General features: G+C 37.1%; 2 protein-coding genes and 2 pseudogenes across 3 annotated transcripts; 3 read left to right on the top strand and 1 right to left on the bottom strand.

The window, feature by feature from the left end:
- Nucleotides 1–45910: 45910 nt before the first annotated feature.
- On the top strand, nt 45911–46900 carry PRPS1L1 (phosphoribosyl pyrophosphate synthetase 1 like 1). Its single transcript, XM_065939990.1, has one exon. It carries the CDS (start codon nt 45911–45913, stop codon nt 46898–46900), a length of 990 nt encoding a protein of 329 aa, XP_065796062.1.
- A 75790-nt stretch (nt 46901–122690) lies between these two features.
- Nucleotides 122691–264300, top strand: SNX13 (sorting nexin 13). Of its 2 annotated transcripts, none has more exons than XM_065938699.1 (26): nt 122691–122960; nt 168823–168935; nt 171314–171425; nt 174953–175042; nt 176104–176225; nt 192359–192480; nt 192574–192675; nt 193923–194011; nt 200901–200984; nt 205762–205900; nt 206289–206377; nt 211499–211598; nt 212480–212673; nt 219223–219327; nt 219929–220061; nt 229811–229848; nt 233926–233995; nt 239791–239930; nt 244450–244557; nt 246205–246315; nt 251027–251188; nt 252633–252704; nt 255232–255377; nt 255640–255708; nt 257333–257445; nt 260786–264300. In XM_065938699.1, the coding sequence occupies exons 1-26, from the start codon at nt 122949–122951 to the stop codon at nt 261031–261033; spliced, it is 2883 nt and encodes a 960-aa protein (XP_065794771.1). In that variant the 5' UTR covers nt 122691–122948; the 3' UTR covers nt 261034–264300. The 2 variants fall into 2 exon arrangements, with proteins under 2 accessions (XP_065794771.1, XP_065794772.1); XM_065938700.1 differs by having other exon boundaries at nt 122694–122960; nt 171314–171416.
- LOC136171035 (mesoderm-specific transcript homolog protein pseudogene) lies at nt 164003–165173 on the top strand (annotated as a pseudogene).
- LOC136171032 (phosphoglycerate mutase 1-like) lies at nt 177551–182929 on the bottom strand (annotated as a pseudogene).
- Nucleotides 264301–288358: the final 24058 nt, after the last annotated feature.

The raw sequence follows: 288358 nt of genomic DNA, 5'->3' as shown, positions 1-288358 counted from the left end.
ACAATTTTAATATAAATCTAAGGTCTATGAGACAAACTTTAACTGTTTGAGAATACTCTGTTTGGAATTTTGAGTTAAATACAGTGGATTGAACATGCATTTGTCACGGGTTCTCCTAAAACCCCATTAAAATGACAACAAAGATTTTTAAAGCATAAATCCAGAGTACAAAAAGAATGGGGAAGAAGATGACAACAGCACAATTCTCAGGGTGGAAACAAGGCAGATGAATTATAACTGATTTAGAAGCCAAGAGAAAACAAAAACCAGGGCTATGTCAACTCATAACTCAAGAATTGGAAGTAACAGATACCTCTAAGTGGAACTGGCTGGTGGATACACTACTGCGGAGCACAGAGGTAGATAATACTAGCTCTGAAAATTTTCATTTGCCCTTAGGGGATGATTTAATAATGAACCACCAGGTGACTGGGGAAACTGAGGAGACAGATCTGTATATTACATTGATAACTACACTGTGTGTAGACTGATTTGAAGTGTCAGCACCCACAGGAGACTGTCCAGTCGATACCCAGACTAGGATTGAATTAACACTCCCTGGAAACGGGGTATGATCTCTGAAGGAGAGTCTAGAAATCTTATAGGTTGAGAGTGAGATTTCCCTAAAAGAAAAAGAAGAGATGTACTATGAATGTCTGAAAATGGAAATGCTTATTGCAGTGTGTGTGTGGTGGTGGGGGGAGGGAAAGACAAGGATTTGAAAACAAAGAATATGATAAGAACTCAAGCTTTCGGTTGCCTGCAATGCTTCAATAATTCTGATATATCCTTGTAGCCTGGTGTGGGTGGCTATTGCAGGGAATGAAAATAAGATAGTAAAGGGGATGAGGTCTGTCCCATCTGGAACAGACCCCATCTGGAATGCTCTAGAGGGGCACCAGCTGGGAGAGAGCAACGTCACGGTTCAGAAAGTAGCTCACAGCAGAGTGAGAGGAGACGCAGAGACGCACAGGACCAGGAGAAGCAGGCAGCTCAAGAAGAGGTGGGGAAAAAAATTCCCTTAGTCTCAAATATTCTGGTAGGAGGTGGCCAGGAGGGAGTGTCGTGGTCAGCTTCTCCAGAAAACAGACGCTGAGACAGAGATTAGTGTTTGGTAGGCACAGCCCTCGGGATCAAACCGCCTGAGGGGAAGAGAAGGCAGCAGGCTAGTAGAGGAAGTCAGGCTGCAATGAAGCCACAACACGGCCGCGGCTGACTGCACAGTGACAGCCCTGGAGCTGGGAGGGCCCTTTCCGGTTGTCCTGAGTTGGGGTGAGGAACCTGAGCCATTTTTATCCTCATTTCAGAGGCATGGAATTTGAGCAAGAAGGCTCTCTTTAACAGAGGACAGTTCTTCCCATCAACTGAGGAAGTAAGTCCCTCTGTTTTGAACAGGGGATTTGGACAGCACAGTGCGGTATCCATGAGAGTAGAGAAGACTAGTATAAGGGAAAATGTTAAAATAGAACATATACTGGTTTATATCCAATTATCCAGTGATGCATATTTATATGGCAGAGGAAGAGAGTTTGAAAATAATTATATTAACATGAATAAGTAATAGGATGGTAAAGATTAGTAAAAAGATTGTGAAGATATGATCAAAAATTTCTTGGCATTTTATATTGTTCCTTATTCAAATTATGACCAAATAAAAATAATACATTCTTAGCATACATTGTAGTTCTTATCCAAACTAGGGAACAAATGTGCATTGATTTGGAGAGTTACCTCTTCAACACCCAGTCTCTTTCTTTCTCCTTTCTCTGTTTTCTGTTTCTCTCTCTACCTCCCTTACACACACACACACACACACACACACACACACACACACACACACACAGGCAAAAACACACACACTTAAAAAGACCTGGGGTTTTTGGTAAAGTACTTTGGATAAGTACTTTGATATGGACAGCTAGTCACCTAAAAGACAAACATGAGTTTCAATAGAAGGTTGTAGAACTGCTTTGTAGAAGTAATAGATTTGGTTAAATGTAGATAGGGGTTTTGTTTTGTGGAGGGTGAAGAGTAAACAAGTCTAAAACCAAAAGTGAATTATTTGGATACTAAGGGGAGATCGGAGAAATGGTGAAGAGGGTGGGGAAGAAGAATGAAGATGTGACAGCTGGCAGCCTAGGAAAAACTGAGGGGGAAGACCAGAGGAGGAAATTTTTATTATATTTCATCTGTACAGGTGCACTGTCAACCTTCCTCTCTGTCAAATCACAAAATCTGAAATGAATTTTTTCATCATTCGCCAGTATGTTCTGGAGTTGGATGTTTTCTGCTATGTTTTATTTTGTTTTGAACTGCAGCAAAGTGTGAGTAGTACTCTCTCCTAGGGGCCTTGGGTTGGAAGGCTCAGTAGTGCTCACTAGAGGTCAGCCCTACCGCAACAAACAAGCTTCCACAGGGAAGAAGATGATGGTTGAAGCTGAAAGCTAAAGGAGAGAAAAGATCTGTGCTCAATGTGATCAACAGACCAACTTCAAGTATGTCAAAGTAAACAAGTAAAATCAATTTGTTTGCACCATCACCATCAGAAAAGACAAAAGCATTGGAACTGGGGAATTTTATTTCATGAACGAATCCATTCTTATCTATTTAAAACCACCTATATATGAATGATTTCCAGATGTATATCTTAACCCCAATCTCTTCCTTCATTGTAACCTTTGTACCTGCTATTCAACAAGTTCACTTAGATATCCAAAACCAAGCGTCCCATCCTCCCTCTGCAATCCAGCACCATTTACTGGAGTTTTTCCCAACTCCTAAACTCCCAACTACTCAAGCCAAAAACTTGGATTCATGTTTAATTTCACTCTTTCTTTCATAAACTACCTCCAACCCATTAGCAAAATCCTGGTATCTCTACCTTTAAAATAAATCCAGAATTTGATCCTGTCTCACCACCTACACCATTCCTTCAAGCTGTCATTACCTCTTACTGGGATCATTTCATTAGCCTCTTAACTAGTCTCCCTGCTTGTACTCTTGTCATACTACAACTTCTTTTCTAGATAGAAACCAGAACAAATAAAAGCCAAAGTCTTAACAGTGGCCTGCAAGATCCCTAGATAACTGATCTACTTCCCAGTGACTTCTCCTGACCTCATGTCTTTTAACACTATGCCTCCCGTGAGCATGCCAGGCACAACACTGCCCAGACCCTCTGCACTTGGCATCTCCTTTGTAGCAATGCTCTTCTCCCAAATATATGCTCCACACATCCCATCATGTGAGTTAGTTATTCACAAGTCACTTACTAAAATTGAACACCCCTCACATTCTGTCATTTTTTTTAATCTCCCTTCCTTCCTTATTTCTATTTGAAGTACTGCATTTTTACTTATTTATTTGAGTACTATACATCTCCCCTCCACTTTTACTTGATGCAAACCTCACAAGGTTAGAGATTTCTATTCTATTCAGTGTTGTGTACCTAACCACCTAGGACAGTATTTGGTACATAGCAGGCATGCAATAAAATTGACTGAGTAAATTCTGAGTATTTTAGAATGTTAATGTCTGCATCTTGGCCTTTATTTTGAGGATTTTATCAAGTGTCTATATTGATCTAACTGATGCTTCTAATTGAGCCTCTTCAAATAGGAGAATTTCTTTTGTCTGTCTTACTTTCTAGTATTTTTTTATTCCAAGTTGCTCAGTTTTGCTGTTAAGTTAGGTTACCTGCCGAACTTAATCTTACTATGAGTATATGCAGGAGGCAATATAAGAGATGCTCGTGATCCAAAATCCCCAAATCTCAACCCCCCCCCCCCACTGGCAATTCACTCCTTGTGTAAATACAGAATTGCATATAACATTTCTAACAGAATGGAATCATTTGAGGGATGTAAAATGGAAAACTGAGTGGATAGCTTGAGAGAAAAACACTGGAAGTCATAATTTGCCTTTCATAAATTCACAGAAGTGAGAAATTCATCTAAAAATGGAAATTCTAAAACAACCAAAAAAAAATTACAAACCAACATTTTGTTTTTCTTTTTTTTCTTTTGTAAAAGTGGCTTCCATTTCCTGTGATTTTATCCTCCAAAAGGGACTGTCTACACTGGGAAACGCACTCCTGGGGCACATCTGTTCTCTCATCCTCATCAGCTGGCAGCACTCAGTGGATGCCTGCTGCTGGTCCCAAATACCATGGTGTGTTTAAAAAGAATCACAGGACCCTTTCCTTACCCTCCTTAATTTTTCCAAATGGAATGAGGAGCATTGGAAAAGCAAAATCCTTCCTTAATTCACACTTCACTTCCACTAAAGCTGAATTTGTAATTAGTCAGAAGAAGGCCACACTAGTGTTTATACTATCTCTAAACAATGTATTTTTTAAACAAATAAATTTTCCACAAAATTTCAGGAAACTGTTTAAAAATATATTCAGATACTATTAAGCACTTAAAAGCACTCATTTGCACATGACTCATTATCATGCTATTTAGAAATAATTTTGATCTATTTATTAGGAACCATTCAACAAAGGAAATCTAAACCAACTTTTCTCTCAGAGCTAGCTATGGTATCTTCCTTAAAAAAAGAAAAAAATGCTGTAATTATTTGTAAATATTTTCTCCAGACTTCACAAATCTAACTAAAGATTCTAGGTATTAAATACATGAGTGTTCTTTCTATGCTTATAACAAGTTTTAAAACATTCTTATAACTAACCGAAGTTATATAGAAATACACACGACGGAAACCTAAGTAAGGGGTAAAAGAAGGAAGGCTGAAAGAAGGGAGGAAGAAACAGAGTATTAGATTTAAAGTCAATGACCACATATGTTAATTTTAATCCTAACCCTTCTATCATTATGAGGGGCAACATGGCATAGGTGGTTAAGAACTCTAGAGTCAGATTTCCTGGATTCATGGCTGGTGTCACTCCTTACAATCTGAAAAACATGTCACAACCTTTCTGTTCTTCAGTTTCCTCATCTATAAAATGGAGAGATAATAATTATATATACCTTATAATTGTTGCTGTTAAGATCAAGTAGATTATTGTCTGTAAAGTGCCTAGTACAGTCCCTGGCACAAAGTAAGTGCTCCATAAATATCAGCATGAATCATTTATTCCTGTTGTTATTATGATTGTAACTCATTCATTATCTTTATGTTTAGTGATAACAACTTCCCTGTCACACACCTGCCTTTCAAGCCAAGCCAGCAGTGTAGCCAAGGATCACAGAGGTAGGCTGAGCCCAGGCTATTAAAGGGAGGATGAATAATCAACACTGAGATAAGTAAATCAAGAGAAAAAATCAAGATAACACAACTAAATGCTATTGAAGATATGTGAACCTATATTCATTTCTTGGATAGGACAAGCCAATGATTGATGACTTCACAAATAAGACCGATACGCAGCAATCTAGTAAAGGTTTTAAAATAGGTTCCTACCTATAGATGACCACATTTGTCTTAAAGGCGGTCCTTTCAGTGTTGGGGTAAAGGAAATAAATTATACCTTCACCAGCAGAGTCAGAGCCTTAGACCCAAGTCCATAGGCATTTTAGTGGCTTTACACTCTCAGATGAAAACAAAGTTCCTGCTTTCACGATAAGCAAGGAAAATGGTCCAGATGACTTTATGTTCTGACAAAAGAAAGTAAAAAGGGCTGCAAACCAACTTACAAAAGAAGGAATTTATGGTACTTATTGACCAGCAACTATTTCCTCTAGAACAGCAATAGCTTGCATATATCATTCTCTTTTAAAGTGAATTCTTACATTTAAAAAGCATCTCTATAATTTACAATAAGCATAAAGGATAAATGTTATTACCATGTGGAATAAGTATTAATATTTTGACATTAAATACATTTAGGTTCTTTATGCTTTATAGAACCTAGGGGACTAGTGCTTGCATGCTCAGCCATGTCTGACTCCGTGAGACACTAGGGGCTGCAGCCCACAGGCTCCTCTGTCCACGGGAGTCTCCAGGCAAGAATGCTGGAGTGGGTAGCCTTTCCCTTCTCCAGAGGATCTTCCCAACCCAGGGATCGAACCGGGGTCTCCTGCATTGCAGGCGGATTCTTTACCAACTGAGCTATCAGGGAAGCCTGCAAATATAAAGGGGACACTGTGGCTGCATGGGTCGGGAATTGAACCCGGGCCTCTTAACTTCCTTCATAGCTCAATTGGCAGGAGACCCCCATTAGATTCCTAGGTCAGGAAGATCCCCTGAAGAAGGGATAGGCTACCCATTCCAATAATCTTGGACTTCCCTTGTGTCTCAGCTGCTGAAGAGTTCACCTGCAATGCAGGAGACCTGGGTTTGATCCCTGGGTTGGGAAAGTCCCCTGGAGAAGGGAAAGGCTAGCCACTCCAGTATTCTGGCCTGGAGAATTCCATGGACTGTGTAGTCCATGGGATCGCAAAGAGTCAGACAGACTTTCAGTTTCTTCTTCTCAGTTCAGCAAAGGCCTCTTTACAGTTCCAAGTACAGTTAAGGAACCAACAGCCAATAGTAAAGCACCCAGGTACTACCAGCAGGGAGACTCCATGACCAGAAACCACGGAAGAGAGACTTCTTTACACGGGAAGTGGCCAGAGAGAATCACAACCACTACCAACCAATATAATTTAGTTAAGGTCCCAACAGCAAACATGTGGTACTCCCAAACTAGGATAATTTAAGTCCATGGGGTCACAAGAGTCAGACACTACTGAGTAACTGAACAACAAAAATAAAGTAAGATTTAATTAAGGTGCAATTTGTAAAGGGAGAATAGACCTTAAAAACCAAGATAAGGATGCAGTCCCTGTGATCTAGGAGGAGAGTCTTGCAGAGAGGGCCGTGTTGGGAGGAGCATATCCTTTGACTATGAAACATCATCACCTGATGATGCTCCCGGGAGGGGGCCAGGTTAACAAACACACCAAACTCACAGGAGATGGCAAGAGTGAACATCAACATTTTAGGCATCAGTGAGCTAAAATGGACTGGAATGGGTGAGTTTAACTCAGATGACCATTATATCTACTACTGTGGGCAAGAATCCCTTAGAAGAAATGGAATAACCCTCATGCTCAACAAAAAAGAGTCTGAAATGCAGTTCTTGGATGCAATCTCAAAAACGACAGAATGATCTCTATTCGTCTCCAAGGCAAACCATTCAGTATCACAATAACCCAAGTCTATGCCATGACCAGTAATGCTGAAGTTGAACAGTTCTATGAAGACCTACAAGACCTTCTAGAACTAACACCCCCAAAATAAGTCCTTTTTATTATAAGGGGCTGGAATGCAAAAGTAGGAAGTCAAGAGATACCTGGAGTAACAGGCAAATTTGGCCTTGGAGTATGGAATGAAGCAGGGCAAAGGCTGACAAGAGTTCTGCCAAGAGAACACACTCTATGGCTTAGTTCCGTCATATAACTGTGGTTGGAAAAGGGATGTATAGTTGGATAGGAAAGTAAAATTAAACATCAAAAAAAGTAAAATAAAAGGAGAAGAACCAAATGGCATTTTTCAAAAGCTTGGCTGTTAACAGCAGATGAGAAAGAAGTTCTGATAGAGGTACAAAAGTCCTCGAGCAGGTAGGAGAGCTTAGTTTTAGGTAGGAGGAGAGGCTCTTCTTCCTTCACAATTGATGAAGAAAGAAGGAAATGGAACGGATTCCCATAAATTTTAGGTGCATAGCAGGGAGTCGAAGAAACTCACACATGATAACTCATATTTTCTCTGTGAAAGATAAGAAATTTTGCACAATTGTATTTCATTCCCCACTCTGTTATGGCTGTCACCTATAAATTGAAGCCATTAGGATACCTCAGAAGATGACTTTCTTTTTTAAAGTGAGTAATCCGACTTCAACTTGGTATTTGAGTTAACATCAGCTAATAATCGCTTTCTGAAGTGTTCTATTCAATTTACATCTCTCGCCTCCTAGAAGGAAGAATGTTAGTGATGAGAAAAGCTGTCAAGTCTCTGATTACTGCCTACAAATGTTATCACTTGCTACTGTTCAACAATATTCTGATGAAAATATTACTACTAATGGAACAACATGCATATGTTCTTAAGACAGAAATAGTATAACTACATTCTGTTTGCTTACAAGTAAAGTAAATTAGCACTGAACAGAGGTGAAGAGTAATTCCTTGAGCAGAGTTCTCATGAAATTTTAACTCTGAATGCACACATCTCATAGATAAGATTGCAAAAGACTTCAGGCTTGAGTGCTTTCCTAAATAAAATTTCATCTCTCAGTAGATACTAGTACAGAATGAAGCCAGTTAATACCATTTTTGAAGACCGAGTTCATATTGTTGGGTATGTTATACTGTGTTTATTGTCATAAACTTTCCCAAAGGGGCTGACAAAGTGCCAAAGAATACCATCAAATCAATCAAATTTCACACACAGTGGCCACTGATACAGTAGTCTTTCTGGAATTCAGATTTACAAAAGCATGCCCAATATCTTCAGTAAAAATGACAGAACTGCAAATTTAAATGGAAAAGGCTTTTAGGGTGTGAGCTTAAAAACTAAAGAGTAGGTAATGCAAGAATTTTACATGAAATAAGGAATAGCAAAGAAATTCTTAAAACTATAGAAAATTTATAATATTTATCAGGAATCTTAAGCTTTTTCACCTACTTGAATAAATAATTTCAACAGTGGAGCTCTACTAAGGAAATAAGTTTGTGTGGACACACTTTATGGGTAAAGACATTCATCAAAATATTATTTTTAATTTAGAATTATTTTTAGTTTTAAAGATTAAGAAAACAATGTCTCCATCACTGGGAGAGTGGGAATATGCAGCAAGGAGATGGTAAGTATACTATATACACCTATTCAATGGAATTTTATATAATCACTACAACTTTTACCATATAACACCATATAGCTGTTTAATGAAGTAAAGAATAAACATGTAAATGATCGATAGTAAAATAAGTGACAAACATAGGCTACCCAACTATATACCAAGTGTGATTTCAGGGTTGCATGTTTATGTACCTACATTTTATCTGTATTTATGCATACAAGTTTATATTTAAGTGCAAGGGCAAAATTCTGGAAGGATATACACTAAATTTCAATGTATTTATTACTGTTGCCCTATACATTTATGCATTATTTGAAATTTCTATAACTAGCATGAATTATTCATATAATGAGAATAGGAAATAAAGAAATATCCATTTTTGCTTTTAAAATAATGTTTGCTAGGTATTTTAAATGACTAAGGAAATTCCTTATAATATTAAATGCAAAAACAGGATATCAAATTATATGTAAAGTCTCAAATTTGTAACAAAAAATGTTGGAAGTATGCCAAAATGAGTAGCAGGATATTAAGTGACTTTTTTGTACTCATTTATGCCTTTTCACACTTTTCAAAATTTCAACAATGAACATTAATTTAAAAATAAGAAACAAACATAAAGCTTTACATATTTATGTGGAATCCATGTAAAAACACTAGAAATTAATGTGCGCCATTGAAAAATTCCCACTAGAATGTGTTTTGATGTGTACAGTGTTAGTGACAGGCATCCCCCACCAAGTGTTCATTTATTCCTTTTTAAAAATTATCCTGAAATTTTTTGTAGACTAGGGCTCCCAAGTTCCTAGCTCCTGGGACTATAGTATGTCTAAGTCAATCAAGTGACTGGTAACTAAGCTTTTAATGAAAGACTAACCAGTCACATACTGTGTCCATGAGCCATTGTCAAATAGATAGATATAAAATACAGATAACAATGTTTTAAGAGGTTGAAAAAGAGGATGCTACTGTGACTTAAGAAAATTTAATAAGTTTTGGGTGAGAGAGGGTAGGGAGGACAAATGTGCAGAACTTAATTTGGGCTTTAAAAGACGGGCAATATTTGACTGAAAGCAAGGGAAGTATTTCATATATGGTAATCATCATTTGGGCTTCCCGGGAAGCTCAGTAGTAAAGAATCCACCTGCCAATGCAGGAGACTCAGGTTCAATCCTTGGACCAGGAAGATCCCCTGGAGAAAAAAATGGCACTCCAGTGTTCTTGCCTGGGAAATCCTGTGGACAGACTAGACTGGCAGGCTACAGTCTACAGCATCACAAGAGTCTGACAATGACTTAGCGACCAAACAACAACAAAGTCAGCATTTAGATATAACTCAGTTGAAAATTAACAACTTATTATGCAGATGTACAAAGGAATAGTTTTTTTGTGTTTTATAAAGTTCATCAATGTTTCTCTTGAGCCTGATATTGCAGGGAGTTGGTGGGGAGAGACTGCTGTAGGTGAGACATGCAAACTTACCAAATGCTGGTTTCTCAGTCTCAAACTCTTATTAATGACTCAGTATTTTAAGATTAATGCTCAATCTTTCAGATTTCCTTCAGGAGGTATGGAAGAATAAGTTATTATACATAAAAAGAATAGTTGGTGTGGTCATGAGGTTGTAAAAATTCCTGGTCATATTTCCTTCTCCATAGACCCACCAAGGTAAAATGGAGACATGCCTCATCCTTTAAATAATGGATGGGTTGAATTTAGCCATGCTATCTTTACCAAGAACAGATGTTAGTTGGGGGATAGTATAGTCTAAATCTCGGTCTAAAGACTGTGAATAGAAATGTTTTCTCAATTAGCAAGATGCCTCCCCCTTCCCAGATTGTGAAATGTCACATTTGGTTTCTTCCATCTGAGAGACCCTACAGAGAAATAATCTCTTCTAAGAAGTTACAAGGCACTTTAAACACTGTTACCTTGTTACTCTAAGAAAGAGCACAGATTCTACAAATTTCTTTAGGCTTTGTAGTGTGGAAGTATGAGGAATCAGAGAGACAGGTACACAAACAATTTTTATAAGCATCGTATTCTTCCCACTCAGCTTTCCAACTGAGCTGCCCTCTTGCATTGCTGACTAAAGGAACTAACTGTCCATGTGTGTCTTCTCCCCAGGGCTCTGCCACAAATCCTGAAGAAGCTAGGAGTTGGAGAGAGATCTAAGCAGAAAGGTCAGCTATATGTTATGCCTTGTGATTCATTCAAAATTGCCTTTTCCCTTCTGACCTCCATCCACTGTCTGTGGGCCAAGTCTGTGAACCTCAGTTCCCCTGCCACTCGGGCTGCACCCATTCTCCATCAAGCACAGTGCCAGGGAAGTTTAAGCACAGCTTTTATCACCAGTCTAGGGAGCCCAGCCACAAACTCCAACAACTCTAGCCATTGACTTTCCCATGAAGGACAGGATGTGTTTGAATGCTCCATAACCCCACTCAGGCTCTCTGAGGGACCTGCCACTAAGAAAATACATCTTGAGCCCTCACCATTTGCCAGATCCTGAGTTTCAGCTCCATGTTGGAATAAAAAGATGTAAAAGGCATGTCTCTACACAAAAACACATCAGATACGAAGGAGGAATTAGAGACAGAGGTGGGGAAAAAACTCCATCTTGAGTCTGGACTGTAGAGGGTCTGAAAAGAGGGTGGGTGCAGAAGAAGTCTAGAAGGTAAACCAGGGCTAGATTACAGAGGATCTTTCATTCTGAGTGAAAACGATGAAATGCGACAAATCTTATTTCTTAGGCAGTGGTATTTCTGTGATTTATGTCAACAGTTTATTTTTGAATCTTAAAAAAAGTTATTTTGGTCACTTTAAATATACCACAAGCACATTTTTAAACTCTTAGATTTTGTTAACACCTGCAGCTTTGTCATTGTACAAAATAAGTCACACTAAATGCTAAGTGCAAAAGCTTAAATTAAGTCTTTCAAGAATAGCCTCATCTGGAAACCAGTGCTTATGGTGAGGTTTTGGAACACTACTGCTCTAATACCATGATAATCACTGATGAGCCTTAAGGAAATGTGAAGCAAAGAAGCAAATCTGCTTGCTGGTCATTCAGCAAAATCATTAGTGTCTATTAACACGTGATGCTATTCTAAGTACTTTTTAGGAGGCAGATAAAAACATGATTCTCCTCCGTTGACATTTATAACCCTAAAATAAATTTAATTCAAAAAATCTAATGCTTGAAATCAAAATTCAAAATGATTTTTCATCTATCATCATATGTCTGGTATATAATCTTCACTTTTTCAAGAATCACACAGTGATGCCACACACATTTTAGTTAATGAGTGTCTATTATTTATTAACTGAGCACTGACTATGTGCTTGACCTTTGCATATATTACCTAATTTAATCTTTACAGCACCTTATGAGACAGACTTTACTATCCTCATTTCAAAACAAGTAACCTCTCAGCAAGGTTAAGCAACAGGGCTTAGTTACACAGCTAAAAAGGGCCCAACCTGGTTTTGCCCGATTACAAAACCTGTGATTTTTCTCCACCACCAGCTACCAGAGCATCACGTTAACAAAACACAAAGTATAGAAGATTACAATGAGGATATATACTGGCATAGAAGGGTCATAAATGTCAGCATGTCTAGTTCTAGTGGAGTCAATTAGCAAATAAGTTCAGATTTAAAGGATAAGTACTTTACCAGACAAGACAGATCAGCAGATTCAGAGATAAATATGAGTGATAAAGCATGCTAGTCTCAGAGACCTTCCTCTGGTATGTGACTTGATAATCTCAGAATATAGAGTGAGTGTGGAGGAATGATAGAAAGTGGATTATGCAGGGAATAAATCACAAAAGGCTTCCTAGAGTTTTGCTTGATAGGAAGGTTTTGTTTCCAGAAAATAAAGCTTCATTTAAGGGAAGTCAATGATTATCACTGAGGTTCCTAAGCTCAAGTTGCCAAATGAAAAATGTGGTACTCAGGCAAAAATGCTATGTCCTTTCATCAACCCCTTATTGACTATCATAATACACCAGAAACTGTGCTTGGCACTGGGGGTACCGGGGTGATTTGGGATGCTCTACCGTGACTGATATTGAGGAGGCCTCCTATCACCCATCCCAGCACTCCTCCTCGGTGTAACAGAAATTTACTTTGAGGATTGGCCTCACACACATGGCAGTAATGATTTTCCAAATCAAATATAGTAATTCCATCTCCCTCTCCAGTGTTGAAAAGTGAAAGTGAAGTGAAAACACATTCAGTCGTGTCTGACTCGTTGCGACCCCATGGACTCCTCTGTCTGTGGAATTCTCTAGGCAAGAATACTGGAGGGGGTTGCCATTCCCTTCTTCAGGGGATCTTCCCAACTCAGGGATCAAACCTGAGGGATCGAATCCCGCATCACAGGTGGATTCTTTACCATCTGAGCCACAAGCGATGTCCTCTCAGGTCTTCTCAAGTGATAGGTTCAGCAAAACAAATTTAAGCCAATCATGATTTTAAAATGTCCTTGAAGTTTTGTTGTCCACAGGTGGATCCATAATCCAATTTTAAGAGACTGATAGATGAACTGATTGATATGCCACTTTATTCCAAAAAGAATTGGAGGCAGCCTATGAATAAGCATGCAAAATAGAAAAATAAAGATTAAACTGATGACAAATTGAGAATAAGGGGAATAAAAGAATAGTGGACAGTTTCTAGAATAAGCGATATAATCCTTAATGTTCCTAGGAAAGAAAGCAAAAAGGAAAACGAATAGTTAAAAGAGTCACCAAGTCCATGAAAGAAAATAGTAACAAAATAACAGCTTACACTTGTTAAATACTTATGTTCCAAGCACTGTTTAAATATTTTTGCTATATTAATTCATTTAATCTATAGATCAACTCTATAAAGTGGGTAAAATTTTTATCCCCACCTTTGAAATCAAAGTGAAGACCATGAAAGTTAAATGCATTATCAAAGTCTTAAATCTGATAAGCAACAAAGCTAAGAAAAAGAAAAACAAATGAGTAGCTCAGGGGAAGCGCTGCATTTTTAATGCATTGTCAGAGAAAAATATCTCTCTTGGGTCCTTATAAAGGTAGATTTTTGCATTATAATAGTTAACTTGGTTGTGAAATAATGCATAAAATTCCTTGACAGGCAAATTTTTAAAAGTATATGGGAAAGTCCTTGAAGATTAAGATTTAGAAGTAAAATCTGGATGCTCTGAAAGATCTTTGTATTCCCTCTCAGTGGTTATGATCCTTTTCTCTGCCAGATGAGTAAGGTTTAGAGTTTCAAAAATATAGGCTTAAGCTGATTGCAAAATGAATCTTTCATCGGGGTCTGGAAAATCTACTCTCCTAGCAACTATCTTTCAATATATATATACGTATATATATATAATTCTAATTTGCTATTTGAGGTTTCCAGTAGAATGACTATTTTGAGCAATAGTAATTTCTGTATTCTTTCTTACAATAAATCAAAAGGAAATAAACACCTTTAAAACTTCAGATATTTTCGCAGCAGAATGATCTTATACGTATTTTCTCCATCATCAACTTTTTGGATTGTTTTCCACCTGGACAATGATGCTGACATTAAAATCCTGAATAAACATCTGGTGACTTGTTAGCAGGCATGTGGCCCGGATATGACATATTTTGGTAGTGTCACCTCTCTACACCCGAGTCACTTGGCTCCTACCCAGGCTGTCTGTCCTCTTTTCTTTTTCTTTCCACTAAAAGCCATTATCAAGAAAGGATCTGAACAACTCACTCCCTTTGAGGCTAAATACAGATGAGGCTTAACACATACCTACTTAAATTCGATCTCTGGTTTCTCTCCCTTTTCTAAAACCAGCTTGAACATCTGTAAGTTCACAGTTCACGTACTGTTGAAGCCTGGCTTGGAGAATTGTGAGCATTACTTTACTGGCGTGTGAGATAAGTGCAATTGTGCAGCAGTTTGAGCATTCTTTAGCGTTGCCTTTTTTGAACTGAAATGAAAACTGACCTTTTCCAGTCCTGTGGCCACTAATGTGTTTTCCAAATTTGCTGGCATATTGAGTGCATCGCTTTCACAGCATCACCTTTCAGGATTTGAAATAGCTCAACTGGAATTCCATCATCTCTACTAACTTTGTTCCTAGTGACATGTCCTAAGACCCACTTGACTTCACATTTCATGATGTCTGTCCCTAGGTGTGAATCATCACACCATCATGATTATCTGGGTTGTGAAGATCTTTTTTGTACAGTTCTTCTGTGTATTCTTGTCACGTCTTCTTAATATCTTCTGCTTCTGTTAGGTCCCTACCATTTCTGTCATTTATTGTGCCCATCTTTGCATGAAATGTTCCCTTGGTATCTCTAATTTTCATGAAGAGATCTTTAGTCTTTCCCATTCTATTGCTTGTCTTCTATTTCTTTGCACTGATCGCTGAGGAAGGCTTTCTTATCTCTCCTTGCTATTCTTTGAAACTCTGCATTCAAATGGGTATATCTTTCCTTTTCCCCTTTGCCTTTCACTTCTCTTTTTTCCATAGCCATTTATAAGGCCTACTCAGAAAGCCATTTTGCTTTTTTGCATTTCTTTTTCTTAGGGACGGTCTTGATCCCTGTCTCCTGTACAATGTCACGAACCTCTGTCCATAGTTCATCAGGCACTGAGTCTATCAGATCTATTCCCTTAAATTGATTTCTCACTTTCACTGTATAATCATAAGGGATTTGATTTAGGTCATACCTGAATGGGTTAGTGATTTTCCCTACTTTCATCAATTTAAGTCTGAATTTGGCAATAATGAATTCACGATCTGAGCCACAGTCAGCTCCTGGTCTTGTTTTTGCTGACTGTATAGAACTTCTCCATCTTTGGGGGCAAAGAATACAATCAATCTGATTTCGGTGTTGGCCATTTGGTGATGTCCATGTGTAGAATCTTCTCTTGTGTTGTTGGAAGAAGGTGTTTGCTATGACCAGTACTTTCTCTTGACAAAACTCTGTAACCCATTGCCCTTCTTCATTCTGTACTACCAAGACCAAATTTGCCTGTTGCTCCAGGTGTTTCTTGGCTTCCTACTTTTGTATTCCAGTCCCCTATAGTGAAAAGGACATCTTTTTTGGGTGTTAGTTCTAGAAGGTCTTGTAGGTCTTCATAGAACCACTCAACTTCAGCTTCTTCAGCATTACTGGTTGGGGCATAGACTTGGATTACCGTGATATTGAATGGTTTGCCTTGGAGATGAATAGAGATCATTCCGTTGTTTCTGAGATTGTATCCAAGTACTGCATTTCAGACTCTTTTGAAGACTATGATGGCTACTCCATTTCTTATAAGGGATTCTTGCCCACAGTAGTAGATATAATGGTCATCTGAGTTAAATTCACCCATTCCAGTCCAGTTTAGTTCACCAATTCCTAAAATGTCGATGTTCACTCTTGCCATATCCTGTTCGACCACTTCCAATTTGCCTTGATTCATGAACCTAACATTCTAGCTTCCTATGCAATATTTCTCTTTACAGCATTGGACCTTGTTTCCATCACCAGTCACATCCACAACTGGGTGTTGTTTTGGCTTTGGCTCTGTCACTTCATTCTTTCTGTAGTTATTTCTCCACAGAATCCAGTAGCATACTGGGCATTTATCATCCTGGGGAGTTCATCTTTCAGTGTCCTATCTTTTTGCCTCTTCATACTGTTCATAGGGTCCTCAAGGCAAGAATACTGAAGCGGTTTGCCATTCCCTTCTCCAGTGGACCACGTTTTGTCATAACTCTCCACTATGACCTGTCCGTCTTGGGTGGTCCTGCATAGTTTCATTGAGTTAGACAAGGCTGTGGTCCATGTGATCAGATTGGTTAGTTTTCTGTGATTGCGGTTGTCTGTCTGTCTTCCCTGTGGTGGACAAGGATAAGGGGATTTAGGAAACTTCCTTTTGGGAGAGACTGACTGAGGGGGAAACTGGGTCTTGTTCTGATCGGTGGGGCTGTGCTCAGTAAATCTTTAATCCAATTTTCTGTTGATAGGTGGAGCTGTGTTCCCTCCCTACTATTTCAGTTCAGCTCAGTTCAGTCACTCAGTCGTGTCCAACTTTTTGCAACCCCACGAATCGCAGCATGCCAGGCCTCCCTGTCCATCACCAACTCCTGGAGTTTACTCTAACTCATGTCCTTTGAGTCGGTGATGCCATCCAGCCATCTCATCCTCTGTCGTCCCCTTCTCCTCCTGCCCCCAATCCCTCACAGCATCAGGGTCTTTTCCAATGAGTCAACTCTTCTCATGAGGTGGCCAAAGTATTGGAGTTTCAGCTTCAGCATCAGTCCTTCCACTGAAGACCCAGGACTGATCTCTTTTAGGATGGACTAGTTGGATCTCCTTGCAGTTCAAGGGACTCTCAAGAGTCTTCTCCAATACCACAGTTCAAAAGCATCAATTTTTCGGCACTAGCTTTCTTCACAGTCCAACTCTCACATCCATACATGACCACTGGAAAAACCATAGCCTTGGCCAGACTGACCTTTATTGGCAAAGTAATGTTTCTGCTTTTTAATATGCTATCTAGGTTGGTCATAACTTTCCTTCCAAGGAGTAAGCGTCTTTTAATTTCATGGCTGCAATCACCATCTGCAGTGATTTTGGAGCCCACAAAAAGTGAAGTCAGCCACTGTTTCCACTGTTTCCCCATCTATTTCCCATGAAGTGATGGGACCAGATGCCATGGTCTTAGTTTTCTGAATGTTGAGCTTTAAACCAACTTTTTCACTCTTTTCTTTCACTTTTATCAATAGACTCTTTAGTTCTTCTTTGCTTTCTGCCATAACGGTGGTGCCATCTGAGGTTATTGATATTTCTCCCAGCAATCTTGATTCCAGCTTGTGCTTCTTCCAGCCCAGTGTTTCTCAGATGTACTCTGCATATAAGTTAAATAAGCAGGGTGACAATATATAGCCTTGATGTACCCCTTTTCCTATTTGGAACCAGTCTGTTGTTCCATGTCCAGTTCTAACTGTTGCTTCCTGACCTGCATATAGGTTTCTCCAGAGGCAGGTAAGGTGAACTGGTAGTTACCTGCTATTTACCTGAGGCCAAACTATGGTGGGGGTAATGAAGATAATGGTGACCTCCTTCGAAAGATTCCATGCAGGTACTGCTATACTCAGTGCACCCAAACCTGCAGCAGGTCACGGCCGACCCACGCCTCCACTGGAGACTCCTGGACACTCACAGGTAAGTCTGGATCAGTCTCTTCTGGACATGAAACAACAGACTGGTTCCAAATAGGAAAAAGAGTACGTCAAGGCTGTATATTGTCACCCTGCTTATTTAACTTACATGCAGAATACATCATGAGAAACGCTGGGCTAGAAGAAGCACAAGCTGGAATCAAGATTCCCAGAAGAAATATCAATAATCTCAGATATGCAGATGGCACCATCCTTATGGCAGGAAGCAAAGAAGAACTAAAGAGCCTATTGATGAAAGTGAAAGAGGAGAGTGAAAAAGTTGGCTTAAAACTCAACATTCAGAAAACTAAGACCATGGCATCTGGTTCCATCACTTCATGGGAAATACATGGGGAAACAGTGGAAACAGTGACAGACTTTACTTTTTTTGGCTCCAAAATCATGGCAGATGGTGACTGCAGCCATGAAATTAAAAGGTGCTTGCTCCTTGGAAGAAAAGTTATGACCAACCTAGATGACATATTAAAAAGCAGACATTACTTTGCCAACAAAGGTCCATCTAGTCAAAGCTACGGTTTTTCCAGTGGTCATGTATGGATGTGAGAGTTGGACTATAAGAAAGTTGAGTGCCAAAGAATTGATGCTTTTGAACTGTGGTGTTGGAGAAGACTCTTGAGAGTCCCGTGGACTGCAAGGAGGTCCAACCAGTCCATCCTAAAGGATATCAGTCCTGAATATTCATTGGAAGGACTGATGTTGAAGCTTAAAATCCAAAACTTTGGCCACCTGATAAGAAGAGCTGACTTATTGGAAAAGATCCTGATGCTGGGAAAGATTGAAGGCGGGAGTAGAAGGGGATAACAGAAGATGAGATAGTTGGATGGCATCACCGACTCTGATGGATGAGTTTGAGTAAACCCCAGGAGTTGGTGATGGACAGGGAGGCCTGGCGTGCTGCAGTCCATGGGGTCACAAAGAGTTGGACACAACTGAGCAACTGAACTGAACTTAAATTTTCACCCAGCAAAGAATCTTAAGGATCCAGTCACTGAATGTAGAGATGATCTGAAGTTAGGGAGCTCCAGCCACTTAGAAATACTACAAGCTGAGAGAGCAGAATAAAAAGCTCCCTTATTTTTGTGGAAGAATCTCAAACTTAAAAAAAAAAAAGAGTAAGTCAAACTTGCTTTTCAAGAACAGTACAATTCAACATCTTATTCACAAATCAGTACAGTTTTATGAACTCTTTACTTTCAATTTATGACAAGAACAGTCATTGAGAATGAAAAATTTTTTGAGAGAACTAATTTTAAACCAGTTTGACAGATTGATTTTATTTCTATTGCAACAAATAATTTTAAAAATTGGATTTTTTGTTTTTTCAAAATATTCTTTTTTGGTGATTCATTTTTATTGTATTTTACAAAAGAATTAGTCTGCAACGGATTGGATATTAGTTCGAGATCAATATACTACAGTATAAATGGAGACCCCTGGTGGCTCTGACGGTAAGCCTACAATGCGGGAGACCCAGGTTCAATCTCTGGCTCAGGAGGATCTGGTGGAGAAGGAAATGGCAACCCACTCCAGTACTCTTGCCTGGAAAATCCCATGGACAGAGGATCCTGATAGGCTACAGTCCATGGGGTCGCAAAGAGTCAGACATGACCGAGTGACTTCACTTTCAATATAAATAATTCTGTATTAATTGCATATTCTGTCATATTTTGTTCTAACACAGACAAATGGTACCAGGTGTCAGAGGTGTAAAAATATTTTATGGGAGAAATCTTTTACCCATTAGATCAACTCTGATATGTGTAAATTAATAAAAGATTTCCACTATTTGTATAAATCAAATGTATATCCAGAAATCAATATTTGAGAAACACTATAATTAGGTAATAAAATACCAGATGATAGAAGATAAAGCAAACTTCCAGGAGGTATTAGAGAGTAACCAAGGAAGAGATCCCTAGGTCCAGGGGCAGTTACATTTTTAGCAAGAGGCTGACGATGGAGGATGCTTAATAGAATCATTAAAAAGTTAGAAATAATAGAATCCTGTTTGTTGTTTTCAATAGGTGAGTTCAAAATAAGGAACGGAGAAGGAAATGTCAACCCACTCCAGTGTTCTTGCCTGGAAAATCCCAGGGACAGAGGAGCCTGGTGGGCTGCCGTCTATGGGGTGGCACAGAGTCAGACATGACTGAAGCGACTTAGCAGCAGGAGCAAAATAAGGAAAAGAATGTTGGAACTAAAAAGTTGAGCTAATGGGTAAGAACTACAGTTTCCATTATATACACAGTTTACATATATAAATGTATCCTTGTTGCTATTTTATAATATCCAGAATCACATACGATTAGAGCAAGAAGAAGTCATCACTGTCATACAACATAGCTTTCAAATTTACATATAAGACAACCAAAGACAAACCACTTAAAAGGTTAAGTAAACCCACCTGAACGTGCCCAGTACTAAGAAAGACCAAGAAGAACAGAAAACCAGTATTTTGCCTCCCACTTCAGTAATTTTATGTGGTGACATGTTGGGAGAGACTTTTAAGTAAGCTACCATATTAATTCCTTAGGAAAAGTCCTGTACTCAGAACCTAAAGTAATATATTTTCAAGAATGAGGTTTAGGTTTTCTTTTTTTGTTTGTTTGGTTTTTTTTTTTTTAATTTTTAATTTTTTCAGTGGGTTTTGTCATACATTGATATGAATCAGCCATAGAGTTACACGTATTCCCCATCCCGGTCCCCCATCCCACCTCCCTCTCCACCCGATTCCTCTGGGTCTTCCCAGCCCACCAGGCCCGAGCACTTGACTCATGCCTCCCACATGGGCTGGTGGTCTGTTTCACCACAGATAATATACATGCTGTTCTTTCAAAACATCCCACCCTCACCTTCTCCCACAGAGTTCAAAAGTCTGTTCTGTACTTCTGCGTCTCTTCTTCTGCCCTGCATATAGGGCCATCGTTACCATCTTTCTAAATTCCGAATATATGTGTTAGTATACTGTAATGTTCTTTATCTTTCTGGCTTACTTCACTCTGTATAATGGGCTCCAGTTTCATCCATCTCATTAGAACTGATTCAAATGAATTCTTTTTAACGGCTGAGTAATATTCCATGGTGTATATGTACCACAGCTTCCTTATCCATTCATCTGCTGATGGGCATCTAGGTTGCTTCCATGTCCTGGCTATAATAAACAGTGCGGCGATGAACATTGGGGTGCACGTGTCTCTTTCAGATCTGGATTCCTCAGTGTGTATGCCCAGAAGTGGTATTGCTGGGTCATATGGCAGTTCTATTTCCAGTTTTTTAAGAAATCTCCACACTGTTTTCCATAGTGGCTGTACTAGTTTGCATTCCCACCAACAGTGTAAGAGGGTTCCCTTTTCTCCACACCCTCTCCAGCATTTATTGCTTGTAGACTTTTGGATAGCAGCCATCCTGACTGGCGTGTAATGGTACCTCATTGTGGTTTTGATTTGCATTTCTCTGATAATGAGTGATGTTGAGCATCTTTTCATGTGTTTGTTAGCCATCTGTATGTCTTCTTTGGAGAAATGTCTGTTTAGTTCTTTGGCCCATTTTTTGATTGGGTCATTTATTTTTCTGGAATTGAGCTTCAGGAGTTGCTTGTATATTTTTGAGATTAATCCTTTGTCTGTTTCCTCATTTGCTATTATTTTCTCCCAATCTGAGGGCTGTCTTTTCACCTTGCTTATAGTTTCCTTTGTTGTGCAAGAGCTTTTCAGTTTCATTAGGTCCCATTTGTTTATTTTTGCTTTTATTTCCAATATTCTGGGAGGTGGGTCATAGAAGGTCTTGCTGTCATTTATGTCGGAGAGTGTTTTGCCTATGTTCTCCTCTAGGAGTTTTATAGTTTCTGGTCTTACATTTAGATCTTTAATCCATTTTGAGTTTATTTTTGTGTATGGTGTTAGGAAGTGTTCTAGTTTCATTCTTTTACAAGTGGTTGACCAGTTTTCCCAGCACCACCTGTTAAAGAGGTTGTCTTTTTTCCATTGTATATCCTTGCCTCTTTTGTCAAAGATAAGGTGTCCATAGGTTCGTGGATTTATCTCTGGGCTTTCTATTCTGTTCCATTGATCTATATTTCTGTCTTTGTGCCAGTACCATACTGTCTTGATGACTGTGGCTTTGTAGTAGAGTCTGAAGTCAGGCAGGTTGAATCCTCCAGTTCCATTCTTCTTTCTCAAGATTACTTTGGCTATTCGAGGATTTTTGTATTTCCATACAAATTGTGAAATTATTTGTTCTAGTTTTGTGAAAAATACCGTTGGTAGCTTGATAGGGATTGCATTGAATCTATAGATTGCTTTGGGTAGAATAGCCATTTTGACAATATTGATTCTTCCAATCCATGAACACGGTATGTTTCTCCATCTGTTTGTGTCCTCTTTGATTTCTTTCATCAATGTTTTATAGTTTTCTGTGTATAGGTCTTTTGTTTCTTTAGGTAGATATACTCCTAAGTATTTTATTCTTTTTGTTGCAATGGTGAATGGTATTGTTTCCTTAATTTCTCTTTCTGTTTTTTCATTGTTAGTATATAAGAATGCAAGGGATTTCTCTGTGTTAATTTTATATCCTGCAACTTTACTATATTCATTGATTAGCTCTAGTAATTTTCTGGAAGAGTCTTTAGGATTTTCAATGTAGAGGATCATGTCATCTGCAAACAGCGAGAGTTTCACTTCTTCTTTTCCTATCTGGATTCCTTTTACGTCTTTTTCTGCTCTGATTGCTGTGGCCAAAACTTCCAACACTATGCTGAATAATAGTGGTGAGAGTGGGCATCCTTGTCTTGTTCCTGATTTCAGAGGAAAGGCTTTCAATTTTTCACCATTGAGAGTGATGCTTGCTGTGGGTTTGTCATATATAGCTTTTATTATGTTGAGGTATGTTCCTTCTATTCCTGCTTTCTGGAGAGTTTTAATCATAAATGAGTGTTGAATTTTGTCAAAGGCTTTCTCTGCATCTATTGAGATAATCATATGGTTTTTATCTTCCAATTTGTTAATGTGGTGTATTACGTTGATTGATTTGCAGATATTAAAGAATCATTGCATTCCTGGGATAAAGCCCACTTGGTCATGGTGTATCATTTTTTTAATATGCTGTTGGATTCTGTTTGCTAGAATTTTGTTAAGGATTTTTGCATCTATGTTCATCAGTGATATTGGCCTGTAGTTTTCTTTTTTTGTGGCATCTTTGTCTGGTTTTGGAATTAGGGTGATGGTGGCCTCATAGAATGAGTTTGGAAGTTTACCTTCATCTGCAGTTTTCTGGAAGAGTTTGAGTAAGATAGGTGTTAGCTCTTCTCTAAATTTTTGGTAGAATTCAGCTGTGAAGCCATCTGGTCCTGGGCTTTTGTTTGCTGGAAGATTTTTGATTACAGTTTCGATTTCCTTGCTTGTGATGGTTCTGTTAAGATCTTCTATTTCTTCCTGGCTCAGTTTTGGAAAGTTATACTTTTCTAAGAATTTGTCCATTTCATCCAAGTTGTCCATTTTATTGGCATAGAGCTGCTGGTAGTAGTCTCTTATGATCCTTTGGATTTCAGTGTTGTCTGTTGTGATCTCACCCTTTTCATTTCTTATTTTGTTAATTTGGTTCTTCTCTCTTTGTTTCTTAATGAGTCTTGCTAATGGTTTGTCAATTTTGTTTATTTTTTCAAAAAATCAGCTTTTAGCTTTGTTGATTTTTGCTATGGTCTCTTTAGTTTCTTTTGCATTTATTTCTGCCCTAATTTTTAAGATTTCTTTCCTTCTGCTAACCCTGGAGTTCTTCATTTCTTCCTTCTCTAATTGCTTTAGGTGTAGAGTTAGGTTATTTATTTGGCTTTTTTCTTGTTTCTTGATGTAAGCCTGTAATGCTATGAACTTTCCCCTTAGCACTGCTTTTACAGTGTCCCATAGGTTTTGGGTTGTTGTGTTTTCATTTTCATTCTTTTCTATACATATTTTTATTTCTTTTTTGATTTCTTCTATGATTTGTTGGTTATTCAGAAGCGTGTTATTTAGCCTCCATATGTTGGAATTTTTAACAATTTTTTCTGTAATTGAGATCTAATCTTACTGCACTGTGGTCAGAAAAGATTACTGGAATGATTTCAATTTTTTTGAATTTTCCAAGACCAGATTTATGGCCCAGGATGTGATCTATTCTGGAGAAGGTTCCGTGTGCACTTGAGAAAAAGTTGAAGTTGATTGTTTTGGGGTGAAATGTCCTATAGATATCAATTAGGTCTAGCTGGTCCATTGTATCATTTAAGGTTTGTGTTTCCTTACTGATTTTCTGTTTAGTTGATCTATCCATAGTTGTGAGTGGGGTATTAAAGTCTCCCACTATTATTGTGTTACTATTAATTTCCTCTTTCATATTCGTTAGCGTTTGCCGTACATATTGCGGTTCTCCTATGTTGGGTGCATATATATTTATAATTGTTATATCTTCTTCTTGGATTGATCCTTTGATCATTATGTAGTGTCCTTCTTTGTCTCTTTTCACATCCTTTATTTGAAAGTCTATTTTATCTGATACGAGTATTGCGACTCCTGCTTTCTTTTGGTCTCCGTTTGCATGAAATATTTTTTTCCAGTCCTTCACTTTTAGTCTGTATGTGTCTCTGGTTTTGAGGTGGGTCTCTTGTAGACAGCATATATAGGGGTCTTGTTTTTGTATCCATTCAGCCAATCTTTGTCTTTTGGTTGGGGCATTCAACCCATTTACATTTAAGGTAATTATTGATAGGTGTGGTCCCGTTGCCATTTACTTTGTTGTTTTGGGTTCACGTTTATTCAACCTTTCTGCATTTCCTGTCTAGAGAAGATCCTTTAGCATTTGTTGAAGAGCTGGTTTGGTGGTGCTGAATTCTCTCAGCTTTTGTTTGTCTGTAAAGCTTTTGAATTCTCCTTCATATCTGAATGAGATCCTTGCTGGGTACAGTAATCTAGGTTGTAGGTTATTCTCTTTCATTACTTTCAGTATGTCCTGCCATTCCCTTCTGGCCTGGAGGGTTTCTATTGATAGATCATCTGTTATCCTTATAGGAATCCCTTTGTGTGTTATTTGTTGTTTTTCCCTTGCTGCTTTTAGTATTTGTTCTTTGTGTTTGATCTTTGTTAATTTGATTAATATGTGTCTTGGTGTGTTTCACCTTGGGTTTATCCTGTTTGGGACTCTCTGGGTTTCTTGGACTTGGGTGGCTATTTCCTTCCCCATTTTAGGGAAGTTTTCAGCTATTATCTCCTCGAGTATTTTCTCATGGTCTTTCTTTTTGTCTTCTTCTTCTGGGACTCCTATGATTCGAATATTGGGGCATTTCACATTGTCCCAGAGGTCCCTGAGGTTGTCCTCATTTCTTTTGATTCTTTTTTCTTTTTTCCTCTCTGCTTCATTTATTTCCACCATTCTATCTTCTACCTCACTTATCCTATCTTCTATCTCTGTTATTCTACTCTTGGTTCCCTCCAGAGTGTTTTTGATCTCATTCATTGCATTATTCATTTTTAATTGACTCTTTTTTATTTCTTCTAGGTCTTTATTAAACATTTCTTGCATCTTTTCAATCTTTGTATCCAGGCTATTTATCTGTAATTCCATTTTGCTTTCAAGATTTTGGGTCATTTTTATTATCATTATTCTAAATTATTTTTCAGGTAGATTCCCTATCTCCTCCTCTTTTGTTTGACTTGGTGGGCTTTTTTCATGTTCCTTTACCTGTTGGGTATTTCTTTGCCTTTTCATCTTGTTTAGATTGCTGTGTCTGGAATGGGCTTTCTGTATTCTGGAGGTCTGTGGTTCCTTTTTATTGTGGAGGTTTTACCCAGTGGGTGGGGTTAGATGATTGGCTTGTCAAGGTTTCCTGATTAGTGAAGCTTGCGTCAGTGTTCTGGTGTGTGAATCTTGATTTCTTCTCTTTGGAGAGCAATGGAGTGCCCAGTAATGAGTTTTGAGATGGGTCTATGTGTTAGGTGTGACCTTGGGCAGTCTGTATGTTGACGCTCAGGGCTATGTTCCTGCGTTGCTGGAGAATTTGCGTGGTATGTCTTGCTCTAAAACTTATTGGCTCTTGGGTGGTGGTTGGTTTCAGTGTAGGTATGGAGCTTTTGGACGGTCACTTATTATTTAAAGATCCATGTAGTCAGGAGTTTTCTGGTGTTCTCAGGTTTTGGGCTTAAGTCTCTTGCCTCTGGATTTCAGTTTTATTCTTCCTGTAGTCTCAGGACTTCTCTAACCATACAGCACTGATAATAAAACTTCTAGGTTAATGGTGAAAAGTTTCTCCCCCGTTAGGGACACCCAGAGAGGTTCACAGAGTTACATGAGGAAGAGGAGAGGGAGGAGGGAGATAGAGATGAGCAGGAGGAGAAAAATGGGGACTCAAGAGGAGAGAGACAGATCTACGAAGTTGTCTGATCCCAGAGTGTTCTCCGTAGCCCAGACACCCACAAAGATTCACAGAATTGGATTGGGAAGAGAAGGGGAAAGGAGGAAATAGAGGTGTTCTGAGGTAGAAAACAGAGAGTCAAGATTGGGAGAGAATAATCAACACACTCCTGAATAAAAATGGGAGCTGAATATTGGATTCTTAAATGTTCACAATTTATATCATATACTGAAAAACAAAAATTAAAAATCTAGAGTAGAGGTTAGACTCTTAAAAATACTATATTAAAAACAAAAATCAAAACATAAAAAAAAATTTTAGAAATATATATGAAGTTTGTTTTAAAAATAAGGCTTCTCTTCTTTTTTTTTTTTTCCCCTGTAAGGTTATAGTGTATTGAAAATGAAAATTAAGGAGTGGTAAGAGGAGTACTAGAGGACTTTAAAAGAAATAAGAGAAAAAGAAAAATAGAAAATAGAAGAGAAGAAGGAAAAAGAAAAGAAAAAAAAGAAGAAAAAGAAAATAAAGAAAAAAAATTGTTTTACCTAATTAAAAAAATCATAAAAATCTATGAAAATGAAAGTTAAGGAGTAATGGGGAAGTAGTAGGGAATTTTAAAGGAAAATAAAAGAGAAAAAAGAAAAAAGAAAAAAAAATTATTTCTTACTTAAAGAAATAAAAAATATATCTAGGAATTTCTCTGGAGCTGTTGCAGTCAGTGTGGGTTCGGCTCAGTTTCAGATAGCTCCTTGTTCCAGCTTACACTTCTCGATATCTACAGGCCCTTCCGTTGAAGTCGGTGTTTTCTTCAGGGATTTTAATCTGTTGCACTGGTCCCTTCTGAAGCGGTTCCCTTTGTTTATTTGGCTTCTGTTGCCGGTTTCTTCCGCGCCTAATTTCCGCCCTGACACAGGCGGGCGGAGGTGGACTCTTATTCAGGTAGCTAGTTCCGTCGCGTTGTGGGGAGGGGCTGGCGCTCCGGGGAGGGGCCGGCGCTATTTTCTCCGTCTGCCCTGCTCAGGCTCCCGGCTGCTCGGCATGGAGGGCGCCCCACGCTGTGCGCGGTTCCAGCCCTGGGGTGATTCACAAAAGCGCGGTACACAAAGTTGCGCCTGCGTTTTGTCCCTACGCCGCCCGAGTGGCTCAGGCAGCCAGGCGCTTGTCGGGCGCTCTCTCCCCGGGTGCGGCGCGCCTTCTGTCCAGTGCGATCCCAGCCTCAGTTTCCGCCCGCGCCAGTCGGGTGCGTGCGCCTTCTGCCCTCCGCGTCCCCAGCCCCAATCCTCGTCCGCACCGGCCGGGTGTGTGCCCTGTGTCTAGCCACGACCCTCCCGGCGGATGTCGACCATCCAGAATCTCCGGAGGTCTTTTATTAGAAGGTGGAGGCCCGTTTGCAGTGTGGTAGGGGATGCGCTCCTTGGGGCAGAGCCTGCCCCCTTCCCCTCCCCCCTGCCTCCTGCCTCCGTCGGGGCTGGGCCGGTCCGCAGCCTGCGAGCTCTTCTCAGGACTTTCTCTGTCCCTTTGTTCTGCGAACGGCCCGCAGTGTGTTCGGGCCGGTTAATTTTCTCTCTCTCTCTTTTGCTGACCCACAGTTCAAGCTGGGAACTCACAAAAGCTCCCTCCGATTGTCCTCAAGGCACACAGGCCCGGACCCTGCCCCAAGCAATGCCGCCCGCTCCTCTCCGTTCCGCCCCCACTTGCTGGTTGCGGATGCGGGCGTCTGGGGTACTTTTCTGCTGGGAGTTGCTTTTAGGCTCGTAATCTGTGGGTTTTATTTATTGTATCCCTCCCAGTTAGATTCAAACTCTGAGATTCAAACACTTCCCCCAGGCCCGCCAGTGCGAGGGTTTCCCGGTGTCTGGAAATGTCCTCTATTAAGACCCTTCCTGGGACGGATCTCCGTCCTTAGCTCTTTTGACTCACTTTTTATCTTTTATATTTTGTCCTACCTCCTTTCGAAGACAATGGGCTGCTTTTCTGGGCGTCTGATGACCTCAGCTAGCGATCAGAAGTTGTTTTGTGAAGTTTGCTCTGCGTTCAGTTATTCTTTTGATGAATTTCTAGGAGAGAAAGTGGTCTCCCCGTCCTACTCCTCCGCCATCTTGGCTCCTCCAGCTTTTCTTATATAAATCAATGAAAAATAAGGTTTATTTTACAAACAAAATGAATAACTATAATGGTAGGACCAGAGGAATTTTGCCAAGTAGAGATAATGTAACTGGGTGAATGATAAAATTTATAAAAATTAGAGAATTTCAGGGTTAGAATAAACCTTAACTAAATCTATATACACTCACTGTATATTTTAGTCTACCCACAAGAAGAATAGCACTGAATCTAAACCCAAAATTTGGAGGAACCCTCATAATCAACTAGAGTCTGAAATGCAGTGCTTGGTGCAATCTCGAAAATGACAGAATGATCTCGGTTGTTTCCAAAGCACACCTTTCAACAGAGAGAAACATCGAGGACCTAACTGAAGCACAAGAGATTAAGAAAAAATGGCAAAGATACACAAAAGAACTCTACAAAAAAGGTCTTAATGACCCAGATAACCACGATGGTGTGATCACTCACCTAGAGCTAGACTTCCTGGAGTGTGAGGTCCAGCAAGCCTGAAGAAGTATTACTGAAAGGCTAGTGGAGGTGATGGAATTGCAACTGAGCTATTTCAAATCCTAAAAGATGATGCTGTGAAAGTGCTGCACTCAATATGCCAGCAAATTTGGAAAATGTAGCAGTGGCCACAAGACTGGAAAAGGTCAGTTTTCAACTCCCAAAGAAGGACAATGTTGCAGAATGTTTGAACTACTGTACAACTGTGCTCATTTCACATGCTAGCAAGGTTATGCTCAAAATCCTTTAAGCTAGGCTTCAGCAGTATGTGAACAGAGAACTTCCAGATGTACTAGCTGGGTTTAGAAAGGCAGAGGAACCAGAGATCAAACTGCCAACATTCACTGTGTCATAGAGAAAGCAAGGGAATTTCAGAAAAACATTTGCTTCACTGACTATGCTAAAGCCTTTGACTATGTGGATCACAAAAATACCGTGGAAAATTCTTCAAGAGATGGGAATACAAGAGCACCTTATCTGCCTCCTGAGCAACCTGTATGCAGGTCAAGAAGCAACAGTTAGAACCAGATGTGAAACAATGAATTGGTTTCAAATTGAGAAAGGAGTATGTCAAGGCTGTATATTGTCACCCTGCTTATTGAACTTATATGTACAGTACATCATGCATAATGCCAGGCTGGATGAATCACAAGCTGGAATCAAGACTGCCAGGAGAAATATCAACAACTTCAGATACGCAGATGATGCCACTCTAATGGCAGAAAGTGAAGAGGAACTAAAGAGCCTCTTGATAAAGGTAAAAGAGGAGAGAGAAAAAGTTGACTTAAAACTTAACATTCAAAAACAGCTAAGATCATGGATGATTTCGTGGCAAGTGGTGTTGTGTTAGTCCTTCAGTTGTGTCCAACTCTTTGGGACCCCATGAACTGTATCCTGCCAGGCTCCTCTCTCCCTGGAATTCTCCAGGCAAGAATACTGGAGTGGGTTGCCATTCTCTTCTCCAGGGTATCTTCCTGAGCCAGGGATTGAATCAGGGTCTCCTGCATTGCAGGCAGATTCTTTACTGTCTGAGCCATCAAACAGAAAGGGGAAAAGTGGAAACAGTGACAAATTTTATTTTCTTGGGTTCCAAAACCACTGTAGACGATGACTGCAGCCATGAAATTAAAAGACATTTGCTCCTCGAAAAGAAAGCTATGACAAATCTAAACAAAGTATTAAAAAACAGAGATATCCTTTTGCCAACAAAGGTCCATATAGTCAAAGCTATGGTTGTTCCAATAGTCATGTATAGGTGTGAAAGCTGAACCATAGAGAAAGCTGAGTGCCAAAAAATTGATGCTTTCGAATTGTGGTGCTGGAGAAGACTTTTGAGAGTCCCTTGGACAGCAAGGAGATCAAACCAGTCAATCCTAAAGGAAATCAACTCTGAATATTCACTGGATGGTCTGATGCTAAAGCTGAAACTCCAATACTTTGGCCTCCCAATGCAAAGAGCTGACTCACTGGAAAATCCTTGGTGCTGGGAAAGACTGAAGGCCAAAGGAGAAGGGGGCAGCTGAGGATAAGGTGGTTGGATGGCATCACTGACTCAGTGGACATGAGTTTGAGCAAACTCTGGGAGGTAGTGAAGGGAAGCCTGGTGTGCTGCAGTCTATGGGGTCGCAAAGAGTTGGACACAACTTAATGATTGAACAACAACAACCAATATGAAGACCAGCACTAAACCTAAAATTTCTATGTTTTTGGACTTGTAAACTCTGCTGACTTATAAAAAGAGACACTACTTCCTTAGTACTTTTATAAGTACTAACCCTTTATTTAAAAGCCTCATAATAAACATTGTGAAGAAGTTATTATTATTAACCTCATTTTACAGATGGCATAATTAAAGAGAAGTCAGGTAAGTTGTACATGTAAACACTGCTCATGTGAGATCAGACTTCGATATGCTTATGTATCCCTCATTCATATTCATTATACCATACAGTAGTCTAGCAAGTCAGGCAAGGTGACATCATAGGCAGTCATAAAGGCCCTGGAGTCAGAACACCGGGGCTCATATCCAGCCTTTACTGGACACTAAAACTGTGTGACTCAGGGAAAGTTACTTAACCTGTCTGTGCTTGTCATTTTCTTTCCTATAAAATGACAGTGTAGCTATGGTGAGGAATTCTAAGAATTTGGTTTATAGTAAGTACTCAAGAAACATTAGCTACCCTTACACCAAGGGTCAAGGAGTCAACTCAAGCTAAAGTAGGCCTCTTTGTTATCCTGGGCACAGCAAAATCAACTTATTAATTCTACTACCCCTAATCTCTCTGTCTGGTGGGAGGAAGGCAATTCTGCTTCTACAGTATATCTCAAAGTCATATATTTCTCCTGCTGAAGTAAACAGTCTCAGACATCTTCCCATGCCAGAACTTGTTCAGAGGTATCAGCCTCAAAGGGATTATTAGTATAACCTTAAAAACAAACAAAAAAAAGGGGGTGGGGTGGGGGAATATTTGATGATGGTAATGAAACTGTAAAATTGTAAGCCAAATCAATATTCACTATAAGAAACGCTGAATATCATACTTCTAACCAAACAATATATTGTTTAAAGCAGTGGTTCTCAAAAGTATCTGGACATTAGTCTGAAAAACTCTTAGTTTGGGTTAAGGTTAAGGTGACCCAGAATTACATAAAGATCTCTGCGGATGGAGCTGAAGCATCAAGTTTGGCAAGGGGGGAGTTAATCTGCACAGAGGATTCTAATCTGTAACCAAGGTTGAGACTCTGCTTTAATTGCTAACAAGTAAAAATAAAAAGTAAAAATTTCCCAAGGCTGAGCCTGGAAATCTATATTTTCAGAAAACATCCCAATATGATGATTGACCATATTGGGAATTGCTGGTTTAAAACAGGTGAAATTGAAAGTGAAAATGAATCAGTTGTGTCCGACTCTTAGTGACCCCATGACTATACAGTCCATGGAATTCTCCAGGCCAGAATACTGGAGTGGGTAGCTGCTCCCTTCTCCAGGGGATTTTCCGAACCCAGGGATTGAACCCAGGTCTCCCACACTGCAGGAAGATTCTTTACTAGCTGAGCCACCACGGTTTCTAAGGAAGCCCTTAGAACATGTAACACCCCAATAAAATAGCTGAGAGTCTTTATTTACAGTTATGAAGTCTACAGAAACATTACCAATCGAGTTTTCAGATGAAAAATAGCTGGTAATAGTTTGGATTCCAGATCATAAAATTGGGAACAGAATAATAAGATCTCATTATTTACTAACCTATAAACAACATACAGGAGTTGGAGGTTTAAAGTGAAGCTTAAATGTGTATTTTCCGCTTCCATTACACTTAAACCATAACCCTTAACACTGAGCCAACATAGTCCATCTTTTACCTACTAGGAATTATTTCCATCGGCAAACTGTATGAAACTCAGCCCTTATAATACCGAAGAGACAGCACAAAAATCACAGCTATGTAGCAACCAGGCAAAAACAGTGCTGATTTATGAAACTTAACAGACTTAGAAATAGAAACAAAACACTAAATATTCATGAAACCCCATACAGTGCCGGCACGGCACATAAGTTACTTCTCAATGATTTGTGACTTAGTTATAGGCAAAAAGTAATAATCTGAGCACATCCCAACATATGGAACTTTTCTAGTGTTAAGTTTCACTAATTTTTGGTCTTATTTTATTTTGAGTCGTAAATAAATTATGAACTTGCTGTAAATAGTTGGCCATAATCTAAACCTCCCAAAGAAAAGCAAAGATTTAATCAGCAAAACAAGGGAGTAACTGTGGAAAGAAGGATTTAATGAAAATCTTCTCTGATTGTAATGTTTTTAGAAAGCGGTAAAAGCTCTTAAAGACACAAGTGAAAGAAACAAGTAAAATTCTGTTCTTCAGCAAAGCAACATCATAAACCTATCATGCAGAATTAAAGAAAACAATCTGTGCCATGTACTCTTTGAATTAATCATAAATTCAAGCTATAATTTGATAGCTAACACAATAATCAAGGAAATCTTAACTTTCAAAGAGTTACGTTGCCAATCTTGGTTCCAGTTTCATAATACAATTATTCCAATTATTTTTTTTGCATCCATAGCAATGACAGATGCAAACTTCAAATGCAAGCACTATGACTATAACCCATGTTTAAAGTGGAAAGATCAAAAGCGTTTCATTGGTAAAATCTAACAATTCAACCAAAATCTGATTATTTATTACAGTTATATTGTATTTTTAAAGAAATATAATTCAATTAATTGTTTAAAATTCATTCTTTTTACCCTTTTTGAACTTTTTTTTTCCCCTTCAATGTGTGATAGATCATAATTAACCTGAAGTAGCTCCGGAAAGTAGTGCTGTTCTTTTACAACTGCTAAAATTAAAAAGAAAAGAATTAGTCTAACTAGAAAAAATTTATAATCAAGATACACACAGTTGTGTGTGTGAAGGAAGGCTGTTTTCAAATGGCCTTAGTTTACCTGTGATACAAATAAATGCTCAGAGATAATGTATCACCTCCACTGAAATGCTTTTGCTCTTAAAAAAGCAAGTGTGATACTAGCATGCATAAATAGTAGTTAAGCATTAGGAATGTGAAGTGACACATCCAGAATAAAACTATAAATAAATAAAACACTGGTCAGACCCATGTGAGCACAAATTGTTTAGATTCAGAGATTCAAGAGAGAGATGTACAGAGCAATAAAAGTGATCAAAGGATTTAAAAATAGAACCTATAACAAAAGTCTTGACAAAAATGAGATTATTCAGCAAAGAAATGTTTAATAATGGTTCTCAAGTATGTGAAGAGGATGATATCAGCTGCCCTCCATCTTTACTGAGGAATGAATAAGTAAAAATAAGATTAACTTTCAGGAGAGTAGACTTAAGTGAGATATAAAAGGATATCTTATATCAGCTACGCTTTTTTTTTTTTTCCAGCTACATTTTTTTAAAGAGCAAATTATCAAAAAGATCTGAGGGATTTCCTTCCTTGGAGATATGTATATGTAAGGTATATATTCTTGTTCAAAAGGTTTCAGTGAAGTCTTGCTGGGAGGAATAGCTTACTACCATCAGAACTCAGGATAGGAAGACCATGCTTCCCAATCACCATTTACTGTTTTCAAATACTCTAAAAATGGAGACTTACTATGTCATCATAAGAATTAGACACTGAACTATTCAAAAGATTTTATGGCCCATAGTTAAAATATGCTCAGTCCCTGTTAGATAATTAAGGAAAATGAGAAACCATCATTTTTAGTTAACCAATAAGTTTCTGCATGGCCTTATGATGAACTTTTTTTTAAAGAGATCTTACTCTATCCTTGTACGTGGAGAAAATCTGCTATCATACGGATTAGGCTGTCAGTGTCTTCCCAACTCTCGCCTGACACAGAGGTACTTCGGTAATGAATCTAGTTCATGAAGTCAGCTGGAACCATGCCCTCTCTGGAACAGGTATACCTTCAGCATGTGACCCTCTCATTACAACTCTCTCTAATCCCACAGGAGAGATACGGACACAGTAATAATTTGCTGGTTCTATTATACTGTTATCACCACTCCCAGAGGAAGATAAATGCCGAGTAAAAGAAGAAACTGGAGCAGATCTCCATGTAGACCAATTATGCTGTCACTGATCAAAATTTTCAATGCTTGTCTGTATTCTGTACAAATAAACAGTTAACATTTAGGAGATATATGCTATATCATATAACATAAAAAGTAACTGTTACTGGTGGTTCATAATTGTTCCACTTATTTAATCCTCACAATCTGAAGAGGTTGATACTATTATTGTCATCCCTTTTATAGATGAGGAAATTTTGGCAAAGACATGTTAAGTAATTTGCCCAAAGCCACCAAGATGTTAAGCTATTGAGCCAGAATTCAAACCCAAATAATCTGGCACCATACCCTGCATGCAAATTGATAACATGAAACTGCCCCTCTGTTGTTGGATTAAATATACAAAAAATTAAAAATTGCCTTTTTCCATTCTCCACATTATACTTGGAAGCATCATTAATCACTACCTTTCTAGGCACCAAACAGAGTCCAGAACCAGTCAAAGTCAGTGAAAATAAACTAATGCTTTAAATTTCTATATAATTTTCAAGAAATAAAATAATATCTCATTGTCATAAATTCATTTATCCACTGGCAAAACCTCTTTTTTCTTGTCTACAAAAGGAAGAAAACAGATTGACACTAATAAGCTGTTTCTTGTTTTTCATTGTAGTTTATTTGAAAAGAGAGCTCATGAATTGAATTGATAAGAAGTAAATTAACATATAAGGATATGAAGCAGAATGTATTTACACAGAAAGTGACTGTTGGTGAAGTAAACTGCTAAAGTCAACAACAATCACAAGCAATATTTTTAAAGCCAAATTACTAGAAGGTAGTATATAGAATATACATTCATTATATATCTTTTTTATCACTGATCTTAAATTTATAATAAACATAAGAATAACCTTGATTTCAAAGGTGCTAGCAAACATGAGAAAACCAAGTTGGAACTATAAACGTAACTACCATGGCACAAGCACACTCTAGCTAATTCAAAAAATGAGCGCTCTCTCTGAAGGTCGCACTGTGGGCTATTTCTGACAATTTCTCAGACTACCAGTTTCTGTTACTTATAAATAGCCTGCAGACCTGTCCAGTCCAGTCTCCTGATCAGCCACCATGACACAGTCTCTGCTACCACTAACCTTCCTGAGACGGCTTCTCTCAGGGACAAGTGTTCTTTGCCTGTAGCAATTGCTGCTTCCTGCTTCCACCATTCTGCCCTCAGGGAGGGAATATGAGCAAACTCTCACCCTAAATTCTGGATTCAAGAGCTAAGACTAATTATGATTATCTTAGGTTTCAGTTTTACAGATTTCAAGGGTCAAGGGTAATGGAAGTTAAGGCCTGAGCCCTGTCCAAGGTGAAGAGTCTCGTGGGAGACTTTCGACTCATTAAATTGGGGGCCCCAGAGCTTTCTATGATCAGAATGATGATGAACCACAGGTAAACGTGCCCCCACGATTTATAGGAGGGAAGGGTGGTTTGTTGTTGAGCATAGCACACAGCAGAGAAAAACAGTGTTAAGAAACAGACGTGAAGGGGCTGGCAGGTCTGGATCCATGATAAGTTGTGAACTTAGGCTACCCTTGCATAGCTCTGCAGCCTAGGGTTATATCAGCTTGACAGTCCAGGGAAACTTAAGGTAGTCCCAGACTAACAGCAACTCCATACAGGAGTCAGAAGCAATTTCTCTCTAGAAGAAAAAAATTTCATTCTAGGCCTCAAAGAATTTCCTCAAATAAAATTTCATATGCCATAATGGTACACAGCTAAGTATAAACAAGCACAAAGGAAAAAAGCAAGCATGAACAAGAAAAACAGACAGCAGATACAGATTTCAAAAACTTCAGATACTGAAATTACTAGATGCATCTTATAAAACAGCTATTGTACTATTTTTTTTAAAATAGACTGAGGGATCTAGGAATTACCATAGCGAATAAAATTAGAGAAAGACAAATACTATAATATCATTTATATCTGAAGTATAAAAAATAACACTAAAATAAATCTATATACAAAACCAGACTCATAGAAATGGAAAACAAACCTATGGTTACCAAAGGTGAGAGGGAGGTGGGGAGGGGCAAATTAGAAGTATGAGATTAACAGATACAAATTTCTAGGCATAAAAATAGATAAACAACAAGGGTTAATTCTATAATACAGGGAGTTATATTCAATATCTCATAAGAATGTATAATGAAATGCAGTCTGAAAAAAAAACTAGATTATTATCCTGTACTCCTGAAGCTAACAGAATACTGTAAATCAACTATACTTAAATAAATAAATAGGAAAAATAAAAATACGCTTAACTAGGCTATAACCAACCCAAGTTTCCACCTCCCCCCCAAAAGAGCTTGAAATAAGAACAAGTTTGAAGAAACGTTCAGAGAGCAATGAACTCTAAAAGCTGCCCCAGGAGAACTTTAAAAGGACTAAACAAATGTCTTCAAATGAAAAATGCAATAATTAAAATAAAAAACTCAACAGTTACACACATCTACTAGAATGGCCAAAATCTAGAACACTGACAGCACCTAATAATGGTGAGAATGTGGTGCAATGCAAACTTTCATACATTGTTGGTGGGAAAACAAAATGGTACAGCCACTTTGGAAGACAGATTGTCATTTTTCTCACAAAACTAAATATACTCTTACTATACAATCCAGAAATCACACTCCTTGATATTTAACAAAGGAGTTGAAAATTTTCAGTTCAGTTCAGTTCAGCCACTCAGTTGCGTCTGAGCCTCTGTGATCCCATGGACTCCAGCATGCCGGGCTTCTTTGTCCATCACCAACTCCCGGGGTTTATTCAAACTCATGTCCATTGAGTCAGTGATGCCATCCAACCATCTCATCCTCTATCATCCCCCTCTCCTCCTGCCTTCAGTCTTTCCCAGCATCAGGGTCTTTTCCAATAAGTCAGCTCTTCTTATCAGGTGGCCAAAGAATTGGAGTTTCAGTTTCAGCATCAGTCCTTCCAATGAATATTCAGGACTGATATCCTTTAGGATGGACTGGTTGGACCTCCTTGCAGTCCAAGGGACTCTCAAGAGTCTTCTCCAACACCACAGTTCAAAAGCATCAATTCTTCGGCACTCAACTTTCTTTATAGTCCAACTCTCACATCCATACATGACCACTGGAAAAACTGTAGCTTTGACTAGATGGACCTTTGTTGGCAAAGTAATGTCTCTGCATTTTAATATGCCATCTAGGTTGGGCATAACTTTCCTTCCAAGGTGTAAGCGTCTTTTAATTTCATGGCTGCAGTCACCATCTGCAGTGATTTTGGAGCCCAGAAAAATAAAGTCTGTCACAACGTAGGTTCACCCTTGGTAAAAATAAAAATGTACCATATTGGTGAATGATGTTGATAATAAGGGAGGCTATATGTGCGTGAGGGCAGGGGGTACATGAGAAATCTCTGTACCTTGCTCTCAACTTTGTTGTAAGGTTAAACTGTTCTAAAAATGAAGTTGTTTAAATAACTCAATAAACTGGCTTATAAAATAACAGACCCATATGAAAAGAGATGATAAAGAATCTGCCTGAATTGTAGGAGACCCAGGTTTGATCCCTGGGTTGGGAAGATCCCCTGAAAAGAAATGGCAACCCACTGCAGTATTCTTGCCTAGAGAATTCCATTGACAGAGGAGTCTAGCGGGCCCCATACCATGAGGTTGTAAAGATTCAGACACTACTAAGTGACTAACACACACACAAATATGAAAAGAGAATGAGTAAGCTGGAAGATAGGGTAGAAGAGAAGCAGAATACAACACACACGTGCAAATTTTTTGAAAGAAACTGAAACAGAGGTTCATGGAAAATAGAATGGAGGTATATTTTGAGTTTCATCAGAATTCCAGTGAGAGGAAAGAGAATTGGACAGAAGCAATATTTGAAGAAGCAATTAAAAAACAACTCACAACTGATGGAAATACACCAACCTGTAGATTCAAGAAACCAAACGAATATCAAGAAAGTAGTTACTTTACAAAAATCCACACCTAGACATATAATAGTGACTGTGCATCCGAAAGAAATAAAAGGAAAAGGAAAGAAAGAAGAAAATAGAGAAAGGAAGGAAAGAAGAGAGGGATGGAGGAAGGAAAATCAAAAAGCATCTGGAGGAGAAATAAATGTATTAGTTTTAAAGGAATAGCATTAAAGGAGACAGTTCTAAACTCCAAGCCAAAGTTTTTCAACAGCAGTATTTGAAAATCTATAAGGATATTTTTCAAGCAGATGCAAATGACCCCAAATGAAAAGCTTAAAATGTAAAAATAAGAGCAAAAAGAGTAGGTACATTTAGTTACATATACACAGTTTGCATGCGTGCTAAGTCCCTTCAGTCGTGTCCATCTCTATGCAAACCTATGGACTGTCCCAGACTTTTCTGTTCATGGGATTCTCCAGGCAAAAATACTGGAGTAGGTTGCATTCCTTTCTCCAGGGGATTTTCCTAACCCTGGGATCGAATCATAGTCTCTTGCATCTCTTGTACTGGCAGGTGGGTTCTTTACCACTAGCGCCACCAGTTATATGTAAATGAACATTGATTATATACAATAACAATATTAATGTGATTGCAGAAGTAAAAAAGGGGAGGGAGGAAAGAAGGAAAATAAGAAAATCAACCAAACTTATTAAGATTACTAACATGACTATATTAACACCAGACAAATTAGAATTTAAGCCAAAAGGCATTGCTAGAAAAAAAAAGTATTTACTTTAAAATGATATCTCAATTCATCAAAGAGTTACAGCAACTTAAATTTGTAAATAACAAGCCTCAAAATACAGAGAAATTAAAACAGAGAAACACAAGGACAGAGAGATATATAGCAATAATCACTGTGGAAATTTTAACATATTTCTCTCAGTATTTGATAAAAATTTTAAAATTAAAAAAAGATACAGAAAATAAAAATAACAACACAAACAGATCTGATCTAATGTGTGTGTGTGTGTATAGCACTCAAGAGTATGTACTTTTTCTAGCAGACAAGAAATACTTAGGAAAAGTGACCATCTACGAACATAAGAAAAGTTTTGGCAAATTTCAAAGGACTTAAATCACACAGAGCACATTTTTTGACTTCAGTGAAGACCATGCAGCAAGGAAGGCCCAACACAGTCAAATAAATAAATAATAAAATTAACAGATTTCTGGTGAAACTGATCAAAAAGAAAAAGAATAGTTTCAAAATCTAATACCAGAAATAACAAAGGTAATCATATTAAATATGTTATAGATATAAAAACATACAGTAAAAGGGTACTGTGGGAAGTACTATCAATAAATTTGAAAATTTAGATAAAATAGGAAATTTTGCAGAAAAATACACTTAAGAAAACTGACCAAAACATGGAAATATGTACATAAATAATAATCTATAACCTAAATGTAACTGATAACCACTAGAAAAACTGAATAAGTAGTCAAATATCTTCTGGTGCAGTTCCACCTAATGTCATGATTTATACAATTTTTCCATAGAATAGAAAAATATGAAATGCTCTCCAACTCATACATAGCTAGCATAATCTTGCTTTCTTAACCTAGAAATTAACCTAGAACTATGGTCTAAATTCTCTCATAAAGGTACAAGAAAATATTCTAAATAAAATATTGGCTAACTGAATCAACTAATATATAAAAAGGACAATATGTCATGATTGAATTGGGTTTATCCTATGAATGTAAGATCTGTTTAACATTAGAAAAGAAATCATTGTAATTTACCATATTAAGAGGATAACTACGAAAAATTGTAACAATCATGAAAGAGGCAGAAAAAAGCACTTGATATAATCCAAGTCTCTTTCTTGATTAAAAAAAGAGAAGTAGAAATGTTCAAAAAACTAATAATAGAATGGATTTAACCTTATAGAGTATTTCCTAAATACAACATACAAGCATCATACATAATGGTAAAACACTAAAAAATTTCCCTTTTAAAATTAGAGATAAGGCAAGAATGCCCACTTATCACCACTTCTAGTCAACCTGACATTAGAGGTCTAGCTAGCACCACAAGGCAAGAAGGAGGGAAAGTACAAGGAATAGAATGAAGAGCTATATTGTTATTTATTTCCAGATGATATATGGCTTATATAGAAACTTTTAAAAGTCACAAATAAATTTTTTAAGAATGGACACAAAATTTAGACTATCAAATATATTACTATGTAATAGAAAATACAATTTCCCATGATACCATTTAAATCATACAAAAGGAAGTGCCGGGAAATACCTTAAAAATGTAAAAATATATATCTGAGGATAGATTTCTATGGAAAAATTACAATAACTTATTGTCATTTAATAGGGTAATTTAAAAGAGGAAAAGCTATGAGCTGCAGCTGCCACCTCTCCTAGCATCTCTAGAGAGTACTGTACCATATATTGCTAGCCCAGGAAAAGATCAAAATCCAACTTCAGTTTATAATGAAAGCTATTTCTTTCACTACATCGTAAAGTTGAAAAATTGTTAGTTGAACCAATGTAACTTGGAAAGAGTCTGAACAATGGTTTCCTCCCAAGTGGTAACGTCAGATCAAATTAGCAAGTATTTACTCTGTACAATACATAGGATCATCTTGGACATGTGCTTTTCAGGGTTTGACGAAAAGACTTTCTCAGTGATGAATACTGTATGATACTCAAGGAGGGGAAATGGGATAATAAACAGGAGAGCCTCTTAGTTTCATTCAGTTCTTCAGTGCTAATAAGTGTTAATTAGTTTTTAGTTGTTCAAATATCTAATGGATTTTTTAAACACCCCAAATAAGAATGCACATCTTACATGTACTTGCTAAAGTATTTCTGGAACACACTATAGGTATTTTAACTTGAAGGATATAAATATATATACATATACATGTATATATATATATATATACAGATACATGTATATATATATATATATATACACTTCACAAAGAATTATATGATATTTGAAAGAAATATTCATATGTACAAAAGAACATGAAAAGATCTAGAAGCAAAATAAAATATGCCAAACTTACAAGGGCTAGTGAAATGAGTAGAAGCAAAGTAAATCAACTATTACCTTTTATCTTCCCAAATGGTAAAATAAATGTTAATGATGCAAACTAGTGGTTCTCAAAAGTGTGGTCACCAGAACGGCAGCATCAGCATTACCTGGTGTCTTGTAAGAAACAGGAAGTCTGAGGCTCCACTCGGGGGACCAACTGATCAGTAACTCTAGGGATGAGGCTCTGGAATCTCACACTCCCTACTGGTGATCCTGCTGCCCATAAAATTGGAGAATCACTGAACCATGTCAAACCATACGACATTCAATATATTCTTATGTGAATGGGCAACTGGTCTTAATGTTTATTATGAAGATTAAATGATCATAATGGAAGGGAAAAACAGTCTATAAAATGGGTTGAATAGCATAAATGGAACTTGCATTTTGTCAAATTAATATAAGTATCTTTTTACTAACTTCAGGAAACTAATATTCTACATGAGAAGGGAAAGATCTATTATCAATAGCTTCCTTAAAATACTTAAAAATATTTCACATAAATATTTAGAGAGATATGTTTATTGAAATTAACTAGTTATGGAACTTCTCCATATATTGTCTCATCTGTCATTGCAGCACACCTAACCTCATTATTACTCCAAGATTATTTTTTCATACTAAGATTTTTAAGTTCACTAGAAAGTTTTTAAATCCAAAATGTGTTTAAAAAATACCATCACAAGTCTAATATAATACTCAAAATTAAAGTCACATTTCTGAATAACAAATTTTTTGTCTTTTTCTTCTATTTGTTTCACTCATATTTACTTACCTAATCACCATCTTCACATCTATTGTATAAAATGACAGATTTCCAACTAAAAGCTCAGTAAACACACACAGTAGTCAACTTTAATTATAAACAATCACAAAACAAACTTTAAAGCATTTCTACCAATAAAAAGCTCTGTGGGAAATAGTTTTCTCAAAGTATTGTAGATGATTATTTTGAACAAAATAAAAGAGGTAAGGTAATGTTACAATAATGATCTGGAACTGTGAGTCAAATGAGGAAGATTAAAGGCACAAAGAAACTCTTCCTAATAAACAAGCAGATAACTGCTGGAAAGAAAAATATGTTACTTTTTGAAATTAACTGCCAAACATTCTCAACCTACACAAAGCTGTCATAAAGGACATCTAAATCTGTCCTTGTTTGTAACGTGTGTTGTGACAAGATTTGACAGTTTATCAAAGAACTATAATTGCCACCTAAACATCTAGCATTTTGTCAACTGCAAGCGTGTTTAGTGAAAGCATTTATTTTATTTAAAATACAACAACCCTTTTCTCTACTTGCTGAAAGAACTGACTGAATTTCTTTTCTCCTTAGCTGATCAAGCTGTATCAGGGCTCTCTTTGAATTATTTATGTTGGAATTGTGAAGGGTAAAAGAATAATCAGTAAAGCAAGAAACTATTACCAAGATATATTCTGGGTATTGACTCAAAAGACCTTCAAAATACAGCAATTTTTACAGATCTGTAAAGATGACATTTAAATATGCTGGCCTTGGGAAGGAGAAAGAGACATTTTCTCCATACCATAATTTCTGTTTCCAGAGTAATTTATTAAGAAACAATGTCTTAAATAGAGAGAATGTGTTGTTCAATGGGCATTATTCCTACCTGTAACTTTGGTCTGAAACAGTGACAAGATAGATGTCTTTCTCAACCTACAGAGACTAGAATAAACAGTAGCTAAATCCCCTTATAGCAGATCCATGTACCAGAATTATCAGAGTAATAAAGATATTTCCATGACATTACTAATCACTTATCTCTTTTTGGAAATAATTTTTTAAAGTAAAAGGATTTTCCAGTCTCAGCTTTGGGGTTTTGTTCTTTGTTGTAGATGTTCAATAAAAGAGTAAAAATTTTGTGCAACAATTTCTGCGTGACCTTTTGACTTATCGTTCATTCTGACAGACCTCAAATAAAAAGCTGAGACATGATACACTGAGAAAAGTCCTATTGGGAAATTCAGGGATTCTGAGTCCTAATCCACAATCTGCCTCAAGTTACCTGTTAGATCCCAGGCAACTTGCTTCATTTCTCTGAGCCTTGGTTCCCTATCTGTGAATTGGGATGTTAGACCTGGTGGTTTCTAAGGTCATTTCCATCTTTAACATTTTATGATTCTAGACAAATCCCTGAAAGTGTGAGGTGTTGCAAGAGCAAGAGCATGGAGCAAAAATAGCAGCAACACAAAAATTTTTCCTACTTAACACCTCAAGGAAAATGCAACCAACTATGGTTTTTAATGTTTACATTAGCATTCACTTCGTTTGGGTAATAATAAGTCTATTTAAAAACCTGTTTTGTTTTTCTTTAAAAACTGAAAAATGTGCGACACGTTGAGAACACTAAGAGAAAAATCATTTTAATGGAAGCTGCAAGTACTTTTCAGTGCTGCTAAATTAAGCCACAGAATTTTCTTTAGAAATCACTGTATGTAACCTTGGCTAAGGATGAGAATTATATAGTATAGGTGTGTCTGTGGATTTTGTGATAGGAAAGAGCATGAATGAAGGGTTGTAGACTGAAATGAGCTGGTATAGGTTCAAAAAATTATTCAGTAATTTCAAAATATTATAAAATAATTATTTTGGTTTTAGATGAAATAAAAACATCCCAGAACCAAATGTCAAACACACAATTAACATGATAAAATTTTCTGATCTCTAATGTCTACATTATTTTTATGACACAGTTTATTGTCGAAACTCCTGGTTTCTATGATCCCCTCCACTTCTTAGCCCATAACTCCAACCCCTAATGCATTTGGAAGCAGTGTACTTAAAATTTGCTAGCAAAGATGTTAATCATCGTATATATTTTTTAGTCTTTTTTAAATTATAAAAGTAATGAAGGTTCAAATACCACATTAACAATGTCAATACATTGTGCATAACTAACCCCAACTACTATCAACCTACTTCTGTCTGCAAAGGCAATCATAATAAAAAAAAAGATGTCCCTAGTGGCTCAGCGAATGACTAATAATCCTCCTGCTAATGAAGGGGTCACGGGTTTGATCACTGATCCAGGAAGACTCCATCTGCCTCAAGGTAACTAACCCTACATGCTGCAACTGTTGAAGCCTGAGGACCCTAGAGGCAGTGCTCTACAGCAAGAAAAGCCACTACAATGAGAAGCCGGTGCCCCACAACTAGAGAGTAGCCCCTGCTGGCCACAACTAGAGAAAGCCCACGTGCAGCAAAGAAGACCCAGGCAGTCAAAAATAAATAATTTTTTAAAAAGACTTCCATAATTATTTGATGCTTTGACTCTATTACTTAATTTTAAACACATAAATATCATACTGTGCATACTTTTATGAATTTTTTTTCACATTTGAAAATACATTGGAGATACTTCTATACGATTTCTTTCACATGACTATTACAATCTATTTAACAGCAGCCCCATGTACCAACTACACATTACTTGATAATTTAGCTATTGACAGATCTTTATTGGTTTCCATATTTTGCTTTTATAATTCTAGAGTTATTATTCGTCATTCATCATCTTGTACTCTGTAAATAGCGCAACAACCTGACACACATAATACCTCAGGAAATTTTGACTAAAAGGATTAATACACAAAGAAATAGTTATCAATATATTTTAAGAATATCTCTAGTGAGTAGAGTCCTAGAAGACACATTGAGTCAAAGTTTACATTCGAAATTTCCCTCATGAAATCCCTCATTTAAACATTCCATTAGAGTAGAAGGAATTACCTATCATAATTTTGGCTCAACTGGTGTGTGAAAATGAGTCATTTTCTTGATTCCTGTGTTTTTCCTTCATATGTTTATTCTTACTTACCTTTTCTCGCTTGGAAGAACTCAGGACACATTCTAGATATTTCCTCCAGCCCAGAACTTTTCAAAGTTACGTTTTTTGCCTAACAGAAATTTTATGTTTTCACTTACTCAGATTTAAGTTGCCCTTGGAAACGAAAACAGACACTATACAGAATGTGGGGGGAAACTTCACGAACTGAAAAAAGGTTTAATTCTCTTTAGTTTACAAGTGTGAAGTCCGTTCCAAGTAGAAATTTTTTTTAGAGATCTAGGGTAGCAGTTTAAAGTCGCGCGCTGCCTGACGGGACCGGAAGCACAGAGTAACAACCGGAAGCCGTTAGTTAAGTGTCCATAGTATCTGGCGCCCGAGGTGGCTCCTGGCGTAGTCTGCATTCTGACTTTTGTTTCTGTCTCAGCTGCCGGCGTGATCAATGGACGCAAAGAGCCTACTGCAGTTGACCAAAAAGACAAATATCAAAATCTTCAGCGGCAGCTCCCACCAGGACTTATCCCAGAAAATCGCCGACCGATTGGGCCTGGAGCTGGGCAAGGTAGTGACCAAGAAATTCAGCAATCAGGAGACCTGCGTGGAAATTGGCGAGAGTGTGCAAGGAGAGGATGTCTACATAGTGCAGAGTGGCTGTGGCGAAATCAATGACAATTTGATGGAGCTTTTGATCATGATTAATGCCTGCAAGATTGCTTCAGCAGGCCGGGTTACCGCAGTTATCCCGTGCTTCCCGTATGCCCGGCAGGACAAGAGAGGTGAGAGCCGAGCCCCGATTTCCGCCAGACTTGTTGCAGATATGCTGTCAACAGCGGGCGCAGGTCATATCATCACGATGGACCTACATGCTTCTCAAATTCAGGGCTTTTTTGATATACCAGTAGACAATTTGTGTGCAGAACCCGCTGTCCTCAAGTGGATAAAGGAGAGTATCTCTGAGTGGAGGAGCTGCACGATAGTCTCCCCAGATGCTGGTGGAGCTGAGAGAGCGACCTCCATTGCGGACAGATTGAATGTGGACTTTGCCTTGATTCACAAAGAACGGAAGAAAGCCAGTGAAGTGGACGGAACGGTACTAGTGGGAGACGTGAAGTATCGTGTGGCTATCCTCGTGGATGACATGGCTGACACTTGTGGTACAATCTGCCACGCAGCCGACAAACTTCTTTCAGCTGGAGCCACCAGAGTTTATGCGATTTTGACTCATGGGATCTTTTCTGGCCCAGCCATTACTCGCATGAACAGTGCAGACTTTGAAGCAGTCGTAGTCACCAATACCGTACCTCAGGAGGATAAGATGAAGCACTGCTCCAAAATACAGGTGATCGACATCTCCATGATTCTTGCAGAAGCCATCAGAAGAAGTCACAGTGGGAAATCTGTCTCCTACCTGTTCAGCCACGTCCCATTATAATAGAATAATGTTGGGAGTTGTGTATTAAATAAAATAAAATATATCCTGACCATCAGTTTCCCTTGATGTTTGATGAAAAGTTTGAGAGAATACCCTGCTTGCTACAGCGTGGGTTTCTAAATCCCACATCATGTATGTTAGATGTTTATTTTAGATTGGAGAAAGACTCATGGAGAATAATTGCTAGAATTTGCTATCTAGGTCATCTCTTTCTGACTTCTTTGATGAGTTTGTGAGTCTTGCAGCTTTAACTACAGGTCAGCTGCTGACTTCAGACTTTGAAGGTGTTGTGTGGAGTTCTTTGAAATTAACTGGGAAACTTAGTGTACTTAATATGGCAATGCTTCAGGGTTTACTTTGTCCACAATAGCTAACAGCGCAGCCAACCCAGTCCACCATTGTCACCACCACATCTCCGTACCACCAACCCCTCCCTATTCCCTGTATTCCACACCCCCATCCCCATGTATCACAAGTTCTCCAAGATCTGTGCTACATTACATGAAGAGCCCTGTGTAACCCAAACCTAGTTTACCTGGTTTCTGAGCCACCTAAAAGGCCAGAGCAGCAGCTTTCAGATTGAATAGCCTTTGGGGAGAATCATGAGAATATACTACTTGAGAGGAAGAAAATAACTCTGTCACCATATGTTTGGAGACTATGTATTTTTTTTTCAATTTATTTTTAATTGAAGGATAATTGGTTTACAGAATTTTGTTAGTTACTACCAAACATCAACATGAATTGGCCATAAGTAAGAGACTCTGTATTTTGGTTTCTTCACTATACCTGTTCTTTTTGATTTAGCTTTACTTCCAACCATCTTAACATTTTCCTGGTCAAATGTCCTGTTGAATCCAAATTATCAGTGTACCAGTCCCCTGGAAAGCAAATCCACTTCATACTATATAGTCTCTAAAATTTGCACTATGTAGTCTCAAATCTCAAGTTTTTGCTGTAGCTTAATCTAAATCTACTACAGCCATGGAAGTAGATTTTAGGTGCGTGTTGTGATACCTTTTGATTAAACATTTAATTTTAATCTTCCTTGCATTTGGTTGGCCTCTAAGATGACTTCAGATTTACATTTTTAAATTTATATTATTGTCCCTTATAGAGAAAACCAATAAAAAGTCTGCATGTATGTGAGATAAATTAAGACCACATTTAGATACATCCTGAAATTTCTGAACTCCAGGAAACTTCAGACAGGCCCTAAAAGTTTCTGAAAGGTAAAACATAAGATAGTTTTTAAAGAAACAATATTCAGATTGCTGTCAGACTTCTCATTTGATCTCTCAGGTAATAAGCAAAATGGAATAATACTCTTGTAGCTCTAAAGGAATATTCTTTTTAACAGTTTCTGAGCTTAGCCAAACTATTACCAAGTTTAGGGGCAAAATTAAGGGACTTTTATGTACTAAAGGACTCAGAAACTTTACCACAATAGAAGGGTCCTGAAGTATCACGTGAGGATACTGAAAACAGAAAATATGTTCAACTAAGAGGAACACGTGGAATAAAAGATGATAGTGAGCAGAGAAATAACTGAAACGGATAGAAAAATAGTTTTGTGAAATTATGAATATCATTACAATTAGTAAGGTAAAATTCAACCAAAAATTGAGTCACAATGTAAAGCAAATTTTTTTTTTTAAAGCAAATTTTTAAAAAATCTATAAACAAGATTCCAGGCAGTAGCCACAAAACATGAGAGGCTAGGATTAATCTGCATATATTAACTGTCTTAATTAGTTTGGAAACTGACATGAATGATTGACATTATAGAAGAAAATAACTTTAAATAAAAGTTTTCTAAAATTTAAGAATAAGCAAGAGAAGACAAGAATGGGATAAATTGCTTCCAAAATCCTACACAGAAAAAAAAATGGCATATTGTTTTTCAATCCATCAGCCCCGTCTGTCCAACTCCCGACCCCATGGACTGTAGCACGCCAGGCTTCCCTGTCCTTCACCTTCTCCCAGAGCTTGCTCAAACTCATGTCCATTGAGTCCATGATGCTATCCAACCATCTCATCCCGTGTTGTCCCCTTCTCCTGACATAATGGCACAGTAAACAAAATAAACACATCCAGCTGAATATAGGAAATAGATGAGGAAGAAAACAATGTAGAAAATAACAAATATCTGTTATCACAACTAAAGTTAATATGTTAATAGATCAGTTATCAGAATGAGTAGCAAAAATATCCAATGACATGCTGTTTAGGGGAGACACATTAAAACAAAAAAATTGGATATAAGAGGATGATGAAAAACATACCAAATAAATGCTTACCAAGAGAAACTAGGAGTGATACTTCCAGTCAAAGTAAAAACAATATTTTTCTGATTATGAATCTTTATGAACCTAACAATTCAACATCAAAGTTTAAGGGAAAAAAAAAATCAGTGAGAATATAAGAAGAAATGTATAACTTACAGAGTGAAATTTTAACAGAACTCACACATAAATAATCAAGAAAAGATACTATAGGATTTAAATAACTCCATATCACGTTAACTATGCATGAAAGTTAAACAGGTAATTCACATTTTCTTAACTTGAATGAAAACATTTAGAATATTAAAAACACAATAAGTCACAAACATCTTCATAAATTTTTAAAAAGGAATTTATAAAGACCATATATAGTAAATGGATTTACAATCATCCTGACTATACTTTGAAAAATTAAATTCTCAGTAAAATAGTAATAGAATGAAGCTTGCTTGATTTGATAAAGAAAATCTGCTAGAGACCTACAAAGATATACTTAGTGATGAAGTATTGAAAATGCTCCCATTAAAATCAGGCAACTTTCAAAGCCAGTGAAATAAGGCAAAAAGAAAAGAGCTAATAATACCATCGGGAAAAGAGGCAAATTCTCATTATTTGCAAATGTCATGATTGTCAACAAATAAGTTCAGCAGTGAAAAAAATCTGTCCCTACAAGAGGTCAGTAAAGTGACTGTACATCAGATAAATAAAACAATAGCCTTTTCTAAATACCAACAAATCCTAATTGAAAAAAGTTTCCACAACCTAGAGCTGAAAGTGAAAGTGAAGTTGCCCAGTCATGTCTGACTCTTTATGACCCCATGGACTGTAGCCTACCAGGTTCCTTCATCCATGGGATTTTCTAGGCAAGAGTACTGGAGAGGGTTGGCATTTCCTTCTCCAGGGGATCTTCGCAACCCAGAGATGGAATCCAGGTCTCCCACATTCTAGGCAGACGCTTTACTGTCTGAGCCACCAGGGACTACAGCAGGGAATTTTTTTTTTTTTTAGAGCAATAAAATCTCCATAATAACCAGCAATAAATTCCCAAACTGTAGGACTTGTATGAAAAACAATTGCTAAAATATACAAAAAATATCTGAATAAATGCACTATGATTCTAAATATGAAGAAGAATATGAGTTACCTCAAATCTAGTCAGTATAAACCCAGTAAAAATCTGAAGATTTTTAAAGAAAACTTGTAAGCTTTTCTTAAAGTTAATCTAGAAAAATGAGATTAAAAATATTCAAGATCTTTTTGAAAATGTTTTTATACTACAATATATTAAACATTGTAATGCTACAGTAATAGGACTGATGTATTGATGCAGGAATGAACACATAAATTAATACTACAGAATTTAGATTCCTGAAACAGATCTAGGTATACTTACAGGAATTTAGTACACACATAGCCTAATTCAGTGGAGGGATTGTGTTACTGGAAAAAATTAGCATAACTGAATCAATTCTATAGGTGAATCATTATTACAAAGTCCCTCTGGAGATGCTTTCCTGATATCTTGATTTGGCAACCACCTTGAAATCTACTCAGATTCTCTGAAATGGGGGATAAGATTCCTGCTGTAGTTGTTTTTTTTGTTTGTTTTTTCCCCTAAGTATCTTCACATAAATGTTGATCAGTCAGATGATGGTGATGCTAATAATGGACTTCTTAATGTCAATTGTCATTTATCAATTAGACTTCCCCTGTGGCTCAGATGGTAAAGAGTCTGCCTGCAATGAGGGATCTAGCTCCTTGATGATCTTAACTTTCTGATTTCTTGATTATATCCTGGAAAGTGCCTCCAGCCTCTTTAAAACTTCCACTTCAAGTACCATCATAGCATTATACCTTGTCTATATGAAGAATAACCAATATTACTTTTACACATGTAAGCAGTCATTTTGGACAAACTGTTCTTAGAATATGAAATAGATGAATAGTGAATACCACACACTGCAGAATATATTCACCCCGTGGTTAGAAACGTCACAGGTTCCCTAGCTGAAAGTTACACTGTGCTTGTGGTTATTGGCAAAAAGTTGTTTTATACACTCAATAATATCACATACTAGTTCATATATATGATAAAACTGTCATATAATGTCACCGGATAAATAACACACCAATCAAGCTAGATAACTCACTACTAATTGGGATACCAGTTTTGTTTTGTTCTGTTTTGTCTTTAAATGATGCACAAAAGAAAAACCCAGAAGGAATGGTTATAAAAAAACAAACTGTAAAGCCCTGGAAGAACATGTGAAATAGCTTTTATACTCTTGTAAAAGAGAATTTATAAAAATTTATAAAAGATGAGATTGAGGCATCACTTCCAGGATTCCACAGACAGGAAGTAATAGGCTGACAGAGCGACTCAGCTGCAGACATGCAGTACTCTTTGAGAGAAATAAAGAATGACCCTAAGAGCAGAGATGCCAAGAGTGGTGCAAAGGCCAGCAGTGTCATTGAGAAAGGGCTGGAGGCTGGCTGAGGCTCGGCTGTGAACCCAGAGACTGATGGAGTCACTGTTGTCGCCCCTGAGGCTGGAACTGTGGACCCAGCAAGTGGACCATCAAGTCAGAGAATTATTTCCAGCCCTTAGTACCTAAAGAAATCTGCCCTACGGTATTTCAGACCTGCTTGGGGTGGGCAACCCCTTTATTCCTTCAGATTTCTTGCTTTGGGAATAGGAGTATATATCCCATGCCTGTTTCACCGTTGTATTTTGGAAGCAGAAAACTTGTTTTCAATGTTCACTGGTCCACAGATGGAGAAAAGTTTTGCTCCCGGATGTTTCACTCATCTCTGATTCAGATGATTTAATCATGAGATTTGGGACTTTTGAAAGGATGATATTTAGATGAGCTTTGGAACTTAGAGTTGAGGTTGTAATGAGTTGAGACTTTGAGGGAATGTTGGGATGAGGTGAATGTGTTTTGTATGAATAGGAATTTGGCAGGGGCTAGAGAGCAGATTGTAGTGAGTTCAATAGAGGCCCCTCCCACAAAAGATACTTTGATGTCATAACCCCCGAAACCTTATTTGGATAAGGTGCGCTTATTTAGATAAAAGATCTTTGTAGATATAATTAGGTTTCAGTTCAGTTCTGTTCAGTCGCTCAGTCGTGTCCAACTCTTTGTGACCCCATGGACTGCAGCACGATAGGCCTCCCTGTCCATCACCAACTCCTGGAGTTTACTCAAACTCATGTCCATTGAGTCAGTGATGCCATCCAACCAACTCATCCTCTGTGGTCCCCTTCTTCTCCTGCCTTCAATCTTTCCCAGCATCAGGGTCTTTTCAAAAGAGTCAGTTCTTTGCATTAGGTGGCCAAAGTATTAGGGTTTTTAGTTTCAGCATCGGTCCTTCCAATGAATAGTCAGGACTGATTTCCTTTAGGATGGACTGGTTGGATCTCCTTGCAGTCCAAGGGACTCTCAAGAGTCTTCAACACCACAGTTCAAAAGTATCAATTATTTGGTGTTCAGCTTTCTTTATAGTCCAACTCTCACATCTGTAATTAGGTTTAGGTTTCCAGATAAGATCATCCTGGGCTTAGGGTGGGCCTTGAAATCAATGACAGGTGTCCTTATAGGGGAAAAGCAGAGGGATATTTGAGAGAGAGACCCAGAGGAGAAAGTGATATGATGATGGAGGTACACATTGGAGTGGTGTATCTACAAGCCAAGGATTGTCAAGGATTATAGCAGCCCCCAGAAGCGAGGAGAGATCTATTCAAATTCTCCCTCAGAACCTCCAGAAACACCCAAGTGTATTGATACCTTGATTTCAGAATTTTGTCCTACAGAACTATGAAAGAATTTCTGTCATTTCCATTCATCCAGTGTGTGGGACTTTGTTACTGGAGCTGTAGGAAACTCATATAGATTATATACCAGGAAACGGGGCACTGCTGCAACCACCACCTAAAAATATGGAAGAGGCTTTGGAATGAAAGCATGAAGAATAGGCTTGGAAAAATTTTATTTTAATGCACTTTTTACTTTGAAAAAGTTCAACAGAAGATAAACTTCAAACTTAGGTTGTGTTTAGATGGTCTGTACAAACTTCAAGGTGAAGACAGTATCTTTCTCTTTGACATTCTGGATCTGCTGCAGGCATTCTTCTGTCTAAATGGAGCATTTTGCAGTGCAGCTTGGGGGTGCAATCATTAGTTATTTTATGAGAAAATTGATTTCTGTGAATAACACAGTCCAGCTCAGCACCCATGAGTTTAGAGAATGTAACCTGGTGATCTATTGAATCAAGCGAGGTAGAAAATTCTAATCTTGCTAAGCCACTGGATCTGTGGCCCTCTGGTGCCCAAGAAGCGCTCCCTTTGAACATGATATAACTTTCAAAATAACATTCTTCAAACTTATGAGGTCTCCTATGCTAAATACACTTAAATTATGATCTTAAGTCATCATTTTATACTAGAAATGGACCTGGATTTTGCCTTAGAACTGCCTAGGATTTTTGGCTAGGTTCCTGAAAGACTTGGAAGAATTTTGAGGTGTGTGATAATAAGAGCTTAAATTACTTTGAAGAGACTATTGGTAGAGATAGAGACAAAAAAGGAGATTCCTGGGAAAGCTCAGAAAGAAGTGAAGAGGATGGTGTGACTCACAGATCCAATCTACCATCTGAGCAGAAGGTAGGAGTAGTCATAGTTACACAAGAAGGATTGGTAAGGTTCTCTGTTATCTCATGGTGGGGACACCATGACAGACACAAAATCAAGGCAGACAGAGACAGGATAAAATAAGCGCTGTCACTGGGGCTATTATTCAACCCACCACATTGCATATTTTCCCTTCTCTAATTATCTTTTTTGGATCCACTATTAAAAGGTATGTTCTTTTCTGAATAGATCTTCCCTTATCTCCTAACTTCCTCATATTTTTCATCACTTATTCTTCATCAGTGGGTTAATGGTTAATTCTTTAATTTGATCCTCTGGTTTAATTCAGTCAGTTCTGTTACTAATTAATTCTATGATTCATCCCATCTATTAATGAGATGGGATGAGATTTTCTTTCAACATCAACAATCATCCTTTTAACTTTCACATACTCTTTTTGTTTTTCACAGCAGCCTGTCTTTTTTGTGGTTGATATCATTGATATTATTTTTCATTTTATGGAATATAGTATCTTAGTTCTACAATCATGTTTAAACTTTTAATACTATTTCCCAATATTAGCTGTTTTATTGAGGATGTACAGTAATGGAGAAAAAGAAAGATAGCAGGCAGCCTATCCTTTGTGGTGGATATTTTGACTTCAGGCTTCAAAGATTTCCTAGCTATTGGGATGACCATTACTTACTTTGGATATTGCACTTTTCAAGCTTAAAAGGCCTCTGTGAAATTATTCCCTCTTGCTTCTAAGAACCAGACTCACAAATTGTCTCTTGTGGCAAAATGCTGAAGTCCACTGTTATAAAAGTTGGAGACAGTCACTACCATTTCATTGCTCTTTATTTTTTATATATAATTTTATTTATTTATTTAATGTCTGCTCTGAGTCTTCATTGCTTTGCAGAGGCTTTCTCTTTCTCTAGCGGGTGCTACTCTTCGTTGCGGTACTGAGTCTTCTCCTCGCGTTGGCTTCTCTTCTTGCAGAGCACAGGCTCGAGGGTGTGAAGGCTTCGGTAGTTGCAGCACACAGGGCTAGTAGTTGGGGCACATGCACTTCGTTGCTCTTCGGAATGTGGAATAATCCCGGATCGGGGCTAGAACCTATGTCCCCTGCATTGGCAGATGGATTCCTATCCACTGTGACGCCAGAGAAGTTCTGCACTGCTCTTTAATGTAGTGATGTGTGTTAGTCGCTCAGTTGTGTCAGACTCTTTGCAACCCCATGGACTGTAGCTCGCCAGGCTCCTCTGTCCTTGGAATTCTCCAGGCAAGAATACTGGAGTGGGATGCCATTCCCTTCTCCAGGAGATCTTCCCAACCCAGGGATCGAACCTGGGGCTCCTGCACTGCAGGCAGATTCTTTACTGTCTGAGCCACAAGGGAAGCCCTTTAATGTATTAATTTAATTCAATAAATTGCTCATAGACACTTCCATTTCTCAGTACCTGATAAGCCTTTGAGAATTAATCTAGAAATTTGTTACACAACTTCCTTTTGGGGGATTATTTTATCTTTATGAACTTTAATTCTTTTTAAAAAATATTTATTTATTTATTGGCTGTGCCAGTCTTAGTTGTGGCATATGGGATCTAGTTTCCTGACCAGGGATTGAACCTGGGCCCCCAGCATTGGGAGCATGGGGTGTTAGCTGCTGGACCACCAGGGAAGTCCCTGAAATTTAATTCTTTAGTTCCATTAGGATTTGTTGGCTGTTGGTTTCCATATACTTTGTATCAACTGGGACTTGTTTACTTTTCTTCTTTTTTGATGGCTTCCCTTGAGGCTAAGTATGTATTTATTTTTATTGCCCTTTTCTACTTCTCTCTGATATTTCTAAAAACTATTATAAGATGTATGACTATTTTCTTATCAAGGTGTCTTCTTCACTTCACTTTTTATAACACTACAGTACAGAGACTTTCCTCCCAACTCTTGGTCTTCTCAAACTTCTTCCCTACCATCCCAGTGATACAGCTCATTTCAGCTTCTGCGGGCCAATCTGAAGTGTGGCGGCCTTGTCAGAGACTAGTATCTGAGGGAAACACGCTTACCGTAATATGGTCCTCCACATTCCCCATGTGCTTCTGCCAGACTTAGTCCTAAAATGGCACTTTTGTTGCTTTAATCCCATGATCAAATTTTTCATTTTTTTCATTATTTACCAAAAAATCCATCCTTTATTTTCATATATAGCCACCAAAATCTGGCCCACTACTCCCACTATAAACATTCCACTTGAGACTTCTCTGGTGGTCCAGTAGTTGAGAATCTTCCCTGCAATGCACGGGGAGTGGGTTTGATCCCTGGTCAGGAAGCCAAGATCCCACATGCTGAGCGCCACGTGTGCAGCGAAGAAAGATCCCACATGACACAAGGAAGGTCCCACGTGCTGCAGCTAAGACTTGATGCAGCCAAATAAACAAATGAATGTAAAAAATAAACTCTCCAACCCATTCTTAATAGTCTATTGATAGACCCAGAAAATATATGCAAATCTCTGCCATAATTCCTCTGTACCATTCACCTAACTCCAATAGCCTCTCTGTTATCCTCCACTTGACTAAATGTTCCTTTCCATTTCTTTTACAAACATCTCAGTATCTGATCTCCTTCTGTCTCCCATAAACTCTTACTATTCTCATTATTCTCTACAATGTTGCCTTCTCTTCTGAGATTAATTTGGGTAGTCATTAAGAGTTGCAAATATTTCATATATTATTTTGTATCTTCAAGATGTTTCATATAATGTTTAATACTAAGCATTCAGGTATTATGGTTTGATTGATTTTTTTTTAAAGATATAAACAGTACCTAATGATGGGTAAACCTACAAATACATAAGTAAATGTTTTAAATAACAACCTAAATATTTTTATTTATTTAAAAAGCAATAGGAAACTATGGTGGCTTTTTAGGTATGTTTTCAGTATATGATTGTTGTACTGAAAATAGTACATTAGGAGAATGTCCTTGCATTGTGCAAAGTGGACTGGACTAGAAAGCCTATGCAACTGGGAGAACAAATGTGTCCAGGTGGGTTCCATTTTTAAAAATTAGGCCAACATAATATTTTTTTTGATTTGTAGTAACAAAGAAGCCCTCACTTTCTTAATGCCTAATGCACACATGAGTTGTTTACTGGAATTCAGTCTGAGTATAAATTTCTAAATGTAACACTGACAGTATATCTTATCAGATGACATGATTAATGATGTTTTCTTCAGAGTGGCTTCAGTTAGTGTTTATTAAGATGCTTCCCAATTCCTAATGCTATTTCAAAGATACAGTCAGATGATTATACTTATGAGCACCCTGAAGAATCAGAAAAGATAAGGCAGTGATTGAATAGGTTTAAATAATACATTTTACCCAGATTTAATTATTATGCAACTAGTGACTCTCTTCTCTGTTTTTATACTTGTCATTGTTTCCTTGTTCTCTCGGAAAGCCATTACTTTCTTTACCCTGATTTCATTGCAGATGCTATGCAATGATTGGTGTAACTCATTGCTTAGAGCAAAGAAAGAGCCAGGAGTTTCCCTTTTACAAAATGGAAATGTTTGGTTGTCAGATAGGCAATGAATCTGCTTCACACATTTAAAATTGTGCTTTTCTTCTTCCTCTTTGCTTACCATTTGGGCTTTTCACTTAACAGCCCTACCACTTGAAAGAGAATTAAGGACACCAACCCTGTGAGGGTCTCCAGGAATGATATACCATGCAAGGGAACAGCAAAGGCAAAGACTTTGAGGTGAGAACATGTACATGTTAGAACAGAAAAAAGACCAGTTTGGCTGGAGTAGAATGAACAAAGGGAAAACCTCTGCTGAATGAGGTTAAAAGTCAGTAAGCTGAACAAAGCAAGCTGGATAAAGGAAGCTATCACATGCTCTGAATTTCTCTAATCACTCGTCACCATCAAATTGATTTATTGTTTGCCCCTGGCCTATAAATGCTCAAGTCTCTATTGGGAAGATTTTGTCTTAAATTATTACTGCTTAATAAGTTAATGTTTGCCTTCAAAGGGACTTTCTGAATGCAAAAGCAATTCAAATATTCCCAAACTTGCCAAATCATAAAATTCCTGACTTCCCACTCTTAACCTCCTTAATCTCCAGAGAGGAGGCCTGGCAAACAATATTTTTAAACAATTAAACTAGATGATTCTTATAATCAGGCAAACTTAGGAAACACAAACCCCCAAAGTGAGATAAATAGAACTTTGAATGTCAAAGGCAATTTTGAGCAGTAGCATCCCAAATTACATACTGCTTTACTAATATTTGTGGCAGTTCTAGCCAACTCAAGGTACAAGAGTTGCCATTTTCCTCTCCCATGACCATGGTCCTCATCTCTGATGAGTCCCAAGGCACTTCCTTGACTCTAGAGATAACTTCAGATTTCTGCTCCATGCAGGAATCCAAAGCCACTACCAAGCGATAAGATCTGACATAGGAAATGGGTTATCTCTAGACCAAGCAGGTATCTCAGGTGATTTTTATTTTGAGCAATATTGAATTAATACATAAAAAATGTATTTGTGTTTGGGGATTGATCTGTAAGGATAATTTTGGTTTTTTGACTCAGAAATATACTGACACAGACTTTATTGCTTCAGAATCTGAAAAAGAAATGGATTTTGAAATTTCTTTTATAAAAGTTTACAGATACAGACATATTTCTGAAGCACAGGGCAATGAAAATAAAAATTAGCTTTAGAATTAGATAAACCTTAATTTCCATTCCTGTATATACTGCTTACCAACTATATTACCACCCAGTTAATACATGTCTTTGAATCTCTGATTCCTCATCTCCATAATGGAGACAAAATATCTTACACAATCGCTGTGATTCAAGATGAACATGTGTGAAACAGCTAGAACAGTTTTGGTCACATGGTGTGTACATGAAATAAAGCCTAGATTTCCTCCTTTCCTTTGCTTGAAACAGAAATCTCCTTCTATTAATAGACTTGCTTAGGAGACTGTTTCCTGTGTTCCTCTATTTGGTAACAGAATTTGGATAGTATAATGTGGAAATCTTAAGAAATACTCTAAAATGCTATTTATTCAAAGTTTGATAACTTACACATATTCAAACAAGCAAAATCCTCAGTTAACCTTTTTAGTGTATAGGTATATGCCCTAGACTTGTAAGGAAACCATGGAATCACACTCCCTTAGAATTAAATAGGACCCTCAACATCATTAATAGAATATACTGAATTCCTATAAGCAAATGATAAAAAAGATAAACTCAAATTGGGGCCACATTTACAAGAATATGGGCCCTGGAGTTAATAAAGAATTGTCCAAAACTATGCTTTCTGCTTCTTCAGGAAAGAATAATGGCTGAATTTTATGCAATCTCCAATTTTTAAAGTAATATTATGTTGTACGTGCTCTACTACCATGAAGAGTCAGAAAAGCTAAATGAATCTAAGAAAAATAAATATAAGAATAAATATAAAAACAAATATAAATATAAATATATAATGTAAGAAGAATATAACAAATAAAAATAAGAAGTCCAGAAAAATTTCCTAAATGAATCTAAATGAATCAGAAGAATACAATCTCTGCATATAATAGTTATTCAACATTTTACTGAAGTTGAATGCAAATATCTCTCAAATTTTTCCAACTTCTCTGCTTCCTCTGCCCCTCAAGCATGTATACTTCTTTAAAATATGGATCATTTGGTTAAAATTTCAGAAAGTTAAATGATTGGCTCTTACTACCTGTCTTTCCTATTTGCTTTGTATATTTCATTAGTCCTGGCTAATGAACTTCTCTGACCACTAGAAATTCAGTGAATTTCCTAAGAAGTTTGAAAGGATTCTGTGAGAAACGACCATTGTATCCCTTACAGTGCTTAAGACAGTAATAGGAGGCATGAAATAGACTAAAAAGAAAAAAACAAGAAGCAAGTTCATTTGGTATAAAAAGTGCCCTCTGGCAGATCCATTTCCACTGAAAACACACCGGTCACTAAGTTGTGATTGAGTTGTGCATGATACAGTGATTCAATCATGTGATCCTTTCCTCTGTCAAAAACATCTGAGTACCAGGGAAAACATAAGGTGGCTCCACTTCGGTAAAGAAGAAACAGGTGTTAGAACTGTGGACACCTGTCCGGAAGGGAATGAATATAAAGGTTCTTCTTCTATGAACCAGTGAAGAGTTTAATCCAAAAAGACATGGTAGGAGAGCCGTGCCTAGAGACGCTGACCTGGATTATAAACAGTGGGATGCTGGTAAAGGTTTAACAACCAGCTTTCTGGAAAACTTAATTAATGGCTTGGTCCCTGCCTCAGTATTATAAGCTGTCTTTTCTTTTTCTTTTGATAGAGGCCCTTGAAGATTCTTATGAGAAGAATTTGGGTTTTTGTTTTTGTTTTTCTCAATAGTAATCTGTGTTAATGAGTTTAGGCTGTAAAACACCATACTATAAATTGGGTGGCTTAAACAACAAATGTTTTTCACAGTCCTGGAGCCTAAAGAGTCTAAGATAAAGGTGCTGGCCAACATGATTTCTTATGAACACATCCTTCTTAGCTTGCAGCCTTCTTACCACATCCTCACAACATGGAGAGTTTGTGTCTCCCCCTCTTTTTATCAGGATGTTAATCTCATCATGAAGGTCCCAACCTCACATCCTAATCTAAGCCTAATTACCTCACAAAGGCCCCACCTTCTACCACCACTGGGGATTAGGACTGGGGGGTTAGTACTTCAACATATGAGTTTGGGGGAGATGCAAACATTCACTCTACAAGTACAGTTACTTTCAAATAACAATAGAAACAGAAGATGAGGGGCTGTGGCCAGAACTGAGGGCAGGAGGAAGCAGAGGACAGGTAATCTACAGCAGAAAGCCTGATAGAGAGTTCAGCTTAACTAAAACAAACAAAAAAAATGTTTTCTTCCACTTGGACCAACTGGGACTATAGGTAGGTCCTATAGTAGTTGTAGAGAAGTACAGGAAAGAAGGGCTTCCCTGGTAGCTCAGCTGGTAAAGAATGCACCTGCAATGCAGGAGATCTGGGTTCAATCCCTGGGTTGAGAAGATCCCCTGGAGAAGGAAATGGCAACCCACTCCAGTGTTCTTGCCTGAAGAATCCCATGGACAGAGGAGCCTGGCGGGCTACAGTTCATGGGGTCACAAAGAGTCTGACACAACTGAGTAACTAACCACAGCGCAGGTAAGAAACCATTTGGATTAGTTGACCGAAAAGTAAGCAACCTGATTCAGCTAAAAGGTTACAAAAATAAATGGGTATTAGAGTCATCTGTACAAAATAAGTTTGGACAACTTTGATTTATTTAAATGAATAAAAACAAAATGTTAATTTATGGACATAATTCGGTAGGCTAATTAGTCATGCAATACAGCATTGCCCTTCGACAGTTTATTTCCATCAGCAGAATTAATCACAGCAGAGCAGATGTAGTAGGGACAATCCAAGGTTAAAACAAAATGATACAAAATAATGAACTAGAGTACAAGATGATAACCTGGAGAAAGTAATGATTTATTATTCTGCCAGAGCCTTCTGTGGATTGTGCGACCACTTTATGCAAGCCTGTCTCCCTTTTAACCAGATATCTCTGATTCTAGTGATCTTTTACTTTGCATTAATTTTATCTGCCTTTGAAGGTAATGCAACTGTGATAAGAGCCAATTAGTTTTGCACCAGCGAGAAGAATAATGAAATGTGACTTAAGAAAACAAAGATAAAATTAACTGTCTAAATGAGACTACCCGGCAATCTCATCTTTGCTATTTTCTTATAGGGCTAGAGCGCCATACGTTCAGCATCATAAACTGAAGGACAAGTATAAGGATATTTGAGTTGGTTCAAAGACATGCTGTACTGAACACAATTCTCTCAGAGTTACATTAACCAGTAATTTAATGCAAACTTTCCACAGGACTTGATATCTGTATCTACATCTAAGGATTACGTTACAGACAAACACAGGCATCAGGGTAGCACTATGGGGAACTAAATCCCTTTTAAGCTCTTTTTGGAATTTTGATTATGAAACAAAGTGAGCAAGAGAGTCTTCAGTGGAATATCATCTAGCTTCATTATACCATCACTCTTGTTTTCCTATTGCCTCAGTATACCCAGAAATATTTGAAAGTTTCAGTTGCTGAGCTGTTGTGAAAACAGAGCACTTTTTGGAGGTAAACTTTTACATGTCTCTTGTGTCTAGTCACTTATGCTTCTGGTAACAGATGGATGCAAATAATGGCTGAATAATACAAATCTGTTATATTTCTCAGATCTCATTTATTTATCATATAAAACAATCAATATCAGTTTCAATAAGTTTTTTTCCAAGGGTTAGAAAAATTGCCAATGAAGGGCTGTATTTCTTAAGCCAAGAAACTGGCACACATAGATCATGGAACAGACCAGAGAGCCCAGAACTCACACTCACATGGCCAATTAATCTACAACAAAGGAGGCAAAAATATACAATGGAGAAAGGACAGTCTTTTCAATAAAGAGTGCTAGGGAAACTGGACAGTCACATGCAACAGAATTAAACTAGACTACTTCTTTCATCATACACACAAATTAACCTAAAATTGGTAAAATACTTAAAAGTGAGAGGAAACCATAAAGCTGTTAGAAGAAAATGTAGGTGATAAACTCCGTGATATCAGTCTTAGCAATGTTTTATTGAATCTGACTCTGAAAGCAAAGACAACAAAAACAAAAATAAACAAGTGGGACTGCATCAAAATGAAAAGCTTCTGCACAGCAAAAGAAATCATCAATGAAATTAAAAGGCAACCTACAGAATGAAAGAAAAATTTGCAAATCATACATCTGATAAGGGGTTAATATCCAAAATATATAAAGGACTCATAGAACTCAATATAATAATTTTTATTAAAAAATACACAGAAAATTTGTGTAGGCATTTTTTAAAAAGAGAACATACAGATATCCACTAGGCATATGAAAAAATGCTCAACTTTAACCTTCAGGAAAATGCAAATCAAAACCACAGTGAGATGTCACCTCACCCCTGTTAGAGTGTGTGTGTGTGTGTGTGCACTTTGTCGCTCAGTCGTGTCCAATGCTTTGCGACCCCATGGACTGTAGCCTGCCAGTGTCCTCTGTCCGTAAGGTTATCCAGGCAAGAACACAGGAGTGGGTGTCTACTTCCTTCTCCAGGGGATCTTCCTGACCAAGGGATCGAACCCAGGTCTCCTGCATTGCAGGCAGATTCTTTACTGTCTGAGCACTAGGGAAGCCACTGTTAGAGTGGTTATTAGTCAAAAGGCAAGAACTAAGAAGTGTTGGCAAGAATGCGGAGAAATGAGAACCCTTGTGCATTATTGATGGAAATGTAAATTGGAGCATCTGCTAAGGAAAACAGTATGAAAGGTCTTCAAAAAATTAGAAGAGGAACTACCATATGATCCAGCAATTCCACTCTGAGTATTTATCCAAAGAAAATGAAAACACAAATTCAAAAATATGTATGTACCCCTGTGTTCATTGCAGCATTATTTACAACAACTAAGATATGGAAACAACCTAAGTGTCCATCAGTGGATAAATAAAATGGTGTACACACACACACACACACACACACACACACACACATAGACACTGAAATACTATCCAGCCTTTAAAAAGAATGATTTTTTTCCATTTTCAAAAATGTGAATAGACCTTGAGGGCATTATGTTAAGGGAAATAAGTCAGACAGAAAGATAAATACTATATGATATTATAAGATACCATAGTTTTATGTGAAATCTAAAAAGCAAAACAAACTAATAAAGTAAACAAAAACCCAAGCTAACAGATACAGAGAACAGATTGGTGGTAGCCAGAGGTGGGCAAAATAGGTGAAGGGAATCAGTACAAAAGGTACAAACTTCAAGTTACAAATAAATGGTATAAAGATGTAATATACGGCATGGTGCACACGTGCATGCTAAGTCACTTCAGTCATGTCCAATTCTTTGCAACCCTATGGATACACCAGGCTCCTCTGTCCATGGGATTCTCTAGGCAAGAATACTGCAGTGGGTTATCATGCCCTCCCTCTAGGGAGTCTTCCCCACCCAGGGATTGAACCTACATCTCTTGTCTCCTGCATTTGCAGGCAAGCTCTTTCCACTAGTGCCACCTGGGAAGCCGGTACAGCATGGTAGCTGTACTTAATAATATCATATTGCATATTTGAAACTTGTTGAGAGAGTGAATCTAAAAAACCTTCAACACAAGAAAAAAAAAGAAAAAGAAAAAAATTGAAACTATTCAGGTGGTAGTGGTAACTAGACATAGTGATGATCATTTCACAAAATGTACAAATGTCAAATCATTGTATTGTGCACCTGAAACCTAATCTAAAGTTATATGTCAATTATACCAACACATTAGAAAAGAAACTAGTACTGAAAACATAAAAATTTCTTAAAAATTGAATTATTTAACCTCACAGAAATCTATACGGCAAAGCAACAATGAAAGCAAACAACAATCTTGAATATATTCATTGTATATATGACAAATGATCTATAGCTTTAATGTGTAAAGAGAAATAAATGAATCTGAGAAATGATGATCATCTCAGAAAGAAAATGAACAAAAACAAGTATGAATAATTCACAGAAGGAAAACAAGAGCAAAATAGATTGAGAATGGGATGGAATTTAAGCTTCCTAGTAATGTAAGAAAGAAAATTTTTAAAAAAATAGTTATTTTTTTTTACTTCCAAATAGAAAAAACTAATAATTAAATACTCAATACTATGTGGGCTTCCCTTATAGTTCAATTGGTAAAGATTCTGCCTGCAATGCAGGAGACCCGGGTTCGATTCCTGGGTCGGTAAGATCCTCTGGAGAAGAAAATGGCAACCCACTACAGAAGTTTCACCTGGAGAATCCCATGGATAGAGGAGCCTGGCAGGCTACAGTCTGTGGAATCCACGACTTAGCAACTAAACGGCCACCACAATATTATTTGGGCTTAGCATGACTGTGTGCATGCTCAGTTGCTCAGTCCTGTCTGATCCTTTGCAACCCCATGGACTGAAGCCCACCAGGCTGCTCTATGGAATTTTCCAGGTAAGAATACTGGAGTGGGTGGGTTGTCATTTCCTCCTCCAGGGGATCTTCCTGACCCAGGGATTGAACCCGCATCTCCTGCATCTTCTGCACTGGCAGGCAGATTATCACTGAGCCACCTGGTTTAGGCAAATATATTAATGCATACATTGTTTGCAAAAGTATAAATTTGTGGATTTTTTGAGGTCTGTTTTGAATTGTTGATGCCTTTTGATTCAATAATTCCAGTAGTTAAGAATGTGTCCTAGGAAAGTAACCACATATGTGCTCAGAAGTTTTGCTAAGAGGATATTTTTGTTAGTGTTGCTTAAGGTAGTGAAGACTTAATGACAACCTTAAAATATATCTACTGAGAAAAAATTTATTAAATAAGTTAAAGTGCATCCACTTAAGGACACTGTGGATCCACAGTTCCTTGGTTCATGAAATTGCCTGCAATTCAGAATCATCTGAAGATACTTTAAAAATTCCAAATCCTGGGTCACTTTTCAAAAATCATTATTTCTGAGAGTGAGTCTGAGGCATCATTATTTTTTAAGCTCCCAGTTGCAGTGTACAATGTTGTTTGGAAACTATTATATTAAGGTGATATCACAAAAATGTATTTTCATGAAGGAATGTTTACAATATATTGCTTTGTCTAAAAGACAAGACACAAAATAGTATTACTGAGGATACAGCGGTGTTCTTTAGAGTCCTAACTGCTGTTCTGTGTGCAAGGTGAATCGTTACTGAAGGGGCAGTCTCAAGCCTTTGATGACACCATCCACCTTTACCAAATCAAATTGGGCAGCCAGTCTGTGAGCTGGCCATAAGCTCAGGGTATCTTGGCATCAAAATCTCTGACCAGCTTTACATCCATCCACATCCAATAGCACTGACATACATACACCGCCACGTGTGAAACAGCTAGCTAGCAGGAGCTTCTGTACTGCACGGGGAGCTCGGCTCAGGGCTCTGTGATGACCTAGAGCGGTGGGATGGGGTGGGAAGGAGACTCAAGGGGGAGGGGATACGTGTACACATGTAGCTGATTCACTTCGCTGTACAGCAGAAATTAACACAACATTGTAAAGCAATTATACTCCAATTAAAAAAAAATCTCTGACCAAGTGGAGTAAGCTGTGTCAATCAGAATCTTGCTCTAAGGAAACTGCAACTGTGAATTTTGAAGGAATCAGGCAGTGAGACTGAAGCTGAAAGGATGTACAAAGAAGTCTTAAGGCAGAGAAGGGGCCAGGAAAAAAGTAAAGTAATAAACAAGAAGACAGCATTAGTTAGCGAAAGCTGTGAAATAGTCAGAGACTAATGGGTGAGCAAGAGACTGGTGGGAGAGACAAGTTAGAAAAGACATGCAAAATAGGGAACTGCCAAGAGAGCATCTGAAATGTGGTATTAATGCAGATCCACAAACACTTGTTTGGAGTGTTGGAATGTCCTCTTTCTGACTAATCATCTTAAAAACAATTGTGTTTTAATATTAATCACTTGTCAATATATTTAGGCAGATGTTTTAGTGTTAAAGACCTAGCACACCAATGGTACTCAACCCAAGGTTTAGTATCTTTGAGGATATTTGAAGGCACTCAAATGGAACTTAAGTATCAATAGTATATGTAAGAAAATAATTTTCAGATCTTTGTTTTTTAAAATGAATTTTTTATTGAATGTCCCTATGGTCAAAATATCATGTCTATTTTCCTTCCTTAGCTTCACTTTCCCTAATGCCTTTGTCTATTTTACTATAAAAAAAAAAAACAAACCCGCATCTCTCACCCATTCTGAATTTACGAACTGCAATGTATAAAGATTCAGTTCAGTTCAGTTCAGTCACTCAGTCATATCTAACTCTTTGCGACATCATGGTCTGCAGCACGCCAGGCCTCCCTGTCCATCACCAACTCCTAGAGTTTACTCAAACTTTGTTCCATCGAGTTGGTGATGCCATCCAACCATCTCATCCTCTGTCATCCCCTTCTCCTCCAGCGTTCAATCTTTCCCAGCATCAGGGTCTTTTCCAATGAGTCAGTTCTTCACATCAGGTGGCCAAAGTTTTGTATAAAGTATACAAAGTATTGTATAAAGATTATGAGGCGCCAAACAACAGTTCAAAATTTTGGCGTCTGGAAGCCTTCTTTAATCAGGACACTGTTTGGGTCTCTGTTATATTTAAAAAAAATGATTTCAAGAAGGAGGTAGTGAAATATAATACACATATATAATACATGTTGTATATATATATTTTTTTACTTCTTATGACCATCTCAAGTTTTGGTTAAATAAAAAAAAAAAGTGATGGAGGTAGCTTAATGGGTTTCAGAGTCCTTTTAACATACACTCAGACTCATATGACATATATTTTCAGTAACATTTGCTAAAATATAATAGATACAAATTGTACATTTGTATTTGTCTTTTCTTTGGGTAGGTCTCCTGTTCACCATCACATGTCAACTACTTCTCTATGTATTTTTCTATTCCTGCCACATACTTATTCAAATTTAGGCTAACTTAGAGGAAATGTGCTATGAATTCTTTCATAAACAATCACTTAGAAACAGCAAAAAAAAAAATTTGTAAGCCATATACTTACAAGTGGGCTTCTGTGGTGTCTCAGGCAGTAAAGAATCCACCTGCAATGCAGGAGACCTGGGTTCGATCCCTGGGTTGGGAAGATCCCCTGGAGGAGGGCATGGCAACGCACTCCAGTATTCCTGCCTGGAGAATGCCCATGGACAGAGGAGCCTGCAGGCTACAGTCCGTGAGGCAGCAAAGAGTTGGACACAATTTAGCAACTAAACACAGTATAGCACATACTTACAAGTGAATGTTCAATTACCAAAATTTGTCTCATTTTAGGAATAGGGCATACTCACCTGTGGATATGACTTTTATTGAAGAAAAAATTATCCATTTTATTAAGAAACGTATTTCCAACAAAACCTTACTTTAATATTTAATAATAAATTATAAAAATGCAATTCATTTACCTACCATTGATCATTTAATATTAAATATAATTATAACACAATACAAAAAAAATTTTCAAAAAATGGTAGTAGATAATAAGTGAATTTTCAAATGTCATTTTATATGTATATTTTGCTTCAGAGAGGTATAAAAATGTAATCAATAAATCTTTTCGAAACATAAATACTTCAAAAGTAAAAATAGATTCTATTAGGACAAGAAAAATCTGTGGGGGTAAATGTAATGGAAATATGATTATAACAAGGAAAAGGGATAATGTATACTGTCTGACACAATCATCTTGATATATTTTTCAAATGTATGACTGTGGACACCAAATCACTATGACATTAGATTCCATTAGCTATACTTAAGAGCTCTGTAGCAGTTTTAAGCTAAAATGTTAATATTTTAATATTATGGATATGGCACATTTGTTAGCTATTAAACCCATGATTTAAAATGTAAATATTTACTTAAAATGAGCAATTGGGTATCTGAATTTTTCAAAACAGTTTTAGGGAATAATAAAAACGATTGAAGATTCACATATGGGACACTTTATATTTAGTCTATAATATTTTCTTACCATCATAATTGAGTTTTTTGAAGACATGGAAAAACATTAAAAATATATTGCTTATTAAGTGACTATCATAATGTGATACATTGCAATTTTTTAAATCTAGAATGAAATGTTAAAAATATAATAGTGTTATCAAATTTAGCCTATTATGTCAATTATTTAAAAAGTGTTCATCAGATTATATATAATATTGAATGCTAAAATATTAACGATGATTATCTCTGAGTGGTAAAATTATGTGTGAATTATTTTCATTTTTGTTTATCTCTGTCTTTAGTTTGTATTAAAGACATATGCAACATTACTTACATTGTAACAAAAGTTTTAAAATAAAACAGCAAAGTGTATTCTTTGATCTGGACATCGACAACTTTTCTAAGCAAAAACAATAACAACAACAAAATTTCCTGCAGAATTAGACCTTTTCATAGTAATCCTTAAGGTTTAGCCATGACAAATGCTAAAATAAAACCTTGTTTCTTTTTCCTAAATTCAGCTGTCTTTATCTAGGATTCTTAGGACATGTATTCTGAATAAGGAGTGCAGAATCAGAACCCCTAATAGCAACGGTACTACCTCACTAAAAATCGCTGTGACCGTCTTTGTAAAAAGGCCAATCAGCAGAAAACATATTTTACAAAGTCACCTCCTGCGTGGTCTTGAAGTATAACTTGCCTTAACTAAAAAATATAGGAACTAAAGAACACAGAAATAGTAGTCAGCTTACATTCTACATTAAGTGTGAATTATTATTCTTCAAGGAGTTCTGAGGCTGTTCAGTGTGTATTAAATCTTGAACAAGTTACAGGATTTTGGAACTGAACAGTAATTGGTTTGTAAAACTGGCTTAGGCATTTCCATCTGCACACATAAAACTTTGATTAATTTTCTTTCGTGCAATGTGGTGAGGCATAGCAATGTATTTTGACATTGAGATCTTATCCACATTTAGAGGACTGAAAGGTCATTATACTTGCACCCTCTGTAAAGACATTTCTTGATAATAATAGACTGTACAAAAATAGTACCAGGTGATCCTTGGCTCCCAGTCAAATGGAACTCTGCTTTGTCTGTACCCACAGTTTTCAAAGGACTCAATTCCACAAACATTGGACTAAACACTGACAGTGTTAGTTTCATCCTGCATATTTTGGAAATATCCTGACTAGAGCCTCTCCTGATCATCCTATGTCTGTTTGTGTCTCTTTCTTCTACTCTGTAATTTCCCCTTGACTCAAAATATAGAAAACAAAGTTTGACAGGGAATGTAAATAAATATAATAAGCAATATTAAAACAAAAATAAATTATTCTAATGAGGAAAGATGGAATTTTACTTAATCTAGCTCAGTGGGTTAGTGAAACAGAACTTTGAATGCCAAATAGAACATAAAGGCAAGACCATCGTGTTTTGAACCTACAAGTATTTCAAATGTACAGGTTATGGGATTCTGTGGGTTACATCTAAGCATTTAAGGAAGAGAGCACTTGGACTTCATGTGGAGACAGGAGACATTATTCCCCTTAGAAGTGGGACTCTGATTGAAATAGAAGCAGCTTAAAATAAAATACAGTGATGAACAATTCAAATGCCCTTTGATTTGAATGAGGCCTCATAGAGAGGATAAACAGCACCAAGTTTGAACTGCCCTCCAAACGAATCCTCATCCACAAAAAGATTCTATTTTTCATTTTAATATGTGATTTATTGTCCAAAGGTAGCTGGTAAAGGATCCGCCTGCAATGCCTGAGACCCTAGTTCGATCCCTAGGCAGGGATAGGCTAACCCACTCGAGTATTCTTGGGATTCTCTGGTGGCTCAGCCATAATGGAATCTGCTTGAAATGTGGGAGAACTGGGTTCAATGCCTCTGTTGGGAAGATGCCTTGGAGGAGTGCATGGCAACCCAATCCAGTATTCTTGCTTGGAGAATCCCCATGGACAGAGGAGCCTGGTGGGCCTCAGTCCATGAGGTCACAAAGAGTCCAAAAAGTCGGACACAATTGAGTGACTAAGCACTGCAGAGCACATTGCTATTATTTATTAACACAAAAAAATCTTCATAAAAGCAGGTTTTTGTGCTAGATTTTGCTAGCTCTTCTATGGTTCTCCATCACGATCTCACTCTTAAATTGTTCACACATACCCCCCAAAACTTTCTTAGTTTATCTGGAGATTGACAGTGACTATCATAATTCCACAGTTGCTTCTGATGAAGTGTTAGGAACAATAGACTTGAACACCAGAATTTGAACCCCAGTGCTAATACTGACAATGTTTGACATTTGATAAGGTACTTAACATCCAAACCTTTGTTTCATCATCCTTTACGTGGAATTGGTAACATCTGCCTCATGCTGGTGCAAGGGAAAATATGAGGTAATAGGAAAAGATCTTCCATTGTTTGTAATACATAATAGTTCCTCCAGAAGTGTTCCATGGCACTCTGTCCTTCTGTACCACCTATTTTAATAATTTTAATTAGGCAAACTTGTTTTAATAATTTTAAGTTATTAAAAATCAGCCTTGGGAGAATCTCTGTAGCACCAGTAACTATGTGAAAAGAATACTCCACTCATCCAAAGTTCATTGAATTCAGTCAGAAATCAATCTATATTAGACTGAATTCCAGCTTGTAATTGATTTGTTCATGCTCTGTATTATCCTTAACATGCTCCACTGTACTTACCTTATTGGTACATTTATTTAATGAATGTCCTTAATAATTCTGTCAATGTCAATGCTATTTATTCTAAACTTTTTAATTGCCTTTGGACTTCAGTTAGCACAGAGTTGTTACATTAAAAAGTAGAATATAAGCTTAAGAACTTAAATGCTAAACAAATGTGATTTGATTTGGCTAAAAATCCAAAGGCAAATGGTGACAAAAGAATCTGAAGCTATGGATAGGTTTACTTTTAGTGAAGATCAAATTATTGAAGGCTTACTGCAAGGCAAAATGTATTAATAAAAATCTTCCTCCAAATGTAGGATTAACCACAAAGCAATTAATGAAAAGCTGTGTCACTCATTCATATGTGAATAAAATATTAAATAGTCATTTCCATGCTGTTGTGACCTTTGTCTCCCTGGGCAATGACAACTTTAGAAGCAATCAAAGCTTAGTGAGTGATCACATTAGTGACTGGCTCTAGTTGCTATATAGATTTTTTCTTAGGACTTCAAATTCTCTTTTCCTTGCGGGGCTGTTAAAAAAAAATATTAAGAATGCTAGTCAGTTATCCCAAGAAATGCTGCTCTGGAAATTTCCATGGGTATGGTAAAGGGCAAGTTAATTAGAATAAAAAGAAACAATTCCTGGTTTTCTTCATCAGCTTCCATCTGTTGTTTAGAAATCAAAATTACAACATACTTTCACTAATAAAAAGTCAGACACCTAACATAAGGGAGATTTACAATCTCTTCTTTTACTGGAAAAAGGTTCTAGCTCAATTCCCCTATAACTGGAACATTGAGTAGATAAAAGCTCAGTGTAGTAAAATCTCTACTTTTGCAATTCAGCATCACCATGGAAACATCTCCCCCTCAGTGAAATAATGAGATGGTAATGAAAACAGCTGCCACATAATGAGCCTAGGCACAAGCAGGGGCCGAGTTCTTCATGCCAAAAAGTGAGTGACAGGAGGGTCGACTAGATGGGGGTGGGATGAGCAAGGAGTAAGAAGAAAGCCATCAATGGGTATTGTGGGAAAGGGCAGGAATAACTCCATAAAATTCTAATATCAAAGTGCTCAGGTTTTGATTTTTGCAAATTTTGGTACTGAGTTTGTGGCATTCCCAGTGCAGAGACAAATGTGGTATACAAATTGAGTTTTGATTATCTGAGTTCAACCTAACATTTTACACATTTAACATTTCAAACTATGTAGCTTGACCATTCAGGGTTCTACATTCTGCTGGGTCCTCAGGAACTTGTGTAAAATGGTAACAACATCAGGATGCCAGCAGGATAGTTATAATTGGGGGACGTGAAAGGATATCATGTCATCCCTTAGAGCACCCCCAAGTGAGTAGAAACTACACCTGCCTCCTCCAATGTAACCTGGGCCCTCTGATATGAAGATTATGAGCAGAAATTGGTAGGAACAAAATATATACATTTGTTATTGTTTAGTTGCTAAGGTGTGTCCAACTCTTTGTGACCCCATAGACTGTAGCCTGTCAGGCTCCTCTGTCCATGGGATTTCCCAGGCAAGAATACTGGAGTGAGTTGTCATTTCCTCCTCCAGGGGATCTTCCCAACCCAGGGATCTGATCGAACCCACATCTCCTGCATATATATACATACACAGACACACATCACATGTATACATATGTGTATGTGTGTGTATCTGAATCACTTGCTGTACATCTAAAACTAATGCAACATTGTAAATAAAATACTTCAATAAAAAATTAAAAATGATTTAGCAAAATAATTAAAAATAATTTTTTTCTAAAAAAAAGAGTAGCCTGTTGAGAAGTGTGCAGAGCTGCATACTGTTTAAAATGTAGTGTTCTGAAATCAGAGAGGAATTGATTTGAACTCTGGCACTTTCATATACCAATTGTGACCAGGAGCAAATGTCTCTAATTCTAAATTTCTTCACCTGTAAGATGAAGGTCAGTAATAGTACTTGCCATGAGTGGTTGTGAAAATCAAATGAGCTAATGTTTGTACAATACCAGTCACAACGAGTGTTCAAATGTTCAGTTTAGTTCAGTGCAGTCGCTCAGTCTTGTCCAACTCTTTTCGACCTCATGGACTGAAGCACTCCAGGCCTCCCTGTCCATCACGAACTCCTGGAGTTTACTCAAACTCATGTCCATTGAGTCAGCGATGCCTACCAACCATGTTATCCTGTCGTCCCATTCTCCTCCTGCCCTCAATCGTTCCCAGCATCAGGGTCTTTTCCAATGAGTCAGTTCTTCAAATCAAGTGGCCGAAGTATTGGAGTTTCAGCTTCAGCATCAGTCCTTCCAATGAATATTCAGGACTGATTTCCTTTAGGATGGACTGGTTGGATCTCCTTGCAGTCCAAGGGACTCTCAACAGTCTTCTCCAACACCACAGTTCAAAAGCATCAGTTCTTCGGCACTCAGCTTTCTTTATAGTCCAACTCTCACATCCACATATGACCACTGGAACAACAATAGCCTTGACTAGATGGACCTTTGTTGGCAAAGTAATGTCTCTGCTCTTTAATATGCTGTCTAAGTTGGTCATAACTTTTCTTCCAAGAAGTAAGCATCTTTTAATTTCATGGCTGCAGTCATCATCTGCAGTCATTTTGGAGCCCAAAAACATAAAGACAGTCACTGTTTCCACTGTTTCCCCATCTATTTCCATGAAGTGATGGGACCAGATGCCATGATCTTAGTTTTCTGAATGCTGAGTTTTAAGTCAACTTTTTCATTCTCCTCTTTCACTGTCATCAAGGGGCTCTTTAGTTCTTCACTTTCTGCCATAAGGATGGTGCCATCTGCATATCTGAGATTATTGATATTTCTTCTGGGAATCTTGATTCCAGCTTGTGCTTCTTCTAGTCCAGCGTTTCTCATGATGTACTCTGCATATAAGTTAAATAAGCAGGGTGACAATATACAGCCTTGACATACTCCTTTTCCTATTTGGAACCAGTCTGTTGTTCCATGTCCAGTTCTAACTGTTGTTTCCTCACCTGCATACAGATTTCTCAAGAGGAAGGTCAGGTGGTCTGGTATTCTCATCTCTTGAAGAATTTTCCACAGTTTGTAGTTCAGATATTAATTACTATTTATTTTATTACAAGTAAACAGGCTGACGGATGGCAAGAGCTTTGGGGAGACTGTATACTACATTTTTTAAAAAGATGTTCATATAGTATTAAAAGACCAACTGAGATTGGGTGGCCCATGTTTGGAATTGACCCCATTCTATATATAAATATTTTATAACCATGTTTTACAGCCTAGATATAACAGAGGGGAAAAAAAGACAAACTATAGAACTTATACGGAGTTAAAATTTCTCAGGAAGGGTTGAGCAAAAGATTTAAGGGTGCTAGTGAGAGATGTCACACACTGTGAGGTATACTGTCTAAAGAAAAGCAAGTGTCATGACCAGATACAGGGAAGGGCTGTAATAGAATGCAGATATCCTTGAAGTAGAAAAGAAATAGAGAGGAGGCTAGAATGAGGCACCTGAATGTTGAGGAAACAAAAGCAGTTATTCATGAGAGTTCCATGTCCCTGGGCAGTGTGCCTTCGAGGGCAGGTGGGGCTGGTTGAGAGTCCAAAGTACAGACAACAAAACCCACATCAAGAGGTCAGCATCCCAGCTACCCTGGCCAGGTCAGCTTATTTGCACTACCTGTTTCCTACTCCACTGGACTTGACTGGCTTTCCCAGATGACTCAGAGTACTTCTCCTGCACTACCCAGTAGTGAACCCTATTCTCTCTCCCCATTGTTGGGTTCCCATGCAGTAAGGGGTTCTGCAAGCGTCCTCTTTTGGGATCCTGCCCAAGCCATGACCCTGCTCCCTGGTATTGGCCAAACCCTTCCTTTCAGGTCAGTCCTGTAGCCCAGGGTTGTTCTTGATTAAAAGCGTCTCCACGTATTAGCCTTTCTGCTCTCCCCTCTCTCAGTCTGGCTGCTGAAATGCTCCTAGCTGTCTCAAGAGATCACCATCAATGGCTGGTGCAATGTCTTCTCCCTCTGACTGGTTTTAGTTGAGGTAGAAGGAAGAATGCTAAAACTTTCATCTTTACATGTATAATCAGAAAACCTCTGCTGATGACAGAGGGTTGATGAGAGACTTTCACCGTTAAGTAGTATATCATTTTGGCAGTTGTGTTTGGTGATGGTTTAATCACTAAGTCATGTCTGACTCTTGCTGTAGCCTACAAGGCTCCTCTGTCTGTGGGATTTTTCAGAAAAGAATAATAGAGTGGGTTGCTGTTTCCTTCTCCAAGAGATCGTCCTGACACGGAAATCAAACCTGAATCTCTTGCTTTGCAGGTGGATTCTTTACCAACTGAGCCACCAGGGGAAAATGTGCAGTCATTACTTAAATGCACAGAAATGGTGGTGAAAACCTCATATTTTTGTCATTTCAATGTCTTAAACTCGGTGTCATTAAAATTCAAAGTCTTTGAGACAAACAGTAAGAAGAAAATTTCCCTTCTCCTTTTCTTCCTCCTGTTCAGTCTTCCTTGCTCTCCCCTAAGTGAACTAAGTTCCCTGGGGATCTATATATCAGCTTGGTGTATCTCTGGGTTGAAGATGAGTGTGGGGGAGAGCTGTAGTCTGGTTAGCTGTCTCTTGGTCACACCTGGCCTTCAGGCATCATGACCTGACACCTGCTCTATCTGGTTAATTTTAGCCTTTGAAATCATGAGCTGCCATCTGCTGCTGATAGCCAAGATATGGTGCTGGTTTAGTACCTGGTTGGGTTTCCCTGGTGGCTCAGATAGTAAAGAATCTGCCTGCAATGTGGGAGACTAGGATTTAATCCCTGGGTTGGGAAGATCCCCTGGAGAAGGTAACAGCTACCCACTCCTGTATTCTGGCCTTGAGAATTCCATGGACTGTATAGTCCATGGGGTCTCAAAGAGTCGGACACGACTCAGTGACTTTCACTTCACTTAGAACCTGGTCATGCAATCTTGTGCCTTTGGAGCTTTTCTCACCCTAACTTCAGCTGTTTGCCGGTCCTCCAGATTTTCAACTCTTCTCTATACACCTTGAGAGTTCCAGAGCACCCAAGTCTGTCCCCGCCTCCCATGCTGAAATGTGTGTTCGCCTCTATGAGACCTTCAGTCTCTGCTGCCCAGACTCTTCCTCCAGGCACAGACATCAAAGTCCTACATATGGAGGTTCTTGCAGAGCTTCTGTAAGGGGTCTTTGTTTTTCTTTCTTTTCCTTGAATTCCCTCTAAACCTATTGGGGTTTTCTAAATTAGGTGGGATCTAAATCTTTGTCATGCACCTCTCATCTTGACAGCTAGCTGAAATTTTATCATTTTTCACAGTGGTGAAAAAGATGCCCTAACGTTAAATAGTATATTCTTTCCATTCTGGGATTTGTAATGTAAATCAGATTTTCAAACCATAAATTGTGACTCATTAATAGTTTACAAAATAAATGAATTTTTCTTAAAAATTAAATAGAATCAAACCAAACAGAAAATACTACTCTATCACATAATAAAAATAATTAGTTTCATAAAACTTCTGTTTTACTTCTCTGTGTATTGTATGTTGGATATGTATTTGTTTCTGTGAGTTACTATCAAAAAACTTTAAAAGACTCTTTTATCAACTATTCTCAGTTCTCCAAAAGTTGACTTTTGGGAACCTAAATATTTGCCTCCTTCTAGTAGTTTGACTCTAGCAAATCAAAATGCTTTACTCTATTATTTGTCTTTGCTCTAAATTTTCAGAAATAGCTATCAGTGCTTTATTCCATATTCTATGGGTTGGCCAAAAACTCATTTGGATTTCCCCATAAGATGTTACCAATTTTTTGATAAACCCAACATCTTGTCTTCCTCCAAGGCAATGAATAGTACTGGATGCTTGGGTAAAGATGCTTATGACAAGAAGACAAGGAAGAAAAAAAGAAACCTGGGACTGAAATCTTCATATATTTTTCTATTAAATGGTCTCAGAATGTATACCAACAGTTAACTCCCCAAGAAGGTGAAAATAAAAGGATTTACATAGTTCCATATAAACGAAGCCATGATCCTTTTATGCAATAACTATATATAACATTTATTGAATAACTAACATATGCCAGAAATAGGAACACAAAGATAGATAAGAAATTTCTGTTCACATCCCAACTGGGTAGACACACATAAATAATGAATAATTCAGTAATTGCTAGTAATGTAACTCAGTGCAAAGAGCTAAAGATCCAAAGAAAAAAAATGTCAAATTTTAGAATTTTAGAATGACTACTCTATTCAAATGTTTCCCAGGCAGAGAGTGGGAGGAATGGTACTCCAGGTAGAAAGAATAGCAAACTTGGAAAAAGTACACATATGCACAGTGCGTGTTCAGAGTGTCTAGACAGAAGGTAGAAGGCATGAATGTAGTGAGATGAGGCAAACATAAAGACTGAGGACAGTCTAAAAAATGGGAAGTTCTTAACCCGGTCCCGGCAATCATACACATGATCAATTTTATTGTTATATGCCATGCTCAGGAATTTGTACTTTTGTAGGAGATGAAAGCCAGGAAGTTTTAAACAGATGTGTGATGCTTCAGTGTATTTTAGAAAGATAAGTGCAGTGGAGAAATATTGCTAAGTGAAAAATAAAATTGGCAGAATCAAAAAGAACAAGGTGACCAAACTGAAGGTAGGGATTAAGGGAGCCAAGAACATTCCCAATTCTCCTAGCTTAGGTAAATGTGTAGATGGATAGTTGTACCTGAGAGGTGGCCCATAAAAGAAAGAGCCAACTTGAGAAGTGCAGAATCTTAAGAGCAATTTGGCATAAAAATAGAACTAGGGGAAGAAACTATAATCAAAAGTGTAGGGGGATTTAGTGTGAGCTTCCAGGGAGGGAAGACTGACAAGAAAATGTGTGTCAATCATTAAGACATTCCTTCTCACAGGTTTGATGAGATTTTCTGGCTGCATCAGAATCAGGCAGAGTGAGCTTCTCACCTTCTGAGATGGCCCACACTTGGTCTGAGGAGTGTGTTTCTCCCAAGGCCTCTCTCGTCTTTTGAGATGGACTGCTTTCCAGGTGGCGATAGTGGTAAAGAACCTGCCTGCCAACGCAGGAACCTCAGGAGACGTGGATTCAATCCCTGGGTTGGGAACATTCCCTCGGCACGGCAACGCACTTCAGTATTCTTGCCTGGAGAATCCCGTGGACAGGGGAGCCTGGCAGATTACAGTCCATAGCACACTTTCTACCTACAGAATGTGTACCTGTCTAAACACATTCACTGCTTACCTATGGCTTTCTCTCTCACTGAATTCTTTCTGTGATGAGACTCAAAGAACCTAAGCTTCATTATGTTGTTCATACTGTGCTTGGGTTTTGGAAGGGCTGATGCTGAAGCTGAAACTCCAATACTTTGGTCACCTGATGCGAAGAGCTGACTCATTTGAAAAGACCCTGATGCTGTAAAAGATTGAAGGTGGGAGGAGAAGGGGACGACAGAGGATGAGATGGTTGGATGGCATCACCGACTCAATGGACATGAGTTTGAGTAAACTCTGTGAGTTGGTGATGGACAGGGACGCCTGGCGTGCTGCAGTCCATGGGGTCACAAAGAGTCAGATACGACTGAGCAACTAAACTGAACTGAACTGAACTGAAGCTTCGTTAAGTCCTGAGACCAGCTAGACTAACTTCCCTCTCATCACTGACACCGTGGGGGACACTGTCTATAACATTCCTTTGTGACAACTTTTTAGGCACTACCACCTGTTTGGGGGAGTATCTTGGAAGGGATAGCATCTAAAATCACTAGCTTTAATGACCGTATTAGATAGAATATCTAAGATTTGTGACCATGTAGGATCGGAGCTGACAGAGAAGATTCTTCTCAACATTTCTCCTGATTGGCTCAACAGTTACAGCCCCTCCCTCAGGCGTGACCTAAGGCCTAGTCGCCATGAACCTGCTCCAGGCCTTGCTGTGGGGCAGCGGGCAACCCTGTGTCCTGAAGGTGCAGGGTCTCTTTGCGTTAGACAAGAATAATACCGACTACAAGAGGATTTCTCTCTCCTGGATTTTTACCTTGATGACTGATGTGAAGAACAGACCCCTTGTCCTTCTCTGAGACCAGAGGAAGAAACTGCAGGCACTTCAAGGGAGAACACTGAAATGACTTGATTTCAAAATGAATGACAGGGCTTTTTTTTTTTTTTTTTTCTCTGAGGGTTTTAAAATAAGTATATTTTATAAAGAGAATTGTGCTAAATATATCAATTAAAACTTTTTTCCCCTAAAAAAAAAAAATGAGACAGAGTGGGAGAATATATAACCTGAATATAATACCAGGATGGGGCCTGAGGTGATAAATACAGTTGAAGGCTGAGGTAGTCTGTGGCACCTGGAATGGATAGAGACAGGCAGTAGATGGTGATAGAGGTAAATCCCCTGTAAGGGGGAAATCTGTTGTGAACTGAGAGGCTTCTCTGGTGGCTCAGAGGTGAAAAATCTGCCTGCAATGCAGGAGACCCAGGTATGATCCCTGGGTCAGGAAGATCCCCTGGAGAAGGAACTGGCTACCCACTCCAGTATTCTTGCCTGGCCTATGTCCATAATCTCGCAAAGAGTTGGACACAGCTGAGCGACTAACACATATATACACACATGTGTACATACACTACACACACATTGTCATCTGAGGAAAGTGTCCAGTGGGCAACAATGATACAAAATTCAGAGAAGGTTATTATTTAGGAATCCCAGCAGGCAGACGACTATCACGGTGTATATCTAGCAGGAGACTTGTTTACTGGGTGGGGTCTTGGGAGAGAATTCTAGTGCCTGAAGGGGAAACAAACAACAACAAAAAAAGGACTTACAGATCTATGGGAAATGGAATACTTTGTGCGTTAAGTAGGGACCTAGGTAGGGAAACTGACAGAGGAGCCTGGAGGGCTACAGTCCATGGGGTCGCAAAGAGTCAACATGACTGAAATGACTTAACACGAACTCACGCACCTGGTAGGTAACCCCTAGACACACGTGGCTATTAAGGCACATGAAATGCTTCTAGTCTGAATCGAGATGTGCTGTAAGTATAAAATACACACTGGAGTTCAAGAGACTCACTATGAAAATAATAATGTATAACATTCATTAATAATTTAATGCTGGTTATATATTTCAATGCTAGTATTTTAGATATGTTGGGTTCAATTAAATTTACTCTTTTTACTTTTTAAAATATGACTACTAGAACATTCTAAATTACATATGTGACTGATTATATTTCCACTGGGCATATTGACTCATTATATTTCTATGTTTCCAGCTCCAAGTCCCAGTTGGTCCTAAAGAACTGCGGTAAGCTGAGCCTGGGGTAGACCCAGGAAACAGTTCCAGAGGAGGGAAAATGGCCTGTGGCCAAAATTCTCTGTCCCTAGAACAATCCCTTATTTCTGCCCCTTAAACAACCCCTATTTCGTCATAAAACTGAAGCACAAGGGGGTTAAAGGGAGCCTTAAAAGTCATCTTTCATCCTATTATAAGAAATATATATTTCATTTTACTTCATTGTCCTGAACGAAATTCTTCCCATTCGCCATTCTTATTAGGTAACAAGCCTTTTCCTTTAGTAAAGTGAATAACTTGAGGCTAAAGAAACTATTACTCACTGACACAGAATTCAAACTAATTCAATCAGCTTGCTTTCCTCATAGTACTTAATGGAAGGCTGTGAATGAGGAATCTGGACTCCAGGGCTGGAGATGAGATGACTGCGAACAGTGAGTGCCCTGAGAATAGAATGGCCTCAGAGAGGTCTTACAAAAGGCACTCAGGGTAGAAAGAAGACACTGTGAATGCGGACCAGGAGGAGATAGTGGGGAGAAAGAAAAGGACACTAAAAGGGAATCAAGAAGCTTTTTCATTTCAACATCTTGCCTGTTTCCAAGGAAACAAGGGAAAGAAAACTAGACTTCCTTTCTAGCAGTTCCCAGAAATCTAATACCAAAGTATTAAAGTTTAGGGATACTGAAAGTTAAAGAGCCTTTCAAGAATTAAGAATTGCCCATGCAGAACACTAATTGCTAAATGGAAAATTCCTCACAAAAGTTAGCTACAAACAGCACCCAAACTTTCTAAATGGTAACATGTGGAGTATATGTGGACAAAACTAAGCATATAATATGCTCAGGGGGTGGTAGCTTTACAACTTGAAGTTTTTTGCACTTTTGATGGCTAATACCCTAGAGATGGATACTTCATACAAGAGAGGAAGTGTTCATTTCCCTTCCGTGTACCAGAGTCTGCCCTAATGGGCAGTTTCAGAGTCAACAACAAGAGACTGGGCCCAGGAGTCTAAATCTGATTGGTAACTTTTTGATAGCCAATAATTACTTAAATAAGTTATGCTCCATGTTCCTTGAGGAAAGTTTCTGACTCTCCTAATCACTTCATCATATGAGTTTGTGTATCATTTCAACCAATTTTCAATATACGACATGTAGCAAATGCAAGATTCTTCTTTAAGTTGAGGCATTCTGCTCTGGGGTACAAGAGAACTTCAGGACAGCGGGAAAAAGAATCTCTAGCCAAGCAAAGGAAGACATGAGAAGAAATAATTTTGAATTTACCAGTTCAGTTCAGTTCAGTTGCTCAGTCATGTCCAACTCTTTGAGACCTCATGGACTGCAGTACGTCAGGCCTCCCTGTCCATCACCAACTCCTGGACTTTACTCAAACTCATGTCCATTGAGTCGGTGATGCCATGCAACCATCTCATCCTCTGTCATCCCATTCTACTCCCGCCTTCAATCTTTCCCAGAATCAGGGTCTTTTCCAGCGAGTCAGTTCTTTGCATCAGGTGGCCCAAGTATTGGAGTTTCAGCTTCAGCATCAGTCCTTCCAATGAACACCCAGGACTGATCTCCTTTAGGGTGGACTGGTTGGATCTCCTTGCAGTCTAAGGGACTCTCAAGAGTCTTCTCCAACACCACAGTTCAAAAGCATCAATTCTTCTGCACTCAGCTTTTTTTATAATCCAACTCTCACATCCATACATAACCACTAGAAAAAGCATAGCCTTGACTAGACAGACCTTTGTTGGCAAAGTAATGTCTCTGTTCTTTAATATGCTGTCTAGGTTGGTCATAACTTTCCTTCCAAGGAGTAAGCATTTTTTAATTTCATGGCTGCAATCATGATCTGCAGTAATTTTGGAGCCCAGAAAAATAAAGTCAGCCACTGTTTCCACTGTTTCCCCATCTATTTGCCATGAAGTGATGGGACTGGATGCCATGATCTTAGTTTTCCGAATGTTGAGCTTTAAACCAACTTTTTCACTCTCTTCTTTCACTTTCATCAAGAGGCTCTTTAGTTCCTCTTCACTTTCTGCCATAAGGGTGGTGTCATCTGCATATCTGAGGTTATTGATATTTCTCCCGGCAATCTTGATTCCATCTTATGCTTCCTCCAGTCCAGCGTTTCTCATAATGTACTCTGCTGCTGCTGCTAAGTCACCTCAGTCGTGTCCAACACTGTGCAACCCCATAGACAGCAGACCACCAGGCTCCTCTGTCCCCGGGATTCTCCAGGCAAGAACACTGGAGTGGGTTGCCATTTCCTTCTCCAATGCATGAAAGTGAAAAGTGAAAGTGAAGTCTCTCAGTATGTCCGACTCTTCGCGACCACATGGAATGTAGCCTACGAGGCTCCCCCATCCATGGGATTTTCCAGGCAAGAATACTGGAGTGGGTTGCCATTTCCTTCTCTAAGAGCCACCTGGGAAGCCCCCAGGTGCATTACTGGTTCATTTTTTTAAAAAAAGCAAGCAACCAAACAAAAGTCTCATATAATCTTTGTGAGAATGCCCAAATTTGACTGAAAATTTTAACAAGAGAAAATTCTAAGATTTTCTTTGTTACAAGATTACAAGAGCAATGTGTTTAGTCAATAGGCTTATGAATGCTTAGATCCTTACTTGTATCTTGAGGGGCTTTATTTTTCCCACTTTATAAACCAAGATCCACTGCCCAGAACTTTGAGTATTAAGCTGTTTGCTGACTGAGTCTCAGAAATATCTCTTCATCTAATGTGGTTCATTTTAAACCCTAAGACTTTATTCATCTGTCTTTCTCAACCCGAGAGCAAGTGGTTCTGATTCGACTGAGTATATGGTTGATATCTCTTTACAATAAGAGACACTTTATTGCCACCAAATTATAGGTCTGTGAATTTTAACAGATTTTTCTTCTCAAACATGAACTGATTTCTTTTTTGATTAAAAATCGAGTCTGTGAGTTCTCAGACTTTACTAGGCACTTGAGTTAAAGCATAGAAAAGCAACTGTGAGAGGAGTCGAAGAGACTCTTGTAGCCACACTAAGCGTCACAAACTCTCTAGGAAAATGTGGCCGTTATGGAATTGGTTGTGTACCAAGTTCCTAGCAGGGCTTTTATAGTTCCTTCTTTATAGGATGTAATTACTGTTTAAAATTTTTATAACTCATACACGTCTAACTTAGAATAACATTGGTCCAAATGGACTAGCATGTCATACTAACCCATAGCATTTCTAAATAGTTTTTGTTAGAACAATATCATTTTTTCTTGTGATTATTAATGGAACTCCTGCTTCTTAACTTAGTACATCATCACCCAGAATAAAGACTACATTTCTCAGCTGCCCAGGTAGCTATGTATGGGTACTAAATAAGTTCTATTAAATAGGATAGAAGTGGAAGTGATGAGAACAACTTTTAAGAAGCTCTCTTAAAGTGAGAGGAATTAGTGTGTTAAATCATAACTCGCTGAAAGATATAGCTACCTGAAAACTGTAAATGTGAGCTTAATTGGTAAAAGGGTCCTTGTAGATGTAATTAAGTGAAGGATCATGAGACAAGATCATCCTGGATTTAGTGTGGGCCCTGAATCCCATGACAGTGTCCTTAGACAAGAAAGGCAGAGGGATATTTGAGACCCTGAGACATCCAAGGCAGATGGCAATGTGAGGACAGAGCAGAACGTGGAGCTATGCAGCCCCAAATCAAGGAATATCTAGAGCAATCAGATGCTAGAAGAGGCAAGGAAGTGTTCTCTGGTAAGAACTTTGGAGGGAGTACAGCCTTGTCTACACCTTGATTTCAAATTTCTGACCTCCAAAACTGTAAGAGAATATTTTTTTTGTTTTAGACCACCACTTTTGTAGCCGTGTATTTCAGCAGCCTTAGGAAGCTAATGCAAAAGCTACGCATTCTTCTTTCCCTTCCCCTTTCCCGCTGACTGGTAATGAAAGATGCAACTCCCAAAGCAGCATGGGACCATGAAGGAGGCTTGGAAATGCAAGGAGGGCACAGCAGAGTAACCCTGCCACCACTGTTTATTGTTGGAATTGACCACCTTGAGAGTTATTAAAATGGATAAGAAATATATTCTTTAAACCACTGTTGTTTAGAGTTTTTCTATTTCTCACATCTAAACCATGAGATTAAAAGATGCTTACTCCTTGAAGGAAAGTTATGACCAACCTAGATAGCATATTAAAAAGCAGAGACATCACTTTGCCAACAAAAGTCCATCTAGTCAAGGCTATGGTTTTTCCAGTGGTCATGTATGAATGTGAGAGTTGGACTGTGAAGAAAGCTGAGTGCTGAAGAATTGATGCCTTTGAACTGTGGTGTTGGAGAAGACTGTTGAGAGTCCCTTGGACTGCAAGGAGATCCAACCCATCCATCCTAAAGGAGATCAGTCCTGGGTGTTCATTGGAAGGACTGATGCTGAAGCTGAAACTCCAATACTTTGGTCACCTCATGCGAATAGTTGTCTCATTGGAAAAGACCCTGATGTTGGGAGGGATTGGGGGCAGGAGGAGAAGGGGACGACAGAGGATGAGATGGCTGGATGGTGTCACCGACTCAATGAACATGAGTTTGAGTAAGGTCCAGGAGTTGGTGATGAACAGGGAGGCCTGGTGTGCTGCAATTCATGAGGTTGCAAAGAGTCGGACACGACTGAGTGACTGAACTGAACTGAAACCTAATGCTGACCAAAACCTCTTACATGATGCTTACTTTCCACGGTTAGTTTGTCATCTTTCTGAGAGCCAACTTGATAAAGGATTCATCTCTGTATTCATTTTAGATGTTGATATTTGCACCTTACATAGTAAGGTATTCAACAAATACTTGTTGAATGGATGGATGATTGGATTTTAAATCTTTCTGTCTGTTTACAGAAGATTAAGTTTCTGATCTTTATCAAAACCAATAAATCCTGAATTTTAACAATAAAGTCTACTCCATGGTGACAGGCACAAAAAAAGAAGTCAAAGGAAATTAGGAGATTTTAGCTATTTTTAAGAGAATGTAAGACAGAGGTACAAATTATTTTTAAGTTCCTGTAGTTTTTAGTTTCTACTCCCCTATTCTTCCTCTTCTTGCCCATATGAAATGTCCTTTTGTCACAATAATGTGTCTGTGTGTTGTTAAGGAAATGTTGTAAAACTTCATGTAAAACATGATGGAGAATTCCAGAGTCTAATAATGACACATAGAAAAAGAACTAGAAAGTGAACTTCAACAGTCTTCTACCAAAATCATGATCTAAGAAGGAAGCTAGGGACATTAAATTATAAAGTACAATGTGGGGGGGGGGGACTTTTATAGGGATATACTTTAATTTCTCCAAAACCAATATCTTCCACTGATGAAGGTGGGGAGGGGTAAAGTTAAGAAAACTTCAAATCTGAATAGTGACAGAGTGACACAACTTGTCAATGGCCTCAGAGAGAAAGGAACAAGGGGAGTGAATCACAGTTCTTCTTTTAATGTGTAGTGTGACAATCCCAATGCTTCCAATAATCAGGAAAGGGGCTTGATTTGTCATTTTACCTGTGTTCATGCAGGTAGTTGGAGTAGAGCAATGACAATAGGCTTGCCAATAGTGATATTCACATTTGGTGTTAACACTAGTCTAAGCAACATGATTTCCAGATTCCCATTATGCTCATGTCCAGAGTGATCTCCTTTCATTTTGCTTCCCTACACTTAAATATCACTTGGTTCTCAATGTCCCATAGTGATGCGTGTATATTAAAATAAAATCAACTCCATATATTCAAATTCAGTATTCAATACCACTTGAAGAAATGGAGTCAATAAAAGAATAGATGATTAATATCCCCATGTCTTACTCTTATGTACACATGTATTCATTCAACATTTAGTGTGTGTGTGTGTGTGTGTGTGTGTATATATATATATATATATATATATATATATATATATATATATATATAAAGATACTCTTCCTGATTCCAGGATTACAAGGTTAAATCAAATACAGGTCTGTCTTTCAAAAAGTTTATACTTCTCATAGATGAATGAAGCAGAAATTAGTAGCTTTCCCTATATCATCTTCTCTTTTTCATCTAGTAATATAACCTCAATTGAAAAAAATTAGGAATATGGCCAGTGGAATAAAGACTGCCTTGTCAGCTGACCTGATTGCTAGATGTGTACTGTGATTCAATCCCAGACAACAAAATACAGGTATAAGTGGGGTACATAACTTTCAGAAAGAGTCCTTAAAATGCAAACATAATGCTCTTCTTTTATCTTCAGCTGGTTAGATTCCTGACATAGTCAGCCCCAGCCAAGCCCCAGCTTGACCAACCATCTTGGACCAAGCAGCTGGAACCGTGTGCCAGATGAGGGCGGAGCAAAGACAGAAAAGAATCTAGATTGGTGACACTGTGGAGCGCTGCAACAGCTCTCAGCTGCCTCCTTCTGGACTTCAGATGATTGAGAAAACAAAATCATCTGCCTAAGTTCTTATTATTTTGGATTATTAGGGTAATTTTTAGCTGCATGGAGCTGAGCTTAATCCTACTGAAAACTAGGGTACATGATGCATATAGAACATGAGAACAGTCATAAAGAGAGCAAAATAAAATGCCAAGAGTACTTGGAAAATTGAGGGTTTAAGAAGGCTATGTAGAGACAGTTGAATTTGAATCACATAGGGTTTAGGTATGTGGAAATGAGATGACATTCCAGTGTAAGATATGGAAATATATTGATGGGAAACAGACCTGGAAGGGAAGCCAGGAGCCAGACAGTGTAAAGGCTTGAATACTACCCTAAGAAGTTTGGGTTTTGCTCAATAAGCAATGGGATGTCATTTAAAGCTTTTGTAGATGATTAGTACTCTCTTGGGGGAAGATTATTGAGAGGTCATATAATTGTGGACCATATCTAGCCCTTGATAATGAGAATACCTGATGATGCTAGGATAGTTCTTTCCAATCTTTTCACACAAGAGCATACATAGAAGTAATATTTGTGTAACACCCTGGGTTAAATGGATGAGGTCAACTGGCTCCATGCTGAGCTGTTTCAGGCCCCACCTGGGAGCCCTAACACCTCGGAGGATCAATATGACAGCATTCCTATTATCTATCTCTTTGGGATACTGCAGTTAGGAATGTATGCCACAGAGATGTTTTAGGTAGACATATTTATGTGAATGATATAGAAATGGAACTTGAGTGAAATAAAAGATTCCATTCTATTATTAGAGTCAATATCTTTGATTTCTATATAAACCCTGAAGAGTATCATTCGATAAAATGAGAGTACAGATGATGATATTACAATGCATATCTCTCCATCCATACATATTATAAATATATGTGTATATATACACATACACACACACACACACACACACACACCCCTATATAAAGACATATACATATATCAAGGAGAAAAGCAGAAACCCAGTTTTATCAAATATAATTTTATACTCACTTTTATAAACAATTAGACACATTTTGGAAATTGTTCACCTTCTCACTTCAGTGATTAATGTTAATATTCTCACCCCCTACACCCATGCCATATGCCTTTTTCCTATATTCTTTTTAATTGTAGGAGAGTATGGAGATAGTGATGGGCCCTGGGGAGTCAGAGTCACGCGACTCTATAAATAAAAGCTTTTCACAAGTTTGTCATATTGACCAGTATCTTGAGGTTCTAGTTGCTACATTTTATTAATTTTTACAAAGAGGTTAGTAAGAATAACTAATACAGAATATTTGTTGCCAGTCACTGTACAAACGTAATCTTTTTTATCAAGCTTGCAACAATATAGATATTCAAGTAGATAATAATAAAGTAGATATTATTACTACCCCTACTTTAAAGGAAACCTAATTTGGGGAAAATTTAAATCCATATCAATTTTTCTCTTGTTAGAACTAAAAAAATGAAAGAACTCTGAAGTGGCAAGTTATTTGAGTGGTAAATGCATGGAGTTATTCTGTATAACCCATTTTAGCATCCTTATGAATGTAAGGCAAAACAAAATATCTATGCAGAGTGGCTTAGGGGAAGCATCATTTTTATTTGGGCAGTCTGATGAGGATTTTGGTCTTTGATGATCCAAAAAAACACTAGCTTTGGCTATTTCCATCAATGAGATGCAGAGAGAAACTCAGATATGAGTCATTTTCCTTTTGATGTATACTTCTCCTTCAACTAAGTTAATATCATTTTTTAAAAAAAATTTTCAGAAAATTCAGTGTCTTGAATTCAACATCCTTGATATTTCTGGAAATTAGTGTTTTCATGAAGAATTATTCATCCTAAATTTTATTCTGCATGATAGAAACACAACTTTGACACAGAATGGTTGCCACGATTTGAAGATTATATTCCTAAAAAAAAAAAAATGGTTAAAATGTTCATCTTTATTCTTTTTTGCTTCATTTCATCAACTTAATGAAATCAAGAATGACAAGATACATGGAAAACCTGCATCTCAAGCCATGATTTTATTCCTAAAATCAAATCTATTTTTAACAGCAACTGAGAGCCAGAGACTAATTTTTACACAAAATTATGCATTCATGGAAAAACTGTGAATGAAGCTACTGCTTGTTAAATGAACATAAGTAAGTGATGGAGTAAACTGCCACCTAGAGTTGAAATTTTACTTCAGTTCAAAATATAATATAAAAATGATCTAACAATATGAGATGGTTTAATGCCCCAATATTTACATGAACACAGAAGTCCTTTACTTCTGAAACTTAATGGCTCTATATATTTGAAAGTTCTTCCCTAAAAAACTAATATTTTTATAAGGAAAACAAAAGATTACTAGAAGTAAAATATGTTGATATTTACTGACTATACTTATAAAAATGAGTCTTTGGGAAAATATATTTAATATACTAACACATGTCTGTACTCCAAAAAGATCAAAGTATTTAGGATACCTTATGTTATAAATTCCTAGGACAAAAATATATTCAGGCTGACTCTTGCAATCATAGCCTATTTGTTTTCCTGCTTCTCTTATAGCCTCACTGGGGGAGCCAAAATCTTTTATTGCCCACCAGGATCACTGTCAAAATCTGGATGAACTATTCAGAGTTAAATATGACAGTTACTTGTTCTAAGGTCTAAAAAGCTGAATTTACACTTCCTTAACTAGGTTGTTCTAAAATCACACCATTGTCAGAAACTCTGAAATTAATACAGTAGCCATAGTAGAACTCACTCAGCTGAATACATGGTGAACAGCTCATTCTCTTTATATGTTTGCACCTACAAGCAAGCGTGAAAAGGATTGCTACATCTTAGCCACTCACACGCAGCACAAATCAAGCTGTATTCTGTGTGTGTCATACTGTGAATATGGATTTTCTGGGTTAAGCAAAGAAAGTCTATGCGGTGAAGGTTTAGAAGTAAGCCATGTAACGCTGCATCAGCAGAATTCTCTGATTGTATGTTTATCACCTGAATACCCTCACCTTTCAACCCTGACCATGTACCTGATTTATCTTTATGTCTCTCGGTGCGTGGAAAATAAGCTGCAGACTCCTTTCTGCCTCATATAATGTCCTAATTTCTCCTATTCCAGTATTTCCTCATTCTTATTTTCCCCATCCACTTTTCCAGCCCCAAATCATTATCCTCATTCTTTTACATAAAATTCTCTTTCAACAATCCTTTTCCCCTAATTTCCATTCCTCTGCTTGTGACCGCCATGACCCAAACCCTTGAGGGTGTACTTGTGCTTAATCCTGTCTGTTTTTCATAACTTCCTTCTCCTCTGGGTTCTCTGTAGGTATCTTTGCCTCCCTTAATCTCACCAGAGATCAAATAGCCAACATCCGCTGGATCATTGAAAAAGCAAGAGAGTTCCAGAAAAACAATATTTCTGCTTTATTGACTATGCCAGAGCCTTTGACTGTATGGATCACAATAAACTGTGGAAAATTCTGAAAGAGATGGGAATACCAGACCACCTGACCTGCCTCCTGAGAAATCTGTATGCAGGTCAGGAAGCAACAGTTAGAACTGGACATGGAACAATAGATTGGTTCCAAATAGGAAAATGAGTACGTCAAGGCTGTGTATTGTCACCCTGCTTATTTAACTTATATGCAGGGTACATCTGGAGAAGGCACTGGCACCCCACTCCAGTGTTCCTGCCTGGAGAATCCCAGGGATGGCGGTGGCTGGTGGGCTGCCATCTATGGGATCGCACAGAGTTGGACACGACTGAAGCAACTTAGCAGCAGCAGCAGCAGAGTACATCATGAGAAACGCTGGGCTAGAGGAAGCATAAGCTGGAATCAAGATTGCTGGGAGAAATGTCAACAACCTCAGATATGCAGATGACACCACCCTTATGGCAGAAAGTGAAGAGGAACTAAAGAGCCTCTTGATGAAAGTGAAAAAGGAGAGTGAAAAAGCTGGTTTAAATTCAGAAAACAAAGATCCTGGCATCTGGTCCCATCACTTCATGGCAAATAGATGGGGAAACAGTGGAAACAGTGGCTGACTTTATTTTTCTGGGCTCCAAAATCACTGCAGATGGTGATTGCAGCTATGAAATTAAAAGATGCTTACTCCTTGGAAGGAAAGTTATGACCAATCTAGACAGCATATTAAAAAGCAGAGACATTACTTTGCCAACAAAGGTCTGTCTAGTCAAGGCTATGGTTGTTCCAGTGGTCATATATAGTTGTGAGAGTTGGACTATAAAGAAAGCTGAGTGCCGAAGAACTGATGCATTTGAACTGTGGTGTTGGAGAAGACTCTTGAGAGTCCCTTGGACTGCAAGGAGATCCAACCAGTCCATCCTAAAGGAAATCAGTCCTGAATACTCATTGGAAGGACTGATGCTGAAGCTGAAACTCCAATACTTTGGCCACCTGATGCAAAGAGCTGACTCATTGGAAAAGACCCTGATGCTGGGAACGATTGAGGGCAGGAGGAGAAGGGGACAACAGAGGATGAGATGGTTGGATGGCATCACTGACACAATGGACATGGGTTTGGGTGGACTCCAGGAGTTGGTGATGGACAGGGAGGCCTGGTGTGCTGTGGTTCATGGGGTCGCAAAGAGTCAGACATGACTGAGGGACAGAACTGAACTGAATCTCCCCCTAAGAAGCTCTTGCCTTTGCTGCTTCTACAATCAGCCAGAAAGAAGGTTTCCTCCTCAGTTCAGTTCAGTTTGATGTTTCTAGTTCCTCTTGTGTGAAATGGAAATTCGTATCTGTCTTTAGCCTATGTTATGATTCTAATGCAAAGTTAATGTTCTAACTTTTTTCTTCCCCTTTCTGCTCCCAGTTGTGTCTCTTCCAATCTAACACTGTCTTTTGGCTGCTGCTATCTGAACTGATAAAGAGCTGGAGCCCAGACCTTATCCTTTCCCCTCTAATCTTCCCTAATTGTCCCCTCTGGTAATTTTTGAGTCGTGTCAACATCTGGAAATGACAGTCTACTTTTTTTTTTAATCAAACTTTCTAGAAGTAATAAGTAAGCCCCTAGAGAGTAAAGGATATTTTCTATAGAAAATAAGTGACAAACGGGAAAACCATATGTCAATGCAGGGTGATGAGAAGGATTTTCACAGCTGTCATAAAAATCATATCATTTAGATACCTGTTTAGTTTATGTGGGATGGGAAAGTTAGGCATATACATTTATAAGTTAGACAAATTTACACATACATGTATCAATCAGTATACACAGTATATATGATATAAGTCAAGGTTTTTGAGGCGATACTAGATGAGATAATGCACATCAAATTGTTACCAACTCTCTCAAGTTGGGGCTCAATAAGGGTCTTCTCTGGTGTCACTTGCATTAATGGAATGAGACCGAGTTCCGTTCAGAAGCAAAGCGAAGTTTTATTCTTTCACTAGAGAATGGAGGCTCGTGAGCTGGATCTCCAGAGAACATGTTCTCCTAGACAGGCCATGGAGAGAGCTACTTTATAGGGTCTCTGCAGTGGGGCAGGAGGGGGTTTTCTCCTCAGTCTGTGGCAGCAGGGCTGGGCTGGCTCCATATTGCATCGCTGGGCACAGCAGTCTCTCAGCACATGGCCGGCAGCCGCCATCTTGAATCGAGGTGTCCGGGCAGAGCCACAGCAGGTGACCCGCAGAACTGAGGTGCCAGACAATGCAATTTTGTGGTGAAACCGCTAATCCTACATGGGACCTCTAATCCTACCACACATCCCCCAGTTGGCAAGTGAAACCAGACTGTGCACAAAAGAGAAAGGAAGACCTTATCACCTGGATTCCATCTTATTTTTCCAGAAGATTCCCATGGGCTTTACCAGTAACAAAATGCAGGTACACAGTAAGTGCTCAATAAATATTAGTTACTGTTTTATTTGCCACTCTATGAATCTATCACGTGACTATTCAGTTCAGTCGCTCAGTCATGTCCGTCTGTGACCCAACAGACTGCAGCACACCAGGTTTCCCTGTCCATCACCAACTCCTGGAGCTTGCTCAAACTCACGGCCATAGCGTCGGTGATGCCATCCAACCATCTCATCCTCTGTCACTCCTCTTCTCCTCCTGCCCGCAATCTTTCCCAGCATCAGGGTCTTCTCTAATGAGTCAACTCTTAGAGAATGAAAACTATGTGACTATTCAAAATGTGACTAATGTTCCATACAAACAAAAACAACAGAACATGCCCACTTGAGAAGTAAGTAGAACTTTGCTCTCATAATTGTATCTTTTCAGATTGATGTAATGAGTTATATTACTCATACATCACCAATTTTAATTTTTATCTGTATTAGGCTTTTAAAAATGCTGTAGAATGAATAGGGCTCTCGGGGATATCCTATAACTGGGAATTTTGTTGTTGTTTAGTCACTAAGTTGTGTGCTAAGGTGCTTCAGCTGTGTTCAACTCTTTGTGACCCCATGGGCTGTAGCCCGCCAGGCTCCCTGTCCATAGGGATTCTCCAGGCAGGAATACTGGTGTGGGTTGCCATGCCCTCCTCCAGGGGATCTTCTCAACCCAGGGATCTAACCTGTGTCTCCACGTCTCCCGCATTGCAAGCGGATACTTTATCAGCTGAGCCACAAGGGAAGCCCAGTGAAAGTGAAAGTCGCTCAGTCATGTCTACTCTTTGTGACTCCATGGACTATACAGTCCATGGAATTCCCCAGGCCAGAATACTGGAGTGGGTAGCCTTTCCCTTCTCCAGGGGATCTTCCCAATGCAGGGATCAAACCCAGGTGTCCCACATGGCAGGCGGATTTTTTACCCGGTAAGCTACCAGTGAAGCATATTTTCTTCTTTACCTTTAGTCTAGTCCAAAGATTTAAAAATCATGCCTTTCTATCAACACAACTCCCAAAGAAATTGTGCTAGTTCTTTACATTTGAGAAGGGCTTGGTATTTTCAAAGCAACTTCAAATATTATTTAAAAAACATCCTTATGAAGTGAGTCAGTAAGCACCTTTATCTTTCAGAGTAGGCAAACAGGATACAGTGAGGTAACATAGTGATTTGCCTTAAGTCATGAACTAGCTCATCATTTGAACTGGCTTCCTATCAGTTAACCGGTCTGTGGCTCAATATGATAGGTTAAACTACAGCAAACAAAATATCAAAATACTAATTTGTGTATCATTGTATTTTGTGAGTCATTGGTGTGTCCTGTCCCATGCATCATGAATCTGAGCTTTACATCTAATATTCTCATTACCTGAAGTGACCTTCTTTCCTTAGTCTCCTTGTTTTTCCAGCTAATTTCTACTCATGCTTTATAATTTGTTTGTAACCTCCCCTTAGAAGTCTTCCCTAATTTGCTGTCTGATTTAGAATCTACTATTCATTGTTCATATAGCCGTCTGGATGCCACACTATATCTCTATTATGGTACTGACTATATTCTATTGTGACAAAATGGGCTTTCTGAGTGGGAAAAAAACTATTCTATCTTTATATTCTCGAACACAATACCTAGCAGATGACATTTGCTTAAAACTATTTTTGAATGAAGAATGCATAAATGATACACATATTAGTCAGGATAGGAGAGGATATGCCATAATAACAAACCCAGCCTAAGTCTATTTTTCACTTAGTAAGTAGAAGTGTCCAGAGAAAATAGCCTCCAGGAAGGAGACTCTGCTCCAATAACTTAAGAATACAGGTTGACACGACTGTACCACCTTGTGGTGATGGATTGCCTGTAGCAGGTAAGCTTCTAAGTTGCCAAGACAAGAGAATAAAATGCTGGAGGACTGCACATTCGAAATTAAATTCACCTGTGATAGTCATTTCCAGTGTTTCCATCATTGGCCAGAAGTACTCATGTAACACTCAAGGTTCACAGATAATGTCTTTCCTTGGTGTATCTTTTTAAATCTCTAGTCTGTGTGCATTCAATGGCCAGCACTTGTCTTCTTCAGCAGCCTGCCTGTGAGTACTGGGACTCCTTTGTCCAGAGAACCAGGAGGACATATACCCCCTCTTCCCAGTGGCTGTTGATTAATGACTGTCTTGTGTGGGAATATGAGCTCACTCTCTTTCCTTAACTTAGGACAACCCAGAGGTATCACCTACCCTCTAGAATTCTCTTGTGGGAGCATGTTAAAGCCTGCCCTCTGTGGGTGTTTAGCTTATACTCATGCTCGATTTTATTTCATTCTTGTTTTGCTTCTCTCACTTCCTTATTATTCTGTCTTGCGAACATTGTCCTAATCCATCACTTGCACACACATTTTTATTCTAGAGGCTGCATCTGGGGAGCTCAAGGTATGAGAGTGCCACCTAACTAAAGCCTGGGCAGAGCAGTGTAATGCACAGTATTTCCAGGAAGGATAGATATAGGTGAGCATTGTAATGTCTACCATACATAATGAAAAGCAACTTGGTGATTAAGGGGCAAATGACATAGGTTTAGCCAGCTAACTCTGTCAAAGAGGACTGGGCATGGAGGAGGAAGACAGGATTGCACAGGAAAATGGTCGCTGAGAAGAGTGACTTCTCTACTGGTTAAGATGCTGGGGAAGCCAGGCCAGTAGTTCAAATTGCAAAGTTGAAAGAAGCCCTGGGCTTGGTTCTAACAGGAGTCATTATTTGAGGAGAACAATTAAGGAAGTAATAATGGAGAAGGAAATGGCAACTCACTTCAGTATTCTTGCCAGGGAAATCCCATGGACAGAGGAGCCCAGCCGGCTATAGTCCATGGGGTCGCAAAGAGTAGGCTACGACTGAGTGACTAACAATAATGATCATAGGCCATGCAAGGAGTTCATGCCACAACAAGGTAATAAATATTAATTGTATTTACAGTGAAATGCAAATACTGGAAGAAGTAAGTTTTATGGTTCTGGGTTATTACTTCACAGACTTCCCTGGTGGCTCAGATGGTAAAGCGTCTGCCTATAATGCGGGAGACCAGGGTTCAATCCCTGGGTGGGGAAGATCTCCTGGAGAAGGAAATGGCAACCCACTCCAGCATTCTTGCCTGAAAAATCCCATGGATGGAAGAGCCTGGTAGGCTACAGTCCATGGGGTCACAAAGAGTTGGACACGACTGAGTGTCTTCACTTTACTTCACTTCACAACTTGTCCTCAGTCTGTGACTAATGGTTTGGGAATTTGGGGACTAGGATGTGGGGAGTTGGTTGTAAATTTTAATGCAGGATCATCAGGTATTAGAGAAGCAGGCTAGAGTCTCCAGTCTTAGTGGAATGTCAGATTGAAAAGCAGAGGCAGAATCCCAGGTGTCTGAAGTGAGCAGTACTGTGAGGGGTAAAGGCAGGCTGCACTGGAGACACATCTGGCCAGGTTACATACACACGTGAGGATACTGGTCCTTCAGTTGCAGGGTTCAGCCCCAAATCCTCTGACTGGTTTTCCCTGTTCTAGTGAGTATAGGCTCAACTTCCCATTGACTAGGGATTCCGTCAGCAATAAAGGCAGGGAAATCAAATACTTCCTCTTAATGCTTCTAGATTTTGAGTCATATAACCACATCTTAAAATCTCTCTTACTTTCGAAACAGACTCACAGACTTAGAGAATGAACTTGTGGTTACCAGGGGGGAAAGGTAGGGGAGAGAGATAGTCAGGGAGTTAGGGATTGACATGTACACACTGCTAAATTTAAAATAAAAAACCAACCAGGAAAAAAAAGTCCCTTGTTTTGCTTTAGTACTTATATGATTTAATATTTTACATTTAGATCTCCAGTGCATTCAGAGTTTTCTCTTTTGTATGGGTGAGGTATGCATCTAATTTTGTCTTTCCAAAATTATATCTAATATTCTCATACAATTATTTGAAGTCTATCATTTCTCCCAGTGAATTACACTGCCCCCTTTATCATTTACTAAATTCCATACGTGTTTAGTTGGAACTATTTCTGGACACAGTACTCTATTCCATTGGCTTCTCTATTCTTGCATCCACTCCCCACATTTTTAGTCATAGAGGCTTTGTAGTATGCTTTATATCATCACATAGGTCTAGTTTTCCCTCAGATTGTCTTTAGAATTTCCCTATCTATTCTCGTATGTGAACTCTAGATTAATCCATCTTCATCAAACACACTTCAGGGAATTTTTATTTAGACAACATTAAATTCATATACTAACTTGGAGAGAATTTACATCTTTATAATACTGAGTTTTCCTGTTAAAGAATAAAGAATGTCTTTCTATTTCTTTAGATCTACTTTCTGAGTTTGAGTATTGAAGTTTTCCTTAGGTTAAACACATTTTCTGTTAAAGTTATATCCAAGTATTAATACTTTGGATGTTACTATAAATATTTTTCTTTAATTGTATGTTTTAAGTGGTTATTTTTCTGTGAAAGTTATTTATTTCATATGTTAATTTAACATTGCTGTTGTTGTTCAGTTGCTAAGTCGTGTCCAACTCTTCTGGACCCCATGGACTGTGGCCCACCAGGCTCCTCTGTCCATGGGATTTCCCAGGCAAGAATACTGGAATGGGTTGCCTTTTCCTTATCCAGGGGATCTTCTCAACCCAGGGATCGAACTGGTGTCTCCTGCTTGGCGGGTGGATTCTTTACCACTGAACCACCAGGGAAGCCCTAATTAGCATCTGCTATTAATATCTTATTAAAACTTTTTTTCTTACTTGTGCTAGTCTTAGCATTGATTCTCTTCTGTGTTCTAGCTATACAAATGCATTATATATCATTAGATATAGCTTCACTTTTTCTTTTTTGATTCTTATACTTCTGCTTATTCTCACTTGTATGACTGCATTGGCACCTCTGATCCAAGTTTAACACTAGTGGAGCTAAATAGGCATGCTTGCTTTTTCCTGACTTTGGCGGGGCTGCCTCTAGTGGTTCCCTGTATATTCTTCATGTTGTGGGCAGGTGTGCAAATGTGTAGAGCTTTTAAAACATATCTAGGGGACCTTCCATGGTGGTCCATTGGTTAGGACTCCATGCTCTCACTGTGAAGGGCATGGGTTGGGCAACTAAGTTTCCAAATTCAGTGCTCCACACTCAAAAATAAACTTCATATGTCTTTATTAAAAAAAATAAACCTATCTAGGACTGTGTATAGATTAGGATCTGAGTATTTGTTTTATAAAAAGCTTTGAAAGTGACTTTAATGTAGTACAAACTTTACTTGAGTATTTTGACTATGTATTCCATAAAGATATATATCAGTACACAAATTAATCAAACATTTGAGTCACACTTTGTGTAGAAAGATAAAACCTATCTTTCCTTCAAGGAGCTCAATTGAGTAGAAGAGAAAGACCTACAAACTAATGGTTGTATATAATATAATTATTACATTGTGGAAAGTGTTTCATTATTTGCATCTTTGCAGAAAGTTGGCTTTATGTATGTATCCTTAACTTTTACAAAATTGTGTCCTATGATACTATCTGCTGTTCTCTGCTTTTAAAAATTATTCAGAATTGGCCTTCATTAACAGTCACTGACTGATAAAGTTATGATGACGCCCTACAGAAATTATAGTTTCCTGTCTTAATTCCCCACCCCTTCTTGTTATTTTCAAATTGCAGATGAGTTGATTATGACAAACAGTCTCATTCAAATGTCAGTTCCTGGTGTTTTCATAATTATTTTATCATCAGAGACCAGTTGTCTCTTAAAATTATGAAAATAATTGTTTTTGAAAGCAAAGGAATTCTCTTATTTTTATTAAAAGGTTACACTAACATTTTAAATATTGTATACTGATCCCAAATCAACTGAGACCCATGTTTTTTCCTCTCAGAGTCTTTTGATTTCATTCTTTTAAAATTTCACAACCACTTTCAAATTTGGGGAGAGGCAATGGCACCCCACTCCAGTACTCTTGCCTGAAAAATCCCATGGACGGAGTAGGCTCCATGGGGTCTCTAAGAGTCGGACACAACTGAGCGACTTCACTTTCACTTTTCACTTTCATGCTCTGGAGAAGGAAATGGCAACACACTCCAGTTTCTTGCCTGGAGAATCCCAGGGACAGGGGAGCCTGGTGGGCTGCTGTCTATGGGGTCGCACAGAGTTGGGCACGACTGAAGTGACTTAGCAGTAGCAGCAGAAAAGGTGGTTTAGTGAGAGTAAAAAAAGATGGTCCTGCTGCTTGGGGTGGGGGATAGGAATGGAACTTTTGGAAGAAAGGAAATGAAATTTTAAACTTAAAGTGAGCTGTAGGATTTTTAAAATTAGACATAGTGAAGTAAACTTTTGGTCTTCTAGGTACTTCTGCCTGAACTGTTGCACCTTTTGAAGTCTTTCTCTTCCCTTTGGGTTTGGGCTCTCTCGGGCCAGAGGTGCTTTCAGTTACTGGTGAAGTGAAAGTGAAAGTGAAGGAGTTAGTCCCTCACTCCTGTCTGAGTCTTTGCGACCCCATGGACTGGAGCCCACCAGGCTCTTCTGACCATGGAAGTTCCCAGGCCAGAATACCGGAGTGGGTTGCCATTCCCTTCTCCAGGGGAGCTTCCCTACCAGGGATTGAACCCAGGTCTCCCACATTGTGGGCAGATCCTTTACCGCCTGAGTCACCAGTGAACTAGAAAAGATAAAAAGGTTAGAGTATGGTATAAAAGAGAAGTCACCAAGATGGCTGCTTAGGACTAATTCTAGATGCTGTATTTCAGGAGATACTGAGTAAAGAATATTTAAGGATTTTTTTCCCCTAATTTGCCTGTTTATTAAAGTGAGGGACCTAGGGCAGAGTCTCTTTCTAGAAACAAAGGTTATTATTGATAACTTAGCTAGGCTGTTATCTTATGAGAACAAGCTTGCAAATGAGAAATAGTTACAAGAAGAAACCCAGTAGAAGATAATCCACCAAGCCTCTCATCGGAATCCCGTCAGCTGTAAAAGATCACACTATTTGCCTTTCTTCTAGAAATGTCATTAGTGACATCATTGATTGTTTTATTATCATTTAGCATTATCTGCTTTTTATATGTAGGAGGAAATTTATGTAGATATCTAAGTAACTTGTATGAAATAGAAAATGGTATTTAATTATTCCTCTTCTGAAATAAAATGATAAATTCCTAAAGGCTTGAAACGCTGTTCATATTTTTTTTTTTGATAGTTACTCTACATTTCATGAGGGAAGTGTATTAAGCATATCAATGAACTATGTGTATCATTGGTTTGTAATTTTCACCCTGATAGTATCAGAGTGAAAATGCCCTAACTCTTAGAGCTATGTGGACGCGAATGTGTGTTGCTTTTTATTGTGAAGAGTTGCCACATGGATCTGTTAGTTATATATTTTGCTCTTTTTGGGCTCTGTTTGCATGTTACATAGAATAACAACTTAAATATGTGTCAAGCTCAGCTTTACAGTTTATTTTTAGTTGGGGTAGGTTATTTTGATGTCAGTGTAAGGCATCTTATGGAAGAAACGAACAATATAAATTAAGTAGATAATGAAGAGTAAAAGAGTCGCATATTTCTAGTCCCAAACCGATTTTTTGCATCAAACTTTTTCGTCTTAGAGCTGAACACCGAGAGCTGTGATAACCTGCACTTCTATTATAATGAGCTATCATGGAAATCCGAGTTTTGAAGTCAGAGACATCCAGGCGTCCATGTCTTACTCTCATTGTACCAAGCCTTATTAAAGGATGGCAAAATATTGTTTCTGTTTGGTAATCAGGGCCTTCACAACATTCTGTGTCATGCTTACCTGTGAATCTATTTGTACACATTTGGGTGGACATTATAGCCAACAGCACAGCACTACCGATGAAGACAATTACAGAATCGTCCAAGATAATTACAGACTGTAGCCTTAGAAGCTGGATTAGCCCATCTACCCATTAAATAGGCATGACCCACTCTATAGCTTTTGAACTAAGGATAGAATTTTCTTCTGTGTGTCTATTAATCTTTCTCAACTTAATGGTTTATATGATTTAGAGAAGCAACACTCAATTTCAACTAAGAGTAAAGTTTAAATGTAGTAATTTTTTTTTAATGGTCCTGTTAACTTGATAGCGTTACCTCTTAAACTTTCATTACTAGACTTACTAATTAACCTGATGTCTTAGTCTGGTTGTATTCAGTATAAGCCTGAAACTTTGCTTATTCATTGCTGCCTTGATAGGATATTTATAATGTTGTTTATTGGCTTTGATGACAAACTTTTTATTATTTTTTTTAGAAATTTGAAGGTATCATATTTTAATTTTCAAACCAAATTTATTTTCAAAGGCATTTTGACTATTTTACTTTATTTGTGTCCACATATATTTTAAATTAGATTTAAATAATTTCTTTTTAGTGCAATAGGTGCAATCAATCAAAATTCTTACAAAAGCTAACAAAATATTGCTTCATTTAGGTGAGTGGGACCTGCAGAGCCTTCTATGTCATGCTTATCCAAGCAATACATTACTTTTTTTTTAAGACAAAAATCATCCTCTGAAATTGCTTTTACTTTTTCTGAAGTGAAGATATAGGATACCTGGTATTGGGAATACTTTATTTTGCTTCTTATCGAATACAGTTATTTTCTACTTGAGAGCTAACATCACAAGACAATGAGATGGATTTCTTACTTTTTACTGTTTTCTCATTTATAGTGAGCCCAGTTTTGCCCCAATAAAGATGCTTATTGTCCTATAGTATAATTTCATCAGCCTCTTAACCAAGAGGCCTTTCTGAAAGTAATCTCAAAACAACTGTTGCACCTTTATCAAAGTGGGATTTAATGCCTGATATTATTTCCTTGGGCTTCCCAGGTGTCACAGTGGTAAAGAATCCACCTGCCAATGCAGGAAACACAAGAGATGCTGGTTCAATTCCCAGGTCAGGAAGATCCCCTGGCGTAGGAAATGTGACAACCGGCTCCAACTTCTTGCTTGAAATATTCCATGAACATAGAAGTCTGGTGGGCTATAGTCCATGGGGTCGCAAAGAGATGGACACGACAGAGCAACTGAGCGCACACACACACACACACACACACACACACACACACACACACACACATTATTTCCTTGAAAGTGGCTTCTAAAGATGGATATAAGTCATTTTTAAAGTTTTGATAGAATATAGATACTGACTTCTCCTAGATGTTCATCTTCCTTGAAGTTTTGTAAGTTGAATGAATAACAAGTGCCTCCCATTTTAGTATCTCTTGAGAAATATGTTAACAATATCACACATATAGAAATAGGCTAGTATGTGAAGAAAGTAACAACAAGGGAAGGAATTAAATGAAAAATAAGTGCCTTTGGGATTTAAAGCTGTTAGGAAGCCTTAAAAATCTAGGTTAAAAACATCAGGCAAAGACAAACTCAAATTCATATTCAGGTGAATGTAACTATCTCTAGTTTGGTATAAAACATATGCTGAGCAAATTTTGACATAGAAAGCTATTGACTTAGTTTATTTTGATTCACATTAACTTAAATAAGCATTTGTGGGCTTATAGGTCTTTTTGCGAATCTAAAGGAAGCTATTAACCCTATTCTCAGAGGGGAAGAAATGTACTTACACACAAACACACAAAATCTTGCACACAATTACAGGCAGTTTACAGACTCACTGAAGTCTGTCCATTAAATGCATGGGGGTTTGTATTAGGGCTTTAATACTGCAACTGATAGAAAACCAACTTATGCTATCTTGAGGCAAAGATAAATGTATATTGGTTCACATAGCTGGGAAGACATTGAAATAAAGAAATGGCTATATAAAGACCTGGATCTGGAAACTCAACATCACCAGGACATACTCAATCTGCATTCATTTCTGTTTGTCTCTACTTCTCTTGGCATATTAATTTCATTTGCTAATGTTGTTCAAAATTCCTTCTTCATATGACTGAGAACATACCTGTCAGCAGATCTGACTTAGCAAACCGAGGAAAAACAGCAATCCTAAGCATCCAGGTCTCAAAACCAGAGAAGGACTTTATCATTCAAGACATAACCAACTAAATGTGAGACTGGAGGAGTGGGACGTAAGCTGGAAAGTGATAACAAACTGAGGCTGATAAGAAGGAAGGAATTTGAGTCAGTAGAACTGGGGTGGATGAACCTAGGACCTGTCATGAAGTGAAGTGAAGTGAAAGTCGCTCAGTCGTGTCTGACTCTTTGTGAGTCCATGGACTGCAGCCTGCCAGGCTCCTCTGTCCATGGGATTCTCCAGGCAAGAATACTAGAGTGGGTAGCTGCTCCTTTCTCCAGGGGATGTTCCCAGCCCAGAGATCGAATCCAGGTCTCCTGCCTTGCAGGCAGATTCTTTACCGTCTGAACCACCGGGGAAGCCCAAGAACCCTGGAGTGGGTACAGAGTGAAATAAGTCAGAAAGAGAAAAACAAATATCATTTATTAATGGCATATATATGGAATCTAAAAAAATGGTACTGATGAACCTATTTGCAAGGCAGGAATAGAGACACAGACATAGAGACATGCGAACACAGTAGGAGAAGGGGAAGGTGGGAGAAATTGAGAGAGTAGCATGGAAACATACACATCACCATGTGTGAAATAGAGAGCCAGTGGGAAGTTGCCGTATAACACACGGGGAGCTCAGCCCAGTGCTCAGTGATGACCTAGAGGGGTAGGATGGGGGTGTAGGAAGGAGTCTCAAGAGGGAGGGGATGCTTATGGCTGATTCACATGTTGTATGGCAGAAACCAACACAACATTGTAAAGCAATTATCCTCCAATTAAAAAAAGACTAAGGCTGTGTGAAAGGTGCTGGAGAGTCAGTGACAGACAGTAGTGAGCTGGTAAGCTAACTCTCTGGAAATAAAATGCATGCTGCATATATTTAAAGATGCATATATATTTATTGAATAATTTATTGATATAAAGAATGAATGACACATAGTTTTTCAGTTCAGTTCAGTCACTCAGTTGTCTCTGACTCTTTGAAACCCCATGAACCACAGCACGTCAGGCCTCCCTGTCCATCACCAACTGCCAGAGTTCACCCAAATTCATGTCCATTGAGTCGGTGATGCCAACAAACCATCTCATCCTCTGTCATCCCTTTCTCCTCCTGCCCTCAATCTTTCCCAGCATCAGGGTCTTTTCAAATGAGTCAGCTCTTTGCATCAGGTGGCCAAAGTATTGGAGTTTAAGCTTCAGCATCAGTCCTTCCAATGAACACCCAGGACTGATCTCCTTTAAGATGGACTGATTGGATCTCCTTGCAGCCAAGGGACTCTCAACAGTCTTCTCCAACACCACAGTTTAAAAGCATCAATTCTTCAGTGCTCAGCTTTCTTTATAGTTCAACTCTCACATCCACACATGACCACTGGAAAAACCATAGCCTTGACTAAATGGAAATTTGTTGACAAAGTAATGTCTCTGCTTTTTAATATGCTGTCTAGGTTGCTCATAACTTGTCTTCCAAGGAGAAAGAATCTTTTGATTTCATGGCTGCAGTCATCATCTGCAGTGATTTTGGAGCCCCCCAAAATAAAGTCAGCCATTGTTTCTGTGGTTTCCCCATCTATTTGCCATGAAGTGATGGGACTGAATGCCAAGATCTTTGTTTTCTGAATGATGAGTTTTAAGCCAACATTTTCACTCTCCTCTTTCACTTTCATCAAGAGGCTCTTTAGTTCTTCTTCACTTTCTGCCTTAAGGGTGGTATCATCTGCATATCTGAGGTTATTGAAATTTTCCCCAGCAATCTTGATTCCAGCTTGTGCTGCATCCAGCCCATCGTTCTCAGATGTACTCTGCATATAAGTTAAATAAGCAGGGTGACAATATACAGCCTTGACATACTCATTTTCGTATTTGGAACCAATCTGTTGTTCCATGTCCAGTTCTAACTGTTGCTTCCTGACCTGCATACAGGTTTCTCAAGAGGCAGGTCAGGTGGTCTGGTATTCTCATCTCTTTCAGAATTTTCCACAGTTTATTGTGACCCACACAGTCAAAGGCTTTGGGATAGTTAATAAAGCAGAAATATTGTTTTTCTGGAAATGTCTTGCTTTTTTGATGATCCAGCAGATGTTGGCAGCTTGATCCCTGGTTCCTCTGCCTTTTCTAACACCAGCTTGAACATCTGGAAGTTCATGGTTCACGTATTGCTGAAGCCTGGCTTGGAGAATTTTGAGCATTACTTTACTAGCGTGTGAGATGAGTGCAATTGTGCGCTAGTCTGAGCGTTCTTTGGCATTGCCTTTCTTAGGGACTGGAATGAAAACTGACCTTTTCCAGTCCTGTGGCCACTGCTGAGTTTTTCAAATTTGCTGACATATTGAGTGCAGCACTTTTACAGCATCATCTTTTAGGATTTCAGGTAGCTCTACTGGAATTCCATCACCTCCACTAGCTTTGTTGGTAGTGATGCTTCCTAAGGCCATCGTGATTATCTGGGTTGTGAAGATCTTTTTTATATAGTTCTGTGTATTCTTGCCACCTCTTCTTAATATCTTCAAAAATGATATAATGTTCAATATTTGTATTATTTGAATATAGCCGATTGATTCTCTTTTGATGCTTTTGTTGATTTTTGCTGTTCCTATATCCTGGCTAAACTGTGGTTGCAACTGACAGGTGTTTGAGGAGCATGAACCTTGGTTTATATTTTCTTTTTCACTAACAAGTAAAATGTCAGAACTTCATTCATTTGACAGTGTGTGGAACACTTTGTTTGCTGAATTGGATGATAATTTTTGAATAGAGGAAGGCTCCTCTAATTTTGATGTGTTATCTACAATGTAACCACTAGTTATGACACTTTTTAAGTTTAATATGCATTGTTAACATATTCTTGATCACTTCCCTAATTCTAGAAAATCAACAAAATGATAATTCAAATCATGGTTTGTTATAATTGCCAATTTCCATGACGTAATTATTCCCACCCTTCCAATTTTAAATACTAATAGGACTCCAATAAACAAAAAGTTGGGAAGAAATGAGAACTAGCACACTATTCCATAGAATTTTATACTCTAAGCATAAATAACCTCAGTGATAGATAGATAATAAGAAAGAGTAGTATAATAATTTGGAAGTGAAGATTTGTTCAAGTTTATTACCTTTGTTTTATATATAATGTGTTTAATGATAATTTTATATACTTTTTAAAAAATAATTACTATATCTAAAATTGACTAGTAAATTTCCAAGAATTTTAACAGTTTCCCTAGTTCATGAGTCAGTCCAAACCAGTTCAAGCACACCACTAGTGATGGTTTGCATGAGTCCTATGAAGAAATGGTAGTGAAGAAATAATAACTTGAAGTTATTGTGAAATAGAGAGCTAACATGTGAAATTAAGGTTCTGCCATGACATCTCTGTGATTTATCTAAAACAATATACTCAATAAATACAGCAAGGTGGGTATTCTGCAATAGACACACTCAAATTTCAATGGCTTTACTTTATAGTTTGACAAGTTTTAGATTATTCACTATTTTGGATTTTTCAAAACCATTTTCTCTTTTTATTAGTGCTAGTGATTGAGAAGTTATTTTATCACATTTACAGAAAAGTGTAATTTCCATAAGCTTTATATTTTAGTTAGAAAAGGAAGTGAAATCAAGATCTCTGAAAGACTTTTCTGCTCCTTCACTGATGTGTGTGATTAAAATCTGACTTCTATTTCTTCACATTATAAACGCTATCAGAATCTCTTTCACACTCTAGTAATTTTCTTAAAAAACTATACTAGACAAGTGGGGAAATGAACACTGGGAATATGCTATTTATCTCAGATATACTGCTATCTTTTACTGAGTATGCTTTGACCAAGAAATAAGAATAAAGGAAAATAACAGTGAGAAACATTTTTGATATCTAATTTAATACTCTACTTTTATGTATTTAAAATTGAATACAGAGGTGTCTGCTTGTTGGCTTTCCAACAACTCAAACATTCATGTGCTTTAATCAGTAAAAGAAATGGATAAATGAGAGCAATTGCTGAATAAATTAAGTTAAAAACTGGGTAGTAATTGTGTCATTTAGTAATTACTCTGTCTTTGATGTTGCACATAGACCTATTGTTTTTAAACATTGCATAGTTGTAAAACCTTATTGGTTTTTTCAGTGTATGTTTTACATTTTAGTATCTATTTCTTAAAATGAGCAAAGCAAAGAAAAACATACAATTATGCGAAATACAGCATACCAAGCGTGTTTCTGAGGAATTGGTTAAAAAGAAAAGGGACAATGGATGAGACTAATAAATAAGGAAAAGATAACCTGTGTGAGGCTGCCAGGGCTAACACCATGACAGGTGACCCAGACCTAAGTTTAGATTTCCCCCGAAATGGTAAGATTCCCTACCCCCATCAGGCCACCTGGAGTCAGCCAATCAGTATGCGCCCAGTGAGAAAAAGGGAACCTATCAGGGGAAAGCTGAAAAGCCCGCGAACGCCCAAGTTTGAAAAAAGCCCGTGAAGGTTTGAACCAATAAGATTACTTTGCAAACATGTAACCAATCCACTTAAGCCAGCTACCAACTGCTTATGCTCACCCTATAAATTTGTGTAACAGCTTGGGCTCAGCACTTTCTGACCCTGCACCACTGCGTTGGTTGCAGCAGTAAGCCCTGACTCGAGTCAGCAATAAACTTCCCTTTTTTGCGAGTTGCATTGTCTTGGAAGCCTTCTCTCTTCCCTCTCGGGGATTCAGACATCGGGCATAACACCTGGAGCTTAGGAGAAAAAATCATTAGAAATGACTGAAAATAAATTTACATTAGTGGCCTGTCATGTCAAAAATGGAAGACTTTGCAAATTAACTGGACTTAACTTCTTAAAAATGTCCATGGGCTGCAGCAAAATAGGCCTGCTGGTGAAGTCACAACCTGTACTTTGTGGTTTTGCTGGTCACAGGCCACAGGATCACCCCTTTCTGCTCCAGTGGAGCTCAGAGAGAGCTTATGACTGTGGTTGTGAAGGATACTTTAGGGACTAGGGATTAGCCTAAGGAGAAAGAAGAGTTCATTAATGATGGATTTGTCAACGTCAGAAGCAGATGAGGAGGGGGAGATCTAATTCATCTGCACAATCACAAAACCATAAGCCTCCGAGGGGAAAAAAAGTAAAGGAGAACAGAACTGACACAGCTGAAGTCTGGCACCTCACTTGGAGAGGCATGACAAATGAAAAAAACAGACCAAATACCCTCTGGTTACACGACAGGTAAGGCAAGAAGCGCAGGCCAGTAGATCTGGCACAGACACAAGAAAATCATATTGCTGTCAAGGATAAAGTGGCCTCAAGTGGGCTTTGTGAAATTAGCTGAATATATAATGCATGCCAATCAATCAAAAAAGTTCAATAAATATATGAGATTAGCATTTTACAATCAGGAGAGGTAAAGAGTGTTTACACCAGAGAAGAACTGTGTTTAGACTTGACAAATTAACAGAACAAATCAGAGGCTCATCCCCTTATCTATTCTCATATGAGGTTAGGGGGAAGTGAGTAAACTGGAAAAACGTCACCACTTGATAAACAATGGTTTATTCCAAGAGATCCTCAAGAGCTCTGGATTGTAAAAAGCGGGTAATATTTGGGGGAAAGAGGTGTTTTATTGGCCATTCAAAGGGTATATTATCTCCTAGATCTGAGGCTGAGCTTAGGGGAGGTATAGTAGGACAAAAAAGAATTAGATTTCAAGTCAGAAACTTGAAATCCATTTGCTATTTATTAGCAGAGGACTCTTAGACAAATTAAATAACCTCTCAGCTTTAATTTCTTCATTTTAAAATGGGGCTAACAGTGCTAACCATAACGTTTAAAGATGAGATGTACACAATGCACCTGGCACAGAGGAGGCATTTAAAAACATTAGTTTCCTTGTCCCCAAGTGAACTATTCAGGGTGGGAGAGTCAGAGGTAAGGAGTATCTGTAAGACATCCCTTACAGGGCAAAACCTTGCAAGTGACCAGGAAGTCATTCTTTGATGAAATTCCTGAGTCAAACATAGTCTGGTCTGAACCCTCTTTAGTTTCTAGTTTGGAAAGGCTCTCAGAATTTTCAGAGCAACTAGTCCTTGATTCTGGTTCATGCCTATCTCTTATTTACATTTTTATATTCTGTTAACTTCCCTGGTTTTCTTCTCTGAGAAGACAGATAGAAACAGTGTCTTCAATCCATTCCCGTCTTCCAGAAATCTTTAGGAGCTATCTGTGTGTCTATGTGTGTGTGTGTGCCTGTGTGTGCCTCTGTCTAATCTGTAACACCCAGGCCATGACTTAAAGTGGCTCTCCTTAAAAACATGTGTAGCTATTGAGAATCTACTTAAGTAATATTACTTCAAACAGCACCCTCACTTGGGGAGGAAGGCGTATGAGATGGGGGAGGATTTCTCCGCTTAGACACTTTCTATTGTCAATAAATTGAAGTCACAGGGGGTTTTAACACTGTAACAACAACTCAGGATAATAAAAGAATTTGTCACTTGTGCAAAGTTCAAAGTTATTTTAATTTACTTTTTTGGTGTTTTTTTTTTTTTTTTAATCTGGTGAGCAGATTCTCTTGTGCGGTTCCTTCCACATCAAGTCTTTGTTATCTCAAGTAGTGTTCAAGGTCACCTTGGGAGGTGGAAAGAGAGGAGCATTGCTGCATTTCATTGAGTTAGCTCTTGGGGTCATTACTCGACCCCACCTAGATAGGCAGGATTTGTAATCTCTCTAAATGCTCAGGAGGAAAATGAAATGACTAAGCCAACACAACATCATTATGCCACAGAATGATTTAGAAAGCTACAATGAAATATCCCCCCATCCCCAAAACCAGTGGCTCACTGATTAACAATTTACTTATAAAGAATAAAAAATGAAATTTGGAAGACGGTAACTCAATTACACTTTACACAGTATAGAGTTTCAGTGTAATCAAAATTTCTGATATAACTATAAAGTATAAACTTGATGAACTACTCAGAGACACAGCTTCAAACAAAAGTTTTTGTTTAGGAAATCAACAGTTTTCACAGAGTACTACAATATCATTAAGATGGTGATAATACAGAACTTAATTTCAAGTTAAGAAAATTACATTTTAAAAATAATTCTGTAACTCTTATCTTAAGCTTAGGATTGCCAGAATGGCCATTTTTTTCATTCAGTTTTAAGCATAATATATACCAAAGTAATATTTTGCTCAGATTTGCTTGCCTGTGATATTTCCCCCTTCAGTTTCCTTCCCTAAACAGTGCAGTGATATACAAAGATGAAGGGCAAGATGCCTTGTATTTTAATTATATGATCATAAGATTTGAAGGGAAAGCCAGATCTCATCTGTTTCTAATCCTCCTCCCCACTTTGAGGCTAAATTATATCAGCCATAAATGCAAAGATGATAAATCATCTCTTTGTACCTTCTAACTATTAGAAATTGAGTGATGATGGATATTTTATTAAGAATTCTATAGCCCTGTGATCTTTAAAAATTGAATAATGAGCTCATTTAAGGTTTGGTGAATAAAATAATGTGTAAACAAATGAGCAAATTCCATGATTCTATTAAAGGCTACTCTGGTAAACAGCCAATCATATGCTTTGACCCAGAAGGCAGACATCTCACTTAAACACAGTTTTTACAAAAGGGATTCCTTCATTCATCCTTCTGCCACTCCTACTGATAAAAACAAACATGTCCCATTCACAGCAGAACACTTAGCTCTCTGTTAGCAACAGAAAGAACACTTCCCCAACAACAGGAAAACTTGAAAAGGACATCTATTTTTAAAAATAAAATGTGAAGCCCTCAGCACTTAGCTGATTTAGTGAACAAGATAAATCTTATCCATCCAAATTTGGTGGATTATAGGTTTCAAGAACAATATACTTTTCATATTTGATTATTTGCTTTGTGTTTTATACACCAGTACTCTTCTTGGCATTTCTGCTGATTTCTCTGTTCATGGATGTGTACATGGACATTATAAGGTAGGAAGTGTCTAATTTTAAGTGGAAAGGTGATAGATAGTTCAAGGAGTTCACAGCAACAGTTCACAGCAGCCTCTACTCAATAGCAAGGTTTTTGAGAAAGGTAATGATGAACATGCTTGTTGAAGGAAAGGGATAAGACAATGAACTGCAAGAAATACTTACTATCATAAGTAGCACAGTTTTAAAACTGAAAGAAACCTTAGAGGGCATTTGATCTTGAGCTGCAATGCACTGCCCAATTCTTCAAATAACAACTGACTATTCATGTACACAGTACATTAGTGTTAATATAATTATATGTTTCAATCTCCTAGCTTGACAGAAAAAGACACTGAAGCTCAAAAAATGATGAATTTTCACTTCCAAGGTTTACTTCTATTTAACAGTGAAGACAGCAGAACACTTACACAGGACTGGGGAAGCAGACTCTTGGAGGGCACAAAAAGAAACTTGTGCACACCAGGACCCAGGAGAAAGGAGCAGTGACCCCACAGAGACTGACCCAGACTTGCCCAGGAGTGTCCAGGAGTCCCAGGCGGAGGCGGAGGTTGGTGGTGGACTGTTGCAGGGTTGGGGGCACTGAGTGTAGCAGTACATGCATGGGACATTTTGAAAGGAGGTCACCATTATCTTCATTACCCCACCACAGTTTGGCCTCAGGTAAGTAACAGGGAGGGAAAACATCAACAGAAAATTGGAATAAAGATTTACTGAGCATGGCCTGGCCCATCAGAATAAGACCCACTTTCCCTCTCAGTCAGTCTCTCCCCATCAGGAAGCTTCCATAATCCTCTTATCCTTCTCCATCACAGGGCAGACAGACTGACAACCACAATCAGAAAACTAACCAATCTGATCACATGGACCACAGCCTTGTCTAATTCAATGAAACTATGCAGGGCCACCCAAGACAGATGGGTCATGGTGGAGAGTTATGACAAAACATGGTCCACTGGAGAAGGGAATGGCAAACCGCTTCAGTATTGTTGCCTTGAGAACCCTATGAACAGTATGAAAAGGCAAAAAGATAGGACACTGAAAGATGAACTCCCCAGGTCGGTAGGTGCTCAATATGCTACCAGAGATCAGTAGAGATATAATTCCAGAAAGAATGAAGAGAAAGAGCCAAAGCCAAAACAACATCCAGTTGTGGATGTGACTGGTGATGGAAGTAAAGTCCAAACTGTAAAGAGCAAAATTGCATAGGAACCTAGAATGTTGGTCCATGAATCAAGGCAAACTGGAAATGGTCTAACAAGAGATGACAAGATTGAACATTGACATTTTAGGAATCAGTGAACTAAAATGGACTGGAATGGGGGAATTTAACTCAGATGACCATTATATCTACTACTGTGGGCAAGAATCCCTTAGAAGAAATCGAGTAGCCATCACAGTCAAAAAAGATTCTGAAATGCAGTATTTGGATGCAATCTCAAAAATGACAGAATGATCTCCGTTCATCTCTAAGGCAAACCATTCAATATCATGGTAATCCAAATCTATGCCCCAACCAGTAATGCTGAAGAAGCTGAAGTTGAACAGTTCTATGAAGACCTACAAGCCCTTCTAGAGCTACCACCCAAAAAAGATGTCCTTTTCATTATAGGGCACTGGAATGCAAAAGTAGGAAGTTAAGAAATACCTGGAGTAACAGGAAAATTTGGCCTTGGACTACAGAATGAAGCAGGGCAAAGGCTAATAGAGTTTTGCCAAGAGAATGCACCGGTCACAGCAAACACCCTCTTCCAACAACACGAGAGAAGACTCTACACGTGGACATCACCAGATGGTCAATACTGAAATCAGATTGACTATATTCTTTGCAGCTAAAGATGGAGAAGCTCTATATAGTCAGCAAAAAAAAAGACCAGGAGCTGACTGTGGCTCAGAACAAGAACTCCTAATTGCCAAATTCAGACTTAAATTGAAGAAAGTAGGGAAAACCACTAGCCCATGCAGGTATGACCTAAATCAAGTCCCATATGATTATACAGTGGAAGTGAGAAATAGATTCAAGGGATTAGATCTGATAGAGTGCCTGAAGAACTATGGACAGAGGTTTGTCACATTGTGACAGGAGGCAGGGGTCAAGACCACCCCCATGAAAAAGAAATGCAAAATGGCAAAATGGTTGTCTGAGGAGGCCTTTCAAATAGCTGTGTTAAGGAGAGAAGTGAAAGGCAAAGGAGAAAAGTAAAGATATACCCATTTGAATGCAGAGTTTCAAAGAACAGCAAGAAGAGATAAGAAAGCATTCCTCAGTGATCAATGCAAAGAAATAGTGGAAAACAGTAGAATGGGAAAGACTAGAGTTTTCTTCAAGAAAACTAGAGATACCAAGGGAATATTTCATGCAAAGATGGGCCCAATAAATGACAGAAATGGTATGGACCTAACAAAAGCAGAAGATATTAAGAAGAGGTAGCAAGAATACACAGAACAACTGTGCAAGAAAGATCTTCACGACCCAGATAATCACAATGGTGTGATCACTCACCTAGAGCCAGACATCCTGGAATGTGAAGTCAAGTGGGTCTTAGGAATTGTCACTATGAACAAAGCTAGTTGACATGATGGAATTCCAGCTGAGCTATTTCAAATCCTAAAAGATGATGCTGTGCAAGTACTGCACTCAACAGGTTAGCAAATTTGGAAAACACAATAGTCGCCACAGGACTGGAAAAGGTCAGTTTTCATTCCAGTCCCAAAGAAAGGCAATGCAAAAGAATGCACAAACTACTGCACAATTGCACTCATCTCACACAGTAGCCAAGTAATTCTCAAAATTCTTCAAGCCAGGCTTCAGCAATACGTGAACCATGAACTTCCAGATATTCAAGCTGGATTTAGAAAAGGTAGAAGAAGCAGAGATCAAATTGCCAACATCCACTGGATCACAGATAAAGCAAGAGAATTCCAGAAAAACTTCTACTTCTGCTTCATTGACTACACCAAAGCCTTTGACGGTGTGGATCTTGACAAACTGTGGAAAATTCTTCAAGAGATAGGAATATCAGACCACCTTACCTGCCTCTTGAGAAATTTGTATGCAGGTCAAGAAGGATCAGTTAGAACCAGATATGGATCAACAGACTGGTTCCAAATAGGAAAAGGAGTATGTCAAGGCTGTATATTGTCACCCTGCTTATTTAACTTATATGCAGAGTACATCATGAGAAATGCTGGGCTGGAAGAAGCACAAGCTGGAATCAAGATTGCCAGGAGAAATATCAATAACCTCAGATATGCAGATGACACCACCCTTATGGCAAAAAGCACAGAAGAACTAAAGAGCCTCTTGATGAAAGTGAAAGAGGAAAGTGAAAAAGTTGGCTTAAAACTCAACATTCAGAAAATGAAGATCATGGCATTCAGTCCCATCACTTTATGGGAAATAGATGGGGAAACAGTGGCAACAGTGGCTGACTTTATTTTTCTGGGCTCCAAAATTATTGAAGATGGTGATTGCAGCCATGAAATTAAAAGACACTTACTCCTTGGAGGGAAAGTTACGACCAACCTTGATAGCATCTTAAAAAGCAGAGACATTATTTTGTCAGCAAAGGTCCATCTAGTCAAGGCTATGGTTTTTCCAGTAGTCATGTATGGATCTGAAAATTGGACTATAAAGAGAGCTGAACACGAAGAATTGATGCTTTTGAACTGTGGTGTTGGAGAATACTGTTGAGAGTCCCTTGGACTGCAAGGAGATCCAACCAGTCCATCCTAAAGGAGATCAGTCCTGGATGTTCATTGGAAGGACTGATGCTGAAGCTTAAACTCCAATACTTGGCCACGTGATTCGAAGAACTGACTTACTAGAAAAGATCCTGATGCTGGGAATGATTGAAGGTAGGAGGAGAATGGGATGACAGAGGATGAGATGGTTGCTTGGCATCACTGACCCAATGAACATGAATTTGAGTAAACTTGGGAGTTGGTGATGGACAGGGAGGCATGTCGTGCTGCAGTCCACAGGGTCTCAAAGAGTCAGACATAACTGAGCGACCGAAGTGAACTGAATAGTGAAGACAGGACCACAGTGCAAATCTTTTCAGGCATCTATTCTCATTCCACTGACAACATTATGTGGCATGTGTCTAATCCCACTCCATTTCATGTACATCTACACACTTAAGGCTTCATTGTTGGCTCAGTGGGTAAAGAACTTGCCTGCCAATGCAGGAGATCAGGCTTGATACCTGAGTTGGGAGATCCCCTGGAGAGGGAAATGGCACCGACTCCAAGATTCTTGCCTGGGAAATCCCATGAACAGAGGAGCCTGGCAGGCTGCAGTTGTGAAGTAGCAAAGCAGTTGGATATGACTTAGTGAGTGCTTCCCTGTGGCTCAGATGGTAAAGCTTCAGCCTGCAATGTGAGTGACCTCGGTTTGATCCTTGGGTTGTGAAGAGCCCTTGGAGGAAGGCATGGAAACACACTCCAGTATTCTTGCCTGGAGAATTCCCATGGACAGAGGAGCCTAGCATCCTGCGGTCCATAGGGTCACAAAGAGTCAGACACGACTGAGCGACTAAGCACACACACACATAGTGACTAAACAACAAAAAACCCCCAAAACTATTAGTTATTTTCAGATTTAAAATTTGTCTTGAAAATAGAAAGATCACCATATATGCAAGGGTGAAGGCAGGTCTTACTAACTTTGTACTAATTAATGTAATATGTGACCATTTAAAAACACTAGTGAGTCTTAGAACAATTTTATTTTTTACCTTTGTTGTTAAGCTAGTAAATTAGGAAGCGATATAAATGCAGTCTTTGATTTTGCCCTTACTCTGTAAAAATGGAACTAGCTGAGGTAAGCCTTTAATAAGTAGATATATTCAGTTCTGCCTATGAGTACTGATTCCTCTTCTCATTTCCTTCTTTGCCTGAAGGCAGATACAGGAGGTCAAATGTCAATCACTATTTTTAGGATTCACATAAGAAATTGGGGACAAGATCATTGAAAAATTTTAGTTTTTAAAGTTAACTAACTTTAGTTTTTAAAAAGCTGATTCGTTGGAAAAGATCTTGATGCTGGAAAAGATTGAAGGCAAAAGAAGAAGGGAGCGCAGAGGCTGTGATGGTTAGATAGCATCACTGACTCAACGGACATGAATTTGAGCAAATTCCGGGAGATAGTGAAGGACAGGGAAGACTGGCATGTTGCACATATAAATAGATAGATAGATAGATAGGTAGGTATCTCTATCTATATCCAAGTGAAGTTTCTTTTATAAAATCATTAGTTTTTGGGTCTGAAATAAAGTAAAATGTAAAAGTAATTTCACTATGCATTTCTCTTTATGTTTAGGGCTGTGAAACTATTCTCTATGATATGACATTATACATTTGTCAAAAGTCAGCACAAAGAGTGAAACTTAAGGTGTGCGAACTTAAACATTCACATTATTGATGAGGTTGGGAGAATCTCAAGAAAGAAAGTAGACTGCAACAAGAGACTCTAAATGACCTCACTGAAGGGGGTGGAGGAAAAGGTGCTGAACTAAGCAACTTTGGAAATGACTGAAGCTTGTAAGATTAAAGATAAAAGAAACTGCACCTAGACACTGTACTCAATTTCACAAGGGGTTATGGTTAATGATTCTGATACTATTATACATGCATACTGAAATTTAACAATTGAAATGGAAGGCTGATAGTAGGAATCAGGTTTCTCACTGTTGGAGTGAAAATTTATAGATAAGCAAAGAAAGCAGGATAGAATCATCCATTTGGTAATGGGTTAGAGTTGGAGACATTCCTATGAATTCATGCCTAGCTTACTATGGGAATAGATGGTTCTAAACAGAAATACATACAATGGATGTATATCTATGGCTTAATATACATGCATACATTTCCTTGTTTTCTCAGCCACAAGAGCTGAAAAGAAAGGATACCATGAGTAGCAAAGAATACCTCTAGCTTCTAGATGTATTTCCAGAAACCAAGAACAGATCTTGGTTTCTAATACAATTCTCCAAAAAAAGAACCAGATTTCCTTAGAGAAATGACTGATTCTAGAACTGAGGTATGATGAGCCTGGAGAATCTTATAGTATGAGAAATTAAGGAAGTATTTAAAAACAAGAACAAAAAAATCCTACACTGATGGGATTATATTAAAAGGACATAGGACAAATGAAAGAACTCCCAATGGCCAAAGCTGAGACAATTTGAGCAAACAAATAAGACAATATCTGATTTATCCCAAAGTATAAAATAAATATCTGAGTACATACTCATATAAGTAAAATGATTGAATCAATAAAAAATGGAGGAAACAAGTGTCTTATGCAAAGCAATTTGAAATAATTTATGTAGATCTATACTTCAAGAAGGCCTTCTTCAATGAACAAAGCAAAGAAATGCAGGAAAACAATAGAAGGGAAAGACTAGAGGTCTCTTCAAGAAAACTAGATACACCAAGGGAACAGTTCATGGAAGGATGGTAAAGGACAGAGACCTTAAGGACCTAACACAAGCCAGAGGAGATTAAGAAGAAGTGGCAAGAATATACAGACCTATACAAAAAGGTCTTAATGACCTGGATAACTATAATGGTGTGGTCACTTACCTACAGCCAGACATCCTAGAGTGGGAAGACAAGTGGGCCTCAAGAAGCATTAGTATGAACAAAGCTAGTGGAGGTGACAGAATTCCAGCTGAGATATTTAAAATCCTAAAAGATGCTGCTGTCAAACTGCTGCACTCAACATGTCAGCAAATTTGGAAAATTCAGCAATGGCCACAGGATTGAAAAAGATCAGTTTCATACCAATCTTTAAGAAGAGCAATGCCAAAGAATGTTCAATCTCCTGTACAATTGTGCTCATTTCACATACTTCCCAGTTTATGCTCAAATATCCTTCAAGCCAGGCTTCAGCAATACGTGAACTGAGAACTTCCAGATGTACAAGCTGGGTTTCAAAGAGGCAGAGGAACCAGAGGTCAAATTGCCATTACTCACTGGATCATGGAGAAAGCAAGGGAACTCCAGAAAAACATCTACTTCTGCTTCTTTGACTATGCTAAAGCTTTTGACTGTGTGGATTACAATAAGCTGGAAAATTCTTACAGAGATGGGAGTGCCAGACCACCTTACCTGCCTCCAGAGAAACCTGTTATGCAGGTCAAGAAGCAACAGTTGGAAAACCAGACATGGAACAACAGACTGGTTCCAAATTGGGAAAGGAGTACATCAAGGTTATATATTGCCACCCTGATTAACTTCTATGCCGAGTACATCATGTAAAATACTGGGCTGGATGAAGCACAGGCTGGAATCAAGATTGCCAGGAGAAATATCAACAACCTCAGACATGCAGATGATACCACTCTAATGTCAGAAAGCAAAGGGGAACTAAAGAGCCTCTTGATGAAGGTGAAAGAGAGTGAAAAACCTGACTTAAAACTCAACATTCAAAAAACTAAGATCGTGACATCTGGGCCTAGGACTTCATTGCAAATAGAAGGGGGAAATGTGGAAGCAGTGACAGATTTTATTTTCTTGAGCTCCAATATCACTCAGATGGTGACAGCAGCCATGAAATGAAAAGACACTTGCTCCTTGGAAGAAAAGCTATGAAAAACCTAGAGAGCGTTTTAAAAAAGCAGAGACATCACTTTTGCCAAGAAAGTCAAAGCTATGGTTTTTCCAGTAGTCATGTATGGATGTGAGAGTTGAACCATGAAGAAGGCTGAGTGCCGAAGAATTGATGCTTTTGAATTGTGGTGTTGAAGACTCTTGAGAGTCCCTTGGACTGCAAGGAGATCAAACCAGTCAATCCTAAAGGAAATCAATCTTGAATATTCATTGGAAGGACTGATAATTAAGCTCCAATATTTTGACCACCTGATGTAAAGAGCTGACTCACTGGAAAAGGCTCTCATGTTGGGGAAGATTTGAAGGCAAAAGGAGAAAGCATAGGATGAGATGGTTAGAAAGCATCACTGACTCAATGGATAAGTTGAGCAAACTGGGAGATAGTGGAGAAGAGGGGAGCCTGGGGTCCTGCAATCCACGGGGTTGCAAAGACTGGGACATGACTTAGGGACTGAACAACACTCAAAGAGGAGGTGGTGGCTGAGGTCAACATCAGGATCATGTTGATAGAATGTATCCTTGAGAGGTGATCTGAGTTAAGTTATTAAACCTCTCACAGTCTGGAGGTTATTAAGATCTACTGGGATAGTCATTTTCAGTTGTTAAATGTATGTGAAATGCCACCCTCAGCACCTGGCCCATACACTGAAAAACAGTATTGACAATTGATAGTAACTCTTTGAAAAGTGCTCAAGGCCTAATTTTTATGGTGTACAAATAATTGTTTTAAAAATTACTGACTGAGGTTGTCAGTGATCTAGCAAAACCTCTGAAATATACTACAGACTTCTACATATTCATAATAAGGTCCTTTCTATCAAGATCTTGGTACCATTGTGGAGCTATTATTGAAGAAACTTGTGAATATTATTATTTTATGGCTCTATCTGATGTTAGAGAAACTTCATATTATATCTGCCTCTCTTAGTCTTGAGTTGCCTCAGTATTTCTTCAAAAAATACCATTTTAAGAAAAAAGCACATGGCTGAGCTATTTGAACTTAGATTTAAGATCACTCTTAAATACTTTGAAATTTCTGTCTTATTGGTGTCATACTAAAGCTATAAAAAAGAATCAGGATATCCTGCTGTTGTCTGTTTTATAATGTGTCTCTTCTGTTGGCAATGTATTATTTCAATACTGATACACTGACTCTCATACTGGATCTTACTAGTGAACATATGGTACTATTTAACGTTCAGCAGAGGTGAGAGGTGACAGTGATGACGCTGCATCATGAATAAACTGTAGCTAGTAAAATAGCTTAAGAAACCAAAGGACTAAATGCGCCAACTGTTTGATAGATGGAATTTGCTTGGGAGATTGACATTACACTTTCCCAGTTTCTCAAAAAAGATTATAGCCGATATGTGACAACCTGAATATGTAGAATAATTTTTTTTTCTTTGCTGTAAAATTAAGACGACAAACTAGATATTCTGAATTTTTGCTCTAAGGTTTAGAAATCACTAGCAATGGCCTGTTTAAAAGCATCACACACTTGATTTTTGCCTCTGACCTTTTTGTCATCCTTTCTGTGTTAACTGGACAAATTGGCTGCTGAGGAATTAAACCTTTTGCAATAACAACCACAGATGTATCCTTATCATGTTTCTTAAGATGGATTGTTTTGTTTTGTTTTAAACTTCTGATGGATAGCCAAAGAACCTGGCATCTTAGGTCAGCTTGTCCCAAGTTTCCTTTACAAGAGATAGGATGTTTTTAAGACCACATGGAATGAAACTGAAATCTGTGCCAAATTAGATGTTTACTTTTTATGTTTTTTAAAGCTAGCTGCTTCTGTAAGCATTCTCTTTCCCAACTTCCATAAGTCTCTGAAATGGCATACCTTACTCCGCTGCTTCCCTTGCTAACAAAATAATTTTAACTCATGCTCAAGGTACATATACCTAAGGAAAAACATTTTTTAACATATTTTATCTTTTTATCCCCCTTATCCTATTACCACCATTGAAAACACCAGCAGTAACATAAGGCTAAGGGAAAGTCCCAGCTTACAATCCTGTCATAAACTTCTCCCCTGCATTCTATTGACAGTAAAAGTAATTCCCCCACTAACAGGAAGATAAGAAAACACATTGGTCAATTAAAAAAAAAATTCAACACCAGGGATTTTTTAAAAATTCAGTTTTAATTAGGCCTTTTCCTCTCAGGGTCTTTTAGGAGGATGCTGGGGGAGGGGTAACATTTTAAATGTAGGCTTCCATAGAAAAAAATGACATCTGAGCAAAGATGGAACAGAAGTGAGAGATCTAGCCATGCCGGTATCTGGTGGAAAGATGATTCCAGATAAATAGTCAGTGCAAAGGCCCCAGAGCTAGAAGGATACCATGCTGTTACAGGAGCAATGCTTAGAAGAAATGAGGTCAGAGAGGTGGATGTGGGGTGGGACTGGGAGAGGAGATAGCGCAAGGGCTGTTTTAGGTCACAGAAAGAACTCTGGGTAAGAAAACTTGGAGTTAATGATTTTGACTTGCTCTTAGGTCTACAAACTCCTAAACGTTAAAAGTATACCCATGTCATATTACAGGCTGGTACAAACCTCAAGTAGTGTCTACACTTAATTTACCACCTTTAAAATAAGTGAAAATGCCTTGCTTCTGGAATGGGAAAAATATGTGAAAGAAAATTACTCAGGTGTGGTAATTTCGGTGTAAATTACACCTAAATTACAGTTTTAATTTACTAGTTGGTATCTTAAATATTAATGAGCCTTCTGTTTTATTTATACATTGGAACAGTTGTCTTTTTCCAGGTTCTTCCTTGTCTCTAGTACCTCTTCATTTCCCTTAGTATCTTAGACCAGATAGTATTTTCCAATCTTATGTCCTATTCATGGCTTATGCTGTCAATACCAGTAACACATTTTACTCTGTTGCAGAGGTCGGAATTTTGCTGGTCCTTTAATATGGAAATTATGTATCAGATGTAGATCAAAACAACACAAAATTACTTGCCTCAATTAGTTGAATGGAGTAAAATCAGGATTTACTTTGAATTTCTGACTACCAAAATGAACCATCCTGTTTCCTTGATGAGGAGGACACGAGGTAACAGTCCGTAACGCCTTGAGAATTTAAGAGTAATGTATTAAGTAAATTTCATTTTACACAATAGTACTACCGTTAAGGAAGAGGGGACAGGGCACTCCACTAGAGAGGAACTTCTACTGGTCTTAGTTTTCCGAAATGCCTTCGTATCCCCTTAAGAGATGGAAGGATTCTGCAGGTCAAATTTGAAAACTTGTCAATTGCCTTGGAAACTGGTTTCTTACAAGGCAACACACTTTGGGAGCAGATTCAGGTAAACTACTTTCATTTCAATTCAGGTAGAAGTGACTGCCTTGTTTCCTATATCGTAACTCATCCAGTTGCAGGTTTAGAACGGTGTCTGTCTCAGGGGCTTCTACGCATGCTGGGTTCTAGAGCTCTGACCCATTTAAGTTATGACTATTTACAATGATACCTGCTGAAATTTACTCACTATGATATACACACATACACATTGCATCAAGAAGCCAGTAGAGCTGTACAGACCTCAGTTAAAAAGCAAAACTGTCTTTGATTTTTTAAAGAAATTTCTCACGAGGGGCAAAACCAAGCCCTCATTGTTATACAGGTGCTGGCCAATCATCGAATCAGCGGCAGTCTTAACTGCTACGATATGGGTAAAGCTGATATGCCTGTATCGCTTCCACTACCCGTCGCGCACCCCAGTAGAGAACTCGCTGAGGATTCGTAAGGACAAAGGAAAGTTTCTGGCAAAGTTTAGGAGAGGGACTGAGCAGGGAACAGTTTCAGATCATATTTAAGTCACAGACAGTGGAGAAAGACGAACATCCCCCGGCTGCTCTTAGATCGCCGCAGGGCCAGAGAAATGCGAGAGGGAAGTTTTTCTCCTGGACATCTGCCTCCTTATCCCCGAGACGTGCGAGGTCCGCCGCGCCATCAGTCGAAGCCTCGGCCTCCGTCGCTCCACCCCAGGGCCGACCGACCCCGGCGAACGGCCGAAGATAACCGGTCGCCTCGGGCGCTCGCGCCAGCTCCCGGGCCGGCCCCTCCTAGGGGCCTGTCTGCCCTCCCGACAGTCCCAAATCAGCCAGTGCGCCCTGCCCCGGGCCCCTGGCCGCTAGCGCCGAGCTGGTCTCCGACCGCCCGCCTCCGTTTCCCCGCGCGCCGGCGCTATGGCGACAGTCACGAGACGCCGGCGGCCCCTGCGCCCGCCAATGGGAGCGCACGTCGCAGGGAGACGCGGACGTCGCTCTTCCAAGATGGCGGCGCGTCCGTCGCGAGCAGCCGGGCCGGGGGGAAGCCAGCGAAGCCGAGTAAAGCCGCCGCCCGGGAGAGGACTGAAGGAGCTGTTGCCGCCGTTGGCGGCGGCTCAGGCAGTTTTCGCTGCTGCTACGGCTGTTGCCATGCGGCGAGGCTAGGGAGGAGCTCACTTCCCCGGGGTGTAATAATGTTAACAGAGGTAAGCGGCGACGGCGGCCAGTGTTTACCTGTGAAATGGGGAAGGGGCCGGCGCTGGCCGGTCAGATAGCATCATTTCAGCCGCTGGCGGGCCCGGGACCGACCTTTGGTAGCGGGCCCCCGGGGCCGAGCAGCAGCGGGGATCCTACAAGTGCCCCTTGAATAGGAGCGGTGCTGACTCAACAGTCCCACCACCTCCAGCTTGCCTGTGCCTCTGGTTTCGCGGTTGCCACTTGCCCGTCGCCCCTGGCACTGGTCTCCCTCCTGCTGTCGCTGTGCCTCCTAACGCTCCGCTCCCTTCGTGGCGTCCCCTTACGCGTTGCTCTGTGGCAGCGTCAGTCTCTTTGCTGTTTCTTGTTCCCCTGCGGTTTGCCCGAGGTGCCTCCCTTCTCAGGTCCCTGGCCTCTAGGGCCCTCCGCTTCCGAACTCGGTCAGCATCCTGGGTTTGTCACTCGGCCAGTCTGGCTTCTTTCCCCCCTCCACCTTGACTACTTCGTGAAGAGGACCTCTTTGTCTAAGGGGACACTTGGGTAGCCCGGTTACATTAACCCCCTGTCGCACACCCCTCACCTTTCGCTTAAATCGTGGGAATCGGAAAGTTGAGTTTAGCATCTGTCCTCTTGATTTGCTTAAGGCTCCTGTGGTACTTTCAGTGGAACAGTACCCCCCCCCCCCGCCCTTGGTCCTGAAATGGAAGTAGGGCAACTGTGACTAGCCAATCAGTTTCCCTTTTCTGTTGTCTGATGTCCATTGCAAAAAGCAGACTTTTTGAAGAAGCAGAGTGTGCCTTCTGTAGCAGTGCTTTAAGGGGAAGAACAAAATTGATGTAACTAGGTACCTGACCTCACACAGTTAGGTATTGTGTGTATGCTCTTGGGTGTCATTGGAGATAAATTCTGAGGCGTGTGGATTTGAGGAAGTGTCTTAGAAGCTACTCACTTGAAGTCCTGTGAAGATTCCAGTGTCAGCTGTCAGGGACTAGTTTGGGCATCTTTGTGGGCTGAACTAAGGATAGGAAGAAATTTTAATGGGCAATGGGAAGTATTCCTACTCGGACTGATAGAGAGAAATGTTTGTAGATGAGTGGCTTTTGTTGTGTGAAAACGTGGTAATAGAGGACTTACCTGTCCTACTTTATTGACTCTGAGGAACTTCATACTTTGATATTTGTACTTGATAATGTGTACAGAGCGTGGCATATGTGCCTGGTAAATCCTTATTGGTTGATTTTAGCTCATGAACTACTTATTTCTAATAGCTTGTAGTTCATTCTGTATTTCTATATACTGCAACTTTTTTTTTTCAGTCCAGTAGTTAATTTTATTCCCAGAGATTGTGGTACATCATAAGCTTCTGTTGTCATTAGCAGTATTAGGTTAGGAAAAAAAGATAAGTATCAGAAGTTTCATTTTTACCTTTAGTGTGATATTTTGTGGGAAAGATTATTAGCCTTATAATTTTTCAGTGCTGTTGATAATACACAGTATTTTATGAGATGATCTTTTGGTTAAATTTGGCTTAGGTTAGCAGCCATTGAAGAGTTGTAATGCTTTCACATGAATTCAGTGCCTGCTAGTAAAATGGGGAAGACTGAACTTCCTAAGCGTCTGTGTTTTATTGTTTAAATTATTTTTTGGCCATGCTACATGGCTTGTAGGATCTCAGTTCTCTGACCTGGGATTGAACCTGGTCCGTGGGCAGTGAAAGCGTGAAATCCTAACCACGAGGCCACCTGGGAATTCCGCTTAACTTCTCTGTTTTAAAATAATTTCATGTTTCAGTGAGATATTTTCAATAGTAAGTCAGTCATTGTAGTTAGATGTGCTTTAGTGGTGTGTGTGTGTGTGTGTGTGTGTGTGTGTGTGTGTGTGTGTGTGTGTGTGTGTGTGTGTGTGTGTGTGTGTGTGTGTGCGCGCGCGCGCGCGCGGTGTGTGTGTGTGTGTGTGTGTGTGCGCGCGTGTGCGTGCTACACTTAGCTTTTAAGAGTCAGAGCCAGGGTTCCAACCTCGGCTGTCTCTGCTGAGTCCATTGTTAACAACTACCCTGGATTGCCTGTCCAAAGTAAGGCCCAGATTAAATGCTACTTGGATCTTATCTATGTTTATGAGTAATCATTTTATAGATTAGAAAACTGAAGCCCAGATACTTGTCCAAGGCCAAACAACTCTTAGTGGCAGAGGCGAAACTGGAATCCCATCTCCTGACTAGGTACAGAACTCTGACCATTTTGCTCCCTCTGAGTAATTTTCAGCTCTCTTCATAGGTTTTAAACCATACTGCTTCTTTGTCTGAATATTGTAGTAGATAAACTGAAAATTATTATTACTCGAGAAAGACTTTTTTGCTTGACTTTAGGTTTTTTTGGACCACATTCAGAAATAGTCCTGTTTTGAAATATTTTGGATGTAAAATGATATTCAGTATTGATTTACTAAAATTGTAGTGTGGGATTTCTTCTTACTGCTTCTCTTTGTGCTAACTTAGATATCAGCATGTTTGGGGGCTGTGACTTGTTTTATGTGAGATCTCAAAATGTGTAATGATGAGCTCTGTTCAGTAAGCGTATTCTGTGCTCAGAAAGTGGAGAATCGTACAGTCTGCTCAGTTCTTTCATATCACAACACTGGGGCAGCTGGTAGCGCCATTAGCCAGATAAGAAGACTGAGGTTGATAATTAAAATAGCTTGCTTAAAACAACTGGTTGAGTCAGTAATCACACCTAGGAACTCATTCCAAATTGTTTGTTGTTTCTGTGGCTCAGTATGGAATGCATCATTAATCTTTTTTTTGTAGCTCATAATCATCAGTACATTGTTTTGAGTTTGGTTTTTTTTTTTTTTAAACTGAAGTGGGGATGTAAAAAATATAGCTACTTAATGTAACATATCAAAATGTAACATTCATATCAAATGAGAATAATAAACATTCATGTGAAACTTTTCACTTTTGCATTTTGTCAGACTAGGTCTTTGAAATCTTTGCAGAAGTGAGAAACCATGCAAGTGATCAATTAAGAGCTACATTAAATTAAGCTGAAAGGAAAATTTTCTCCAGTTGAGCAAATTCATTTGTATACACTGAACTTAGAAACCTGTGAGAAGAGGGAGGTGGGAGGGGGGATCGGGATGGGGAATACATGTAAATCCATGGCTGATTCATGTCAATGTATGACAAAAACCACTACAATATTGTAATTAGCCTCCAACTAATAAAAATAAATAAAAAAAACCAAAACAACAGCAACAAAAGAAACCTGTGAGATATGATAGATTAGTGTGAATTGAAAGTAGATCATCATGCTGTTTTTTTCTTTTTTTAGTTTAAAGAGAAGTTATTAACATAGTTCTCAATTTAAGTTTTTGACTTTGTTTTGTTTTCATTCTAAATACTATTGAAGTATTTAGAAGACTCACTAGGTGTATTTGTGTCCTTTGCATTTCTGTATACGGATGAGAGGATTTTTTTTCCCCACTTAATGTCCATTTAACCTTTTTTTCAGGACTTCTTAATTTTATTGTTCTTCTTAGAACATTTGTCCAATAATTTGTAAATACTGTACTTGAAAATTATTTGTTTAATGCTCACTTACTTATCCTCTGTGTGCGTGCTAAGTCGCTTCAGTCGTGTCCAACTCTGTGACCCTATGGACTGTAGCCCGTTGGGGTCCTCTGTCCATGGGGATTCTCCAGGCAGGAATCCTGGAGTGGGTTGCCATGCCCTCCTCCAGGGGATCTTCCCTAACCAGGAATTGAACTCCCATCTCTTCTGTCTACCTGCATTGTTAGTGCCACTTGGGAGTGCCACTCTTTTAAAAATAGGAGTGAATTTCAACATATCAGACTTAGGGTATGGGTAAGTGAGTAGTTTACCTGAGAATTTTTTTCAGTTAATCTGACTTTTCACAACACTTGAATGAAATAGTTATTAGTGAATTTTCATTAAATACACTTTTAAAAAGCGATTGGGGATTTTATTTCTGAGTATTATTACAGAGAACTAAAGGTATAGAAGATGTAGTAAAATATGCTGAATTTGGTCCAGTGCCATGGCATACTCTGGAGGCTGTCTTTGAATAAGAACCAATCAGCAGTCTGTTGACCTGCATGCTTTTAAAAATAGTGAATAAAAATTGTAGTTATTTAAACTTAGTAGTTGTTTGGGTTGTGTGTAAATATGGGTCATTAGTAAATGTTACTTACAGGTATGCTAAGTAAGTTCCATACAGATTTATTGATTTTTTTTGGGTGTATTAGTGCTAGTTTTTGATTTTGTGATTAACAAATATGTACAAATGGGTAAGGCATAAGCTGCTGCCCCTTTAGAAGTCCCAGGTTGATAGTTGTTAAGGGAATACAATTTTGTGGTTCAAATATATTTGGAAGATTTGCCTATGGGAAATTAAATAGGACTTCTTATAGCTTTTGATAGGTGATTTACTCTCAGAGAAGGTGTTAGAACTTGTGTCATATTGCATACAGACTGTGATAGTCTCATGTGCCGACCAGCCCTGGAGTGTCGCAGTAAACGTTATTTCCGGGTATAGTGGTGAGGGTGTAGCTGGATGGGGACAAGGTTAGCATTTGAAGTGGTGGACTCCTTACAGTAGATTGCTCTCCCCAGTGTCGGCAGGCACTGTCCAGTCTGTTGAGGGCCTGAGGAGGACAGTGGGAAGAAGGAATTTGCCCCCTTTTTTCTGCTTCATTGTTTGAGTGTCATTTCATCTTCTACCCTTGGACCATGATTTATACTGTCAGCTTCCTTGATTCTCAGGCCTGTGGGCTGAATTACACCACTGGCTCTCCTGTTCTTCCAGCTTGCAGACGGCAGATGGTGGGACTTCTCAGCTTCCGTAAGCTTGTGAGCCAGTCCCTCATAATAAATCTCTTAAAAAAAAATTTCTGTTGGTTCTGTTTCTCTGGAGAACCCTGACTTAATATAAAGACTTAAAAGAATTTGTTGTATTTTGCTTTGGGAAACCCTGAGATGTGATGAGTTGTGCATCAGGGGAGATCTTTGGACTTTCGGAGCTCTTTTTGAAAAACACACACACACACACACACACACACACACACACACACACACACACACACACACACACACACACACACACACACACACACACACACACACGCCTGCTCATAGTAAGTGCTTAAGAAAAAATTATGACTTGATTTTGTTGCTTAATATATTTGTTCAGAGACATACACTTGGGTTCAATTATTCCTTAAGCGATGTGATCTGTTTCTTTAATAATTAATGACATTTTAAAGGTTACTAACCAGAACAAGAACCATAGACCCATTGACATTCAAAGGATGTTAAGAGGTGGGAAAGAGATTTTACAAGGGAAGTATAAGGACATCACTGTCTAGAATGAGGTCACCTTGTCACTCTACATACGAGTTTGTTTAGTATCTTCTGACAAACCAAGTTGAATATTGTCAGCCATTTCTCAAGAATTCTTGAGAATTCTAAAGGACCTATGTTTCATTTTTTTGCCCCATTGATTCCAGGTTTTCAGAGAGCTTATACATAAATTATTCTTACTTCATATTTATTTTCATTATATTTTATTATTGTAGCACACATATGCCCATTTTTCATCAGTTCTGATTAGCAGATAGCTAACTCATTGATAGAACAGCAAACCAAAGCAAATATGTTTAAATTTTTTTAGTTAAACCCTATAACTTTATATTAGGTAAGTTTTGCTTTTCCATTTGGCATTTCAGAATATTAAAAAAGAGGTTTTAGATTTCCATAACCATCCTTGGATGTCCTGGGTTTGGAGATACTATTGTTCAGATGGATTGTTCCAAAGTTTTTTTTGACCACTGTTTCACAGAAATTGGGCTTCCCTGGTGGCTCAAATGGTTAAGAATCTGCCTGCAGTGTGGGAAATCTGGGTTTGATCCCTGGGTTGGAAAGATCCCCTGGAGAAGGGAATGGCAGCCACTCCAGTATTCTTGCCTGGAGAATTCCATGGACAGAGACGCCTGGCGGGCTACAGTCTATGGGGTCGCAGAGAGTCGCACACAACTGAGTGACTAACACTTTCACTTTCACAAAAATTGATATAAAATAGTTTCTTAACTAGTCCACTGTGTTTAAAAGTTTTGCACTAATTGCCACAAGTTTATGAAATTATTTTTAGGAAACATGGAATTAAATTTGGAAGAACTGAGTACAAATGTTTGTAGGTTAAAAGATAACAAGGCGTTGGTTTGTGAATAGTAAGGCCACTTCAGAAATGGCTCTTCATTTCTGTGTGCAGTAGCTAGCAGTACATACATAGAGTTTTGCAGATCGTAAAAGGTGCTTTATCTCGTAATCATCACACTGTTAGATGTGCTTATGTTTATGTTCAGTGTCTTTTCTAGTTTATCTATGGAATAGAGTATGCTTAAAGAGAGGAAAAAAGGCTATGAGAGGATGTTTGAAATAGATCGTTTCAGGTGGGATCACTTAAGCTCTGTTAGCTGACTAATAGTGGAAAAGGAGAGAGCTTGAGCTTCTGGAAGAGGAAGAAAATGGGTTCTATCATGGTTGAGAGTTTCTGATGCTGGCCACTCACTAGCTGTTTGATGGCAAAGCTGTGACTTTATGGCATTCCTGTGTGAGGTTCAAGGCTGTAACTTTTTAAACTGTGTTTTGAAATTTTGTGGTTTCAGAGACCAAGTGCCCCCTCAATTGGTGGTGCTTTAACATTGACTTAACATTTTTGAATCAAGTGGACAGCTCTGTTTTATCATGTTAAAAATGATTAAAATTTGAATAATAGGTTGGAGTCATGGTGTTGCATACTTTGTCTATTAGCTACCTCAATAAGTGAGGCTACCCAAATATGACCTATATGTTAAGCATTACAGGGATAAGTCTTAACTTCGTGATTTATTTATGATGTGACACTGGGGAAGTTGTTTGAACTTTCTGAGTCTTAGTTTCCTTCTGTGTAAAACAGAGATGATGTCACCTTCTTACTCTCATATTGTTGTGAAAATTGAATAAATGGTAGAGTAGAACTCTTTGTAAACTGTCAATCGTTATACAAATATTAGTGGTTAATATATAAATTTTTTTTTCTCTTTATGCTTTGCACTTACATGAATTCAAACCCTAGGCGCCATCTAGCTTTACGGCTCACTAGCTTCTCAGTGGGTGGGTGGATCCCAGGAGAAAAGAGGGTGTCTTCTGGCTATTGGTACAATTACAGGAGAGTCAGGGATTAGACTGAAAGAAGGGAAAGAAAAAGAAAAGACTGACAGCATGTCTTGGCAGCTAGTGAAGAGGATAATTCTTGTGTGGTTGGTAAACTGATTCCAAAGAATTCTGAAAGGGAAGTTCCGAAAAATATTTTGGAAAAGGTTGCTTATTTGGGGGTTCATATTCATTTGTGTGTACATATTATGAAATATTTGTGGCAAAATAAATCTTTTATTTTTAACCAACCCACGGTAAGTTCTAAAGAGGAAAAGCTCTTGTTTAGTACAGGGTTTAAAAAGCTTTGATAGTATCTTGTACTGAAGATTGCTTTTTGTGGGTCACTTTGGTTACCAAACGTGCATACCCCTACTGTGTGGTAGGCACATGCTAGTTCCGGTGCTGAAGTTGCATCTGACCTGAAACCTCCCCTCAGAAAATTCACCATCAGAGCTAAATGTTGGCAGTTTGGCCATCATTCAGCTGAAGCCTTGAGTTTTGTTTGTTTTTTTTTTGTCAGAATAAAACAAATAATATAATTAAAAGGTGAAAAATTAAGAGGAATAAGAGTTTGGAGAATTTGTAATTAATAGGTGATTACTTGCCTTTTTTTTTTTTTTTTTTAATAACTCCAGGTGAAACTACCCGTTTGGATAAGATGGCAGTTCTAAATGAACTGCTTCTTACAAGTGAAGAGTTAGCCTTAGCCCTCTTCCACTGTCTCTGTTTGTGCCAAGCTAATTCACAGAAGTAAAAAAAATCAGTGAATTTGTCTTTTTTTGTTTGCTTTGTTTTTCTGAAAAAAGCTCTTTATTGCTCCGTAAGAGGTCTACCAAATACTACTGAAAGACCTAGCTGAATTCCATTACCTTGGTAAAAGTAATACTTGGTCCCACCCTCATATATTACATATTCATGTAAACTCCCGAATACGCGGTTTACCATTGTGTTCCCAGTGTCTGGAACAGAGCTTAACACTCAGTCCTCACTAAATAGCTGTCGAATAAAAGAATGTTGAATATTCCCTTCAATAAAATGAAAGTAAATTGAAAAATTACTAGGACAAAAATTGTCTTTGATAGATTTAAACTGTCACATTAATTACCCTTTAAAGACTGGTTGGTATCTAACTCCATAAGGGTTTTTAAAATAGTACACTGTGGCTGAAAATTATGTTTGGGATCACAAAACACACAAAAGTTTGACCCAAAAAAAAGCTAACATCAGGCATTTAGTTAGAATGTAATTCTCTTTTAATTTTTCCTACAGGGAGAAATGTGATTAGGTTGGTGTTGCTTTTATGTAATAAATTATAAATGCAAGAACAACTTGGATTGTACTTTGTATCTCTTACTGCTGTGTTTTTATGATTTCATTTGTATCCCAGAACTAGGTAACCTAAAGCTTTCTTTATAGTAGTACAGTGACGCAGATTTTTCTGGGCTTTGTGGAGTGTGTGATATTTGTATGACCTTTAATGCTGTCTTGAAATTTGCAGGAGTGAAATTTGGTCATGAATTTCAAAAATTTGGAAATTTGGGGAGTACATTTTCTAGGAGGGCAGCTGCTACCATGATCTCTTACCTAAAATATCTTTCCATGTCACTCTTACTGTTTGCTCATTTCACTCATCTCTGTTTCCATTGTATATTCGGAAATAACATGTACCAGAAAAGTTTAATAAAATAATTCTGCTCTGTTCGGTGGTGAAAATTAAACTGGTTTAATAATCTTTCAGTTAGTACCAGAGGCTCATATACAATCTGGAATAATTCAGCATTGTTAGATTATTGCACTATTTTCTCCGGTTTCCTGAGGGACTTTTAATTCTGATGCACCTAAGAGACTCCTAAGGTGAATTCTGCTTTGCTTTTGACTTTAGCCCGGCATTATTGGAGAGTCTTTGAGTGTTAACTCCCATTTAAATCTGACTTGCTTTTGCTCCTGGAACCCTGGAGTTATTTTTAGCCTGGCTGTGGTTTGGCACGTGAGAGAGTATGTGATTCTTTGTATTGTGACATCTTTTATTTTCAGGCTAACGTTGTGTGACAACAGGACATGTATGGAGAATGGCTCTTGGATTCACTGTCATTTGAGGCTTGGAATTTATAAAACTGGTTGAAGTTGTACAGTTTTCATGCAAGAGTTTGAGTCTGAAATAAAATTTCACCTCAGTTTAATTTCACCTCAGTTTGGGGAAATAATGGTCTGATTTTAAGATACTCTGATACTATGTATTACCAGTGTTTCTCCAAGTCATAATATATCTTAGAATTTGTTGTTGATTTCTCTTCCTGAGATTATTTGAGGTGACATTTTTTTTCCCTCAGAATTTTCCTGAGGGTGTTAATTAGATTGCAGCTATTAATATAACCAGCTACTTTAATATCCAGTGTTAATTGCTAATATCTGATGCTTTTTTCTTGTGTACTACCTGAGTGCTCAACACTTAAACTGTTGCAATGGTCTAATCCTGGTAAGAGTTAGCAGAATAAGAGGAAATGGACTAGAGGGAGGTAGGAGACAACTTGAAATTTATAGCACAACAAAAGTACGGAAAAAGAAACTGAAATGATAGGCTGTACAAATAATGGGTATATTAATTATATAAAAATTTTAGAAAAGTTGATTAGGCTTAAGAGTATTTTATATAAAAAATATTTTTTGAACCAAGTTCTACAAGTTAATGTCTGATAGCTCATAATATTCAGTCAAATACTAAGCACTAATGCAAAATTTATAGGACTGCAGAGGTTAGTGAGGTTATCTTGGCTGGAACTCGAGTGTTATCATCTATTTCTTTATCTCTTCTAATCCCAGATTGAACATTCTTACATTCTTGATTTCTGAAGAAGAGTATTTGCCTTTGGTTAAGACTGACAGTTGATGTCAGATTATTTGGATATGAATCTGTAAGTTTTGTCAGTTTGGAGTATTTTGACCTTAGAAAGTTATTAACCTTTATGAACCTCAGTTTTCTCATTGGTGTAACTTTTAAATTAATGATCCTTAGCGTGTAGGGTTGTTCTCAGTATTAAGTGAAAGAGCCTGTTAAGTACTGCACACAGTATTTCCCATAGTAACACCCAAATAATTTCTAGATTTTATTATTATTTCCTCAGAAGTAAATAATAAGTGGTTAATTTTTTTAAACCACTTGTTTAATATCTGTTTGCATATCTGTTTTTATATTTGAATATCTGTTTAATACCTGTTTTTTGTGTTTTGTCTTTGTTTCATTGGATAAGTTTTAAAATGTCAAATCAAATAAAGTAATTCCCTTTTGACCCAGGTGATCTCATTGTTCCCTTACTTTCTCAGTTTTTGTTAACTTTCTAATTTATGTATTGCACTAGGGCTAAATTTAGACTAAATATCAGGAGCACATCAAGAGAGGTGAAACTTGTATACCATGACCATAACTAGAACTTTTGACTGACCGATAATTTCTTCTGGCCATTAAAACTTTTACTATAGGTGATATGAAAGAAAGAGTTGTAGTATTCTCATATTATACTTTAAAAAGTGTCAGTGTCGTGTAGTTTTCTGCTATGGGAAATACTGTGGTTCTTGTCAGTTTAATCAAGTTTTATGTAAAGTAACTCAGAATTTATATAAGCTTTTCTCTTGAATTGTTCCTTTATAGACAATAGAAAGATGAGAAATGTTAAAATCCTTTGTTTAAAAGAAAATACGTAGTTAACTTGGTTGGTATTAGTAGTACTGTATAGTAGGTTAAGAAAAGGACTTTCATTTGTAAGTTATTAATTGTACTGTACATGTAAATATGGGTATTAAGAACATAAATAATTGCAATTCCTTTATTCAGCATCTCCTTATCTGCATTCCTGTAAAAGCAATAAATTGTTATATTCAAGGAGTGGAGTGTTCATGTGATAACAATGTTTACTTAGCTGAAGACTGTACCATCAAGGTCTTCTGTGGGTGAATCTGTGTCTGTCTCTGTTTTCCTTACTATAGTTGTTTTTTCCTCCTTGTCGTTTTGCTTTGTGGATATGTTGATTTTTTCTCCCTCATCTCTGTCTTTTATTATTCTCTTCTATCAGTTGCCTCCTTAGCACAGTAGGCAGCGCGTCAGTCTCATATTATTCTCTTCTGTGTCTGTAGTTCTGCAGGTTCCTTTCTCAGTTTTTTCCCTTGACCTTCACCCTTTTTTCTCCCTCTGAAGTAAATTTAACAGGCCACAATAAAAAGTTTAACTTTTATTTTTTTAAGTTATATTCCACTTAATGGGTTTAAAAATATTTTCCATTGCTAATTTAAAAGGCAAATGTATACACAGTTTATGTATATATTTTAAATAATACAACTCAGTATAACTTCCTTTTGTGTTGTATGCCTTCTTGTCTGAATTTATTGATTAAAAAGCCTCATAATATCAGAGTTAATAAATGAAGTTGAGTTTTATTTTTTATGTAAATCAAGAGTATCTTGTACTTTCAGGATTGTTGTTTTGTTGAGTTGTTACTGTACAGCCTTTAGGAACATGAAGGAAATTTTTCTGAACCTGTATCAACTCTAGAATATACCTTGGAAAGTTATCTGAATAGTAATACCTACAAAATCTACATCAGATTCTTAAGGAGTACCAAGGACTTTAAGATAGGTCAGTTTGGTCACTTCGGGTTTTTCTGATAAATAGAATTTTTAAATCTTAATAAATCCCTTTTATTTGACTCCTTAGATACGTGTGCAGAATTTTGCCCATCACCTCATTATTAAAAAACCATCATGCCCATCACCACATTATTAAAAAAAAAAAAAAATAACCTACTCGAGAGCCAGTGTGAAATCATGGTTCAGGACATGTTTGAATTTTAAACCAAGCTTAGTTTGTGGTCCGCTTCTGTGTCTTAAGCTGTTCTTTGTCTATAGATTAGAGTTAGTAATATAGTATGTCATAGAGTTGTTGTGAGAATTAGAAATATATGTAAAGTGGTTAGCAGAGCACTAAGCAGTTAATACTAAGCATTCCTTTAAAATAGGATGCTGCTTTTCATAAGAAGGAAAAGGAGAAGTAGGAGATTGGTGACAGTTCAGTATTAGGCTGTGCTTTGAACATCTAACTACTGGGACTTTCCTTTTGTTATCTATTATGGGGAAAAGCAGAAGTTGAATTGTCGATTGTGGGACTTTTTTTTTTTATTGTTAAAGTCTTATATGAATGAGGCAAAGGGACACTTATGAATGTGGCCTGTTTTATCTTATATTCTAGTTATCTGCTGTGGTAAAAGTTTTGTGTACTTTAGTAGAGAACAGTTTGGCAGTCTTCTGTTGTTTTAGCTAAATTCATTCTTTCTAACTTACTTTTGTAAGAGGAGCTTAAGGTAATTTGCTGTGTGATTGAGTTTATTTTCCCACAGGCCACATGGGAGGATTCTAGTCTCTTTACATTCTCAAGAATATTTATTATTATCTGTATCTCAGTAGTGGTTTTGATTTGCATTTCCCTAATGTCTAATAGCGTTTTCCCGGTGGCTCAGTGGTAAAGAAGCCACCTACCAAAATACCAAAGCAGGAGACGTGGGTTGGATCCTTGGGTCAGGAAGATATCTGGAGAAGGAAATGGCAACCCACTCAAGTATCCTTGCCTGGAGAATCCCATGGGCAGAGGAGCCTTGTGGGCTACAGTCCATGTGGTCGCGAAACAGTTTAATACGACTTTGTGACGAAACAACAACAAGCATGTTGTGAGTCTCTGGGTCTTGACTGTGCAGATCCCTGACTAGGCTGGCTTATTCTTTGAGCAGCACTCCATGTCCAGGAGTCACAGATCAGTCACGATTGTCTTGAGGATCGTTTCTAACTGTGATCCAACTGCCTCTTCACATTTGCTTGCAGCAATGTGTCTGCCCTAATCACCTCCACCTTGTTACTATTATACTTATTAATGTTTAAAAAGTTTTATTTACTACTTAAGTAAACCTTGACAATATACAAATTAGTTTAGTTCAGTCACTCAGTCGTGTCTGACTCTGTGACCCCATGGACTACAGCACGCTAGCCTTCCCTGTCCTCTGTATCTTCCAGAGCTTGCTCAGATTGATGTCCATTGAGTCAGTGATGCCATCCCACCATCCCATCCTCTGTCATACCCTTCTGCTCCTGTCGTCTGTCTTTCCCAGAATCAGGGTCTTTTCTAGTGAGTCAGTTATTCACATCAGATGGCCAAAGTATTGGAGCTTCAGCTTCAGCATCAGTCCTTCCAATGAATATTCAGGACTGATTTCCTTTAGGATTGACTGGTTTGATCTCCTTGCAGTCCAAGGGACTCTCAAGAGTCTTCTCCAACACCACAGTTCAAAAGCATCAATTCTTTTGTGCTCAGCTTTCTTTGTAGTCCAACTCTCACATCCATATATGACTACTGGAAAAACCATAGCCTTGACTAGATAGACCTTTGTTGGCAAAATAATATATGTTTTTTTAATATGCTGTCTAGCATATTAAAGGAAGGTCATAGCTTTCCTTCCAAGGAATAAACGTCTTTTAATTTCATGGCTCCAGTTACCATCTGCAATGACTTTGGAGCCCAAGAAAATAAAGTTTGTTCCTGTTTCCACTGTTTCCTTATCTATTTGCCATGAAGTGATGGGACCAGATGCCATGATCTTAGTTTTCTGAAACTAAGATCTTAAAACTTAAAACTCAACAGTTTTAAGCCAACTTTTTCACTCTCCTCTTTCACTTTCATCAAGAGACTCTTTGATTCCTCTTTGCTTTCTGCCATAAGAGTGGTGTTATCTGTGTATCTGAGATTATTGACATTACTCCCAGCAATCTTGATTCCAGCCTGTGATTCATCCGGCCTGGCATTTCACATGATGTACTCTACGTATGAGTTAAATGCCTTGATGTACTCCTTTCCCAGTTTTTTTTTTTTCTTTCCCAGTTTTGAACCAGTCTGTTGTTCCATGTCCAGTTCTAACTGTTGCTTCTTGACCTGCGTCCAGACTTCTTAGGAGGCAGGTCAGGTGATCTGCTATTCTCCTCTCTTGAAGAATTTTCCATAGCTTGTGATCCTCACAGTCAAAGGCTTTAGCATAGTCAGTGAAGCAGAAGTAGATGTTTTTCTGGAACTCTCTTGCTTTTTCTGTGATCTAGCGGATGTTGGCCAATTGATCTCTGGTTCTTCTGCTTTTCTAAATCCATCTCGAACATCTGGAAGTTCTCGTTTCATGTAGTATTGAAGCCTAGCTTGGAGAATTTTGATCGTTACTTTGCTAGCATATGAGATGAGTGCAGTTGTGCAGTAGTTGGAGCATCCTTTGGCATTGCCTTTCTTTGAGATTGGAATGAAAACTGACCTTTCCCAGTTCTGTGGCCACTGCTGAGTTTTTCAAATTTGCTGGCATATTGAGGGAAGCACACTTACAGCATCATCTTTTAGGATTTTAAATAGCTCAGCTGGAATTCCATCATCTCCACTATCTTTGTTTATAGTAATGCTTGCTAAGCCCCACTTGACTTAGCAGTCCAGGATGTCTGGCTCTAGGTGAGTGATCATACCGTTGGGGTTATCTAGATCATTAAGTATCCATTTTTTAAGATTTTTTTCCATAGCAAATTCATTTTAAAGGTTGTGTATTGAGCTATTCCCTTACTATTACCATAGTTTAACTAACTGTTTCGCCCTGCTTTCTTCACCAAGGTGTTAGTTTCATGTTTTTCACGTGGTGGAATACAAGTTTTATGATCATTATCATTGCTTGATAGAAATAAACACCCATGATAATGTTGTCACTTAAATATTTAAATGACTGTTGATTGAATGTAAATAAAATGAGTTAAGGATATGGTGTGTCTTTTGTAGGAAAAGTGATATGTGTAGTTTAAAAATAGTAAAGTATTATTTGCAATTTATATATTAAGGGGCTTCCCTGGTGGTTCAGACGGTAAAAGCGTCTGCCTACAATTCGGAAGACTTGCGTTCAGTCCCTGGGTCAGGAAGATCCCCCGGAGAAGGAATGGCAACCCACTCCGGTACTCTTGCCTGGAAAATCCCATGGACAGAGAGCCTGGTGGACTGCAGTCTGGGGTCGCAAAGAGTCGGACACGACTGAGCGACTTTTATTAAAAAAGTTCATGCAGCTTAGAAAGTAAACCAGTTTAGAAGACTGTTTAGTAAAAAATGAAAGTATTATTTGCTTTCTCTGTTTTAAAAACAGTCTGGGTACTTGCTTCCATACCTTTCCCTATGTTTAATACACATGAGAGAATATTTTCATTAAATTGAAAATTTACTCTTAAAGGTGGCAATGGAAATTATCTTTTCCTGCTTTTGTAAGCTTCTGAAGTGTTTGTCTATGTCTCCTTTTTCCGGTAGAGTTTGTTTGTTGTTGCGCTCTGTACTCCTGTCTTTTCCCTCTCCCTGTAGAGAGCTGCTCGCTGAATTGATCGGACACAGAAACCAAGGGCAAGTTACGGCTAAGTGTTAAGCTGCCAGTTAATGATAAGAAGGTAGTCTGGTGAAGATTATCACTAGGAAAAAACTCTGATGTCTTATAACACTGATTTAGATGATTAGTGAGAAGATCTGTGTATCTGGATATACTTATTCAGGGAAGACTGGATGTGCCAGATGTTATTCTTGGCACCAAGAATACATCAGTGAACAAAACATACACCGTTTATGTCCTCATGAGACTTAGAGCATATGGTATAAACAGGGAAATAAGCAGACAATTCCAACTTAATGTGATAAATGAAGATAGTGGCAAGAGAGTGGTTGAAATGGTGAGCTGTGGAGTCTGATCTGGATAGGGAAATGAATGCAGAAGTAGGCTAAGTAAGGAGAAAGTAGAAGAATTAGGTATCTGCAATTCTGAATAATAATGAAAAATAGATGTAGCAGGTTTAAATAGTGTAGAACTGGAAGATTGTGAACAGAGGGTAAGATAGTCATATTTCCCATCCAGAGAAGACAGAGTGTTGAAGTTTGATGTGTGGTCTTACAGTGGGAAAAGTGGACTTGCAATGAAAGTTGGTGGAGGTGAAATGCTTATGATGTTAGCAGTCGAGTTGGGAGTTCGCTGGTGGTCTGGTGGTTAGAGTTTAGCACTTGAACTGCTGTGGCCCGGGTTCAGTCCCTGCTTGGGGAACTGATACCCCACAAGCTGTGCAGCGTGTTCAGAAAAACAAAGCAAAACAAAGAGTGTTGAATGCATATATGTTGAAATAATTCAAGGTTATATAGTACTTAGGATAGAGAAGCTTGTCATGTGCTATGTGTCAAGAGTTTTGAGTGAATGATTAGGAATGCCTTGGGGATCAGTGGTTTGTACCTGTCACTGCATATTGCAAAATCACCTGGGGAACTTTGCAAATTGCCAATGTTACTTATCCTAACTTTGCTGCACGTTAGATCATCCAATGGCCAGTTCCCAGCCTCAGCTGTTCTGATTTAATTTGTATGGGGGTGTAATCTGGGCAGTGGGACTTTAAAAAGCTCCTAGGTAATTCTGATGTGCAGCAATTGCACTGTGACAGGTTTGTTTGTTTTTTTTTTTCCTTTTTACCGGAGACTGGCTGAGAGTTATGGTTAGGACTATGACCCTTCATAGTGAAGTTGGGGTACTTGATAAATGAAAGAATAAGCAACCTTTGAGAGTGCTGCAAGGGAAGCAGCTTTTACATAAAGCAAACAGTGAAATTGTTGATGATATAGATGCGTTTATTTTTATCATAGAGCAGAATAAACCCAGAGGGAGATTTTGGGAGGAAGGGAAGCAATGGGAAGTTGGATAAAGGAGGAAGTAACAAGAACAGTACAGTGGGTAGAGTACAGGAGAGGACTGATAACTAATAAATTTATCTTTTGGTAATGACAGGACAATGTCAACAGGGCATCATGGGTTCAGAATTGGTCTGGAAAATATATTCAGTGGTTCCATGGTCGATGAGAGTTGGGAATTGAGTGAATGGCTCTCAGGAGTCAGTTTAAGACCTGGATGGGCTGAACTTCATAGGAAGTCCTAGCTCTGTATTCTTCCCTCTGTTAAGGGATGTGGATTGGCTGTGTAAAATCCATGGAGAAGCCCAGCATTTTGCACTGCTGTTCCACAAGCTCCTAGGGGAGTGTTGAGAGGACTGGTCTTTTTTATTACCACAATAGCAGGAGGCAGCTCTGGAGTGTCAGGGTCTGGTTAGTTCTGCCCAGCATAGCTCTTCTCACTCCAGCATGCTTGCTTGTGTGAGTTGGACCCTCTGCTGTACCTAATAATAGCAAAGCCTTTGCTTTTTCTTTATTTTTACACTTGATGCTTTTCAGGAACAATTTTAATTGCACAACTCCAGATTTTTTTCAGTGTTGAGGAAATGGTGTAGACTTAGAAACCGTGAAAAGGGACTTTGTATATTACCTAAGGAAACTTTATTTGTACATTGGAATTTTATGCATAGAGGATTGAGATGAGTTTCATAAAGAAACCATTCAGTCTGGATTAACTAAAGTATAAACTGTATATGGAACTAGAAATTTATAATTGTTTCACCTATTCAAATTTGTCAGAATAAATTACTGCAATTCATTTGTTTAATTTGATACGTAACTTGACTTTTTTACATTGTTAAACTTGAGAGATGTCAACAGAGTGTAGCAAATTTATTTTTCTTTTAAATTAAAACTTTTTAAAGTGTAATACTAGTAGACTTCAAGAGCTACTTTAGTTATACAAATGAACTATGGAATTACTTTTGAAAGACGAGTTCATTCAAAAGCATAAAAAATTTTAATGTATTTTTGGTCACAATAGAGTAAGTAGTAAAGTAGTCAATTTGGTAGTAGCTGGATATATAAATAAGAAAATTGTATGCTAAGTGGAAAGTATACTTTTGCATAATTACAGTATATTATGTCAACTAGTAATTAAAACCCACGTGCCCTTACTAAGCAGAACATATGTCCATGATTAAAAGCTGTTATACTTTTTAAAATTAATTGATTTTGTATTCAATGATCTTATTTCACGTTTGAATTATGAAGAGAAAATTAACTTTTTGGTGCTGTGACACCAAGCATACAATGCCTATGATGGGTCATAGGGGTTTAGGTTACATCGAAAAGATGCCTTTAACAGCCGGTTGTGACATGCGTCTTTTTTTATATGTATCTTTTGTATTCATGGTTTTCAAATGTGCTTGGCAAGATGACTGAAGAGCAATTATTGGTAAATGATGCTTGTTTTCCTTTTCTCTTTTTTGGTTTGCATTCATTGATTTACCTATGTTTAGGTGGGTATGAATGGTACCCATTTTTCTAAAGCTCAATTGATATTTTTTTTAAAAAAACTGTGCAACTAGTCAGTTGTCTCAGTCATTTGTGGGCACATCTCATAGTTTAGTTTGCCAGTACAGATTGAGACAATTCATAGGAGTGCTATTAAGATATTTCTTTGTCTGTGGCAGCTGACATCGTTTGGCTTAAATTTTCTATACCAAAATTATTTCTGCTATACTGTATGGTGGGAGATTCCAATAAGTCAGGTCAACATGTGTTATGTTAGAATATAGCCAAAGCTGCTTCCTGAGAAAAATTTTGGCTTGCTTATGCGGCTTTAGTCTGCCAATTTTTAAGAGTTGTGAGAACAATAGTTAGGCTGTTTAGTACTTATGGTTTACCTTATTTTTAGCTGTATATATTAATAGATTAAGGCTTCCCTGGTGGCTCAGAAGGTAAAGAATCTGCCTGCAATGCGGGAGATCTGGGTTTGATCCCTGGGTTGTGAAGATCTCCTGGAGGAGGATCTAGCGTGGCAACCCACTCTAGTATTCTTGCTTGCAGAAACAATCCCATGAACCTGACAGGCTACAGTGATGGGGTCCCAAAGAGCAGGACACGACTGAGAACTGAGGTCAGCAGAGCATAGCACATTACTAGATTAACTCTGAACCTGAAATACAGACTGCCAGGACTCAGTGACTGTGGTTACGTAATACTCAGCACCTCTTAAAACCTGAAAGAATGGATGTTAAGGGAAAATGCCTGAGAGTTACATAATCCAGTCTTTCTTCTAGATTTGCAGATTTCATTTATTTATTTATAACTGTGGTTAGATTCTCTAACTTCTGTCCTTGGATATAGCATGACTATTAGAAAATTACAATCTTAGAACACATTAGTTTTACTTCTGCAGAATTGCCTTTATTGACTTGCTTTTTAATGTTTATGTCCACCTAATTTAAGGTCATTATGAGAGGCAGTTTTGTTAAACTTTCTAATGACTTTCATGTAAAACTGTCTGAGAACATTAACTAGTACTTCATGCGCTTTTTTTTCCCAGATAAATTCCTATTTGATACAATTCTTTAAAAATTCAGAGCTGCAGATATAGAGCAACTGTTAATGAGAGGAAGCTTGAATATCATCTGTTCCCAACCTGTTTACAGATGAAGAAATTGAGGCTCAGAGAGGTCGGCTATAAGTGGCTGGCCTAGAACCCGGTTCTAGAAATTGTGTCTTCTAACAGCTGACCCAGTTTTGTTTTTTTTTTTTCTTAAAGTTTTCAAAAAATTGAGGTGAAAGTGAAATTGACATGAGATAGTTACCATTTTAAAGTGAACAATTTACTGGCATCTAGTATAATCACAAGAGCTGTGTGGTCACCTCTATCTAGTTCTAAAATATTTTCATCACTCCGAAAGGAAGATTGTATCCACTACAGCTGCTTCCCATTTTCTTCTCCCAGCAGTTGGCAGCCATCATTCTACATTCTGTCTTACGGATTTTTCTAGTCTGGGTATTTCATATAAATGGAATCACACAATATCTACCATTTGAGCCTGGCTCCTTTCACTTAGCATAACGTCCTACCCCTGTTGTAGCATTTATCACCACTGCCTCATTCCTTCTTATGGTTGAATAATAAATACTTTTTTGTAAGGAGAGACCACAATTTGTTTATCCATTTATTCATTAGTGGACATTTATGGTATTTCCATTTTATGGCTGTGAACATATTTGTATATGTATTTGAGTTTCAGTCTAGATATATACCTAGGAGTATAATTTCTCAGTCATATGGTAGTTGTATGTTTAAAGTTTTGAGTAACTGTCAGTCCATTTTACACAATGGCTACACGATTTTATTAATTCATACTTATTAATACATGTGTATTAATACTTATTAATACATATCCCCAGTTTCCCTTCTACTTCTTTTTGTAAAATCGTGGTGACTTGAAAAGGTAAATGAACCAAAGATCAATTTTTTTTTTAAGGTGTCAACTTTTATTTGGTACATCTTATAAAATAGATTTTTCAAACAGGTTTATGGTTTTTCTAGTGGTTCATTGAATATGATCTTGCTTTGTTCCTTTCATTCAAACTGAAGTGAAGTTGTGCTCCTTCATTTCTTTTCTCTCACTGTATTTATGTTGTTAGAATCCATAAGAATGGTTTTAGAGATCTGTGCGTGCATGCCAAGTTGTGTCTGACTCTTGTGACTCCATGGACTGTAGGCTGCCAGGCTCCTCTGTCCGTGGGATTCTCCAGGCAAGACTACTGGAGTGGGTTACATTTCCTCCTCCAGGGGATCTTCCAGACCCAGGGATCAAACCCGTGTCTCTTACGTCTGCGTTGGCAGGTGGATTCTTTACGACTAGCGCCACCTGGGAAGCCCTTTAGAGCTCTAGAAAGAAAGAAAGAAAGTGAAGTCGCTCAGTCGTGTCTGACTGTTTGTGACCCCGTGGACTGTAGCCTACCAGGCTCCTCTGTCCATGGGATTCTCCAGGCAAGAATACTGGCGTGGGTTACCATTTCCTTCTCCAGGGGATCTTCCCGACCCAGGGATCGAACGCGGGTCTCCCTCATTGGAGGCAAACACTTTAACCTCTGAGCCACTAGGGAAGCCCAGAGGTCTAAGTAAATGTAAATCTGTTTACTGTACAAAATAAAATGAAAATGATGAAAGAGAAAAAATAGCGAAAATAGTTTTGGGTACCTTCAGGGTTATTTATAGGCTTTAATTGACTTTAGTGCAGGTCAGATTGCTTTGTCTTCTACTTTTGCAAAGAGCTTGGCAGTTTTTTGTCTCTTTACATTGGGGCCATCCTGTCACTATAACTTACTTATGAAAACAGTGCTTTGTATTATGATTGATAAATGGGTAATGTAGAAATTTCAAAGTAAATGGTTTAAGATAGGGTAAATAGTCATTAGATACCTTAGGTTTTTGAGTAAGGTTGATTTTAATTTAGTTTGGAGTAAATAATGACCTTCTGACATTATTAAAGTCTGCCCATTTCTTTCAAAATTTCATTTTTTAGTTTGATTTTTGTCATAAAATGAGTCTAAGTTATATTTACCAGGAAAAAAAAAGTTAAGATACTAATGTCAACTCTGAAAGATCTAATTGAGTTTTCTGTTAATAGAGAATATATTAATAGAATATAAACTTATATCTGTAGTACTGAGGAAAGAATCTGAAGGTCATTGTTTTTATGTCTTAGTTTTAAAGATAGGGACCTACTAAAAAGGTCTTTAGCTTTTTGAAAAGTATTAGCTATGTTAGACTTTTTTTTTTTTTCTTTAAGTATATAAGGCACAGAGATTCTGGAATTATCTTCAGTGATGAGAATTTTATATTATAAGGTACTGGAGAAATTTGTGAAAAAAGAGCCTTGCTAGATAGCCAGACTTCACAGTATACCAGAAATGGTTGCTTTTCCTGATTTCAAATAGATTGATGAACACATATCTGACCACCAGAAGGACACACACACACACACACACACACACACACACACACACACACACACACACACACACACACACACACACACACACACACACACACACACACACACACACACACACACACACACACACACACACACACACACACACACACACACACACACCCAGATGTAGCTACATGGTCACCTGTGACCCTCCTTATCACTGCCGATGCCGGGCTGTGCCATCATGATTAACTCTGTTACTCTCTCGCTGCTGCTTTTGTTCTCATCACCCTCAGCTGACAGTCACAAGAGATTTTATTGGCTAGGCGACAGTCATCACTTACTCTTGATTACCTATATTATTTGATAGAGCTATTCTGTTTGGCTGTCTCATAGACCATTAAACCAGCTATAGAAATCTACCCTTGTAACTATGGCCCAGTGGGATGGGGTCATTCTTGTAATTCAGAGCATGGTGATCTACACTTAAGGTATCCCTCGGAAGATGGTTTAAACCATAGTCGGTAGGCACTTTTAAGAAGCCCAAGAAGGGAGGCAGTGTATAAGATGAGTGCTTTGTCCTCAGCGGCAGTTTCATTTTTTCACACAGATAACTATATTTGCTTCAGGTACTGTTTTTTTTTGATTTCTGGTAGTCTTAATGATGATCTCAATAGCAAAATAATTTATTACGTATAACCCAGTTAAGGGTTTTAGGAAAGAGCCTTTTTATTCTCCCAAGTTTACATTCTCCTTGCATTTACAGAAATTCACAAGAGACTTCTGAGTTGCCTTGAGTATATCTGTAAATTTGTTACATATACACTTATACACACCCCTCACTATCATCTCAAGTTAATTTTTAAGCCATTTAAGTATAAGAAGTATGTAATTCAGTTCCTTTTAGAAGTGAGTAAACAAATGTTGACAGACGTTTTGATTGCCCAGGGTCACATGATCTGTGAGCAGAGCTCAGGTTAGAAAGCGTAGCTACTTGTGTATTACAGTGTGAGGTATCTATTTATACTTGAAACAAAAATGACTTTCATACTGTTGGCATTTATCTAATCTTGTGTAGGAATTTTTCCGGTTATGACTTGATTGTCGTTGTAAAGAATAGACATACACCCTAGTTATGTCACATGAAACGGAGAATCCAGGGTAGTGCAGTGGAATATAGCTGGTCCTGTGGGAGCTAAAATGCTGACCTAAAATCTCAGTTCTCTTTCCTTCAGGGAATCAGAGTCTCCTGTCTTGTCTTTTTAGAGTGTTACCTGCCTCCTTTCCGTTTTTCTCAGTCGGCTTCCTTGCTTAGTGAGTGGCCTGTATGTCCCTTTAAAATGGCTACTCCAGTCCCAGAATATACATACCCCGTTTCCAGGTTCAGTGCCCATCATCGACAGGCAGCAGTTTTTAACTTTTCGGATTACTGAGGAAGAGTACCTCAGTTCGCTGACGGAGCCTGGTCTCACCAAGTGTATACACTGTCTGCTTGGTACACAGTCATGGTATTCATTGGCTGTGTTTGCATCAGGTATATATTCCTGGTACAGTCAAGGTTGGAGATGAGGCAGAGAAGGATGGATAGGACAGTGCGATTCTCAGGGCTGTGGATAAGAAGATGGGATTGGCACATGCCTTTTACAGTATGTAAGAATTACTGAGTTCATTTTTAGTTGTTTGTTTAGTAAACTACTAAATAGATCTTATTTTGAATGGCAAAGACTAAATAGACATTCATGGATTATCTCTAGATCCCATACATTTCCTGTATTTTTAATTTTATTAAATGTAAATAAATCTCAAAAGTAGTAGCTCTCATGGGTGGAGATACATGCTTCTAGGGAATGTTTCTTTTAAGGATCCCCCTCTTTGGTCAGATTATTTATTTTAATGCTTGTTTTTAATATTTTATGGTCCATTTTTTTGTGTGTGTGAATGAGTGTTTAGTCTAATAGAAAGGGAGATTCCTCCTGAATTCATGCATGCTTTCATGCATATCATAGAGTCTTTGTATTGTGTTCCAGGAATTTTGCTAGCTGTGGGCACATTAAGTTGAATATGGTATTTTCTCCGTTCTTAAAGAATTCTGTGCTTTGGAAGCTGAACTGTCTCTTAAGGAAAGAAGTCAGACTCTCTTTGTACCTTTGATTCTTTCACCTACTGCTCTGTGCGTCATCCCTTATCTCACTTCTGCTTTTTACTGGATCCTTCCCTAGAGCCTGTGCGTGTGCTCAGTCATGTCCAATTCTTTTTTTTTTTTTAATTTTATTTTATTAGTTGGAGGCCAATCACTTCATAACATTTCAGTGGGTTTTGTCATACATTGACACGAATCAGCCATAGAGTTACATGTCCAATTCTTTTGTGACCCCACAGACTGTACCTGCCAGGCTCTTCTGTCCTTGGAATTTACTAGGCAAGAATACTGGAGTGGGTTGCCATTTCTTCCCATCCTAAAACCTGAAGTATATTCAGATCTGTGCCCACTTGCCTCAGAACTACTGCAGTCTCTTTTTGTGTTTACTGCTCTTCAGATGTCACTCTCGGTTACCTTCTAGTTGTCAGATCCTCTGGACATTGACTGGCCTTTACCTACTGAGCTCTTCTCCTTTAGACCTGTTGATCAAGCTTTCTAAGATTGTAGGACTCCATCCATTACTGGTTCTTTTTATACCTTTCTGAGCTTACCTTCTCAGTCATCTTCATGAGCTTCATTTTTCCTTTTCTGCTTCTTAAAATGTTGATGTTACCAGTATTTCATCCTTGACTTTCTGCTCTCTTCATAATCTGCTTCATTCTCATTTTTTTTTAGATGACTGTGTGGTGATAAGTTCTGATTCTGTCAGTCCTGAATATTCCCTTGAAAATAACTTTAGTACTATATCCATTTTCTGCTGACTGTCTTCACTTGAGCTCTGCATATATCTTTACTCTGAACATGTCCCATACTGAACTTCACTTCTTCATCCACAAAACAAAACAGCAAACATACCATCCCCCAGTCTTCTTTCTTGTATGTTGTTTAGGGTGACTAGTTGTTCAGCCAGCTTAAGAAGCCGTGATGATGGCTCTTTCTCAAGCGCCATGCAGTCTATTGATTTGTTGGTCAGATCTTCTAGATATTTCTCCACTATGCAGGTTTCTGTTCATCACCCCTGCTTCTGCCCTATTTCTGGCTTTTAGGTAATATGACTAAAATTGCTCTTTATAGATTTTCCTGCCTATTTCCAATCTTGCACATAATTGATAGAATGATTTAAACTTGAACATTACATATGCCTCTCACAATCTGTCCTTTTAAAACAACTTCCAGTGGCTTCCCTATGGGACACTCTCTTTTGCCTCAGTGCCTTCTCTTGTCTTCTCATTGTCCGTTGCCCTCTTCTTCACTCGGCTGTGTCCTGTGAGCCTCTGAGATAAGGCTTACTTATCACCTTTCTCAGGATGTGTCCTCTGATTTGTCGCCCCTCCTCCGTTTTAGGCTGGGTTGGAGTACCTGCTCCTTCTTACTAGTGCTGATGCATGCTTGTCATTTTCTTACTGTTTTATTTTATATGTAATTTTCTTCCTCCACAAGATTGTGAGCTTATTGAGACCCAGAACAATCGTTTACTTGCAGAACCTGCCTATAGGGAGCACATGCTAGACTTTAATAAATGTTTGATCAATGAATGAAAGAGATTTCTGGTCTAGAAAAGGTAGACATACATAGATAATTGCTTTAGAACTTTAAATAGTGCAGTGGAGATAGGGAATGCAAGGACTGAACCTTCTAGCTGGGAAGGGAGAGAGGTGCTTCTAAGGGAAGACTCACTATAGATAGAAGTTTGAGCTGGTTCTTGAAGAGGTTTTGCTAGAAAGGGGAGAGAATCCATCCTAGAGAACAAAAGCAAGAGAACAGGTCCTACTCATGAAAAAGCCAGGTATTTTTAATTCAAAGGTCATTTTGACCTGTGAAAAAAAGGAGGATATAATAGAGGAAAGCCAGATGGAAGATGGAATAGAGGAGAAGCAGGAATTGTAGTCTTGCAAGCCTGAGCTAAGGTCTTATCTAAAGCTTTGGTGGTGAGGAGAGGGAGGGCCACGAGAGATACTTAAGCTGTAAAATATAACAAATTAGTTGAGTGTGAGAGTTCTGAAGAGGGCAGTTCAAGGTAACTGTTAAGATTTCTCTTTTCAGTGATTGATTAGGCACTGGTGTCTCTTTTTAATTTAAATAAGGGGATATAGGAAATTTGGGGTATGAATAAATTTAATTTTAGACACAATGAGTTTGAGGTACCCATGAGAAATTCAGGCAAAAACATTCAGCATGCTGTTGCATATAAGTGTTAGAAACTCAGGAGGTGTATCTGGATTGGAGACATAGCTTTGGAAGTCATGGTACATATGAGGTAGTTAAAAGTGGTGGCTAAGAAAACAAGATTACTTAAGGATTGCATATATAGCATGACTGTAGGAGAGTGAAAACAGAATCCTGGGACTTGCAGGTTTTCTTCTGCTTAAAGATAATCTGGAATACTTGCAAAGCAGTATCAATTTCCCTTTATTCTTTCCAACTTTAACAGATTTCAGAAACTTCCTCTTTGCAGCCCCTGTTTGTTCCTTTCGTTCTTTGTTGTTGTTCAGTTGCTCAGTCGTGTCCAACTCTTTGTGACCCCATGGACTGCAGCACACCAGACTTCCCTGTCCTTCACCATCTCCTGGAGTTTGCTCAAACTCACGTCCTTTGAGTGATACCATTCAACTATCTTGACCTGTCTCACCCCCGTCTCCTTCTGCCTTCAATCTTTCCCAGCATCAGGATCTCTTCCAATGAGTCAGTTCTTTGCATCAGGTGGCCAAAGTATTAGAGGTTCAGGATCAGTCCTTCCAATGAATATTCAGAGTTGATTTCCTTTCGGATTGACTAGTTTGATCTCCTTGCTGTCCAAGGGTTCCTTCAGAGTCTTCTCCAGCACCACAGTTCTAAGGCATCGGTTCTTTGATGCTCAGCCTTTTTTATTGTCCAACTCTCACATCACAAAGTTATAGCCATAACTTTGACTATACAGACCTTTATTGGCAAAGTAATGTCTCTGCTTTTTAGTATGCTGTCTAGGTTTGTCATCGCTTTTCTTCCAAGGAGCAATTGTCTTTTAATTTATGACTGCGGTCACCGTCTGCAGCGATTTTGGAACCCAAGAAAATAAAGTCTGTTATTGTTTTCATTGTTTACCCATCTATTTGCCATGAAGTAATGGGACTGGATCCCGTGAACTTGTTTTTTTGAATGTTGAGTTTTAAGCCACCTTTTTCACTCTCCTCTTTCACCTTCATTAAGAGGCTCTTTAGTTTCTCTTCCCTTTCTGCCATAAGGGTGGTGTCATCTGCATATCTGAGGTACTGATATTTCTCCAGCAGTCTTGATTCTAGCTTGTGCTTCATCCAGCCCGGTATTTCACATGATGTACTCTACATATAAGTTAAATAAGCAGGGTGACAATATACAGTCTTGATGCACTTTCCCAATTTGGAACCAGTCTGTTGTTCCATGTCCAGTTCTAACTGTTGCTTCCTGACCTGCATACAGGTTTCTCAGGAGGCAGGTCAGGTAGTCTGATACTCCCACCTCTTGAAGAGTGTTCCAGTTTGTTGTAATCCACACAGTCAAAGACTTTAGCATAGTCAATGAAGCAGAAGTAGATGCTTTCCTGGAATTCTCTTGCTTTTTCTATGATCCAGTAGATGCTGACAATTTGATCTCTGGTTCCTCTACCTTTTCCAAATCCAGCTTGAAGATCTGGAAGTTCTCAGTTCATGTACTGTTGAAGCCCATCTTGAAGGATTTTGAGTATTACCTTGCTAGCGTGTGATATGAGCATAATTGTGTGGTAGTTTGAACATTCTTTGGCATTACCTTTCTTTGGGATTAGGATGAAAACTGACCTTTTCCAGTCCTGTGGCCACTGCTGAGTTTTTCAAATTTGCTGGCATAGTGAGTGCAGCACTTTCACAGCGGCATCTTTTAGGATTTGAAATAGCTCAACTGGAGTTCTGTCACCTCCACTAGCTTTGTTCATAGTAATGCTTCTTGAGGCCCACTTGTCTTCACACTCTAGCATGTCTGGCTGTAGTTGAGTGATCACACCATTGTGGTTATCCGGGTCATGAAGATCTTTTTTTGTATAGTTTCTGTGTATTCTTGCCATCTCTTAACATCTGCTTTTGTTATGTCCATAATGTCTCTGTCCTTTATTTAGCCCATCTTTGCATGAAGTGTTCCCTTGGTATCTTCACTTTTCTTGAAGAGATATCTCTTTCCCATTCTGTTGTTTCCTCTGTTTCTTTGCTTTGTTCACTTAAAGAGGCTTTCTTATCTCTCCTTACTGGTTTTTGGGAACTCTTGGTTTAGATGGGTGTATCTTTCCTTTTCTCTTTTGCCTTTCGCTTCTCTTTTTTTCTCAGCTATTTGTAAGGCCTCCTTAGACAGCCATTTTGCCTTTTTGTGTTTCTTCTCCTTGGAGATGGCTTTGATCACCACATCCTGTACAGTATTGCGAACCTCTTTCCAGACACAGTTCTTCAGGCACTCTATCAGATCTAAGCTCTTGAATACATTTGTCACTTCCACCATATAATCATAAGGGATATGATTTCATCTCAATTCATTCTTTATGCAGCTGGATTCTTCTTGAGGCTGTTAGTTTATTCCTCTTTGAAGTGTCTGTTGTCAAACTAAACTAGAGAAAAGGAAATGCTTAAATCATTTATGTGGATTCACATCCCTTCATGAAATGGGAATAGGTATTCTAACGTCTACTAAGAAACAGACTGCCATTTTTAAAACATATTATGCTCTTGGTTTATCTTTTGTTTTTCCTTTTTTGACAGTGATATAGATACAGATAAATATTTTGCTTCTTTCTTTAAAATAACTATAAACTGATAAATCACATCTTGGACTCGCATCAGGTACACCTTGTAGCATATGTTGGGACTGTGGCAATCCTGAAGCCTTTGTGGCTCATTTTCATGGAGATTGTTGTGACACAGCTTTATTCCATTATTGCCTTGCAGAGGTGATTCCCAATTTTTCTGTTTTTCGAGAAAAGTTATCTTATTTTTCTTAGGTGATTTTAAAAAATTTTATTCAGAATTTAACAAAATAATGTGCTGTCAATTTTTGATCTCTTTCTTAAACCTTAAATTCTTTGTGTCAAAGGCCAACCCGCATGACCTACTGAAACGTCTGAGATATGTTTGATTCTGTTACTTATTAGGGTAGGAGAGGAAACTTGACTTGAAAGCCTTGGCTGACTAGTGGAAAATCAAATCAAATCCTTTGATTTTGAAGATTGAGTAATAATGAACCATGAAGTCAGATGGTCTGAGACCTATCCCATTTTCAGTCAGTATTCTGGTAGTGAATCCTCCCCACCTCAGTTCCTTACTTGCTGAGGTTTTGATCCTGGGTACCATGGTCAGTGACTTGAAACTAGAGTGTTTAGTTAGGGAGGATATTTTTCTGTTATTTTATCATGCATATTTAAGTACAAAATTAAACACACACACATACAAATGCAACTTTGGTATTTTGCCACCAGAATGTAAACCACATGAATATTAATGTTTCTGTCACTTGATGGTTTTCAAGTTCTGAGCATTTGATGTACTGAATGTACTTAAAGTATGATACGTTAGGGCTTACTGTATTATCTTTGTTTGTTTCGGTTGAGTCAAAGTAAAAGCTTTTTATAGAAAAATCTCCTCCTCATTCCATAGGAAAATTAGGGGGATATGTTGAAACTGGCCTTTAGCTTTTCTGTTTGTTCTCCGTGGGAGGGAGAAGGAATGATTCCAGCAAGTGGAACTTTCATAGTTTTGAGTGTACATGTTCCCTTTTAGCAGCAACTCTCCTTTGTAAATAAATCCCATTTGTATAACAGTTAGATCTCATAATTAAAAATTATATTTAAAAAGCTGTCCCACAAAATGTTAGGATTTGATTGTTGATTTTGATCTAGCTGGCTTTTGACCACACCAGATTACATTATGAGAGGACTTTACACACCAGGTATCCGGAGTAAAGACAGTGTGATTTTCTTTGGGAGGAGTGGCATTTCGGTGGAGCTGGTTGAAGTGTGTGCTAATGTGTTATGTCAACTAAAATTCTGATCGCCTAACAAATTTTTTTAAATATATGACACATATTTTGTGTATGTTCTCTTAGGTTTTCCTGTATCAGAGATGTTGATCTCTTATTTCCTATACTAAGATGAGAGATTATGAAATCTGTGAAATCAATCTCAAGAATTGATTTTAAGATAATGTAAAATAGGTTTCTTTATATTTTATTTAAAGTTGAATGAATTTTGAGCAGTTTTACAGTTGAGTTTTGTACTTTTGGGCATTGATAAGGCTGGCTATGACTGTTTACCAGGTTTTTATAATTAATAACTGGTAGTGTCTTGTAGCCATTGTCTCCTTTTGTAAAACTATCTTGTGCTTGTGATTATATGTAGTTTTTAAAGGACTTTTTAAAAGAGCAGTTTTAGATTTGTAACAAAATTAAAAGGAAGATACAGAGATTTCACATGTACTCCCTGGTCTCACACATAGTCTCTTCTCATTATCAACCTCTCTCACCAGAATGGTACTTTTTTTTTTTTTTAACCAAAGATGAACCTATATAGCCATGATAATCCATAATTTACTTTGGGGTTCAAAACTCTTGGTATTGTGTGTTCTGTTGGCTTGGATAAAAGTATAATAATGCGTATCTGTCATTATAATAACGTGCAGGGTATTTTCACTGTCCTAAAAATTGTCTGTGCTCTGGCAGTTCATCACTCGGTCTTAACACCACCCCCGTCTTTTATTGTCTCCATGATGCTGTCTTTCAGAACATGCTTGGAACCACACAGTAAGTAGCCTTTTTGCGTCAGCTTCTTTCACTCTGCAGTATGCATTAAAGTTCCTCAGTGTCTTTTCATGGTTTGATAGCTCACTTCTTTTTAGTGCTGAGCAGTACTCCATTGTCTGGGTGTACCGCACTTTATATATCCATTCACTTACTTTAGGATGTCTTCCATGTTTTGACAGTTATGAATAAGTTGATTTAAGTTTTTGTGTGGACATGAGTTTTCAGTTCTGTTGGGTAAATACCAAGGAGTATGATTGCTGGACTCTATGGTAAAGAGTGTGTTTAGTTTTGTAAGGAACTGCCAAACTTATCTTCCAGTGTGGCTGTATGATTTTGCCTTGCTGCCAGTGAGTTCCTGTTGCTCCACATTCTTGCTAGCGTTTAGTTATTCTGGATTTTAGCCGTTCTGATTGGTGTGTAGTGGTATCTTCTTCTGGTTTTAATTTGTGTCTCCCTGGGACATATGATGTGGAGCATCTTCTCAATGTGCTCATTTGCCATCTGTATATCTTTCTTTGGGGCTTCCCTGGTGGCTCAGATGGTAAAGAATCTGCCTCCAGTTTAGGAGACCTGGGTTCAATCCCTGGGTTGGGAAGATCCCCTGGAGAAGGAAATAGCAATTCACTCTAGTATTCTTGCCTGGAGAATTTCACAGACAGGGAAGCCTGGTGGGCTGCAGTCCATGGGGTTGCAAAGACTTGAACACAACTGAGCAACTTTCACTTTCACTTTCATATCTTCTTTAGTGAGATGTCTGTTAAAATCTATGGCCCATTTTTTAACCAGAATTTATTTTCACTGTTGAGTTTTAAGAGTTATTTGTAGTTTTGGATAAAAAGTCCTTTATTAGATATGTCATTTGCAAATATTTTTCCCTAGTCTGTGGCTTGTCTTTTAATTATCATAATACTGTCTTTTGCAGACCCAGACGGTTTTAATTTTAATGATATCTAGCTTATCAATTAATTTTTTCATAGATTATGTCTGGTGTTACATCTAAAAAGGCATCACCATACTCAAAGTCATGTATGTTATCTTCTGGAACTTTATAGTTTTATGTTTCACATTTAGGTATATGGTCCATTTTGAGTTAGTTTTTGTAAGAGGTATACGATCTGTGCCTTAGATTATTTTTTTTTTTTTGCATGTGGATGTCTGATTTTGATAACACCATTCGTTGAAAAGACTGTCGTTTGGTTTTGTGTTGTTTTGGAAACTCTTTAATACTGCATTTATTCCTCATAACTTACTTTGTTGCCTTTTATAGATGGAATCTTAAATATACTTAGACATAAAAGTATAAATAGCCTTGAGCATTGGGTCTAAGTTCAGTAAACAAATGATATTCTCTGTCCTACTTTTGAGTCAGAGTACTTCCCCTGTGGCACTGTCTTTTGTAGTGCTAGCATTTTTGAATCTTTGTTCACTTGGAATTTTACTAATTAGTTTTCAATAATACCATTTTGATGGAAAGAAGTGGGTAACTGTAAAGAAAAGAGATTGATTTTTCTTGTTCACCTGCAAAACTGCTTTTGGAAGACAAAGCGAATTTGTCACTACTGTTTAAGCTCTGGAGGACTTCTCTTTTTTGTATTCCCAAACATTTTGTTAACTTTTCATTATGGCACTTACTACAGTTGTTTATCATTCCATGTGTATTTTACCTTCCTAGTTTGTGAGCATTTTGAGGGCAGAAACTGCTTGATTCATATTTGTATGATTAAGGCCCAATACATAGCTATTCAGTTATTAAGGATCAGTGTAACCTCCCGAAACAATTATTTTAGAAGACAGTAGTTCCTATTTAAAATGAATACATAACCCACACATGAGATAGGATGTTAAAACTCATTACTTAAAGTAGTTCCAGATTTAAAAGAATCTTTGTCTTAATTGAATAGCCAAGTGTATATTGCTTTACTGTCAACTAATCAATTTTTTAATACCAATTTAAGTCTCTGGGCTGTGAACATTTATCATGGTTATGGACTGTTTATTTCTGGTATTGATTCCTTAAGAAATACAAGTGCATTTACTATGTAAGTGAATTTTGTGATTATTGTGTATTTTAAAAAATGTTTTTAATGAAAAATTTCAAACCTTAAAAGTAGAAAGACGCATGTAATGAGCTTCCCTCTGTCACACCCAGCTTAAACATTTATCACCTCATGGCTATTTATATTTTGTGTTGATCCTTTTTCACTTTTCCCCTGCTGTCTTACTTCCAGGATTATTTTGAAGCATATTCTAGATCATATGATTTCATCTTTAAATATTTCATCATGCATCTCTAAAACATTAAGGGTTCTTTTTGTTAAAGCATAATAGCTGTCACCATTCATTATATCGGCCAAAAAATAAACAGCAACTTGTTAATGTCATTAAAAAATGTTTAGAATTGCCCAGTTTCTTGTCCTTCATTCCCTCCTTATCCTCCTCCTTCTCTTCCACTGTATTTTTGTTTTTAATCAAGTTGAATAAGTTTGCGTATTGCAGTGTTAACCCACAGATTCTCCTTACCTTCCTCTCCCCTCCTCCTCTTTTTTCCCCCTTGCCCTGTATTTGTTGAAGGAGTTGGGTCTTCTGCCCGTTACTGTTTCTCATAGTCTGAATTTTGCTTAGTTCATCTCCGTGATGTGTTGTAACATTTTCTCAGTCTTTGTGCCTTTCCTCAATCAGATTCAGGTTTGATTTCCCCCTACCCCACCCCTACAAAACTTTGATTGTGATGTCGAAGCTGAAACTCCAGTACTTTGGCCACCTGATGCAAAGAACTGACTCATTGGAAAAAAACCCTGATGCTGGGAAAGATTGAAGGCAGGAGGAGAAGGGGACGACAGAGGATGAGATGATTGGATGGCATCACTGACTCAATGGACATGAGTTTGAGTAAACTTCGGGAGTTGGTGATGGACAGGGAGGCCTGATGTGCTGCAGTCCATGGAGTCACAAAGAGGCGGACACAACTGAGCTACTGAATTGAATTGATGTGTATTTTTATTTCAAGAGGCATGTATGTTTGGTTCATTTTCTCTCTTTCCTATCTTCCTCCCTCCCCCACTCCCATGCCCTACCTAGATTGCTAGATCCCTAATATGTTAGGGATTGCAATATGGCAATATTCTGTCATTCCTTATTATATGAATTTTTCTCCTTAAAGAGAAACTGATTTTTATATCAACTCTCTGATCACCCCATAAATGGCTATTTCTTTAACACTTTTCAAAAATAGTTGGTTTTTTAGAACCCTTCAAAGATGATCAGTGAAATTTAAAAGTATCTACATTTCATGAACTCAGATATTTGAAGTACTCCAGTCCATTGCAGTTGTTATTGTTACTAATTCCATTTTTAGCCAGATGAAGCCTCTTCAGGTTGTCTGCTGAGTTTGACATTTTTTCAGTCATTTTTGGTAGTTTTCTGGTGTGATAAAGTGTTCGGGCCCATCTTAAACTCATTTCCTGCTCTAGACTTGGAATTAGCCACTCCTCCAATAGCCTGAGTTCATTTTGTTGGAACTGTCAACACTATTTGTTATTGATGGAATGATTCACAGTAAAATTAGTGTATTTTAAAGTCACTTGAAATACTTCCTCTATATGGTTTCTCCACATTGTTAGTATATATAGTTAGACTTTCAAATTTCACTTTGCTTTTTAGAGATTGCTTTTGAAATTCTTTTTATGTGTAAGATGTTTATACCAATACAAAATTAGATCCGCAGATCAAAGTAGTTTCGATGTGCCTAGTTCTCATACCTGTCCTCTTTTACTCCATTTTCTCCATTCCTTGTAGATCATTTAAAAAAATTTCTATATATCCTTACATTTAAAAGAACAAGCAAATGTTTCTATATTTATAACTCTTACCCTCCCTTTCTTGGATGAATGATAGCTATACATATTTTTCTTTCTTGGTATGTAATTGAATTAAAAAAATAATCTGGGTACATATACTAATACAAAAAAATTTGTTCAAAATGCACAGAATTGGTATTTTCTAATACATTGATGGATTCAATCAGCTTGCATAATTAGATATTCAGCTGTCTTATTCTTTAGTAGCTTTAAAACTTGCTTTGATCAGTTATTTTTAAGGGAATACTTTTCCTTTTTGCATGTCATTTATATGTACATAATACATATATACACACACATACATATTTGTTTAGGAATGAAACTGATATAGATATAAATTAAACATAGACATTTATCTGTCAAGTGGAAACATAAGGAAAGTAATTTTCTTTTTGATAAAGATTAAAAGTTTATTTAAAAACTTTACTATTTTTAAAATTATTTATTATTAAGGCACAAAGATATTGTGTGTAGTTAGAAAAATATCGCTTCTAAAAGGCACCTTTGGTTAATTTATTTCAGCTTTGTGTATCTTCTGGGCCTTTTATCAGAAATTCAGGAAGCCTTGTTAATGTGGTTTTGCAGTTGGAGGCTTTGAGTCTGCTAGAAGCCTGTCAGGACTGTTCTTTGCTATACTGCTCCATCCACATTTTAAATACTTTTATTATTCTTTCTGTATAAGGGAAAGCATTCAGTAAATACAGTCTTTTGTTTTTTCAATACTGTAGTTTCTTTTAGACTCTAATTCCAGTGATTCCCAATGTATGGGCTGTGGGGGTGGGGAGAGGTTCTGCAGCCTCGCTTAGTTTGTATTCTGAATAAGCAAATGCCTATGAATGTACCTGTTATTTATTCAAACTGCGCATATAGTTATTTTGTAATTGATGGAATCGCGTTTAAAAAACACTGAATTAATTGTATCATTTTTTGTTATCTTGTGTTTTCTTTGTCATTGGATGCTAGGTGTAATAATTATATAACAGTATGTGACCTTTTATAACTACTGCTCTAATAAAAAATTAAAGGGTTTGTTAAAGTAGTTACCTACATATGTGTACATAATTAATTTTTGAAAATATGTAAAAGTTGAACTGTAGACCTCCATTTTAAGGGAGAGAGTTCTGTTACTAGAGAACTAAGTACATGGGGCTGGTGTATATGTGTGTGTATAACACATATAAACATATATATACATATATGCATATTCTGGGCACCCTGGTTGGGGGTGGGAGGAGAAAGTCCACAGGTACCCAGTGGCCATAATCTTCGCCAGCTTGGCAGTTGGCTGTCTTAGAGACAAGGCCCTCTGTCCTTCCTGGCCCAGCAGCTGGATTGAAAACATGCACCGTATCACGCTGGTATTTAATCATCCCCACAAGGATATACTAGCTGTGAGTGGAAGAGGGTCTTTATTTACATGTCCCCAGAGTATCAAAAGAGGGGTTTGGGACCAACTTAGCTAAATGTACTGATGGCCCCTGTGTGACAGCCTCTCGGTGCTGCCTCCCTGAATGGGAAATCGTGATGTAGGCTGGTGTAGGGTATGTTGAAACCTTTTTTTCAAGCTTTTCCTTTTTTATTTTTTTTCTGAAATTGGGGCCTTGGTGTGGGTTATGCTGGTAGGAATGTGTAACTCTGCATACAGTCCTAAGGTGGGAGTGAGGAGGAGGACTTCAGTTAAGGGTCCTTTTCTTTTTCACTTTCCCTTTCCATTTTTCCTCCCTTTTGCCCTTCTCCCTTCTCTTTCTGTTGCTTCCCTCATTTCACTTCTCTCGTTAGTAAATGAATTAATTAGTTCCATATTTACTGAGCAGCTTCTTTGTAACAGGCCTTGGTTAAATTATTGTATATTGTTGAATGAGCCAAAGTTCAGTGTCAGGAGCTCATTCTATTGCAATTACTTACAGACGGAATAAGGTGGAAGGAAAACAGTCCATAGTTTAAATAAGGTCGTTCTTCTTGTGGGTACTTACTTTTGTTGTTGAGCTCCTGTATGTAGTTTCTGTGACCCAGGTTGGCACTGAAGTAATATCAGCCTTATGAGTCTCAGCCCTGTCTGGCTGGCTGCCCTATGCCATGTAATGTGTTGAGACATACCAGGTGAATATAACTGAGAGTGGCTGACTCACTCTATTGAAACTCTTCAGTTCAGTCACTCAGATGTGTCCAACTCTTGTGTGACCCCATGGACTGCATCACGCCAGGCTTCCCTGTCCATCACCAAGTCCCATAGCTTACTCAAACTCATGTCCATTGAGTCGGTGATGCCATCCAACCATCTCATCCTCTGTCGTCCCCTTCTCTTCCTGTCTTCAGTCTTTCCCAGCATCAGGGTCTTTTCCAGTGAGTCAGTTCTTCACATCAGATGGTCAAAGGATTGGAGCTTCAGCTTCAGCATCAGTCCTCCCAGTGAATATTCAGGACTGATTTTCTTTAGGATGGACTGGTTGGATCTCCTTGCAGTCCAAGGGAATCTCAAGAGTCTTCTCCAACACCACAGTTCAAAGGCATCAATTCTTCAGCACTCAGCTTTCTTCACAGTCCAACTCTCACATCCATACATGACTACTGGAACCATAGCTTTGACTAGAGGGACCTTTGTTGGCAAAGTAACGTCTCTGCTTTTTAATATGCTATCTAGGTTGGTCATAACTTTCCTTCCAAGGAGTAAATGTCTTTTAATTTCATGGCTGCAGTCACCATCTGCAGTGATTTTGGAGCCCCAAAACATAAAGTCTGTCACTATTTCATTGTTTCCTCATCTATAAGCCATGAAGTGATGGGACCAGATGCCATGATCTTCATTTTCTGAATGTTGAGCTTTAAGCCAACTTTCTCACACTCCTCTTTGACTTTCATCAAGAGGCTCTTTAGTTCTTCGCTTTCTGCCATAAGGGTGGTGTCATCTGTATATCTGAGGTTATTGATATTTCTTCCAGCAGTTTTGATTCCAGCTTGTGCTTCCTCCAGCCCAGCGTTTCTCATGATGTACTTTGCATATAAGTTAAATAAGCAGGCTGACAGTATACAGCCTTGATGTATTCCTTTCCTGATTTGGAACCAGTCTGTTGTTCCATGTCCAGTTCTAACTGTTGCTTCTTGACCTGCATACAGGTTTCTCAGGAGACAGGTCAGATGGTCTGGTATTCCCACCTCTTGAAGAATTTTCCATAGTTTGTTGTAATTCACAGAGTCAAAGGCTTTGATATAGTTAATAAAGCAGAAGTAGATGGTTTTCTGGAACTCTCTTGCTTTTTCGATGATCCAACAGATGTTGGCAATTTGATTTCTGGTTCCTTAGGAGAGTCCAAAGTCCATTCTCTGAAAACTCTGACAGTCTGTTCTTCCTGGGATCGAAAATAGCTGTTTCCACTTAGCCCCACTCTCCACATGTAAGCAGGAGAGTTTACGCCTGGCTCTGCGTCAAAGTTACCTAATCAGTGTGCCTTCGATGGACTTGACTTGAGAGATGGTTTCGCAGCTCAGCTCCTTGATTGTGCTAGTGTGAATTCTGAATCAAAGAGAGGTTAGTGATTTTGCAGAGGTTACACAAAACTTCAGTGCAAACTGGAACCTGTGATTTCTGATTCTGTTTTTAGTACTGTATTATGCTACCTTTCCTATCATAGAAGTCTGTGATGAGGATCAAATGAGATAAATGGTAGTATGAGTTAATAGACATGAAATACTACAATGTAAGTTACTTCCATATGCTTTGTACTATCAGGAGTCATATAAGACTTTTTACATTATCGCTTCTTGATTCTTAAGCATCTTGGCAGCAGGGGTCATTTTTTATGTCTTTGTGTGTCTCTCTGCTCAAGGCCAAACTGATATGTATAACTGATACATGCATGCTAGTAAACTGATACCCTTGAAACCAAAATTATTTCCATTATTTATATAAGGAATATGTGGATGAACTGATTGTCTAATAAAACCTATACTTTATATTTAGGTACTTTATACTCAAATCAGGAATTTATTGCATTCATTTCAAGTAGTTTTCTGACTGTAATTTCTTGGGAGGCATATTAAGCTGATTAATTAAATAAAAGAAACCGCTCACTTATGATTTTAATTTTTTTTTTCTTACTGTTACTTTTAACTTCAGGCAGTTGTCAACTGAAAAATTTTAAGGTTCCTTAGGAGTCAGGATTTGAATAGAATCAAATCCCACTCTTACTCTTAATAGCCGTGTGACCTTGGACCATTTTTAAAAAATCTTCTCTGTACTTTAGTTTCTCTGTTGTTAAACTAGAAATAATAATAGTGATTAAGCTAAAATTGACCACTAGACCAGTGGTCTCCAACCTTTTTGGCACCAGAGACCCATTTCATGGATTATGATTTTTCATGGACCAGGGAGAAGGGGGATGGGTTTGGGATGATTCAAGTGCGTTACCTCTACTGTGTATTTTTTTTATTGTTACATTAGCTCCACCTCAGATCATTAGGCATTAGATCCCAGAGGTTAGGGATGCCTGCGCTAGAGCATAGACTAATTTACTGCCCAGAAAAACCATACAACATAGATGAAGAAATAAAGGCATGGAGTGGTTACACAGTTAATAAATAATGAAAGTTAGATTTTTATTCAGTTTAACTCCAGAGTTCATGTTTTTTGAGCACTGTGCTATATTACCTTCTTGATTACTTGTTAAGTTGTTCTGAGGAGGACATGAAGTAGGTAAGTAGAATGCTTGGTACAATTTTGTTTTTTAGAGGTTCTGGAATTGTGAGTAAGGTTTTTGTTCTGAGGAGGACATGACGTACATAAGTAGAATGCTTGGTACAATTTTGTTTTTCAGAGATTCTGGAATTGTGAGTGAGGTTTTGTGGACTTAGGGATTAATTTCGGTAGCATTATAAATATATAATTGTTCTTAGTTCTGAACAGTTCTGGTAAATTATTAGAAGTGAAACTATCACAAACCCCATCCCAGACATAATGGACCAGAATTTGCATTTTAAGAACATGCATTTTAGATCCTTAAAGTTTGAAAAGTACTGCAGGAGATGATCTTGGAGGTTTCTTCCATCTCACAGTTGGTGTGTTGATTATCTTAGGGAAGCAGACATATGGATATTTCAGTGTTGTTATTGTGTTTGGAGAAGAAAATAGTAATTTTAATGAAAAGTATTATTTTAATAAAAATCACTGTTACGTGGATTTATTTCTGTTCTTTGGCTTCCATTCTGAATTTGTAAAAAATTTCTGATGTGGTACAGAACTGTCCTAAATTGTATCATCCTGTGTCATGTAAGAAAATAATCAGAACTCAAAAATTTTGAATGGTTTTAGATGAAATATTTTTCTTAATCTCACTGGATAATAAGATTATAATATTAGCCAAACATATAAATGGGAACCCTAAATATATCATAAAACTTCCTTGGGGAAAAAAAAAAACTTCCTTAAAAAAAACTTCCTTAATTTTGGACAGTTCTCTATACTCATGTTTCATTGAATCATATAATATTTGAAGTTAAATATTATAAGATTAACCACAAAACAAATGTGCACTTGACTTACTTGATTTGAAATGTTTAATTTTATTAGTCCCTGGAATATAGAAACTTCTCTCAAACTTAATTGAGGAAAGGGTCTTCTGTGGATTTTTTTTTCATGTGACAGTAATGTCTGTTTTGTTTACTGTTGACTCACTAGGGTTTGGCACATTGTAGGTATTCACAAATATTTGTCAAATGAATGAATTAAGAGTTTGTCTTTTGATGACTTTTGCTAACCATTTTCCAATAAGTAGGAAGAGACTTGTAAGATTCTGAAAATTTGAGTTTTTAGACAGTTGAGCATCTCTTCATGTTAAATAATTGAGTTAATAATCTTTCCCAGATTATATAATTATGTTTCTTTTTTGAAAATCTCTTTAATTTTTAAACTTCTTGAATTGATATTCAAACAGATGGAAAACATGTTTATACTGTTTAAAGCAAATGCCTCGTTAAAAACCAGAACATTTGAGTACTGTTTGAGAAGCCCCTTACGTATTGTCCTCCAGTTGCCTGCTGCCTTCCTTCCTTCATCTCCAGAGACAGCCATTTTGCTTGGTTTTATTTTTAAAACCTCTGAATAGTAAGTTGTTAACTTACTTAAGTTGTGAGTTGTTAATCGGTAAGTTGTTTAGCTTTAAAAACTGGCTGGCAAGCATAAATATAACTTTGTAAAGTAGTAGTATTGCTAATATTGGGTCAGATTTCATTGAAGAAGGTAGATTGGATAAATTATCTGGCTCATGGTCTGGTTTGGCTTTCCTGAGAGTTGATAAGAACTCTTTTCAGGAAAGTTTTATTTGAGTGGATCTGGGTTGAAATAGCATCTGTTTCTTGTAGTTGGCCGTCTCGCAGTGCTGTAGCATGGATCAGGTAACCGGGTGTTCTGCGGAAGTGTTGTCAGGGGAACCGAAACGCTCTGTGCTTTCTTCTAAGCCACCATGGTCTACTTTTAGCTCTTACGTAGAAGTCAGGGGAGGCACAGCCTGGTTCCCCAAACATGGAGTCTTGTGGCCTAGGTCTTACCTGGACCATGATGAAGTAGTGGTAGGTCCAGTGGGGCTGTTGGCTGTTGGCCCTGCTTGCGGCATGTCTGCAGTTCCTTCCCTCCGCCCCCAGCTTTCACCTGCTCTTTACTCATGGAAGTCATCAGGCAGATTTTTTACTCTCAAGGGACTTCGAATCTTCTACCATGGGATCTTCTTCTCCATGGGATGTGGTTGGATCTTCTTCTCCATGGGTCCAGAGATAGTCGTGGTTTTACATGGCTTTCCAACATCCAGCTATGATTGGTACAAAATTTCAGAAGGTCTGACCCTCAGGTTTCATTGAGTGATTGCCCTCAGTTTCCTAGCCTTTGGCCTCAGCAGCAAACCGAGACCACATCACTATTCCATATTCAAGCAGGCCAGCATCGTGAAGGTGCTATGAGGCATCTGGGACTTCAGAACCATGGGATCAACCTGTTGTCTCACGACTGTTAGGGATATTGTTGCTCAGGAGCTGCTGTGTAAGTTCAAGCAGAATTGATCTGTCTGCTTACCATCTAGGGTTTCTTTTTTTCAAATGGAGGTTTATTTGCTAAGACTGTCCTCTCCTTCTCCAAAGACTTCTCAGAGATGGAGGCATGCTGTCACTCTTGCTCACGTAGCTGATGAACTACTTCGTATTCTCTCGAGATCTCACCCAGTCTTCAGGCTGTACACCCACCCCTCTGGGAGTGAGCTTTGGGACATGTGGGCAGGGATATGCGACAATGACGGGATTGTGGTTATTGATAGTCTCTTGGAGTACATCAGTCAGAGGAAGAAAGAAGCTCAGAAGATGCTGGTGGGAGCTCTGTCTGTTTCCATTCCCATGCATTTTATCTATGGGCCATTGGATCCAGTGAATCGCCAGGGTTTTTGGAGCTGTATAGGAAAACACTGCTGTGGTCCACAGTGTCGATTCTGGATGACCACATCAGCCACTGTCCACAGCTAGAGGATCCATGGTCTTCTTGAATGCATATATGGGCTTAATTAACTCATTTTAAGCTGGACAGAGTAGCTTCCATATATTACCTCCCCTGTTCCTTATGCTGTGCTTGCGTCAGTCGTATCTGACTCTTTGGGGCCCTATGTTCTGTAGCCCTCCCGGTTCTTCTGTCCAGGCAAGAATACTGGAGTGGATTGCCGTTTCCTCCTCCAGAGGATCTTCTTGACCCAGGGATCGAACCTGTTTGTCTTTTGACTCTTGCTTTGGCAGGTGTGTCCTTTACTACTAGTGTTACCTGAGAATCCCTCTTCCTTATCTGTTGTGTATTCCAGTTAGGAAGAAATGCTCAAAAGAGGTCCTGGCCACCAAACACTTCTCCTCAGAAGTCCATCTGACTCACACCGGTGAACAGCATATAGTAAAAAGCCAGTAGAAGCTATAAGGGTGACCTGATAGTCCACTTTCCATTCCTTTGACATCTGATCAAGTTGGACTTGCCTTTGTCTTTGAGTTATTAGAAAGTTCTGATGGACACTACTGCTCACTGATGCAGAAAATTTGACATTCTTTTGCATAAGAGTCTTTGGAACACTTCTGTGGACTATTCTGAAAAGTGCTGATTTCTGGTCCTGATTGAAATTATCTAAAGGTGCTGCCTTCACCACCCTTGAATGGCTTTGAGTTTTCTAAGCGACACAGCTTCAAGTGAAAGAGTCTCCTTCGTCATAACTTTGGTTTTGGTTTCATTAGCTGCTTCTATTTGTAGACATTTTGTTAGACTTTGGTTTAAATAATGCAGTATTCTAAGTATACTTTAAGACTATGACTTACCTACATGGATTATGTTTTTATATTCTGTAAGGACACTAAACCAGCAGACACTTACCTAGCAGAGTAGTTTAACCTTACTAAGTGTGTTTCATTTCAGAATAAATTGAACTAAATCCAAGCTATTTATAGAATTTACTAAAATCATAGGATATTAAAGACAGTAGCCTCTGTGCCAGAGATTTACTGTTACTTGCTGTTAAAACTGGTCTTTCCAGCTACTAACGGTGGGGCTCTTCATAGCTCAGTGTGTGGGGGCAGGTCCCTCCTGAGCTGGAGTGGAGAGGGTGGGGTCTTGTACAGTTCACGTCACCAGGCTGAGTGTTTATTGACCGCTTAACCTTCTCGTTGCTTGTCCCAGAGAGGGTTCCTTGTGTAGCTTAGCAATTCTGTATTTTACAGACAGGAAAGTTTCAGAAACTTAAAGAACAAAGTCTGAAAGGCCTATATGCAAATGGTGCTAAAGACTTTTTTAAAGCCACAGTTTCATTGTTTTGGTTAAAACAATTGGTTAAACAATTGGTTAAAACAAATGGTTAAAACAATAAAACTGTTTTATTATTGGCTAGTGATTAAAAATTGCTTATTAGCAGCTTCAAGTGTAACAACTGGAATAAGTTTTTATTTTCTATATATAAAAATGAATTTTGACAGAAAAAAAACGGTCAGGGAAGACCACTTCTATAGGTGCAGTAGTATCCCCAGCTGATTCAAGGAGCTGCTCAGGAAGGCAGAGTAGAAACTTCATCAACAGGCATTGTCGTCTGGTTAAAAGGACGAGTGGCCAGGGTGAGGAAAAAAGGTAATAAAAGTATGAATGAAGTAGAGTTGTGTAGGCCTTATGTAGAAGAAAAAATAAAAAAGCCATTTACTGAGGGATATAAAAGAAGATATGAATAAATGGAAAAGTACTATTTGGGGATAGGAAGACTAGTATAAATTCTCCTTAAATCTTATCCAAGATTCTGTTCATGTGTTAGTTGATCATTGAAAGCTTCTTAGACCAGTCATAATTGCTTTCTTTTCCTGTATAGCCTTCATTCCCATCTGATACTAATTTTGTTGTTGTTTAGTCACTGAGTTGTGTCTGACTCTTTGCAACCCTATGGACTGCAGTTAACCAGGCTTCCCTGTCCATCACCACCAACTCCAGCAGCTTGCTCAAACTCATGTTCATTGAGTCAGTGATGCCATCCAACCATCTCATCCTCTGTCGCCCCCTTTTCCTCCTGCCTCAGTCTTTCCCAGCATCGGGGTCTTTTCCTGCGAATCAGCTCTTTGCATCAGGTGACCAAGGTATTGGAGCTTCAGCATCAGTCCTTTCAATGAATATTCAGGGTTGATTTCCTTTAGGCTTGACTGGTTTAATATCCTTGAATTCCAAAGGACTGTCAAGAGTCTTCTCCAGCACCAATATTTGAAAATATCATTTTTTTGGCCCTCAACCTTCTTTATATTTCAACTCTCATTACTGGAAAAACCATAGCTTTGACTATATAGACCTTTGTCAGCCACGTGATGTCTCTGCTTTTTAATACGCTGTTTAGGTTTGTCATCGCTTTCCTTCCAGGGAGCAAGCATCTTTTAATTCCATGACTGCGGTCACCATCTCTAGTGATTTTGGAGCCCAAGAAAATAAAATCTATCACTGTTTTCCTCTTTTCCCCCTTCTCTTTGCCATGAAGTGATGGGACTGGATGCCATGATCTTAATTGTTTGAATGTTGAGTTTTAAGCTAGCTTTTTCACTCTCCTCTTTCACTAAATGTATTTATTTCTTTGTCTTTTTTTATTCTGGAATGTGAATTTATGAAGATATGTAAATACATGAGAGTGTGCTTGTTGTTGTTCCCTTATTAGAATGTCTTATTCCTTGTGATATCCCCAGCACTTTGAACTTAGAGCACAGAGGAAGCAATCAATGACTGGTGAATGAATAAATAAGTAAAACTTTCTTTCATAATCCATAGTACTTATTGTCTGTTCCATAGTTTTTTGGTCATTAATTTTGTTCAGTTTAGCATATTTTCTATTATTTTCTTTTGGTTTCTATTGCTTTCTATTATTTTCTTTTGGTTCAGTGTCTAATTGTTTCATTCCTGTAAGACATTCTTCTCTGTGCTCCTTGATGGCAGGAGTGGGACAAACACATCCTTTGTATACCTCACAGTACAAGGCAGATGGATGTAGGAACTTGTTGAACTGAATACATTTATTTTACTCATAATAAATTGCTAGAATCCAGTTTGTTTTTAATAGACAATACAGTGTATTTCTAAACGAAATAGGATTTGTTTATAAAGATGGAGAATTTTATGGGATGATTTGTTGTACTCATGGTAAATTTTGGTAACTAAGTTGTGTAATTATAATTTTGCAAATCTCTACACACAATTTGAGCAAAAAAAAATATATTTTCAGTGAGAGATGGATTTCTTACCTTGAAATTTTAATTTTTAAAGTCTCATGCTATAGTTTTAAGAGTATTCTAAACAAGTAAAATCTGTACCTTTTATACATGCTATTGCATATATAAATATATAAATGTTTTTATTATAAGTACTTTATCACTTCTCATGCAAGTATATCATTCAAGAGTTTATGTAACTTTTTCTTTCTCATTTATTTTCCCAGTGGATTTTTAAAAACACTACTGACATACTTTAAATTTATTTCTACTTATAGATTTGATATATTGTTGCAGATAAATTTCCAGTAATGTATTTTTAAAAGTAAATATTTTTAAAATTACTGAAACAGTGCTGTGAAATGCTTAAAAGGACAAAAATATAAACTATGAAAAAGTTTTGTTGGTTCTTTTCTAGTTGCTATGAAAAGTTATTTATTTATTAAAAAGATTTTTTTCCTGCTTTGTTTCAGACCAGTCTATCCATATGGGGATGGGGAAGCCTTGGCATTGTCCTTTCTCTGATAACATTTGGACCCTTTGTAATATTTTATTTGGCATTTTATATCCTCTGCTTTGTGGGTGGGTAAGTATTCTCAATGATAATTTTATAGTTATGTCATGTTCAGTTGTTCAGAATGGAAACATGACTGTGAGACCTCAATAAGAAAAGAAGAATGACCATGAGAAATGGCAGTATGCTTTGTGAATGCTGTTTTTTCCTAATTATTTTTACCAAAGTTAAAAATAGTAAAATTAAGATACCCACAGAAATAAAAGTATTGATAGTTATGATTTGTACCAGCAGTAGGGGTAGTTATATTCAAAAATAAATTTCAGTTTATGATGATATAAACTTTTTTGTATAATTTGAAAAGTTAAGAATTTTTTATTCTTTTTGGTGTTCTGTAAAATTTTTAACTACTTTTGTTGAAGTTCTGTGAAATTTTTTAGATAAGGCGAGATATAGATAGGCTGTGGAAGAACCACTAAAAACTCTGGATTAAACATTAAGGCACATGAAAGAATCTGAAATTCCAAGTTCATTTAATGTCATAAATTGATGTGTTATTCTGTTCTAAATTATTGATCTCACTGAAACTTGCTGCCACAGTAAGGGGACTTCTTACTAACAAGCATCCCCAAAGCATCTCAGGATCAGTTAATTGAGCATTCCCAGGTTAGTCAGTTACAGTCAATGAGTATTATAATTCCTGAGTCAAAAATCTTTCTTATTTTGTCTCTCATTGTGAAGAACGATGGTCCTTTCTTTAATGTAGCTTTATATAGTTTAATGCCTTATGAATTTCAAAAGCAAAAGCAGGCTTTTGTATATATTAAGTAAAATAATTACTATAGTTTATAAAATAATATAAATAAAAGTATATAAGTAAAATAATATAACTGAAAGTCATCTTAGTTTTAATGTTCTTTTTTCTTATGTAAATTTAAAAAATATGTTTTTGTTCTTTTGTCTACTTAACATGCAAGTCAGGAGAATTAATACATTTTCTTATGGAAGCTGCCAGGTGTTTTTTTTTTTATTGGGGATGGTTTTGGCTAGTCAAACTTTAATAAGTTTTTGAGTTCTTTTAAGTTTTTAAGTTTTTGAGTTTACCTATATACAGTGTTGATAATGTATACATTCTGCTTATAGTCAAAGCTAATCACTTATTTTGTAACGTAAAGAAAACCTTTGGAAAGAAAACAACTCAAAGTTTTGATGTTTTTTCTTTTCGCCTTTTGGATTGTTATTTTAGGATACTTTAAATAACAATGTGGGTTATTGTAATAGCTTTCCATTATGTTTGGTCATGTAATTTTCTACAGCACCTGTTTTTTCTTAAACCTCAAGGCTGAAGCTATGAATTAGGTTCTAAGATCAGCCTGTTCTTAGCTTTCTTTCCTACTGTCACACTGTGGGCAAAGGTGCACATTTTATCAGTCTGGTTTATGGTAATGTTTTTAGAAATACATTGTTAACATAATATAAGCATTTTATTGTGTCTAGGTAAAACTGAAATACAAGACCAACTTGATTCTTGGTAATAATGTTTGATACAACACAGATATGTGAAATTTACTTATAATTCTGTGGCCAGCCTTTTAAAAAAGAAACAGAATTGAGGCCATAAGTTGACTTGAGTGTATATGTTTCTCCACCCGCCTCCCTGTGCTGAAGAGCAGTGATGGAGCAGATAGCCACAAAAAGCAGAGGACCTTGAAAATCTTCCTTTCAGTAGCTGAGGCTGACTATGTTTAATTTTTCACTGTTCTCTTCTTGTCACTATACTCTTTCAGTCATTGTAAGATTACTATCAATCATTATAAAATTAAAATTTAATTTTCTTTTATGGATTTCCTGTCTACTCAGTAGTGCTTCTATTTATTTGGTCAATTTTAAATGTAAGAAATACTGATAGCGTTTAATCAATACTTAAAGTAGTTCTAAACCAATATTTATCTTAGTTTGACTCCATAATTGTTTTAAAAATAGCTTTTTAGGATATATTTGTTTCTTTTTAAATTCCAGACTTATTTCAAATGCATTATAAATTGGATCATCTTTTTCATGCATAGCCTTTGTTTATTTTCCTAGTGGCAAGTTACCTCTTTCTTTAATTAGTTAAAAGACATATAGAAATACATCTCATTTGTTTTTATCCTTGGTTATTAGCTTGCCTGCTTAATTAATGAAGGCTTATTATCCTAAAGTTTGAAAATGTTGCCTGAGATTCTCATGAAATAATATTGAATGAAAACTTGGAAAGGCATTATTGTATAAATTCGCAAAATGTTTATGTTTTTTTTAAACTTCAAAACTTAACAAAAGCCATCAATTCCTTGCCTTGCCAAAGTCACAAACTGACTTTTTAGTGCATGATCAGCCATCTGTTAAATCAGAAAAATATGTGTTAAATTTAGTGAAATTTTGTTTTGTATCTGTACTTAAATTTCTTTCAGGGGTTTTGTCGTTACTCTCCTGTTTGGAAAAACAAACTCAGAAAAGTACCTAGAGCAGTGTGAACATTCATTTCTCCCTCCAACATCAACTGGGATTCCTAAGGTAAGAAAGGTAAAGGAATGTAAAACCTTGATTTTTTGTGTGTGTGTGATTATGTGATAATGTAATTGCCTTTATATGGCTTGGCACATTTCCCTATAGTTCACTAATGCTCACTATAAATTTATGAGAAATCAGGCTTAGAAAATGCATGTTGGATGTTAAAAGTGAGCATGCAAATTTGAGGAAAAGGTAAAAATTTGGAATCTTTTCCTACTGTCTTAACGTAGAATTTTGATGCATTACAGCATCATGTCATTGTCAATTATTGAAATGTCAGTGAATGTACTGTTTTGAATGAAGTAAATGCATAGGAACCAGAGTGGGGAAAATGGGCACTTTTTCTTAAACTCACTTGAAAAGTAGAGCTTGCAGTTAGGCTGTGCTGTTTCTATAATTTTATTAACTCAAGCTCGATTTTATGTCTTCCATGTTGCAATTTTCCTTTTTTTTCAAATATTGTACTATATAAATAAAATTGGAATTCCATACTAGATGTAGGCTTCAGATTCGCATTGCCTTCAGTTGTTATTGTGGGATTGTAATGATTTTTCTTGTATGAAGAGAAGAAAATGGTCTGGAGTCAGTGCCAGTAACTAAGTTTTATAATTATTAGCATGTCCATTATATGCTAATAAGACTTTCATATTGATAAGTAAATACAGTTTTTCTAATACTTAGTGTAACCTTTAAGATAATCTCTGAAACTTACCTCTACCCCCTTTAAAACTCCTATTAATGTGTTTTCTCTGAATTTGCTCACAAATCTTTTTGAGGTAATGAATCTTTTCTTTTTTAATTGAACTATAGTTGTCTTACAGTGTTGTATTAATTTCTGCGGTACAGCAAAGTGACTCAGTTATACACAGACGTGCATTCTTTTTTTAAATGTTCTTTTCCATTATGGTTTATCCCAGATTTGATACAGTTCCCTGTGCTATACAGTAGGACCTTGTTGTTTATCCATTCTAAGTGTAATAGTTTGCATCGTCTAACCCAAAACTCCCAATCATTCCCTCTCCTTCCCCTCTTCCCTCTTGGCAGCCACAGATCTGTTCTCTGTGTCTATCACTCTGGTTCATAGATAGGTTCATTTGTGCCATATATTAGATTCCACATATAAGTGATACCATATGGTATATGTCTTTCTCTTTCTGACTTAACTTCATTTAGTATGATAATCTCTAGTCACATCCATGTTGCTGCAAATGGCATTATGTCATTCTTTTTTATGGCTGAGTAGTATTGTTGTATAGAATACTACACACACACACACGTATCTTTTATTTAGCTGTTGATGGGTGTTTAGGATGATAATCTCTAGTCACGTCCGTGTTGCTGCAAATGTCATTCTTTTTTATGGCTGAGAAGTAGTCTGTACTCTACACACACACACACACACACACACACACACACACACACACACACACACACACACACACCCCTTTGCTTAGCTGTTGGTGGACATTTAGTTTGTTTCCATGTCTTGGCTGTTGTGAATACATGTGCGCGCACACACACACACACACCCCCCTTTTGCTTAGCTGTTGGTGGACATTTAGTTTGTTTCCATGTCTTGGCTGTTGTGAATACACACACACACACACACACACACACACCCCTTTTGCTTAGCTGTTGGTGGACATTTAGTTTGTTTCCATGTCTTGGCTGTTGTGAATACACACACACACACACACCCCTTTTGCTTAGCTGTTGGTGGACATTTAGTTTGTTTCATGTCTTGGCTATTGTGAATACACACACACACACACACACACACACACACACACACACCCCTTTTGCTTAGCTGTTGGTGGACATTTAGTTTGTTTCCATGTCTTGGCTGCTGTGAATACACACACACACACACACACACACCCTTTTGCTTAGCTGTTGGTGGACATTTAGTTTGTTTCCGTGTCTTGGCTGTTGTGAATAGCGCCGCTGTGAACGTAGAGGTGCATGTATCTTCTTGAATTACAGCTTTGTCCAGGTCCATGCCCAGGGATGGGATTGCTGGATCATATGGTAGCTCTAATTTTAGTTTTCTGAGGAACCTCCATACTGTGTTCCATAGTGGCAACATCAGCTTACATTCCTACTAACAGTGTAGGACGGTTCCCCTTTCCCCACACCCTCTCCAGGATTTGTCATTTGTAGACTTGAATTATGGTCATTCTGACCGGTTTAAGGTGGGTGGTACCTCATTGTAGTTTTTATTTGCATTTCTTTGATAATTAGTGATGTTGAGCATCCTTTCATGTGCCTACTGGCCATTTGTATGTCTTCCTGAAGAAATGTCTATTAAGGTCTTCTGTTCATTTTTCATTTGGATTGTTTGATTTTTTTGCCTTTTCTTTTTGAATCATTTCTTAGCCATCCATAGTTTCTATTCATTTGAATGGTACATAGAGAAGATGATGCAAAATATTTTAAGAAATGTGATTTTAAACAGCAATAAATAAAAAAATAAACAGCAATAAATCATAATCAAAATTTGTTAAATCTTTATGATCTATTTTTTGGTATATGGTACAAATAGTGATTTTGATTTGCTTTTTCTAAAATGATTTATAAGTATATTTTATGAAAAAATCTTAGAGGTTGCATGGGATAACTTGAAACATATGTTTTTAATATGCATTTGTGCCTTGTAAAAAAATTTTTTATCTGTTTATGACTCTGCTGGCTCTTTGTGCTGGCTTTTCTCTAGTTGTGGCACGTGGGGGCTGCTTCCTGGTGGTTGCGTGCGGGCTTCTCAATGTCCAGCTTCTCTCGTTGCACAGCCCGTGTGCTCTGGAGTGCTTGAGCTTCAGTAATTGCAGCGTTTTGTCTCAGTAGTTGCGGCTCTCCGGCTCCAGAGCACAGGCTCAGCAGTTACGGCGCATGGGCTTAGCTGCTCTGCATCATGTGGAATCCTCCCAGATCAGGGATCAAATCTGTGTCTCCTGCATTGGCAGTTGTATTCTTTACCCCTGAGCCACCAGGGAAGCCCTGGTTTGTATTAATTAAAGAGTATCCTACTACTTTTTACTGTATTTCCAGGTCACTGATCTTTCTGAAAACTACGAACAAAAAGAAATTAATTTTTTTAGTTGCTGAGAACCATCCCTCAGTAAAAATTAATTAAAAATATGTTAATTTGGCAGCTGGTATACTCCTTTGGGCTGGGAGGGAGGAGGAGGAAATGGGGGTGTGTTTAATAAAGACCATTATTAATTTGCTCACCTGAAAAACTAATTTATTGTTTTAAATTTTCGTTGAAATATGACAACAGTATACCTGATATTTTCAGTTTCTCACATTCTAAATAATGTTTGCTGATTATTGTTTCTGAGGATATCTAGTTTTGTTAATTTGAGACATAGTGTTTGCTTGATACCTGAGTCTCAAGAAATAAGGTTATTTATTAGCTTGAAGATAATGACAGGAATGTTACAATGAATATTTAGCTAACTAAAAATTTAGCTTTCTAAAAATAAACTCTAGAGATTTTGAATCAAGAAACTATGCAATAAAACATTATGATTTCCTTTCAGTGCTTAGAAGAAATGAAACGGGAAGCCAGAACTATAAAGATTGATAGAAGATTGACAGGTGCCAATATAATTGATGAACCTCTCCAGCAAGTGAGTTTCAGTATGTGGTATTTGAATTCCATTCATTGTGTGCTGGGTGCATTTCTCTTGAAATACTAAGAAATAATTTTGCTGTTTATGTAATATGCTGGAAATTCGTTATAATACTGTTCTTGGATTCTCTATGTAAACTTGCTGCCTTATTTATGAGCTTATTTATATGTGTTTACTTTATATTAAAGCCTTTTGGTTGAATTTGCATTGAGAAAAAAAATTTTTACTGACATCTGATAGTGTTCCTAATTGTTTTAAGAGTTAAAATGTTGCTCTTCAAAAATTTTTACTTTTCAGCTGATGACTAAACTAGTGGTTTGATAAGTCAGACGTTTCTCCTACTAATTTTGTTACTTTTTAAAATGGATATTACTGGCTTCATTCAAAAATATTTTATGAATTGTAATTATTCTCTCCCAAAATATTTTCATTGATGTTCAGTTATATGACTATTGCAAATAATGTGTACCTTAAAATTCTAAAGATTATTTTATAGATAAACCCTTATTTAGTTTATCTGATTTGCAGAAAAATTATACATTATGTTGTATTATTTGCCATTTAATGGGTAACAATGCTGTTGGCACTATCACTGGTATTACAATTAAGTGAATTATGTCATTTTTGTCATTTGACTGCAGTGAATCTGATTATATTCTCAAAACATTTTTTTCAAGATTATTAGGATCTCTTGATGTTATTTTGCATCTCATTTCATCACACTAAGTAAAACTTTTCATCGTATTTTAGCATTGGAAATTAATGTTTCTGCAAGCTCCATCTTTAACCTGAATTTGGGTAGGGCTTCACCATTGATAATTCTTTAATTTAAAAAAAAAATTGGGCAGTGGATGAATTGGACTACCAAAATAACTTAAAATTTTTTGAAATGCTTTTTAGCATATTGATGCTCTTGTAATGAAGACAGTTATTTACTACCACAATTTATTAGGTAGAGAATAAATGAAAATTTCAAATAATCCTTTTAGGTTTTAGTTTGCCACTGTTACTTTTTAAATCCTTAAACACTGTATTTTTTTCCTGTATTTTTGTTTTAGGTTATCCAGTTTTCCTTGAGGGATTATGTCCAGTATTGGTATTATACACTAAGTGATGATGAATCTTTTCTTCTTGAAATTAGGCAGACTCTTCAGAATGCACTCATTCAGTTTGCTACTAGGTAAGGTCACTGCATTGTATTTATGCAGGAAAATTTCAATATTGCTTGTATCAATAGGGAAAATACCTTTTAAATGGAAGGAGAAAATTGGTTACTCCAAAGTAAGTAGAGCAGTAGATTGTTATTGTGGGATAACTCTTAGTTTATGGAACTAGAGCCCTGAAAAACCTTTACTCTTTTACAACTGCAGAATGTTTATCTCTACTAATCCCTGTTTTCTAAGTCTGTATGTCTGTTTCTTCCTCAGGACCCAATTGTCCAATCATGTGACAGTGCAGAGTCTTACATCCACTTATTGATAATACTCTTCCCCCTCTTACCCAGATACTCCTTTTTTTTTTTAATTGCAATATCATTCTTTGATTATATTGTTCTGGAAATAAGATTTAGTACAGGTAAACTCAAAGTAAATACTGAACCAGGGTGGCAGGGCCAGACTGTTGGAACATGATTCAGAAATCTGGCGGTGAAAGACACTCTTGGACATGATTAGGAAGTGTCTCGTTGTCATAAAACAGTGAGGCAGGATCAGGTCCTGCACCTCAGACGCCAAGGAGCTCGTCTCAGGTTGGCGTAAGGAATGATTTGTGTTCTGATGCCAGCCGACCACTAGAAACGTCAGAGGGTTTTTGTTATTGTTGGCATTTTTAATATTAATATGTATATAAATAATACATGAAATATATAAATATGTGCAAATACAGATGCAGTGTATGTGGGGGTGTGTGTGTGTGTGTGTGTGTATATATTTGTATGTCTGTGTGTGTGGTAAAAGTAAATGTGAACACATAAACAGGATGGATTTCAATATTCTAGAGTTGTTTCCTCTGGAGTAACAGAGGGAATATTTGTTTGAACCCCATGCAGTTTACATTTGTCTTCTGTGGAATATCTAGAGTCTCTCTGCCAGTTACCTGGCCATGGAATAGTATAGGGCTAGCTTCTGGCAACACGAATAGGCTAGCTTGTTGCTTCTTACTGGTCACACCTTAGCATGGTTCCTGCCAGTCTCCTACTCAGGCAGGGCTTTAGTAATAAACAAAGCACTAACAACAAAATCCCAGAGTTACTGCATTTCCACCCTCTTGAATAAGTCTTTCTTTGGCTTGGACTGAGAACCCATGCCCCATAGGTGCTGTTCTGACTAGACTGTATGAAATGAGTGGGAGCAAGAGACGAAATGGCTAGAGGAAAATTAGCAGCCACTGATCCACATCTGGAGATACAACTTTAGATGCACACAGACTTGCAGGGAAGAGGTGCAGAGGAATGGAGTGGCAGGGCACATGTCCTGGGGAAAGCAAGGTGTCCTTGTTTGGCTTCACTTAATCGGCCTTGCCCTGGGCAGCCACAACCTCCATGATGCCACACATGGGCTCTTCATTTCCCAGGAACTGCATGGGCTTAATGGGCTGCAAGTTCTTGTCCAGTGGGAATACCAGGAGGCAGGTGCATCTCCACGATAGCCTCTTCAGAGAGCCCCTTCAGAGGGCTGACCATGCCCTGAAGCCTGATGCTAAGGGATGTATTCACTACCCTCTCCCCCTCCTCCCTCTGGGGAACTATTTTTTCATTCCAAAGGGGCAGTGCTCTGGCAGTAGTGTCCTTCAGACTTTCACAGGAGGGTAGCTGGTGGTTACTGAGGTCTGCATGCCTGCAGTCTTACTAACGGGTATTGCTGTTGAAGGGATGGTCAGGCTACACTGAGATGATAGAACATCACAGCACCTCCAGATCTTTACCTGGGCTTCATCCTGCTTGGCAGCAACATCTGCCTTGTTGAGGCTAAGTCTGCACTACTGGCAGCCACAGTAGTGGCATCCAGTGTTGTCCAGAGAGTCCCAGTTGCTTGCTCTGCACGTGGTGAAGCAGATGCCAGGCTCATAAGCAGTACCTGGTAGCACCTGCCTGTTGTGCTTCACCTCCTGACGCCCCCAGTGCTCATGTTGGCTTCTCACCAGTCAGTGAAGCCATCCTCCAGGGCCGTGTGCTCTTCCTGTGTGGGGTCAGCACCACCTTGTAGCCGTCCACGGCGTGGTTCTGGGGGCAGTGTGGCCTGGGGCTCCCTGAGGTTCCAGAGTTACCCCTGATAGTCTGCTTTATTCAGTGCCGTGAGAAGAGCTGAGTGTCACTGCCCGCTTATCTTAGGCACACACCTAATGGAGTCCTCTTAGAAGAACTCAGAGGGGCAGTCGGTGGAGAATATTCAGTTTATTTATTTACTTTCAGAAGAGAAGTATATTTGCATGAGATTCCTTTAAGAAACTTTTCTGAGATATACTAAAATTCTCACTTTACAAACGCCCCCTTATATACTGCCTAAATATTTTGGTCTGTATCCTTGTATTTAAACTTGATTTTTAGAGAGGCCATTTTCATTTTCAGAAATTATTTACATTTGAAAGAAAGGATTTTATCTTTGGGTAAGTTTGCTATCTTCTTTTCTTTTTTTTTAATAAAAGATTTTTCTACCCAGTACATGCAGTGATTTTCCTACAAGCCTGTGGCCTCAAGGCAGGAGGCTACATTGCTGTGTCACAAGTAGGTTCTCAAGTCTGAAGGTGTTATTCTCGAGCCAGCCCGTCTTCTTCCCCACTTAGGTTCTTGAAATGCACTTTTGTGCTTCTGAGAGTCTTGGAGAGTAGAGCTTTGCCCTAGGGCTCTTATTTTGTTTCTGTTTCTGTCTGAATAGATATTTCCAGCTCATGCTGCCCTGTCAAGACTTTTCTTTTATAATTCAGTTGATCTTAAGCTTTAGAGTGGGAGATGAATTCCTCTGCCTCCGGTCACTGAGGCAGGCTGCAGTAGGTTTCATAGTTTGAATTTTAACCTTACTTAGATAGATTGGAGCCCCTTCTCTTTTATGATTAATAGCAAACATTTGGAAAGTAGCCAACCATAATTATGAGTGTAGACTCACTGTGGAATATAGAAAATATACTAACATATAATCAAAGAAGTCAGAAATTGGATTTTATGTCCTTTAGTTCATATATATAACATTATTGCATGTTAGGTATTGTTTAAGATCATTATTCTGAATCCGTTGGTCACTGCTTTTTATAGTAACACCTTTCTAATGACTTTTTCCCCCCTCTCTGCAAAGATGGGAATAAGAAGAGTTCATTATTCTTTTGTGTGACTGCTTGAGATTATATTAAAATATAAAAAATTTTAGACCTAGAAAGAATTTTGAACTAGTAATTGGAAGACTTGAGGGAGTTTGTATCGTCTTCTCTCATTTAGCTGTGGGACTGTGAGCAAGTATTCTAAATTTTTTGGATTTTGGTTTTTCTCATGTGTGAAATAAGCATAATAAATACCTGTCCTATACTGCATTCCTCACAGGGTTTTGGTCTGGAGCAAATTCATGTGTTCTTTTAACTCATATTTTTTGTCTACTTTGCCTCAGCCAGATGCTGCGGATACAGCAGTGAATGAAGCAAAAATCCCTGGTCGGTAGAGTGTAATGGAAATAGTTCATGTGAAAAAGTTTTTAAAATTGTGAAGAAATTTAGAAATTTAAGTTTTTATGTCACCCATCATCCATAATTTCACAGATGAGGAAGCTAAATGCCAGAAAGATTAAACAGTTAGTCCAAGATTATTTGTTCAGTTGGGGGCAGAGTAAGAATTAGAATCATTCTTAACAGTCACTATTCTGTCCCCCAGTCTACCAGATATATTGTGATCTAGATGATTCATCTTCATTTCTCCCACCTTTCTGTCATATCACTGCGGTGCTTTGCCTGGTCTTTGATCTTCTAATTACCTTTTCTTTAAACTTCCTGTCATAGTTTTTTTTCCCGCTTCTCTCGCATTCTATTATTGTTCAGTTGCTCAGTCATATCCAACTCTTTTGCGACCCCCTGGACTGTAGCCCACCAGGCCCCTCTGTCCATGGGATTCTTCAGGCAAGAATACTGGAATGGGTTGCCATTTCCTTCTCTACTAACATTCTGTGCTTTCAAGCTAAATGTTGGGTGATTATAGGAAGAACCAAGTTTCTTCCATCCTAGACTGGTCTGAATTATGTCTTTGCTTGGTTGTTGGCCTTAAGTTTTGGGGGCAAATTAATCAGCCTCTCGAGCTTTCATTTCCTTATTCATAAAAAGCTGATAATGTTACTTTTGAGACTGCTTTCAGGCTAGAAAGGATATGATATAAAGTTTGTAGCATATAGTGAAGCTCAGTTAATGTTTGTACCTTCTCAATGAATGACTTTATTTTTGTCTTTCATTGGCTTTTTCTAGTAAAGCCATACTAAAATATATGTCTTCACAGGGGCTCCTTGAATATTTCCAATGAGAATATCAAGAAAATTAAGTGCCTTAGTATTACTTGAATACTTCTTAAATTCTTATTCTTGTCAGCTGTGCACTGTGAAGCATACGTTATATCTCTTCTCTCCTTCAAATTTCAATCTTGTATAGAGTTTTTAACCAGGGGCCCACGAAGCCCCAAAATTTTCTGTGCTTTTTTTTTTTTTTTCCTTTTGAGTGGTTCCATAGCTTTTATTTTCAAAAAGGGTCTGCGAACCCCAGAAAGATTTAGAACCACCAAATTCTAGTGTTCATATTTATTTGGTGCCTTGAGGAAACAATCACAGAATATCAGCATCAAACAAAATGCTAATTTTGTTATAACAGGAGGCGAAGGATATATGTAGAGTCTGAACTTCTGGTTTTGAGCTTTAGTTCTGTTATTTATTAAGCTCTGTGACATTGGTGGTGCAGCAGTAAACAATCCACTTGCCAGTGTGGGAGATGGGGGTTTGATCCCTGGGTTGGGAAGATCCTCTGGAGAAGGAAAGGCAACCCGTTATAGTACTCTTGCTTAGGAAATCCCATGGACAGAGGAACCTGGCAAACTATAGTCCATGGGTCGCAAGAAGTCAGAGGTGACTGACTAAACAACATGACCTTGAATGGATAAGAAACATAAATTCTTTGCATCTAGTGATAACCTGTATCTGCTTATCAGGTTGTTGTTAAGATTAAATGGCATCAGATATGAGAGAGTACATTGTAATGATAACACATCATCCTAACCTTACTTAGTACCTGTTTCTAGTAGCAGTTTGGGGAAGGAAACCTTCTCAGGGAAACTCTGTAGTTCTCTGTGGAACCTGGGCATTAGGCTGGAGCTTTAGGGGATGAATCTGTGATAACCCACATATTTTTATTTTTCTCTCTTCAAATAAGATAGCATGACATTGGAGAGAAAGCCCTACAAGATCTGTATTGTTATTCTACCTGCACCATTAAGTTACAGTATACTTAGAAAATTTCCTAACATATCTGTAAAATAGCGATACTGATACGTGTTTGTTGCAAACTCGTGAATTGTGAGGGGCAAATGAGATGACATGCATGAAATATTTCATAAAATATTTGTCAACCAATAAATGAGTTTTTGAGCAAGTTATTTAGCTTTCTGTGCCTCAATCTCAGCATCAGTAAAATGAGGTAGTTTTCTCATAGGGTTGTTGTAATAATTATATGAGAGAAAAGAACATGTAAAACACCATACGAATCTGGCACATAGTATGTATTCAGTGAATGTTAACTTCTTTCTTGTTTTTATTTCTTACATTCCTGGGAATATATGCACACAGATTCTCTTGTCTTCTTAGCTTCATTGTTTTTTGAGGGGGAAGGGCAGAGGAAACAAAATTAAAACACATGAAATGGAGAGTAAGTGGTCATTTGGATGGTATTTAAAGGATTTGATCTAGAGATAGAATGGACCGGAGTACCTGATCTAAACCTGATGTGGGCTGAGGCCAAAACTGGGCTTCAAGAATGGGTGTATGGAGGCAGAGGTTAGTGGTTAATTATATATTTTTATAACTCATATACCATACTGTTCACCCACTTTAAGTTGTTGGCTCTTAGTGTACTCAGAGCTGTGAAGCCTTTATCACAGTTAATTTAAGAATGTTTTAATGGCCCTACCAAGAAACCTGATATCCACTTATCAGTCTCTCCCCATATCCCCCACAAGGCTTCTATCTCTAGGTAGTCAGCTATATATTTTTTCTCTCTATGTCTTTATCGACATTTTATGTGAATGAAATAATATAATATATGATCTTTTGTGACTAGCTTCCTTTACTTAGTGTAATGTTTTCAAGGTTCATCCTTGTTGTTCAGTTCAGTTCAGTCGCTCAGTCCTGTCCAACTCTTTGCGACGCCATGGACCACAGCACGCCAGGCCTCCCTGTCCATCACCAGCTCCCGGAGTTTACTGAAACTCATCTCCACTGAGTCAGTGATACCATCCAACCGTCTCATCCTCTGTCGTCCCCTTCTCCTCCTGCCCTCAATCTTCATCCTTGTTGTAGCTTATATTATTACTCATTCCTTTTCATTGCTAAATAATTTTCCATTGTATGGACACACCATGTTTTGTTTGTCCATTCATCAGTTGGTAAACATTGGGGTTGTCTCTTTTTTGGTTTTTATAAAGCATGCTACTATGAGCATTCATGTACATGTTTGTGTAGACTTGATGTTTTCATTTCTCTTAGATGTATACCTTGGAATGAAATTTCTGGGTCGTATGGTAACTCTGTTTAATCTTTTGAGGAACTGCACAATTTTAAGAAGTGGCTGCCCATTCCTGCCACCAACGTATGAGTGTTCCAATTTCTCTGCCTCTTTGCCTGTACTTGTTATTGTCTGGCTTTTGATTAAAGTCATTCTCGTTGGTCTGAGGTGTATTTCATTATGGTTTTGATTTACCTTTTCCTGATGGCTAATGATATTAAGCATCTTTTCTTGTGCTAATTATTGTATATCTTGCACAGAGACTGTCTTTCAGAGCTTTTCCCTGTGTTAAAACTAGGCTATTGTTGACTGTACTGTATTGCTTCCTGGTTTTAAATACAGTTTTATTGTTTTATTGGACAGTCATGCTCATTTGTTTGTATTTTGTCCATGGCTGCTTTTGTGCTATAGTAGCAGAACTGACTGAGATGATGTGGCCTGCAAAGCCTGAAACCGTTGCTGTTTGGCTCTTTAGAAAAAGAGTTTGCATCCATTAAAATACTAAGAAGTATTTATTATTCAAGAAATATTTATTCAAGAAGTATTTATTATTCAAGTATGTATTATTCAAGAAGTATTATTCAAGAAGTATTTATTATTCAAGAAATAGGAAAAATATTGGAATAAAACTCATACAAAGAAGTTGTATGATTTTAGGTGTGTTAAGAGTTGTAAATATGTGAGCATAGCAAACAGTAAGAGAAAAAAATAGTAAAATATTAACAGTGATCTTTGGATTGTGAATTTATGGCTAATTTATAGCTGGTATAGAAAAATCTAAAGAAAGAAATGACATTTTACAAAACAGGCATGCATTATTCTTGTAGCCCAAGACAGGAACATTTGGTGCTCAGCACTAAAAAAAATATATCTAGGATGACTTTTTTCAACTAAATTTATTTTCCTATTTCTGTTTTTTATATTATTATGAGCACATAAATTTTAAAAATCCTTTTTTTCAGCTATATATGACATGTTTTGTACAGACAGCCATTGTATCCTTACTTCCTTGGGAAGTTATCTTGAAATTAGTGCTTAAATATAGTTGTTTTTGTACATAATGGTGTAGTCAATACTCAATAGATTATTGTTAACTAAGTTTCCATTTATGACTTCTTGGTAAATTTTTCCCACATAATTTAATGTATTTCACTGTTGGGTTTACGAATGTTTCATTTATCAGATAAATTTTATTGAAAACCTTTTGTGTTAAAATACTTAATAACATGAATTTAATTTTTAGTACTTAACATTATGCTTAAGATGCACACTTAGCCCCAGGTTTTTTTTTTTTTTTTTTCATGTAGTTTAAGGCTCCCAGCTCTGTGTTCTTTATGCTCAACCTCTAAAATAGGTGAGTGTGCTTTATGTGTGTTCTTCTCTCTAAGTTTTTCTTTATATTTGGAGATTGAAGTTCTTTAGAACTTCCGCATTGTTGACCTCTTTGAAGCATTGGCGCCCGAGATGTAGAACTGGATGGCTTTCTTACGTGGAGTTGGAGTTCACTGAGCACCATTTCCATCCTATGGCTGTGTAAAACTGCAGGCCCGGGTTTTTCTCCATCTCTACCAATTCGTTTATAACTTTTATGAGTCAGAAGATTTCGTGTAGTTCAAGGTGTAGCAGATAAACTGAATTGAAACTCAGGAATCCTGTTTTTGTTTTAGCGAAACCTTTATCTCAGTAACTAATCTGGAATAAGTAATTTACGTTTTTGGCCCTGTGATTATAAGGGTTTGTGGTAATTCTTTCAGATCTCTTTCAGTTCTGAAATACTGAGATTCCCTGATATGGTTGGTACTAATCTTGATTTGTTTGCCTTCACTCATATCTCTTCAAAACATTCACCTTCTCTATCACACCCCACATTTTGAATACCATTTGGAGAGTTATTTTTTTAGATTTAATTTACTTTGGGATTAAAGTACTTCTCTGGTCTGCTGTTTTACTGGTAGTAAATCTTAGACTAGGATGAAGATAAACTATATTTAAACCTCTTATTACATTTCTGCATGGTCAGAAAGGATGCAAGACTTCAAACATTTAGGATATTAACTAGACCAATCTTTTCCCTATAGTTAAGCAGTTTTGTATCAATGAAACTTGACAGTTTTTTACTTGATTATCTAAACTACTGCTCTTCTCTATAGAATACTAAAAACAGTAAATTTGTAGTTTTGTACTTTAAGTTCCCACCGTGGTTGATTTTAAGCTGTGAGCATAAAGTCACTACATGTGGGTTAGGAGAGAGATGTGCTCATTTGGCTCTCCCCCTGCAGCAAATGGGGCTTCCCAGGTGGAGCTAGAGGTCAAGAGCCCACCTGCTAATGTAGGAGGTGCCAGAGACATGGATTCGGTCCCTTGGTCAGGAAGGACCCCTAGGGAAGCGAATCCCACGTACAGAAGAGCCTGGCGGGCTACAGTCCATAGGATAACAAAGAGTCGGACTTGACTGAAGCGATTTAGCATGCACGCCTACTGCAGCACACGGGGGAGGAGGTCAGCTGAGGGAAGGGAGCAGACTGGTAACCACAGAGCAGTGAAACTTGTGTCCTCGTGGTGGCTCATTTAGCCCCTGTGAAGGAGTAATTCTCCATCTGTTTTTGAGGATTATGGTAGAGAGTGATCATGAGTTTAATGTAAATTTAGGAATGTTGTGAAAAAATCAGTTTGATTATTTTATACTCAGTCCTTATAACTAAATTCTTGAAGTAGTTTTTAAAAGGGAAGCAAAGATGCTCTAGGGAAGTGGTTATGGTAACTTGAAACATTTATGAGCAAATTGAGACTGGAAGAAGGGAGAGTCTTTAAATGGATTTAGAAGCAACTTTACAATTCTTTGCTTTTAAAATATTGCTCAAATTCAATTTTAGGCTGAAGCTTTTGACGCTAACAAAGTACTCCCTCAAGAACTCTTAAGGATGGAAACATGTAAAGGTTTATGTATTTTAAAGAGTATATCCTTTATGATAGTGAATTCTGAGGGGGTTAACTGTCTGATTCAGTGACTCAAGGAAGGAATTTTTTTCTTTTACAGATAGGTCACTCACTTTCGGCAAAAGATGGCTATGAGTCAGGTGATCAAAAAATCTAGTGGAATAGAACTTCTCAAAATGTCTTCAAAGATGCTTGTCAAAATCTACCCAGTAAAACTAGGAATTTTGCTAGTGGTTTTTAAAAAAAAAAGTCTGATATTTCTTCTTTAGAAGGTAAAAGTCCTCATTTAGGAGATTAATGCATATTATTGTATTTTATGCAGTTGGTTATTGTATTACCCTTATTGATTAATATACATTTAAAAAGCCTTTATATGTGATAAGTGTGTATGACTTTTGATATATATTCACACATATACAAACACATATACTATGCAATATACTGTGTCATTCTTAATGTTTTAAAATAATATCTTAGTAACCATTCCTGTGAAAAATAATACAGCGTCAGGAATGAAACATTAATCATAGGATTGTTTCTGTGGGAAGATCAGTTTTGACTGTTTTCATTTTGATATAAAGGATCTTTTCCAGGACAGTGTTCTGCAAAGTGTGTGAAGATTGCCTCTACTGCCCAGCAGTCACCCACTTTTTTAGTTAGGCAAGTCTACGTGATGACTCTGGGGTTGATCATGCTCATTCCCTTCTTTCGCTTGTTCCTATATCCTTACTTTCCCTGTTAAATGGTACTCATTAATCAATGATAGTCCTCATTCATCAAATTTTTAAAATCTTTTTTGACTTATGACATAGCACTTAACTTCTGCTTATTTCTGTGTGAGTATTGTCAAAAAATTGTAAACTCTTTTTGGAATGGTACCAGTTCTGGACTACTGTAGTAGAAATTTTCTTTAGTTAACCAGTCCATTCCCTTTGTACGACATACTGACTCAAGCCCGTTGCATTAAAGCTAGGCTAGTAGACTACTTTCTTGTATTTCTGCCCATTTCTGTTCCCACTTTTTGAGATTTAAACTTATCAAACATCACTTGTATTAATAGATTCTTGGGCAAAGAAAGTTTCATATAATAGGTCTGTGGTGTGAGCTGAACATGGATGCTTTAGAGGAGCAAGACAATTGAGTGTGTTAAAAAAGGAAGTTGTATTTGTTTCTGAACCTGTGTACCCTGGTTATACTTTTTATTATAATCATATAATTTAATTTACTCCTACCTATTTTGAAGCAATCTGAGTATGAGAGGGTAGTTCCTGTGAAAATGAGGTCACTTGCTTTGGAATTTACTCAGAGCAAGTTGCTAAATAGATTGCAATTGAATTAGGTGTGCAAAAGACAACTACAAAATACTGGTGAAGAACCTTGAAAGATTCTTATACTGTGTTCAGATTTGTTTACAAATGTCCTTGGTTGTTATGTCATTTAAAAGAAACTGGAAACCATAATTTCTTCCATGTGAGAATGATTTATTCAAGACAGTTCAGTTCAGTTGCTCAGTCGTGTCCAACTCTTTGCGACTCCATGAACCGCAGCACGCCAGGCCTCCCTGTTCATCACCAACTCCCGGAGTCCACCCAAACCCATGTCCATTGAGTCGATGATGCCATCCAGTCATCTCATCCTCTGTCGTCCCCTTCTCCTCCTGCCCTCAATCTTTCCCAGCATCGGGGTCTTTTCCAGTGAGTCAGCTCTTTGCATCAGGTGGCCAAAGTATTGGAGTTTCAGCTTCAACATCAGTCCTTCCAGTGAACACCCAGGACTGATCTCCTTTAGGATGGACTGGTTGGATCTCCTTGCAGTCCAAGGGACTCTCAAGAGTCTTCTCCAACACCACAGTTCAACAGCATCAATTCTTTGGTGCTCAGCTTTCTTTATAGTCCAACTCTCACATCCATACATGACCACTGGAAAACCCTTGACTAGACAGACCTTTGTTGGCAAAGTAATGTCTCTGCTTTTTAATATGCTGTCTAGGTTGGTCATAATTTTCCTTCCAAGGAGTAAGCATCTTTTAGTTTCATGGCTGCAGTCACCATCTGCAGTGATTTTGGAGCCCGAAAAATAAAGTCAGCCACTGTATCCAGTATTTCCCCATCTATTTGCCATGAAGTGATGGGACCGGATGCCATGATCTTAGTTTTCTGAATGTTGAGCTTTAAGCCAACTTTTTCACTCTCTTCTTTCACTTTCATCAAGAGGCTCTTTAGTTCTTCTTCACTTTCTGCCTTAAGGGTGGTGTCATCTGCATATCTGAGGTTATTGTTATTTCTGCCAGCAATCTTGATTCCAGCTTGTGCTTCCTCCAGCCTGGCATTTCTCATAATGTACTCTGCATATAAGTTAAATAAGCAGGGTGACAATATACAGCCTTGACGTACTCCTTATCCTGTTTGGAACCAGTCTGTTTTTCCATGTCCAGTTCTAAATGTTGCTTCCTGACCTGCATATAGGTTTCTCAAGAGTCAGGTCAGGTGGTCTGGTATTCCCATTCTTTCAGAATTTTCCACAGTTTATTGTGATCCACACAGTCAAAGGCTTTGGCATAGTCAATAAAGCAGAAATAGATGTTTTTCTGGAACTCTCTTGCTTTTTTTGATGATCCGGCAGATGTTGGCAATTTGATCTCTGGTTCCTCTGCCTTTTCTAAAACCAGTTTGAATATCTGGAAGTTCACAGTTCACATATTGCTGAAGCCTGGCTTGGAGAATTTTGAGCATTACTTTACTAGCCTGTGATATGAGTGCAATTGTGTCGTAGTTTGAGCATTCTTTGTTATTGCCTTTCTCTGTAATAGGAATGAAAACTGACCTTTTCCAGTCCTGTTGCCAGGACTGAGTTTTCCATATTTGCTGACATATTGAGTGCAGCAGTTTCACAGCGTCATCTTTCAGGACTTGAAATAGCTCAATTGGACAAAGGCTACATTAATAACTCTTAGCTAAACCTTAATCAAAAGATCTTCCCTTGGTCTTATATTGAATGATTTATATGATTGAAGTTAAAATGACATACATTCATGATTCCCTCCTTTGATCAGATATTTTATTTACCCATTATCACTTTTCCATGTACTCTGTTCCTGTGTGCCTTGTATGTGTGTGTTGTATTTGGTTAATCATAGATTCTTAAAGCTGTAAGTGTCCCTAGAGAAAAACCGTGGGATGTGATATGACTTCCTGAATTTCCCAACTAATGGAATGGTGTATCTTTTACTTGAATCAAGGACATGTATGCCAGTTCAGGGCCTCTTTACAGAAGTCTTTAATTGATTTTGATGTGTGTTTTGTATTACTGATGATAAGCTGTTTACTGCTTAGAATAGATGGAACCAGTGAAGGAATTTGTATAATCTCAGTCTCAGCCCCATATTTGGGGCATTCATTGCCCTTTTTTAGGCTTTAGCATTAAGTAGTTTTAGGTTTTCGAGAGGCAAAAAGAGCTTCTCAATCAATGTGTGTCCTACGTCAGAACTTTAAGGAGTAAAGAAGAAGCTGTTCTAGGTGGTTCATGTGGCCATTCCCCAGGCACCTGTTAACAGTGCTCTGGCCCTGATAGAGAAATCAGTAAATCAGTATGTATTGAGTGCCTCCAGTGTTTAACATATTATTTAGCCATTGGGAACAACACTGTGAATAAAACAAAACACAGTGGAATAAAACAGATGAAATCCCTGATTTATCTCAGCAATTGAATTATTTAACTGCAGATTCTAAGTGCTATAGAACTAAACGCTGTAACCAGAGATCTTCAGACCTAGTGTGAAGGAGTAGGGCAGAGGGTGAGGGTCAATGCAGGGTGCTGTGTGTGGAACCGACATTTTAGATAAACTTGAAAGCATACATGGGAATTGTCAGGGGAATATGGAGAAGAGAAGGTAAATTTGTAGGGAGTAGACAGGGTGAGCAAATTTGGCAGAGGAAATAGTCTGTCCAGAGGCACTGAGATAAGAACAGAACCAAAGAGGAAGGAAGAGATCGAAACAGACAATGAGGAAGTAAGCAGGGACCCAGAAATGCATGGTCAGGAGTCATTCAAGTATTTTTAAAGCTCTTGTTTTGTATTATCATATTTGTATTTTTATAAAGATCATTCTGGCTGCTGTATGGAAAATAGAATGAAGGGAGAGACAAGAAAGGACATGGGAGACCAATTAAAAGGCCAGGAATAAGATGCTGGTATTAGAGATGAAGATAAGGCATGCCTAATATATATTCAGAGAGGTACACTTTATAGTTTGACTGTTGCTTTTGTTCTTTGAGACTTCATTTCTTATTTGCATTCCTAGTTAACCATTGTAATTCATGCAATCATTCTATCAAGATATATAAGCTACAGGAACCTACTGTAAATTTTGTTTTTGGGGGGATAGGGTTGAATATATTCCTTATTCTCTTGGTCATATAGGAAGTATGCTCTCATTTTTAAATTCAAGAAATGAAAGCTTAGTAGTAATAAAATTAAAGTGTAGATAATAGGATTCATTGTACAATAATCTAGATTTTTTACTGGAAGATATGTGGGGAAATATTTTAAACAAAGTGAAAAAGAGCCTTGACTGCAGTCATGATTTGAGAATAATAGTATTAAGAACTCAAATAGAAAGCTATTTGTAGATCAATAGAAGGAAATGTGGCTATTTCATAAATTGAATGATTTTTAAATTTATATTTACATTGCACTTATTATATATTAGTCATATACCATAATTTTAGGAAGTAGTTCGCTGTCAACAAAATGTTTTCAAATTATAAGGTAAATACTACTAGAAATTATTAGTAGATATTTTCCTGATTTATAAGTGGACAGTCATGTACTACTGTTGTTCCTATCTTCCTTACCTAGTATAGTTCCTTTGAATTGAGATTTACATTAAATTTGCATGTATTCAGTGAAAATGAGTCAAGCAGAGGGAAAATAATTACCTTGGACAGGGAATATGAAATATTCTGTTTCCTGTTTTCCTCACCTCCGTGTATTTTATATTGAAAGTAGAAATCTGTGTTTAATAATTAAAATAATTTTTTTATATTTGCATTACTGATTAACTTCTAGTCATGTTAAATATTACTTTTACATCCTTTTATATCCTCTTCAAATGTCTCATTTACATCTTCTAAGATGAATTGAGATAGGTTTTAGAATGCCTTCTAAAATTAATGAATTTATTTTGTTTGAATTTTAGTAAATTCTATAACAGCACTATACGTGAAACAGAACACATACAGTTTGAAAGATTCTGCTTCTAAAGTTGTTAGAATGAACCTTTTATGGATTAAATGAATTATGGTCTATACCAAGTAAATTTTGTTCTTATACAAAATTTCAAGTTTGGATGATTTTGTACAGATATTCATGTAAGGATTTTTGAAAGATGCTTACACAGATAGTGCTTTTCTCTTTAAAATAAGAAACAAAGATTCTATAGACCTCCAAGTTTAAGTATTTAAGTTTTATTTTGAGACAGAATATTGCTGTTTAGTGTATTCTTATATACATGGCTCATGTAGTTGAACGGTAACACCTCTGCAAATCTCAGAACTCAGGTTACCTTTATTTTTATTAAGTTGATTTGTATTTCATGTACTTATAATTTACTTTTTCTTTCCATGTGTATAATAGATTATAATTGCACATTAAAAAGTATATTAATGTTAATAATTTCTTATTTGAAAACAGCCATCTGTGATATTCCTCAGTGCTGTTACCACATTTATAAGGTTTTTCTCCAAAAGCAGTAATGAAATTAGCTTACTCATTTGGTTTTTTATGTATGGTGAATTAGCATGACGACTTATGGTATACTTTTTTTTTTGGTTCCTTTATTGCTCAGCATCATTATGAACAGACTCTTTGTCTTCTATTTTGTATGTTCCTAAAGGGATGAATTAATTTTAGTGTTAATATAAGGAGAACAGCATTGAAAAAAATGCTTGTTTAATAATATCACTTAATCAAAAGAGATGTGTAATCTGTTTTGTATTTATCTATTTGTTACGTTTCACTGGTGTGCTAAATTAGCAGTGTTTGTTGAAGTCTTTTATAAGAGTACTAGGTAGCTTAATAAAATTAGTTACCACCTTTTTCATGGGTAAGTGTGGTATTTTATAAATTATTCTTTAAACCATTTCCAAGTGACTATAGTTATTGTGAATAGTCGAGTTTTTAAGTGTTTATATATGCAAACAGAAACCAGTCAGGCTCACACCAAAGGTATTTGGTTCAAAACTTGAACTGTATAACTAAATGGAAGAATGTGGAGAATTCAGAAAGGGTTCAGAAAGAATAAAAAATCCCAAGTGCTCTTTTAAAAACAAGCAAAAGCATTCTCAGTTCTTAATGTGTTGTTATGTCTGGGGTGAGAAATTGCCTTTTTTTAATATTAAGCACTTAGTACTTTTAAGCTTCAACACATAAAATACTTCAAAGAATACTGTTCAAGAGTTTAAATATATTTGATAAACTATGGGTCTTTTGAAAAGGAATGGTAAGGTGTAATACTAATTAAATGAACAAAATCTCAGTATAAATAAATTCAGTCTGTGATGATCATGTTGTTTTTCAATAGTCATTGAATAAATTTATTTTTCGATTTAAAAAAGTCATCCTTTTATGTAATGTGTTTGTTATAAGGTCTAAAGAAATAGACTGGCAACCTTATTTTACTACACGCCTTGTAGATGATTTTGGCACACACCTACGAGTATTCAGAAAGGCCCAACAAAAGATAACAGAGAAGGACGATCAGGTGAAAGGTAATAATGTCTTTATCCCATTTGAAAACTAGGGTTTTAGAATCTGTTTTTCTTTATTATTCTGTGATCTTGAATTGTTCCTTTTCTGTCCAGGCACAGCAGAAGATCTTGTAGATACCTTCTTTGAAGTTGAAGTCGAAATGGAAAAGGATGTTTGCCGTGACCTAGTGTGCACTTCTCCCAAAGATGAAGAAGGTTTTCTTTTTAATATAACTTTTTGAGCATATTAACTGTTCACATTAGTAGAGGCAAGTTAGCAGAACCATTTAACAAATACCAGGGTAAAATCTAAGAGTGAAGTTATTCCTATGGGACAGGAAGCTTAGTAAAAACACTACTGCTCATTTTATCTTTTAACTCTTAAATTTCCAGATTCTTTTTTCTTTTAAAGAGAGCATTTTCAATTAAAGAGAACTTCTTTTGTCGTCTTTTAAAATATAGCAAACACAAACATTTTATCCTTATGACTTTACTTTTTTTGATCTGTAGTAATTTTATCTTCACCTTGAGTTTGCTATGTCTAACTCAGGGGTACACCTATTATCATAAATATTTTCTAAGGGAATGGTGATAATGTTTCAAATGAAGTTTATAGAGTTTAATTCACTTTTCTTTTTGAGATATCAGACCAGATAAGTTTTAGCTGAGGATGTTGTCTTTTCCTAGTTTTACAATGACCTAGTCTGTGCTACTTGGCATATTGTTTTGATTATCAGGATCAGCTATATAATTACCTTCCTAGGAAGTGTCAGCATATGAACAACTCAGAAAAGCATTGTAGTTGTGGAAATTGTTTTCTTAGATTTTTAAAATGTGCTCAGCTTTTCTATTTCTTTGCCTTCTTTTCTGCTTTTTTCCTTTTTTCTTCTTTCCTTTTTATATTTATTATGCAGTTCAGTTTTTAATTGCTACTTCATTAGCAGCAGCAGCATTAATAAAATAACTAAATGTAAGAAATAGTTAGAATGATATATAGTTCTTTTATATAAATCAAGCCCTCTTCAATCAGTAAAATAGAAGAGCATATTCTTCTTCTTATTACCTGCGAAGTTAGTGGAGGTTCTTTCTTGAAAAAGAATTGCAAGTATATTTTTAAATGTGCAGATAACTTAAGTATGTAGGGATGTGTGGTAGAAGAGTAGAATACTTGGTGCAACTAAAACTTTTGGGGGAAGACACTTTTGTAATTGAAGTTTCTCAACAACTCAAGATGTAGGGTAGAAGTGGGCAACGTAAAAAAGTGTATATTACTTTGATTAATGAATATTGGCTATTTGGAGAATAACAAAGATTTTTGTTGAATACTGATTAATTATTAAGATAATAAGCTTATATAATCAGCAAACTGCTTAATCCTGCTACTTTATTTGTGTTTTATATCAAGAGTAGGTGGAGATTTTGTATTTTCTGTTATTATAGCTCCTTTTTTTTTTTATTTCTAGGATTCCTAAGGGATTTGTGTGAGGTCTTATTATATTTATTGCTACCTCCTGGAGATTTCCAGAACAAGATCATGCGATACTTTGTCAGGGTAAGCTTAAACTTGTACCAGATCCATGGCTGTAAAGAAACAGAGTTGTAATTACCAAATCTTTGGTCCCAGGACCCTGTTACACACTTAAAAATTAAGGACCCCAAATAGCTTCTGTTTATGTGGGCTTTGTCTATCAATATTTATTGTATTATAAATATTGAAACTAAGGAATTTTGGAACACAGAAATACACAAGCACATTCTGTTAACTGTCATGCTCCATTCTGAAAATACCACTGTTTGCTTCCCTTTCCCTACACCCCAGAGGTTCCTGGACAATACCTCAGGAACTGCCTGAGTTAGAGTTAGGTTATGTTTTAAATTTTCTTTAACATTGTTGTTCAGTTGCTCAGTCGTGTCTGACTCTTTGCTGCCCCATGGACTGCAGCACGCCAGACTTCCCTGTCCTTCACCATCTCTCCGAGCTTGCTCAAACTCATGTTCATTGAGTTGGTGATGTTATCCAGTCATCTCGTCCTCTTGTCATCCCCTTCTCCTCCTGCCTTCAATCTTTCCCAGCATCTGGGTCTTTTCTAATGAATCATCTCTTTGCATCAGGTGGCCAAAGTATTGGAGCTTCAGCTTCAGTCCTTCCAATGAATTCTATAAGTTTCCCTAAATTAGGCTAATTAAAATAACACTTCTGGATAGAAACTTTGGAAAAAAAAAACCTGGGCAGCTAAGATTCTACTTCTTGGCATTGAAAAATAAATGTCAGATGAAAACAATAATCTTGGACTCATTTATTCCCTGGGTATAATCCTATAGAATAAAATTCTGTGTGCAAATGTAAAGAAGTAACATTTTGACTTTGGTTACTGGTTAGGACTGAGAAATGCTAGCTACGTTAGTCCTTATCCTGGCTGAATGGGTAAAATTAAAAAGTTTCTGATTATACTGAAAATGAAAGTTTATGATCTTTTTCGTCTGCGATTCTGCAAAACAGATAGACCAGTTCCTAAACTGTCTTTTTTGCTTATTATTATTTAAGCAGTATCAATTTAGCAGTATCAATTTAGCAGTATCCTAATAGCTCTCTAACTTTAGTTCAGTGCACTTTCAGGTAGGGTAATGATACTGTGAAATGAATAGAAAATGCTTGATTTTGATGGGGAGAGCCTGATAGATTATATACATTGAAGACTTGGGCTGGTCATTATCAACATCTGGCATGTCTGTGTCTAGATTCACATCTACCACTGAAGGAAGATACTGCTAATCAGTCATCATATTCATTCATGCTGATTATTTGGAGCAGTCTTTGCCTGCCTGGTACTCTGCTTGACTTTTAAATATCCAGATTGTGCAATTCTGTGCCTTCTTGCTCATCCATCCCTGTGACTTTAAACACCATCCAAATGCTAATAACTTTCAAATCTATATCTTTCTCTTCTGAACTGTCCACCAGCTGCCTACTAAAATCACTATTTCATTGATGCAAAGCCCTTTTAAACTTTGCATGCGCAAGATGGAAGTCTTACTCTTGCCTCCAAATCCTGTCTGCCTTTTATAAGTCTTTTCTTCAACCCAGTAATGACCACCCAGCAAATATTTTAAGTCTTAAGTCCTTTTAAAAGGCTTACAATAAGACTGTGGGTGACGTGGCTTTGTTTAACCTCTCTGGCCTTCATTCCATGCTGTCACTGTATTCCAACCACACAGGCTTTTCCAAAGTGCCATTTCTCTCCACTATAGGATTATCTCATACTCTTTTTTTCATCTGCTTAGAATGATTTGCCTTATTCTCTTGGCTAAATTATATTTGTCCCTCATCTCTCACTTCCTCAGAAATGCCCCCTTCTCTAAAAGCCCCCTCTTAATTCCCTATTAGTGTAGGTAGATACTGTATTCCTTCTTAACATTTACCATATTTTAACATGAAAGTTTGATTGTTGGATTAACTTGCTTGATGCCTCTTTCCCCTAACGGAATCCCAAGTCTTAGAGGACAGGGGCCAGTTCTTCATTTCTGTATTCTATATCACTGTGTACTTACTGGTTTTCACAGTGCCTGCCACATAGCATATACCAATCAGATAATCAATTTTAATGCATAGTTCAGTTGAGTTTAGTTGTTCAGTCGTGTGTGACTCTTTGCAACCTCATGGACTGCAACATGCCAGGGCTCCCTGTCCATCACCAACTCCTGGGGTTTACTCAGATTCAGTGTCCATTGAGTTGATGATGCCATCCACCCATCTTATCCTCTGTCGTCCCCTTTTCCGCCTGCCTTCAATCTTTCCCAGCATCAGAGTCTTTTCCAGTGAGTCAGTTCTTCACATCAGGTGGCCAAAGGATTGGAGTTTCAGCTTCAGGATCTGTCCTTCCAATGAATATTCAGGGCTGATTTCCTTTAGGATGTACTGGTTTGATCTCCTTGCAGTCCAAGGAACTCTCAAGAGTCTTCTCTAACACCACAGTTCAAAAGCATCAATTCTTTAGTGCTCAGCTTTCTTTATAGTCCAACTTTCACATCCATACATGACTACTGGAAAAACTGTAGCTTTGAATAGATGGACCTTTGTTGGCAAAGTAATGTCTCTGCTTTTTAATATGCTGTCTAGGTTGGTCATAACTTTTCTTCCAAGGAATAATTGTCTTTTAATTTCATGGCTGCAGTCACCATCTGCAGTGATTTTAGAGCCCCCAAAAGTGAAGTCTGCCACTATTTCCACAGTTTCCTCATCTTTTTGCTATGGAGTGATGGGACCAGGTGCCATGATCTTAGTTTTCTGAATGTTAAGTTTTAAGCCAACTTTTTCACTCACCTCTTTCACTTTCATCAAGAGGCTCTTTAGTTCTTCTTCACTTTCTGCCTTAAGGATGGTGTCATCTGCATATCTGAGGTTATTGATATTTCTCCCAGCAATCTTGATTCCAGCTTGTGCTTCATCCAGCCCAGTGTTTCTCATGATGTGCTCTGCATATAAGTTAAATAAGCAGCGTGACAGTATACAGCCTTGATGTGCTCTTTTCCTGATTTGGAACCAGTCTTTTGTTCCATGTCCATTTCTAACTGTTGCTTCCTGACCTGCATACAGATTTCTCAAGACGCAGGTCAGATGGTCTGATATTCCTATCTTTTAAGAATTTTCGACAGTTTGTCATGATCCACACAGTCAAATGCTTTGGCATAGTCAATAAAGCAGAAATAGATGTTTTTCTGGAACTCTCTTGCTTTATCGATGGTCCAGCGGATATTGTCAATTTGATCTCTGATTCCTCTGCCTTTTCTAAATCCAGCCTGAACATTTGGAAGTTCACGATTCTCATACTGTTGAAGCCTGGCTTGGAGAATTTTAAGTGTTAACTTGACTAGCATGTAAGATGAGTGCCATTGTGCATTAGTTTGAGCATTCTTTGGCATTGCCTTTCTTTGGAATTGGAAAGAAAAGTGACCTTTTCCAGTCCTATGGCCACTGCTGAGTTTTCCAAATTTGCTGGCATATTGAGTGCAGCACTTTCACAGCATCATCTTTTAGGATTTGAAATAGCTCAACTGGAATTCTATCACCTCCACTAGCTTTGTTCGTAGGGATGCTTCCTAAGGCCCACTTGAGTTCGCATTTGAGGATGTCTGACTCTAGGTGAGTGATCACACCATCGTGATTATCTGGGTCATGAAGATCTTTTTTGTATAATTCTTCTGTGTATTCTTGCCACCTCTTCTTAATATCTTCTGCTTCTGTTAGGTCCATACCATTTCTGTCCTTTATTGTGCCCATCTTTGCATGACATGTTCCTTGGTATCTCTAATTTTCTTGAAGAGAATTCTAGTCTTTCCTATTCTGTTTTCCTCTATTTCTTTGCACTGATCACCGAGGAAGGCTTTCTTATCTCTCCTTGCTATTCTTTGAAACTCTGCATTCAAATGGGTATGTCTTTGCTTTTCTCCTTTGCTTTTCAATTGTCTTCTTTTCAGAGCTATTTGTAAGGCCTCCTCAGACAGCCATTTTGCTTTTTTATATTTCTTTTTCTTGGGAATAGTCTTAATCCCTGTCTCCTATACAATGTCTTAATCCTCCATCCAGATTTCTTCAGACACTCTTTCAGATCTAATCCCTTGAATCTTTTTGTCACATCCACTGTATAATCGTAAGGGATTTGATTTAGGTCATAGCTGAATGGTCTAGTGGTTTTCCCTACTTCAATTTAAGTCTGATTTTGACAATAAGGAGTTTGTGATCTGAGAGGAAACCTGTTTGACCTTTTTGCTGGCTATGGGGCACATGCTACTGCTACTCTTTAAAGATTAAACTGACTTTTAGGAGATGGGAATGACGATCTGTTTTGTTACATGGGTTTAAAATACGTTTAAAATAAGTAGGGTTCTTTAAAGAAAGAACAAATATGTTTTGCCATAGATTGCTCTTTTAGACCAATATTTCATTTCTTTTTGCTTGAGGCTAATTGAGTGAGTGTAATTGTAGAGCTCTGTGGTCAGTTTGTTTTTCTATTAACTTGATAGTTCTTTATCAGCTTTCTTTTGTTGATGATTAAATCTAGGTTTTCCCAAAAGGCACTTTGTTCAGATTAAATAACAGATTAGAGAGTTCTTAGTTCTTTCCTTTATATGAATTCTTTGTATGAGTTGTACAAATCACAGCATTTGACTGAGATATTGCTATTTAATTGCCACTGCTTTCTCCCATTACCATGTTTTATTGATTTAAAGATTCATGGCCTCAGTGACTCTGTAACTTTTAAATCTTCATATTTGACAGCTGATGCTTGTCTTAAAGTATATGAAAATTATGTGAAAATTGCAGCATATTTTATAATATTTGCAATATTTTGCTCTCACTAAAACTGTATAGAAGTTATTGAGTCATATGACTAACCAGGGGCTTCCCTGGTGGTTCAGATGGTAAAGAATCTGCCTTCAATGCAGGAGACCTGGGTTCGATCCCTGGGTCAGGAAGATCCTCTGTAGAAGGACATGGCTGTCCACTCCAGTGTTCTTGCTTGGAGAATCCCATGGACGGTGGAGCCTGGTGGCTATAGTCATTGAGGTTGCAGAGTCCATGACTGAGCAACTAAACACACAGACACACACACATACACATGACTAACCAAACTCTTTCATGAGGCAAATTAGGAGATCAGAGTAGTTTTCAGAGGCATAATGACTGTTTGCCTTAACTAATATGAAGCAGTAAACGTATTCAAAAAGGTTACCCATATGTTTTTCTCACGTTGAAAATAAACTTTGAATAAAGCACTTTTTTGTTTGTGAATTTTATCATTACAGAATACATTTAAAAATTTGAGCATGTGTGGTCAGATACATAATTTGAGGGAAGAAATTAGATAAATAAATATAATTTTTAAAAGGTTAGAGATTAAAGCTAATCCAAAATAAACAATTTTCTAATTTGAGACTGGAGGATGTCTTAAAAGACATTTCAAAAAGTTATTGAAGCCTCTATTAGTGCCTTTTAGAAATATTAATTGATCATGGGTAAAAGTTGTCAAAGACTTGTAAAACTTATAGAAGTAGAATTTATATAAAATATTTCTCCAAAGGAAAACAGAGTGAAGGCTCTCTTCTGTGAACTTACACCAGAAAACGGCACAGATAAGTTAGAAATCTGGAAAGGAATAAATAAATTGGTCCTTTACTTACAGAAGTGAAACATCTTATTAACCTTGTGGCTATTTAGCATTTCTAGTATTCATAAGAAATGCTATTTCATAAATTTAGACATCACAAGCATGGAGGACTGAAGAGTAAACAGACTATTGTCTCAGTTTGAAAGTGAAAGTGAAGTCAGTCAGTCATGACCCACTCCTTGCAACCCCATGGACCATAGCCCGCCCCTCCTCCGTCCATGGGATTCTCCAGGCAAGAACACTGGAAGTGGGTTGACATTTCCTTCTCCAGGAGATCTTCCCAACCCAGGGATTAAACCCAGGTCTCCCGCATTGTAGGCAGATGCTTTATCATCTGAGCCACTTAGTTTTTCGATTTGTATCCTTAAATGTTTATCAAAGTCATACCATATTTAAGATAGTGACCTTGAGAAGATTAAGAGTATTTTTGAAGAGAGAGAAATCTTTTATCTTTTAACTAATCTCACTCACATACAAAAAGTTCCTAGAGAGCTGTAGTGTATTAAGAGAAGTGGAAGACACAGAATTACTTAAAGAATGGTATGTGATAAATGCCATAAATAGAAAGCATGAGTGTATTTTAAACATATAAGTGAATAGTGTTCATCAGGACAATCATGGTTTATTTAATTGGAAAATTAATTCTGTAGTCAGTTCTAGGAGGAGAGCCAGAATCTTGATAGAAGTGTAAACAGCTGCAGAGAAAGGGAAGGTATAGTCAAAGAATATTAAGTAATTGTATTACCATAAATGTTATTTTATTATCTTGTATTAGATAAATTTCAGACCGACAGGTATAGAGGGTTAATGCAATAGACATTTATGCACCAACACACCAGATTTAAGCAGTGTTAACATTTTGCTGTAGTTGCTCTATCCCTCCCTTGAAGGCACTGTTCTGATTGGTATCTTATCTTTTTTTGTTTTTATACTTTTAATATAGAAGTGGGAGTCCATAAATACATATAGTGCCATGTTTTGCCTTTTAAAAATGGATATAAATGCTAGCTTATTAGAGGTATCCTTTTGCTATTTTTCACTCAACTGTACTTACTATTGTGGCCATGTACCTAAGTTGATATAGATGGCTTCATCTTATTCAACTTGTGTGTGCTAGCTCATCTTTTTGTAAATCATGTCATTTACCAAGTTTGCTTTTATCTATACCTTATTTTTCTTCAGTAACAGCATTGAGTTAGGAAATTTACACTGTGCTATTGATTTGAGAAGTGTATGAGATTAAATTTGTTTTTGTGTTTTAAAATTTTTGTCCAGGAAATCCTTGCACGTGGAGTTATTCTTCCATTGATAAATCAACTCAGTGATCCTGATTATATTAATCAATATATCATATGGATGGTATGTACTTTCTAAAATGCAGCTCTTGTTTTTAAAACAGTTTTTTAAAAGGTATAAATATGATTTGAAAGTCAGGATGATTAAGCAATAATTTATTAAAGAAATTAAGTAAAAATATATCTCAAGGTAATCTTTTATATTTTCAACATTTCTGTTTGCTTATGTGTTGAATGTACTAGCCAGATTTTCCTTAAGGATGTAGGTTGATAAGATAATCTTCCTTACAGTGTTCCTGCTGTTTCTACTTATTTAAATTTAAAAAAAGATGTTTTCTTATCTGTGTGTATAGATGATAAGTACTTCTTAAAACTGCTATTTGATTTTAAATTAATCTGAACTACTTAAATAGCATGCAATTTAAATTTTATGCTAAATAGTAGAGAGAAATATAGAGGAAAGAACATTAGATTGAGAAGAAGATCTAAGTTCCAGATACATTTCTGTAGGTTGCGTAGTGTGTCAGTGAGTTAGATAACTCATAGTTTTCTCATTCATCAGATGTATCAGAGAGTTAGTGGTTATTAAGTTTGCTAGTTCTAATTTTTTTTCTGATTGTATATGCTCTTCCTCAGCAAATTAATGGTTGAGGCAGAGTGTGTAATTGGGCTATTGCTGGGAATTACTTTGATGGTTACCTAAGTCTTTTATTCCTTTTTGTGAATCTGAAATTTCTCTCCCACATTGTCTTCTTTTACTCAGTCTAGCTTTTCTAGAAAGGAAGTATTTGATTGTTCTTTGTTTAATCATATCCCTTATCAGACTTGCCATTTTTCATTGTCGTTGCTATTACAATGTTTGTCTCTCCCATCAGCTTATGGTTACCTGTAGGCAGAAATTGTCTTCCTAGCTTTGTGTTCCTAGAATCTTTCATGGAGTTCACAGAACTTAATTTTTCATTTCCTTTGTCAGCTTATTTAGAGTCCTGCTAGGCTATACCTAGAGCTTTAAAAATTTACATAATCCCCATAGCTAAAAAAAAACCCTTAGGTTAGGAATTCTGCTCCTGAAATTTATCCTAAAGTGCTAATAAACAAGGTCATAACAATCTGATTTAAGACTACTAATGGCAATCTTGCTAATAATACTAAAAAAATGAAAGCAATTTAAGTGTTCAGCATAGAGGCACAAATGTACTCATTTCACATGCTAGCAAGGTAATGCTCAAAATCCTTCAGGCTAGGCCTCAACAGTACATGAACCAAGAACCTCCAGATGTACGAGGAGGATTTAGAACAGGCAGAGGAACCAGAGATCAAATTGCCAACTTCTGTTGGATCATAGAAAAAGCAAGGGAATTCTAGAAAAACATCTACTTCTGCTTCATTGACTATGCTGAAACCTCTGACTGTGGATCACAACAAACTGTTGAAAATTCTTCAAGAGTTGGGAATACCAGACCACCTGACCTGTCTCCCGAGAGACCTGTATGCAGGTCAAGAAGCAATGGTTAGAACCGATCATGGAACAACAGACTGGTTCAAAATTGGGAAAGGAGTATATCAAGGCTGTGCATTGTCACCTTGCTTATTTAATGTACATGCAAAGTACATCATGCAAAATGCTGGGCTGGATGAAGCTCAAGCTGGAATCTAGATTGCCTGAAGAAATATCAGTAACCTCAGATATGCAGATGACACCACCCTTATGGCAGCAAGTGAAGAGGAACTGAAGAGTCTCTTGATGAAAGTGAAAGAGGAGAGTGAAAAAGCTGGCTTGAAACTCAACGTTCAAAAAACTAAGATCATGGCATCCGGTCCCATCACTTCATGGGAGATAGATGGGGAAACAATGAAAACAGTGACAGACTTTATTTTCTTGGGCTCCAAAAATCACTGTGGATGGTGACTGCCACCATGAAATTAAAAGACACTTGCTTCTTGGAAGAAAAGCTGTGACAAATCTAGACAGCATATTAAAAAGTAGAAATATCAATTTGCTAACAAAGGTCTGTCTACTCAAAGCTGGTTTTTCCAGTAGTCATGTACACATGTGCGAATTGGACTGTAAAGAAAGCTGAGAGCCAAATAATTCACGCTTTTGAACTGTGGTGTAGGAGACTTTTGAGAGTCCCCTTGGACAGTAAGGAGATCCAACCAGTCAATCCTAAAGGAAATCAGTCCTGAATATTCATTAGAAGGACTGATGCTGAAGCTGAAGCTTCAATACTTTGGCCACCTGCGAAGAGCTGACTCACTGGAAAAGACCCCGATGCTGGGAAAGATTGAGGGCAGGAGGATAAGAGGGTGACAGAGGATGAGATGGTTGGATAGCGTCACCAACTCAGTGGACATGAGTTTGAGCAAACTCTGGTAGATAGTAATGGACACGGAAGCCTGTTGTGCTACAGTCCATGGGGTCGCAGAGTCAGACGGGACTGAACAACTGAACAACAAAATAGAGGAATAGTTTAGGAATATTGATGCAATAAATACTATTTATACTATGATGATAGTATGTCTTTATGAATATGAAAAGATGTGTTTTTTATGTGAAAAGGACAACTAAAAATGATGTGTTTGTAGATATCTATTCCTTTAAAAATAAATATATAATTATATGTTTATGAATAACTGTGATTCTGACAAGTTGTATACTGACTGAAATGTTAATAGAGAGGTCAGTCAGTTCAGTGGCTGAGTCCTGTCTGACTCTTTGCGACCCCATGAACTGCAGCATGCCAGGCTTCCCTGTCCATTACCAACTCGCAGAGCTTGCCCAAACTCATGTACATTGAAATGGTGATGCCATCCAACCATCTCATCCTCTGTTGTAATAGAGAGGTAGTATCCTGAAAATTTTAAGTTTTCTCTTTTGTTTGTTTGACTTTACTACAAGTATTGGTTATGTCATAAGTGATTTTTTAAGAAGTAGGAAAAAGGTAAAATTTTAAAACATTTAAGTAGTAAAGTAAGAGTAGATATCTTAAAAAAATTTTTTTTTGTAACACAAAAATGAATATCATATACTAACCTTAAAAATCAGTTTACAGTACTGTATAACCTTACCTATAGTACAGAGCAGGATGCAAGTTTACGAGAATATTACGGTTCTCTCTCACTCATGGGGTTAGGAATTATTTTTATTTCTATTTTTCTTTAGTTTTCAAATTTTTATTTTGCTGAGCTTATATTAATTGTATAATTAGTTACATGGTAAAAACATTTTTGAGGGACCTAACACATACTCAGAACAGAATTCAAGCCACCAGATTTTTACTTGTTCTCTGCATAGTTGGACTGGTACTGTTATTATGTATGATGGTTGGGGTCTTTTTTATTTAAAACAGTGATTGATCACTACTGTGCTTTGCTGTAAAATATCAGAAAATATATTTAAAACTGATAAAATATATCAATAAAGAATCTTTAGCTTGCTTTGTTGTCTGGTTTATTCTTTTGACATTATTTATGTGGAAAACCCTTTGCACATAGGTATTATAAAATTGGCTCAGTTCTTACTCTTTCTGCCAGGTAAATTTCATATTAATGATATCTAATTGTATAGTTTATTTTTATTTGAAAGGAAACGTTTAGAGCAGTGTAGTAGTAACATATATCCTCCAAATGAAATGTTCATATTACCTAACAGAAGTTTTAAGTTTTTAAGTCGTTTCTAAAGATAGTATGGGCCAATTTGCATTATTTATCTCAAAATATATATTTTATATCTTTTGGGGACAAACTAGTTAATGGTAAACTGTTCTCTCTGACTGTGGAATAGTTTACTTAATTGGTTTATATTGTTATCCCCTACTAGAGCAGATTAGTGAACAGCTGTTTACTTGTTTCTTAATGTATTAGAAAAATCAGATCTTTAATAACTTACTTCTTTTATTATTGAAGTAAAATTTATACAAAGTGAGAGGCATCGCCAAGTAGTTATCTGAAGCTGTGTTATAATTTTGTACTTCTGCTTGCACTGTTTGAGAATGTGAAGACCAAATTTGGTCTCTGCACATTCTGAGAGATGTTTGGCATTTTCTTTTTGGTATGGTTAGCTTGCACATCCTTGATGACGAATGATTTTGAACAGTTTTTCATGTGCTTATTGCCCCCCCCCCCAACTTCTTTTCGCCCCAGTTCTCAACTTTGGCAATCACCAGTACTTGGACTGCTGTTTAGAATGGACAACCAAGTTGGCTACCTTTTCATAGTTCCCTTTACTGTTTTATTTGGCTTAAATTTATTGACAGTCATAGTCATTAGTTCCTTTACAACATTCTCAACTACCTTTCCTCTCTCTCTCAGTTTATTATTTGCTTGGTGAAACCACATTCTGGTTAAATCCAACTTAATGTTCTACTCCATTGTTAATCTTAAATAGCAAGTGGCTGGAGAAGAAGGATGAAATAACAGTTTTTCATGTTGTTGCAGTGGTTCTGTTAAATTTATGTTAGAGAATGCCACTCTTAATGTTTAAAACCCTCCAATAACTTTTCATTCCGTTCACAGTGAAAGCCAAGCCATTTACTGAACCCTGTCCTGCCTGCTTTTCCATTAGCACTCATCTCCCTTGCTCTTCTGCATTTCTCTGGCTTAGCTCTGGTCACCATGGCGACCTTGCTGTCATCAGACATTCCGAGTGTGCTGTTTACTTCAGTGTGCTAAGTATCTTACTTACTTTGTTAATAGTCTGTGACCCAGGAGAATATAAGTACCATGAGTAGAGATTTTCATTTTGTTTGAGGACAGTTATGCTGGCCCACGGTAGGTATTCAAGATTATGTTTTCACTTACGTGAATCTCCCTCCCATCTGTGTTTTAAATTTTATTTTCAGATCCGTGATTCTAATTGCAACTATGAGGCCTTTATGAACATTATTAAATTGAGTGACAATATTGGAGAGCTCGAAGCAGTCAGAGATAAAGCAGCAGAAGAATTACAGTATCTTCGATCTCTAGATACAGCTGGTGATGGTAAGTAATCTGTTTAAGAATAAGAATGTTTTACTTCTTTAACAATTACTATGTATTCAAATAAAACTTTAATTTACCTAAATGTCATTTTATGTTATTAGTTGTTTTCACCTTAACTGAATCTGACTTTTATTATGCTAATATGTTCTGAGAATAAAGCACAATAGTTTTCTGAATGTGAAACTCTTATTATTGCAGTTGTTGCTAAAGATAATTGACATAGTTTAATTTTAATTAAATAATCTCACTATAAAATTTCCAGTTATTTTTTAAATAAAATGATTGCTGTATTCACTGGTTATTATGTTAAATTACAGTAAGTGTATGTTTAAAGTATTTCACAAGTAACACTGTCACTTTACCTCATAATCAATTTGTTTATTTTTAGATATCAACACCATCAAAAATCAAATAAATAGCTTATTATTTGTGAAGAAAGTATGTGACTCAAGAATACAACGGTTGCAGTCAGGCAAAGTGAGTAAAATACTCTTGAATTAATATTTAACTGTAGATAATTTCTGTTCATTAAAATATCCAGAAAATAACAAAAGGTCGAGTATTAACTAGTGTGGCATTTTACGGAAGAACTAAAAATTTAGAGAAAATTTATATTACACAATGTAAGTATTTATTAAAACAAGCTAATGAGATTAAAATACTGCATGAAAAGTAAATTCTTTTTCTTGATTTATGCATTTATCTACTCGTGTCATTTATTCAAAATTCAGCATTTATTGAATTTTGTACATTGGACACCATTTTAGATGGATCTAACAGATGGACGTCTCTCTCATGAAGCTTACATTTTAGTTGCAGAATCAGAAAATAAACCAATATATAAATTGATATATTATGTGAAAAATGTAAAAGTAAGTGAAATGTGAAAAAATAAAATGTAAAAAAAAAAACCCTAAAATGTGAAAGAAAATAAGTAAAGCAAAGTAGAGTGGTAGAGAATGTCAGAGTGGTTTAGATAGGTGCTGAGAGATCTGGTGACATTTGAGCATAGAGAGATCTGAATAATCTGAGAGACTCCTGTGAAATTTTTTTTTTTTCTTTTTAAAATCTTTAATGCAAAGGTGAGAGCAAATGTGAAGTCCCTGGAATAGGAACGTGCCTGGTCTTCCCTGGTAGCTCAGACGGTAAAGTGTCTGCCTACAATGTGGGAGACCCGGGTTCAACCCCTGGGTCGGGAAGATCCCCTGGAGAAGGAAATGGCAACCCACTCCAGTATTCTTGCTTGGAAAATCCTTTGGACTGAGGATCCTGGTAGGCTACAGTCCATGGGGTCCCAAAGAGTCAGACACAACTGAGTGACTTCACTCATTGTGACTGGTATGGAATGTATGATAGGATTTGTAGTAGGAATGAATTTAGAGAGGAACCTTAGGGGTTAGATCATACATGGTTTTACCTTCCATAGCAAGATTTTTAAAAATCTCACTGATAGAAATCCATTGGACATTTGCCCTGGCAAGTGACATAATCAGACTTACGAGGTAAAATGATTACTTGGGCTCTTTGTGATGAGTAGATTGTGGTGGAGTGGTGGAGACAAGAATGGAAACTAACAGATCATTTACACGACTCTTGTTTTTGTTTAGTAAGAGATGTCTGGGGGGTTCATGTGAGAAGTTAATTGGAGACAGTATTTGCTAATGTGGTAAATGTGGGTTTGGAGAGAAAAAAGAATTCAAGGATGATTACAAATTTTTTTGGACTGAGCACCTGCATGAATAGTGTTGTTATTCACTAAAATGAATAAAACTGAGGGAGGAGGAAGTTTGGAAGAGAGAATCAAGTTTTGAATGTTTTAGCTTGAGATCCCTGTTTGATGTTAAAGTAGACATTCTAATTGGTAAATTCAACTTCAAGGGAAATTTTGTGAATGAAATAAACTTTGAGAATCCTCAGGATTATCAGCTGCTTGTTTAAAGTTGAGAGATTGGATGAGATTACTTAAAAGAATGAGTTTAAGAAAGAAGATATCAAACACTTTGTCCTGAGGCACTTCAGTTACTAGTGTTTAAGACAAAGTGAAAGATCTAGTCAAACAAACTGTAAATGACTGTTGAGATTGAAGGAAAGGAGTGTGATATCCTAGAAGCAAAGTATAGAAAATGCTGAAAAAAGTCAGAGATCAGGTGTATCACAGACTGCTAATAAGTTGAGTAAAATGAAGATTTAGAATTGACTGTTGGGTTTGCCACAGAGGTATTATTGGTGATCCATGAGAGCATCTTGGTTGAATAGTGGAGAAAAACCCTGATGGGAGTCAGTCAGGAGAAAATGGGAAGAAATGAATTAGAAACAGTGATTATAGGTACCTGTTTGGATGAGTTTCATTGTAAAAGAGAGCAGAGATTTGGGGCTTTGAAACAAATTTTTTACTACCTTTAGTTTTTAGTGCAATCACCTTTTTTATGTGTGTTTTCTATTGGAAATTGATTTGTGACTCTTTGGTCTTGTAATTTTGCAGTGTACTTAAATTCCTTAAGGAATAGAAGACTTATTTTTAAATTTTGAGTTTAGTTTGCTAGTTTAATTATAACTTACACATTATTTGAGGCCTATATTTGTCATAAATGTGTGTGCAGGTGTATGTATGTCTGTCTTTGTTCAGTTAACTATATTTTAAAATGAATTTATATACGCATGTAAATTCAGAATAGAAGAATAATATGGTTTCACTTGTGATTGTTGTTTCTTTATCTAGTTACCCTACCTAGATCTTAAAGTTAGTGATGCTTGTGTTCAACTCTTTGCGAACCTATGGACCGTAGCCTGTCAGGCTCCTCTGTCCATGGGATTCTCAAGGCAAGAATACTGGAGTAGGTTTCCATGCCCTCCTCCAGGGGATCTTCCCCACCCAGGGAATGAACCCTCCTCTCTTATGTCTCTTGCATTGGCAGGCAGATTCCTTACTGCCGAGCCACCAGGGAAGCCCTTGGTGATCCTTAAGCATCATTATTTAAGTCTGTTTGCCTAAATACTTTTTGATACTGAATTCCTTTTAAAATTTAGAAATCTTGTTTGGAAGCTTGTCAATTCTGATTTGAATATGAAGCTTTACCTTTTTTAATAGCTCAAGACGTAGCATGTATTCCTTTGGATGAAAATTCAGAATCTTCAGAGATAGAGGTTTTTTAACCGTACTGCTCATCTTAAAGTCTTAGAGATGCTTTATTCTTCTTATTACAAATAAAGTGATAGTGAATACTCTTCTCCATCCCATATCTATAGAGCTGCTGCTGGACAGAACCAAGAAGTGATAAAATCTGAGGAAGGAAGACTGCGATAGGGGAAGTCATGTGCTGGTGCTAGATTGCTTTGTTGTTGTTCAGTCGCTCAGTCGTGTCCAACTCTGTGACCCCATGGCCTGCAGCATGCCAGGTTTCCCTGTCCTTCACCATCTCCTGGAGTTTGCTCAGACTCATGTCCATCAAGTCAGGGATGCTATCCAGCCATCTCATCCTCTGTTGTCCCCTTCTTTTCTCTTCTCTTTCCCAGCATCAGGATCTTTTCCAGTTAGTTGACTCTTCCCATCAGATGGCCAAAGTATTGGAGCTTCAACTTCAACATCAGTCCTTCTAATGAATATTCAGGATTGATTTCCTTTAGGATCGACTGATTTGATCTCCTTGCAGTCCAAGGGACTTTCAGGAGTCTTCTCCAACACCATAGTTTGAAAGCATCAGTTTTTTGGTGTTCAGCCTTTTTTATAGTCCAACTTTCACTACTGGAAAAACCATAGCTTTGACAATGTGGACTTTTGTCGACAGGGTGATGTCTCCACTTTTTAATAGGCTGTCTAGGTTTATCATAGCTTTTCTTTCAAAAAAATTAAATTCTTTCAATTTCATGGCTGCAGTTACCTTCTATGGTGATTTTGGAGCACAAGAAAATAGTCTGTCAGTTTCCATTGCTTTCCCTTCTACTTGCCATGAAGTGATAGGACCAGATGCCATGATGTTAGTTTTTTGAATGTTGAGTTTTAAACCAGTTTTTTTACTCTCTTTCACCTTCATCAAGAGGCTCTGTAGTTCCTCTTCACTTTCTGCCATTAGGGTGGTGTCATCTGCATGTCTGAGATTACTGATATTTCTCCAGGAAATCTTGATTTCAGCTTGAACTTCATCCAGCCTAGCATTTTGCTTGATGTCATCTGCATATAAGTTAAATAAGCAAGGTGACAGTGTACAGCCTTGATATACTCCTTTCCCAATTTTGAACCAGTCTGTTGTCCCATGACTGATGCTCACTGTTACTTCTTGACTACATACAGGTTTCTCAGGAGACAGGTAGGTGGTCTGATATTCCCATCTCTTGAAAAATTTCCCAGTTTGTTGTGATCCACACAGTCAGAGGCTTTAGCATAGTCAGTGAAGCAGAAGTAGAGGTTTTTCTGGAATTCACTCTTTTTCGATGATCCAGTGGATGTTGGCCATTTGATCTGTTTCCTCTGCCTTTTCTAAATCCAGCTTATACATCTGGAAATTCTTGTTTCACATACTGTTGAAGTCCAGCTTGAAGGATTTTAGCATTACCTTGCTAGTATGTGAAATGAGTGCAATTTGCAGTAGATTGCTTTACCCCAGTAATTTCAAATCAGTAATCTGTTGTTGTTCTTATGTTCTTATATGAAGAGGAGATACTAATTACAAGAGAAGTTTTTTTCTCCTCTTTTCAAATCGTCTTCCTTTTCCTTTATATATCACGTATGCCTAATTTAGTATCTGCCCCTGAATAAGGCAGCCTTATCTAACTTTCAGAAAACCTATGCATCTTTTTTTGAAAATAGAGGTTTGTGAGTATGGATTTGGGAATGCAGAGAAGCTGGTGGAAATCATTTCCAGAAACATTGTTGGTTTTTGTGGAAAGGGCATCAGACTTTGAGGACACTGATTCATTCTAACCAGGCAACTTTTCTGATCATCAGTTTTCTTATCTGTTGAGTGGGATTGGTGATGTTTATCCAGTAGGATTGCTGTGGAGATTTAATGAAGTAATATGTGTAATGCATCTAGCACAGTGCTGGATGTGTAGATTCTCTAAATTTTGAACCTGTTAAAAACTTTTTTCTCTATATATAAGTAGTTTCCTTGCTTTGAAGTTTATATAATTTACCATTTAAGTAGACTGAAAAGAAACACGTTTTCTACAAAGATTCAGAATTTTTACCCAATTAGCAAATCTACTAGTTAGGAATATTTTATTTTTTTCTAGTAGGTAGACTTCATCCTGTACTTGAAAATATTGGGATTTGTTTATTCTTCAACATAATATCCCCTTTAGTCCCTATCATGTTCATTTATGTTTGGAGTCGGTAAAAATAGAGAATACATGAAAATACATTTAGGTTTATTTTTTGTTAGAAGAAATGAGTGCTTATTGTACTTTTAATGTATATTTAATAAGCAGCTCTTAAAATAACTCTAGGAAATTCAGTGAGCTGATACTTTTTATTGGTAACCCACCTGTACAAGAAAAGAAAACTTTATTCTATTTTAACTTAATTTTTTATGTCTATGTAAGGATCTTTAATGTAGTGAGTGAATAGATGAGATGTTAATCTGCAAAAACTTTTATTTGTAGGAAATAAATACTGTGAAACTGGCAGCAAACTTTGGGAAGCTTTGCACAGTTCCCCTGGACAGCATTCTTGTAGACAATGTTGCACTGCAGTTTTTTATGGGTAGGTAAATCCAGTTTATAAAAATAACATAGCCGTCAAGTTTTTTATAATTGTATATATTGTTAAATTTTAAATACTTGATATTAGACATGCCATATGTATCTCTCTTCCACTCCTCATTTTCCGAAATATCCCGCACTTTTTTTAGAAACCATAGGGATAGAGATTTGTTTGGTTTTAAGGAAATAAATGCTTACTGTAGTTCCAGTGTGCATTTGCTAATCTGCTTTTAAATAAACCCAAAGAGATTCTAGTATGAATTTTAATTATTTGAGAAAGAGACTTTATCAGGAAAGCATGGTATATATAACCTGCTTGTATCATTTTTGTGCATGAACAGGGGAAGGGTCTTATTTTTATACCATTCTATATATAAATGTTTACTGATTGTATTAATGTTACATCAGAATTGCTTTTATCTAGGGGATATTTCCAGCAAAGCTCCCTGAGACTTCATATTCATGAACAAAAAGCAATGTATGGCTTATTGAAGAGCCCAATCTTTATTTTTAATACATGTGGTATAATAGTAATATTATGACTAATAATTTTTATTGAGAATGGAAGCTGAATGTTGGTGAAGTAGTTTATTTCTGATGAAGCCTTCCCTGGCAGCTTTATTCCAAAGAGGTGTTTTCATGAAAAATCAGATGTTTTTTAAAATGCACTTCCATTTCTTTTTTCTGCATAATTGGTCTCTTCAGCTTAACCAATTTATGATATGTTTTTTTAACCTCCAGTATTTTCTAAACATGTTTAAAATGCAGCGTTTTAAGTATTTAAAACTTTCAAATACTATCTTTCTTAACTTGTCTTACAGCTGTATGCACTCAAAAATCTGTGACTTTAATATCTCTGTTGTTATGGATTTTGTTTGGTAGACTACATGCAGCAAACTGGAGGTCAGGCACATCTCTTCTTTTGGATGACAGTGGAAGGATACCGCGTTACAGCCCAACAGCAGCTAGAAGTTTTATCAAGTCGTCAGAAAGATGGAAAACATCAAACCAACCAAACCAAAGGTCTTTTAAGAGCAGCCGCTGTTGGAATTTATGAACAGTATTTATCAGAAAAGGTGAGGATATACTTTGATTTATTTGAGAATACATTTTGTTTTCTTCCTTGACAGTGTCATTAATAATGGTAGATTATTAATAATTAAAATTAATAATGATACTGCCAAAGAAGATGATAATGATTTGTAGTACTTGTAAATATCCATTGTTCATGCTGCTATGCACAACTGCCTTACATTGCCTTGTTTTATATTGATAATAGTTTTTGTATATTATTCTCATTGTATAGGTGAAGAAATTGATTAAATTAGAAAATTGAATTAACCTGTCCAGGGTCATGTGGATACTAAATAACAGAGTTAAGATTCAGGGTCACACAACTTTAGATAATAGGAAGTAAGAGGTAAACCTTGAAAACAGTAAAACAGAGCTGGAGTGGTTATACTAATATTAGATCATAGATTTTAAGACAGAAAACGTTACCAGAGAAACAAGGGACATTTTATAGTAGAAGAGTCAGTTGATCAGGATGATAAAACAGCAGAGCCCACACATACATGAAGCACAAACGGACAGAATTGAGGGAGAAATAGACAATTCAGCAGTTAACAGTTAGAGACTTCAGTACTCACTCTCAAACTGGTAAAATAGTTAGATAGAAAATGACCAAGGAGGTACAAGAATTGAACAATACTTTAGACCAATTAGACCAAATACATCTGTAGAATACTTCTCCTAACAACAGTGTTATTTTCAAGCATACACACGGAGCATTCTCCAGGATAGGTCATGCTGCTGCTTCTGCTAAGTCACTTCAGTCGTGTCTGACTCTGTGCAACCCAGTGGATGGCAGCCCACCAGGCTCCTCTGTCCACAGGATTCTTCAGACAAGAATACTGAAGTGGGTTGCCATTTCCTTTTCCAGGATAGAATATAAGTTAGGCCATAAAACAACTCATTTTAGAGGCATTAAAATTACATATAAATATGTTTGTTTCTCATAGTAGAATTAATTAGAAATCAAGAACAAAAGGGATTTGAGGAAATTTATGAATACTTGAAAATCAAGCAACATGTTTCTAAATAGTATCTGTGCCAAAAACTTCAGAAAGAAATTAGAAAATATTTTCAATTGAATGAAAATGAAAAAAACAATGCATCAAAATTTATGGGATGCAGTTAAAGAAGTATGTAGAGGGAAATGTGTAGCTTTAAATGCCTGATTAGAAAGAAAGAAAGATGTCACATCGGCAATATACATTTTCCTCTTAAAAATCTAGAAAAAGAAAAGCACGACAAATCTAAGCAAACAGAAGGAAGGAAATAGTAAAGATCAAAATGGAAATCAGTGAAATAGAAAACAGAAAGACAATAGTGAAAAATCAGTAGTACAATCAAAAGTTGTAAAATGAAGGATGAAATTTAGAAACCTTTAGCTCGGTTGGCCAATAAAAAAAGATACAGATCACCAGAATCATAAATGAAGGAGGAAGCATCACCACTGACTATAGAAATTAAAAGGACTACAAGGAAATACTGTTGTTGCTCAGTTGCTAAGTTGTATCCAACTCTGTTATGACCCCATAGACTATAGCCGGCCAGGCTCCTCTGTCCATGGGACTTCCCAGGCAAGAATACTGGAATGAGTTGTGATTTCCTTCTCCAGGGGATCTTCCCAACCCAGGTGTCGATCCCTGTATTGACAGGTGGATTCTTCACCACTGAGCCATCCAGGATGCCCCGTAAGGAAGTATTACAAACAACTTTATGACACCAGATAAGACAATTTAGATGAAATGGACAAATTTCTGGGGATAAAATAAATTGTCAGACTGACTCAAGAAGAAATAGAAAATAGAGTAAATAAATTTAATTAATAATTAAAAATGATCTTTCAAAGAAAAGTCCAGGCCTAAATGGCTTTACTAGTGAATTCTATCATATATTTCAAGAAGAAATAATACCAGTATTTCACAAACTCTTCCATAAAACAGAGAAAAAGGAAACACTTTACAACTCATTTTATGAATTTAGTGTTATTCTCACATCAAAGACAAAGACATCATTTAGAAAACTACAGACTGATGTACCTCATGAATATGGATAAAAGTCCTCAAGATTCACACTCCAGTATTCTTAATGACTATGCTATAATACCTTTTAATTCATACTTATTAGCACAGAATTGTATTTTAATTTTCTGATGTACCTCATGAATATGGATAAAAATCCTCAAGATTCACACTCCAGTATTCTTAATGACTATGCTATAATACCTTTTAATTCATACTTATTAGCACAGAATTGTATTTTAATTTTAAGTATATATATTATTTGGAAACCACTCATTTGTGCATTTGCTTACATTTTTGCCTTATGAAATATATTGTATTTAAAAGAGTATGCAGTTTTAAGAATAATGGTATAACAAATGCCTTTATATACTCCATTCAGCTTTAGAAGTAGAACGTCCATTTTATTTTAAAGTGCTTCCCTTGTGGTGCAGCTGGTAAAGAATCCACCTGCAATGTGGGACACCTGGGCTGAATCCCTGGGTTGGGAACATTTCCTGGAGGCTACCCACTCCAGGATTTGGACCTGGAGAACTCCATGGACTGTATAGTCCGTGGGGTCGCAAAGGGTCGGACACGACTGAACTACTTATCTGTATTTTAAAAGATCCCTATGTTATCCTTTGCCTGGCCTTACTTTCTTGCTTTCTGATGAAGCCAGTTTTCTCTAATTATTCACTTACTTTCACATACAGTTTTCCTGTACCTGTATGTTCTAAATAATACTACTGTTTCAGCTTTATGAGATTTTGACATTACAAAAATGTCAGGAGAGATAGCTTTAGACATTTGCCTTCCAGATGGCTGTCATTGTTGCCAGCAGTAGAAAAGATCCCATTGTTGGCAGTAATCATATTTTTTAAAGCATGGGACAAGAATAATATCCATCTCATTTGAAATGAGAAAATAATAGCCATTTCATTTGAAAATATATCAAGAATGTGTGTGGCAAAAAGAATTAAGTAAACAAATTTATATGATTTTTCTCTAAAACTCTTGAATGATTTTTGAAGGGACTAAAATTAACCTTGAAATAGACGTATGGAACTGAGTACATGTAGGCTATAGCAAGAACTCATACAATGAAGAAAATAACTCATTTTTTGGAAATAAAGCTATTGAGAACTCAAATATCACCAGAAAGGAACAGCCAGCTTAAACACAGTTTTCTCACTTTCTTTAATAAAACTATAATTTCTTTGGAATGCTCCTTTATTCTCACACGTTTAAATGATCTATGCGTTTTAGAACCATTTTCCTTGAAAAGGAGAGGTTGTTAACTTATGACTTCCATTATGCTTTGAAGTACTTAAAAAATAGGCATTTTAGACATGAGCAACTTGTATGATGAATTCATAGATGCAGAGAACCTGATTGACAAACAGCTGGTCTACCAAACAAACCTGGAGATACGAAGTTGATAGATGCTTTTTTGGGAAAGCTGGAAACAAATCTCTGTAGATCTAAAATCCCATTATTCTTTGCCTAAATGATTTTATTGAAAGGATATTTCACCTGGTGTCATGACATTGCAGTGGTAAGAGAAATAAATATGATAAAGGCTCAAGAGCAGAGCTGAAAGTCATAGTGAATTTTATTTTATAGTTGATTGTATTTAGTTATACCACTGTATAAAATAAAGGGTTGTCCTGAAGGCTGCAGGCAGATCAGAAAAGTATTGTTTAAAAAGGCACACAAAAATACCCTACAAGATCATAGAATAAAAGGTAAATGTAATTGTTTATTTTTTATTAAATATAGATGTATCTACTTATTAGTCCTATTACGTGTACAATCTTTTAAAAAGTCTTAGATTTATATATTTTAAGAATAAACAGTGGTACTGCCTACCAATTTTAAATTTAGATAAAAAGTTTAAAAAATGTTAAAATAAGTTTCTGTATCAGAGAACAGGAATATTATTAAGTATATTGTTTTGTTTTCTCAAACGTATTTTTTGATCAGTCCTGTTAATTTTCAATTGCCGCTGTTAACTAGTCGTTTTGTTTAAATAACTACATTTGTGTAATATGGAAGTAAACAATACAGACTAATAGATAATTTTAGAAAAACATGCAATTTTTGTATTTTTATGTTAAAGTAATAGCATGTGTGCAAATATTTCTTCTGTATTACCGTTCTTTTTTTTTAAAAGGGACTTGGTTAGTTATGCCCACGTTAGCTCTCTGAAAGTATTGCTTACCATATTCCAAGGATAAGGCTTAATCTAATTCTGTGTACCTGAGATTATAGAAAAAATTAAGCTAGATAAATTACAAATGTTATTTTCAAATTTGTCTCTTATTTCCTAGAAACTGAGTGTAGTGAGCTCAGAGGGCACATGAAAGGACAGAAACTGCCTTAAATCATGTTCCTCTCTGATCTTTGTGGAATAGTTGAAGCTGTTGAGTTCTTCTGTTGTTACTTCAGGGTGAGAGGGGTGGAGGGGAAGGGAACACCACACCCATACACAAACAAGTAATAGCTAAGTGTCCTTTTCTTCTTCCTCCAAAAACCTCCTCACAAGAACCAAGAAAGTACCCCCACACTACCTCGCTGAGTTTACTTCTAAGAGTGTTGAATTAACAAGGGGACATTAGAAGTTGTATAGCCCTTATGCTGCACATTCATACCCTCCTGTTTACTTACTTAAAAAAAATTTTTTTTAAATTTTGTTCAAGAATGGTTGGTACATAGTATTGTGTTAATTTCTGCTGTACAGCGAAGTGATTCATTTACACATACACACATTCCTTTTTCATATTTTTCTCCATTATGGTTTTTCACAGAGTATCGAGTGTGGTTCCTGGGCTATACTGTAGGACCTCGTTGTTTATCATTGTATATATACTAGTTTGCATCTGCTAATCCCAAGCTTCCATTCCATCCCTCCTGCATCCTCTCTCCCTCTTGGCAGTCTCTGGTCTGTTTTCTGTGTTTATGAGTCTGTTTCTCTTTTGTGAAGTGAGGTCACTCAGTTGTGTCCAACTCTTTGCAACTCTGTAGCCTAGCAGGCTCCTTCATCCACGGGATTTTCCAGGCAAGATTACTGGAGTGGGTTGCCGTTTCCTTCTCCAGGGGATCTTCATGACCCAGGGATCAAACCCGGACTTCCCACATTATAGGCAGACGCTTTACCATCTGAGCCACCAGGGAATAAGTTGATTTGTGTCGTGTTTTACATTGTGCGTATAAGTGATACGGTAATTTGTCTTTCTCTTTCTTACTTACTTCGCTTAGTATGATAATATCTAGGTCTATCCATGTTGCTGCATATGACTTTATTTCATTCCTTTTTATGGCTGAGAAATACTCCATTGTGTATATACCACATCTTCTTTATCCTTTCCTCTCTCGTTGAACGTGAGGTTGTTTCTATGCCTTGGGTGTTGTGAATAGTTTTACTTTGAACATGCGAGTGCATTTATCTTTAAATTATAGTTTTGTCTGGATGTATGCCCAGAATACTTACATACTTTTTCTTCTCTCGATTTATATATTCTGTTCCTTAGATAGTCTAATAGATAGCATAGAGAAATTGCTTAGACAATGCATTCTTTTGGTACTGTCTCTAAAAGTTACCATCATTTAATCACTCATTTATTCTCCATAGCCTTCAGACTTAAAAATACAAAAGTTAACATGCTGAAGAATGCCTGTAGCATCTGTCACATTATGCACCTTGAGATGAAAGTTATTGAAGCAAAATAACTTTTCAAATTTTTTTCTGTCCCTTATCATGCTGATACTTTGCTGCAGTATTATAAAACTGAATTAGGATAAAGATAGTCTCTTTCAAGTGCCATTCAGAAGGATTGTTTCTGGTGTTAAATATAAGTAGCAACGTGGCATACTCTTGACATTTTATTAAGTACACATGGAAGACCACTGAGTGCTCAGCACTAATGCGTGGTGACAGTGTTTCCTGTGTGCTGGACACATACGCCTTACGTAACTCTCTTTTCATCCTCACAGTAATCACATGTAGTATTTATCTCCATCTTACAGATTGAGTAAGTTAAGACTTGTGACAGGAAACTTGCTCAGCAAAAGTTAAGATTTAAATCCATGTTTGTCTAACAAGTCTACTGTGTAGTACTTCATGGCCAGAAAAATACTAGCTCTGATTTCAGCCTTTAAACATCAAGGTGTCATATACAAATCAAGGATTTTGTTTTGCAGTTACTTTTAGTACTATGATTCCATTATTTAATTGTCCCACTTCGGCTCCCTGATGCAAAGAGCCAACTCAGCGGAAAAGACCCTGATGCTGGGAAAGATTTAAGGGTAGGAGGAGAAGGGACTGACAGGATGAGATGGTTGGATGGCATCACTGACTCAGTAGACTTGACTTTGAGCAAACTCAGGGAGATAGTGAAGGACAGGGAAGCCTACCATGCTGCAGTCCATGGGGTTGCAAAGATTCGGACATGACTGGGTGACTGAACAACAAATTATTTAATTCTCCTACTATGATGGCTTAACTTGTATTTAGAAATTTCAAAGATCAATGTTACTTGTGTTTTTCTCTGTCAGGCATCTCCAAGAGTTACTGTTGATGATTATTTGGTAGCAAAATTAGCAGATACTTTGAATCATGAAGATCCAACCCCTGAAATCTTTGATGACATTCAAAGGAAGGTATTATGTACAACATTTATCATTATATCTTTTTTGAAAACAATGTATATGTCTATATGCTTGTAATTTGTCTATAAAAGGTTATTGAAATGTTATGGAAGTACACTGTGATAACTAAAAAGATGTGTTATAGTAATAATACTTCACAAATAGCCAGTTTTTCTTTGCTTATTTACTGTAGAAATGCGGAAAATCCCTATGCTGGGTTATTTACTTTGAATCTGGCTAAGTGACAGATACAGATTCTAGAATTTTATGAATAGATGATGTATAAGTAACAGATTATGTGCTTTGAGCCTTTATGTATTTGGATTTGTTTCTTAGAGAACACTACTTTGTAGAGCATTATATATAACTGCTGTCCTGTGACTGGTTTTGCAGTAGGACTCTTTTCAGTATAATTTAGATTCTAGAGGGGCCAGAAAAATATCTCTAGTTGTGACATAGTCTTTTTACTGACATCTTATAAATATGGAGCCTATAATTCATTGGAGTAATACCTTTGTTTAGCTTTTGTTGAAATCTTTTTTTTTTTTTTTTTTGGTGGAGATTAGTACATTATTTGTATTAATGATTGACTATCTTGATTTATTTCAATAAGGTGTATGAATTGATGCTTCGAGATGAAAGATTTTATCCTTCCTTCAGACAGAATGCACTTTATGTGCGCATGTTAGCTGAACTGGATATGTTAAAAGATCCTAGTTTCAGAGGATCAGATGATGGTGATGGAGGTAAGGTAGCATACATTGTACATTTATCCATGTATATATGTATATTCCTGTATATATTCTGCTTACCAAGGGAAATCCTTTAAAATAGCATAAAAATGTTCTTAAAGCTGGAATATAAATTGTAATATATTTTTAAGTCCATGAATAAATGACGAAGTTTACTTACTATACTAAATTAAAATGTTAAAATCTGATAACAAATTAGAACATAACTGTTGAGCCTAGAATTCCTTTCATTTATTTATTTATTTTTCTGTCGAAGGATAATTCCTTTATGGAACTTTGTTGTTTTCCATCAGACATCAACAAGAATCAGCTGTAGGTGCACCCGTGTCCCTCCCTCCCAAACTCCCTCTCATCTCCTTCCTCATCCCGCCCTTCCAGATTGTTACAGAGCCCCTGTTTGTGAGTTTTACAGCAAATTCCCATTGGCTCTCTTATTTTACATGTGGTATTGTAAGTTTCCATGTTACTCTCTCCATACGCCTCACCCTCTCTCTTCTCCCCTCCCCCTGTGTTTATAAGTCTGTTCTCTATGTCTGTTTCTCCGTTGCTGCCCTGAAAATAAATTCACTGGTACCATCTTTCTAGATTCCATATATATGTGTTAGTATATGATATTTATATTTCTCTTTCAGACTTACTTGACTCTGTATAATAAGCTCTAGGTTTGTCCACCTCATTAGAACTGACTCAAATGCATTCTTTTTCATGTCTGAGTAATATTGCATTGTATTTATGTACTACAGTGTCTGTATCAGTTCATCTGTCGATGGACATCTAGGTTGCTTCCATCTTCTAGCTATTGTAAATAGTGCTCCAGTGAACCTTGAGTTCCGTGTATCTTTTTCAGTTTTGGTTTCCTCAGGGTGTACGCCTAGTAGTGGGATTGCTGGGTCATATGGTGGTTTTATTCCTAGTTTTTAAAGGAATCTCCATGCCGTCTTCCATACTGACTGTGTCAGTTTACATTTCCACCAGCAGTACAAGGTTTCCCTTTTTTCCACATCCTCTACAACATTGTTTGTAGACTTTTTGATGATGACCATTCTGACTGGTGTGAGGTGATATCTCATTGTAGTTTTGATTTGCATTTCTCTGATAATGAGTGATGTTGAGCATCTTTTCATGTGTTTGTTAGCCATCTGTATGTCTTCTTTGGAGAGATGTCTGTTTAGGTCTTTTCCCCACTTTTTGATTGGGTTGTTTGTTTTTCTGGTATTGAGTTGTGTGAACTGCTTGTACATTTTGGAAATTAATCCATTGTCAGTTGTTTCTTTGCTATTACTTTCTCCCACTCTGATGGTTGTCTTTTCACCTTGTTTGTCATTTCCTTTGCTATGCAAAAACTTTTAAGTTTAATTAGGTCTCACTTGTTTATTTTTATTTTGTTTCCATTACTCTAGGAAGTGGGTCATAGAGGATCTTGCTTTGATTTATGTCATTGAATGTTCTGTTATGTTTTCCTCTAAAAGTTTTGTAGTTTCTGGTCTTACATTTAGGTCTTTAATCCATTTTGAATTTATCTTTGTGTATGGCATTAAGAAGTGTTCTAATTTCACTCTTTTACACATAGCTGTCCAGTTTTCCCAGCACCACTATTGAAGAGGTTATCTTTGCCCCAATGTATATTCTTGCCTTTTTAGTCAGAAATAAGGTGCCCCTATGTGCATGGGTTTATCTCTGGGCTCTCTGTCATGTTCCATTGGTCTATGTTTCTGTTTTTGTGCCAGCACCATACTGTCTTGATGACTGTAGCTTTGTAGTATAGACTGAAGTCAGGAAGGTTGATTCCTCCAGCTCCATTCTTTTTTCTCAAGACTGCTTTGGCTATTTGGGGTCTTTTGTGTTTCCATATTAATTGTGAAATTTTTTTGTTTTAATTCTGTGAAAGATGTTGGTAATTTGATAGGGATCTCTGTGAATCTGTAGATTGCATTTGGTAGTACAGTCATTTTCACAATATTTATTCTTCCAACCCAGGAACTTGGTATATCTCTCCTTCTGTTTAATGTTGTCTTTGATTTCTTTCATCATTATAATTTCCCATATACAGTTCTTTTGTCTCCTTAGGTAGGCTTATTCCCAGAAAATTCATTCTTTTTGTTGCAATGGTAAATGGGATTGATCCCTTAATTTTTCTTTCTAATTTTTCATTGTTAGTATATAGAAATGCAAATGATTTCTGTGTATTGACCTTCCTTCCCATGACTTTGCTAAATTCACTGATTAGCTCTAGTAATTTTCTGATAGTTTCTTTTGGGTATTCTATGTATAGTATCATGTCATCTGCAAGTAGTGAGTTTTATTTCTTCTTTTTCCAATCTGGATTTCTTTATTTCTTTTTCTTCTCTAATTGCCGTACCTAGGACTTCCAAACCTATGTTGAATAATAGTGATAAGAGAGGACACAGTTGTCTTGTTCCTGATCATAGAGGGAATGCTTTCAGTTTTTCACCATTGAGAATAATGTTTGCTGTGGGCTTATCATATATTACCTTTACTGTGTTGAGGTAGGTTCCATCTGTGCCCATTTTTTGAAGTGTTTTTATCATAGATGGGTGCTGAATTTTGTCAAAGGATTTTTCTGCATTTGTTGAGTTGGTCATGGTTTTTATCTTTCAGTTTTTTAATATGATGTATTCATTGATTGATTTGTGTGTATTGAAGAATTCTTGCATCCATGGAATAAACCCAACTTGATCATGGTATATGGGCTTTTTAATGTGTTGTTGAATTCCCTTTGCTAGAATTTTGTTGAGGACTTTGGCGTCTGTGTTCCTCAGTGATATTGGCCTGTAATTTTCTTTTGTGTGTGTTGTCTTTGCCTGGTTTTGATATCAGAGTGATTGTGGCCTTGTAGAATGAGTTTGGAAGTGTTCCTTCCTCAGAAGGTTTTTTGAAGATTTTCAGAAAAATAGGCATTAGCTCTTCTCTAAATGTTTGATAGAATTCCCCTGTGAAGCCATCTGGTTGTTTTTTGGGAAATTTTGGATCACATTTTTGATTTCATTGTTTCCAGTTGGCTTGTTCATAATTTCTTTTTTTCCCCTGATTCCTTTTTGGGCAGTAGAACTTTTCTAAGAATCTGTCCATTTCCTCTAGGTTGTCCATTTTATTAGCCATGTAGTTGCTCATAATATTCTCATATGATCCTTTATGTTGTCGTCACCTCTACTTTTTCATTTCTAATTTTGTTGATTTTTCTTCCTTTTTTTCTTGATGAATCTGGCTCTTGGGTTGTCAATTTTACCTTCTCAAAGAACCAGCTTTTAGTTTTATTAATCTTTGCTATTGTTTCCTTCACTTCTTTTTTATTTGTTTCTCCTCTGATCTTTATGATTTCTTTCCTTCAACTGACTTTGGGAATTTTTGTTCTTTTTCCAGCTGCTCAGGATGTAGACTTAGCTGCTCTCTTCAATGCTTTTCTTTTTTCTTGAGGTAGAATTATATTGCTATAAACTTCCCTTCTTAGAACTCTTTGCTGAATCCCGTAGGTTTTGGGTTGTCGTGTCTTTGTTGTCATTTGTTTTTAAGAATCTTTGAATTCTTTAAGAATCTTTAAGAAATCTTAATCTTTAAGAATTATTTCTTCAGTAACCTCTTTGCTATTTAGTAATGTATTATTTAATCTCCATGAGTTTGTGTTTTTTGCAGTTGTTTTTTTTCCTGTAGTTGATACCTAGTCTCATAACATGGTGGTCAGAGAAGATACTTGATAAAATTTCAGTTTTCTTAAATTTACTGAGGCTTGATTTGTGACCCAAGATGTGGTCTGTCCTGAAGAATGTTCCATGTGCCCTTGAGAAGAAAGTGTATTTTTCTGCATTTGGTGGAAAGTCCTGAAGATATCAGTGAAGTTCATTTGGTCTAATGTTTCATTTAAGGTTTGTGTTTCCTTATTGAGTCTCTGTTTTGATGATCTGTCCATCAGTGTCAGTGGGATGTTCAAGTCCCTTACTATTATTGTATTACTGTTGATTTCCCCTCCTATGCCTGTTAGTGTTCTCCTTATGTATTGAGATGCTCCTATGTTGGGTGCATAAATATTTATAATTGTATGTCTTCTTCTTGGATTAATCCCTTGAACATTGTGTAGTGTCTTTCCTTATCTCTTATAATATTCTTTATTTTAAAGTCTATTTTGTCTGAAATAAGGATTGCCACTCTGGCTTTCTTTAGGTTTCCATTTGCATGGACTATGTTTTTCCATCCTTTTACTTTCAGTCTATGTTTCTGTAGGTCTGAAGTGGGTCTCTTGTGTGCAGCATATATATGGGTCTTGTTTTTGTATCCATTTAGTCAGTCTATATCTTTTGGTTGGTGCATTTAACCTGTTTACATTTAAAGTAATTATTGAGATATATGTTCCTGTTGGCATTTTCTTAATTGTTTTGGGTTCATTTTTGTAGGTCTTTCTTTTCTCTTGTGTTTATGTAAGTCCATTTAGTATTTGTTGTAAGACTGGTTTGGTGGTGTTAAATTCTCTTAACTTTTGCTTGTCTGTGAAGCTTTTGATTTCTCCAATTTTGAATGAGATCTTTGCTGGGTAAAGTAATTTTGGTTATAGATTTTTTTCTTTCAGTACTTTAAATATATCCTGCCATTCCCTTCTGGCCTCCAGAGTTTCTGCTGAAAGATCTGCTGTTAAGCATATGGGTTTTCCCTTGCTCCTTTTAATATTCTTTCTTTGTATTTAATCTCTGTTAGCTTTATTAATATGTGTCTTGATGTGTTTTTCCTTGGGTTTGTCCGGTAAGGGACTCTGTGCTTCTTGAACTTGATTGACTATTTCCTTTCCCATGTTGGGGAAGTTTTCAACTATAATTTCTTCAAAAATTTTCTCAGTGCCTTTCTTTTTTTCTTACTCCTCTGGGATTCCTTATAATTCCAATGTTGGTGTGTTTAATATTGTCCCAAAGGTCTCTGAGACTATCCTCAATTTTTTCATTCTTTTTCCTTTATTCTGCTCTTCAGCAGTTATTTTCACCATTCTCTTTCAGCTCACTTATCTGTTCTTCTGCCTCAGTTATTCTGCTATTGGTTCCTTCTAGAGTATTTTTAATTTCAGTAATTTTTTTATTTATACCTGTTTGATTATTCTTTATTTCTTCTATGCCCTTGGTGATTGTATTAACTGTGTTAATTATTTCTTGCATCTTTTCCATTCTATTTCGAAGACTGGAGTATCTTTACTGTCATTCTGAATTCTCTCTCAGGTAGATTGCTTATTTCATCTTTGTTTATTTGGTCTTATGACTTTCTGTCTTGTTCTTTCATTTGTGCTGTATTTCTCTCTCTTTTTTTTTTTTTTTCTTTTTTCTAACTTGCTCCACTTTCCCAGGCTTTAGGGTTGTATTCCTTCTTCATTTTGGTTTTGGCCCTTGGAGGGAAAGGTTGTTGGTCTGAGTGGCTTGTATTGACTTCTTAGTAGGGGTGACTAGTACCTGTTTTCTAGCGAGAGGAAATCAAGCAGGTAGGTAATTACAGAAATAATGGGACATATACGTTCACTTCCACACATACAGTCGTAACCAAAGTATTCTAAAGAAAAGAGTATAGGAGATAGACTTGGTGAACAAGGGAAACCAAACGTGATATCGATCAATTAAAAGCAGAGCTAACTAATGCTCAATCTGGAAAACTGAGCGTGAGCAGATTGCCAACTGGGAAATATACCAAAGAGAGCACAATAATTTAACTTACGCAGTGAAAAAAAAGAGTGAAGGAAAAAAGGGGAAAAGAAAAACAAAGAGAAGGGAGAGAAAAGAGAATTTTTCTTAAAATTCTTGAAGCATGTTTTCAAAGGGATTGTCACCCCAATATTTTTATGGTAATTTCTTTTTTGCTTATAAGTAATAATTGTCATGATTAATGATAGGATTATTGAGAAGATTAAATGAGATAACAAGTGATGATTCTGAGAATGTCCCATAAACTATAAAACATTGTAAAAACATTTTTTTTCTGTTTTTAATTGGACTCTGTTCCAAATCCTGTATAATATAAGCCAGAAGAAGCTACAAGGATCATTTATTCCAATCTTTCCATTTTCTTCTGGTCACATTGTATGGTGAAGAAAACAAACAAAAAAAAAAGAAAACAGACTTTAAGAGTGATAACACTTTGATTTTACTCCTTTTCTACTACTTATTACCTATGTGATGTTGGCCAATCATTTAGTTTCTTTAGGCCTTATTTTTCTCAGTTATAAACTGAGATTATAAACTGATATTACTACAGTCTTCTTGTAGTAATATCCTACCTCAGAGTTGTCATATCTTAATGGAATTCTGTATGCAAAAATGATATATAAACTAAAACACAAATATCAGTTTTTCTTCACAGTAAAGAATTGGCTATTTAAGAATAGTGTGAGAGGCAGCCCTTAGTTTGCAGACTTTAGGCCTGATGACCATTTTTACTAGTAATTCAATGCAGAAGTACTTATTAAATTCTAATGAAGTATCTAGGATTTGGTAAACTTCCTAGCAAATACGCAATGTAAATACAAAGTAAATGGGAAGGACTTTACTAAGTATTTAAGAGAGTGCTTTAATTATGCTCATTTACTTATAAATAGAGTTAATGGACAGGACCACTTAAAGTTGGAGATATAATAGATGTATTAAGTGATTAGCACTGCTCTAGCAAATGCCTCTATTTTGGAAGCTTTCTAGCCTCCCCTCTTTTCTACCCATCCTCCCCACTCCTTATTCTATATTAGTGAGACTTTGCTTTTTAAATAATATAAGAAATATAGTTATAAAAATTTGTATGTTACAATAGCTTTTATATTGATTATTGATCTAGTATCTTGGTTATTTGTAAAACTGGGATAGTACTCTGTTAACTGTATTTGATTGCTTAATGGAGGGAGTTTTCTATTTTTAAGAGCACTTCTCCGTGAGCTCAATAGTAAAATTCAATTTACTTAGAGTTTATTATATATTGTATCTGTTTACTATCTCTGTTGAAAAATCTTTTACAGAGCTGATATGAAATTTGTAGTAGAAACTCTCCTTCCTTAAAGGACTATTATAAATGTTTTCATTGTATATTTTAATTTTGTTTACTTTAGAAATTTGCTTAGTGTTGTGAAATGGAATTGCTATCTGACCCAGAAAGAAAGAAGATAAATCATAAGCAGCTAATTTATAAGCATCTATGTATTATATAATGATCATGGTAGCAATATATTCTGTAGGAGTAGTTTTTGATCCTATAGTGTAAAAACTCTTCCAGAATCTTCTAAACTGACTTTTAGCTTCCATTTATATTTGTCTTGTATGTGACTGATGGAAGCAAATTATTTATGTGATCTCAAACTTCCCAAAGCATCATTCTTATTTAAAACACAAAGTAGATTAAGAGGTTTTTTTTTTTTTTTCTGCAGCTGATTTTGATCTGAATCAAATGAACTTCTTTTTTATGTCACTCATTAAGTAGTCCCTCACATTGGAATCATTGATTTTAGTTTGGAATTAATATGTACACATACATCTTTTGTCTGTCTGGGACATTGCTTTTTAACATTCCGTGTCCTAATTAATGAGCTCTTACATGTTTTATAACTGAGAAATTACCTAATACTTTTTTGAAACCATGTTAAGAAAATATATGGAATAATGGTTATAATTTGAAACATTTTTATTAAAAATGGTTGTTATGTGTATTTGTCAGTGTTTAGGTTTTAGGCATTTGCTACAACTTTTCAAGTAGTAATGCTTATAATTTTCTTGTTTGTATAGGGTTGTTTATTTAAAATAGACCTTATATTTTCTGGTTATAAATTCATTTTCTGACTTTTAAAAATTAAACTTCCTGATACTTTGTGTATTTTTTAAAGTCCTGAAATTCTGGCTGCTTTTTAGACATTTTGAAATAATCATCCAGTCTAGTGTTCAATGTGTAGCTGCGCCCCTCCCCCCCTTTTCTTTATGTAGGTTGATTGAGCACAAAGTTAGAGGGTAAAGTCTTACCATGTATAATAGTATCCTTGGCAGTTTTTCTTTGTTTTGAAAGAAATTTCATTCCTGTTTAATTAAACTTCATTCTTATTTAACTAAACTTCTGTAGGTAGGTAGGTAGCTGGATGGCTTGCTTACCCATGCTATCTCTCTTCCGTCTTCCTTGTCTTTGTCTGTGAGATTGCCTTCTTTAGTTAGTTTAGATTTAAGTTATTTTAAGGGTAGATATTTTTTCCTTTATTAAAACAAATTCACAGCCTTATAAATATTTAAATTATGCTTTCCCTTTTAAATTTTAATTTCAATCACATTTTTCTCATCATGTCAAACAATAGCTTCTTTTGTTTTCTAATATTTTTAAGCAGTTGTTAAAGTCTTGATTAAATATAGATCTCCATTGGCTTTAGACAATCTAAATTTCTGAATCTTATTGTTAAGCAAGAAAGTAAACCATGCCTTGTTTTGCCCCTTTGTTCTTTTTGTTTAGTTGGTAAGTTCTGACTTTTTTGCAACTACATGGGCTGTATCCCATTAGGCTCCTCTGTTCATGGGATTTCCCAAACAAGAACACTAGAGTGGGTTGCCATTTCCTTCTCCAGGGAATCTTCCCAGTCCAGGGATCAAACCCATGTCTCCTGCATTTCCAGGTGGGTTCTTTACCACTGAGCCACCAGGGAAGCCCCTGTTTTACTACTAGTTTTTCTTTTAATTTGACATGTCTTTGGTGGGAAGACTTCAGAGGTGGGCAGACCAAAAAAGGTAAGTGGCATATAATTGAATAAGGAGGATAGAGAACTATTTTTTCATCCACTTTAATTATTCTAGGTGGAATTTCCTATTTTTGTGTCCAGAGGTTTGAGGAACTGAGAAATGTTCTTGGGCATTTAGAGGTGTTGAAGTTGGAAGGCAATGTCAGCTGCCTCTGTCAGTAGTAATAGAAACTTCCTTTGAAGATGCATCTAGAGATCCAAACTGTAAATAACATCTAATATGCTACAAGCCATATAGTAACTTTAAACTGTTTATGAATATTGCTTTACCATATATTCCTTTGTGTTTTTAACAGAGTGATAACTTAATTGGTAACTTAATTTGATCAGATATATACTAAAATTCTGAGGGAAAAGGTATTAATTTTAATAATTACTCTAACATTTTTAAAATTAATTTCTAGTTGCTTTTTAATTAAATGGCATTACTCATGGAATTATATGTGTCTTTTGTTCTACTAATTGTATATTGATTTAAGAATCTAGACTTCAGCATTTTTGATACAGATCAACCGTGAATAAGTGGACTTTATAGGTTTAATAAATAACTTTTTATCTTTCATATTAAAGAATAATTTTATTTGTAATATTAATCCAGTGAGGCAGAAGTAACAAAATACCTCTGACATTTCCTGGTGTGAAATGTCATTCATTTCAAATGACAATTTCAAATGTCATTCTGCAGTGTTTACCTCATGTTTACATTTATATTAGACAACTTAATATGATACTACGAGAATAAAATATGTAAAAATGCTTTTTTTTTTTTTTGTACATAAATGCCTTTTTGAGGGGGAGGGGAACAACTTAGGTACATAACTGTTTGCACTGAAATAACCTGGCTTAGAAAACCATGAAAACAGGTGTTTGGGAGTAGTGTACCACAATTTTCTTTATTGTTCTTTCTTGGCTTCTATGGCTTTCATTCTTGGGGTTTGAACCTTAGATAGCTAAAGCACTGTTTGAAGATTTTTTGACTGTATACTAAGTTGAATTTTCCTTCTCACAGAATCTTTTAATGGGTCTCCTACAGGAAGCATAAATTTGGTAAGTACTGTTATGACTACTTTAATTCTTAAACTGGTCTGAGAATAATGTGAAAAACTGAGCCTTAACATATGTAAATAAATGCCGTATTAGGACCCTCAAATCATCCTTTATAAGAAGCTGTTGCACTTTTATAGAAATATTAAATTCACATATAAGGGATCTGTGGATTAGAACTTAATGAAATGAAGTTTATTTTCTTTTTAAAAAATGGGTTTAAATCACCTGCCTGATTTAGTTGCAAGTGATAAAAATTATTTCATCATTTTCAACCTCAGTATTTAATATTTCACTCTGATCAGTGCTATCTATGATGGGCAGTAAATTTATGACACATAAATGTTTACATTGGATTTAGTTTTTTCTTCTTGTTAATTAGAAAAGAAATAGAACACTGGTTGGGATGCCTGAAAACCTAAAGATATTTCTTAAGGTTCACACTAACAAGTTCAGGTTATTGGAAAAAAAAAACCAAACATTTTTTAAGCTTAGAGGGTTTTACAAGAATTAAGCAATTGTATTCTGTGATTACAGGTTTAAGAATGACACATTTTTAGCACATAAACTGTTCACTGGCATTTCATATGTTCAAAGTGAAATGTGAAATAATGAACATTTCAGTTCTCTTATATATCCATGCTTGTCGTTGAATACCTTGTTTCATAAAATGCTACTAGAGAGAAATATTAGTGTTGTTTGCAAGTTTCAGTCCAGAATTTGTTGAGGATGCGGAGATTGCTTGCTTTGTTTTTCCTTCTACTATCTACATGACTTTTTCTTTTGAACTTTTTGTAATAGATAAGTGGTTGAGAGGTCCATTGTCTTGTGTCCCTTAGCATGACATTTATTTCTAAAATGACCTTATTGTATAAATGTTCCATTATTGTACAACGTATAACCTTTAATAAAACACTAAAGCAAATCAGCCATAATGTTATGTCAGATATTTTGTAATGTTTTAAGTGTTTTCCTAAATTATCTGGTATCATTACCATTTGCTTCTAATTTTCCATAGAGTTATGATAAAAAGAAATACCTCCTAGAGACTGAACAGTATTAGCAATATAATGCCCATTAGGAAGAAAAAGTTTCCAAATATGATGAAACTTTTCCTTGGATTGAAATTTTTTAGTATTCATATTTGTAGTTCTTGTACAAGTGTTTGAACACTATTAAAAAACAATTTTTTCTTCATTCCCTATCTGGAATAAATGCTTTTTCAAATAAAAGAGATTCCTTTTATCATATAGTGATATAAAGCAGAACAATCTGTGAACTGAAAAAGGTGACACTTGACATCAGTGACTTACAGTATGTTGGTTTTTCACACAAATCTGTTAAATCCAAGCTTTTAAGTAGCTGGAGTCTTTTGGATTCTTTTTTTAAAATACATAGACAAATTTGAATAAACAATTGAATTTTTACAATAGTTTGATTACAAAAAATTGTTCTTAAGACTGTCAAGTTTTTTTCATATTTAATGAAGATAATATTTATTAATTGTATTAAAATTATAAACTGGATCATTATAGTTTATTCCAGGAAACTAAACAAAGAAAATATTTAATGTGGTTTACTCATTTTGTGATTGAGATTAGCACATAGATTATAAGCATTTTCGAAGTGCCATTGTAGTTCTATTTGCTGAATTGATTATCATAGTAAATTTCAAGTTTTGGTTTTTATCCTAGCATAATGTTAAAAAAAACTCTTTTTTTTTTGCAAAAATTTCAAGAATCTTAACCCATGGTCACTTTGCAAACTGTATTTTATTTCAGGACAACATTAATGTACTTGTTTTGAAATCACAGTTTTCTTTGATTAATCAGTACTTGTCCTTCTAAATCACAGTGTCATTCCCATGGTTCTGATGTCATCAGTTGTAACTCTATATAGTCTAGTTGATATGTACACATGCATTATAAGTGTGACTAATGGTTAAGAGACATTTCATTGAATTTTTTTTCATCATACTTAATGCAAATATTAATTGCATATTTTACATGCGCTAGAAAAGGCGTTTATATACAGAGTTTTTCAACAGCTTCTGGCTGGCATAGTATAAGATGCTAGCATGGTTAAAGTAGTGAGAAAGCAACATAGAACTTTTTATATGTTTACCTACAAAGGAAGGCTACCAGTGATGATAATGCACTTTTGAAAAGGGTGATTGTTTTATATTCCCTGTGCTAGCTTATAGTTAGAAGAAGATTACAGTGGATAACAATTTTAAATTCTGTAGAATATTCCATTTCCTTTCGGGTTCTATCTTTCGTGTAAAAATAATTCTAAAACAAAGGTTTTGCTATTTGTCAAAATGTTTTGTTGTAGGTCAGTTAAAAAATTAAGTGCATTCTAATTCTTTTCAAAGTATTTTCATTCACATTGTATCCTGTTAGAATTGTAGAACAGATATTACACCATTACCATTGGGAAAACTGAAATACAGAAAAGACTTACTGATATGGCTAAAGTCTGTTAAGGTTATCAGTGGTGAAGTCTGGACTAGATCTAATTTAATTGAATGGTTCTCCCACTTAACTTGTGGATCATCTGTATGGAGTTACCCAATTTTGTTTCTTCTGATGATCAGTCTTTAGTAGATAGAATTTTGGCTTTCTTCTTAGGATGCAGTTGCTTAATTTTAAATGGCTTTATGTCATATGCATGGCTGCATTAAGGTCATTTGGATGACTCATTAATAACTGGTAATACCACGTTAGGAATCCAAAGTTCATTCAGATCCCATGGTTTTTCAATTGTAAAATATGTCTGAATCGTATACTGTCTGTGTGTTATAGGTCTCTAAGACCACTTCTGTGTTCACTGACTTACTAAGAGGATTCACAGGCCCCAGCATAGTCATACTCACAGCTAAAATTTAGTATAGCGGAAGGCTATAAAGCAGAATCAGCAAAGGGAAAAGGTGGATGGGGCAAAGTCCAGATGATGATACCAGGCCAAGTTTCCGCAGATCTTCTCCCATGGAAGTCACACGGCACAGACCTGATTGCGCTGGCAGTGAATATGACAACACGTGTGAAATGCTGCTGCCAGGGAAGCTCATCTGAGACTTAAGTGCCCAGGGTTTCTACTGGAGGTAGATCACACAAGGCACCATTTGTCTAGCATATATTAAACTGACTCCCAGAAAGAAAGCCGGTGTTTGGTGTAAACCACATTGTCTGTACAGATAGTTTAGGTAGAGTAAGTCACTTTAGCAGTTAGGAATGATGGGAACTTTTTCTAAATCTAACTTCCCAGATATTGTCCCAGGGCGTCCTTTCTAAGGAGAGCAACTTAAGGTCTGTTGTGTTAACTCTTTTCCATACAGTCTCGCCTTCATTATATGCTTATGTTCCCTTCTGTGTACGTGTGGGTGTATGGATATGGAGCAAAAAAGTTTTGAGCCAAAGCTTATAGTTATAAAATTTATTCTGAATCAATTAGTAATACTTTTTGTTTATGGAATTATTTTAAAAAAATAACTCAATCTTAACTGTAGATTCACTTCATTTAGTAAATAATCATAATATTAGCTAACATTTTTTGTGTTAGGCAGTCTTCTAAATGTTTTACATGTCTTCACTTAGTCCTGACATACCCTTTGAGGTAGGTACGATTATTCTCACTTTATAGATGAGGAGTCTAACTAAAATTATTTCTAAGTTAACAAAAGTGTTAAGTTAATACAAAGTTGGCTCTAATATATGTCAACATTAAAAAAGTGAAATGTTGATTTTAGAATATGTCTACTTATTTTTATCCACATTCTTTTCTTGCCATATGTTGAATATAATTGAGGAGAAGCAAATTAAGTATGTGGACAGATAATGAAGGAAGAAATAATCTGATGTATTTATTAAGTTGATTATTAAAATACTTTGTTTTACAGTTTCTTCATCTTATCTTCTCTTTCTCCTATTAGTATAAACAAAGAGAATTATTGTTTGTGAGAGAGAGGTACAGATGAGGACATAGAGCAAAAATGAGTAATATATATGATATAGAAATCTTTAACATTTTCTTTCCTACAGAATTTAAAATTTTTGTTTTCTGATTTTTTTCTCTCATCAGTCTTTAGATGACCTTTCAAATGTATCTTCTGATGACTCAGTACAACTTCATGCTTACATTTCAGACACTGGTAAGAGACTTTGTGGTTTAATTATTACTTAAAAACTATTGAGTATCATTACCCCTACCTTATCTTCCACATTTATTTTTACAAATCATTTTTCTATTCTTTAGTCATATTTTCATGTTACTTTTTTTCTGTAGCATATTCTTCATTAAATTCTACAATGTTTATTATTATATGTGTATTTCCTTTCTTTAAGGTTGTTACTGTTATCATTTGAAAAAGGGTAAATTCTGAACATTTTGTCATTGCTGATAAACTTTGAAACCAATCTTTTCTTTGAGTCCAGCTGATAGTTGTCTGCATTGTAATTAAATTGTTTTGGGGCAGATTTTAGTTTAGTATTTGTTTTCATACATGCAGAAGTCAGTAGATTTCTGGGTAAATGAAGCTTTTGTAAAGGAGTTTATGAAAACAAGAAATGCTTGGATGAGGTGAGATTCATGACTGAATCAGCATGTGTGCAAAATGGCCAGTGAACTGAGGAAAAAAATAATTTCATCATTGGTATTGAGTTATTAGGTAATGTCAGTGATGATTTTCTTATCTGGCTTCTCATGATTCTTATGTGGATCTCTCTTTTGAGGATTCTGATTTTCTAGCTGTTTTGTCCATTCATTCAAGAAGTATTTATCAGCTTATTAAAGGATATGGAAGCATAATGCCAAGTGTTTTTAATCAGTTATTATTTCTGTCAGACAAAATTATGTATAAACACTGAAGAGGCAGTATACTAGAGTGGTTTAAGATCACAACTTTTTATCCAAATTGCTTGGGTTTAAACCCCAGCTTTGCCACTTAATAGTTGGGTGAACTTGGATGATTCTTAACTTCTCTGTATCTTAATTTCCTCATCTATGTAATGGGATAATAGTAATACTTGCCTCATAGAACAAATAAACTAATTGTATTAGTAGTTATGTGGTGGGCATTATATATTAGTGTCTGTTCGATAAATATTTACTTTACTAGCTGGGCTCCAGAGTCTCTTTGAGTCTGGGTCCCGTGTCCTTAACCTTATGACAGGAAGTAGAACTAGTGCAGTGCGCTTATGGAATGATTCTTGGACTAGTGGACTGGCCCTTCATTGAAGAATCTTGTTTTAAAAAATAGTGGCTAGGTTAGACAATATGCTTAGTGATAAGATTTATTTGTATTCTGGTCCTGGTTCCTTATCTGGTTATAGATTAGTAACAAAGAGGTTGCATAGCACCTGCTATGAGTAGTAACATTGTCCTAATGAAAACACAGCCTATTATTTACACTGTAATATCTCGCCATCATCTGAAAATGTATGTAGCCTCATTATCTTTTTTTTTTATTTTTTTTTATTTTTATTTTTCAGTGGGTTTTATCATACATTGATGTGAATCAGCCATAGAGTTACACGAATTCCCCATCCCGGTCTCCCATCCCACCTCCCTCTCCACCCGATTCCTCTGGATCTTCCCAGCCCAGCAGGCCCGAGCACTTGACTCATGCCTCCCACCTGGGCTGGTGGTCTGTTTCACCACAGATAATATACATGCTGTTCTTTCGAAACATCCCACCCTCCCCTTCTCCCACAGAGTTCAAAAGTCTGTTCTGTACTTCTGCGTCTCTTCTTCTGCCCTGCATATAGGGCCATTGTTACCATCTTTCTAAATTCCGTATATATGTGTTAGTATACTGTAATGTTCTTTATCTTTCTGGCTCACCTCACTCTGTATAATGGGCTCCAGTTTCATCCATCTCATTAGAACTGATTCAAATGAATTCTTTCTAACGGCTGAGTAATATTCCATGGTGTATATGTACCACAGCTTCCTTATCCATTCATCTGCTGATGGGCATCTAGGTTGCTTCCATGTCCTGGCTATTATAAACAGTGCTGCGATGAACATTGGGGTGCACGTGTCTCTTTCAGATCTGGATTCCTCAGTGTGTATGCCCAGAAGTGGTATTGCTGGGTCATATGGTAGTTCTATTTCCAGTTTTTTAAGAAATCTCCACACTGTTTTCCATAGTGGCTGTACTAGTTTGCATTCCCACCAACAGTGTAAGAGGGTTCCCTTTTCTCCACACCCTCTCCAGCATTTATTGCTTGTAGACTTTTGGATAGCAGCCATCCTGACTGGCGTGTAATGGTACCTCATTGTGGTTTTGATTTGCATTTCTCTGATAATGAGTGATGTTGAGCATCTTTTCATGTGTTTGTTAACCATCTGAATGTCTTCTTTGGAGAAATGTCTGTTTAGTTCTTTGGCCCATTTTTTGATTGGGTCATTTATTTTTCTGGAATTGAGCTTCAGGAGTTGCTTGTATATTTTTGAGATTAATCCTTTGTTTGTTTCCTCATTTGCTATTATTTTCTCCCAATCTGAGGGCTGTCTTTTCACCTTACTTATAGTTTCCTTTGTTGTGCAAAAGCTTTTAATTTTCATTAGGTCCCCTTTGTTTATTTTTGCTTTTATTTCCAATATTCTGGGGGGTGGGTCATAGAGGATCTTGCTGTGATTTATGTCGGAGAGTGTTTTGCCTATGTTCTCCTCTAGGAGTTTTAGAGTTTCTGGTCTTACATTTAGATCTTTAATCCATTTTGAGTTTATTTTTGTGTATGGTGTTAGGAAGTGTTCTAGTTTCATTCTTTTACAAGTGGCTGACCAGTTTTCCCAGCACCACTTGTTAAAGAGATTGTCTTTTTTCCATTGTATATCCTTGCCTCCTTTGTCAAAGATAAGCTGTCCATAGGTTCGTGGATTTATCTCTGGGCTTTCTATTCTGTTCCATTGATCTATATTTCTGTCTTTGTGCCAGTACCATACTGTCTTGATGACTGTGGCTTTGTAGTAGAGTCTGAAGTCAGGCAGGTTGATTCCTCCAGTTCCATTCTTCTTTCTCAAGATTACTTTGGCTATTCGAGGTTTTTTGTATTTCCATACAAATTGTGAAATTATTTGTTCTAGTTCTGTGAAAAATACCGTTGGTAGCTTGATAGGGATTGCATTGAATCTATAGATTGCTTTGGGTAGAATAGCCATTTTGACAATATTGATTCTTCTAATCCATGAACACGGTTTGTTTCTCCATCTGTTTGTGTCCTCTTTGATTTCTCTCTCACCACTACTATTCAACATAGTGTTGGAAGTTTTGGCCACAGCAATCAGAGCAGAAAAAGACGTAAAAGGAATCCAGATAGGAAAAGAAGAAGTGAAACTCTCGCTGTTTGCAGATGACATGATCCTCTACATAGAAAACCCTAAAGACTCTTCCAGAAAATTACTAGAGCTAATCAATGAATATAGTAAAGTTGCAGGATATAAAATTAACACACAGAAATCCCTTGCATTCCTATATACTAAGAAAAAACAGAAAGAGAAATTAAGGAAACAATACCATTCACCATTGCAACAAAAAGAATAAAATACTTAGGAGTATATCTACCTAAAGAAACAAAAGACCTATACACAGAAAACTATAAAACATTGATGAAAGAAATCAAAGAGGCCTCATTATCTTTTAAAATCAAATTACCTTTCTATCTTAAGGCTTGTTTTATAATAGCCCCATATTCTTCCTTTTGTGCACCCATCCTAGTCTGGTCTCCCTGCCTATCAAATTTGTAAGAAATCTGACTATTATTTTTTTTTTCTGACTATTATTTTTTAAAATGCTTTCTGACATCCTTTCTTCTTTCCTTTTCTATTTCTTGCTAGTTTCCTTGTTCTTATTAACTCCTAATTGGTTATGGTTTGCTGCCTAAGTGGCCCCTGATTTCTGTTATCCTTTCCCAAACCTTTCTTGAACACAACATGTAAAGCCATTCCTTTGTTGACATGCTGGCACTGTTGAGTGATGGTGGTTTTTTAATGTGATGAAAGTGTTGGACAGTTTGTTCTGCATAGGTCTCCGAGTAAAGGATAATTGAAAGAGGTGAACAGTGAATAATAAAGTCTCTGACAGCAAGATGACCAGGTCTCTCCCCAGTCTTATATTTTGTCAAATCAGGAACACTGATTGATATTAGATGGAAAGGGAATGAAGGACAATTCTGAATACAAAATGCAAATCTTAGAGAAACTTTCATGAAAACCTGGGAGAGATTTCTGTCGAACTGCTTTTGCCAGTATAGATTTGTAGCTGTTTTGTGATTAAAATAATTTACTAAGAAGCTGCTCAGACCTTTCTTTGCCTAAGTATATACAAAATACAAAATATTTAGTCAACTCCAAAGCTTGGCCACTTTTTTTTACAATCATGGATCAATACCATCTACTATTAGAAGAGCAAATTATACTTCTGGTCAACATGATAGTCTAAACTGCTATGCAATATTTTGCTTCCTACACATAGAAAAACTGAAAACAGTAGAATAAAAATACCTAAAAGGGGAAATCTACAGGTGGAATAGACTATGAGGAAAAGCAAATATAGGGAGATGAAGAGGAGTTGAAGTCAAAGAGCTTATAGGAGTGCAAAGACTGCTCTTTTGATTTTGATAGCATTTTCATGCCTTCAAATTTAAAAGAGGCACAAATGGGCTAAGGCAGAGGAAAGCCTGGAATCACAGGCCTTTGCATAAAGCCCAGATTCACAGAGGGTGACTTGATGTGAAAGAGGAACTAGAAGAACTTAGCCTACTGTCAGAGGAAAGCGCAAAGAATGTCAAGGTCATGATTGGAAATGGTATCACTCATATGAAATTGAAAGACTGTCTTATATCACATGTAGGTGATAACAAGATTCAGCCATCCTCAAGTGGTTGTGTACCACAGGGAGTATGATAAAAATAATCGTAGAGATAAAACAAGGCAAGAATACCACATTGTTAAAAAGAACCACATCTGGTTATAGAAATCAAAAAGTAGTTACTGAAATTAAGGTGAGTGAATGAATTAAAAAGCAGACCAGGTACAGATGAGTGGAGACTTAGTAAACTGTTGGAGACCTGAAAAGGTGATCCTGAGTAGAATACAGCATGGCTTCAGAGTGGGAAAATGGAAAATGAGAAAGAATTATTCAACGTACATCTCTTCACTTAAGATCTATACAAAATAGGAATAGGTTTTGATTTTCAAGACTGCCTGACTTGGATGGTTTGTGTCAATTCAGTAGAAAAAAATGACTTCTTAGAAAAGTCTTCAGAATAAATTACATTTGTAAATTGCTGTATATTTTGAATGAGAAAGATTTGCCAAAAGATGATAGATCTTGTTTGTTTTAGTCGCTCGGTCTTGTCATTGGCTGTAGCCCACCAGGCTCATCTGTCCGTGGACTTCTCCAGGCAAGAATACTGGAATGGATTGCCATTTCCTCCTGTAGGGGATCTTCCCAACCCAGAGATCAAACCTGCATCTCCTTCATTGGCAGGCAGATTCTTTACCACAGAGCCACCTGGGAAGTCCAGATAGATCTTACCCTGTAGCTTTTGCTTGCAGGTTAGTTTCAGAGCTATCAATATTGAGTTACAGCTGAACAGTGACAGCTAATACAGAAGGTATTATTTTGTTTCTGTTAAAAACTCTTTGGAAAGAGAATCCAAAGTGGACTTCACTGTGTAGTTGGTAGTATCATGATAGCCTTGTAGGTCATTTTGTAATGTAACCAACACATATAACACCTTATGGATGTGAGTACAAATGATAGGAATCTATTTTATCCTGGTGATATCCTTTTGTCTTAGTCTGTCATTTCAAATTCTCCATTTCATGTTGTCCTTTTTGTTTTCGTTCTTCATCTTCCTCCTTTTTGTGTCTTTTGTTCCTCTTCATTTTGTCTTAAATGACTAGTATATGCTCACTATGACCCATATGCTGTGGCAGGCGTTTGTAATGATCATGGAAAAACATACGCATTGTATGCCATCACTGTACACCGGCGCAGTGTGAACACCGAGGAGATGTGGAAAACCTACCGCCGTTACAGTGACTTCCATGACTTCCACATGAGGATCACCGAACAGGTAGTGAGATTTTTAAAGTATTGTTTCCTGATTCCATGTTTGGTTCTAAATGGTTGTGAGTGACGCTAAGGTACTGACCAAAGCTAAGAAAATGAGGTAACAATTTTTTATAATCAACAATGAATGTTAGAATGATTTTGTCCATTTAACTAATAAATTTTAAACAGTCCTAGTCATTGTGGACTGGTGACAAAATACCAATGATATACCTTGGAAAATTAGAATAAATGTGTATGTCTGAATTTAAGAGCGTGTATATGTATATATGTCTTGTCCTTTGCAGAGGTATTCAGGTTTATTTAACATATAGATAGAGATCATTGTAAGACATTTTGTGGTTATGTGTTTGGTAATATAATTTAAAGCTGTGGCTATTTTAAATGGCATCCTTTCCCAACTACTAACAGGTAAATTCTTGATCCACTAAGTTGTATGAAGAACCGAAACCTAAATTATATTTAAAATTAACCACATAATGTTTTTAATTCTTAGCAAATATAGCTCTCTTGTTTCATAGAAGTATGAGGACTCTTAAATGTAACAAATGTAAACAGATTTTTATTTTCCTCTGTTCTGTCTTTTATTAAATATTTTTTCTTCTTTTTGCTTAGAACAAAATAAATTACCAGTGGATAAATTGGAATAGGTAATCTATGAAATTTTAAGTCACGATACTCTTTCATGCAGTGTTTTAAAATATACAATTATTATTAAGCCAATAAAATAATAATAATGGTGACATTTGATTGGGTGAACTAAAGCTTTGAAATGACATTTTGCTACATAAATAATCAGAAAATATATCTTTCACTTAGGATGTAGAAAATGTATGGTTGGCACCATAATTATCTCATTAAATATTTTGTAAATAGAGTGAGATAACCTACTAATATAGCTTAAAAGTGTTTAGAAACCAGGTTATTGTTGACTCCACAAGCCTATATTAAAAGGATTGTTTTTAATTATATTCATAAGGAAATAATAACTCTGAGCATATCTCTTCTATTGTTCTTGTTAAATAGATCTCCATGTTTAGCTTGATTTGTTTGCAGAGGTGAAAGAATTTTCTGCCCCCCAAAATTCCTGTTTGATATTTTTTTTAAATCACATAGTTCATATCTCTCTTCCTTTTCATCCCCACGCTTTGACCTAACATGGCAAATTTTATGACAAGTAATGTGAATTACTGAGAGTAGTTTTAGTTACTTGCAAATTTATGGGAATTTGGTATAATATGAAATTTTCTTTGTGTGAATAGTTATAATTTTTTCGTACTGTTCAGAGGAATAATCATTGCTTAAAGATTCTAGGATAGGACTGTAAATACTGTGTTTACAGATTGACAAATATAGATAAAGAATATACTTTTAAAAAACTCTATTAATAGAACAATTCATGTAGAAAATTTACTTTTCAGGACAGCAACAAAATTAAATGCAACTAATTGATAAAGCACAATTCAGTTTTGAAAGTGCTCAGTGCAGACAGATGAAGTGGATGTGTTAAAGTTAACAGTAGTATGTGTTTACTAAAGCATATGGATTGATTTTGAAGCTTAAGAAATTAAAACCTAAGCTTGTTAAGTGAAAATTTAGGTTTAAGGAAAGTACTAAGCACTTGTAAATAAGAGTCATACTGTTTGCCTTTTAGCTTTGCCTTAGTTATATTTTTAGTTTTATTTTATATTTATATTTTTAGAAGAAATCCTATAAGAAAATCCAGTGAGCTTTTAGTTCACTGGTGGCAACAGTACAACCAGTGGACGTAAACAAATTTTAACTCCATAGAGCTCTTTAACTGTTAAAATTATTTTAGAACAGATTTCATTTTGTTTCTTTAATTTTGTGACATAAATTTTTTTCCCATTCTAAACATATGAACTTATTATTTTTTTGGTTTAATGTTTTATAATTTTTATAGTCTTAATTTGATACTTTATGGATAAAGATTTATAGGATTAAAAGAAAATAATTGAGGGATGGGATGGAGAGGGAAGTAGGAGAGGGTTCATGATGAAAATTTTTTTTTAAGTTAAAAAAAAAAGAAAATAATTGAAATGTTAAATGTCAAATTATTTTAGAAATGATACCAACTCTACCAATTCAACATATGACCATGAACAAGACAGACCAAGTCCTTGCCTTTAGGAGCTTGCATTCCAGTGGATAACTCTGTGCCTTTCAGTTTTATTGGATGAATTATTCCTAAATATGCAGCTTATATTTATAAATAAAATACCAGTGATTTAAAAATATTAAGTAGGCATTAAGATAACTGGGTAAAATGTATTTATGTGTTTGGATATAAATGAACTTTGAATCTTTCTAATAAAAAATTCTAAGTGTTTTTCAAATTTTCTAGACCTGACATATTCAGTGTGGAAAGATAAAATCTTTGGGTTTGGAATGTCTGTGATTTATGTATAGTATTTGAGTTCTTTGTGAATATTGAAATACATTTTAATTTATGTTAGTTCTTTAGATAGGTTTCTTTTTTTTTATTTTTGCATTCATTTAAAAATAGTTTTGTGACTTTTTGGCAGAGGAAATTCTGTTACTTTGCAGGGAATGGACTACTTTGTACTTGTAAATAATCTCTTAAATATCAAACTAATTATGAATTAATGTAGAGTATTAAATTTTTTCCATTTTTCTCCCTTTAAAAATAACAGTATTTGAGAAAAACTGTTAGTCATAGTGCTTCTGGTACAGACAGATAATTTTAAAATCAGCTTGATAATTTAGACTTTAAGAAAATAACTGTTACATTTAATTTTTTTATTAATAAGGTTTAATGTTTCAAAATTCTGGAAATTATTGTTTTGAGGAGTACCGTTATATTCCTTTGGTTTATTAGAACTGCCATAACAAAATACCCAGCTTAAACAACAGAAATCCATTTTCTCATAATTCTGGAAGCTAGAAGTCCAAGATCAAGGTGTTGGCAAGTTTGATTTCTCTTGAGTCAGCTCTCCTTGACTTTCAGATGGTGCTGAATATGGCCTCACATGACTTTTTCATTGTATGCTCCCATTCCTGATGGCTCTTTGTATCCCTCTGATAAGGGCTTTGTTTTTATTTTATTCCCTCTCTGAAGGCCTTGTCTCCAAATATAGCCACTTCTGAAGTACTGGAGGTTAAGGTTTCAACATGTGATGTGAGAGAATAAAATATATTGGTAATGCCTAAATAAACTGTGCATTCTATAAAATTCAATCAATAGTTTAAGATACCGTTGACAAGTCATATTCCAGGAAACTAAGTATCTTTTAGGACACCTTGAAAAATGTAAATTTACTTCTATAAAATGTGGTTAAAAAAATTAAAACCAGGATATTATACATTCATATTCAGTAATGACCGATTCTTACACTTTTGTGAACCACCAGTTTTGTGACTACAGCATAATGTTTTCCCTGAAAATTACTGCCCACACTTTTTTTTCCTTGGCTAGGGCAAAAGAACTACTTTTAACTTTCATGCATAACATGTGACGAACTTGTCACATTATAGCTCCAAGCAACCATCTTATTTGCCATTCCATTTAATAATTTATCAGATCTTCCAGTTTCGGGATGAAAATTATCCTACACCTTTTCATTTCCTCTTTTCTTTAATCTCTGCACCAGGAATGAGTTTTCTTTACAGACTCATTGTTGTCTGTTGTTATTTAAACCAAGAATGGTTTTAGAAAGCTTGTTGCATCCTGGATGTGTATCACATAGGAAAAGCAATGAAGCTCCTCATTGAAGTTTTAAATACTAGATATTGTTGGCCAAGCACATTAACTTGCTGAATGACGTTGTTCTTCCACTTTGTTAGCGGCTAGTATGGTTAAAACCTGTGCTTTAACAAGGCATGGTGGATTGCTACCTATCTGGACTTTTGAAAGTGAAGTCTATAGATGCTAAACTTCAGATATGTACACTTGTTTTTGTTAGTGGCTTTACAAATATAAGATATATGCTATATAGCTCTTTTATTTTCTTAGTTATTATGAATTTATTTTTCATGTAGTTTCATGCAGGGGAAAAGTATCGGTGTTATACTATATGTCATTATGCAGAGAGAGTTGTAGCTGTAATCTACATTTTGAAGTAATATTTCTTTGACTTTTTTTCAAGAAACCAGAAACTCGTAACTTTGATTATTAATAGTTTATTTGCTAATACTTTATTCTTGTCAAAAGGTTTTTAAACAAAATGTTTTTTAAAACCTTTTGTTATGAAAATTTTGAATGATCTTAAAATCAGAGAGGTTATTAAAATGAAAAACCATGTGGTTCATCAGTTATCCATGTTTGTCATTCTTCGAAAATAACTTCTTTGTAATAACATTAGAACTGTGGTTTGAATATATTTGCATGGTACTTTATATTTTCTGACTTTGGCTTAATAAGATAAAATATATTGCAAAATCTGTTTAAGATACTTCTGATACACAGAGAAATTGTCAGTTGGAAAATACTTTTCTCTTTTTGTAAAAAAATCTAAGATTATTGAATGTATTTTGTTTTGTAGTTTGAAAATCTGTCAAGCATTTTAAAGCTTCCTGGTAAGAAGACTTTTAATAATATGGATAGAGATTTTTTAGAAAAGAGAAAGAAAGATCTAAATGCATATTTGCAGGTAAGTTCAAGTTTATTATTACTCGTAGGTTTTCATTTTAATAGAGCACACACATACAGCTGATTTCTTTGTACAGAATGGTTTTACTGTAATAGTGAGATAGCAGCCACTTTCGAGGTGCTGAGATGTGACTTGCAATCTGATCAGTAATTTATGAATATTATTTCTCTGTTTATCAATTTAAAAGTCTTCTGGACACTCAGTGCTAGAAATTTTACCTTCAGGTTTGACTGAATACATAGCCACACACCCCCCCACACACACACCCCCCCCGACACCTACACAGCCACACCTGTACAAACACACACACACTCAGTGCTAGAAATCTTTACCTTCAGATTTGGATGAGTGCATACCCACACACACACCCACACCTACACACACACACAGATACACACACACACCCGGCAGGTTTCTGTTCTGAAATAATAAAATGTGTCTCATAAGTTATTTCCTGCATAAGGACTGTCAGAAATAACTTTGTTTTAGAAAGTAGTACCCAAATACCAGATTTTAATAATTATCGCTTTATGGTTTTTTATACTAATGAATGATTTATAAAGTTGTCTCATCTGTTAATATTAGCTCCCCACTTCACTCTTTAGGAGTCAGCAAATTCCAGCCTGCAGACCATATCCAGCCTGCCACCTGTTTTATTAGAGTTTATTATATTATTAGAACACAGCCACCCATTTCTACTACACTGGAGTTGAATAGTTGCAGCAGACTATGGATCACGGAACATAAGATAATTATTATATGAACTGTACATAAAAAATTTGCTGACCGTGTCCTAGGATTTAGTGAAACTTAGCCAATACTATACTTGATATTTTGGGGGAAGTTTTCTCTCTCTTAAACATTTATAAGTTTAATTGAGTTTGCTTATAACTGTTCCATAGCACTACAGTTTATGGAAAGGATAGGAAAAACATATAAATCTGCTGTTATTCACCTTTGTCTTCTGGCTTAAGGCTAAATGATATTATTTATATGACTTGTCAGACATTTTGATTTTTTAGAATGTATTTACTTTAGCTGCATTAAAATCTGTATCAGCTATTTATAAAATTTAGAAAATAAGCACCTTTTTTGAAATCTGGTGCCATAAATGTATGTTTTAGTTGTGACTGTACTGTCTGTGTCTTAGCTAATGATCTCAATATGACAAAACATGTTTCATTGAAGGAATTAAGCTAGAATATTAGACTATATCATGTTGTAAAGGCAACATTTTGTTTTGGGCCCTCTTTATAATGCTTAAAAGTTTTAACTTTAATTGTTTTATGTACTTTCCATTAATGGTAACCTTAAAATTAGAATGTGAATAACATTGCAGTTTACTACTCTGGATCTTATTAGTTGTAAGCTATAAAACCTGAAAATGGAATAGTAAATAACATCTTGGGAAATTCCCTGGTAATCCAGTGGTTAGGACTTCACACTTCCACTGCAGGGGGATCTAAGAGCCCACATGCTACGTGGAGAGGCTAAAGTAGATAGATAAAAAATAGATAAATGTGTTAAATTTTAAAAAATAGCAACACTTTTTACTATAGATTCTTACCTTTCTAGCAGATGACATTGTAAGCAGTAGCTGTTTCCAGTACCCTATCAGTATAAGCTGCCTCTTACTTTTCCTGTTAGTTACTGCTGACTCCGGAGATGATGAAGGCGTCCCCAGCCCTGGCTCACTGTGTGTGTGATTTCCTTGAGAACAAAGCCTACAGTAAAGGGAAGGGGGACTTCGCTCGCAAGGTGAGCTGACCATCGCGCTGGCTTTCCTCGTGGGTCTGGTTTCTTCTTTTGTTCTCAGTAAAAGAAGATGATTTATACTTAAGTGTATGTTTTAAAAGTAGAAATTTTATTAAATGTTCTTTGGCATCTTCTGTGCTTTATCAAAGAATCAGACATGTCTGAGTGACTGAGCATCTGATGCTTTATCAAACCTACTATATCTAGGCATATCTAATAAACTCCTGTATTTACATGTAGGTTAAAATCCAGCAGTAGCTGGAAAGGGGAGGGGGAAAAAAAAGCTTTGTTTCTGAAATGATGCTTTAAGGAAAGTTGGCCTAAGACAAGCCACAGGCTTTCATTAGTTTAAGGAGCTGTTAATACTTCTTATTGGGAGGAAATGTCTTTTAATTGGAGTAAGGATAGTAAAAATGTTAAGTAGACTCTGTCCCTGAAAGTATTTATGCCTTTTGAGTGAAATAGTTATTATTTAAATTTATAAGGACACAGGCCTATTCTGGAAATAATATGCTAGGTTAAGACAATAAATTGGTTTGAGTAATAAATTGGTCAAGTTGGGTGAGAAAGCTCACTGGGTGAGAAGGCAAGCAGTGGAATCAGGCAGCCTCTGGTTCACATTCCTGCTCTGCCATTTACTAGTTGTGGCCTGCAGAATGTCACTTGGCCTCTGGGCCTTTAGTTTCCTCAAGATTGAAGGTGTTAATCCCCAATTTAGAGCATGTGTGAATCACGAAATAATCTACATATGACAGTGCCTGTCTGAGTCAGTGTTGGCTCTTAGAAGTAGTAACAATAGTAACAGGAGCTGCAGCATTAGTTGGGGAAACTGTATGTAGGAATTCTGTTTATTATTTTTGCAACTTTTTAAAAGTCTGAAGTTTTTTCAAAATGAAAATTAAACGACTTTCCCACCTCTCATCCCCTATAAAAAGACTAACTGGGAATTGGTACAACTAAGTAAGAATTAACAACTGTAAGAACTTCAGATGATCTCTCAAGGATACCATGGTTTAATATCCAAGTGAATGTTAACATTTCTAAATGGAATGTTTTATTTTGATAAGAAATTCTAGGTTATGTATTTTATAATGGTGGGGGGGGAAATATGGTGACCTTATCTTTGTATTTCATGATTGAAGTGATTGAGTTTTAATTCCAACTCTAGAATGGCTTTATTGTCAATAGAGATGCATGGCAATATTCCATCTTTTTTATGTTTGCCTTAGTTTATCTCTTAAGATTGCATCTATTTGAGATAAATTATAAATTAATAAAAGCCTTTTGACATAAAAGAAGCATTATATTGTTTAGTCACTAAGTTTTGTCCAACTCTGTGACTCCATGGACTGTAGCATGCCAGGCTTCCCTGTCCTTCACTATCTCCTGGAGTTTGCTCAAACTCATGTCCATTGAGTCAATGATACCATCCAACCATTTCATTCTCTGTAGCCCTTTTTTTCCTCCTGCCCTCAATGTTTCCCAGCATCAGGGTCTTTTCCAGTCAGTTCTTCCCATCAGGTGGCCAAAGTATTGGAGCTTCGGCTTCAGCATCAGTCTTTCCAGTGATGTTCAGGGTTGATTTCCTCCAGGATTGACTGGTTTGAGCATTATATTACACATAGGCAATTTCTTTTTTACCACCCTACAGTAGCGTGTGTATGTGTTTGTATGTATGTGTTTATCTCCAAATAGTTACATGTCACTCTTTAAAAAAATTACTACTAGAATCTAAAAATCCTTTTGAGTCACTTCTGGGAATCCAAAGTAACATACATTTTCATAATTAATATGATTAATAATCATATTAATAATTACTGAGTTCATCTTGACCTCTTTCAGATTATCGGGATAATTTTCATGAATATCAAGAGGAGTTTTCAGTTACATTTCCTTTTTGGATAAATTATAGTTTAATATTTTCCTTAATTATATTTCACTGGAAATTAAATAGCTATTGGAGAAAATAATCTGCAAACATTTTATCAGTGGCTAATCAGAGCTTGAGAAATAATACTTTATAACACATTATCTTGGTCACACAATTTGCCTAGCTTTGCAAAATTTATGGGTCTAGTTCCTAGAAGGAGTAATAGACAAGTAGTCTTCCTCTATGCACACAGTATCTTTCCAGTTTTTTTTTTTTTATCATAGTGTGATGGCATTTTTAAGCTGTAAGTAGGGACCTAAATTTAAATTAAAATTCCCTCGTTTGCATTTTTAACCGATACAAATAACTGAGATGACAATTGAATGAACAGCTAACATCTATTAAAGTCTGGCTAAGTGTACACTTTTGCAGGCAATCAATAATTTACTCGTCTGCTTGGTAATTTGCAATTGTCTTTTTTTTTTTTTTGCTTTAAACATCTGTTTTTAGACAAATCTTGCTTCTGGAAATGTTATCTTGTGATAGACTGATTTTATACTTCTAAAATTCTACTTTTTTCAGAGTTGAGAGACATAATCAACCCTGAGGTTTTTCCATGCTCCTTTGCTCCCTCCACTCTCCTCCACCAATACAGATGTTTAAACTTTACCCTCAGAAATTGGAGGGTGAAAAAACAGGAACAAAAAGGGAAATGGATTCTGAAGGTCTAGGACTAGTGTTCAGACAACTATTTTTAATTATTATGTAACTCATGGTATAGATTTAAGTTCTCTTATTTTGAAAGAGTTTTAGTGGTAGTTAGCCTCATGCCTGGGCTTCCCAGGAGGCGCTAGTGGTAAAGAACCTGCCTGCCAATGTAGCAGGCATAAGAAATGTGGATTCGATCCCTGGTGGGGGAAGATCCCCTGAAGGAAGGCATGGCAACCCACTCCAGTATTCTTGCCTGGAGAATTCCTTGGACAGAGAAGCCTGGTGGGCTACTGTCCATGGGGTCACAAAGAGTCGGACATGACTGAAGCAAATTAGCATAGCATAGCCTCATGCCTGGATAGCAATTGAGGTTGTATTCATTTAACCAACTTAAGATTGTATTAGCTGAACCCATGTTTCCACTGTGAAGTGTAAGATATATAAAATTTTAAAACACTTTTGATGGTGTTCAAACAATTTTTAATGTAAGTTATAGATTCAAGTGAAATTCATGCCTTTTTTGCTTCTGAAATTCTACCTTATCTGTGAACATTAAAACTTACTAGAATGGTGGCCATTTTTCCTAAAGTTGTACATTTTAAGTGTGGTATTCTCATGTTTATCTCTCTTAAGATTTCTTGTGTTCTAAAACACGTGGCAGTAGTGTCAGTATAGAAGTGATGTCCTGAATAATTTGAACACACTATTCTGGTTAACTGAAAATTACTATTGTATATAGAATTAGAATTACACACATACATATATATTATAATTTTACACCCAAATATGTATATGTATATATAATTTTGCACACAAGTGCACATGCACACATGATGGTTAACTTCTTCTTTTTATCCTTTTTAATCTCTGTATCTCTTCATCAGTGGTAGCAGTTTTCAAGCCTTTCTTCCTCATTTCTCACCTTTGGTTCTACTGTGAATTTGTGGTACTGTGACAGTGTCCCTCCTAAAGGTTGTATTTTCCAGCAAGCATATCTGTAAGACTGTTGTCCCTGCTTAAGCCAAGGAATTGTTAAAACTTTTACACTTATCTTGAAATTCACTTTTTGTTGTTATTGTTTATTACAGTACCTATTTCACCTTTTCTGGTTTTCTTGTTCGAAATCATGAAAGCATATTAAATAATTTTATTAATATCTATTAACATGTTTCTTAAACATGGGGTTCAGTGTTTTTTGCTATGATTGCTATTGTGTTTCTTTTCTTCTTGCATGGAACATAATTTGTTTCTGTGGTAGTTTTTATAAGATTCAACACTTTGTGGAAAATATTCTTAGGGTTGTTCGACTTTGGTTTTGTGTCTGGTTTTTGTTTTCTCTTTTCCTTCCTTTCCTCCTCCTCTCCCTCCCTCCTCTATTTCTTTCATTTGTTTTGTTTGTTTTTATCTGTTAAAATTCAAGATCCATATGCATCTACTTTGGGTTCTTTATTAGATGGCTCTCCCTGTCTTAATTGAAACTATCTGGCATCTATTACAGTCAGAATGTCAATTTTAAAGCTTCCTATCCCTCTGAGATTATTTCTTTATATATCTCTTAGCATATTTTCTTTATGGTTTTTCTATTCTGCCCTAGTAAAATATGGCTCTCATGTCTGATTTGCAGCTTCTCTTTTTCCTAATAGATTCCAGATTCCTTCCATAGATTCTAATTAGTATGAAACCTATCCTAAAAATTACTTTGTTAAATCAATCTTAATTATTTGAGCTTTCTGTTTGTTTATTGTATCTGCTCATTTACTTTTCAGTATTGCTCAGAATATCTATGTGATTGTTGCCTTGAATCATGGCAGAAGTATGTTATGGCTGTTTATACTTGGTTAACTTTCTGTTTGGGAAAACTCTTCAATTTTTTCAAAGCTTTTCTTAGTAAGAAGGCAACCGAAGGTTAATATTCATTTTCTTCCAGTAAATATATCACTTGTATATTTGTGTCTGAAAATACATTTTAAAGACACTGAAGACAACAGTGCGGTACTTTTAAAAGGCAAAGAGTTATTATAGATTGGAAAGTTATTACACCTTTCGTGTGTTGCACTTGGTATTCTGAGGCTTCTGAGTTGAATAATAAACCTGATACAGTGAAGTCATGATATAATATCTTTTTCCCTTTAGATGGACACATTTGTAAATCCACTTCGAAATTCTATGAGGAATGTTTCAAATGCAGTCAAATCCCTTCCTGATAGCTTGGCGGAGGGAATGACTAAAATGTCAGACAACATGGGCAAAATGTCAGAAAGATTAGGTCAAGATATAAGGCAATCATTTTTCAAGGTAAGAAGATGTTTTCTGTAATGTCTGAAAGAAATGATTTTTAGGTCAACTAAGATTTACTGAGCTCCTGCTTAGGTTTACCTTATTTCTCTTTGTAAGTCCAAAGCTCTCTAGACACAAAAAGAATTAAAAAGCTAAAGAGAATTAATTATCAGAAGTGGATACTGTAAAATGTGCTCACTTCTCAGTCTCTAGTGCAATACAATTTAAAAATTCATTTAAAGCACATTTAAAGTTAGTGAAATTAACATTCTTTGTACTGTTTTATCCCATTATACCATATTCATTCTATAATGTTAAAATTTATAGCAAAACAGGTACGTGCTATTGTGTAAATCATACTGGTATACATCAGCAAACATAAAATTTCTCCTGAGTCACATGATTAAGATTCACGATATGAAAGGCAGGAAGAGTCTTTCCACATCATCAGTCCTTAGTGTGTAGATACCTGTGAGAGGAACAGAGGAGTTTGCTTGGAAGCATTTTCATTATGCTAGTAGTAGATCCTGGTGAATCAAGTAGTTTTTTGTTTCCTAATGTACATTTAAAAAAATAATTTCAACCTAGTTATTTAAAGTTATAATCAAGACTATGAAAGAAATCATGTAGGTATTAGAACTTTCTATTTATTAGATCATGTTTCAATGAAGAGGAAGTATATATAAACACAGATAGATTTATTTATTGTAAGAGACAATTCCTAAAATATAGTGTGTGTAAATCATACTCTGCCGTCAACTCTCATGTCTTCTCTGATGCTCCATCTGAATTTCTAATCATGGGGCAGTGCCCCAACACTGAAGTGAGGGTTGTCTGGTGCCACTTCTGCCCGTAACTACCCATGTGATTTGGTACAGAAGTCACTGAATGTTGCAGGCTTCTTTTTCCTGACCTGTGATGTGCAGGGGTATAACAGGTGATCATGGTGGTCCTTCCTGTACTGAGAAATGATTACCAGCTGGCACTGGTCTTTCTGTCCCTTTTCTCAATAACTTACATTATGTGACAATTACTTAATTAGTTTCTTTCAGCCTGTTACCATACTGCAAGGCTCTTTATGATAGAAGGAAAAAGGTTGTAGTTCTGTTCTCTGACTGTGCTATTCACTTTTGTCTTGAAATCATTTAACGTTTCTTAGCTTTAAATTCTAAAAAGTATGGAGGTTTGAATGAGTAATATCTCCTTCCAACTCAAAATGAATCCTTTTTTTTTTAAAGGAAAAAATCTGTTGATAATGAAATAATTGCTCTTTTATATTTGGTTTTTAATTTTGGATTGTTAATACCTTGTTAATGCTCTATAAATTTTGTTTATCTATTGTCCCCAGAATCAAATCTAATGCTCTTTATTATATTTGACACTCGTTTCAGTTTATTATCTTGTGTTCTTTTATTTTCTGCGTTAGTGTGTTTACTTTGTTCTTCTTTTTTTTTAATACTAGGTTCCTCCTTTAATTCCAAAGACTGATTCAGATCCTGAACATTGTCGAGTCTCAGCTCAACTTGATGATACTGTGAGTTAATTTTTGTTTTGGTAGCAGTCAATTGGAATTCCAATCATACTTTGCAGATCTTTTTAACTTTCTAATGAAGTATAATATGTATATGTCATTAATGTACTCATATTTTAAACGTTAAGTTTGATGAATTCTTACCAACTGAACATACCCAGTAACCAGCACTATAAACAGGAAGCAGAAGGTTGCCAGTACCCCAGAGAGCCCCTAATGCTCTCCTCCTGTCACTGTCCTCTCCCCTGCCAAGGGTAGCCACTATCCCGACTTCTGCCCTGCTTTATACTTTATGTAGATGAAACTGTAAGGTGTGTACTCCTTTCAGTCTGGCTTTTTGTTCAACATTGTGGTAGTCTTCCATGTTGTTCTGTGTGATTGTGGTTTCTTCATTCTTGTGGCCTTACAGTACCACATTTTGTAAATATAATACAATTTATTTGCTGTGTTATGAACAGTACTCCTATAAACATTTTGGTACATATCTTTTGATAAAATAAATATGTACACATTTCTCTTTCTACTCAGAAATGGAATTGCTTGGTCAGAGGTTATGAATATATTCAGTTTTAAAAGATACTCTCAAGTAGTTTTCCACACTGTTTACCACTTACATTACCATCAGCAATGCTTGAGAATTTCAATGGTTCACAGCCTGCCAAAATTCAATATGTTTATGTTATACCTTTTTAATTTTAGCCATTCCGGTTGTCATATCTCATATGGATTTACATTTCTCTGATGACTGTTAAAATTGTGAACCTCTTTTCGTAAGTCTGTTGTCCACTTGAGTGTCCTGTCTTATATGTCTAGTCCTTGCCCCCATTTTTCTGTTGGCTTGGCTGTCTGTCTTTGTCTTTGATTAGTAAGAGTATGTTGTATAATCTGAGTGTCGGTTATTTGTCAGATACAAGTATTTGTATATTGTAAATACCTTCCACTTTGTGTGCTTTTATTCTCTGTGTATAATCTGTGTCTACTGCAAGGTCACATAGATGTTCTCCTGTGCTTTTCTTCAAGGATCATTTTTCTTTACCATGCCAAAACTTAGGTTTGCCATCCATCTAGAATTGATTGTTGCGTGTAGAATGATGTAGGAGTCCAGCTAACCTAAGCACTATTCACTGAGAAGGCCTGCTTTCCCAGTGTGTGTTTCTCCCTTGTTACAAGTTAGATTATTTTATGTATTTGAGCGTATGCTTTATATTCTGTCCTATTATGCAGATTTATTTTAAAGTTATAATTATCCCCCTTCAGTTTCTCATTCGATTTCTTTACAGTAAACTGTCTTAAACAAAGATAAAATTTTTGTTTTTTCAAGAACATTTTAGAATGTTTATTATGTGTTGTACTGTTATAATATCATAACATTATACCTTTCATTAAGTGTTTATAATTTATTAGAATTGTTATGTGGCACTAAACTCATGAATATACTTGATCAGAGAATAAAGCAGTATTGAGAGTAGATAAGCCATGAACTTTTGATATGTAAAGAGAAGGCACACTTGATGCATGAGACAAGTGCTCAGGGCTGGTGCACTGGGAAGACCCAGAGGGATGGGATGGGGAGGGAGGAAGGAGGGGGGTCGGGATGGCGAACACATGTAAATCCATGGCTGATTCATGTCAGTGTATGGCAAAAACCACTACAATATTGTAAAGTAACTAGCCTCCGACTAATAAAAATAAATGGAAAAAAAATAAAGAAAATGTTTACAACACAGTGAAAAATGAATGACTCATGCTGTTTTCTCAGTATTCAAATTACAACATTGATGAGAAAATAGAAAAGAGTAGCTTAGTGATCAAAGAATTATACAGTTACTAGCAGTTTTGTTACAGTTCTAGATCTGCACCTTTCTTGTTTTATCTATATATTTCCACATCAAAGCATTCTCATTGTCTTTCTTTACTTTTTATATATTTAATTGAATATGCCAATGATAAAAGTGTACAAATTTTTACTTGTTAAAAATTAAAAGAAAATTCTAGTAATTTAGCCGCCTTTTGTAATGTTAGCTGTGTACTGGATTTTATTTCAGGTTCTTTATTGTGAGAATACCTAATATGTACAACTCACTAACCAAGCAAAGCAAAATGTGCTGTGTAGATTTTATTTTGTTCCATTGAATAAAAAGAAATGTTGAGAATATCTTGTCCTTTTGAAAAAGCTGCTCCATAGAATAGGCAGAGAGGCTAGCTAGCATGTATTATAAACTAACAGAGAGTCTACTAAAAGATCCCAAATCCTAAGGTCATCATGAATCCACTTTGAGAAGTTTTTTCAGTGCAGCTTTGGAGTTTACTCATCATTGTAGATTTGTCAAATTCTGTTTTCTGTCAAAACAGATGTTAAAAGTATTTTTTGCTAAATTAGAATAAAAAGTCAGTAATAAAGGCTATAGTATAACTTGTTCTCCAGCCTGTAAATAGTAGTAATCATTTGGTAAAAGCAACAAAGTTAGCCATTCACAAGAGATAGATAACTCAAATAAATGTATCTTATTTCTTCCCATTATTTTCTCAGGTGGATGATAATATTCCTCTTAGGGTAATGCTGCTTCTCATGGATGAAGTGTTCGACTTAAAAGAGAGAAATCAGTGGTTGCGAAGGAATATAAAAAACCTACTTCAACAACTTATAAGAGCTACATATGGTGATACTATTAATAGGTACCACTTTTTAAAACAAAAAACTACTTAGAGCTGATCTTACTTAGCTTTTAAAGTTTTACTTTTAGAAGTAGACTGCCCAAACTTTTGTAGCAGAATTTCTTTCTGTGGGCCTTTGAAAAAGGTTATTGAAGCATTCTATTGCTCTCAGAGATAATCTACACACAAATTAAGTTGCTTACTCCATGAAAGAAGTAATGTTATTTTTTTGATTCACCTTCTAAAATCTTGACCTTACTCATTTAAATTTCTTTACTTTCAGAAAAATAGTTGACCATGTTGATTGGATGACCTCACCAGAGCAAGTAGCCGACTTAGTGAAACGTTTCAGGTATGTCTTAAGACACAGTCACTTCCTGCGGGTAGCACAGAGTTGAGCATTGTTATCACTAAGTTTTATCACGTTCCTTTTCTTCCTGGCCGTCACATTGGTTTCAGTCATCACTGATGAGCAAAAAGACTTGTAAAATTATAGTAAACACTTATCCCTTGGACCTATTGCTCTTTGTTTTCTTTAGAACCAGAATAGAAAAAAATTGTAAATGAAAAAGCTTTTAGATCTTAGGCTACATTTTATCACAGTAATGTGGCTTTAAAATAATTGAAATATTAGTATAGACATGGCATGGTCATATAATCAGATTACCTAGATTTGGAGATTAATTTTTCTCAGTTGTATTTGCTAACTTTGATTTTAAGTGAGATATTTTAGAAATTTGTCTCTGACCATGGTCTAAATTTTTATTTAGACCCTTTTGTTTATTTTATTTTTATTTAGACTCTTTTATTTAGAACCTCTGAAAAGGTTAAAATTAAGAGCAGTGATACTCCAGTTCATATGTCAATTCTCCAAGAATATTCTCAGCCCCTTCTCTGTGTCTAGCCCTCTTAACTGGGGACTGAGAGGTAAGATTCAGTCCCTTCAAGGAATGCATGGCATGGCAGAGGAATAAACATCTTTTCTAACAGTGAGAGATAAACAGAACACAGATATACCTGGCATCATGTCCTTTGAAGTAACAGAAACAAGAAGGCAGCTATTGATATTGTACAATATTTATTTGGCACTATCCAACTACTTTACTATGGCCACTTTCTGATTTTATCCTCATTTACGAGATAGGGATTTTGGTTTCCATTTTGTTACAAGGAAACTGAGAATTTGAGAAGTTCAGCAGCTTGCCCAAAGGCTCACATGCTAGAAAGTTGGGGAAACAAATTTCTCTAATCTGAAGCTGAGTTTCTCATCACTGTACCATATTGTTTCTAAAAGCTGGACTGCCTTCCCAGGCATGTTCTTTCTGTTTCAGGGTGGGTAAATGTTGTTCCTCTGGAGCACTGATTCTCAACCTTGCCTTGCACTTTGGAATCACTTGAACAGCTTTAAAAACTACTGATCCTTAGGTCCTATTTGCAAAGAGTCTGACTTAATGCATCTGGTGAAAGGCCTGGATGTTGAGTGTTTAAAGCTCCCAGGTGTTCCTAATGTGCAGTCAGTTAAGAACTGTTCTGCACAGGCTCTCTCTGAGACCAGATCCCCAGGTAGAAGCTTAGTTATTGTGCTTTAATTCCTCTCTTTGGCTTGAAGAACTAGGGAACAGTGATCAGCACACTGTAAAGTAAAAAAGAATGGATTATGTAGGTGAATTATATGGATTATATGGATTAATAGATTATATAGGTGTGTTGTTGTAATCAACACAGCTATAAGATGTGGGTACAGTTACTCCAGGGCATACTTTTGTTATTTTTTTCTTGTGTATATCCTTTTACACATAAAATTAAACCCTGCACTTAGTTACTATCTGTTTATTATCACACCTATATAGAATTTCAGAAATGTTTCCTTTTTCTGTTTGCGTTTGTGTTTTCTGTAGAAAATTGGAATAATTTTACCAACTTGTATCATTAGAAAATGAAAATGTTTACAAAATTTATTTAATCTTCTTAAATAGGGATGCCTTTTGGCCAAATGGCATTTTAGCCGAGACTATCCCGTGCAGAGATAAAGGTATTCGAATGAGAACAAGAGTTGCAGGGAAAACTAAATTACTTTCTATTATGCCAGGTAAGTGAACATTTTTAGCATAAATCTCAATTTGTACTTTCGAATTTATGGCATGCATTGAGCATGCCAAATTTAGCTGCCTTTTGACTATAATAATTTACCATTTGATGGCTTATATACTAGGAGGCATTGTGCTAGTCATTTCTCATATATGTTTAACTAATCCTCATAACAATATTGGAGAAGAAAATGGCACCCCACTCCACTACTCTTGCCTGGAAAATTCCATGGATAGAGGAGCCTGGTAGGCTACAGTCCATGGGGTCACAAAGAGTCAGACACAACTGAGCGACTTCACTTTCTTTCTTTCTATAGTTCCTTTTGGAGAAGGAAATGGCAACCCACTCCAGTGTTCTTGCCTGGAGAATCCCATGGACAGAGGGGCCTGCTGTGCTGCGGTCTATATGGGGTTGCAAAGAGTCAGACACGACTAGGCAACTAACACACACACAATATTATAAAGTTAGGAAGCTGTTAACATCACAGCTTTAAATATGAGGGAAAAAATCAGCTCAAAGGGGTTAAGTGTAAATACCAAATAGATGGTAAAGAATCTGCCTGCAATGCAGGAGACTGGGGTTCGATCCCTGGATCAGGCAGATCCCTTGGAGAAGGCAGTGGCCACCTACTCCAGTATTCTTGCCTGGAGAATTCCATAGACAGAGCAGCCTGGTGGGCTACAGTCCACAGGGTCACAAAGAGTTGAACACGGCTGAGCAACTAAAACACACACACCGAGGTTTAAAGAGTGAGTATTGGAGCTCTGACTTAGCTTTGAGTTCCTTGAAACCACTGTATTCAATAAAAGTTATACTTTTAACCACTTTACTTTGCTGTCTTGAAACATTTTAAGAATAAAGTTGATGATAAAATCTGTGACAGGTGAAAGTGAAAGTCACTCAGTTGTGTCTGATTCTTTGTGACCCTGTAGACTATACAGTCCCTGGAATTCTCCAGGCCAGAATACTGGAATGGGTAGCCTTTCCATTCTCCAGGGGATGTCCACAACCCAGGGATCGAATCCAGCTCTCCTGCATTGCAGGCGAATTCTTTACCAGCTGAGCCACAAGGGAAGCCCCAGAATTATGGGAGTGGGTAGCCTCTCCCTTCTCCAGGGGATCTCCGCAACCCAGGAATCAAACAAGGGTCTCCTGAATTGCAGGCAGATTCTTTACCAACTGAGCTATCAGGGAAGCCCATGACAGATAAAAGGGCTAATAATAAGGTATAATGAAGTATGAGGTTTTCAGAAAGAATATTTGTTCTGTTTAGGAGAACAAACATTTTTTCAAAGAATCCCTTTGAAACAACTGATTGGTCCATGCTTAATCTCTGCCAAAATGTGATCCTAAAGAAAGTATACATAGTGGCATTCTTTTGGTGTAATTTGAATTATTTTAGAACTCTGCTGTCTCACTAACTTAGATATTTACTTTGTCCATTTGCCGTCTCTCAGTAAGAGAAGTTTTGTTTGGTTGGGTGGTTGATTTCTCCTATGGTGATAAATGTCTTTTAAAATACCTAGATATCTCTTCTCCACGTTTTAATTATGGATGTAGGAAATACAAAAATATTTAAGTTCTCAATATCTATTTCTTTTCCTATAATTTTGTTTTTCTTTAAACCTAATTTTCACTATAGATTTTAATCAACTTTCTCTTCTGTCCATTAAATTGGATATTTGCCACATGGATATTTATTTCACCCTATAGACTATACTGTTGCATTTGGAGATAAAAAGCAAGTTATAGAAATAACATGTTAGAAAAGTAAAGAGAAACAGTAGCCTAGGATATTAATATACTTTTGGAATAAACCAGATGGTGCTTTAGGTGGACTCAGTTATGGAGTAGAAAGAAATCTTAATGCATTTATACAATAAATATTTATTGAGAGCATTTCATGAGCCAGACACTATTCTTTACACTGATCTTTGCCTCCTTAGAGTTTACATTCTACTAGGGGGACACAGTTGACATACAAAAGAAATAGATGAAGCACAGTATATTGGATAGTGCTAAGGAGCTGAGGAGACAGACAGTGCAGGAAAATGGAAGTGGCAGGTGAGTTGCAGTTGTGAGTGGATGACACTTACATGAAGACTTGAAGGAAGTGAGGAAAGATATAAAAGTAGGTATTTTTATATATACAGAATTCTTCACCTGTTTTTTAGTGAATTTAAAAACTAATTGCTTAAAATTATATTGTACCCTAGTTAGAAACATACTTTTTGGGAGTTGCATGTTTCTTTTGAAAGCAATAAAGTATTGTTTTGGGGGCCCTGTTTATAAATTAGTTAAGAATGATCCTACTTAATTATAAATAATTAAGAATGATGTTCCCATACTCAAGTGTCTCTAGTAACTTCATGTTGCCTGTGAGTAAACTCCAAATGTGTTCACCCTGCCAGCTGCAGCACTGTCAGTTTTCCATTCTTTTCACCACTTTCTCTGACAGGAATCCTAAAATTGAGCCAAACCGTACTACCCCATTTCTTGAGCCCGTCTTGTTTGTTTGTTTGTTTGTTTTCCCCACTTAGTGCTCATTTCCTTATTCATGTTCTTAAATCCTTTATCTGTTTGTACCAATCAGATTCTGCCAGTGCACTGTTAGTGTGTTGTGAGTTTTTTTAAATCAGAGATCAAGTTTCCACATTTCTTTGTAGTACTTCTCTTTGTGCATTAGATGGAGAATATTTGTATAGTGTTTTAGAGCTTATAGATCACTTTTCACTTTATCTCATCAAAGCTTTTAAATTCTCACAATAATAATGATATTGGTTATTAAAAATTCCTGTTTTACAGGTGAGGAAAGAAACTCAGGGTGGGTGAGTTATATAGGTATTAAGGGACAGGACTTCCCGGATGGCTCAGTGGTAAATAATCTGCCTGCCAATGCAGGAGACGCAGGAGACGTGGGTTCCATCCCTGTATCAGGACTATCCCATAGAGGAGGAAATGGCAACCCACTCAAGTATTCTTGCCTGGAAAATCCCACAGACAGAGGAGCCTGGTGGTCTGCCGTCCATGGGGTCATCAAGAGTCAGACACAGCTGAGTGACATTAAGAGACAAGATTTTAGCACTTAATTTTGGGTTTCTGAGTCTGGGTCCTGCTTTCTCTATTGTTGTATTGTCTCCCAATACCACAGAAGTGCGTGCATACTTGTGACGTATATAAGTTTTAAGTCAGTTATTAAACTTATATTAAGGTCATTCACTGAAATCTGGCTATTTATCAGTTACTCACATGTGTACTTTACATGTTTTAACTTGGAATACTTTTGGCCTTGTACTTTCTTTGAATAATGAATTGTGTTTATTTCCCCTCCACTTATTTAGATGAACTGAAGCACATTATTGGAGCTGAGACAACTCGGAAAGGTATTCTTCGTGTTTTTGAAATGTTTCAGCACAACCAGTTAAATAGGAGAATGGTTTATGTCTTTTTGGAAGGCTTTTTGGAAACCTTATTTCCACAGTATAAATTCCGTGAACTTTTCAACAAACTGCATTCACGGTCAAAGCAGATGCAAAAATATAAACAGAAACTTCAAACTACTCAAGCGCCTTCTTTACAGAAAAGGTGACACTCCAATCTCTGAAACTGGTGTTCATTTTGTCCAGGACTAATGGTATGGACGGATCTTCTGGGGCTTAACTCATATACTGTTGTGTCTGCACCAGTCTTTCTAGTGTCTCAGAATAGATTATTAATACATCCATATGACTGCCATTCTTCTCATCATTGTCTGTAATCCAGCCACTTGTACCAAGAGAGATTTCTGTGTCTTAAATGATTTGGTGCATATTTTTGCAACACTGAGAGGATACTGCCTACAGCTCAAGCAAGAATGACGTTGGTTTCTTCCGTTTCAAAGTAATCAGCATTCTCCAGCAATGACAAAGTGCCAGAGTGTATATATAAGAGCTAAGGAAAGCACAAAACAATGGTTCACAGATAAATTGGCTAATTTGTTTAACAGTGGGAAACTGTGCAATGTACTGTTTGGAGGGGTTCATTTTGCATAATGGTTTTGTATATCTTTGTCGGAATTTTGATATAGTGTAGATTAGCCAGGTGAATGATCTTTGAAACATCTGTTTCAGGTCTAGGGAAAATGACAGAATGCCCTTAAAGTATGAAGTGACTTTATATCCAAATTATACTTTTGTTTTCATGACATAGAAACCTAGTGTAAAATAAAACCAATCACAACCAAAGTTTGATTGGATTTGTTATTCATTGGCAGAAAACAGATTTTAAGTAATTCTTCTATGTCTTAAGGGCTCTATTTTGCTCTTATGGTACTCATAATTAAGTTTTATTTTGGCATTCTGTGTACAAAAAGAAGCATATGGTGGCTCTTAAGTTTTGAAGTTATTGCAGCTTTCTTTAAGAGATTACTGATTATATAATAGGGGCTAGAATTTGTTGAAAGAACTGCCAAATACTTCTTAAAATACAGAAATTTAAAAAATAAAAAGTACTCTGTTGAAAGTTACTCTATGATAATTTTAAATTGTGTGATCTAGACATACGTTAGGTGATTGCAAAAGTAGCAAATCAAAGGATTAAATGAGCTTATAAGTCATATGTAAACGTACAAATTCCTAAATCTATTACAGTGTACATATATGAAAATAAATAATGAAAACAGAACTATAATATTTTTTAAAATATGCTTTTATTTATATTTTGCATAATGTAAAATTCTACTAAATAAAGCAAGTTGGCAAAACCCCTCGGTGTATACATTTAAGTCCCTAAAATAATTTTATACCAACAATGAAATACCTTTTCCAGTTTTGGAGCTTCTGCATTTCCTATAGTTTTCTCAGTCTCCCATTTGTCCATCTTGGAAGTCTTCATATGTTTTATATGCAGGATTTCTGCATAGTTTAACTTCCACTGGCTAAGTGTTTGGGTATCTCAGCATTTTTTGTTTTAAAAATATTTAACACTAAAACCTTATAATAGTGAAGCTATTTATCAGACCACTGAGCCAAGATGCTGGTGTTAAAAGAACTTCCGGGTGCTTAAGATAAAGGGACAGAGTATTGGTATCCCAGTTGTTTGGGAGTTTTAAGATTGAAACAAGATGTTATTGTCTTGTTCTTGCTGAGATCCTACTTACGAAGCAAAGCCTGATAGAATAAAGCCTTCCTTTAAAGCTTTATGATAATAATCATATTTATTAATAATGCTGTTATGCATACTTACAGTTTGCATATATTCAGCCTGTGTTGCATGTCTTCAGGATTACATACATTAAATCCCTTTCATTTAAACTTCCAAATGAGAAAAGATCTTTATCGACTGTGGTGGAAGAAATAATATTTCTTCTCAATGTATCTTCCTGCCCCAGGCTTTAGAAGAAACATGTGAAACATGTCTGTAGGAAGCATCAGCATGGCCGTAAGTGCAATGATTTTCAGATACACCCCTGCCCATTCCCAGTGTATTTTTGACATAAGTAAATATTAAGAGTAAACAGGATTCATGTCAGAGTCTACTGTGTACATGTGAAAAAGCATTTCTAGATAATGTGAGGAGCGCTGGCCATCAACCAGGGAAAGGTCATGCAGGATCGCAGATTTTCATGAAGCCCTGCAAGATAACTGCAGTCATACCAAAAACTATTAGAGTAAATGGGTTTTTAAAATAATTTTTGTTTAAAAGAGTTTATATTTCAAAAGCAGAAATGTCAAATGGTAGTCTATGTAAACGGTTGTGCATCTTCTCTTTGCACATCTATGTTTTACATCAGAGAAAGCCGTGGTCATGCTAAAATTAGAGATACTTTTTGAGTGATTTGGTCGAGCTGTGTGTAAAATATTTAACCCATAAGTCAAGTACAGTGTACTATGTTTAATAAAGTTACTACATTTAATGCATTTATTGCATATATGAATATATACAGGAAGAGGCTTTATGTCTTCTGCTATTTGATTTTTGAATGTGTTTTTAAGTCAGTGGTGCCTTTAGGCAAGAACCTTCAAAATTAATCATTATTTGAGTTTTTCTGATTTTTCAGGTAACATAAACTATTTAGAAACCATCACTACTAACTTACAGTTCATTCCTCTAAAAAATTGATTGTATGATTTAAATATAATACTTAGATGGGCATTTCCTGTGATTAGGGTTTTCTGAATAGTTGCTGAAAACAATTGTGCCATTGACCAATGGATGCACTTGGTTAGCCTTAATTTTTATTTTAAGAAACATTTAAAACTTTCTTGAATATAGCAGTTCCTTCATTTAAGTTTGTGCTGCGGGTGTTTGGAAAAAAATCAAACAGTTAAGCGCTACTAGAAAGTGTACCAATTTTTTAAAAATTAAGAACAATATAAAATTTCACAATCTAAAATTTTAATTTGTGCAATATTTTCATTTAATGCATGTGTATTTGAGTAATTGTAAAATAAATGAATTTTTAATGTTTTGAGATCTAGTTAAACTGTCTTCTTAACCCAACAACTTACATTCCGTTGTTGCTGCATCCTTTTATTTAAGGACTTGTTTTAAAAGTCGTTTTGTCACTCCTTGTAAAATTATTTTGTTATTAGTAAATTTTGCTTATAGGAGCATGGCTCCTGTATTACAAGGGAAAAATATAAAGAGCACATTTTAGGATTACAATTGTTTAAAGATAACTTGTGCATATCATTGTACAATAAGTGTCAACTGTGTGCCTAACTATTCTATCAATACTTCTTTAACAAAGAAGAAACAGCAATCAGAATGTCAGTTATTTTTATTGAACTAAAAAGACTTAAAGTTTTATTTGGTTTGCATTATGTTTTGTCCATTAGAAAATACTAATAAAGTATTAACAAACCTTTTTGTTGAATTTTATTTCATAGTGATGCATTTTTATTACTTTCAAAAAGCACTTGTTCAGTTGTCTTACCTTTAGTATCTGTGTGTATTTTCCTTTCTTTTCAATTTGGAAATCAAGCAACTCAAGTTCCAGGTTGATGGATAAACTACTGGGTGATTACTGACTTTCTACAACAAACTAAATTTACTTTTTCCTTTCATGGGGCAAGTAATTTACTACCTCAACATTAAAGAAGCTTCTTTCTTCCCTACATACAAAATTATAATTTTCCCATAAAGGGAAAGATCTAGAAGTAATCCGTTAACAATTTTTGTTTGAGCTCATTTTAAATTCATAATATGCCTGCTATTGTGAGGTTTCAGTTTTAAAGGCAATAGATACAGTACTGTGCAGTGTAGCTCGGCCTCATTGGTGGTAGTATTTGCAGCCATCTTGGATCTAGATCCACAGGCTTCTCAGACATCAGTGTGATTACTCCTCCTCTAACAGGGGCAGTCATATTGTTTTTTGAAATACTTACTGTAAAATATTGACCCCTTTAAGATGTTCCTAAAGAAATAGTTTTATACTTCTATGTGACTTATGCAAATCTATGTATTATCCAAAACCCTGAAATCTTCCTTCACAATTCAAATGATTGTATCAAAGGTTCTAAAAAGTTACATAATAAAGAACCCTGTTTAACTTTGTTTTTCGAACTTCCCAAACTTAGTTAACTATAGAATCTTTTCTTAAAACTATCTTATTATGAATGGGTTTCCCAGGTGGCTCAGATGGTAAAGAATCTGCCTGCAATGCAGGAGACCTGGGTTCGATCCTTCGGTTGGGAAGATCCCCTGGAGAAGGGAATAGCTATCCACTCCAGTATTCTTGCCTGGAGAATTCCATGCACAGAGGAGCCTGGTGGGCTATAGTCCATGGGGTTTCAGAGAGTCGGACATGACTGGGCAACTAAGACTTCCTCTTCACTTCAGGGGAGAAGAAAGCAAAGTGAAGCCTTTTTAAATTAGGAAATAGAAAGGAGACAAGAAAACCAATGGATTTAGGACACAGTGTGTGGGGGGTTTTGTTTTCGTTTTTCTGACTTTTTTTAAACTTATCATTCCAATGCAGAGTTCAGTGTTTGAAAGAAAGGAGAATTTGAAAAATTAACGGCATATATTGAAGTTGAATTTGCCTCTGGGTACCAGAATAATGAATTCAGTGAGGGATAATAGAGTATTGTCTCATGAGGAGGAGGAAAGGTACTTGCCAAAGATCTTCCTGATATGATCAAAAAGCGAAGTGTTAGTTGCTGAGTCACATCCAACTCTTTGCAACCCAGTGGACTCTTTGTAAGCTGGCCAGGCTCCTCTGTCCATGGAATTGTCCAGGCAAGGACATTGGAGTGGTCAGCAAGAGGATCTTCCCAACCCAGGGGTTGAACCCAGGTTTCCTGCATTGCAGGCAGATTCTTTACCATTTGAGCCACCTGGGAAGCCTGATCAAAGAGTTGTTGTTCAGTCGCTCAGTCGTGTCCGACTCTGCGACCCCATGGACTGCAGCATGCCAGGCTTCCCTGTTCTTTAGCATCTCCCAGAACTTGCTCAAACTCATGTGCATCGAGTCGGTGATGCCATCCAACCATCTCATCCTCTGCTTCCAACCTTCTCCTCCTGCTTTCAGTCTTTCCCAGCATTAGGGTCTTTTCAAATGAGCTTTTTGCATCAGGTGGCCAAAGTATTGGAGCTTCAGCATCAGTCCTTTCGATGAATATTCAGGATTGATTTCCTTTAGGATTGACAGATTTGATCTTGCAGTCCAAGGTACTAGGAAATGCAAAGAAGAGAGAAATGGAATACAGGTCGACTTTTAAAATGTGTGTGAGACATTGATCCATGTATAATAGGGAGATGCTATGTTTGATCTAGGAACAAAGGCATCAGCCAACAACTTGGTATTTCATTTACACAAAAAAATTAATGGAATGAAAATTATACTTACTTTATCTGTTTACCAGTGCATGGTGTATGAGAATTGTATGAAATGTGATATTTTAATTAAGATGGTAAACATGAACTATTACATGTCATTGAGTGGAATAAAACAATAGGTCTACTTGTTTGTTGGAAAGCTCCAAGACTACCCCTTGATGATTCACTAGGAGGGCTCACAGGACTGTGCCTTTAGTCATAGAGTAAAGACTTCTTGCAGCAAAGCGATAGAGAGATCAACAGGAAAGGATGCACATGGCTAAGTTTGAGGGAAGCTGGCCACCAGCTTAGAAAGTTCTCTCCCAATGCAGTCTTGCAGGATATACTTAATTTCTCCCTAGCAATGACTTGTGACAATAGGTGTGAAACATGGTTGGTCAAGGAAGCTCCTTCAAGACTGCCTGACACATACCAAAATGCTGGAAGTGCATGTTCCACACGTAAACCATATGTTATGTACAAACAGTTTGCAAGTGGTGAGCCACTTTTATCAGTTTGGGGAATGGTAGGAATAGTCCTAAAATCTAAGTCCTCAAATACCCGATAACAAAGGCCAACGTCACAAGCAGACCTTTCAAAGGATGACAGTCATACCTGCTATGTTGACTCTTCTGCACAGCCGTATACCTTGATCCAAAGAAGTAGCTAGTAGAAGGTGATGAGTTGCACTGCAGATCTTTACGATTTATCCTTGTGAACAAGCCTAGAAGTGAAAACATGGCAGGATTTAGATTCAGGTGAAATGGTTATGCCAAACTAATCACAAACTAGCCAATCTAATCACACAGACCACAGTCTTGTCTAACTCAGTGAAACTAAGCCATGCTGTGTGGGGCCACCCAAGACGGACAGGTCATGGTGGAGAGGTCACACAGAATGTGGTCCACTGGAGAAGGGAATGGCAAACCACTTCAGTATTCTTGCCTTGAGAACCCCATGAACAGTATGAAAAGGCAAAATGATAGGATACTGAAAGAGGAACTCCCCAGGTTGGTAGGTGCCCAGTATGCTACTGGAGGTCAGTGGAGAAATAACTCCAGAAAGAATGAAGAGATGGAGCCAAAGCAAAAACAATACCCAGTTGTGGATGTGACTGGTGATACAAGCAAGGTCCGATGCTGTAAAGAGCAATCTGCATAGGAACCTGGAATGTTAGGTCCATGAATCAAGGCAAATTGGAAGTGGTCAAGCAGGAGATGGCAAGAGTGAATGTTGACATTCTAGGAATCAGAGAACTAAAATGGACTGAAATGGGTGAGTTTAACTTAGATGACCATTATATCTACTACTGTGGGCAGGAATCCCATATAAGAAATGGAGTAGCCCTCATGGTCAACAAAAGAGTCCAAAATGCAGTACTTCCATGCAGTCTCAAAAATGACACAATGATCTCTGTTTGTTTCCAAGGCAAACCATTCAATATCACGGTAATCCAAGTCTATGCCCCGACCAGTAATGCTGAAGAAGCTGAAGTTGAACGGTTCTATGAAGACCTACAAGACCTTTTAGAATTAACACCACAAAAAAGACGTCCTTTTCATTATAGGGGACTAGAATGCAAAAGTAGGAAGTCAAGAAACACTTGGAGTAACAGGCAAATTTGGCCTTGGAGTACGGAATGAAGCAGAGCAAAGGCTATTAGAGTTTTGCCAAGAGAACGCACTGGTCATAGCAAACACCCTCTTCCAACAACACAAGAGAAGACTACACATGGACATCACCAGATGGTCAACACTGAAATCAGATTGATTATATTCTTTGCAGCCAAAGATGGAGAAGCTCTATACAGTCAGCAAAAACAAGACCAGGGAATTGACTGTGGCTCAGATAATGAACTCCTTATTACCAAATTCAGACATAAATTGAAGAAAGTAGGGAAAACCACTAGACCATTCAGGTATGACCTAAATCAAATACCATATGACTATACAGTGAAAGTGAGAAATAGATTTAAGGGACTAGATCTGATAGAGTGCCTGATGAACTATGGATGGAGGTTCATGACGTTGTACAAGAGACAGAAATCAAGACCATCCCCATGGAAAAGAAATGCAAAAAGGCAAAATGGCTGTCTGAGGAGGCCTTACAAATAGGTGTGAAAAGAAGAGAAGTGAAAAGCAAAAGAGAAAAGGAAAGATAGTCCCATTTGAATGCTGAGTTCCAAAGAATAGCAAGGAGAGATAAGAAAGCCTTCCTCAGCAATCGATGCAAAGAAATAGAGGAAAACAACAGAATGGGAAACACTAGAGATCTCTTCAAGAAAATTAGAGATGCCAAGGGAACATTTCATGCAAAGATGGACTCAATAAAGGACAGAAATAGTATGGACCTAACAGAATCAGAAGATATTAAGAAGAGGTGGCAAGAATACACAAAAGAACTGTACAAAAAAGATCTTCATGACCCAGATAATCACGATGGTGTGATCACTCACCTAGAGCCAGACATCCTGGAATGTGAAGTCAGGTGGGCCTTAGAAAACATCACGATGAACAAAGCAAGTGGAGGTGGTGGAATTCCAGTTGAGCTATTTCAAATCCTGAAAGGTGATGCTGTGAAAGTGCTGCACTCAATATGCCAGCAAATATGGAAAACTCAGCAGTGGCCACAGGACTGGAAAAGATCAGTTTTCATTCCAATCCCAAAGAAAGGCAATCCCAAAGAATGCTCAAACTACCACACAATTGCACTCATCTCACACACTAGTAAAGTAACGTTCAAAATTCTCCAAGCCAGGCTTCAGAAATATGTGAACATGAACTACCAGATGTTCAAGCTGGTTTTAGAAAAGGCAGAGGAACCAGAGATCAAATTGCCAATATCTGCTGGATCATCGAAAAAGTGAAAGAGTTCCAAAAAAACATCTATTTCTGCTTTATTGACTATGCCAAAGCCTTTGACTGTGTGGATCACAATAAACTGTGGAAAATTCTGAAAGAGATGGGAATACCAGACCACCTGACCTGTTTCTTGAGAAACCTATATGCAGGTCAGGAAGCAAGTTAGAACTGGACATGGAACAACAGACTGGTTCCAAATAGGAAAAGGAGTACGTCAAGGCTGCATATTGTCACCCTGCTTATTTAACTTATATGCAGAGTACATCATGAGAAACGCTGGGCTGGAAGAAGAACAAGTGTGAATCAAGATTGCCGGGAGAAATATCAATAACCTCAGATATGCAGATGACACATCCTTATGGCAGAAAGTGAAGAGGAACTAAATAGCCCCTTGATGAAAGTGAAAAAGGAGAGTGAAAAGGTTGGCTTAAAGCTCAACATTCAGAAAACTAAGATCATGGCATCTGGTCCCATCACCTCATAGGAAATAGATGGGCAAACAGTGGAAACAGTGTCAGATTTTATTTTTGGGGGCTCCAAAATCACTGCAGATGGTGATTGCAGCCATGAAATTAAAAGATGCTTACTCCTTGGTAGGAAAGTTATGACCAACCTAGACAGCGTATTAAAAAGCAGAGACATTACTTTGCCAACAAAGGTTCGTCTAGTCAAGGCTACGGTTTTTCCAGTGGTCATGTATGGATGTGAGAGTTGGACTATAAAGAAAGCTGAACATCAAAAATTGATGCTTTTGAACTGTGGTGTTGGAGAAGACTCTTGAGAGTCCCTTGGACTGCGGAGATCCAACCAGTCTATCCTAAAGGAGATCAGTCCTGGGTGTTCATTGGAAGGACTGATGCTGAAGCTGAAACTCCAATACTTTGGCCACCTCATGTGAAGAGTTGAGTCATTGGAAAAGATCCTGATTCTGGGAGGGATTGGTGGCAGGAGGAGAAGGGGACAACAGAGGATGAGATGGCTGATGGCATCACCGACTCAATGGACATGAGTTTGAGTAATCTCTGGGAGTTGGTTATGGACAGGGAGGCCTGGCGTGCTGTGATTCATGGTTCGCAAAGATTCAGACATGACTGAGCGATTGAGCTGTACTGAAAGGGTTATGCAGGTGAAATAAAATGACTGTGATAATGTTATATGTTGCAATCCTAGAAGCTGCAGGAACCTATTTGTGTATTTCCAATAAGATTCCAGCAGTAAACAGTTTTATAGCACTTACTAATCAGTTTTTTGAGTTGGAGATACTAGTGATACTTTTCAGTTTATAGATGGGGAAACTGAAGCATACCAAAATTTTAGACCTTACAAGTGTTCAGGCTGAAATTTCAACTCAGGTGATTTAGTCTTTAACAGCATCGTCTTTTGAATCTGAAATTGGCTCAACTGGAATTCCATCACCTCCACTAGCTTTGTTTGTAGTGATGCTTCATAAGGTCCACTTGACTTCACATTCCAGGATGTCTGGCTCTAGGTGAGTGATCACACCTTTGTGGTTGTCTGGGTCATGAAGCTCTTTTTTGTATAGTTCTGTGTATTCTTTGCCACCTCTTCTTAATATCTTTTGCTTCTGTTGTTAGGCCCATACCATTTCTGTCCTTTATTGTGCCCATCTTTGTGTGAAATGTCTCTTATTTTCTTGAGATCTCCAGTCTTTTCCATTCTATTATTTTCCTCTATTTCTTTGCATTGATCACTGAGGAATGCTTTTTTTTTTTTTTTAATTTTTTTATTGAAGGATAATTGCTTTACAGAATTTTGTTGTTTTCTTTCAAACCTCAACGTGAATCAGCCGTAGGTATACATATACCCCCTCCCTTTTGAACCTCCCTCCCGTCTTCCTCCTCATCCTGCCCCTCTAGGTTGATACAGAGCCCCTGTTTGAGTTTCCTCAGCCATACAGCAAATTCCCACTGGCTATCTAATTTACATATGGTAATGAAAGTTTCCATGCTACTCTTCCCATACATCTCACCCTCTCCTCTGCTCTCCCCATGTCAGTAAGTCTACTCTGTGTCTGTTTCTCCTTTGCTGCCCTGTAAATAAATTCTTAAGAACCATTTTTCTATATTCTGTATATGTGCATTAGAATATGATATTTATCTTTCTCTTTCTGACTCACTTCACTCTGTATTATAGGTTCTAGGTTCATCCACCTCATCAGAACTGACTCAAATGCATTCCTTTTTATGGCTGAGTAATATTCCATTGTGTATATGTACCACAACTTCTTTATTCATTCATCTGTCAAAAGGCATCTCAGTTGCTTCCATGTTCTAGCTATTGTAAATAATGCTGCAATGAACAATGGGATACATGTGTCTTTTTCAATTTTGGTTTCCTTTGGGTATATGTGTAGGAGCGGGATTGCTGGGTCATAAGGTGGTTTTATTCCTAGTTTTTTTAAGGAATCACCATACTGTCTTCCATAGTGGCTGTATCAATTTACATTCCCACCAACAGTGCAAGAGCATTCCCTTTTCTCCACACCCTCTCCAGCATTTATTGTTTTAGACTTCTTGATGGTGGACATTTTGACCTGTCTGAGGTGATATCTTATTGTGGTTTTGATGTGCATTTCTCTAATAATGAGCAATGTTGACCATCTTTACATGTGTCTGTTAGACATCTGTATGTCTTCTTTGGAGAAATGTCTGTTTAGGTCTTTTTCCCACTTTTTGATTGGGTTGTTTGTTTTCCTGGTATTGAGTTGTATGAGCTGTTTGTATATTTTGAATATTAATCCTTTGTCAGTTGTTTCATTTGCTATTATTTTCTCCCTTTCCAAGGGTTGTCTTTTTACCTTGCTTATAGTTTCCTTTGCTGTGCAAAAACTTTTAAGTTTAATCAGATCCCACTTGTTTACTTTTGTTTTTATTTCCTTACTCTAGGAGGTGGGTCATAGAGGATCTTGCTTTGATTTATGTCATTGACTGTTCTGCCTATGTTTTTCTCTAAAAGTTTTATAGTTTCTGGTCTTACCTTTAGGTCTTTAATCCATTTTGAATTTATCTTTGTGTATTGTGTTAGGAGGTGTTCTAATTTCATTCTTTTACATGTAGCTGTCCAGTTTTCCCAGCATCATTTATTGAAGAGGCAGTCTTTGCCTCATTGTATATTCTTGCTTCCTTTGTGAGAAATAAGTTACCCATAGGTACATGGGTTTATTTCTGGGCTTTGTATCTTGTTCCATTGGTCTATATTTCTGTTTTTATGTCAGTACCAAACTGTCTTGATGACTGTAGCTTTGTAGTATCATCTGAAGTCAGGAAGGTTGATTCCTCCAGCTCCATTCTTTCTCAAGACTGCTTTGGCTATTTGGGGTCTTTTATGTTTCCATATGAATTGTGAAAATTTTTGTTCTAGTTCTGTGAAAAAATGCCATTGGTAATTTGACAGGGATCACACTGAATCTGTAGATTATGAGGAACACTTTCTTAACACTTCTTGCTATTCTTTGGAACTCTGCATTCAAATGAGTATATCTTTCCTTTTCTCCTTTGCCTTTAGCTTCTCTTCTTTTCTCAGCTATTTGTAAGGCCTTCTCAGACAACTGTTTATTCTTCTTGGGGATGGTCTTGATCACTGCCTCCTGTACAGTGTCACAAACCTCCATCCATAGTTCTTCAGACACTCTGTCTATCAAATCTAATCCCTTGATTCTATTTGTCACTTCTACTGCTGTTAAAGTGCTGCACTTAATATACCAGCAAATTTGGATAACTCAGCAGTGGCCACAAAACTGGAACAGGTCAGTTTTCATTCCAGTCCCAAAAAGGCAATGCCAAAAAATGTTCAAACTACCACACCATTGCACTCATCTCACATGCTAGCAAAGTTATGCTCAAAATTCTCCAAGCCAGGCTTCAATCATAGGTGAACTGTGAATATCCAGACATTCAAGCTGGATCTATAAAAGGTAGAGGAACCAGAGATCAAATAGCCAGCATCCATTGGATCACTGAAAAAGCAAGAGAGTTCCAGAAAAACATCTGCTTTATTGACTACACCAAAACTTTGACTGTGTGGATCACAACAAACTGTGGAAAATTCTTCAAGAGATGGGAATATCAGACCACCTTACTGCCTCCTGAGAAATCTGTATGTAGGTCAGGAATCAACAGTTAGAACTGAGTGTGGAACAACAGACTGGTCCCAAGTCAGGAAAGGAGTATGTCAAGGTTGTATATGTCACCCTGCTTATTTAACTTATATGCAGCGTACATCATGCAAAATGCCAGCATGATGAAGCACATGGATGTTTCATCCATGGATGAAGCACAGGCTGGAATCAAGATTGCTGGGAGAAATAACAATAACATCAGATATGCAGATGACACCACCCTTATGGCAGAAAGTGAAGAAGAACTAAAGAGCCTCTTGATGAAAGTGAAAGAGGAGAGTGAAAAAGTTGGCTTAAAACTCAACATTCATAAAAGTAAGATCATGGCATCTGGTCCCATCACTTCATGGCAAATAGATGGGGAAACAGTGGAAACAGTGACAGACTTAATTTTTTCGGGTTGCAGATGGGGACTGCAACTGTGAAATTAAAAGACGCCTGCTCCTTGGAGGAAAAGTTATGACCAACCTAGACAGCATATTAAAAAGGAGAGACATTACTTTGCCAACAAAGGTCCATGTAGTCAAAATTATGGTTTTTCCAGTAGTCATGCATGGATATTAGAGTTGGACTATAAAGAAACCTGGGCGCTGAAGAATGAATGCTTTTGAACTGTGGTTTTGGAGAAGACTCTTGAGAGTCCCTTGAACTGCAAGGCAATCCAACCTGTCCATCCTAAAGGAAATCAGTCCTGAATATTCATTGGAAGGACTGATGCTGAAGGTCCAATACTTTGGTCACCTGATATGAAGAGCCAACTCATTTGAAAAAACCCTGATGCTGGGAAAGATTGAAGGTGGGAGGAGAAGGGGACAACAGAGGATGAGATGGTAGGATGGCATCACTGACTCGATGGACATAAGTTTGAGTAAGCTTTGGGAGTTGGTGATGGGCAGGGAAGCCCAGTGTGCTGCAGTCCTTGGGGTTGCAAAGAGTTGGACACGACGGAGCGACTGAATGAACTGATCTGAGTCTAGAGTCTGTGCCACAGTTTCTCAACAGTAGTGTTATTGATAGTAATACTTTGGGCTGCCTAATCCTTTTGGAGTTGTCCTGTGCATTAAAGATGTTCAATAGCTAGATAGTACCAATACTACCTCCCCCACTCTGAGTTTTGACAAACAGAGATGTCTCCAGACCTTGCCAAATGATGTCTGGGGGCAAAATTGCCACCAGTTGAGAACTACTGATCTGTGTTCTCATGTACAAAATGCAGTAGGAACTGAAGACTTCGATTCTGGGTATTGTCTTTTCTCTGCAAGCAACACCTGGTAAATTTGTGTCTGGTCATGTAGGGAGAATGTAAGTGGGCCCCTGACCCTACTTTAAGAGGAGACAGCTGGAAGCATCAAAACCAAATATTCTCGCTTGTCTTGATGTAAGTAGGCATTGTTTTCCTAGCTGCAAAGAAAGAGACTTTGCAACTGAGATAAACAAGAAAAATCAGGTTTTTCTTGGTGTTTAAAGATGCGAGATGAAAGATTACATGAGAAAATTGCTGTTTCACTCCCATGCCCAGGCTATTAACTCAGTAACATTGATGCTTCTTGGATATTTTTTCTCTCAAATAACTGTTGTTCTTTTTATTTTGTGAGCCAATCCTTCTAGAGTCTGAAAATTCCCTTACAGTCTTCTTTACAAGCAATAGCCTTTCCTAAAATCCCCTTGTGTCTGTTTTCCTTTGACAATTAAAGGGCTCGGAGATGCACAGGTGACTCGCCTTCTGCCCTGAGTATGCCTCTTCAGATGAACCTCAGTCAACAATTAGAGCTTTCACCCTTGCTGACTGTTTTCTACTTTGCCCCTCTGGTTCTTTCTCTGAACCTTGGTCATTCTGGTTCTGATTTTGATTTGTGCATAGCTGTTTCATTTCTCGATTGGTGGAAGCAATGTTGAGAAGCTGATTTTCCAGTGGTCTGACCTTCTGATTCTCTCTCAAGCAGCCATCTGTGTTTTGGTTTGCCTGCCTTGGGGCGTGTTAAGAATCCTTACTGGTGTTTCAGAGCTAGGTTTACTCCAGCCAAAACCTGGTCTTGACTTGAGATTAAGAAGTTCATATTGCCGCCTCCACCCACTAATGGTGTTTCTTCTGCCAGAGGTAGAATCCTCCATGTTGTTTTATTTACACAGCGTTTAAATAAGCTAAAGAAGACATTCAAAGAAAAAAGGTTTTTGTGTCTGCTTGGAAGATAGTGGCTCCCTTCCATCCTATGTGTTCTGACCACTCTCCTTCCAAAGCTGCTACGACAAATTGGTGAGTTTTGTTCTTTATTTTTGATTCATGGATGAAGTTGTATAAGTGAGCCTGCTTCTTGTGTGTGTGTGTGTGTGTGTGTGTAAGTGCATAAATGGGGAAACTTTTCTGTCCTTGTAAAAGAAGTAAATAGCCTTTTATAAATAGTCTGTATATAATTGTAATACTATATTTGTGGCTGGCATTCACCCACATTATTCTCTCTCAACTTCTGGGAATTATATGCACTACTAAGGATATCTAATTCAGATATACAGATTAACCATCAAGTAGAATTCATGCAAAACTTATTTTAAAAATTGAAATTGGTTTCATGTGGTTGTAGAGTAGGAGTGATTGAAATTAAGACCTGTCCTTGGTTCTTTTAACAGTTTTATAGAAGAGTCTGTATGTATGGTGGAATGGAACTGCAGATTGAATAGAAAAGATTCCTCCTGGTTTGTCACAAACTTCTTGACTTCCTATGCAATCTGAAAGGTGCTGAGTAGCCCAATTTTTCTTTCTCATTTCTGAAAAACAAAACTCCATGGTAAGGCAGGTGAAAATAGGAAAAGGAGCTTTAGGTTAAAGACAAAATATAAATACTGAAATAGCAAGAAATCCAAAACTCAACTCCTCCAGGGTTCCTTTACACTGCTCAGGAGTTGGGTAAAATTATTTTATTTAAGTATGAAGTATTTTCTAAATGTATTTATTGATAGACATATGCCTTTGCTTATGTCCCTAAAAAATTAATAAGTTAGATTACAAAGACTAAGTAGGACTTAAATACATTTAAAATGAAAGGACAAAATAATTTTCAGAGAGAAAGTTAAAATAAGTCCAGTGGATTAGTTTGTTAGCTCTTTAATGAAACTCAAACACTTGCTGAAAGAGGCAGGTGAAAAAATTAGCCATTCTTAAATTAATGGCCTGATTACCTGGGATATAACATAAGAAACAAAGGTTGTATGTGTACAACAAGAAGAAATAACAAAAAATGTTAGTCCTTGTTTTAATAATTAGATGTGTAAATGCAGAAAAATCTAGATATTACTAAACAAAGGGAATACTTGGACAAATGACAGCTTTAATAATTTTGGTTTAAAACAACTATATATTTTTACCTAGTATGAAAAGTAATAATACTCTAAAGTTTCTAACTTATACAAAATTTGGATGAGCTTTCCTATGGAAAGCATAATTTGAATGCTGCAAATTTCCTGCACTGATTTAAGTAATGTTTGTCTCCACAACATAGCTAATATTATGAAAACTGTAAAAATTGTGTTTGACTGCATTAGCAATTTTAGACTGGGGATAAGTTACCTGTCTCAGAACATTTGAGACTGTCTGGACGTTTTTGACTGTCAGGACTGGAGAAATTGCTGCCAGCATCTTAATGAGTAGGGCCAGGGATTCTGCTAAATACCCTATATATAAGATAGAATATATATCTTATGCTATAATATATATGTATAGCATAATAATAGTATAATATAGTATGATATTATATATGACATATATATAGCACCCCACAACAAAGAATTGTTTGCTCCAGAATGTCAGTAGCACTGAGGTTGAAAACCCTGAACTAAATGTAATTATAAAAAAAGGATTTATTCCTCTGATGCTACAGACCATAAGCCAATGCTATGTAGATAATTATTGCATTTACAATGCCTATGTAAAAAAAAAAAAACCTGCCATAATTGTTTTTGAACTTCATGTATGTTGTTACATATATCAGTAACTCATCCTTTTTATATTTAACACTAATCCAGAGTATGAATATACTACAATTACTTTATCCACTCAATAGTTGAAAGGACATTTGGGTTGTTTCAAGATTTTGGTAATGAAGAATAAAGCTGCTATAAACATTGTTGTATAATAAAGAATTTGGTTCCTAGGAGGTAGACTTTAAATCCATGGACTTGTGCGAGCATTAGGATTGTCTTTGCTCTTAATGAGTTCCTTCAATCATTTTTTGAGCTTTTACTAAGGAGGTAGTTGACTTAGGATGGGGTTTGTCACCCCAGAAATCAATCTGTATGATTAAAGGTTTGGGGCTTTGAGCCTGCTGACTTCTGGGGAGAGGAGGAGAACTGGAGCTTGAATTCAGTCAATGGCCAATGATTTCAGTCATGTCTCTCTGTGCTGAAAGCTCAATAAGAACTCTAGACATCGAAGCTCCGTGGAGCATCCTGGCTGGAGAGCTCTGAAACTGTGCGGCAGTGTGACCACCCACCCCGATTCCGAGGGCAGGGAAGAGAGCATGGAAGCTCCGTGTTGTGGGACCTCCCAGACCTTACTCTGTGTCTCATTGCTTGTCTGGCCCTGATTTTTATCTTTTATAGTAAAGCCATAATCATGATTTATTGCTTTTCTGAATTCTGTGAGCATATTCAGTGAATTACCAATCCTGAGGGAATCGTGGTGACTCCTAGTTAATCACAAGTGCCAGTGGCCTGGGCACCCCAAGAGTGACTGGCATCAGGAATTAGGGCAGTCTTGTTGGAGACTGTGCCTTTAAACCTGTGCATTGTGATATTAACTCCTAGTGGTTGACATCAAAATTGTATTTCAGTACACCAGCTGGTGTCAGAGTGAGCTCTGAGTACAAGTCTGTGTGCAGACATATGCTTTCACCGTCTCGGCTGAACTTCTCTGAGAAGGACGGGTAGGTTAAATAATAAGTATGTATTTTATTGAATCTTTCAGTCCATGAATTGGTGTGACTTCTCAGTTGTCTAGTTTAATTGAACAAGTTTTTTACATTTTTTTAGATTTAATAGTGTTTCATTTTTTATATTATTGCAAAGGTACTATAATTTAACTTCCAAATGTTCATTGCTGATATGGAGAAATGCAATGTTTTATATTGACCATCTACTCTCTGACCTTGCTAAACCCACTTAAAGATTCCTTGAGTTTTTCCGTATAGATAATCATGTCATCTGTTAATAAAGGCAGTTTTAAATCTTCATTTCCAGTATGAATGCCCCCCTCCCCGTCTCCCTCCCTCACCCCTCCACTCCTGGTTTACTTCATTGACAAAGAACTCTAGTCTCTTGCAGAATAGGAATGATGAGAGTGGTATCCCTGCCTTGTTCTTTCACCATTAAGTTTGGAGGTGGACTGTAGGCTTTCTGTAAATACCCTTCATCAGACTGAGGGAGTTCCCCTCACTCCTATTTACTGATAGCTTTGATCACAAATGGATGTTGAAGGTTTTCAAATACTTTGCCTGCATCATTTTCAGTGATCATATGGTTGTTATTTTTCAGTCTGTTGATGTGGTGATGTGGTGAAATGCATTAATGATTTTCCAATATTGAATATACTTTGCATTTCTGAAATTAATCCCAGTTGCTCATGATTTATTATCCTTTTTATAAATTGTTGGATTTGAACCACTATTATTAAATTTTTTTAAGCCTGTAATCATGAAAGATATTAGACATTAGTTTCCCTGTAATGTCTGGCTTTGATAACAGGGTAATGGTTCCATAAAATGAATTGGAAAGTGTTCTCTCTTCTATATTCTGAAAGAATGTATAAAAACTTGGTATAAAAAAATAATTGGTATTGTTTCTTCCAAATTGTTAGAGTTCACCTGTGAGGCCACAAGGGCCCAGAGTTTTCTGGGGTTCTTTTGGTTTTTTGGGTGGAAAATATTGAACTGTGAATTCAGTGTCTTTCATAGAAGTATTCAGGTTGTTCTTCTCTTGAGAAAACTTTGTTACTAGATGTCTTCCAAGGAATTTGTCCATTTCATTTACGTGAGGGTTTCTCAACCAAGGTGATGTTTGGGCAGGATGATTCTTTGTTGTGGGAGAGTATCCCATGCATGATGGATGTTTAGCTGTATCCCAGACCTCTACTCACTAGACACCAGGGGCAGGTCCCCCATTTGTGTCTTCAGATATTTTGCCAAGGGTGTGCTATTGGTTGGGAACTGCAGATGTACGTTATCAAGTCCACCGGCATAGTTTCTCATAGTACTCCCCTCCTATCTTTTGATGTATGTAAGATCCATGCGATCCATTTCCTCTTTTATCTATGATATTGTTAATCTGTGTTTTTTCCTTTTCTCCATCTTTCTCTGCTCTGCCTCCTCTCTCTTTCATCAGATTAGCTGGAGTTTAATTAATTTTATTAATATTTGCAAAGAACTATTTTTTATTTCATTGATTTTCATTCATTTTATGCTTTTAGTTTGGTTTATTTCTGCTCTAATCTTTCTTTTTGTTGTGCTTGAATTTTTTTTTTCATAGTTATTTAAGGTGAAAACTTGGATTACTAATTTGAGAACTTTGTTTCCGAATAAATTTATTTAAAGCTATAAATTTCCCTCTAAGTATGATTTAGTTACATCCCATAAATTTGGAATTGTTTTTTATTCATTTTCATATAATTAGAAAGATAGTTCTACCTGACTCCTTCTTTGACCTGTGAGTTATTTAGCAGTATGTTTAGTTTCTAAACATTTTTGGATATTTCCATATATCTGCTATTGATTTCTCATTTATTGATGTTTTGATTAGAGAACATACTTGCTATTCTTTTAACTTTGGTGAGGTTTGTTTTGTGGCCCAGAATGTGATCTATCTTGGTGAATCTTTGATGTGCACTTGAAAAGAATGTGTATTTGGGTAGAGTGTTCAATGATTATTTGCTAGGTCAAATTGTTTGGTTGTAATGTTCAGGCCTATATCTTTACCTTTTTTCCCCCTGCTTTTATCTTTCAGTTACTGAAAGAGGAGTGTTGATACTGAAGTCTCGATTGCAATTGTGATTCTATGTTTTGTTTTAGTTCTGTCAGGTTGCTTCAATTTGTGAGCCTTTGTTCATACCCATATTTAAGATATTTATGTCTGTATAATGATGTATTTATCATTGCCTAATGTTCTTCTTTATCCCTGCTAATATTCTCTGTTCTTATGCCTACTTTGTCTAATATTAATAAAGGCCTTAAAAAAATACCTCAGGCTAGACTTACCCATGGGCTATCATGTGTTGACCCCTGTGTTAAGAAGTTTCTCAGTTGACAGTTTTTGTTTTTATTGGTTTGTTTGTTTTGTATTCTTATCTCTGGCTTTTGAGTATTTAAACCATCTTTATTTAATTATTAAATGGTTGAATTTATGTAGCCCATGGGTAAGTCTAGCCTGAAGTATTTTTTTAAGGACTTTATTAATATTAGACAAAGTAGACATAAGAACAAAGAATATTAGCAGGGATAAAGAGGAACATTAAGCAATGATAAATACATCATTATGCAGACATAAAAATCTTAAATATGGGTATGAACAAAGGCTCACAAATGAAGCAACTTGACAATAAAAACTTGCTATAGTTTCTATTTTTCCCTTTTGTTCTTTATTCCCTTTCCCTCTTCTTTCAGATTGAGTATTTTTTATTAATCCATTTTATCTTTTCTTGTGGCTTTTAGCTTTACGTATTTAAAGAAAATTAATGATTCCTCTAAGGGTTAAAATGTACAACTGTAACTTATCACAGCTTCCTTAAAATAATATTATACTGCTTTATATATGATGTGAAAATTATACAACAGTATATTTTCAATTCCTCCTGCCTTTATTATTGTTTTATTGTTGTACATTTTATTTTCACGTATAAGCCCTACATAGACAGTTAACTATTTTATGTTAGTCAAATATTTCTTAAAGTAATTGAAAAGAAGAAAATGTTTTTATTTACCATTGATGGTACTTTTCAATTCTTTGTGCAAATTCAAGTTTCCACTTGGTAGCAATACTCTTGCCTGAAAATTTTTAATTAACACTGCTGTGGTACATATTGGCTGTCACTGAGTTGTCTATGAAAATCTTTACTTCATCTTAATTTTGGGGCAATATTTTCACTGTGCATAAAATTCTGGCTTGATCATATTTTTTCCCCATTAGTAGTTTAAATATACCACTCTGTGACTGTTGAAAGATCTGTGGTTGACAGGAGTTTGGGAGCAGGGAAGGGAGAGATAAAGTAGAGGGGTGATTTTTGGGTTGGGAAACTATGTTTTGTAAATCAAATGGTGATACATGTTATTAAGCATGTGTCAAAACCCACGGAACTACGATTAAGGGTAAACCTTAGTATAAACCATAGTTAATGTAATCCATAGTTTCCATTGTTAAAATTGTACATTAATAATGTACATTACATAACTACTTTAACTACATTATTATATTGCAATAAGTAATTATAATGAGTATACAGTACTAATGTAAGATGTTAATAGTAGGAAAAAGTATGTGCAGAGTTGGAAGGTAAAGCAGGTGAGGGACTGGGTCTATGGAACTCTATGTATAATCTCGTGCATTCGTAAATCTAAAACTACTAACAAAGATAAAGTCTATTCATGTTTCTTTAAAACGTCACTTTATTGTCGTTCTTGCATGGTTTAGGATGAGAAGTGTAATGTGATTCTTGTTTGTTTCTTTATGTACATTGTATCCTTTTGAAAAAAATGCTAGCAGCTTTCAGGATTATTTTCTTTATCTTTGCTCCACAGCATTTGACTATGATGAATCTAGATTTGTGCGTGTTTCTGCATGTGTCTATGTCCACATGTGTTCTTTTCTTTTTGCTTGGAACAATTACTTGAGCTTCTTGCGATTTTGTGTATTTCATTATTTTTGTAAAATTAGTGAACGTGAAAAGTGAACATCGCTCAGTCATGTCTGACTCTTTGCGACCCCATGAATCTCAGCACACAAGGCCACCCTGTCCATCACCAACTCCTGTGGTTTACTCAAACTCATGTCCATAGAGTCGGTGATGCCATCCAGCCATCTCATCCTCTGCGTCCCCTTCTCCTCCTGCCACCAATCCCTCCCAGAATCAGGGTCTTTTCCAATGAGTCAACTCTTCGCATAAGGTGGCCAAAGTATTGGAGTTTCAGCTTCAACATCAGTCCTTCCAATGAACACCCAGGACTGATCTCCTTTAGGATGGGCTGGTTGGATCTCCTTGCAGTCCAAGGGACTCTCAAGAGTCATCTCCAACACCACAGTTCAAAAGCATCAATTTTTTGGCGCTCAGCTTTCTTCAGAGTCCAACTCTCACATCCATACATGACCACTGGAAAAACCATAGCCTTGACTAGATGGACCTTTGTTGGCAAAGTAATGTCTCTGCTTTTTAATATGTTCTCTAGGTTGGTCATAACTTTCCTTCCAAGGAGTAAGCATCTTTCAATTTCATGGCTGCAGTCACCATCTGCAGTGATTTTGGAGCCCAAACAAATAAAGTCTGCCACTGTTTCCACTGTTTCCCCATCTATTTCCCATAAAGTGATGGAACCAGTTGCCATGATTTTAGTTTTCTGAATGTTGAGCTTTAAGCCAACTTTTTCACTCTCCTCTTTCACTTTCATCAAGAGGCTTTTTAGTTCCTCTTCACTTTCTGCCATAAGGGTGGTGTCATCTGCATTTCTGAGGTTATTGATATTTCTCCCGGCAATCTTGATTCCAGCTTGTGCTTCTTCCAGCCCAGCGTTTCTCATGATATACTCTGCATATAAGTTAAATAAACAGGTTGACAATATACAGTCTTGATGTGCTTCTTTTCCTATGTGGAACCAGTCTGTTGTTCCATGTCCAGTTCTAACTGTTGCTTCCTGACCTGCATATAGGTTTCTCAAGAAACAGGTCAGGTGGTCTGGTATTCCCATCTCTTTCAGAATTTTCCACAGTTTATTGTGATCCACACAGTCAAAGGCTTTGGCATAGTCAATAAAGCAGAAATGGATGTTTTTCTGGAACTCTCTGGCTTTTTCGATGATCCAGTGGATGTTGGCAATTTGATCTCTGGTTCCTCTGCCTTTTCTAAAACCAGCTTGAACATCTGGAAGTTCGTGGTTCACATATTGCTGAGCCTGGCTTGGAGAATTTTGAACGTTACTTTACTAGCATGTGAGATGAGTGCAATTGTGCAGTAGTTTGAGCATTCTTTGGGATTGGAATAAAAACTGACCATTTCCAGTTCTGTGGCCACTGCTGAGTTTTCCATATTTGCTGGCATACTGAGTGCAGCACTTTCACAGCATCATCTTTCAGGATTTGAAATAGCTCAACTGGAATTCCATCACCTCCACTAGCTTTGTTCATAGGGATATATTCAGGCCCACCTGACCTCACATTTCAGGATGTCTGGCTCTAGGTGAGTGATCACACCATCGTGATTATCTGGGTCATGAAGATCTTTTTTGTACAGTCCTTCTGCGTATTCTTGCCACCTCTTCTTAATATCTTCTGCTTCTGTTAGGTCCATACCATTTCTGTCCTTTATTGAGTCCATCTTTGCATGAAATGTTCCCTTGGCATCTCTAATTTTCTTGAAGAGATCTCTAGTGTTTCCCATTCTGTTGTTTTCCTCTATTTCTTTGCATTGATCACGGAGAATGGCTTTCTTATCTCTCCTTGGTATTCTTTGGAACTCAGCATTCAAATGGGAATATCTTTCCTTTTCTCCTTTGCTTTTCACTTCTCTTCTTTTCACACCTATTTGTAAGGCCTCCTCAGACAGCCATTTTGCCTTTTTGCATTTCTTTTCTTTATAATCCATGGAATTCTCCACGCCAGAATACTGGAGTGGTTAGCCTTTCCCTTCTCCAGGGGATCTTCCCAACCCAGGGATTGAACCCAGGTCTCCTGCATTGCAGGCAGATTCTTTACCAGCTGAGCCACAAGGGAAGCCCCCCAAATTATCTTCATTCGTTTCTTATTTCTTCTTCTCTTACTTTTTCTGGGATTCCACCTATTCAATTGTTAGTTCTGTGGAGGGCATCACTACATTTTTGTGGTTTGTTTCCATTCTTTTGTCTCTTTGTGTTCAGTTCAGAAGAGAGGGTTTGATTGATTCATCCAATCAGCATCCAGTTTAGGGCATTCCTGTAGGGTGGAGATTTCATGATGGACCACCTCAGAAGTCCACCTTGGATCAGGAGCCATCCTCTGTCTGGTCGTCTACAGCAGTGCATTGTGGTATAGAGCATGGCTGCCTACAGTTGATTCTCTCAGCAGGCACTGCAGGCAAGGAGACTTCTGATAGATGTCATGGGCATGGCCAGCATCCCAAGTATGGCAAATTTCTATCCAGTAAAGCTTACAAGGGAGAGAAAGTAGGAAAAGCAGAGTCACTTTTTGGGAGAGGAAAATCAAGATCATTTTCATACTCCTGTTATGTGCTTTTTCATGGAGTGAGGCAGCCTACAGTGAGGGAAAATAGAGAAAGGACACTAGGATAAGACTCTCAGTTATCATCCTGTGACCCACTGGCTCTGTACCCTGGTCACTGACAAAATCCTTCTGGGTCTGGGGACAGCTTGAGCCTCAGCTATGCTCGTCTGACACTTGAAGAGAATAACTCCTAGAAACTTGGGCTGCACACAGGATATGTGGAACATATTTAATGCTGTGTATGAGCTAGTGGTCCTGTTTCTATGCAGTGAAAGTCATGGTTGCAGACCATTTCTTTTGAGTTACCAACTCTTGCTGCTGTTCGGTGATTTGGAAGGAAATAAAACTATTGTTCTCTATCCATAAGGTTATATATTCAGAATGATTTGGAAGGAAATAAAACTATTGTTCTGTATCCATAAGGTTCTATAGTCAGAATGCCAATTCCAAGAAGAAATAGCATTTTAACCAAGAAGAAATAGCATTTTCAAAGTTGTATCATGTTGGTATTGCTTTTAATCCCATAGCAGAAGGTCTGTCCAGGGACTTGGACATGTCTGAAGGAATGGGAGCAGGTTGGCTAGGGCTCCCTTGGCATGAAGGACTGAGAAGACTTTTGAGATGGAAGAAGTTTCTTAGAACCTCTTCTAAGGGCAGAGTTCAAGAATAGTAGGCCTCAAGGGAAGACTAGGATGTCTATTACTCATTTAAATGGCCCTCAAGTCCTATTTCCACTTTGAGTCTGAAGGATATAAGTACAAAGGAAGATTGGTCAAAAATGAATAAGGCTAGCATCCTGAGGGCATGAAGTGTCAGGAACTTGGGTGTCAGCACCAAGAGATAACCCCTCAGTATGGAGCTCATGGGTTTGCATCTGGACACAGAAGTGACAATGAGGACCTCGGTAGCCATGGTGATGCCCTCTACAGGCGTTAATTAGCACAACACAGTGACCCCAAGTGGACAAGGAAGCAAAGGCTGAGAGCCAAAGTGTAGCCAAGAAGACCAGGTGAAGGAACACGGAGACGCCTCCTAGGACAATTTGAGGGAAACTTCCAAGTATGTGTGGGGTCCACAGCAGGGGTGAGTGGAGCCGGAGACCCACAAGGGGCTATCTTACAGCCCCGTGTTCACTTGCAGGCTGTGCTGGCAAAGCTCACTGGCCAGTATCTAGACATGTTGCACTTTGGGTCTCCTGCTTGGAGTTCATGAAGCATTGGGGCACGTGAGGGCTGTTTGGACTATGACAAACCCATCATTGTCTTGTGATATAAGCCTGAAACTTTCTAAAGTCTTTCCAATAAAAAGTTCAGGCTTAAGAATAGGTAATCCTTAGAATGTCAAAGAATGCTCAAACTATCACAAAATTGCACTCATCTCACATGCTAGTAAAGTAATGTTTAAAATTCTCCAAACAAGGCTTCAACAATATGTGAACCCTGAACTTCCAGATGGTCAAGCTGGTTGTATTAAAGGCAGAGGAACCAAAGATCAAATTGCCAACATTCACTGGGTCATCGAAAAAGCAAGAGAGTTCCAGAAAAACATCTATTTCTGCTTTATTGACTATGCCAAAGCATTTGACTGTGTGGATCACCACAAACTGTGGAAAATTCTGAAAGAGATGGGAATACCAGACCACCTGATCTGTTTCTTGAGAAACCTATATGCAGGTCAGGAAGCAACAGTTAGAACTGGACATGGAAAAACAGACTGGTTCCAAATAGGAAAAGAAGCACATCAAGGCTGTATATTGTCACCCTGCTAATTTAACTTATATGCAGTGTACATCATGAGAAACACTGGGCTGGATGAAGCACAAGCTGGAATCAAGATTGCCGGGAGAAATATCAATAACCTCAGATATGCAGATGACACCACCCTTAAGGCAGAAAGTGATGAAGAACTAAAGAGCCTCTTGATGACAGTGAAAGAGGAGAGTGAAAAAGTTGGCTTAAAGCTCAACATTCAGAAAACTAAGATCATGGCATCTGGTCCCATCACTTCATGCCAAATAGATGGGGAAACAATGGAAACATTGGCAGACTTTATTTTTGGGGACTCCAAAATCACTGCAGATGGTGACTGCAGCCATGAAATTAAAAGACACTTACTCCTTGGAAGAAAAGTTATGACCAACCTAGACAGCATATTAAAAAGCAGAGACATTACTTTGCCAACAAAGGTCCATCTAGTTAAGGCTATGGTTTTTCCGGTGGTCATTTAAGGACGTGAGAGTTGGACTGTAAAGAAAGTTGAGCGCCAAAGAATTGATGCTTTTGAACTGTGGTGTTAGAGAAGATTTTTGAGAGTCCCTTGGACTGCAAGGAGATCCAACCAGTCCATCCTAAAGGAAATCAGTCCTGAATATTCATTGGAAGGATTGATGTTGAAGCTGAAACTCCAATACTTCGGCTACCTGATAAGAAGAGCTGATTCATTTGAAAAACCCTGATGCTGGGAAAGATTGAAGGTGGGAGGAGAATGGGATGACAAAGGATGAGATGGTTCAATGGCATCACTGACTCAATGGACATGAGTTTGAGTAAAGTTTAGGAGTTGGTGATGGACAGGGTGGCCTGGCATGCTGCAGTCCATAGGATTGCAAAGAATTGGACACGACTGAGCAACTGAACTGAACTGAATCCTTAGACTATTGAAAAATTGTAATAAAGGGACAGTTGTACTGTTCAGCTAGTGCTTGAAACGGTTGGTTTCTAAAAGACACATCTTTATTTTTTAATTTTTAATTGGAGGATAATTGTTTTACAACGTTATGTTGGTTTCTTCTACACAACAACATGAACCAACTGTAAGTATACATATATCCCCTACTTCTTGAGCCTCCCTACCACTCACATCGCCAAACTGACCCCTCCAGATCATCACAGAGCGCTAGACTGAACTACCTGTGCTATACAGCCACTTCCCACCAGCTGTCATACACATGGGAAATATGTGTGTACATATACACATACACAGTGTACACAAATATATGCGCACATATATGGTATACACATACACACACACACACACACACACACATATGTGTGTGTGTGCGTGTGTGTTTAGTCGCTCAGTCGTCTGTCTCTTTGTGACCCCATCGACTGTAGCCCACCTGGCTCCTCTGTCCATGGGATTTCCCAGGCAAGAATACTGGAGTGGGTTGCCATTTCCTCCTCCAAATATATGTGTATACATATATAGAAATATATACATCTATGTGATAGTGTATATATTTCAGTGCCTCTCGCAATTGCGGCACCGTCTCCTTCCCCCACTGTGTCCACACGTCTGTTCTCTACAGATGTAAAAGACACATCTTTTAATTCATGTGCAATGTGAAATAATTGAGCTCTTGAGATTGCTGGGGAACAGAGTCTACTACTGAGCAACAGGTGTTATTTCTTTTTCTCTTCGGTAAATCAAAAGGTCAAAGAAGCGTGAAATTTTCTGTAATGCAGCTTAGCTGCTTATCATACACAAAGAAATGAAATTGTGATGAACTTGTGAAAAGATGCCCTTTGGCACCTGTTTCTGCCATCTTGGTTTGTTTTTCTTCCCACGGCATTTTACACCTCCTAATTTAATTTGTGACTGACCCCCTTCTTCCCAGCTGTTCGGGTGTAAAGAGTACACCCGCATTCATCTGGGGTCACTGGAACTTAACACGG

Source organism: Muntiacus reevesi, chromosome 6 (genome assembly GCF_963930625.1).
Source record: "Muntiacus reevesi chromosome 6, mMunRee1.1, whole genome shotgun sequence".
In the NCBI taxonomy this organism is placed as follows: domain Eukaryota; kingdom Metazoa; phylum Chordata; class Mammalia; order Artiodactyla; family Cervidae; genus Muntiacus; species Muntiacus reevesi.
The sequence above is the reverse complement of the archived record's forward strand: the minus strand, read 5'-3'. Positions and strand labels throughout refer to the sequence as shown.

Coding starts and splice junctions, on each gene's coding strand:
- PRPS1L1 (XM_065939990.1), top strand. CDS start 45,911: ATGGACGCAAAGAGCCTACTGCAGTTGACCAAAAAGACAAATATCAAA.
- SNX13 (XM_065938699.1), top strand. Junction 211,599..212,479: donor TGCACTGCAGTTTTTTATGG/GTAGGTAAATCC, acceptor TTTGTTTGGTAG/ACTACATGCAGCAAACTGGA. Junction 251,189..252,632: donor TAAGGCAATCATTTTTCAAG/GTAAGAAGATGT, acceptor TTTTAATACTAG/GTTCCTCCTTTAATTCCAAA.